The sequence below is a fragment of the Lissotriton vulgaris genome, chromosome 9 (assembly GCF_964263255.1).
Source record: "Lissotriton vulgaris chromosome 9, aLisVul1.2, whole genome shotgun sequence".
In the NCBI taxonomy this organism is placed as follows: domain Eukaryota; kingdom Metazoa; phylum Chordata; class Amphibia; order Caudata; family Salamandridae; genus Lissotriton; species Lissotriton vulgaris.
The window spans coordinates 594,863,535-595,102,674 of record NC_141697.1 but is presented as its reverse complement, the minus strand read 5'-3'; the positions used below and the strand labels follow the sequence as shown (position 1 = coordinate 595,102,674).

The 239,140-nt window shown below is 46.6% G+C and overlaps 1 protein-coding gene and 1 long non-coding RNA gene across 2 annotated transcripts; one reads left to right on the top strand and one right to left on the bottom strand.

Annotated features, from left to right (window-relative positions):
• Nucleotides 1-36,017: 36,017 nt before the first annotated feature.
• On the bottom strand, nt 36,018-230,299 carry LOC147691915 (uncharacterized). The gene is made up of 12 exons (XM_086936704.1): nt 229,381-230,299; nt 225,372-225,517; nt 205,716-205,871; nt 167,954-168,179; nt 136,984-137,038; nt 136,245-136,387; nt 130,126-130,229; nt 95,557-95,632; nt 95,282-95,370; nt 95,015-95,140; nt 94,203-94,294; nt 36,018-36,964 (listed from the first exon to the last, which is right to left on the bottom strand). The coding sequence occupies exons 1-12, from the start codon at nt 230,297-230,299 to the stop codon at nt 36,703-36,705; spliced, it is 2,394 nt and encodes a 797-aa protein (XP_086792830.1). The 3' UTR covers nt 36,018-36,702.
• LOC147691916 (uncharacterized) lies at nt 52,228-62,198 on the top strand. Its single transcript, XR_015299971.1, has 3 exons — nt 52,228-53,053; nt 58,962-59,152; nt 62,147-62,198. It is a non-coding gene; the product is annotated as an uncharacterized LOC147691916 (long non-coding RNA).
• Nucleotides 230,300-239,140: the final 8,841 nt, after the last annotated feature.

The following is a 239,140-nucleotide window of genomic DNA, read 5'->3' as shown; positions in this document are numbered from 1 at the left end:
GGCAGGACACCATGCACAATGTACAGCGCACATGGCTGATTTCTCCCTGACGTGTGTGTTTGAGAATTCGCACCTGCCAATGTAGGGGTGGCTGTCGCCCTTTCTGCTGTGCAGCAGATTACAACCATGACAGTACGCATGGCGGATGTTCCAACAGTAATCCACGAAGGCATTGTGCCCTTATGTTACTTGCTACTGTTTTGCTATCTCTGAGCTAGCAGTCCATAGCCAGTGTTTACAGAAACCATGAAAAGCCTCCCGCTTTCTGTGGGACGTCGCAGTTTACAGGGCTTCTGTGTAGGCCTGGGCTGTAAATTCCATTCCGCTCTCGGAATTTGGGTAATTTTGCGTTCTGCTGAGAACGTAGAATTGCCAAAAATTCCGCTGCTTCACGGAATTTGTTGCTTGTTCGCGCTTTCAAAATGTGTGTTTGTGAGATATTCCCCCCGAGCACGTCAACAGCATTCGCGAACAGGAAAAAAGCATCGCGAACGGGCGGAACAAGCAATTCCACGTGTTCGCGGAACTCTGAAGACATATAGATAGTTAATGGCACATAAAAAATAGAACAGGGCCATCTGGTCTGCTCACTTTCTCTATTGTAGCAGCTGTATTGCATATTCAATCTCTCGCCTTAATCTGGCTGGACACTGTAGGAAGCTGTCACGTTATGTGAGATACCACAAAGTGGTTATGTTGTGTAAAGAGTCCAGAGATTCTCCCAGAAGTGTACCCATGTGCTCTATTTATGGTAGTGTGGTCGAGCAGCCTTAGACATAACACAGAGGAGTGCAATACATTTGCAAACAGGGATAATTAAATGACGCACAACTCGAACAGATCACATCAATTTTATAAAAATAAGCGTCTTTCAAAATTTATTTTAAGACCAAGAAACACATAAAAATAATTGTTTTTTATATAAAAAAAAGTTTCACTTTAGAAAGTGGACACTGCAAATTTAAGTTCAGCAATGTTAACCTATGGGAGAAAAACAAGAATGCGGTTTTGCAAGTAAGTATACAACTTACAGTCTTGGTTTTCAAGATGAAGAATCAGCACCAGCAATGTTCAGGTAAGTAGCAAATCTGCCCCTCCAACGGAACAGGGGTGGCTGGTTGCATGGTAAAATTGGAATCTGGATACAAATGATAGCCAAAGGATAAAGGGGGTATTTAAAGAGATGCTGCTCACAGGTGAGTAAAGCGGTTTGGTAACCCAGTCTCCCAGAGTTGAGGTAAGCAAAAGGGGAGGGGCACAAGGCAGCACAAAAATTACCCCCTGAGCTGCACAGGCGTGGCTGGGTGCAGAGTGCCAACACAGCGTTGTGAGCCCAGTGCATACCAATGGGGGAGATCGGTCTTGAAGACAGGCTGCAGGCTCAGGCCAGACGAAGAAAACCCACAGCTGGCCAGGTAAGTAGTGATGCTAGGAGACATAGGGGCACCGTTGGTTGTGACCCTCAAGGCCTAGGGGGTTCTGGTGAAGGGGTGTCCTTAGGTGTCGTAAAAGTCTTACTGGGCAGGTTTCGGTCAGGGGGGAGTCTTCGAGTTGAGGCTGCATGAGTCGAGGGGAGTCCAGCAGGGGTCAGCCCATGGTGGACTCTTGCTCAGAAGCGCTGGAGAACCTTCACAGGACTAGTGAGCCACTTGGACTCTGGCTGTGGGTGGCGGGTGCAGAGGTGGGTCCGGCAGTGGTTTTGCGGTTCCTCAGGGCAGAGGTCTTTGTTCTTTAAAGTTGATTTATTCTGGACAGTCAGTGGGAGATCTTGATCTTTGTTGAAGGCAGGCAGCCTTCCCAAGGCTTTGAAGGTTGCTGGCCTGTAGGATGTGTCTTTTGGCTCAGGATCATCGAGGGCTGCAGACAGGCCGGTAGGGCTGGGGCCAAGTCAGTTGGTGTCTGCTGTGTTCTCTACTGGTGCAATGATGTAGTGTCCGGCTCTTCTTAGGTCACCAGGAATCTGATTTCAGGGTCTGGGGGTGCCACCTAAATACTAGATTTAGGAGCGTTACAGGGGAGTGACGGATAGGGACCAATGGTCTCTTACCTGGGGTGCCTACACCCGTTATTATGCCACCCTCCTGTGGGAGGGGGGCATAGTCTTTGCCCTAATTGGATAAGTCAAACCCTATTCCAGATGGTGGGCACTGGAAAACATGCTTCACTTCGCCTCCTGCACCTGAGAGGTGGCGTTGGGGAAGGTGGGCTCACTTCCTATTCTTACTAAGTTTTCCCGCCGTCTCTCCCCCCAATGGTGGGGATTTGAATCGGGGGCTGCCATCTGCTGCTAGCAGCAGAGGCTGGAGTTGCAATACAAAGGCGGCAAGGCCTTTGTAGATTCCCTCTCTAGCACTGTGCTCATCCTGGGGGGAGGAGGTGTGACACCTCTGCCCAGGATGTGCTTTGTTTCTGGCCTCAGAGAGCATGGGCTCTCGACCCAGGGGTCCAGAAACATGCCTGGTGGTGGCACGCTGCTTAAAGCTAGTCAGAGACCACGCTAGGATTGGCAGGTTTTCAGGGGGCACCTCTGAGGTTTCCTCTGAGTATAAGTTACAATTAATTCCACACTGACATCAGTGTGGGTTTATTAAGAGGAGGTGTTTGGTACCAAACACTCCTGGGTTAAGTAAATCCATCATGGTGCTGGGGAACTCAAGTTATAAAGCACCCTGCCTTAGGGCTTGTAAGGCCTGCTAGAGGAGTTACTCACCTTTACCTCAGGCAGTGCTGCTTGGCAAGGCTCACAGTGTGCCATGTAGACTTTGTTGTTTTTCTCTGCACCAAGGTATGCAGTGGCAGTTTGCATGGCCTTGGTTAGGGGTCCCTAGGGGACCCTTTCCAGTTCCAATGCCCTAGGTATCAGAGTCCCATTCACTTACACAGGGGTCTGAAGTGCCAATCGTGGTATATTTTTAGGGAAGGAGCTCCGACACAGAGGACCTGGTTGGCAGGGACCCTGTGCACTTTCAATTGAAACCACTTCATTTTCCAGGCAAAAGGTGGGGGCTAACTAAAGAGGCACTCTCTCACATACCCCCCCCCCCCCCCCCCAAACGAACAGGGATGAAACTAACCTTCACCTGGAGTCTTCATCTTCCTAGTGTCCAAACCTGGAAGGGCCATCTGCATGTGCAGTCCCAGATCTGTGTTCCACTGTAAAGTCCATTCCCTGTAAGGCTATAGACCACCTTAGCAGTTTGGGGTTTTCACCTTTCTTTTGTTGTAGCCATCTAAGAGAACTGTGGTCTGTCTGAACTAGGAAGTGAGTGCCAAACGGGTATGGTCTCAACTTCTTCAGGGCCCAGACCACAGTAAAGGCTTCCCTCTCTATGTCAAGATGACACTGCTCTCTGGGGAGTAGTCTCCTGCTTAAGAAAGCATCAATTTGATCATGTCCTTCATCATTTGTTTGAGCTAGGACTGCTCCTATCCCATGCTCGGAGGCATCTGTCTACACAATGAACTGCGTAGAGTAATCTGTAGCTTTCAGGACTGGGGCAGAGCACATTGCATCCTTCGAGTGTCAAAAGCCTTTTGACAGCTCACTGTCCAGTGCACATTCTTGGACATCTTCTTGGAAGTGAGTTTTGTGAAGGGGCAATCATGGACCCATCATCCTTCACAAACCTCCTGTAATGCCCCGTCAAGCCAAGGAATGGCCTGACTTAGGTCTGAGTTGTTGGAGCTTCCTAGTTGAGACTTGTCTGGATCTTGGGTTGGAGTGGCTGGACTTAGCCTCCACCTACCTGGTGGCCCAAGTACACAACCTTTCCCTGCCACCTGGCACTTGCATGCCTTGATAGTGACGCATTCACTTTTACGAGCCTCAAGGACCTTCCTAAGGTGGATCAGGTGATCCTGCCAGTTGGAGCTACAGACAGTAATGTCAGCCAGATAAGCTGCACTAAAGGATTCCAAACCAGCAAAGACTTTATTCACCAACCTCTGCAAGGTGGCAGGGCCATTTTTTAATCCAAAGGGCATCACAGTAATCCCGAAGTGCCCACTTGGATTGGAGAATGCAGATTTTTCTTTTGCTCCAGGGGGTCAGATCTATCTGCCAGTGCCCAGATGTTAGATCAAAGGTACTCGGATACGTGGCTGCCCCCAGCCTGTCAATCAACTCATCTGCTCTAGGAATTGGATGTGCATCAGTTTTTGTCACAGAATTGAGACCCCTATAATCCATGCAAAACATAATTTCTTTCTTTTCACCCTTGGAAAGAGGCTTGGGGACTAACACTACTGGGCAGTCCCAGGGGCTCTCTGAGGCTTCAATGACACCCAATTCCAGCATCTTGCTGACTTCAGCTTGGATGCTCTCTCTGACATGATCAGACTGCCTGTAAAGTTTTTTTTGACAGGCATGCTGTCATCAGTGTCCACATCATGGGTACACCAGCTAGTCTGACCCGGGGTCTAAGAGAAGAGCTTGGCATATTGATTTAGAACTTGTCTGCAATCAGCAGCCTGCTGTTGGTCAGAGAGGGTGCCTGACAAGACCACTCTATCAACAGACCCATCTTTTGGATTGCTGGAGAGGAGATCAGGGAGAGGTTCACTCCCAGCTTCCGGTCTCTCATCTGTAACCATGAACATGGTCACATGAGCTCTGTCATAGTAGGGCCTCAGGCGGTTGACATGTATAACCCTTTTAGGATATTTGCAACTACCAAGGTCCACCAGATAGGTGACCTTCCAATTTCTTTTCCAAAGACAGGCTAGGGTTAGTCCACTTCTACTTTGGGGCCCTATGTGCCACAGACTCCAATACTAATACCCTTTGCCCTGCTTGAAACTCAACCATGGCAGCCTTTTGGTCATGCCATTGCTTCTAGAGCTCCTGGCTGGCCTGACGGTTTTAGCTTGCTTTTTCCATGTACTCGCCCATCTTGGATCAAAGGCTAAGCACATAACCTACTAAGTCTTGTTTTGGCTCTCTGAGAGATTCTTCCCTCACAAGACTCAGTGGACCCCTAACAGGATGCCTAAACAGATGTTCAAATGGGGTAGAACTCCACTCACGTCTGTGGCACTTCCCTGTAGGCAAAAAGTATGCATGGAAGCAAGACATCCCATCTCCTTCTGAGTTTTTCAGGGAGTCCACCAATCATGACTTTCAATGTCTGGTTAAATCTTTCAACCAGGCCATTGGTTTGTGGGTGGTATGGGGTAGTGCACTTGTAAGTCACTCCACATGAGGTTTTGTTGGTTGGGAAAAACACCAACCTATGGAGTCTGCAGTGGTGGCCCACTATTCTGGGTTCACCCCCTACAACGAAGACGTTGGTTAAGAGTCTTGGGGTGTGGATGGACTCATGCCTTAGTTTCCGAGACCACACTAGGAAAATTGCGGGTACGTGTTTTGGCCTGCTGCGGGGACTTTTCTGATTTTTTTTTTTACCCTACTACACGTCAACTAGTCGTACAGGCCACCATCCTCTCTCGCCTTGACTATGCCAGCTCTCTTTTACCTGGGGCAAACAAGGCGGAGATCTGTTGGCTGCAGCGTGTTCAAAATGCTGCTGCCCGAGTCTTGGTAGGCCTCTCGCGATTCTGCTGCTACCATTCGGATGCTGTATTGGCTTCCCATTGAAAAACTGATTCAGTTCAAGGCCTTGTGCCTATCCTTCAAGATCTTGAAATTTGCTATTCCCAACCTGTTGTGCAAATGGCTTACGATATATGTTCCTACGCGCAGGCTGCGGTCGGCAGGGCAGCAACTGGTCACTGTCCCGCGGGTTAAGCGCAGTCGCGTGGGAGGTCGCTCCTTTCGCTTCTTGTCTGCGAGGCTATGGAACTCTCTGCCGGAACGCATTCGGGGCATGGACTGTTTATTTTCTTTCAGGAAAGCTGTTAAAACTTTCCTTTTTCCTCCAGCATAATCAGACATTTCTGCTAGCTTTATGAACTGTATTTCTGTATGTTTCTTCTCACTTTTTAGCTACAGCGCCGGGACGCCCCTTTGCTGGGGCAGCTGCGCGCTATACAAGCTGTACGAACATAACATTTCTCCCATATGTGTTTTAAGGATGCAGACATGTGTTTGTACCTCTATATGATACTACCTCCTTAGGGAAACAAACCGTGGTAAAGATACAAAGGAGGGCCTTGGCCTCTGCAGGGGCAGTGGTTGACCTAAGAGGAATAGCATCCGGATACCTGGTGGCATGATCCACTACCTCCAGAATATATCTATTCCCTGATGCTGTTTGAGGCTCTAGAGGGCCAACGATGTTGACCCCTATCAAAGAGCACCCCAACCACAAGTAGTGGAATTAAGGGGGCCTTCAGGTGGCCTCCTGCCTTACCACTGGCTTGGCAGAAGACACAAAACTGACAATGACAAAAGTCCTTCACCTTTTTAAGACATTCCTTGTCATTAGAAGTGATTGGCTAATCTACTCCATGTTTTATCCTGACCAAGGTGCCCAGCTAAGGGGACATCATGTGCCAAAGTGAGTAGAAACTCTTTAAACATTTGAGGTACTACCACTCTCCTGGTTGAAGCAGGTTTGGGGCCTCTGGCCTCTGTGTATAGGATCCCATCCTCCCAATAGACCCTGTGGCTTCCACTGATATCGCCATTTTCCTGTGCAGCAACCTGCTGCCTCGGGCCTTCAAGAGCAGGACAGGTGTTTTTTGTCCCTGGCACAGTTCCTCCCTAGAGGGTCCCCCTGGTTCTGAGAGCTCTGCCATGCAAGGCCCAAGCTCATCAGGCTCAGTTCCCTCTGAGGCTAACAGGTCCTCTTCTTCAGAAGAGGGGTTCTGATCTGAAATCGGTTTAGAAGCTGGTCCCCCAGTCAACTTGCCTTTTCTCTTGGAAGGCTGGTCCACTCTTTCAGGATCCAGCACCTCTTTTTCACTCTGGGCTCTGCGCTCTTATTTTTACACAACCCCATTCTGGGATCCCTAGCGTTCCTGCATGGATCATCAGCTCAACATCAGCCCAAGAGTTAGTCTCCAGATCATTTCCAAATATACAGTCTGCAGGAATGGATGAGGACACGGCTACTACCATCTGACCAACTACCCCCGTCAAAAGATACCAAAGCCATGGGATGGATCTTTGTGACATTGTCAGCATTGTTGACTGAATAGGTCCTTCCAATCAGGTACTGTTCTGAGTGAACCAGTTGCTCTGCCACCATGGTGACACTAGCCCTAGTATATTTCAGGGCCTCTACTCCGGTACCAATAATCAAGGTGCGCTGCCATTATGTTTTCATATTTGTGGGCCAGACAGCACAGGATAAGTGTACCCCTCCCTCAAAAACTAGAGTTTCCTCAGTGGGGTCACTGACATGGTCAGGCCACACCTGGGATCCCATCTGTACATTAGAAACTGCATGTACTGCAGGTTGGCTAGAGGCATTTTTCTTATTTTTACAGCTATGGTCTCCAGTTTGGTGACCCAATGACCTACAGTCATGACACCAAGCCTTCTTGTGATCCCAGTTCCTTCCCTGGTACCCACCCTTTGGCTGTGAAGAGTATCTGGGCCCACCCTCCTGAGCAGATGTTTTGGGGCCTGAAGAAAACTTTTTTTTTAGGCTCACCCTCTTTCCCTTGGTGGGCGGTGGGTAATCGATATTACTTACCTTCGAAATTCTGTCCCATCGTTATTAAAAATATTGATATTACTTACCTTCTATATTCTGTCCCTTCGATATTTAAACATCGACATTATTGTATGTCGATATTTAAAAATAGATATTTTTCTGCCTACCAACCCACACAGATGGCACCTATACTGTGTGGGGTGTCAAGTTGGAACCTATGTGGGAAAGTTTCCCTGTCGTGCCTGATGACCATCTAGATGTGGGTTATCGTGTTACAGGATGCAGTGCTTGGTGGAATGCCGGATGAGGAATTGTGAGGGATAGATGCATGTTTTTCTCTTTTGTGTTGTGCTTGCAGCTCTGATTAATTTCGAGAGGTTCTGTAGGACTCTATATTGCAAGTAGCCTATAATCCATCTCCTCTCCTCCATTCATTCTTCTGCAGCTAGCTTGTTGCCCCCAAAGATTGACATTTGTTTTCCTTCTATTTTCTGCTCTTTTTTCTCAACGTTACCTTAAATAGTTGTTTACTGCTTGTTCAAAAAACTGGTAACATTGTGCGCCGTGTGTGCCTCCAGGTTGTCCTGGGGTGGTCCACTTCATCTTTGAAATGCTAATTGTTTCATGTTACAATTTGTACCCCCTCTCTTACGCAGCTTAATTACACTTCCTCCTCTCTCTTTTAGTTAATTGGCTAGCATAAATGTTTGAAGCTTCCATCCATACGATTTTCATACAATTAAGATTTCATCAGGGACGCTATTTAGGTCTTGCCCTTAGTGTTCTCTGGCACTGTCTTTGCGACCCCTGGCCTCTGAGGCAAAATCAGTGCCAGGAACACAATGGCAGCTCGTCCTTATGGACGTCGGTTGGGGCTCTAATCTCTGTCTGCTCCCAATTTTTAGGTCTCGCACCTTTTCTATTTCGCAGAAATAGAAACCAGGGGTGAGTCCTTATGTCGCTGATACAGTTCTTTCCCCAAAGGCTCTCTTCAGGCAGCTGATTGGCTCTCAAGGAGGATTTCCAACAGTTTATGTGCAGCCCAATCATGTGACCTGCTCTCATGCACGAGCCTTCAAAGCCTCAGCCATTTGCTTCCCAGGCCGTGACTCGCATCAAAGGCAGCCCAGCCCAGCTTCTCCCAGCAGGCAGTCCACTCCCCTCGCTCTGGCCTCACTTCTCCTCCCCCCTAATTGCTCTCACTCTCCATCTGTTGCAGTAGGCAGCCCACCCCCCTCCCTCTCCATATGGTAGGTCGAGTTGCAGGCTGCCCACCCCCTCCTCTTACATTGACGTTTGTACCCAACACTTGATGTTTATAAAACTATAATATTAAACAACGCTATTTACTTTGCTTAAAAAAAGCACAGTTACTGGGACAATAGTCGAAAGGCATCATGAAAAGAGGTACTGGGCTCTTCTAAAACGGCAACTTTACACAGTGTGTGTTCTGCTTAATCCAAAAATCACGAACGTTATTGCAAATGGGGAGAGGATAGTGTTTAAAGGCCAAATATGTTGTGTTTCGAATTATGCAGCATCTTTATACAGTACATTACTTTTTATTTAGTGACACTCCGAACAAACATTGTTTTTTTTTAACTTTAGTGGTGCCCTTTGTGGCCTTGAGCACTTCAGCGTCCTCCGTGACTCACATGATTGTCCCTGTGCGCCTCTTTCACTTCGCTTTCGCAGCCGAGCTTGTTTTGTTAAAGGACGCATCACTTTCCTGTCCTAGAACGCATATGTCGCAGCCCCTCATCGCCTTCCCGCCATCTGGCGCCGCGCTTAATGTTTCAGCAAGGGGCCCACATTTATTTTCACAACACGGGCGCACACATCGCAGCCCGTCATACCAGTCCCACCTACGAGCGCAGCACTTACTGGTTGAGCACGGCACCTCCTTTTACTTTCACAACACTAGCGCACACATTTAACAATGGCGCACAAGGCTCGCATCCAGTTATCCCCGGGCGCCACACTCAATGTTTCAGCACAGTGCCTGCATTTTTGTTTTCAAAACGTCCATCCTACAGCCACGGCTTGTGTTCCTAAGCCACGCCCTACCTTACCGCACCTCCTGCTCTGTTTGTTTCGCCCCCTCGCGGGCCTCTTTCCCACCATTAATGTTTCAGCAAGGAGTCCACATTTATTTTCACAACACGGGCGCACACATCGCAACCCGTCATACCAGTCCCACCTACGAGCGCAGCACTTACTGGTTGAGCATGGCACCTCCTTTTACTTTCACAACACTAGCGCACACATTTAACAATGGTGCACAAGGCTCGCATCCAGTTATCCCCGGGCGCCACACTCAATGTTTCAGCAGAGTGCCTGCATTTTTGTTTTCAAAACGTCCATCCTACAGCCACGTCTTGTGTTCCTAGGCCACGCCCTACCTTACCGCACCTCCTGCTCCGTTTGTTTCGCCCCCTCGCCGGCCTCTTTCCCACCATACTTTCATGTCCTCCCAGACACCACAAACCATTGTTATGTCAGCACAGCCACCAGTTCAGCGGCTAACCTTTAAATAGCATATTCAGGTTTCCTGCTGCCTCCCACAGAAGCCGCCAGTGTTTGGTTGAAACTGCACTCGGCTCTTGACTCCCAAGGGATACCAGCCTGAAACACAAGAGATCGCCGACTCGCTCTCCCCCTCTGGCCCCCGCCCTCCTCCGGCGCGCTCTCCTCCTTCTCTGGCTCGCCTTCCCCTCCCCCTTCTCCGGATCGCCCTCCTCCTTCCGCTCAATTTCCTCCTCCTCGTTTTCCTCCTCCGGCTCGCTCTCCTCCTCCTCCGGCACGCTCTCCGCATTTGTGCTGCTCGGAGAGCGTCTTGGCAGGCACGAATCGCTGCACTCGCACAAGAATGCAAACAGCCTGGACGAACGGCGTGTAATAACTTTGAATCATGCTTAGAACTGAACCCGTCCCAGGTCTCCACACATCTGCCTGGCACCTTGTTCAGGTGATGGGCAACTCCCCTCCCCCTTATGCACACTATGTACTCTACTCTAACTTTCTGTTGATGATGTGAACACAAAGTGCCTCACATTGCACCTCTCATGGACCCCTTCCCCTGCTCCGAGGCCCAGGCTCAGGACCTAGCAACTCTCTAGCTCTCCCTCCCCCCCGGTTCCACTGCACCAGACCAATGCATAGTGAGTGCCCAAGAACACATAACAGACTCATTCCTCACTCAGTGTCTGCCTCTTCTCTGGACCACTCTCTCTACGTGTCCACCTACGCACCACTACTCAGTGTCCGGCACCTCTTACCACATTCCCTCAATTTGTATGCTCATGGCAAGGCAGATCCCGCGTTCCTGTGGGCGCACTCGGTGCCTGACAACGCTCCAAAAGCAGATTGAAGCGTTTATGGGCTGCACCCCCGTCCCTCCATGTGACCATTCACTGCCCATCATTCTCTCGGATGGCGGTCTCCAGCTATGCACACACTGCCTGCCACCTATATTATCTACCTCCCCCACACAGAGACTGGCACTTCGATTCTCCTCCCTTTGACATTTTGCATGCACCCACTCACTACGTGGTACCTCTCCAGGCCATGTCCCTGTTGTTGAGAATGCTTTGGAGTTTCTTTTGCTACTAACATATGCGTTGCTTTCTCTATTGGTGAAGAACCCCTATCATGATTTCGTACCCACTTGCCCATCTTACCAAGGCCTCCTTCGTGCATAATATATAGACATTACAAAACTGCAACACCTTGCCTGAAGTTTGAGTGCATACTGAAAGCCAAAGGTCACTCTCAGGCCTTCTTCACTTAAGTATTCCTATTTCATTGGCAACCTCTATTTGACAATCGTATGCGAAGGTTTGAAAATAAACCTCTTACATCACCATTTTGTTATCATTTACATTTGTATAATACTTTCCAGGTGCCGAACTCATTTCATTTTACACGTGTTCCTTCAATAGCCTGATTCCTAATCTCCCCATTCAAAGTAGAAAGGTGCTGGCGACTAGTGTGATCTGATGCACTTTCTAGACAATGAACCATTTATAGTGTATCTTCCTTTACTTGGAAGATGCAGCCTTCAGTAGTTTCATATAATGACTGTTCTGATGGCCTTAACATTGGGTTCTTTTGACAACTAATCAGCAGGTTATAGCAGATCTAAAATTCTGCTGCCAGAAAAGTCATAACACCCCAAAGAGAATAAGGATCATCAGCAATCAACTAGAATTCAAGAAAGCAATAAAGATCGTTCCCCACCACTGGGAGAAACTTGGTTCCTAAGGTAGAACTGTACCTCCACAAGACCACTATCGCATCCCGGAGGATGTATCTCCAGAATGGTTCAACTGGACTCGTGGACCGATCATATGCTGACTCTCAATCATGACCAATTTAAACCACAAGTTGGTGGAGGAGAAGTTCTTGATTTCTAACATGCACACTAGCGGAAACTATGATGGGAGGTTCAATGTAAATAAGCGTTGAAACTCCTTACCTGATGCCGGAGTAGTAACATTACTCCACACCACCTGAGAGTTTCTGGTGATCTGGAGGGGGATCCTGGTCACTATGGCACTGGCATTGTATGCGTGTTTACCTTAAAAAAACAACATTGGCAAAGCCAAAAGGTCTTGCGCATTTGAAACCTGTTGGCTTTGTGAATTATTTTTGTCAATGCTGTACATCTTTGGGCTTGTTCCCTATGTCCTTCACTTCACCCTATATCAGACTTGCCTCTTGCCACTTTACGCATACTGGTGCACATTAAACCTAACTCAGGCAGCACTGCACTGTTGTAAATAACACCTACTGTTTTATTTAAAGCACAGAAGTATTCTCAAGACGTGCTTCAGCGGGTATACATACCTTAGCAAAACAAAGCATAGCAGAGCAAAACATAGCATAACAAAACACAATAAAACATAGCATAACAAAAGAAAACATAGCATAGCATAACAAAACAAAGCACAGCATGGCATATCATAACAAAACACAGCGTAACAGAACATAGCATAATAAAGCATAGCATAGCACATCGCAACAAAATAAAGCATAGCATAACAAAACAGCACAACAAAACAGCATAACAAAACATAGCATAACAAAACACAACATAGCATAGCATAGCATAACAAAACATAGCATAGCATAAAACAACAAAACATAGCATAGCATAACACAACGAAACATAGCATAACAAAACAGCACAGTAAAACGAAATAAAACAAAGCATAGCATAACACAACAAAACATAGCATATCACATATCGCCACAAAACAGAGCGTAGCATAACACAACAAAGCATAGCTTTTCTTTTTTTTCTTTTTTTTTTTTATTGAGATGGTTCCGGGTATCAAAAATACATTAATCAACAGGATAAAATCAGACATTTGAAATTGATATAAACATCTTACAATTGCAATAATAAAAAACAAAAAGTAGTACATAAGGGAGTTAAATTACATCACCAATAGAACTACTCACTCTTATTTATCTGACTTCTCTCCAGTTTCTAAGGGGAGCCCATATCTTCTTACCAAATTCCCTCGACCTTTTTCCTTTAAAATCATACAGACATTCCTCTATATTATGAGTTCCCAGGAGCCTAGTTATCCACATCTGAAACGTGGGAGCTACAGAGTATTTCCAATCAGCCGAAATTAGAATCCGAAAAACTGCCATAGATAGAAAAATAAATGCTTCGGCATCTTGCTCTAATTTTAAGTTTATATCCCTGCCAATCAAAACAATTGTAGGGGATAGAGTGATCTGATGCTCTAGCAGCCCCATTAAAAACCTTTCAATTTCTTTAAGAACTGGAGTAAGACTCTGACAGTGATAAAACATATGGGATAAATCTGCAGGGCCTTGGTCACACCTGGGACACCGGTCGTTTTCTCTCTTACCCCACATGAACAGCTTGGCAGGCGTGTAGTACAAATTAAAAATAGTCTTATAGTGCTGTGCTTTCAAATTTGAGGCTCTTAATATTTTCTTATCTATACTACTATTATAACGAGAGAACTTGCACCTTTTGGCAAGGTAAACTCGAAAAGTACACCACCAATCCGAACAACAAAGACATCATTGAAAACCGCATGGCAAGCAGAAGGACATAGGCTATTTAAAAATAAAAAATATACATTGTTTTAAAAAATGTTTAAATAAATAAAAGTAGTCCCTTGCAACTAGCGCCGGCCGCGACGTCTGCGTCATGACATCGGGAGCGCGGGGAGTAGCGGCGTGGAAGCAACAGGAAGAGCGGCGCTGGAGAATGAAGGAGGAGCGAGGCTGCCTACAACGCAGTAGGACTCCGGAGCAAGCTGGAGCTCAGGCAGCGCGTGATGCAGTCTCGCAGGAAGAAGGAAAGGTAAGTTCTTCGTCACCCCCCCTGTGGTATCCTGCTTTGGATGCCATGTGAGAAATCATTAGTAACGAAGGTGCAGGCGAAATCAAAGTTTAACATTCCTCCAGTAGGTGGCAGTAAGTATCCAATCATGCCGGTAGCAATGTTCCAAATCATAATTCACTGACTCAGTTGACGGTACTGCTTTTTCTGAAATGTATGACGCAAGGCAGTAAAACGGCCAGACAAAACATTCGCTGCACAGATGAACAGCAGGGCACACAGGCGGAACCTCGCACATTTCAAATGTAGGTGACAGTAACTGGAACACATCACAAGTGTGCAAGCGGGGAGGGAGTTGTACACACAGATATGAGAAAGTAATTGGCACACTTCACTTGCGTGCAAACAGGAACGATGGAACAAAACCAGGCCGCATCAGTCTCTGCGTTCATGAACTGTCACATCCTGGTTGTCAGGTATTTCAAATAAAGACATGGTCTGAGCCGCTCTGCTGGTGGGTGAAGGACGACGAGGCTGAAAGATAACACACTCCACTCGGGGCAATGTAGGAGCGTTTGGGGGTCGGGGCGGGGGGGGGGGCCAAGGCGGGCGGTTGGCCCTAATGCCTCATTACCCCCAGGCAACGCTGGGGCGGGCTGCTAGTTCAATACTAAAGCATAATCGATGTCTATGTCTGGATCCCCAATTCTTTGGGCCCAAGCTGATTCAATTTTTCCAATGTCATCTCCCAAACCCTGCAAGAGATAACTATACCCAATTTTAGTCTTCTTGCCACCATTCCTTACATAGTCCACAATCGGATTAGGCTCCTGAATTGAAATCCTGGGTCTGATTGACTTAACTGTTTGTTCCAATTGTCTATATAATAGCCATTGGCTAGCAGGTATACCAAACTTTTGCTGAAGTATATCAAATCCCATTAATTCATCCTCAACCATAACATCCCCCAAACAACTAATACTGCGCTCCTTCCATACCCTACTATTGCTATTCTGGCCAAGATGGACAAATGGGTTTGACCGCCACAGATCTAATGTGCTATTGATTTTCGATATCTTGAAGAATCTCATTATTGACTTCCAAGTACCCCAAGCACTAAGCAACACTTTACTTTTACTCCTTTTATAATATCTACGGTAAATTTCTCGTGTTAGGAGCCCCAATGCTCTTTCCCCTACTAACAGCTCGTATATTGTGGGGGTTCTGTACATACCAGTCGACAAGCCTATTTCCTCATATTTAAATAGGACATTCATCTGCATCATTAAGCAAACCCAGTGATACAGCCTCAAATTTGGTGCAGACAGTCCCCCTCCCTCCAGTGGTGCAGATAGTCGGGCCAGAGATCTACGTATTTTTCCATATTGCCACACAAATTGGGAGAAAACAGCTTCCATTTTCTTCAACAGACCCTCTTCAACTAGCAGAGGAATGGCACGAAATAAGTACAGTAGTTTCGGGAACATTGACATCTTCAGTACATTCACTCTACCAATCAGGGATAAATGTAAAACATCTATTCTTCTTAGTTCTTTGTCTATTGTAGCAATCAGGGGTACATAATTCTCTTGTATAATTTTATCAACATTAGCATTAATCCTCACCCCAAGATATACTGCAGATTCCACATACCTCTGGTCGGCTTTATAGATATTGTTTGTGCTAATTATTACTGTTTTTTCTTCATTCAGCTTATACCCAGAGCGGGTTCCATATGCGTTAGCCAGTTGACTCAATTCCACCATTGCAGTCTGCGGATTAGTAGTAACAATTGCCAAATCGTCTGCTTATGCCAATAATTTGGTAGTGTGACCATTTACTATTACAGGGGAGATTTTATCTGAAGCTAAAATTTCCCTAATTAGGGGATCTATATAAAGTGAAAAGAGTATGGGGGAGCAAGGGAATCCCTGATGGGTACCTCTTCTAATTACCACCTCTTCCGACCGCAAACCCATAGCTGTAATTCTAGCTACCGGATCCGAGTACATTGCCTTTATTGCTTTCCTACACTTTTCTCCAAAGCCTCTTCTAACCAGGACATCCCATAGAAATTCCCAAACCACACGGTCGAAGGCTTTTTCCGCGTCTAGGAGGATCATGGCCATTTCTCCCCCGTGCGAGCCATAGCATCAAATAGTGAGATCGCACGCGAGGTGTGATCCGTGGTACCTCTCCCTGGGACAAATCCGTGCTGCCACGGAGAGACCAGTTGGCCAATGATCCCCCCTAATCTCTTTACCCACACCTTAGAATATAATTTGGTGTCCGCATTTATCAGCGATATTGGCCGATAGGAGCCTGGATTTTCCTCTGGTTTACCCTTTTTGTGGAATACCACTATATTGGTCTCTTTCCAGGAGTCCGGAATCTCCCCGGAGCAGATTATGGCATTAAATAAATCTAACAGCAATGAAACAATATCCTCCCCTAAGATCTTATAAACTTCCATTGGTATCCCATCTGGGCCTGCAGCTTTACCTGCTGCTAGATCCTGTATTGCAGTCCTTATCTCCTCCAGGGTTATATCTTTTTCCAGCTCCTCCCTGTTTTTATCGTCTAAAACTGGACATGCAGGCCCAAGCCCCTGACAAGAGGGTGACCCACCCGCCTCCTGATCATAACGTTTTTGGTAACATTTCTGGAACACACCCATTACCCCTTTCGGGTCTGAATATTCTATCCCATTATCTTCAATTCTGGGAATGTTATTTTTATTGTTTTCTTGTCTAATCCGCAGCGCTAGTGCTCTTCCAGCTTGTTCACCTGTCTCATAACGCCTTGCTTTTGACGCCTGATAGTCTCTAGTTTCCTTTTGTGTAACCACTTTTAGAATGTCTCCCTTGATCAGAGCCATAGTTCTCGCCGTTTCACTACCATCCTTACCTAGCCCTATTTCCTCTATATGCCGTTTCTCTGTCATCGCCAACTCTGAAATGAGCTTCTCCACTTTATTTCTGTCCTCCTTCCTTAGCCTGGCGGAGCAGCTAATCGTCTCCCCCCTTAAGGAGGCCTTGAAGGCTTCCCATACTCCATTACGGGATGAACTGTATCTGTTGGTATCAAAAAACTCTTTCGTCCACTGTTTAAGGTGCTTTACAAACCTATCATCATTTAATAGTTTCCTTTAGAATGTCCACCTTGTTGTTTTCCTCGAAATATTGTGCACCTTGTATGTTAATATCAGAGGATTGTGATCAGAGACTATTCTGGGAAGCTTGGCAATACTAACATTGCATAGCTCTCCCACCGAGACAAAGAAATAATCCAGCTTAGAATATTTCTGAGCTAGGTGAGAGAAATAAGTAAAACCTGGGTCACCAGGCACTTTTTCCCCCCATACATCCGCTAATCCATGCGACTGTAGTAAGGAGCCTAGTGCCCGAAATACCTTAGGTTTACGTCCTGTATATTTACCTCCCTGCCTCCAATCACCCGAAATATTCATGTCTCCACAGAAAACAATGGGGGTACCCCAATCTGCCAGCTCCTCTTCCAACTCGTCAAATACTGCAGGCTCATCCTCATTTGATCCATAGATCACACACAGTGTAATGCCTAGATTCAATTCTGCTAGAACCCATCTACCAGACCCATCGGATTTGGTACGTCTCACCCCCCCCCAACATTGCATTTCCCCATGATGGCCACCCCCCTTATCATAGATGATTGCGACGAGCAGCCTAGCATTGTATAACCATTCATATTCAGTAGCTTCCTTTTAGCCCAGGGCAAATGGGTCTCCTGTATGCACAATATATCTATATTATTAAATTTGGCAAAGTGGTTCAATCTCTGCCGTTTCTTCCAATCATTTAACCCCCCTACATTGATGGTACATATCTTAATGTGTGACATCGTTAACATAACTGCTACTTCCGACCTGTCTGTATTCCAAGATTCTACTAAAACCGACTTCATTCCCATTACCATCTCAAAGCTTTTTTCTTTTTTATTCCCCCCCTCTCCTCCCTCTCTTCCCCCCCTCCCCCTCCCCTCACCCCCTTTGGCCCCTCCAACCCCCCCCACCCCCTCTTTTCAGAGGCGCTCAGACCTGCTGGTCTGTGCACGTGATGGTTCGCAGTAAAAACCGAGGGGATTTCTTAATACCCCAGCCTAATACCTGTGACACTCATGTCCCCGCCTCCCTACACAACACACCACACCACACCCCACACGTTATTCCTGATATCCATTTCATCCATTTTTGACATCAATCATATCTATCAAAAAGTTGTCTTTGATCTCCTCTACAGAATATTACTGAACCCCTTGTGTGTCCAAATATTCCTTAGCTTTCACCTCGGAGGAGAAATACAGGGTTCTCCCACCGTTGATTATTTTTAGCTGTGCAGGATTGATCAGGTAAGCCTGCATACCCTTGTCCTGAAATGGTTTTATCATCTGCCTTAATCTCCAGCGCCTCTCCACAGTAACATGGCAGAAATCCGGGCGAACAAAAAAAGAAAAACCATCGACATTCTTTTTCAGGTCCGGTCTTGCCCTTTCTGATATTGCCTGCCTCAGATTATAGTTACCCAGAAATATTAAAATTGCTCTGGGCTTATCTCCCTCCTTGGCGTTTTTATGAATTTTGAAGGGAGTGCGATGCGCCCTCTGAATCTCCCTTGCCCAGTCCCATCCCTTCAATTCTGTGAAAGCATGTTCAAATAGTTTGACCACAAAGGCTCTCATGTCTGTATCCTTTGATCCTTCCGGTATCCCCAGTACGCTTAGGTTATTCTGTCGAGACCTATTCTCCAACGCCTCCAGCTTCCATTGCACATCTATCATCTGTTCGCACTGTAGATCTACCTTGCTAGAGGCAGCCGCTGTCTCTGCTTCAGTCGACACCACTCTCTCCTCCAAGTTAGAGACACGTTCTCCCAGATTCACACACACCTTGGTCAATTTCCTTACTACGCCTTGCATTTTTCTCACCGCCGCCTGTGATTTGCGACTTTCTTGCCGAGCCTCTTCCCTGTGTGCGATTATTTCCTGGTGTATCACCTCCAGAAGAGACATCTGTGCCGCTTCCCCTCCCGGGCTTTCTAGAAGCGGATTAGTAGTCGGATGATCCCATTTTTGTCCTTGTATATTTCCTCCTATATTAGATTTCACCGCTGTTGTTGGGGGGCTGAACTCTTCCTTCTCCAAATCACTATCGGTAACCGAACCACTGGCCTCTTGCTCCAGACTATCATCCTCCTCCGACCATTCCCCCCCTCTGAAACTGAGAAGAAAGCCTCACTGGGAGCTTCCTTCTTATCACCTGTATCCTCACCGGTCTCATCTTCCAGCACCAGGGGGGCTATATCGGGGTCCAGAGTCAAAGTTGCAGGAGTATTATCCTCAACTTCTTCCTCAAAGCCAGCTTTCTCTTTTAAGTTCTCCTCTTTGTTTGATGAAGCATCTAACTGAGCAGGGATGTCCACCTCGGTGATGGTCTCATTATTGGAATCCTTTTCTTTAATAATTTTTTGAAAAATGTCTGAAATCGGGGTAGTACCTTGATTGCCCTTGGCTGTTACTTGTTGCTGCACTATTCTCCTCGCGGGGGATGTTTGCTTTTTCTTTTTATTCCCTTCTAGTTCCCTCTCCGCTGTTAACTCTGCAAGCTCCACTGCAGCCTTCCTTCTTGCAGCTGCTTTGGCATTTGCACTCGTTTTAGGAGCCATAATCTCCCTCCTCCGTTCCTTATCTCCAAACTGCTCCTTACCGCCCAGTTGAATGCTCCACTTTCTCACTTCTGCCTCCACGGCAGCCTCCAGGATGCTCCGTGATTTTTCCCCCGTCTTTTGCTGCGGGCTTGTCTGCCGAGACTGCCGAGATCGCCGCTGCTTCCTTAGCCACGAGCTCCGCCCGCTACGCGAACTCCGTTCCACAAGTTCGACTAGCTCTGCCAGCAGGCCCGCTCCTGACACGCCTCCCGAAGTGAGCCACCTCGCTACCTGTGTCAGTTCCAACAGAAGCCGCTTGAGCGGCTGGCGGCAGGTAAGGAGCATACGGCAGTCGTTCGGTCCGCTCTATACTTGCCGTTTTTCTTTTCCTTTACCACATTTAATCCGACACTTTACACCGTCCTCGCTGGTGTAAGTTCATGAGTGTATGGCTGGTAGCGTCTTAATTTCCAGCTCTCGTGCTGTACCAGATCCACATCTCCTCTGTCTCACTGCTTCCCGGCCGTCCTACGCGGCCGCCATCTTGCCTCTCCCTCGGAACCCGGGTAACTCGGAACTGTCGCACAACAAAGCATAGCATAGCATAACAAAATAAAATAAAGCAAAGCATAACATAACACATCAAAACATACCATAGCAGAACATAGCATAACACAACATAGCATAGCAAAACAAAATAAAACAAAGCATAGGATAACACAACAAAACAGCATAACAAAATAAAATAAAGCAAAGCATAACATAACACAACAAAACATACCATAGCATAACAAAACATAGCATAACATAACAAAACACAACGAAACATAGCATAACAAAACATAGCACAGCATAACAAAACAGCATAACAAAACATAGCATAACAAAAAATAGCATGGCATAACAAAACATAGCATAGTATAAAAAAACACAACAAAACATAGCATAACAAAATATAGCATGGCATAACAAAATATAGCATAGCATAACAAAACACAAAAAACTCACTCAACACATATTGCATTACAAATGCAATAGGTGTCACATTTGTGAAGGTTTAAGCTATTGGCATTGTAAATGACAATGCTATTAATATATCTATTTTCAAAACCAACACATAAATAAAAAAAATTGTCATTTACAATGCTAATAGCTAAAACTTTCCTAATGCGAGACCTATTGCATTGCAAATGCTTGTTTATTACACTAGTAGTGAATATTATTACATGATTCACTATTAGTGTAATATATTATGTAGTACAATTAGCTGGAATATGACCTTCCTTGTCTGCTGAGGTAAGTAACAAACTCATTTTAAATATTTTTGTGTGCATGCCTGCGGGTGAGAGTGTTTACATGAGAGTGTGAGTAAGTGTAAATGTGTGTGTGTGTATGTGTAATTGCGTATGTGTGCGAGAGTGACAATGAAGGACAACCAGCATGTGATGTCACTTCCGTTACCCCTGGCATTTTAGTGAATTAACGTCCATAGATTTTATCTACTCTTGTATAAGTCGTCTATTAGAGAATTCTCTTATTTCTTCAAAGTCAACTTTCTTAACGTGTCAGGTTGTTGCATGTGCTCATTCTGCTACTACCAGCACGTAGACATGGCTACTCTGCATCTCTTGGGCAAAGGATTGTTCTTTGTCTATTTCATGTCTGACCACTCTTCTCTATAGCCTCTCTGAGTTTTAACTATGTATTTGCTGCACTTTTGAAAATTGCATGCCTTGAAGAATCCTGGGGCCTTTGTCTGAGAAAAAGTAGGAGTCCAAGTACATGTGTGGATGGGGCATAGCAATATGCAGGGAGTTTATCACTGTAATCTCTTTCCTCTCCTTGGTGATGTAGATTAGAAGTGAGTACACATTTATAGAAGGGTCTGTGGATCCTTTCAACTCCTTTGGCCAGGTGAGGCTTGCGCTAAAGTGCGGACAGCAGCTCTGGCAGCCAAACCTGCTACTTCACAGCCTGTTTTACGCAACAGGCCTATGTAGCTGCTCCTCCCTAATCTGTATCCTGCAGGCATATGTATCTCATCCTCATGGCCCAGCGAGATTCATCTTAATAGTGATATGTTCTCACACATTGTAGTATTCATGAAGTGCCCAGACCTAGCCTGTCTACCTGCAGGTTTCCAAAACCAAACTAAAGGCAGCTACATGTAATTTCAAAGGTGCAATAGACTCAGCTTGATGGTGGACATAGTGGAGACAGCCTTTCCTGTGCCAGAATATGATATAGTGGGGGTAGCTTTCCCCTTTGCTAATCCTAGTCTTTCTTCTCTCTGTTCCTGGTTAGGTCAAAGCTAACATCATCTTGGGGACATTCAGAAAGCTTCCCAGGGAATGTATTCCACCTATTGCTTATCATTGGCTTTGTGGTTTGTAACTCACATTTGCTGGCTTTCTATTTGTTTTAGGCTGCCCAGCTTGAGTTCATCCCTTCCGTTGCCCAAAACTCATGTTTGAGGCATGTGAGCTGTAGATCACATGCTTTGCATACTCCTGCCATCTAGTGTTGGGTTCGGATGTTTACAGTTCGTTTTTCGTTTCCAGTCACCAGATAGGGGACGCCTTCTTTCGGTGATAGTGCATCAACTTCATTGTTAGACAGTTATTTTCCGCCATAGGGTCCGGACGTGAATTTCTGTGCTCCTGTTCGACACTGTTTCTTCAGTTTCCCTTGGTGTGCAAGATACTCACCCTTGACGGTATTGCTTTCGATCGCGTATCCCATTCTCCCCGGATAATATTTACTTCTATAAAACCCTCTTTTGATCGGGAAGCTCGTGGAAGGCCATCGGGCCTACCCTCGTCGGTCTGCCTCGCAGTCGATGGAATGGACTCCATTCAAATTCTGCCCTTGGTGCCACGTGAAGTTTCCGTGTACCGACTCACACAAAGTGTGCAACCTGTGGTTGTTTCTGGAGCACAGAGAGCAGGACTGCGACACGTCCAAAGCTTTCCTCTCCAAAAGACGATTCGCGACCGTCTGGCTCGAAGTCATGACATGCTGAGCCAACCCGCAAGTTCCATTCTGACCTCTTTGGAGAGGATTCAGAACAAGTAGCTGAGGACGCCATGGGAGCCAAAGAACTACTTTGAATTCAAATGGCAGTATTACCATCAGACCCAGGGCACTTCAATGGGCAGCACTTTTGCCCCCTCGGTGGCCTGCCTCTACATGGCCGACTTCGTGGAAAGACACATCAATGGACCTATGAACCCCTACCATCTTAACATCAAACTTTGGAGGAGGTTCATTGATGATATCCTAATACTCTGGTCAGGAACTGAAGACCTATACAAGGAGTTCTTCAGCTGGCTCAACACGCTGAATAACTACCTTACATTTACCATCACGGCTTCCACATCCAAAATTGCATTTCTGTACCTGACAATCAGGCTAGTGGGAGGGAGAATTGATACCACAATGTATCGCAAACCAACATATCGCAACAGCTTGCTCCACTTTACCAGCCACCACCCTAAGGCCCTGAGACTGAATCTCCCTTTTGGACAGTTCCTACGGGTCAGGCGCAATTGTACCAACCTGACAGACTACAAAACCGAGTCTTTCTTACTGTCCCGTAATTTAAGAGATAGGGTATACCCCACCAGGGAGATCTATAGGGCACGCAAACGGGCACATAACAACCACAGGGGTGCCCTCCTTGCATACAATACTCCTACCTCGCAGGAGACAGATCATATGACCAGCGTCACCACGTTTTCGCCAGCTTCGAATGAAATCAAAAAGATTATCCAACGGCACTGGCAGATTCTGAACACGGGTGATCTCAATCTCGCGACACCGAGATTTGCCTTCAAGAGGTCAAGGAATATTAAGGATATTCTAGTTCAGACAAGACCAAAAAAGGTTGAACCGCACAAACAAACCACCCTGTGGCAACTACCACCTGTACGGGGACACTACCCATGTGGCGCCTGCAGTGCGTGCCCCTTTACCGGCATACACTAGACTATCCTCCTGACAGACACCTTCCTATGGGAACTACGGAGCCACACAAATTGCAATACCTCCAATTGCATCTACTTACTGAGATGCCCATGCGGTCTACAATATGTGGGCATGACCTCCCGCCCCGTCAAAATCCGTATCTCGGAGCACAGAAGCAACTTTCGGAGCAAAAAAACTAACACGAAAATGTGCAGGCACTACTTAGAGCAGAATCACACTGCGGACTCTCTGACATGGCTGATTCTTGAGACCTCCCCAGATAAATCAAAACACAATCTTTTCGTGAAGGAACAAAGATGGATACACCGTTTATCTGCTGATAGCCAGGGACTCAACGAGGATATCCCCTGGAGTGCTTTGTTAATACACCACCTACTTTATGCCTGGGGCCCCCCGCCCCTTTACTCTCTACACTTAGGTACTCTACACTAGGACTTAGTGCCGTCCTGTAACCCACGCTGTCACTACCGACTTCAGGGCGTCCACTCTCGGTGGTGACCTTGGATAACCAGGATAGCCTAAACAAGCGAGTACTCTATTTGCCCAACACCACAGTGATTGTAACCGTGTGGGCTATGCTTTGAAGTGGCCTTGAGTGTCTGGTATTTTATAATAACAATAGCCGGGTTACTTCCAACCCTTCTTCCACCTGACTAAGGCATACAACCCTGCAATCTCAGTAACACACACAGGCAGTCTGTTACCATGACAGCCCTACTGGGCACCATTGACCGCACTAAGACACGCGCGTTGATATATCCTTCACTACAATAAAACCTACAACTTTTAGCTATCATTGACCTATATTGAGGAATACCTAGAACATGGAGAATACATAAGGTGTGTAACTCATCAACACCGATTAGCCCGCCTCCCTTTATCTCCATTTGTTTTGTCAACGGTTAAACTCCCAGAACAAGGAGAGTACATAGATTGTATGTTCACCCACTTTCTAAGCCTAACTCACCACTCCATTCCATCATGGCTGCTCCTCTAACCACCGATACCACATGACCTACAGGGACTATCAGCTTCCTGTCCTGGAGGTTTAGGTCACGCCCCCCTTGTTACTAAAATAGGAGACACGCCACGAGAACACCACTATCCGGACCCGGTAGTTATGGGTAGGCACAACGGGCACTGACATGGGCAGCAGAAAGTAAGTGAATGTTTTATTATTACCCTGGCGCTATGGCTCCCGAACTCGCAGATCCGTTTTATTTAGCGTCCCTTTAACAATCAGGGCTACACGCTCCCCACAGTAATCCCTTCTAATTTACGAGGCTCAACCCGGTTTATTTAGCGTCCCTTTAGCAATCAGGGCTACACGCTCCCCTTGGTAATCCCTTCTAGTTCATTAGGCTCAACCCTAATCACCGCCTTCCTGCCTCCCGACCATGCGGCAAAGGCTTTTCTCAATGCGCCGCACTGCGGTACTTGTATCCATCGGGGCTATACGTCTGTTGACGTTATGAGACACATTCTGCTCGTTTCCCTAACAGGGCAAGACCAAGCGACCAGTATTTAACTATAACTGTCTCCGCTTACTCACACAAAAAAAAACTAACCCCCCCCCCCCCCCCCCCCCCCCAGCACACTATGGGGTAACAATTGCACGCGATGTGGGCCTTAATTGACAGTCATTTGCACCTCAAACTGATCGGTGATATTTCACTGAGCATGACCACGAGTATTTTGCTAGCAGCATGACTTGAGGTGGGCTCTACCTGTGAGTCATCGCACTTTTAACTGAACGGACCACGAATACTTGATGAGTTGAATTACTCAAGGGCAGATTAGGTCAGTGTCCTTGGCTGTGCAGCGCCATATCTCTGTTTTTACATGTATCAATAATCTCCCTTAACATTGCTTCCCGGCATCCTAACATTATTTTGAGATCCTAGACACCACCTAATGATAAACTTGCTTTTACCTTATCAAGCATTGAGGCTGGGCGATTCGCCATCTCAGGTGGCTGGCGGTTCAGGAGTCCAATCTAAACCGTGTATATTGCTATACCACATATTTTTATCCCTCCTTCCAGAGCCTCTACTACTATGGTTTCCCCCTTTGATGTCAGACCTACCGGGTACTGTTGACACCCTTATACTCTAACCCTTAAGTGAGTAACAGTACACCCTAACCCAGTGTTTTGCATTTTAAGCCTTCTGAATGCTGCTGTAATCAGTTGTTTTTAACTTGTTATGTTCACTACGTACTAGTCACTATCTTCACTAGTATGTCACATTTTCACATCAACACGGTGTGCTCACGGTCACTACAGGGTCACTTGTTGTTACTTACCTGTGGTAATGATCTCCTTTGTCTCCCCTTTAGGCAAGAGCAGTGTCAAACAGGTAGTACAACACTTGTACTGTATTTAAACTGATACTATTATAGGTCATGTTTTGTTGATAGTAGTTATCCATTAGGTCCTGAAGAATCGCAGTCAATGTACTAAAAGCGAGAAACATGTTGACCACACCACTTGCACGCTAGTTCTGTCACGTTCCTTGGAAACCTGAGTTCCAGCAACCGCAGACTATTTCTGATTTTACTTGCGGCAGAGGACCACCAAAATAAAATTGTTTTCCGGTACCTTGTGCCACATTTTATCCTCACCCACACTATCTATCCTGACCTGGCCCCTCACCCACACTTCACCCATAGGCAGTTGGATAAAAGATCTCCGATAAAGAGCCCCTCTTTGAGGTGAGCCCGTTGGGCATTGCACCGCCTGCCCAACGAGGAGCAGTGCCGATGATGAAGCATGACACTCGCAAGGGTGTGTGAGGCCATTATATCCAACTAATTGGATACCCAAGGGTGGTCCTCCATTGAGTACTATCCCTTCTACCTCAGTGACCGTTTCCTTTCCCTTTTCTCCAGGAACAGCTCAGTCAATTTTTTGTTCGCAGCCGAAGAAGAACAGGATTCCATCTCCATCTCCGACTACTGCTCCGAGTGGGACGACGAAATCCCGCAAGGGCAGTGTACCATGAGTACAGATCCTCCCTTGCCCCAAAGTCCACCTTACTCCAAGAAGAAGGCTACGGTCCAATCCCCGCCTCCGGGCCCCTGTCGGCATCGAGAACATGTTTCTGACGCCCGCCCTCCTGCTTGGCACCGAAACACACCTAAAAGCTTTCTGCTCCTAGCTGAGCACCTCGAAAACGAGCTCTGATCCAAAACCTTTGACGTTGAAGTCAGGCTCCGGCCTGCCCCCTTCGACACCGAAAACCCTTTTGGGTCCAAAATCATCAGGATCCAAAACCTCTGCACCAAAACCATTGGCCTCGAAACATTTGGCCCCGAAACAATCGGACTTGCTGATTCCATCTCAAGAACAGCATTTCGTTGTGCCGGCTGACCGGCTGATGAGGGCTTTATACAACACCAGGAAACGTCAAGCACTGACTGGCCCCACGGCACACAATATCAAAATATGGCACATGGCTCAAAAAGCATTGGGGTGGGAAGGGGTGCTGACACTGGCCACACCACTCTGGGAAACAAGGCGATTAGGCACATTGGGGAACACCAAGGGATTCAGACACTGGGACCTCATAGGCATTATGAACATTGGAAACTTGTGGGTCAGGGGAGAAATCCTCTCCTTTGCTACGCTCAAAGACAAATATGGTATGGCGGACTCGGAGTTGTACCGCTACTCCCAGATCCGGCACGCACTTCAAGGTGCTATCACCCCGGACACCACATTGGTCGATGCCTCACCACTTGAGGACAGGCTCCTCACTGAACATCTGAGTAAGAAAGCCATCTCACTAACATACCGGAAACTGGTTAACAACCTCTCCGACCCCACTGTGGTACTGCGCAGCAAATGGGAGATAGAACTTTGGGATATAGACGACTCAGACTCGGTGGAGGTGCTTGCATCGGCTAGAGAAGCGGCGATCCCCTCCCGATTGAAACTGGTTCAACTTAAAATCCTGCATCGAGTGTATTACTCCCGTACCTTTATTCACAAAATAGGGCGCGCGCCTGACCCACTCTGTCTCAGGAGATGTGGAGAAACAGGTGCATACTATCACAAGCTATGGGCTTGCCCCAAAATTCAAGCATATTGGGAAGGGGTGTTAGAACAAATCTCAGAAGTGAGTGGGGTAGAAGTTAGGGCAGATCCCCGATGTTGTCTTCTAAACATATGGCAACCTACAGATCTTAATATGGCACAGAAAACGTGAGCTACAATGGGGATGGCCCTGGCAAAATGGAATATAGCGAAGAATTGGGGATCCGGAGTGACGCCCTCACAATCACAGTGGGAAGAAGATATGGACATGGCCATGGTAGCCGAAAAGGCGGTTTACATACACAGAGGTTGCCCCAAGAAGTGGACACGGGTATGGGGGAAGTGGAATGAAGCCAGAGGGAATCTATGTGAGCCTCCACGTACAGAGCTCACATCTGAGAACAGTCCATAAGTGATGGGATTTATGTACTGGACGTGGATTCGAGATGCGGGTGGGGAGAGAGGGAGGGGGGGGGAGAAGATCTGGAGAATGCTCTACTGTAGATGTAGTGTCCTAATGTTAGAAATACATAAATGAGATACCGCTCTTGCGGAAACTGTCACTAGATAAGACTGTACTTGATTGTTATGTTAACTGATGAAATAAAATAAAAATTGTTTAAAGAAAAAAAAAAGAACAGCATTTCGATGCTCCACCGACCAAACCGGATCTGAAACAGAGACAGTTGTTTATCCATCCAACGACTGGACATATCACCACAAAAGTGACCCTCAAAAGGAAACCTGACACAGAGGAGACCTAGCACATTCCTTTAAAGAGGAAAAATGTCAGGACTAATCCTTCTCCTCCTCCCCTTCTATCTCCTCAACCTTTAATGAATTCACCTGAGTACTCACCACCGCATACACCTGAAGATCAGGATGATGGGGATGGGGCTGAGGACAATGCACTATTACTCCCAGACCCACGGGCAGATTATAATACCGACTCTCCCACAGAAAATGACCCTGACCTGTACCCTACCAAGCCCTCTCCACCGGACAACAGCATAGGTTACATAGAACTGCTGGGTAGAGCTGCCAACTACCATGGTGTACAGCTGCACAAAGAATCCCTTGAAACGGACTTCCTTTTTGAAACCCATAGCAGCGCACAAAAGTCATCGCACACACTCCCCATGCTCAAGGGTATGATCAGGCACGTCAATGAGATATTTAATTACCCGTTCAGGGCACATATCCTTACCCCTAGGGTAGATAAAAAGTATAAACCAGCACCATCTGACCCAGCGTAAACAAAGAGACAATTACAATTGGACTCGCTACTGGTGTCCAACGCACATTAAAGAGCCAACGCCCAAACTACAGGAGATGCCCCACTCCCAGATAAAGAATCTAAGCTCCTTGACGCTTCGGGTAGCCTCTCAGGCAGCAAACTTCTAGCACATTTCTAACACGCAAGCGCTGCTTGCATGGTATGACAGGTCGGATTGGGACGAGATGAGCACTTGCTCCAAGTTTTGCCCGATGAACATAAATCTAAAGCGGAAGACCTATTGTGGAAGGGACAGCTCATTTCAAATAATGCAATCAAGTGCTCCCTAGATGCTGCAGACACTGCTGCTAGAGCTGTAAACACCAGTGTCCTTTTAAGACGGCACACCTGGCTACATATCTATGGTTTTAAACCTGAGGTTCAGACTTCCATGCTGAACACACCCTTTGACAAAGAACACCTCTTTGGCCCGGTGGTAGATTACTCACTGGAAAAAATGAAGAAAGACACTGAAGTTGCCAAATCCATGGGAGCCCTTCAACTAACACAAGCATATGGTTCCTTTTTGCGTCCCTTCTATCGCGGAGGGTCCAAAAATACCTCCTCAGACACCATGACCACCATGTACAAGGGCAACAACGAACCCTCTGCCCCTAAGGGTTACTTTCGAGGGGTTACAGAAGCAACAACTGCAAAGGTAGCGGTAGAGGCTCAAATACACATACCTCCCCCTCCAATACAAAGTAGTGACTTCCCTAAACTCCCCCTGACCATTTAACACCTGTCGGGGGCGACTTTCAGATTTTCTACCCTTCTGGCAGTCCATAACAACAGACAAGTTGGTACTAGAAATTATCTGTTCTGGTTACTGCCTGGAGTTCACCAACAATCCTCCAATAATTACCCCAAGGTCACACAATCTCTCACCGGATCACCTACACCTCCTCAAACAAGAGGTTCAGTCTCTCCTTCTAACGGGCCGGGCGTGTACTCCTTTTACTTTCTAATACCCAAAAAAGACGGTTCTCTCAGACCATTATTGGACCTCAGAGAACTAAATCTTTACATACAGTCAGACCATTTTCACATCGTAACACTTCAACAAGTACTACCACTTATGCAAAAGAGAGACTTTCTGTCTACTCTAGACTTAAAGGATGCCTATTTCCATATTCCAATCCATCCAGCTCATCGCAAATTTCTCAGATTTGTGATAGCGGGTCAACATTACCAGTTCAGGGTACTCCCGTTCGAAGTCACCATTGCCCCCAGAGTCATCACAAAGTGTCTGGCGGTAGTAGCTGCTCACCTGAGAAGACAACACATCCATATCTTCCCTACTTGGACGACTGGCTTATCAAAGCCAGTACGTATCCACAATGTCTCCAGCACACTCACAGAACAATTCAGTTACTACATCAGCTGGGGATCACAGTCAATGTGCTAAAATCACATCTCCAGCCTGCCAATACTCAAAACTACCTAGGAGCCACCTGAAATACTCAAAAGGCTCTGGTGTTTACCAACACAACCAGAATTCGCAACATTCAGGCTTTATTTCTCCAGTTTCAATCCGATCACTCGCTTCCAGCTCAGGTGTATATGCTACTACTAGGAATGATGGCATCTTGCATCATGATTGTTCCCCAAGCCAGGTTGCACATGCGTCCTCTTCAGGAATGTTTAACAAGTCAGTGGAACCAATCAGAGGGTCTGTTAACCGATCTAGTGTCGTAAGCGGCCTTACTCATCGCTCTCTGCAGTGGTGGAACATACAAAATTTATCAAAAGGACGGCCCATCATGGGCCCGGTTCCACAGACAGTACTAACAGCGGACACGTCCCTCACTGGCTGGGGAGCTCATCTTCAGCACCACACAGTGCAAGGCCTATGGAGCCAACAGCAAAAGTTGCTCCACATCAATCATCTAGAGCTGCTTGCAATCTTTCTAGCTTTCAAGGCGTTTCAAACTCACCTCGTTGGCAAAGCTGTCATTGTATGTACTGACAACATGACAGCTATGTATTACATACAAAAGCAGGGAACACACTCTCTGCAACTGTCCCACGTATCCCAAGACACCTTGAAGTGGGCCTTTCACCACAAAATCTATCTCCTAGCAGAACACCTCCCAGGAGTGAACAACCAGATTGCAGACCTCCTCAGCAGGCAGAAGCAGCAAATACACAAATAGGAACTTCACCCCCAGGTTCTCCTCACATACTTCCCTCAGATAGATCTGTTTGCCACACATCAAAACGCAAAATGCCAAAGCTTCGCCTCCAGGTACCCACAGCCGCTCTCCAAGGGCAATGCACTATAGATGAATTGGTCAGGGATATTTGCCTATGCTTTTCTGTCTCTCCCACTCATTCCATCAGTGGTGCGGAAGCTCAGCCAAACATCCCTCATACTGATCCTAGTAGCTCCCACATGGGCCCGTCAACCATGGTTCACAACCCTGTTGGAGCTGTCTCTGGTCCTGCATCAAACGCTGCACCTAACATCTAGCCTCCTCACACAGAGCCATGGAGAAATCAGACACCCAGATCCCAAACAAATGAACCTTGTGGTCTGGCTCCTGAAATCATTGAGTATGGTTATCTGAACCTTCCACCAGACTGCATGAACATCAACAGGAAGGCCAGAAGGCATAGCACAAGAGCCTGTTACGCAGCTAAATGGAAACAATTTGTTATTTATTGCAATAAGAATCACATCAACCCTCTTGACTCTTCTTTACAAAACATCAACTGCTATCTGTTACACTTTCAGGAGTCAGGATTGGTGTATGCCTCCATCAGGCTATGGCTCGATGCAATAGCTGCGTATCTACAAAATAGGCAACATTTATCGCTTTTCAGAGTGCCCGTAATTAAAGCTTTCATGGAAGGACTTAAAAGAGTCATACCACCAAGACTCCCACCTGCCCCAGTGTGAATTCTCAACATAGTCCTCACAATATTAATAGGGCCACCTTTTGAACCCATGTATAAATGCGAGCCACAGTTTCTCTCTTGGAAAACCACTTTCCTCATTGCAATCACTTCACTGAGGAGAGTGGGTGAACTACAGGTACTAACCATAGAAGAACCTTTTTTCCAACTGCACAAAGACAAAGTGGTTCTTCGTACAAACCCCACATTTCTACCTAAGGTAGTATCTGCATTTCACATAAATTACTAGGTAGAATTACCTATATTCTTCCCTCAACCTGATTCTGTTGCAGAACGAGCTCTACACACCTTAGATGTCTAAAGAGCTCCTTTATATTATATTGGAAGAACAAAATCATTTTGTAAGACCAAACAACTTTTTGTTGCTTTTGCACCACCACACAAGGGCAATCCTATCTCCAAATCAGGTATTGCAAGGTGGATTTTAAAATGCATTCAACCTTGTTATGCAAAAGCTAAAAGAACTCTAACTGTACCCCTAGAGCGCATTCCACTCACAAGTTAGGGGCTACTATGGCTTTCTTAGGAAAATTCCCCATAGTTTTCATTTGCAAAGCTGCAACATGGTCTACACCGCACACGTTCACCAAACACTATTGTGTAGATGTGTTAGCGAGACAACAATCTAATCTGTGCCAAGCAGTACTTAAAACACTATTTCAGACAACTCTAGCAACTACAGGTTAACCACCGCTTTGGGAGAGTACTGCTATATAGTCTAGGCAAAGCATGTGATCTACAGCTCACATACCTCGAATGGATAATGTTACTTACCCAGTGAGCATTTGTTCTTGGCATGTATAGCTGTAGATTCACATGTGTCCACCCGCCTCCCCAGGTACCTGTAGCTGCTGCAGTTCTCACTTTAGTATACATACATACGCATGGACATCTCTATTCTTTACTACTAACTCCATTCTCACCCTCTGCGGAAAAACAATCCAACTGTGGAGTCGATGCCCATGCGCACTAGCACCAAAAGGAAGAGTCAGCTATCTCGTGACTGGAAAACACTTCTTCGAAGAAAAACAAACTGCAAACATCCGGACCCAACACTGGATGGCAGGATAATTCAAAGCATGTGAATCTACAGCTATACATGCCAAGAATAGATGCTTACTGGGTAAGTAACATTATACTTACTGTATTCTTCCACCAGTACTGGATTTATGTAAGCAGGTCTTTCAGATCTTCTTCTTATCTTGTCACATTTGCTGTGCATTTAAAGACAGGTAACATTTCAGGCTCTGTTTTCCGGGGAACTTTGTGTTTACCTTTCTTTTTCTGACTTCAAAGTGAGAGGATTTACATGACTGTCTTCCTGGCTAGAGGGGGTGTGCTTGAGGAAGGCTGTACGATGTTATTCTTGTTTCCAGAACCCAACAAAATGTAAATGTACTATGCAGATATTTCAGAATTAGAAAAGCACAAATGAAGCACATTTCTGGGTAATTCTGAAGTGTGGTGGACACAAATATTTTAATACGATCTAAACAAATAATACACTAGATGACATTTCCATACATTATCGTTTGTGCACTGTATACTTTGAACAGTAAAACTGTATGTATGTGCAAATGTAATGGTCATTTCAATTGAAAATGTGTTGCCTGTAATGGCATTGGGCTACCACACCATGCATACTACACATTACTTCATACTGCGTCACTCCACTCTATGCCAATGCACTCTACCCCACGCTACTCTAACTCTGCACCCCTACACTCTACACCACTCCACTCTATGCCACTGTATTCTGCAACACTGCGCTCTATGCCAATCCACTCCACACCACTGTAATCTGTCCTCTATGCCACTCCACTGTACTCTATTGTGAACCACTCCACTCTGACACAATCTACTCTACGGCACTGCACTCGGCGCCACTGCATTCAACCCTGACCCACTATACTCTACGCCACTCTTCTCTGCACCACTCCACTCTACTCTATGCCACTGTACGCCAATCTACTCTGCACCACTGCACTGTATGACACTATCATCTTCTCTGCAACACTCTACACCATTTCACTCTGTTACTTTACTCTGCACCACTCTACGTACCTCACTCCACTCTACACCAATGCACTCTACAATACTCTACTGTGCAACATTGCACTCTTCCACTCTGCTTTGCACCACTGTACTCTGCTCCACTGCACTCTGCATCACTCTACTTAATGAAACTCGGCGGCAATGCACTCTACGCCACTCTAATCTACTGTGCACCACTGCACTCTACATCTCTCTACACTGCACCACTCTACTTTATGCAAGTGCACTCTTCTATGCACCACTGCATTATTTGCCACTGCACTCTACACCACAGTCTAGGCCACTTCACTCCACTCTACTACACTGCACTCTACAATACTATTCTATGCCACTGCACTCTACCCTGCACCACTCCACTCTGAAACAATCTACTCTAAGCCGCTGCATTCTACGCCACTCTACTCTGCACCACTCTACTCCACGTCACTGCCCTCTACGCCACTCTACTCTAAACCACCACACACTACCCCAATGCATTCAACACCAATTTACTCTAAACCGATGCATTCTACACCAGCTACTCTGCACGCATTCTTCACCCATTCACTCTAATCTACTCTGTACCACTGCACTCTATGACACACTATTCCATTCTAAAATGCTGCAATCTACTCTACATCATTTTATTCTGCACCACTCTATGCCACCGCGCTCAACACCAATGCACTCTATGCCACTCTACTCTTCAAGACTGCACTCTCTGTCACTGAACTCAACGCCACTGCACGCTACACCACTCTACACCATTGCACTCTGTCACTGTACACTATGCCACTCAATTAGACTCAGCACCATTGTACTCTATGCCACATCTCTTTTCACCACAGTACTCTAGGCCACTGTACTCTACACCACTCTACCACTCTCTCTGCAATACTGCACTCTGTCACTGAAATCAAAGCTGGTTACTCTGCACCACTGCACTGTACGTTACTCTACAACATTGCGCTGAACATCACTGCATTGTACGCCACTCTATTCTACTCTGCACAACTGTGCTCTACGCCACTGCTCTCTGCACCATTCTACTCCACTGCACTTTATTCTGCACCACTCAACGCTGACACTACACTCTGCATCACTCCATGCCACTCTAATCTATTCTGTACCACTACATTGCAAGCCACATCACTCTACACAACTCAGCGCCGTTGCACTCTATGCCACTGTATTCTATGCCACTTCACTCTACCCTGCACCCCTTACGCAACTGCACTCTATTCAGTCACTGCACTTTTTCAATGAGCTCTACACCACTTTACTCAAAACCAATGCACTCTACACCACTGAAGTTTACGTAAATCTACTCTGCACCACTGCACGCCACTTCACTCTAGGCCACTCTATGATACTCCACTCTGATGCTCTACTTCATTAACCTCTACTCCACTCTATGCCACTCTGGTCTGGTCCACTATATTCTGCGACACACTACTCCACTATTCCACTCTGTAACACTCCACTCTACCTTACGCCACTCGGCTCTACAACCCTCTACCCCACTCTGTCATTCTACTCTCCTACACCACTCCACTCTATGACAATCTACTCTGCTCTATGTGACCCTGCAACACTCCACGCAACACCCTTTATGCCACTCCACCAGGGGCGTAACACAGGCCCCCGCATCCCCCGCGGTGCGGGGGCCTCCTCAGCACAGTACTCAGGCATGAGCACTCCGATTAAAATACGCAGCAGGCCCCTCCGTCTACATTGCAGGGGGCCCCTTAAACTTTCGTTACACCACTGCACTCAACGGTACACCCTTCCACTCTGTGCAACTCATCTCAACTTTACACCACTTCACTCCACTTTATCCCACTAACTTTTAGCCATGCTTAACAGCAGCCTCGCATGTCTAAAACATATTGGCAAAGCCCATAGCTCTTGCATAAGCAAGACCCATTGACTAAGCCAATTCTTGTTTTATATGTTGTCGTTCCGTCAGCTCCTGTTCGAGGTCAGATTACGAGGTCATTCTCTCTGCACCCACTTCAGGCTAGCGTGGTTTGCGAAGAAACAAGTGCCAAATTTCAGGACTGTATTTTCAGGTTGGGTCCTCCGTTCCTGCCCTAGGCCAAAATTCTCAGTTGGGGGGGGGGGGGGGGGGGGGGGGTCAGTCTGTGACACAGATTTTCAGACCTGTTTAGTTTGCCAGTATCTGGTTGGATTCTAATTTCTAGGCCCGGAGAGAACCAAACATCGAAGTCTTGCTTGTTTGTCACCAACTTTCTACCAGACATCTGTCCCTGGTCCATCTGCCACTGCCTGCCTAATTATTGCTGGGTAGTCACGTTGGTCTGTCACAGGCCATCTGGAGTCTAGCAAGATTTTTCTGTAAATTGTCACATTGTGTTATATTTCAAAGTCAGAGTTAGTCTTTCAGCACCAGCATGAGGCCAGGTATCTTCGCCTGCCTCTCTGTCAGTACCCACTATGCATTAGATTCTAAGGCCAAGTGGGCCTGTCAGTGCTGTAACCAGTATAAGATTCCCAGACTGTATTAGTCTATCAGCACACTCCTAGTGCCAAATGTCTACGTATGAACTGTCTTTCTGTACATGCCTGGTTCCAAATTTCTAAGGGGGTTTCATAGTGCCTTTGTGGTACCACAGTCCCGCGCTGCGTTAGTATGCCAGTAGTCATCCAGTACTCAATTCTCTGGCTGTGTTGGTCTGTTAGTATTAGTCTGCTGCCTATGCTTTGGCCTGGTTTTGTAGGTTGGGGCTGACTCACCACCTGTCTTATACCAGGTGTCTAAACCTGGTTGGTCCATTAGCACCAGCTTGGTGCTAAATTTCCAGGGAGACTGATCTGCCACCCGTTCAGTGCTGAAATGCCAAGCCTCCACTACTTCATGAAAATGATCTTCCCTTGTATATCAATTTGGTATCCTCAGTATATTGTGGAATTAAACCTGCTCCGGATAATGGCTCAGCAGGGGATTCAAATGCAAACTGTCCTCCTAAACTGTTCCACAGGCAGTAACCATCGCCTGGCACTGCCAGCTCTGGTGGGCAGGCAGTTGGATGCAGGCACTGGGTGTTGCCCCGCCAGCCCTCCTGAGGCCGATGGATCTTCATGTGGGCATTCCGGCTCTTGATCTTGTAGAACATTCTGCAAGAGAGGGAACCATTAGGAGAGCAATTAGTTTTTCCAGACAACAAAAGGCTATGGCAGCCGCTTCCATTCAATATATAGGACAACAAGGCTCAAAATACAACAATAGTGGAAGAAAAAACTACATAAAATACTGATTGAACATCATTTCCTTATTCAGCAATGACGTTTTCTCCAAAGCATCATATCAACAACTATAAAAATCTGAAACAGAATAAAAAAAGATTGAACTATATAATATTAAGCGAAGTGCATTCATGGAATGTAGTTTTTATCCTCTACTGAAGAATGTAATGAATTTTTTTTTTAAGTTTCTCCTTTCCAAACCACCGGCCTTGCAAACTCTGCAGCTGATTATCGAGTCATCCAATGTTTCCCATCGGTGTCTAGAATGTACACGGTAGCCCAAAGTGAAATACCATACACTTCAGATAAAGCGTTGCAACGATTGAATACTTCCTTATCGAAGCCACTAACGGATAAGGAATGGTCCATGACCTGCACACTCCTTAAACTACCTACCCCGAATGGTAACCTCCGTATCACACATCTCAAGTATCTACATCAAACATATCACACACTACTAAAACTGTATAAATGTGGGTTACGTGAGGATGCCAGGTGTAAACGCTGTGGATATGACGAGGCTGATTTTGTACATCTAGCTTGGCATTGCCCAAGGTTACATGCATATTGGGAGACAGCCACTAATATGCTGGGTAAGATGGTGGAAGTCGATATAGGGTGTACCATGAAAATATGTCTACTGGGTCTATTACCAAATGTGAAAGCAGGGAAACGGAAGTTCTGTGCCATTGCTCTGTTATTAGCTAAGAGACAGGTTTCCAGATGCTGGGGGGGAACCACTGTGCCGAACATCAAAGCCTGGCTCAATGATATGACTTACTGCAGGGATAAATTGCTCACATATGAGGAAGAATTGCCCTGTAGATCACGTCCCAAAGACTTTTGGTGCTACCTCACAGACTATTTACTTAACATTGAGGTGGATGAGGAAGCTGTATAGCTTGGGGTTGTTGAGGCATGGCAGATGATACCCACACGGACACCGCCGACTCTATGCACAATGGGATGAATTAGACCTACCTACAAAATGATCAATGGCATGTAACACACCGGTGGCGACAGAGTGCAGTATTGTCCTGGTTTTTTCTTCTGTTTAGGATTTCTGTTATGTGGAGTTTCATCAAAATCCAAAAAATAAAGTTCTCACGCACGTCGGGCACAATTGAGTGTATTTCACAAGACATGAAGCCATGTTACTGTAGCAAGATTGCCGCCGGACCCCCGGGTTGCCGGCTAAGAGGCTGTGTAGTGATTAATCTTTTCTTTCTCCTGATCGCGGCCAGCCCCAGGGTTGTAGGCCATTGGCTGTGTTTATCTGTGCAACCTTATGATAATAAAGATTGATATTGAACTTCAAAAAAAAAAAGTTTCTCCTTTCCAGACATTTACCATAATTTCATGCCTTGAGGTAGTCTTTTCAACTGGTGTTTTCTTGCTGAAGATTGAGGAGCAAGGGGTGTGCAGCATGGACTGCTGTTGGATTCTGCAATGGGATTTCAGCTACTCATTCTGGTTTTTGGGACGACCCTAGTAGTTATTGGTATGAACAGATTTCTCTGAGATGAGTATGGGTGGGAGAAGCATGTACGGCTAACCAGACGGTAAGGCAAGCTGAGATAGTGGAGTGGGTGGTAATAGGGGGGGTCAATCGTAGGAGAGGATGCCCCTATAAAGCAGGGTTATTAAAGTAGCTGAAATATAATTTAGCCCTGGTATTTCTATGGGGATGGAAAACAATAGTTTGTAGGGTTTTCTTGAAGTTTCGTTTTAAAGTTAAAAGCCCATTCTTCATTTCCATTATGAACTTATCGGTTACTTTTTGTATTTTATGTGTTGATCATTGTTGTAAAATATACATTTCTAAATGAGTTCATTCAGTGCGTTTTTTTGTGTTTGGATTTCAAAGTTTCTTTTGAAAATTCCTTCCCAGAGATTTGTCAGCAGACCAAACTGATCCGTGCCCAACCCAAGCATTTGAAGGTACAAACAAGGTCACAAGATGGAGTTGAAACCACTGGCCCACTCCAGTAGTGTGAACCTTTAAAACTGCATTTTGGGCATTGATCATTGAATGGCAATCAACTACTTAAAGCTGCATCTGACGAAAAAGGAATTCATGCTCGCAATTGCAGTGCAATCAGGTAGGCCACAGGAAATCCGCTATATTTAATTTGACCTGTGTCCACTTCCATTCACTTGCACGAAAATCAGTGATTCATACTGGATAATTTACTGTATGAAGTACAGATTTAAAATTGAGTTGAGGTAGACTTCAACCATAAAGGTATTAAGAAAAAAGTCTGCCACCCCTCAACTACTGCCCTGGTGATTCTAAATGTGATTGTGCAAACAGAACACAGAATGCTGGGTCTCCTTATTTGATACAGTGTCTGCAAAAGGATACAGGCTTTATGTTGTTAAATGGAGGAAAGTGGGGACACAAAATAAATGCTTCATAGTGCAAGCCATCCAGGCATGGAAACTGGAAATGATAACTAACTTCCTGATCTTCATAAAAAGATGGAAGACCTATTCATTTAGATTGTAGGCTTTCCTTGACGGTGGGCTACAGAAATGTAATCAGGGTCCTCTGTTAGCACTGGACAACCCCAACAGGCAATTTGGGAACTCCATATGAGATTTTTACCATAACACAGAAACTTGCCCTGCACATAATGCACTCTGCCCATGCATAACTTTCTCTCCATCCTAAACAAAAGAAATAAATCAAATACTTCAGAACCTCGTATGAACCTGCGTGCTTAAATCATGCTAGCTAACCTATGCTGCCAGTTATGTACTCTTCGCACACATGGCCACAAGCCTTGCAGTAAATGCCACATACTTCCTATGCCCAGACAAAAACTTTCAAGCTTGTACAACATTAGTAGCATTTCCCCAAGGCCGTCCAGCCTACGTGCCTGACAGCATTTATTAAGCAAACACAAGGAGATGATGGACGGAGCACTGAAACTTTTTAGACACTCACCCCCAGTCACAGATCTGGGTTGAATCCATCATCATTCTTTAGCTCACTTCGCCTCCCCAGTTCAGACCCAGCTATATGCAAATCAGTCTTGACACTGTGCCTCATGGGAACAGTCCAACCCGAACTGCCAAGCCATGTCTTCCCTGAACCGGAAACAGGCATCCTGGGACCAGTCTCTGGGTAACACCCATCATCAGCCAGATTAGCTTGAATTCAGTGGAAAAGTGAGCAAAAAAAACGATGGATTTAGGCCCAGATCTCTGTACTAGGGTGAATGTATGACCTTGTTCTGCATTCTGTCCATCAATTGTTGTGTTGGCATTCAACAGCATTTATTAGGCAGATGGTGTGTTAACAGCTCTTCGAAGCTCATATCCTAAAGTTGAATTCTATCACTAAAGGCACGTTTGACTGTATTTGTTTTCAACTTCAGGCCTCAATAGGTCAGTTTATTGTAATTTATATAACATCTGGTCTGGCTTCACAAAATGAGCAAAAAGCAAAACCTACTCAACTCTACAGGATGATGAGTTGAAAGCAAGTGCCAGGGGCAGCTTACCACACAGTTTCATTGTGATCTCTTCCATTGAATCTTTTTGCCTTGAACATGTCCATGTGATTATACGTAGGCATGTGATGAATTGCACTTATGTTTCATATCCACCTGTGGTGAGCAATGACAATCCGTGATTATTGTCCATCTGCCTTTAGATGGATGGTGATTCAGTACTGAAATGGTTTTATGGTTTTACTGAGTTATTCAGCACTCTTCCCCGTGGTAATGAAGGAGAGTGTTTTTTTATTTTTGAGCACTCATCTTGTCAGTCAGCACCTTACTGAATCAAATAAGAAGCCCCACTTTCTGGATTATCCCTGGCATGGTAAGTGAAAGAAGGTAGGGAACGATAGTTCCAAATAAAAGCTATATCATCACCTCTGTGACATAGTTTACATTTAAAGAATAGAAAGTGAGCCTTGGATAACAAATACAATAGTTACTGACCTCAGCGGTGTATGGATACCACTGGCATAGTGAAAGGTAGCAGACTGTAGATGAAACATGGCTGATCCTCTGAGCTGTAAATTACAAGACTGATCCCAAAATAGGTAAGATGTGACTGCTTCACTCGCAGAACTTAGCTGCCCAAAGGACATGGTGACATGTTCTTGCTTAGTCTAGGGAGTTTACAAACAGAAAGTGTACAAAAGACAGTCGAGGCTCTGCTGCAATGGCCAACATGCACACATATTAGCCTTCTTCCATTCTAGGAGGAAGGATGGGTAACCATCACCTCTGACTGCAGCCCCCACCTCCACCACCTACCCCACGATGGACATCATCATGGCCACCCTCACTCAGATCAAAGAAGACATACACAACATCAAGGAACTACTCACCACCCACCCCATACACCCAGCACCCACCTCCCCTCCCAACTTGTCCCCTACCCCTCCAGCTGACACCCTCACTCAACACGCCCCAAACCGGGCGTCAATTGCTGCCCATAGGCGCAGCAATTGCCCTCGTCCCCCTCTCCGTCCCTACAACCCCCCCTCACACAACTACACCCCCCCCGCCCAACGGGTCCCTCACTCTTCCGACTAACTCTCTCACTCAACTCGCCCCCAACCTGACCTCACTCCCAGCTAGCAATCGCAACAACCGCCCTCGTCGCACCCACAACTCTACTTCTGACCGCGACATTCTCACCCTTCTCCGCTCCTACGACCCAGCCACCCAAAATCACATAACCACCCCACACCTCAACATTCCCACGATACACTCAAATCCCCTTAGACCCCCCACACTAAACAGCAGATTCTCCATCCCCAATAACCTTAGAAAAGTCCCTCTCTCTCTAGAACCGTCTACCACCCTCAACACACCTCGGCTCAAATGTACTCTCCTCAACTGTAGATCGGCCTCGAAACACTCTGCCGCTATTGCTGATCTCCTCTTATCTACGGACCTTGACCTAATCATCCTGACCGAAACATGGCTAACTGAATCTTCGACACCTATAATGGACATTCTGGTTCCTCCCAACTACCACATTATCAGGCTAGACAGAGCAGGCAAATTAGGTGGTGGAATCGCATGCATCTACAGGAACAACCTCTCTGTTCAGAAAGTCAATTCTACCTCCTACCATCCCCTACAACCTGGGAATACATCTGCCTTGACATTATCAGTGAGGGCAAACCGATATGTTCTCTTCACAGCATCTACCACCCACCCAGGGACAACTTCACCTTTTCCCAACAAATCATGGATATGATCTCAACCAATTCCGGACGGCAGCTCACCCAAATATACCTTGGTGACTTCAACCTCCACAGGAACGATTGCAAGGACGCGGTGGTAAATAGTCTTAAGAACTTCCTCGATGCCCTCAACCTCACCCAAATATGCAACAGCCCGACCCACGAGAAAGGATCTATCCTGGACCTGGTCATCTCCAAAGAGGAATCTATCCAACTCGACTCCATCCAACCCTGTGACTGGTCAGATCATCATACTGTCACATTCTTTATCAATGAAAAAGTTAAAGTTAACCCGGCTCAAGTATCCAAGCCAAAAGTCTGGAAAAGAGACATGAAAAAACTCAACCCAGGCTCTCTGCCCCCTAATAGGTGCAATGTCTTACTGCCACCGACAGGCGATACGGACGTTCAAATACTGACTGACCATTATCTCAACGCTATGACCTCTATAATTAATGAGGCTGCACCTTTGCAGCTAAAAAGAGCCCCTACTAAAATCTCCAATCCATGGTACGACGGGAGACTCAATGAAGATAGACGAGACATGCGAATGGCAGAGCGTACCTGGAGATCTGCTCCTTCGGCAATGCACCTAAAAGAACTGAAGAAAAAGAGAAACGCCTACTTCAAGAAAATAAAACGCTCAAAATCAGACTTCTTCAGCCTCCAGCTCGACCAAGCAAAAAACCGTCCGAGAAAACTGTTTGAGCTAATCAGATCACAATCCAAGGATCAACCCCAACCACTCATCACTGCGCGTGAGGCACCTTCCTGTGAAGACTTCGCTGCTTTCTTTTCCCAAAAAACTGACAACATAAAGAGCAATCTCCTCATTGACGCAAGCCTCTACTCCAAACCACAGCGCCTAGCAGCCACTGAACCAAAAAACAATGCCACATGGTCAACCTTTGGCACATACTCAGAAGAAGAAATTGGCCAACTGCTCAGCACCCTGAAACCATCCAATCACCTCACGGACCCCCTCCCTGCTGCAGCAGTAAAAGACTTTACCCCCTTGCTTATCCCTCTCTGGACTAAAATTATCAACAGCTCTCTCCAACAAGGAAGCATACCTGACTCACTAAAAGTTGGTCAGGTCACACCTCTCCTAAAGAAACCTACAGCCGACCCCTCTGATCTCAACAATTACCGTCCCATCACCAATATTCCCACTCTCGCCAAACTGCTGCAAAAAAATGCGCACAACTACAATTGACTAAACACATTGAACAATTTGATCCCCTCAACCCGCACCAGTCAGGCTTCCGAGCAGGGCACAGTACAGAAACGGCTATGACTCACATAATTGACGACGCACTTCAAATGCTAGACCAAAACGACACCTGCCTCCTCATCCTCCTTGATCTCTCTTCAGCATTTGATACTGTTAAACATGAGAAGCTACTAGAGCTTCTAAACACAAGAATGGGCTTATCTGGAACTGTTCTCAAGTGGTTCACCTCCTTTCTTCACAACAGGTCGCAGAAATTCAAGAGCAACAACCTGATGTCCTCGCCAATACCCGTAACGCTAGTTGTCCCCCAAGGATCCTCTCTATCCCCAACTCTGTTCAACCTAGTCATGGAACCGCTCACTACCTTGCTACAAGCATCCAATGTACACTTTCACATGTACGCAGATGACACCCAACTTTATCTCAAATTACAGTCCCCCAAGGACATCGTGCTCCTGAACTCAACGATCAGAAGCACCCAATCCTGGCTGGCCGACAATCATCTCAAACTCAATGCCCTGAAAACAGAGTTCCTTCTGATCTCACCTCCAGCGAAGGTCTCCACCACTCAAATTTGGCTTAAAGACCTAACTGCACTCAATGTCCAACCCACCATCGTGGACTCAGCAAAATCCCTAGGCATAACACTCGACACCAATCTGAACATGCAGCAACATATCAGCAAGGCAACAAAGGGAGCAAACTTCCAGATCAACACTCTAAGGAAACTTAAACCCTACCTCCCAGCCAAAGACTTCCAAACGGCAGTACAAGCACTAGTCATCCCTCGAATTGAATACGGCAGCATCGCCCTCTGCGGACTCCCCCTAACTACAACCGCACCCCTAAGAGCTTCTCTAAACGCTGCAGCGAGACTCATCACTGGGTCAAAAAAACACTCCCATATTACCCCTGACTTGATATCCCTGAACTGGCTGCCATTTGAAGCTAGAATGCATCTGAAAATCGCCTGCATGACACACAAGGCGGTACATCTAAACTCACCCGGATACCTCGCTCAGAAACTGACAATCTCTGGAGGAGCTAGAAACACCAGAGGCACAAACAATCTTCTGTTGAAACCTCGAAGATTCCGGAAGGAAAAAACATATAAGCGCTCCTTCTCGGGAATGGCGCCTAGGATCTGGAACTCTCTCCCGACCGAAACCAGGCTTATCTCTTCCACCACACTCTTTAAAAAGGAAGTAAAAGCTATCCTCATGGCTAAATACACCTGAACTACTATCTTGATCACTGTTAGTGCTCTGCACCGATCCATACTACATGTTTGACCCTTTTGATTATGTGTATTAACTGTCTATTACTCACATGTTTAGCTTTGTAACCACTTAGCTGCACTACTTTGTACTCATGTTTGGGCTTAGTCGCCACCAATTTGTACTTATTGATTTATCTGTTTAACCATGCTCCCTCATGTACTTCTCTTTGTAAAGCGCTCTGATATCTGCAAGGATCTTGTCCGCGCTATATAAAACTTTCAAAATAAATAAATAAAAATAAATAAACCATACCTTCAATGACGTGTAAAATCCCTAGGATATCTTTAACAATGGAGTTGAATCTATATCTGGCCATTCCAAATGGCTTCCCTGCATCTCTCGTGTTTGCCTGAGCTGCACAGACCACTGAGGAGAGCAGATTATTTTCTGTCATGCCCTGTAGAAAGAGGCAATGCAAGTCGCGGGGTTGTGCCAGGTTTTTTCTTGAGCCGAGACATTTTATTTTCAACTGAGATCTTTACCATTTACAAGTTATAATTCTTTCTGATTGAAAAGATGGGTTGTGCCCCCACAACCCACTCATGCCCTGCATAGCATCGAACAACACTGCTGTACCTTGCGTAAGCACCTCATTTAACACGCCTTCCACAATATTTATGTAAACTCTTATCAGCACTGAACAAACCAGGCTCATCTTGTACACGCATCTTATCAGTTACGCATAGACATCTTGGTTGGGGTCCAAACCCACAACAGCCCGTTGCCATCCAAGCCTTATATCAGCGTTTTCCAAATTGTGAGTTGTGAGCCGATTGTTGGTAGGTCACGAAAGCCCTGGCCTATGTTTAAGTAATATTTAAAATGATAAGCCCTGTTTGTGCACCAATGCAGAGGTATTTAACTCCATCCTTAAGTCCAGTTTTAAAACAAACCCTTGCAAGTATTCCCAATCAAGACTGCGGATAAACCTTCCAGTATTTGTTGCTACTGTTTTTTTATTTCACAGAGCCATTTCAACAGAGAATGTGCTACCGTACATGAGCATACATAATAACCAAGGCACTTGTGTTTGACTTTCATTTATAAATTGAAAAATATGGATGCGGCCTAACAGCCAGAGCTGCTGAACTGGGGAACCAGGTTCGAGTCCTGGCATTGGCTCAACTTCTTTTGATCTTAGATAAGTTACTTAATCATTCTTAAAAATAAAATGATTCTGACCTTGTATAATGCAATGTGGTACTGACGTAAAGCACTCCAATGCTCTTGTGTCACGTTTGCACTACATAAAACTGATATATATTCCTAAATGCACCACTGGCCCTTATTTTAACATTAAAATTGATATGAGGCCTTACCCCTTATACTGCAGCATAAGTTTTTTTCTTCAAATTTGCTAAAATCACTGGTATCAACCCCAAGGTTTTTCAGAAGCCTTTTGATTTCAGTGAACAGATATTGCAGGCCAGCACTCCATTCAGGAACGTGTTCTGCAGTGGCGGTTTCTCTTGCAGGGCGGTGGGGCTCCGCCCCCTTTACTTTCGCCCCCCCATCACCAAATTCTAAAATAAAACCAAACTGCAAACAAGGTTGCTGAAATACATGATGCACTCACGCACGGGTAAATACTTCATTCTTTTTTCCGTGTCGGTTCCAGAAGTGCTGCAAACTGCCAGGCTGACACTTAGCCTGAGTTAATGCCGCTGAGTGACACTGGGTGAACTCTTTTCCGGGCTGACGAGCTCACCGACCTGAGGTCTGTGAGGTCATCAGCTCGGCAAATGCATAGCCCACAGGTCCAATCTCCACCCCCTGATGACGTGAGGGTAAAGTTAGCCCCGGGCGCTTCAGGCTAAAGCCCTGTAGTGCCGGTGTTCTATAATCCGCTGCTCCCATGATTGAGCGCCCCCCCTGTCATTGTGCGCATGCGCACCAATGGTGCGCATGCGCACATTAATTTTTATGACGTTTCAATACCCCGCCCATCAGGGACTGCACCCCCGGTTTGTGCGCACATGCGCATGCGCACATGCGCATGCGCACATTAAGGTTTGTGCGCACATGCGCATGCGCACATTCATTTTCTACGTTGCCAGGAGGTGGACGCTCCTCCGTGAATGCGGCAGCCTAGGTAAGGATGGTCTCCCCTCCAGGCCTTGTACTTATGCGGCCCGTTTCCCTAGGCAGTGCCGCGGCCTCTCGTGGGTGGCAGATCCAACAGGCTCGCAGGTCGCGCTCCGTGGGAAGACGCCACAGTGGCGTCACTAGGGTGGTGCGGGGGTGCCTCTCGTGGGTGGCAGATCCGACAGGCTCGCAGGTCGCGCTCCGTGGGAAGACGCCACAGTGGCGTCACTAGGGTGGTGCGGGGGTGCGGAGCTAGTTACTTAGATGTCCTAAATTTATTTATGCATTTTTATATAGCGCGGACTTTACCCGGAGGCGTCAGAGCGCTTCACATTAGGAACAGAAATGAAGCATAATGAGAAACATTACAGAAGAGCAGATTACTAAAACATACGTTACTTACATAAGGTAATAGTGACAATTGTGAGCAAACAAAAAACATGAGGTAGTAAAAATTGTGAGCAACCAAAAATACATGAGGTAGTAAAGGTAATAGTGACAATTGTGAGCAAACAAAATACTTGAGGTAGTAAAAATTGTGAGCAACCAAAAATACATGAGGTAGTAAAGGTAATAGTGACAATTGTGAGCAAACAAAATACTTGAGGTAGTAAAAATTGTGAGCAACCAAAAATACATGAGGTAGTCAAAAGTGCACAAGAGGAAAAGTGACAAGTGGGCAGTTATAAGAGAAAACAGAGTATAATTTGAGGTATAATACTGCAATAAGTGCTAGGCACAAGAACAGGCGTTACGTAGGCAAGGTGGCACTTGTGCAAGTATCAAAGGTAAAAACATGTGAGAGGTAGCAACCGTGGGTTACAAGGGCAAAGTGTTGTGTGCATGTTACAAAAGGGCACCGAACACAAGTACATGGAGAATACTGCAAAAAGGCAGACACTCCCACCACAGGAAAACACTGGGAAGGCACTCCCATGGTCATGGAAAGTAAAAAATATCAGTAGTGGGAAGTCTTCCTCCGAATAGCAAGAGGACGTGAATTACTTTTGGAGGTGTCTCTGGAGGAGGAGAACTTTGAGGTCCCTTTTGAAGGCCTGGGAGGAGGCGGTGGTCCAGAGCTCAGGCGGAAACGAGTTCCAGATTCTCACTGCGTTGCCTGAAAAGGATTGGGCCATTGTTCTTTCCTTCTTGAAAGTGGGAGGTTCAAGCAGTAGATTCTCGGCATTGCGTGAAGGTCTACAGCCTCCAGAGAGTTTCAGTTTATTCACCAGGTAGCGGGGAGAGGAGGAGTGCAAGGCTTTGTGGGTGATACAAGCGGTCTTGTAGATAGCTCTAGCCTCGAAGGGAAGCCAGCGGAGGGTGGATAACAACGGTGTGATGTGATCGCTTCTTTTGGCCCCATAGATGAAACGAGCTGCTGAATGGAAGACAGACTTAAGTGGGGACAGGTGAGATTTGGGGAGGCCAGTAACAAGAGAATTGCAGTAGTCTAGTCTGGAGAGGACCAGCGATTGCACCAGGGTTATAAGGTCCTGCTCCGGGAAGAAGCGACGGATTCCCCAAAGAAGGCGCAGTTGGTAGCGAGCAGATTTTGCAATAGAATTGATGTGGGGAGTTAGATTGAGTTTTTTGTCTAGAATGACACCAAGAGATTTTGCGCTGTCGACAATGATGGGTTTGTTGTTTAGTAGATTCATCTGATCCATCCATGATTGAACCGGGGGAGGAGAGAGTGAGGAGGAGAAGAGGAGGAATTCAGTTTTGGAGGGATTCAGAATTAATTGATGAGATGACATCCAGTTTTGAATGGAGTCAAGAGTAGATTTTAGGATGGAGAGATCATGAGTGGAGGCAACCTTGAGGTAGAGTTGAGTGTCATCTGCATAGAGAGGATAGTGAATCCCGGATTTGCTTAGGAGGTTTCCCAGTGGTTCTAAGTAGAGATTGAACAGCGTGGGTGCAAGTATAGAGCCTTGGGGAACACCTTGACCCACCGCCACAGGAGACGAAAGACTGTTCGCTATTTTGATCATTTGAGATCTGTCAGAGAGGAAGGATGCAAACCATTTAAGCACAGTGCCCTCCATGCCCATTCTCTGTTGAAGAATATTGAGGAGGGTGTTGTGATTAACAGTGTCGAAGGCTGCGGAGAGGTCAAGGAGAATTAGCAGACAGGACCCCCCTGAGTCGAGTATCCTCAGCGCATCATCAACCACTTGCAGTAGGGCTGTTTCAGTGCTGCAGTTTTGGATGAAGCCGGACTGACAATTGTCAAGAAGATCATTGTCCTTGATATGACGAGAGAGTTGTTTGGCTACACATCTTTCCGCTATCTTTGCAAGAAAGGGAAGGTTAGTGATGGGGCGGTAGTTATTGAGGTCATTCGCATCAGCAGTGGGCTTTTTCAGCAGAGGGGTGACCTGCCCAGTTTTGAAGGGGACAGGAAGGGAGCCTTGCCAGAGGGAGAGGTTGATCAGAGTGGTCCAACAGGGGAGGGAATGGGCATAGAAGTCAAAGGCAATGGCACTGGGGATAGGGTCAAGCGAGTGGTTGGAGGGCTTTGTTTCGCGTATGCATTTGAGAAGGGCATCTTCAGATATGGGGTCAAAGCTCTGCCAAATGGCTAAGGATTTGCGCTCCTCTGGAGGTGTAGGATGAGCAACCTGATCCACAAGTGATTTCACCTTTCCATCGAAGAAAGTAGCGAAATCCGCTGCTCTCTTTGTAGAATCCTCCACCTTGGAGGTTAGGGGAGAGCAGCTCGGAGTCTTGATGAGATCGAATAGTTTTTTGGGTCTATTTTTGGCGGAATCAAGGAGGGTTTTGAAGTGCGTCGCTTTCTCAAGGAAGATGTGCTTGTGGTATTTGGATCTTGCTGTGCGAAGCAAGGCTAAATTGTCAGTGGAAGGCAATTGCCTCCATTGCTTCTCCAGGAATCTTAGCTGCTTCCTTTCCTCATAAAGGGATTTGTTGAACCAAGGTGCTGAGGGAGTGGGCCTTATCCTTTTGCTTTTGAGTGGAGCGACGTTATTAATTTCAGCTTCAAGAACTGTGAGGCATTGGGAGGTGAGATCGTCAACAGCTATGTTCGGGTCTAGCCTTGGAAGTGAAAGCAAAGCTGATTCACAGAGGGGACCGACATCAATGTTTTTGGCATCACAGAACCAGGAGATGGCCCTCTTGGGTTGGCCAAGAGTTATAGAGTGTGAAAGTTGAAGAGAGAATGGGATGAGGTGGTGGTCAGACCAATCTACATGAATAGGGGTAGTAGTAGAAAGCATGCCTGCTTTAGAAATAACAAGGTCCAGGATTGTGCCCTTAGAGTGGGTTGGTTCAGTGCAGTGTTGGATAAGATCATTTGCCGAGAGGAAGGTGGCCAGTGAGTTCGCAGAGGAGTCTTGTGGTGCGCCCCAGTGGAGATTGAAGTCACCCACGATGGTCTGATTGTCACTTTGAGAGTATTGGTCGCTGATGAAGTCTTTGAGATCTTCTATAAACGAAGAGCTACTGCTACAAGGCGGGCGGTAAATGATATGGAATCTGAGCGGTGAACGGTGTTGCAATTGAAGCTCAAGAGAAAGGCACCTGCTCTCTGACTCATCACAGCGCGGTCACGCGCCCTCCAGGGAGTGGACTGAGGTCGCGGAGACCGTGCGTGCGCCGCAGTGGTGAAACACAATACCTACGACGACATCAGACAGAGGCCACCACCTTCTTCTCTGTGATATCGCGTCGCAATTCGCCTTCGAATTTGGGATGCCAGGGACGACTGTGAGACCAGAGAGAAATAATATTTACATCAGATAGATGCCAAGTTTCAGAATGCTTATGTGTGAATTTTTTTTAATTTCAGTGTAATTATGAGTGACACGATTCGGCCACTCTTTCTCGCGAGCAAATTCAAGCAATGAAGACCAGGGTATTAGGGTCCACACTCTGCTCCTCAGTCAATCATAAGTCTCTTTGCTCGGTCGGTTGCAAGGCCGTCCATTTTAGTACCTTGCGAGAACCACTGAGCCTGTCGCCATTTCTTACATCCCTCCCTGATATAAACACTCCCCGAAAATGCTCCACTCAGCCCTTGGTCCATCTACCAGGCCCAGAGGGCTGCCCAGGTCATGCCCAGGTCACTGTCCATCTGTCCCTGCATATACTTGGATTAAGGAGTCTGCTGTCCACATGGGTAAAGATTTGCGTATTAAAAAGGCAAGTCTCATCTGATGTGGTTAATGAGCATTTGCTCTGTTTTTTAAAGGAGGCATTTGATCCCACCTCTACTGCTCTCAACTTATAATACCTAGGAATTGGGGAGACATTCAAGAAAATAGTAGCGATGCAAGTGGGATTGGGGAGGGACACACGCATAACCACCCGTGGTACCCTGTTACTGCTCTTGTGTCCATGAGGATTTATACTGCTCAGATGCTGTCCCACCTTAACAGATGTATACTCTTCAATGGTGGTACTGCGAGAACATGCCCCTGCCCATTAAATTGCACACTCGTCAATAGCAGTAGTACCAGATGTTCTCCCACTAGCAGGCTGCATACTCTTCGATAGTACTATTGCCCAGACATTCTCGCGCCCAGGAGGATACATACTCCTCAACGGTGGTACTGCTCTGATGCTCTCCTGCCCATGACAAAGCAAGCATACTCCGATTTGAAAGGATAAATGCTGGATTTAGATCTCCGGACGGTGAGAGCCTAACTTAATGGCGGCCATTCACCAGTGTACCACCTAGCGCCTAAGAACTTAAAACCTGAAATTCTTAACGAGGCATAGCTCTCTCAGTGATTCCTATCATAATGTCGGTCTGATGTTTCCACTGCATCTAGTGCATATTTTAAGCAGGTATTGGCGATGCTCTTGCAGGGCCGGACTGGGAACCAGAACCGGCCCTGGCAAAGTGTGTTAAGAATACAAAACTATTGAGTGTTCTTAACTTCTTTATTCCGACCAACACGTTTGCTCCTAACATGGAGCGAAGCGGCAGTCAGCTCGGCGATCAGCTGGTAACTGTCATATGTGACAGTTATCAGCTGGTGACCTCACTGCTAAACGGTGTCCTCGCAGGGACACTGGGAAGCACGTCTAGTAAGGTGTCCTAGGAGGGACACAAGTATTATAAACACAACACATCCCCCTCCTTTGGGGGTGATGGGAACAGTAGAAACAGATAGAGAACATAAGGTTCCACTATCCACAAATGTAGTCCTTAAGTTTAGCTGGCGGTCCTAACAGTCTGCCGGTCCTGCTAATGTCCACCGGTCTCGCCCCGTCATGGGTTGGAACGACAGGTAGTCTGCGCCTTGCGCCTGCAGGTCTGGATGGAGGAACAGAACGGTCCGCTCGCTGGGTGTTTTCATGTGTACCTTAATCGCTCCCGTCCCCAGGGGTGGCAGGAAATTCAATGTCGGATTCGGTGTCAGAAAAATAAAGTCCTCCCTTACTCTATCGCCCTCCTTCCCTATCTTATCTATCGCCCTCACTCTATCTATCGCCCTCCCTCTATTTATCGCCCTGTTCTCTTCTCTTCTCACGTGCTGATCTGCTGCTCTCTTCCACCCCACCTCCTTCTTTAACTCCCTGTTCTTTTACTGTGCTGATCTGCTGTTCTTTCACCCCGCCTCCTTCTCTAACTCCCTGTTCTCTCACACACAACCACACCACACACAACCAAACCACACGCACAACCAGACCCAACCACACACATGTTTATAAGCATTTTATCTTCTTTATTTCTCAACTCACTAATGCAAATGAAAACCTGTACAGCAGTGTCCTTGCTGCAGTTTTCATAATTGTACCCAAGAAGTATCTACACCTACCAGAATGGCAACAACTGCTGCTTAGCCTACGAATTCCTTGACCACCCAACATTGGTTCTTGGATTATGCCTGCCATTATTATAAAACTGTTAACACATTTTTGGACACCATGTAACTTGCCTTATCTGCATACTCTCTGCTAATTTTATGTTATCAATTTGCAGGATTATGGCGGTATTCAGAGACCTGGAATTGTTGTCGACTACCAGAAAAGTCTAGTATTTGGTGGGCCTGCTGGAAGGTGGATGAAAAGAAAGATGATGCAATCGCTTAATAAACCCATTGGAGGGGCGTTTGTCGGCAAAAAACCTAAATTGAGAAAACCTGGATCAAATGGCAATGCGGTCAAAGAAGGTATGTTTCTAGATAGACAGCTTCTGTTTTTTAGGTTTCGCCTGGCGATCCGCTGCATAGCAGTGTTCGCGCAGGCGAAAACTTTTGTTTAGCAGTATGGGTGCTTTGTCCCGCCTGCTCTTCCATTGGCTAGCTCCATAAATGGAGGCTAGCCATTGGAAGGGACATCTGTCTGTTATTGCCCTCCAATCTATCTCTCGCACTCCCTCCCTCTATCTCTCGCATTCCTCAATCTATCTCTCGCACTCCCTCAATCTATCTCTCGCACTCCCTCAATCTATCTATCGCCCTCCCTCTATCTATCGCCCTCCCTCTATCTATCGCCCTCCCTCTATCTATCGCCCTCCCTCTATCTATCGCCCTCCCTCTATCTATCGCCCTCCCTCTATCTATCGCCCTCCCTCTATCTATCGCCCTCCCTCTATCTATCGCCCTCCCTCTATCTATCGCCCTCCCTCTATCTATCGCCCTCCCTCTATCTATCGCCCTCTATCTATCTATCGCCCTCTATCTATCTATCGCCCTCCCTCTCTCTATCTATCGCCCTCCCTCTCTCTATCTATCGCCCTCCCTCTATCTATCGCACTCCGTCTATCTATCGCACTCCCTCCCTCTATCTATCGCCTTCCCTCCCTCTATCTATCGCCCTCCCTCTATCTATCTATCGCCCTCCCTCTATCTATCGCCCTCCCTCTATCTATTGCCTTCCCTCCCTCTATCTCTCGCACTCCCTCCCTCTATCTCTCGCACTCCCTCCCTCTATCTCTCGCACTCCCTCCCTCTATCTCTCGCACTCCCTCCCTCTATCTCTCGCACTCCCTCCCTCAATCTCTCGCACTCCCTCCCTCAATCTCTCGCACTCCCTCCCTCAATCTCTCGCACTCCCTCCATCTATCTATCGCACTCCCTCCCTCAATCTATCTATCGCACTCCCTCCCTCTATCTATCGCACTCCGTCTATCTATCGCACTCCCTCCCTCTATCCATCGCCTTCCCTCCCTCTATCTATCGCCCTCCCTCTATCTATCTATCGCCCTCCCTCTATCTATCGCCTTCCCTCCCTCTATCTATCGCCTTCCCTCCCTCTATCTCTCGCACTCCCTCCCTCTATCTATCGCCTTCCCTCCCTCTATCTATCGCCCTCCCTCTATCTATCGCCTTCCCTCCCTCTATCTATCGCCTTCCCTCCCTCTATCTCTCGCACTCCCTCCCTCTATCTCTCGCACTCCCTCCCTCAATCTCTCGCACTCCCTCTCTCTATCGCCCTCCCTCTCTCTATCTATCGCCCTCCCTCTCTCTATCTATCGCCCTCCCTCTCTCTATCTATCGCCCTCCCTCCCTCTATCTATCGCACTCCCTCCCTCTATCTATCGCCTTCGCTCCCTCTATCTATCGCCTTCCCTCCCTCTATCTATCGCCTTCCCTCCCTCTATCTCTCGCCCTCCCTCCCTCTATCTCTCGCACTCCCTCCCTCAATCTCTCGCACTCCCTCTCTCTATCGCCCTCCCTCTCTCTATCTATCGCCCTCCCTCTCTCTATCTATCGCCCTCCCTCTCTCTATCTATCGCCCTCCCTCCCTCTATCTATCGCACTCCCTCCCTCTATCTATCGCCTTCCCTCCCTCTATCTATCGCCCTCCCTCTATCTATCGCCTTCCCTCCCTCTATCTATCGCCTTCCCTCCCTCTATCTCTCGCACTCCCTCCCTCTATCTCTCGCACTCCCTCTCTCTATCGCCCTCCCTCTCTCTATCTATCGCCCTCCCTCTCTCTATCTATCGCCCTCCCTCTCTCTATCTATCGCCCTCCCTCCCTCTATCTATCGCACTCCGTCTATCTATCGCACTCCCTCCCTCTATCTATCGCCTTCCCTCCCTCTATCTATCGCACTCCCTCTATCTATCGCACTCCCTCTATCTATCGCCCTCCCTCTCTCTATCTATCGCCTTCCCTCTCTCTATCTATCGCACTCCCTCTATCTATCGCACTCCCTCTATCTATCGCACTCCCTCTATCTATCGCACTCCCTCCCTCTATCTATCGCCTTCCCTCCCTCTATCTATCGCCCTCCCTCTATCTATCGCCTTCCCTCCCTCTATCTATCGCCTTCCCTCCCTCTATCTCTCGCACTCCCTCCCTCTATCTCTCGCACTCCCTCCCTCAATCTCTCGCACTCCCTCTCTCTATCGCCCTCCCTCTCTCTATCGCCCTCCCTCTCTCTCTCTATCTATCGCCCTCCCTCTCTCTCTCTATCTATCGCCCTCCCTCTCTCTATCTATCGCCCTCCCTCCCTCTATCTATCGCACTCCCTCTATCTATCGCACTCCGTCTATCTATCGCACTCCCTCCCTCTATCTATCGCCTTCCCTCCCTCTATCTATCACCCTCCCTCTATCTATCTATCGCCCTCCCTCTATCTATCGCCTTCCCTCCCTCTATCTATCGCCTTCCCTCCCTCTATCTCTCGCACTCCCTCCCTCAATCTCTCGCACTCCCTCCCTCAATCTATCGCCCTCCCTCTCTCTATCTATCGCCCTCCCTCTCTCTATCTATCGCCCTCCCTCTCTCTTTCTATCGCCCTCTCTCTATCTATCGCCCTCCCTCTCTCTATCGCCCTCCCTCTCTCTATCGCCCTCCCTCTCTCTATCGCCCTCCCTCTCTCTATCTATCGCCCTCCCTCTCTCTATCTATCGCCCTCCCTCTCTCTATCTATCGCCCTCCCTCTCTCTATCTATCGCCCTCCCTCTCTCTATCTATCGCACTCCCTCTATCTATCGCACTCCCTCTATCTATCGCCCTCCCTCTCTCTATCTATCGCCTTCCCTCTCTCTATCTATCGCCTTCCCTCTCTCTATCTATCGCCTTCCCTCTCTCTATCTATCGCCTTCCCTCTCTCTATCTATCGCCTTCCCTCCCTCTATCTATCGCCCTCCCTCTCTCTATCTATCGCCCTCCCTCTATCTATCGCCTTCCCTCCCTCTATCTATCGCCTTCCCTCCCTCTATCTCTCGCACTCCCTCCCTCTATCTCTCGCACTCCCTCCCTCTATCTCTCGCACTCCCTCCCTCAATCTCTCGCACTCCCTCTCTCTATCTATCGCCCTCCCTCTCTCTATCTATCGCCCTCCCTCTCTCTATCTATAGCCCTCCCTCCCTCCCTCTATCTATCGCACTCCCTCTATCTATCGCACTCCCTCTATCTATCGCACTCCCTCTATCTATCGCACTCCCTCTATCTATCGCCCTCCCTCTCTCTATCTATCGCCCTCCCTCAGTCTATCTATCGCCCTCCCTCTCTCTATCTATCGCCCTCCCTCTCTCTATCTATCGCCCTCCCTCTATCTATCGCCCTCCCTCTATCTATCGCCCTCCCTCTCTCTATCTATCGCCTTCCCTCTCTCTATCTATCGCCTTCCCTCTCTCTATCTATCGCCTTCCCTCTCTCTATCTATCGCCTTCCCTCTCTCTATCTATCGCCTTCCCTCCCTCTATCTATCGCCCTCCCTCTATCTATCGCCCTCCCTCTCTCTATCTATCGCCTTCCCTCTCTCTATCTATCGCCTTCCCTCTCTCTACCTATCGCCTTCCCTCTCTCTATCTATCGCCTTCCCTCTCTCTATCTATCGCCTTCCCTCTCTCTATCTATCGCCTTCCCTCTCTCTATCTATCGCCCTCCCTCTATCTATCGCCCTCCCTCTATCTATCGCCCTCCCTCTATCTATCGCCCTCCCTCTATCTATCGCCCTCTATCTATCTATCTATCGCACTCCCTCCCTCTATCTATCGCCCTCCCTCTCTCTATCTATCGCCCTCCCTCTATCTATCGCACTCCGTCTATCTATCGCACTCCCTCCCTCTATCTATCGCCCTCCCTCTCTCTATCTATCGCCCTCCCTCTCTCTATCTATCGCCCTCCCTCCCTCTATCTATCGCACTCCCTCTCTCTATCTATCGCCCTCCCTCTCTCTATCTATCGCCCTCCCTCCCTCTATCTATCGCACTCCCTCCCTCTATCTATCGCCTTCCCTCCCTCTATCTATCGCCCTCCCTCTATCTATCGCCTTCCCTCCCTCTATCTATCGCCTTCCCTCCCTCTATCTATCGCCTTCCCTCCCTCTATCTCTCGCACTCCCTCCCTCTATCTCTCGCACTCCCTCTCTCTATCGCCCTCCCTCTCTCTATCTATCGCCCTCCCTCTCTCTATCTATCGCCCTCCCTCTCTCTATCTATCGCCCTCCCTCCCTCTATCTATCGCCCTCCCTCTATCTATCTATCGCCCTCCCTCTATCTATCGCCTTCCCTCTCTCTATCTATCGCCTTCCCTCTCTCTATCTATCGCCTTCCCTCTCTCTATCTATCGCCTTCCCTCCCTCTATCTATCGCCCTCCCTCTATCTATCGCCCTCCCTCTCTCTATCTATCGCCTTCCCTCTCTCTATCTATCGCCTTCCCTCTCTCTATCTATCGCCTTCCCTCTCTCTATCTATCGCCTTCCCTCTCTCTATCTATCGCATTCCCTCCCTCTATCTATCGCCCTCCCTCTATCTATCGCCCTCCCTCTCTCTATCTATCGCCTTCCCTCTCTCTATCTATCGCCTTCCCTCTCTCTATCTATCGCCTTCCCTCTCTCTATCTATCGCCTTCCCTCTCTCTATCTATCGCCTTCCCTCTCTCTATCTATCGCCCTCCCTCTATCTATCGCCCTCCCTCTCTCTATCTATCGCCCTCCCTCTCTCTATCTATCGCCCTCCCTCTCTCTATCTATCGCCCTCCCTCTCTCTATCTATCGCACTCCCTCTCTCTATCTATCGCACTCCCTCTATCTATCGCACTCCCTCTATCTATCACACTCCCTCTATCGCCCTCCTTCACTCTATCTATCTATCGCCCTCCCTCTGTATCTATCTATCGCCCTCCCTCTCTATCTATCACCCTCCCTCTATCTATCTATCTGTCTATCTATTGCCCTCCCTTACTCTATTGCCCTCCCTTACTCTATTGCCCCCCCTTACTCTATTGCCCCCCCTTACTCTATTGCCCTCCCTTACTCTATTGCCCTCCCTTACTCTATTGCCCTCCCTTACTCTATTGCCCTCCCTTACTCTATTGCCCTCCCTTACTCTATTGCCCTCCCTTACTCTATCGCCCCTCCCTTACTCTATCGCCCCTCCCTTACTCTATCGCCCCTCCCTTACTCTATCGCCCCTCCCTTACTCTATCGCCCCTCCCTCCCTCTATCTATCGCCCTCCCTCCCTTTATCTATCGCCCTCCCTCCCTCTATCTATCGCCCTCCCTCTATTTATCGCCCTGTTCTCTTCTCTTCTCACGTGCTGATCTGCTGCTCTCTTCCACCCTGCCTCCTTCTCTAACTCCCTGTTCTCTTGTCTTCTCACGTGCTGATCTGCTGCTCTCTTCCACCCTACCTCCTCCTCTAACTCCCTGTTCTCTTGTCTTCTCACGTGCTGATCTGCTGCTCTCTTCCACCCTACCTCCTTCTTTAACTCCCTGTTCTTTTACTGTGCTGATCTGCTGTTCTTTCACCCCGCCTCCTTCTCTAACTCCCTGTTCTCTCACACACAACCACACCACACACAACCAAACCACACGCGCTACCAGACCCAACCACACACATGTTTATAAGCATTTTATCTTCTTTATTTCTCAACTCACTAATGCAAATGAAAACCTGTACAGCAGTGTCCTTACTGCAGTTTTCATAATTGTAGCCAAGAAGTATCTACACCTACCAGAATGGCAACAACTGCTGCTTAGCCTACGAATTCCTTGACCACCCAACATTGGTTCTTGGATTATGCCTGCCATTATTATAAAACTGTTAACACATTTTTGCACACCATGTAACTTGCCTTATCTGCATACTCTCTGCTAATTTTATGTTATCAATTTGCAGGATTATGGCGGTATGCAGAGACCTGGAATTGTTGTCGACTACCAGAAAAGTCTAGTATTTGGTGGGCCTGCTGGAAGGTGGATGAAAAGAAAGATGATGCAATCGCTTAATAAACCCATTGGAGGGGCGTTTGTCGGCAAAAAACCTAAATTGAGAAAACCTGGATCAAATGGCAATGCGGTCAAAAAAAGGTATGTTTCTAGATAGACAGCTTCTGTTTTTTAGGTTTCGCCTGGCGATCTGCTGCGCAGCAGCGTTCGCGCAGGCGAAACCTTTTGTTTAGCAGTATGGGTGCTTTGTCCCGCCTGCTCTTCCATTGGCTAGCTCCATAAATGGAGGCTAGCCATTGGAAGGGACATCTGTCTGTTATTGCCCTCCTTCTATCTATCGCCCTCCTATCTATCTATCTCCCTCCCTCTATCTATCGCCCTGCCTCTATCTATCCATCGCCCTCCCTCTATCCATCGCCCTCCCTCTATCTATCTATCGCCTCTATCTATCTATCGCCCTCTATCTATCTATCGCCCTCCCTCCCTCTATCTATCGCCCTACCTCTATCTATGGCACCGATGGGTGAGGCGCACAGCCTGGGATGATGACGGGCTGGGTAGACCGGGTGTGTGCGCTGCTACCAGAGGGCGACGTTCGAAGATTATGTCGCTGGCGGGCAGAGATGGGGTCTGATGGCCAGGGTGCAGCTGGCATACGTCTGTGGCTTTCACTCGATTATTGTGCACCCCCTGCCTGCCATGCTCTTCTGCGCTCTTCTCCCTGGCAGGCTACGGCAGCCAGGGCAATGCCTCATTGTCTTTTGGGAGTGGTTGGCAGGTTGGCGCTCTCTTGTAAACGCCAGGCACGCCGCCCAGCGGCTGCTCTCTGAACTGCCTCCTGTTGAGTTCAGACGGAACCAGCCATTCCCTTTTCTGCCTGAACCTGGTGCCCAGAGCAGGCGCCCGTGGCCCGCCCGCATCCATCCCCCCGAGGCCTGGGCCGAGGCTGCGCCGGTGGAGCCGCATTCCAGAGGAGCCAGACCCGGCCGGGCCGGCTCCGAGCTCGGATTCCTTCAGAATGCAACTTCCGGTTGGGCGAAGTTTGTTGTGATGGAGCGCAGCAGCCAGGTGTTGTAATTACTCAGTGAGTGTTTGTCTGTCGGAGGCGTCCTGAGCCGGGATATGGCGGACGGAGAGCTCACCCCCTCGCTGCCACCCCTTCGGCTCACGAACAGGTGGGCGCTGGATTATTTTGTAATACTGGGCGGGTGAGAAGCGGAGTCGGTGCTGGATGAGAGCGAGGTTTAGACGAACGAGTGGCTGGGATGAACCTGAATCTCTCACCCTGCACTGGACCTCCACACCCGTCACTCACACTGGATAACGGCACCCGTCACTCACACTGGACCCGAGCACCCCTCATTCACCCCCGCACACGTTATGCACCCCCGCGCATGTTATTCACCCCCACACTGGTCCTCGGCACCAGTCATTCACCCCTACACTGGACATTGCCATCACCACAGGACCTCTGCAGGAATCACTCACAACTACACCGTGTCTGCCTCCCGCCACTAAACACTGGATCTGAACACCCCCACTCACCCCTGGATCTGAGCACCTGCTACTCACCCCTGGACCAGAGCACCCGCCACTCACCCCTGGACCAGAGCACCCGCCACTCACCCCTGGACCAGAACACCCACCACTTACCCCTGGACCAGAGCACGCGCCACTCACCCCCTGGACCAGAGCACCTGCCTCTCACCCCTGGACCAGAGTACCCCTACTCACCCCTAGATCTGAGCACCCGCCACTCACCCCTGGACCAGAGCACCTGCCTCTCACCCCTGGACCAGAGTACCCCTACTCACCCCTAGATCTGAGCACCCGCTACTCACCCCTGGACCAGAGCACCCGCCACTCACCCCTAAACCAGAGCACCCGCCACTCACCCCTAAACCAGAGCAACTGCCTCTCACCCCTGGACCAGAGCACCCCTACTCACCCCTAGATCTGAGCACCCGCTACTCACCCCTGGACCAGAGCACCCGCCACTCACCCCTGGATCTGAGCATACGCCACTCATCCGTGGACCAGAGCACCCCCCAGTTGAAAATTAACTTGGGTGAATCTGAAGGAGCTACATTTTAAGGTGTATTTCAGAGTGCACAGTCTGTTACGATGAGACCCAGGGGCTCATTATGTCTGTGGTGCATTGAACCTAGGGGGCAAGTCAGAAGTGCTCACTATATCCTCGTTGGCTATTATTACTAAACCTTAGGCTTGCATTAGAGTCTAATGGGCCTCTTTCACTTGGACGCGACGTGTTGCTTGTATCTGATTTAGGATATTACATAAAATGTGACAATCGTGGCAGATCTGGTATTAACATTGTTAAATATTTCAGGAGTTACTGGCGATTAAATTGTGGAAACATGATTTCTGGTATTTATGATGCAACTCTTCCCCCCAGCAGCAAAGGGAAACTGGAAACCGTCTCGTAAATTAGGTATATATGCGCGTTTGCTGTCCTACCTCCAGGCTATTTCAAGCAATAATTGTTTAATAAATAGTTGAAATATTGATTTGTGACAGGAGGAACACGCTGTAAAAAATGTGACTCTAGTATGTAAGGCATTATGTATTGCGATAGGAATGGGGAGCTCACAGAAGTCCGCACATACTTCTTATCCTTTGAATACACACACACACCCACTAAGCAATCTGTATCCTGTGCTCTACTCATTCCCAACACGCCAGATTTCTACTCACCTTTCACCCTCAGCTCTTACCCCTTTGCCCTCAGCTCTTATCCTTTGCCCTCAGCTCTTACCCCTTTGCCCTCAGCTCTTACCCCTGTGCCCTCAGCTCTTACCCCTGTGCCCTCAGCTCTTACCCCTGTGCCCTCAGCTCTTACCCCTGTGCCCTCAGCTCTTACACCTGTGCCCTCAGCTCTGACCCTGCCCTGTGCCACACATTGAATTGGAGATCTCTGCCTCGTTCACAGTTGCTAGATGGACCATATCAGTAATATTCATTGGCAGTCTGGGATGGGACAAAAACCTGACTGGAGGTGGTTGGGGTTTTTTGGGGAACTTGGACGATCACATTGTCACTGTTAATGTGTACTCTCCAGCCTGGCACGCTGCTGCAGCCGGTGACTGCTCCTCTGAACTCTTCTCTCCTTCCCAGAGCTTAACACCAAGAAGCTTGGCTTTGACGAGTTCTTGCCCATGCTGCAGACAATTACGAAGAACAAGGACCAGGGTACCGACGATGACTTTGTGGAGGGGCTGAGGGTCTTCGACAAAGAAGCCAATGGCTCTGTGATGGGCGCTGAGCTGCGACATGTACTAGTCACTCTGGGTAAGAGGCCATTTTGGCACAGTACTATTTTCAAGGCAGAGAGTAATTGACTGCTGAACTCCCCAGCCCCCCTGCAGTATTCAGGGCCCCCCTTTCTGATTCCGAGCTTAGATTTCTACCCGCGTCTGGATATTACAGTTAATGTGCCCTGTTTCAGCCTTACAAAGTGTCCTATCAATCTCATTTAACTGTACATTCTTTTGGGGCGAGGGAGGACGGGGACATGGTTGGGTTACAAGTGGTTTTTGGATTGCCCATTCTACAGGCTAGAGCTTTGACTGACTAATAGTTAGTCTTGGTGAGCCATGTCCTGGAAATTGGTGGCGCCCTTGTCTTGTGGGTAGCTGCCTCTTCAGAACATCTGCTCTGTCTGGTTTTACCCTGGTGGCTGGCTAGTCTCACCAGCCAGTGCTGCTTCTGTGGCGGAAGTGTATTTGGTGGGTAAGTGCTGGGTCTGAAGCTGTGCGTGCTGCTGCATTCTTGGCAGTTAATCTGGAAGGTGTTTGATCGAAGCCTGTGTGCATTTTTGTCCTTTCCTTTGTGCAGGTGAGAAGATCTGTCTGTGTGTGCGGCTCTGTCTGTGTGTGTGGCTCTGTCTGTGTGTGTGGCTCTGTCTGTGTGTGTGGCTCTGTCTGTGTGTGTGGCTCTGTCTGTGTGTGTGGCTCTGTCTGTGTGTGTGTGGCTCTGTCTGTGTGTGTGGCGCTCTGTCTGTGTGTGTGTGGCGCTCTGTCTGTGTGTGTGTGGCGCTCTGTCTGTGTGTGTGTGTGTGGCGCTCTGTCTCTGTGTGTGTGTGGCGCTCTGTCTGTCTGTGTGTGTGTGTGGCGCTCTGTCTGTCTGTGTGTGGCTCTCTGTCTGTGTGTGGCGCTTAGCGCTCTGTGTGTAGCGCTCTGTGTGGATAGCTTCTTTTGTCGGCTCTGTGTGTGGGTGGCTCTGTCTGTGTGAGAGTGGCTCTATATGAATGTCAGTGCAACCCATCACGTCATTAACAATTACAGACCTTCACATCGCCAACACCTTGGCATTGGTTTGATAGTTGAAATAATTGGGCAGTGTGGTGGTTATAATATTAATTATGGGTATCTCAAATAAAGGCTTTGTCAATGTGAAGGGCATGTCTTTGAAATTGGATGGCCTCTTCTCCCTATTTCATTTTTTTCCAAATCCTTGGGCTCTCTCATTGACCAATCTGTGTCCTTCAAAGGGCATGTCCTGAAAAGAGCACAGACATCGGAGTCCCAGCTTACATTAAAGCACATTATCTGCTCGCCTGGTCTCTTGGCTGTGCTCTTTTCCCCTTGGGGGTTTCAGGTCACGGCCTGCTTGGTGGGGTTTGATTGCTTGCTTGTGGAGGGAGCGAGATTGCGGGTCATTCCCTAATAAGAGTCCCTGGTATTTTTTAAACGCTTATCTGGCACACCCTGGTGGCAGAGTAGTTTCAAAAGGGTTTCTGTCCACATTGAATGCCTTCTCTTCTAGGTTCCAACCAAGTTATTGTAGTTGAACTAGCAGTATGTGTATAAATTAACGTTTATTTATCTAAAAAAAATTCCAGGCTTACAAGGAACAAATAAAAAGGGAGAGCGTACTCACTGCTACAAGTATCCTAAACAACCCAACAGTCATGTCCCGGTACGAACAGTATGCAACGGTAAGATTTTTAGGAGCCATATCTGACTATTGACTCAAGTTGAATAATTGCTTGGCCAGTTAAATCGGCAGTCCAACTTTTTCTATGAGAGTTACCACAATGGTGAGTGACCATGCCTTCCAGAATTATTGTTCTGACTACTCAGATGTCTGTCACAATTAAAGTTTTACAACCCACTGAAAATGCCAAAGGTTCCAGGGACGTTAGTTTCATTTTTACCCACACAACCATAGAAAAGTCAGCACTTAAAATTTTAATAGGTTTTTAAAAAAAAGCAATTGCCCATGAGGGGGTCCCTCCATGTGTCCTATAGGTTCAGGATACCTGTATCCTGACTCGTGTTTTCACACTGTCAAACCCCCAATCTTCCAGGGTATTGGTGAGCTGCCAGTAGATTCAGAGCTATCCGTTGGAGATGTCTGCTTTAAATATAAATGTAATCCAGCAAATTCTTTATTGGTATTTCTAGTAAGTATATTTCTGTTGCAGTCTTGTATTCAACCAGAAATATGGCCATTCTGCAGTTCTACTTAAAAGAGAATTTCACACCACACATGGGTAACCCTTCAGCCACAGGCATAAAAGCATCAACAGCTTACCTTCTCTTTCAATAAAACTTCTCGATCTGCCCAATCTACCTTCTCTTTAGGAATGCTGGAAATCTCACTGGATGGAAAGCAATTTCCTCCAGCTGAACGCTGCAAAAACTGAGGTTCTGCTCTTTGGAGATGCCCCCTCCTCTGGTCACCTTCCTGGTGGCCCCCAGAACTAGGCACACCCCCGACCCCGGCAACCACAGTCAAAAACCTCTGTGTTCACCTTCAACAGTCCCTAAACATGAAGAAACACGTTACTCACACAGTCTGATCCTGCTTCCACACCCATGGCTTACTAAGGAAAGCTTTTACTTATGTCCCCGACACAACAAGGAAAACCCTAACACAGGCCCTGATACCAAGCAAGCTGGACTATTGCAACGCCCTATTGATTGCAGCAAATGAGTCCTCCTTAAACCAATTGCAAATGATACCAAACACAGCCGCCTGCACGGTTCTGAATGCTCCCCCCAGATCAGCTTCCTCTCCCCTCCCTCATCAGCTACACTGGCTGCCCATACGACAGCGCGTGAAATTCTAGATCTGCTGTCTCACACACAAAGCTATCTGGGGCAATGGCCCTCCCGATGTAGTAGAGAAACTTCGCCGCTATTACCCGTCTCGGACTCTGCGCGCCAGCTCCCAATCGCTCCTCAAAAGCCCCAACATAAAAAAGGCTAGACCCGGAGGCAAGTCCTTCTCGCACCCTTCATCTGGAATCAACTACAGCTGGCCCTAAGACAGTGTCTGGACCATCTTAAATTCGGAAGACTCCTGAAAACTGCCCTGACAGAGTGAGGGAGTGAGAGTGGGAAAGGGAGACAGTGAGGGAGTGAGAGGGAAAGGGAGGGAAAGGAGGGAAAAGGAGTGACAGAGTGAGGGAGTGACAGGGGGAAAGGGAGACAGTGAGAGGGAAAGGAAGGGAGGGAAAGTGAGTGAGGGAAAGGGAGACAGAGTGAGGGAGTGAGAGAGGGAAAGGGAGACAGAGTGAGAGGGAAAGGGGGGAGGGAGTGAGAGAGGGAAAGGGAGACAGGGGGAGGAAGACAGAGGGAGGGGAACAGAGTATGGGAGAGGTAGGGAGAGTGAGGGAGGGAGACAAAGAGAGAGCAAGAGATGTGTGTATCCCGGGTCTGGTGGCTCAGTGGACGAAGGTGTCCGCTGCAGGGACCAGTGATCAACCTCATGGTCAGTTGTGTATTTTTATGTTGCTCTAGCCCTGCCACCTCCCCCACTGACCCCGCCCCCACTGGTGCGGCCCTCGGACACAAACCACAGTGTAAATTTGGCCCCTGAGAGAACGTTTGTGAGTACCCATGACCTATGCTGTGCTTCCAAGCGCTGAGATACCCCCCTGGGGGTGATTCAAGAGCTATACAAATTAAATAAAATCATTAATTAAATCAAACAGGTACACATGCTGCAAACTGATAAGTTAATGACCATCAACAATTAGCTTGCAGCCTGTAATGCTGTGGATGCACTTCCACCCTTCCTGCCTCCAGGGCTCACACTGCATATTGAATGTTCAGATCTGTTTACTCCTTCCTCAGCTTTGCAAATAACACTTCTTCCGTACTGAGTTTCACCCAAAAAAATTGTAGTTTCGCAGGAAATTAATTTCTTGGAAATGTGATGCCCACCCTCAATATTCCAGTCACCGCCCCCTCTGTACAAGGACTCCTCAGAGCTCATGGGCGTTCATAGACATGGCATGGATTTTTCCATCCTATGGCCTGTCTGGACATACTCTAAAATTTAGAAGTCCTGCATATGTTCTCCCCGTTGTAAGATGCCTTTTCTAATAATACATTCTTTCTGCTTTTTTGTGATCTGAAATCTGAGTTCTCTACTTGCACTGTACACAAGACTTTTGCTGTTACTTTTGTAATAGTTAGTGTGCATTTGTTCTGCAAAATTTTGCTAAAGATGGTTTAAAACTTGTGTTTACTTTTAGGGTGAGAATCCCTTTGAAATCGTTGAACAAACAGGAGAATCGGTAGTTGAGGAAACAACTGATGCGAATGATGAAGACAATGAGCAAAACGAAAAGGAGGACATTGATGGTGAAAACGATGAAAATGAGGAGCAGATAATGTGGAGGCAGAAAGTGCAGATGCGGATGATGCTGCTGACCCAAATGATTACTCTGGCTACTTAACCACCACTGATGAAAACTAGTTGAGAAACTGCCCTGAAAGACCAAACACTTTAGCACACTGCATTGGTGGACTTAAAGAACAATTTTCCGCAAAGTTGAGCAGTTCGTTCACCCTGCATGCATTCCACTTCTGTTTTAATTGCCTATGGGCAAACCGGTTTTATGTTTTGTTTTTTTAGTATATTACGCACAGCAAATGCTTCAGTATTCTTCCAGTGTAAATTGATTTGTTCATGGTTATGTTTTGAGTAATTTTGAGCAGTTGGAGTTCTAAACATTCCAATGTGAATTTTTCCAGTTTTTAGCGCCCAATGTAGTGTTGTATATAATTCAAGCTGTTGTAGCAAAGAAACCCTGATTATGTCTTGCAGTAATAAAGGCTTACAACAAGATTATACACTTATTTTGCACCTCTCCTATGTGGTACTGTCTACCTCAAAGAAGGGGTACACTCAAGGTGGTGTTTTATGCCCGGAGGTAGCGCCCCAGGGGGGAGCACTCGCCTGTTTAATGCTGATCAAAGGCTCTTTGCTGAGGTGTGAGATTGGAGAGGGTGCCGAGGGTATTCTGGGTGACGAGGTGTCACTGTAAGGCCTGGTAGCCTCTACATAATCAGCAGAGGTGAGGATGGCAAGAAACATCCGCTCTGCCTATGGGGGCCTTGTGACACCAGCTGGGTGATTCACCCACCGAGGTGTTCCTTTCTTGCTTTAAAGCGTTCGATTTGTTTTGTGTTTTTTCTGCACTTTTATTTAGCGCGAACTCTATCGGAAGGTATTGCAGCGCTTTAAATAAACACTAGTTACATCACACAAGGTCACTTTTTAAACAAGAAAAACAAGCATTTTCGGAAATTATGTAGAATATTCCATTTGTGGAGTGCTGCAGTCGGGGCCGGAGCTGAATTTTAATCAGGGGGGGACTGCAGTGATGGACTGCAGTGTGTCTGCTGTTATACCAATGGCATAAATCACGCCGAGCCAGACTCTGCACCCACAGGCACCAGCTCCCGACTGTCAGGGTGGTCGGGAAGCAGCAGGAAAGGTCAGAGGTGCCAGGGAGAGGGGGCTGGACACACAGGAACGGAGGAACCAAGGAAGCAAGAAAGAGCGGGGAAGACGAGGGAGGAAAGGAGAGGAGGAAGAAAATAATATGATAAGGAAGAAGGAAGAGGGGCGAAGACAGGGATAAACGGAGGAGGGGGTTATGAGGGAGGAGAACAGAAGTGGATTGACAGAATAAAGACTACGGAAGTAAAGCGCGAAAACAAAGGAAGCAGTAGAGGCGGGCATGCAGGGTGGAAGGAGTAGAGGGGAAAGATCAACAGGATAGAAAGAAGAGAATGGAAGGAATAAAGACTGGAAGCTGCACATTGGGGACAGAAGAAATAATGAGCAGAAGTAGAGACGGAGAAAGGCAGACGGACAGAGAAAGAGACTGAAGAGGATGCGGCAATGTTGGAAAGAACGAGGAATGAGGTAAGAAAGAGAAAACCGGAGCGAGAACAAGGAAGGTGGAATGAAGAAGAGGAAATCAAATAAGGAAGGCAGTAATAAAGAAGATATGAGAATACAGGTGATGAAGTTGTAGAAAATATGGAGGAAGGGGAAGAAAGGAGAAAGTACACCAAAGCATGTAAGAAAATAAAAGATGCATCGAAGATGAAGAATGGGAGACAGAAGGGGCGTGGCTTGGACGCCGATCGGGATGGCGGCGTGAGCTCGCAGCTCCGCGCGGAATCCCGCTAATTCTCCTGTTTTTCGGGACCCTAGGCGACCCGGAGACAACGTTCCTGCCCTCTGAAGGGTGAGGGGACAGCTGGACGTAATCGGTGAATCGCTGGGGGACTGCTGGCCCCGAGGAGATCGAGGAAGAGGCGGCCGAGGTGTAGACCGGGGTGTGAAGAAAATGGCGGCGTGGAGGTCGGACGGTCCCGAACTTCAGCCCTGAGTCCGACTGTCGCCAGGCAGAGAGGGACCTTGCACCCGGCTGCCCGACGCACTGGGATTGGCGGCGCGAAGCCCTGAGACCGGGGGACGCTGCCCGATTCACCCAGGAGATCGGGGGTTCTAGTTAGCCACTGTCCCACGGCTCATCCTCCCCCCACAGGTCCAGTGGGGGTGACGGAACGGAGCTCATCCGCCTGATCATTGCTCCTGAGACCATTGGCGGTGGCATTGCATTGCCCGGTGCCCGGTAATCGGCACGGACCCACGGGAGCACCCACAGTACGGGTGGCCGGACTTGTGACGCAGCGCCCTGACATGGCGGCGATCGGAGGGCCGATGCCCGGGAGCCGCGAGGGGGACTCGGCGACATCGACCCGGCTGGGTGAGAGTCCCTCCCCGGAGCTTGACCAGGAACAGCGGCTGAACCGGCGCTTGGATGCCATCCTTGAGGCGATCACTTCCACCAAGGAGGCGTTGCACAACGACATTGCCCAAGTGGCCACGGGCCTGGGGCTACTACGCGCGGACCACGCGAAGCTGGCGGATCGGGTCAAGGATCATGACCAACTGTTGCTGGACCTGAAGCCCTCGGTGGTGACCGCGGAGCACAGGATTACAGACATTTTGGCCCGACTGGACACTCTAGAGCGGAGGGCGGAGGATGCCGAAGGCCGCAATAGACGGAACAACGTGCGGGTCGTAGGCCTGCCGGAACGGATTGAGGGGGAGGATGCGGTGGCCTACATGGAGAACTGGTTCCGCACTGTGGTGGCGCCGGAGGGGCTTACTCCTTTTTTCACTCTGGAGCGAGCTCACCGGGTGCCCGCTCGCCCGCCGGGGCTGGGCCGCCCCCCCCGACCAATGGTGGTGCGGCTCCTCCACTACAAAGACCGAGACCTCCTCATCCAGCGGGCCAGGATGTCGGGCCCTTATGGGGTGGAGAACAGCAAGGTAACGATCTTTCCGGACTATACGCAGGCGGTCCAGAAGGACAGGGCATCGTTCCTGGCTGTGAAGAAGGAGCTCAGGGAGGAAGGCATTCAGTACTCCTTGCTCTACCCGGCCAAGCTGCGGATTATCATGGATGGCACCACACACTTTTTCCTCACCCCGGACGAAGTTTGGCACTGGCTTGAATCGTACAGAGCGGGGACGGACAGGACACACCAAAGTAGGCGAGACCAGCCCAAGCAGCCCCGGGTGCGGCAGTCACAACGCATCAGGTCCCGCAACAGGCGCCAGCGGGAGAAGCGGGAGGCTCAAATGGCGGCGGAGAAGAGGGATGCACTCGCAGCGACGGCGGCCATTACAGGGTCGCAACAGAACAGTGAACGGGCCGAAACGGACTCGGGAGGAGAAGGCAGCAGAACAGGAGAGGAACTTTCGGAGGCAGAGAGCCAGAAGGGGCCGACAGTGACCCCACAGACCTCGGATAATATTTGCTGCGGCTAAGATAGACTTTGGCCTAGACCGGGACTTCATGGTAGGGTGATATCCTGTTGCTGGAGGGCGGGTTGCCGGGTGGGGGAGCTGAGGGTATCAGAGGGGATGAAGGGCGGGACGCGGGCTCCGCTAGCTGGGGTCGGCGGCGACTCACCCCCCCTAGGCCCTTAAGGCCGACTGTGGTGGAGACCACAGGGTAAGTGTGCGAGAAGTTGCATCAAGGTTTGGATGGGGGCGGCCATTGGGTTCGTGTGCTCTGTCCTGGGGAGTGGGGTTTGGGGAATGTTTCAGTTTTGGGGTTGTTTGGGGGGGGGCAACTGCATTGGGGGGGTCATGGACCGTTGGAGTTTAATTCGGACTGTACGGACTTGGTATGGGGACATTACCTAATTTGAAATGCCTGACGTGGAATGTCCGGGGGCTGCGGACTATGGTGAAACGCCACAAAGTACATGCATACCTGGTTCGCAGGGGGGTTCAGATAGCTATGCTCCAGGAGACTCACCTCACCAAAAAAGAGTGCGCTGCCTTGCAGAAAAGGTGGCGGGGCCAGGTTTTTGGCACCACTTATTCAGCGTATGCCAGGGGGGTCTTGATCTGGGTGAGGGCGGGGATACCCTTTCAGGTGCTGAATCAGGTTATAGATTCGGATGGCAGGTTTGTAGCGGTGGAAGGGAGATTGTATGGACGGGATGTGGTTTTATGTTGTGTTTATGCACCGAACTCTGACCAAGGCCGATACTTTGATAGCCTCTCGGGGTCCTTGGCCTCTTTCCTGGCGGGCCCGATAGTGCTAGGGGGGGACTTCAATTCGATTACGGATGTGGCTCTGGATAGGTCCCATCCCCCCCTAGTGGACTCTCCTGTGCGCAGGCTGGCCGCGCACAGGAAGGACTGGCAAGAACGATGGGGGTTGCTGGATGTCTGGAGGGAGAGGCACAGGGGAACCAGGGATTACTCCTTTTATTCCGCTCTGCATGATTTACATGTCAGGATTGATTCGGTGCTTTGCGGGAGCTCCCTAGCCCCATTGATTACCCATGCTGAGTACCTTGCTAGGACGATATCCGATCATAACCCCCTGTTGGTACATATCCAATGGCAGAGGGAGCGCTCAGCAATACCAACATGGCGGCTTCGTCCGGAGACGCTAGAGGATTCTGTGTTCGACGATGTGGTCCGGCAGGGCATTGATAGTTATTTCGGTGTGAACGAAGGAACGGCGACGAGCAGGTCTGTTGAATGGGATGCAATGAAAGTGGTGGTGAGAGGGGTGTGCTTGGGCAGGTTCTCGAATGCTCGAACGACTGTGCTGAATGACTTAATGAAAGCGGAGGAAGCTTTGAGGGACCTGGAGTGCCGCAGGCCCACTAGGCCAGATCTACAGGCCCAGTTATTGGAAGCGAAGGAAGCGGTAGCCGCGGAGACGGAACGTTTGCGATGCTATGATTATAGGCAGTACATTATCAGGGCACACGCAGAAAGGGACAAGGTGGGTACCCTCTTAGCCAGATTAGCTAGCCCGGAACTTAGGGGTTGCCCGATCCTCAGCATTATTGACGCGCGGGGAGAGATGGTGTACTCCCAGGCAGCTGTATTGGACCGCTTTAGGGGTTACTATGAGGAATTGTACCGGAGCCAGCTGGGAGTGGGGGTCCAGGACATCGTGGAGTACCTGGGGGAGAGGCCGCTTCCGGTCTTGGACGAGGACGACGCGAAGGACCTGGGTAGCCCGATCACGCTAACGGAAATTCGAGTGGCTATCAAACAGATGGCCCGTAATAAGACGCCCGGGGTGGACGGACTCCCAATCGAGTTTTATCAGCACTATGTAGACGCTCTGGCGCCCAGGCTGCTGGTGGTGTATACGGAGGCCTTCGAGAAGGGGGCGTTGCCTGCCTCCATGCGGGAGGCCTTGATAGTGCCACTCCTCAAGCCCGGCTGGGATGCCGCGGACGTGAGATCTTATCGCCCGCTGTCCATGCTAACGGTGGACTATAAGATCCTGAGTCGCATTCTAGCCTCTAGACTAGCCCCGCACATGACGGGCCTGGTGCACAGGGATCAGGCCGGGTTTATACCCACGAGGAGCACGGCGATGAATATCCGCCGCCTGGTGGGAATAATGGACGCCATCTTGGATGGAGAGGGGTCGCCGGCGGTTCTGTCCGTGGATATCGAGAAGGCCTTCGATAGTTTGGAATGGCCTTTCTTGGATGGGGTGCTGGAGCGGTTTGGCATGGGCGATGGGTTTCGGAGGTGGACGAGGGTCTTGTATAATTCGGCGACGGCGAGAGTTCGGCTGGGCGGTCTGGTATCTGCCGCGTATCCGGTGGGCAGGGGAACACGACAGGGATGCTCTCTCTCCCCTCTGTTGTTTGCCCTGGCGATGGAACCCTTGGCGGTCCATGCGAGGTCAGGCGAACGATACGCGGGAATGGTGAGTGATGGGCAATGGCATTATATATCGCTCTATGCGGATGACCTGCTCCTGTACCTAGCTGACACTTCGGGGGCACTGGTTGGAGCGATGGATCTGCTGTCCGAGTTCGGCCGACTGTCGGGCCTTAAGGTTAATTGGGCGAAGACCTGCGTGTTTCCGCTGAGAGCGGGATCGCCAGCCCCTAGCAGCGACCTGGGTGTGGTGTGGGAACCCTCTTGCATCACCTACTTGGGTGTCCGCATCTACCACTCGGCTACTGACCTTTTGGAGGGTAACATTGGCCGTTGTGTCCGGTCACTGCGGGGTAGCTTGTCTTTCTGGTCGACCCTCCCGCTGACAGTTCTGGGCAGGATAGCGTTGTTGAAAATGGTGGCGCTCCCCCGCTTCCTTTATTATTTCCGAACGCTACCTGTCTGGATTCCCCAGGGGGTGTTTAAGGAACTGCGGTCAATGATTATTGGCTTTCTGTGGGGGCATGGCCGTCGCAGGATAGCCTTGAGCACGCTACTTCGCCCCAAGCTGGAGGGGGGCATGGCCGTACCCGACCTGGAGCTGTATTATTTAGCGGCGCAGTTGCAGGTCCTTACGCAGAACGTAGCCAGGGTGTTCCGGGGGCCGGAGGAAGACCGGGGTCGGGGGATACAGCGCCACGTGCTGTCGTACATCATTATGCAGCAACGGCTCGAATTACGGGCCCTCACCATGGAGGAGCGGACGCTCCGGCTGTGCTGGCAGAGGAGCCTCCGGAGAGCGAGGGCATCACGGCCTTATGCCCCGGAGATTCCGATCGGGATGTTGACGGCTTTGCCGCACGGAGGGGATTGGTCCCCGTTGATGGATTGGGAGGACGCGGGGTTGCAGGTGGTGGGTGACTTGTATATTGATGGGGCGTTGGCACCGTTCGACGTGCTCCGGGACCAGTTCGGACTGCCTGAGGGGGGCTTCCTACTACACGCGGCTGTAGTGGCTGCCATACAAAAGCACTGGAAAGAGGGGCTCCTGGAACCTGCGACGACTATGGCATGCCAATATGTGGTAATGGCGGCTGGTACATTTAAAGCTGTGACGTGCCTCCATAATAGGATGCTGAACGACGGGCTAGAACCACTCCATGGGCTCAAAGCTAAATGGGAGGGGAGCGTTGGCCGGCCCATACCGGACACGGCATGGGGCCATATCCTGCGCCGCACGTGGAAGGGCACCAGGAACGCGCGCTTTCAGCAGGTCCATTTTTATGTGCTCCATAGGGCCTATCTAACTCCAGAGAAACTACAGCGGCACTTTCGGGTGCCGGATGCCTGTTGCCCCCGGTGCTCGTCCCTAGGGGCGGACATGGACCACTTGTTTTGGGGGTGTCCACAACTGGGAACTTATTGGGCGGAGGTAGGGGAACTCCTGAATGAAGTGACTGACAGGGAGGTAGAATTCGACATGGGGACGTGTCTATTGCTCTGGTTCCCGCATACTAAGCACACCAAGGTGACCAGTAAATTCATAGATCTGGGTCTGATATTGGCTCAAAGGGAAATATCGTGGCACTGGAAGGCCAGGGGGGGTCCCTCATTGCGTAGATGGAAGAGTGAGTTGCTGCGATGGTCTGACTGCGAGAGCGTGCTCCGGATGAAGCAAGCAGTGAAGTTGGGGAATGAGAAGGCTCTGGATGCGGCGCGTGCATGGGAGTTAGTGGTACAGGCTCTGCGTGATGCTTTGGTTGAGGACGAGGACGGCGAGGACTAAGCCGCTGGACACCGCGGGGCGAACACAGAAGTATGTCATTACGCACTGTAATGGAACCATCCAGTTCGGTAGAGCGAAGTACACACCTTAGCAGTTGCCAGGGGGGGGGGGGGGGGGGCGTTGGGGGGTTAGTTGTAGGGGGGCTGGGGGGGGCCGGAAGCCATTGGAGGGTTGCTGTTGGAGGCCTAGACCCACTGGGACAGGGGGTATTGAGTGGCGGGCGGACTGATTGGGTGGGACGGCCTGGCACGAAGGCCCGAATAGCCTAGAGCAGGCCTCAACGGGGGCAATTACGTTGATACCATGGGGATGGCTGACGGGAATGTTGTTGCGGGTGGGGGGGTGAAAGCAGATACGTAAAACGATCTTACGCCAGGGTCCCAATGGGACGTACACTGTGTTGTGCTCCTCTAGAGCGATCTGATATGCCGCCCGGCCTCCGGGATGCGGGCTGAATGGCTGTGTACAACTGTGAACTGTTATTGGACGGGGGGGGCCCACAAGTGCACTGGCTGTTTACTTTTTTCCTGCTGTTTATAACTCTGCAATAAAAATATAATTTAAAAAAAAAAAGAATGGGAGACAGGGAGATTGACAGAGAAATACATGAAGGAGGAGACTGAGAGAAGGAGATAGAAATGGGAGGAAAGTGAACAAGTCAGTGTAAAGTGGTAGGTGGAATGAAGCACCAAAAAAAAGCGAGAAAAACTAGCTCTGGCATTGCGCGGAGTGGGGCGGGGGAGCGGCTTCCTTTCAAGTCTGATGCCGAGGCATGGTGTGGGATGTGGCTGGCGATGTGCACGCGCCTGGCTCACATGAACTGAATTGAATCCGCAGTTTGGGGAGACTTTTCGGAAGCCTTACTATAATCTCGCCGAACAATGCTTACGCATTGGTTTAGCGAGACCTAACAATTAATGTGTTCGTCTCTAACACAACTGGTGCTCATGTAAAGCGCTTTGATGCCTTCAGGTCTAGTTCGCGCCCCCCCACCCACAAATGTATAAACTTCACACAGGATGACTTCCTTCAGGATGTCCTGCACTGCTGCAAGCTCCTCAGTCCAGGGCGGCACCTCTGAAACTCAATTCTTGCAAGAAGAATTGACATCCACCTCAAATTGTGAAAGCCTTCAAACCTGGCTGTTTATAGTTCCTTGAAGCTGTGAGACAGCATGCTGCTGAAGCACAGGGGATACGGGTTTGCAGTCACAGAGGTGTAGTTTGGTCAGTAAGATTGGGGGTGTGAGCTTCAGATTTCCCAACAATTGCGCTGGCATTTAATGTTATAATACATTATACAACAAGCAGGGTGCATGAGAGGGGCTAAAGTGGCAGTGGAAAGGGAGACAAATGAGGATGGGTAGCGGTACTAAGTGAGAGAAAACACAATATTTTGTAAAATAACCAACATTTATGAAGACTTTTAAAACAGAGAGGAGACAGTGTATTTTTTGTCTGCATGTATGCAAACATTCCTGGTGAAATCCGACCGACACCTCACCATACCCGACTTAAAGCATCTGTACCCAACTATTTACCAGAAAAAGCATTTATTAGGGGGCTGTAGCACCACAAACACCCCTCCAAAGATACGGGCCCAGATCTCAGGATGGGACCTAAAGAGGTCACCAGGCAATCTATCCAGCCCCAGTGCTTTACCCAGTGCCAGTCTCTCTATTGCGCTGACCACCTCCCCAAGGCTACATTCCAATCCGTCGCCAGATTGGGATAGGACGGCAGAAGCCACATCATTGGAACCTTCGAAGATATCTTCGTAGAGCTTACCAAAGTGGTCTTCCCACACAGAGGCTGCAATGTTGGGCTCCACTGCAGTTTTTGGTTCGCCGGTACCAATGTTTACCAAAGACCAGAATCTCCTAGAATCCCTCGTCTCTAGGGCGAGAGAGAGATCCTGCCATCTGTCCCAGTCCCACTCTGACCTTGCCTGCGCCATCATGTCCTTATATTCCCGCCTAAGCTCAGCGACCTTGCCCCTGTCTGTTCCAGCTTTTATTGCTGTTATTAACTCAGACTTGGACTTTTTACAGTCTGAGTTATGCCAGGTAGAGGTTCGAGTCTTTTGCTTGCGCTGCACTACTTCCGGGAAAAGAACCTCACCCAGAACGCCCACTAACTCTTCGTGGATTAAAGCTAATTTATTATTAAAGTTTTGAAGTCTGGGTTGGTTAATTAAATTATCCAAGTCCTCTAACTTGGGGAGTGCTAGCTCATACAATTTCCTAATGCTTTCTTGCAAATTTACCAGTTTCTCCCATTTTACCCTACGCCTGTTGAAGGTGAGAACCAGGTTACTTAGGTCCTCCCTGGTCTCAGTGGGCTGCGGTCCCACTGCAGCTACAGGATACACCATGTCTAATAAAAGTGAATTGTGGTCACTGTCCGTTCGTGCAACTACTTTAAAATCTTTAACCTTGGACCACAGGCTAATATCTACGAAAATGTAGTCCAGCCGCGATTCCTGATCCTTCCTGTTAAAAGTACATATTGAAGGGGTGTCTGAGATTGTTCGCCCATTGCAAGCCCTTAGAGCAAAATTAAGTGTCAAAGACATAATTTGCACTGCAAGAGGAGACCAAGATTTGGGATGTGGAGATTGACACACCGGAACACCCCAAAAGTCATTTTCTGCTGTGAGTGCGCCTTCCCTCAACCCTTCCAGTGGTTCGAAGTGACTATTGAAGTCTCCACCCATCAGTATCTTACAGTCTTTGGGTAGTTGGCCCAGAAAGGACGAGAGATCATCAAGTGTAGGTGACTCCATGGTGGGACCAACTGGACGAAAGTACACATTTATGATTGCTAACTTAGGAGCATTGGGCCATTTGAGCAAGACACACTGTATGTCCTGGGAGGACGTAACTACATTCTCCACAGTGCATCCAATGTGGCTGGCTACCTACACCGCCAAGCCGCCCGAGGGTCTCCCCTTGCCACTCCAACTGGCCTTGATTTCAAAGGTAGCATATCCCATTCTGTACAGGGGTTCCCTAGCCCAAGTCTCTTGAAAGAGACAAACATCACTATTAGCTACTAGGACATCCCAGTCATCAGTATATATTTTGTTGGCAATGCCCGCAACGTTCCAGGACAGAACCTTCAAAATTACGAGTAGAGTTTTAGATTTGGAGGCCAATGACCTAATTTTAGCGTGATGAGTGACCACTTGTGCAACAGAGGAGCCTTGTGATTGTGTTAGTTCCTGATTATGTGAGGCAGAAGATATTGAAAACGGATCAGGCTGATCTGTGGGTATCAGAGCGTGGGCATGAGTACTACCAGGTAAAATGTTATCTTGTGCCCACGCACTGTAGAGGGTTGGATTATCTACACGGGGCATTTCATGTTCCCGAATGGTTCTGACAGCACTACTTCCCACAGTCCCTTGCCCTTCGACATTCACCTGAGCTGAAGACTGAAGAATCTCCCTTGTGGCCAAGGAGTGACCACCCTGGGCAACCAGGCACCATCCAGCGTTTAGTTGCTTCGACAGTGAAATGGATCCCAAACAAAAAAAATAAGCTCCTGAGTGGCGCCGTGTCTGGCTGCCATAATTGAAGACACATGGGGTTTGGTGCGCATAACAAACACCAATAGGCCGTAGGCGGAGTTAAGCGACCGCCTATGGCCTATTGCGTGTTTTGTTATATAACAGCACGCATGCAAAGCCCAATCACAATGGACCTTGAAATGCACATGCACGACCTATGTGGAATTTCAAGGTCCATTTTTGAAACCCTAGTAAAAGTGCTTTTCGCTCGCTTCGCTTGCAAGCCCTAAAAAGGTGAAAAAGATATCGTACCTGATGAGAAGACACTGGGGTAACACTCTTTTGTCCAAAACTGAAAAGATAGTGCAGAAATTATATGTTAGAATGATTAAGGAGATGCAAAGAGGGTATACAAACACCATCACCCTAGTCAAAACACACTGTCAACCAAGATTAGGCCTGTATAAGTTCCCTTTTGACTTAGGGAGTACACAAAACAACGGGGAGCAGAAATACTACCTGCTACCCATCAACACCAGCAAAACCCTAGTCAGCGCACACTGGCAAACTAGAACAGGCCTGTATAAGCTCCCTTTTGAGTTAGGGGGTACAGGAAACAACAGTGAGCAGAAATACTACGCCAGCCAAACCCTAGACAACACACACTGGCAAAGTAGATTAGGCCTGTATAAGCTCCCTTTTGAGTTAGGGGGTACACAAAACCACGGGGAGCAGAAATACTACCTGCTCCCCATCCACACCAGCCAAACCGTACACAACGCACACTGGCAAAGTAGATTAGGCCTATCATCACTGGATAGTATGTATGAAAAGGCCATTACCAATAAGGGAAAGTAGAGAAAAACCCTTCCCCTGAGGAATATTCTGATTTGGGAGGGAGTGAACGGAATACCTAACGAGAAATATTGTCTCAAGCCTATCCATTCACCCTCTGTTGGAAAATAATAGTCTAAAACCCGGTCCATTGGAAAAACCGAGCGAAAAATCAATATGCACACATTTGGTATAAGAGCGCCCGCCATGTGGGGAAAATTAACCCCACAGCAGAGTCCTGTGTCATATATCCACCAGCTAACCTGGCACTCCCACGTTGAATGAATCGCAAGGGACTGAAGAACCTGGAGTTATAGGGGAGCGCCAGCACGCAGTTAAGCGCCTGACAATTTTCAGTTGTTATCGGAAACCCTGAACCCAAAAAAGGTGATTGCTTACTTGACGGCGGACATGCAAGAAACCTTGGTAATCAGGACACAACCCTTGGCCATGGGTGTTGAAGTCGGCATGGAGGTCTTCATACATCAGAAATTATAGGATCTGTTTCTGCTGACAGTGAAGGTGTAATAATAATTCACATTGGCAAAGCACAAACGATCACCCGTAAGGGTCTCGAGCTGTAAATGTAAATGTAAATGTGTTTCGATTTATATAGCGCACTTTAACCCAGGGGCCTCAAGGCGCTTGCTTAGGGAACCCGTCCTGGTATTCCCCTGTGAGATACCCCGGCCGGGTATCCACAAGGTGAAAGCCAGGCATCCCGCCGCGAGGGGCCGTAGTGGAGATTTAGCAAGCTATTGCCCAGAGTCGCAGAGTGTGACCCCGTGAGTCGAGTAGGCACCAGAGCGAGAATTGTCGACCCCGTGGAATTTTTTTTTTTGAGCCCGAGACCCGCCGAGGCGGGGAATCGAACCCTGGTCCACGGCTGATCTCAGCTTCTGGGTCTGCCGCCTCTAACCACTGAGCCACGCTTCTCCACTCCACCCCTCCACTGTAGGGGTCGTCAGGAAGATTAAGAAAGCTATTGCCAGAGTCACATGGTGCCAGGCTAATCTGGCGCAGAGGATCGAACCGTGATCCCCAGATTCCAGCGTCAGTCGCCTTAACGCCACACCCCTTTCCAATATAAGGCCTTAGAAGGGTGTCTAAGGGAAAAGGAGTCAACCCCTCCTTTAGTAGGAGGAACAGGAACCTCCTAAGTTGGCGGTAGCTCCGTTTACAATATATTGGAAAGAGCCAAAGAGGCTAATGGGAACAAAGGTAATAATACCAGCACACCAAAGCGCCTGAAGGAACCCTTGCACGGAGAGCTCCAGAGTGAGCTTCAAGGGGAAGTATGTGAAGGATTGCACCCTCAGACAATGCCAGAGAACGAGATAATGGATGAACCCCCTGAGGCATAGGGGAACGGAAGTGCAGCTGGAACCGGCCCTGATATTGTGTATTCCCGAAAAGGGACCGGAAGCAGAAACCCTGAAGCATAAGGGGTTATAGGCGAAAATGGCGATAAGAAGGTGCAAACGTAAAGGACCGTTATTATGACGTATCCCCGGGGGTCTAGGGGAAGGCTAAACTTGCCCCAAAAACTCCAGATACCTTGCCACAAAGTTAATGGTGAACGACCCCCCATGTGGCATGGATAAATCATCCATTTCCCAGAAAAGGGATTTACATCTCTTGGAGGAGAAGGGGTGAAAAACTTACCCAAAACCGTATCGTGGACCCTGCAACCCGCGGAGTCCCCAGAGAGACCGAACTATCTAGTACGACAGTGCTGGATAAATCCATCGTATTTAAGATCTAGAATCAGGCGGGAGTGGATGTCAATGGTAGGAAGAAGACCGACCTTGGCGGTAGGAGAAATGAAATAGGAAAAAAGAAAAAGGATAAGAAACAAGACAAAACAACAACGCCCAAAGGATATGCGTAAATAATAATGATGGGCGGTCATAGGGCTTACCACACCGTGTTGAGGACTGTATACCTGGGGCCCTGGTGACCGACACTGGGATGGAAAAATCCCGATTGGCACCAAGTGCATTCTGGGGCGAATGCTCCTTTAATGTACGTTTCATCCTCCTTGTAACTCACCCAGCCTTGTAAGGGTGTCCGAATGTAATATTGTAGTGCCAAGCACCAATCACGCCCGTGTAAGGGTGTCAGAATGTAATATTGTAGTGCAAGGCACCAATCACGGAGGAGTAAGAGGGGGAGCCAACCCTTTGCACACCAGAAGTGAAATTAATAATATAACCGGCTCCTCAGCAGAGCTGTAGTCGAAATCATTGCAGCCCACAAGGGCGTAAGAGCCATGTCTAGTTATAAGGAGCGTGTGCGCACTCCGAGGGCCCTCCTGTTGTTACAGCCGGTAAGGCGTAAGTCAAAAAATTGCTCCGTCTGAACTTGAAGCATTAGGAGCCTAGGAGCAATTTGGGAACACGAGCGAAGGGCGTAATCCAAACTGGTATAAGTGGAACCTGATTGGGTTACGCCCCCCGGCTCGTAATCGTCTCTAATCCGCACTCAGCCACTTGGGAAGGCCTGTCGCGGATACGCGAGAAACTGCGCCATGATAGGAAGTAGTCCCCGATGTACTCATGGAAGTACATTGTGAAGGTACTAGTTTGGGACAATATATAGTACCTACCTGCACTGAATACGTAACCCTTGGCATTAGTAAGATACCTTACCATCACCCGACAGTGGTGTAGTAGTAACGCTGGAACCCCAGAGCGGGGCCAAGCTCTCCCAGCCCCGTCTGGATTTAGCGTCCAGTTGGGCCATCGTATGTAGAGTCAATCTATAACATGAGAGCACGCCATCTCCACACCAACGTGAGCGTCTTAAGGCTGCGTGACTGGAAGTGTTAACCATTTCGTGTTATGACACAAAGACATCGTCTAGGCAGTTGAGGCATGAAGCTTATAATGCAAATTGCACAGGCATTGCAACTAGAAGCGCACATTGGTAAAACTCCACCGGTCAAGGAACATTTCAAGTATCCCGCCCGTGGGCGAAAACAATTCCTGTCGGGAACACTTAGTAAGCGTGAGAAACCAAGGGACAGTAAATAACACAGAAAAGCTGCAAGGTCCCTTCTATTACAGGTGGAAATACATATGAACACATATAACAGAGATCCGTCAGGCCTTTATTGTAAAAGGGGTGTAAAACGGGTATAAAAACTAAGTCTAATAAGGCCACCCGCGTTGAGGATAGACCGCCGTATTTTGATCTTAATTTGATTTTGATTTTGACTTAAGACTGACTGCTCCTCCAAAGACACCTCCAAATCTAATTCACACCCTCGCTATCTTCTGAAGGAAGACCTCCCATTATCGAAAAGTCTATTGTCCTGGACTATGGAAGTTCCTCCCGAGTGTGTTCTGGTAGTTTGAATGTTTACCATTTTTTCCAGTATTATCCTTGTACCGGTGTATGGTACCCTTTTGTAACTTGCACATGTCACTTTTCTCTTGTAACACACTGTTTGCTACCTCTCACATTTTGTTTGCTTTAGATACTTGCACAAGTGCCACCATTGCCTACGTAACGTTTGTTCTTGTGCTGGAGTGTCTGCCATTTATTGCAGTATTATACCTCTACTTGTACTTTGTATGCTTTTGTAGCCTGCACACATATCACTTTTTAGGTTTCGACCTGGCGAGGGGCACACAGTGCCCCTCCCAGATCGAAAACTTTTGTCTACAGTAGGGATGTTCGGACCGCCTCTGTTTCCCATTGGCTAGCTCCATAAATGGAGGCTAGCCATTGGGAGACAGAGGCTGTCAATCACGCTTTCTCGGGAAAACGCGATTCGGGGGCGTTTCTCGGGCTTTTTTTAAGTCCCGCCCCTTTGTCCCGGGCCGCGCTGTGATTGGCTGCCGGCCCGGTACACCCCCGTGACGTCATTTCACGGGCCGCGCTGTGATTGGCTGCCGGTCCGGGACACCCCTGTGACGTCAGCCAATCACAGCACGGCCCGGGACCTGACTTGTTTTATTATCTCGCCCCCTCACCAAAGCAGGACCACCTTACACTTATGACACATCTCTAGTGTGTTAGGAACTAGGTTTAGCGCCATGCCTCCAGAGGACTACAAACTGGTAGAACATTAATGCATGGCCAGGGATTGTGAAATCCACTGATGCGAGTACTTTTGAGATGGTCCCTGAGGCTCGTAACAGGCCATCTCCTACGTAAGCCATTGCTTGGCTTACTGTTCTTGACACGTGACCACGCCCCCCTTGTTTCATTTTGGTTCCTGGTTGCTGCGCGTTTGGTGTATTGTCCAGCTCTCCGTCCCGTCTTTAATTATGGGTTTATCCAGCCTTGGCCCCAGACTCCTGCGGACCTCCTTGGCCCCCTTTCAAGAGCGGTACATTCCTGTTGGCGTGCACGTCGCTGTTCCGCTCCGCCCGCTTCTAAGCCGGTCAGTGCACCACACCTTTAATTTTGGCATCTCCCTTTCGCCTTTATTCGAGTTGCTGCTCCGCTCCTGTGAACTTGGAGCCGGCCAGCACGCGACCCCCCCCAGCCTCATATTTCTTTGCTCGTGAGCTCTGCCTGCACGCGCATTGCTGCTACGCTCCTAATTCCTGAGCCGGTCAGCACGCCGTGTCATAGGTGTCACTCCTCAGAGTTCCCATCATTTCTTTTTATCGTATGTTTTGCTGCTCCGCTCACGTACTCAAGCTGAGCCGGCCAGCACACTACGTTTTGGAGAATTGTTTCCTGTACACACTCACGTTGTTGCTCCGCTCTGCCCGCTACTTTGAGCCAGTCAGCACATGATTTTTCAAAGGCACTTTTTGTGTAGTTTCCCAGTCATATTATCCCATTCCCTTTGGCCCTATAACTCATCTATAGAACCTTGAACCTTCCCTATCCCTCTCAGTTGTTTTATACACCACCACCCAATATCCTCCTACAAACCTGGCAGAGTGATGGATGAGAGTATCCCCTTAGTGTAGTACATGCAAAACAGAAACATCCTAGATACATCAACTACTGGCTCCTGTTTCTTTCACGATGTTCAGGGATTTTCCTCTCTCCCTTGGCCTTGTTTTTTTAGCCGTCTCTCTCCCGCCCGCCCACTGTCCGTGCCTCCTCCCTCCCGCCCGCCCACTGTCCGTGTTCGATGCCTTCATAAATAAAAGAAATAAATAAAATCCCCCTCCCTCCCGTTGTCCTGCCTCCTCCCTCCCGCCCGCCCACTGTCCGTTTCCGATGCCTTCATAAATAAAATCCCCCTCCCTCCCGTTGTCCTGCCTTCTCCCTCCCGCCCGCTGTCCGTGCCACCTCCCGCCCACCCACTGTCCGTGCCACCTCCCGCCCTCCCACCCACTGTCTGTGATGCTGTGAGGAGAGGGGAAGGTGTGTGGGAGGGGCAGGCGCGAGACGGCGCGTGCCGTGCCTGGAGAGAGGAGCGTGGTGCGCGAGACCGGGGGACATGCACTTCTCCATCCCAGAGACCGAGACCCACAGCGGGGAGGGCGGGTCCTCCTACGTGGTGAGTGATTGGGTCCCTGAGGGCGCCCGTGCCTCTCACCCCTCTGCTTTACTCTGTGCCCTTCTCACCCCACCTATCTCTGGCTGTCCCGCTGTCTGTCTGCGGGTGTTGTCACCCTCTCCTCCTGTGTCCAGCTGGCGGTGCTCATTTTGATTTTGATTATCCTGCATCTCTCGTGCCCGTCACCCCTCTTCTTACCCCGCCCCCATCATGCCGGTACATGAGCATCCTCCTGTCTGTACCCCCACTCCCCCTCTGCAGGGCCAGTCTCCCCTTCTGCCTACAATAGACTAGAGTCGACTCTGCACTGGCGTGGCTTACGTTCTGTTGTGCCCGAACACCATGCAGCAGCCGGTGCCCACGTGAGGGCCACAGTGCCCGGGAGGCTCTCAGCACATCCCTTGGCGCCTACCTACCGACTGCCCCAGTGCCACGTTAAGGAGGCGGAGTCATCCCCCACCTGCCCCCCAAGTCTGCCCCGTTCGTCAGAGCATCAGATGCATTTTTAATATTATTTACATAGCGCTACCCGTACCCCCTTGTGGCCTGAAGCGCTTCCTCACTTCTTAAGTGGCTACTCCGTGTATGTCTAGCGCTTCCTGGCCCTGTCCTGGTCACGGAAGCGCTACCGTTTTCACTGACCCCCTGGGCGCTTTTCGTGGTGCAGGATTCGTAGCCTGTTGCTTGTACATTGGCCTCTGTGGGGTAATTGGCTGCAGCATGGAAGGTTTTGTATGTAGTGCTCGCAGCTACAAGTTTTATCTTTGAAATGCTGCAAAGAGCGAGTCATCTTATAATACAAACTTGGAGCGCAGCATTTTATTAGCCTCAGAAGGATGAAAGGCCCAAGTGGCTCCTCCAGCGTGTAAGCTGCAGGTTGCAGATACATCTCACTTTCAGGCGCATTAACCCACTGAGCTATGCCGACGGGCTTTCCTGCTGTTTCTGTTTAGAGATCGGATGCCTGATGGTGAACTTTAACTGCAAGTCCTGCCTGGCTTCCTCCCGCCACACTGGCCCCGGGGATCTCACGGGCCGTTTACAAAATATGAACCAAACAATGCAATCCACTAAATATACCATAATGCACCTTGACACCACGATCTTCGCCCTGCTCACCTGGCTCCGGCCTCCATCCGGAAGGCCTGTCCTGCAGCGCTCCGTGGGCCCCCTGCCGGGGCTGGCCCCCTCCTTCTGAGCCCCTCCCCCCCGTCACTCACCTCTTGGTGGGAGCTGATTTAGAGGCTGTTCCAGTTTATTTACTGCCTTTCACTGAGTGAAACGCAACCTTTGACCCCGCGCACTCGCCAGGATCAGCAGGGGACGACCCTCACCTGGGAGGGAAGGAAGGAACAGGGGGCTATAATTACAAGGAAATGGCGCAGCGGGGTGTTGCGGCCAATTTAGCTGTGCCATGCCGCGTCATTTAAAACAAGCGCTGGCGTTGCCAATAGGTTTCGCATTTGGAAATTTGGAGCTATTGGTTTTGTAAATGACATTTTATATTTATATATCGTTATTGGCATTGTCAATAACAATATATAAATATAAAATGTCATTTACAAAACCAATAGCTCCAACTTTCCAAAGGCGAAACCTATTGGCAACGCCAGTGCTTGTTTCTCCTGTAATGTACCGATTGCTACCTCATGTATTTTGGTTGCTCACTATTGTCATTTTTTATCATGTAACTTAACGTTTGCTTTTGTAATTTGTTAATTTGCAATTGTTTCCTCTTGTATCATTACTGGTCCTAAAGTGAAGCGCTCTGACACCTTCGGGTAAAATCCGCGCTATATAAAATCGCATAAATAAATAAATAAATACATACATAAATAAAATAAAAATAAAAGCCGAAATTGCAACTATGCCGAACCCGGGATTGAACCCGGGTCCTCCAACTCTGCAGTCAAACGCTCTCCCAACTGAGCTATTGAAGCGTGCTTGAATTATGACGACTCACGCCTGCACTTGTCTGGCCATGAAGCCTCGTGCACCGAGCCTTCCAAAGACTCTGCAGCGGGAGAAGGCGCAACACCAGTACGCCGCTTCCCCGGAGCACTCCACCACGCAAGCAGGCCATGGGGGGAGTTAAACCTGGTCGAAGGGGCCGCACTGTCAATGTAGGCAACGCTCTGTGGAGTACACCGCGCGGGGGCCGCTCCGCCCTACACTAAAGCGCCAGAACGGCTCCGCCCCCGTGACGTAGGGGGGGCAAACCGCCATGGGGGAGCGACGGATAATAGCTTGGTTCTGAGAATCATTGTACCCTGTGACGTAGGGGGGGCAGCCACTCACGGGGACCCAATGATTCTCAGAACACCGGGGCTTCACGTCAATCAGGGAGTGGAGAGCATGGCTACCCCACCCATTTTCACCTCGTCACAATGTGTTGGTCCCACCCTTTGACGAGCTGCAGGCAGGCGGGAAGCAGACAAATTGAGGCTGCGCAGTGATTTAACACTATTCTTGAACACACACTGCTGCGCAGACTCAAGGTTTCTGCTTCCCATGCTACACTTTGCAAACGACACTATTCGCGCCAAGTGATCGTAGGTGCATTACACGTGTATGGCACCACATAGCCATGGCCTGTATGGCAGCCAGGAGCAGATTCCTGGACCGGGTGGCGGCGTGGAGGAAAGATGGTGCAGTGTGATTCGGACCTGCGTTGTTAGCATGCAGACTCCCAATGCCGAGGTAAAAAAGCATCCTAATTAAGTTCTGAACGTAGTGAGCATTTCAAGTTTTTTGTATTCTTTTCTTCGAGTATCGACGGTAAAAGTTGGCCCACCTCTGAGAGATTGCAAAGTAAAAAGTGGCACTGTGCGTTCTGAGGGTAAATACATGCCCTGCTGCTGTGTGATCCAATCAGAAAATCTGCTCTGCTCCGACTGATTGTTCTCGTGGTCATTACCCAGCTCCGTTTACAAGATTCATGGTGCTCATGTTGTTTTATATGGATTTGTCGAGTGTTTTACATCCACCCACGAGCAGGGGATCAGGGTTATGCTGGCACCCACGCGCGCTATCATCACAATGCATTATGTTGTTGCTACTCGTCGCTTTTGCACTAGGTAGAACTTCAGAACTGTAAGTACCAGAATACAAAGCTTTGGGATGGACAGACCGTTTTTGAAACACGTGGCTTGAACTCCAGGATGGAACAAAATACCCTGAAGTGCACCTACTCATCGTTAGCATGTTTGTTTTCTGTTTTTTTATTTTTTTTTGTTTTGTAAATGTAATGATTGTTTTTATAACTGTGATATTAAAAGCTGATGCTTCCGTTCACAGTAGACCTAAATGAAACTGGGAACACACCTATGAGTGAAAAACCTTTGCTGGGGACAATATTGTTGTCATCTGATATAAACCGAAAGTTTTGCAATGAGATTGATGTAATGCTCCAGTCCTGGTTTCTCTTTCAATTCTGGGACTTGTACTCCGGCTTTTTTAATGGGGAAAACAAGCCTACAAAGGTGGCAGCAGTTCAGGGACAAGAGTATAGTTATTGCCAAGTGTGTATATTGGGGGAGGGGGGGGCAGATTTTGAAATTGGTTTGGGCAAACAGTTAAAAACGCAATAAAGAAATGATTATTGCAATTCTTTTGAACGAGTATTGGCTCGGAGGGCACGCTCCTGTCAGAAATAAATCTGGGGCCCTAAGTCTGAGTTCGAGGGAGGCCTTGCTGCTAGTCAGTGTTCATTTTAAAGTGTTTTGTGCAAGCGTGCGTGTATGCATGAATGTTTGGTGGAGAGTGTTGTCGTGAATGGATGTGTATGCGTGTGTGAAATTGAATACATTTCTTTGAGTGTTGTCTGTTGTGTATGTGTGTGTTGTCTGCCAGACTCCACCCCTGAGGCTGCATCCATGCTCGGAGATTAGAAAACTGGGAGGAGAGGGGGAGAGGGGGAGGGGGGGGGGGAAGGGGGAGGGGGGGGGGGTGAGAAGCGCGTGGATGCCCAGGGTGAGCAGGGCATTAGGAACTAGTCTTTGGGTACCACCGGCATGTACACAGACCAGTACCTCTGGCGTATTGTACATCACTAAGATGAATTCAAGTATGCAGTCCGTCACTTTTTTGTATACTCCAGAGACTGTAAGAAGCAGTTACTCCATCTAAGGGTTCAATAGCTAAGATAGACAATTCAGTATGTTTAATGATGGAGAGTCAGACACAAGGCTTCTGCAGCTATGCCCCTGTCGCCATTTGCAATAGACTTTTTTTCATGCAGAAGACGAAGAGGACAAGCTTGTACAGTCCTTGGTTGTTATGCACCCTTCAGTCATTCTGGGTATCTCCGATCTCAATCAGCCCCTTTGTAGTCAAGCGGTATTTCTCAGGGCAGCCTCTCACAGCTTTCGAGCCAATCATTTCTCCCAGCAAGAGCAGGCAGGTTCTGAACTCACGAGGGAGCCTACCGCCCTTTGGTCAGGGATCAGCAATGCAGGCACAAATTTAACACCTTGAATCTTGGTGTTTGTTAAATACCTTTTGCTAAAACAAATACACAGGGACAGAAATATGCCATGCCATAAATTATACATCCAGACATGCAGAGTATACTATGCTATTTACCACCATTGTTGAGGGGCATCATAAACCACTAGAGGTTTCATTTCACAGAGTCATGGTGTGTGTGTGTGTGTGTGTATCTGTGTTTTACTGAAAGTTTCAGAGAATATGAAACCGAAAAATCCCTGACATTCGCAAGCAAGCTACAGTCGCAGAATATGGCCTTGGATAGGCCAAGTCCCCAAACTCCATGGGTAAACATCCCCCACTACACATCTGCATGAAACTTGATATTCTTGCAATATGTTTAATCTGGTAACTGCAAAATTTCATGCAGATTCATTAATTGATACCTAAATTATTAATGGTGAAACTTTTTTTAAACCCCATTTATTATTGTTGTCCTCTGATGGATCTGCTTTAAACGTGAAATACCAAAAAAAGAGAAACCTGCTAAATGTCTGCCATATTTTGTGTGGATTTATCAAACTGTGCCAAATGTTTTGCAAATGAACACTTCATTGACTGCTCAATTAAATGTGCCTGCCTCAACAGACCTTTGAAACTGAAAACACCAAGTGTAAGCTGAATATGCTAAGCATCTACCTCATTTCATGCAGGTCTGACAAACAGTGCCAGCGTGACAACCAATTCAAATGTTATTTTACTCTTCCTATTAATTTGCCCAACTCCCCTATATTGGAGCTACACAAAACCTGAAATACCTGCATTTGAGTGTAACCTGCTCACTGTTTGCTGCATTTCCCAGACATTGAGCAAACAGAGCCGAAGTTATTACTAGCAAATGAAAATCTTATTGCCCACTTTTAATTTTGACCCCCGCCCCCTAATCCCTCAACCCCATTAGATTGGCACAATACTTGACATACTAAAAGAAGACTCATTCTTCTTCATTTTCTCCATATTTTGTGCTGATGTATCACCCAGTGCCAAATTATTAGCAAATTAACACTTTCTATACCCCCCCTTCTTAACTGAGCACCCCCTTGATGGAGCTCCATGCCTTTGAAAAGCCAAGAGTAGGCTTAGTAAGCTAAGTGTCTGGTAAATTTCATGCATATTTGTCAAGCAACTGTCTAGATATACTAGTGTTTATCCTTTAGAGCCTACTCTGCACCTTTTTAAACCCTAGTATCTCAACACTATTGCACAGATTTACACCCAACCACAAAAATACCAATTTTTTATAAATATCTTCATTTATGCCAAGTTTGCCATAATTCCTTTCAGTGGTTGGTGTTGTAGTGATGGGCAACATTTCCTATAGGAGCTAAAATGGGAAAACACATATTTTTTAGCCCCACCTACCTTTTTTTCCTCCTGCACAGAATAGCCTGAGAACTCGCACACCAGACCCTAGCATCATGCTCTAATTTCTTGGATGCTTGAACTTGTGCTACGTTACGCTACATGGGTCTTGTTAAGCACCTGTCTCAACCAATAAGAGAGCCTTGGCACAAATCAGAGCATGGACACTAAACATCATGCATCATTAATGGATTGGGCCAGAGAAAAGCCAAAGTTTTAATATTTCCTAAATCACAGGTGATGAGAGTAGCACCTGCTTGACACATGCATAGAGAGTTTGAGAGCCTTATGTCAAGATGAGGCAATGCACCTTCTAGTGTCACGTAAGGATGTGGCCCCCCTTCAAACCTGCGTGCCTTCATTTGAACACACAAAAAGTAATAAATCCACCGACATTGGGCACTTGTTTACATCTCATGTTGAAATCATTAGGGATGTTGGATGAGAGGTATATTTAACACGACAGATGTAATTGCTTGAAAATGTTTTGGCACTGAATGCCACGTGTCTGCTCTGGGCGAGGCCTGGTCTCACCCAGGTCAGCTGCAGGACCTCGCTGCCTCCCAAGCATTAGTGGCATTGTCACACCCGGGGAAGGGCCATGCAATGACATAATGAAAAGGTAGCAGTGAGAAATGTGGATTAATGGGTGGTGAAAGAGCAGCGGTGTGACGGCAGCAGGACTGTCACACGCCACAGTTGAGAAAGTAATTCCGTAGTGCACATCACACTTTCTGACTGCATAGGGCGGCGCTGCTCATGGACGTCTGACTGGCTCGCCCCTCAGACGGGGACAGACCGAGGTCCTTCTGGGCAGAAGTAGAGAGAACTAGGCAGCCCCGGCCCCTCCTCTCTCCCACACTCTTGACAATGTTAGCTGCGGTGACATCACGGCGCGGGGCAGGGCCTCCTGCACACTTTGTGTGTACTCTATACCTCACTTCCTAGCTGCCAGAGCATGAACAGTTACATTACGGACCAGGAACTGGGAGCCAGACGCGTCCTGGCCCCTGTATTGCCGCTGCCGGCGTATTTTCGGGGTGAATTGTGCCTTTCCCCTCCAGTTTGTGGTAACCTCGGCTGGGCAGTGTTTGGAAGGGTGTCAGCAGCTTTGTGTTTCCTCTTGCAGTGCATGGCTCTCCTCCTGCACAGCGAGCACCCGGAGCCCGGCACCAGGAGGCTGCACTTCAGGTAAGGCAGCCCTGCACCGCTTTCCGCTGTGTGCCTGGGTCTTCCGGTGATCGCGAGGTGCCCTGCGGCACGTCATAGCAGCGCATGCGGTTTTGCGGTCGTGAGTCACGTTGCATTCTGGTACTTGTAGTGACACCCACCCACAAGAGCCAAAATGTAAATCAGACATCCACGACTAAATGACCTACTGAGAACAACTTAAGATTTCTGAGCGCCTCGATTATTAAGCTATTCATTCTGGCACAAGGGGTTGTCGGAAAGCATGAGTATAGGTACTAAACGTTGCTGTGTGACTGGGATGGTGATGGATCCTCGAATAGTGTGCTCATGTTTTTCCCTGATTCTCTCATTAGTACAAGAGGAGGGGCGTGGAGTACCACGTTGAGATAGTGCCACCGTAGGCAATGCACACATATGTGGATGGACAGCTGCGTGCTTGAATGAATGAATGGCTCTTGTGTGCATGGGTGATTAAGTAGATGGATGGATGGGTGGGTGGGTGTTAAGCTGGAAGAACATGAGCAATCTCTCGTGCACTGTCCACATTCTGAATAATGAAATGTTAACATGTCTGCTGAGCATCAGTATTGCATGAGCTGTAGCTTGCTGCATTTGCCAGAGGTAAAGGGTCAATATACAGAAGTTGCTGCCTGTCACCCAAATAAATACCAGGAAGGTCTTGGAGAAACTCTGGAGATACTTGAACGAGTTGGAGGTCTTCAGACACACACAATCTCTAGTCTTCCTATGATACAATCCATTTGAGCATCTGTCAAGCTTTAGCTCATGTCAGTGGTAAGCAGGTAATAGTATTCTCCCACATCATTATGGGAGCGGTTTGTCTGGTGCTACACAAGCCATGTAGTGATGTAGACCACTCTCCTTCCCAACTCATCAGCCTTTTCTGATACATTAGATAAAATGCGCCTCAGCTCCTCGTCCTTTCACTTATACCATAAACCAATCCTGTGGCAATGCCATCCATTGGTATATACTGCACCAGGCACTAGCTGTATGTATTCAGGCAGAGTATTACTACAAATATCAGGACACTTGTATTAACCTTCCTGCTTTCTCAAATTTGCTTGAAAATGCACCATTTTCCCACTATTTTTTCAAAATTTTCGCGGGGGGAAATCCCCCCGAACCCTCCTTAGGGGGTTTGGGCTCGCTCGCTACGCTCGCTCGCTACGGTGCAGTATGATAATCAGTTTCCGGCTCACCACTTTCAAATGTCACCAACCGCCACTGGTGTTCTGACTCTTCAACGGCTGCCACTTTTATGGGCAGATCAATATCTTGGCCACAGCCCGATTTCGAAGGGTCTGGTCAAGGTTGTGACGAGTACAAATGCGTGTAAACATAAAAAAAATCACCACTGCCTCACGCCCATTGAAGGATGCTGAATAGGAGAATCTTGGATACTTTTTCGCCTACTGTAGTGAAGCAGCCCATACATGTATCCTTATACTGAATAATTCAAAGGATAAGATCTAGTTTGACGATCATTGACAGCAGGAACACCATGAAGAATTGATGCATGATTTGTGAGTAAAATTAGACCAGGAATACAGGAGTTTGCATTCAAAAGACATTGGCACTGGCGGTGCTTCAACGGGAGAACATATTGTTCATTCTGCACCTGGACTTTAGGATCCCCCAGCGACCAGCCTTTACCAGCTGGTGAAACTAAATTTGGATTTTTCTTCAGAACTCTCCACACCCCTGTGAAAACCATTTTGAGTTTGGGTGATTCTGGTCCCGCAATATCCTGAGGAGGCCATAATTGGAAGGCCGAAACGAGTCGACCGCCTATTATCCAGGATCAACGTCACTTTTTCAAAAAGAAAGAGATATATTTGTAACCCATCGGGTCCTAGACCACAAAATTATTATTTGAGGCAATTAATCAAGCCATGTATTAGATGGTTGATCTTGATTTGACGTTGTTACCTGAAGACGGTATTTATCTATTGTCATTGCCTCAACAAAAGTTATCCGTCACTGCGGTTACTCGTGTTCACCTATTTGACATTATACTTTTTATTGATTTCCCTTACTTTCTTAGGGGCATATTAACAAGGGATTTATGTCCGCTTTTTTGGCTTTAAAAGCCAAAAAAGCAGAGATAAAACTATCTCCCTATCAACAACAGGGTGCCAACAAGCAAAATCGCATGTTAGCACCCTTTTTCTCTATGCATCCCTTTGCATCTCTAATGAGATGCAAAGGGGCGTTCCACAGCAAAATAATAGGAGAAATGTCGCTAAGCGACATTTCTCCTATTATCAAGCTTCACGCCAACCCTCTTAGAGATAAAAAAAGCAGCGCTAACCATGATTAACGCTGCTTTTTAAAGTCTGCTAATTTTCAGACTTAGGCATACCTGTAATGGGAGGTGGATTATGTGACTGCAACCACAGTCATTATCACCAAGGTTATCGCAGTTTTTCATTCAATATCGCTGGAAATACAGCGTTATTCAATGTAAAACGGCGACATTCCTGCTATCCCTGTTTTTTTTTTATCGCCATGGCGATCCGTGTAGATAATACTGCGCTACCATGGCGATTATCACCAGGGATAGCCGGCGATATATTTTTTAACGCTAATAGCAGTCAGCGATAATTTTCGCTGCCGCTTGTTAATATGCCCCTTATTACTTTGTATGATTGATTGATTGTTGTATTCTTAACGGCTTATGTAACTCACTATTATTATTTTTGTACGAATGTCAACCAAATTTTTTGACAAAAAACAATTAAAAGCCAAAACAAGAAATTAATTGTGCGGTCACTGCTGACCCCTTGACTTTTTGGACAGTAATGCCTCTAAACAGTCAAGAGATTCACACTACATATATTAACATGATTATACAAGGCTATTTTTTCCGCCAGAGGTGACAGTAAGTCTGCCTCTTGACAATTCATGGAATTTATCCCGCTAGAGAAACATTGAAGGAGGTGTGTCGTGAAATGTCGTTCAAAAACAGGGTCGTGGTTGCAAAACGCTTGGGAAGCACTGCCTTATATGAAGAGAGGAGCACTTACTTGCCACATTGTTTGCAGGGGAAGCATCCGATTGCAGAGGCACAGGATGAAGCTTGAGTCATCTCGTCTCTGTGGTGAGAATTTTTGTGCATCTAAAGGAAGAAGAAATCAATAAGCCCTTTCAAGAGGAGACCAATCAAATCATCACACCCTATGACTGTCAGCTTCCTTTCCCCAGGAGAATGCATAGCTTTCCCATCTGAGACTGGGAGCTGTGCCATAATGAAGAGGATCTTCATGATGGCATTATGGTGGTTGTGACTGGGTACACTACCACCAGCAGGGACACCAACTCCTCCCACTATACCCCTCTCAATAGAGGACCATTGCTCAGGGAGGACCAAAAACGATTCTATCTGTGTTATAGTGGTGGGCTTGCTATAAGCCCTGTTGGTACATCAGACTCCCATTTATTGCCCAGGGTACTGTGCCTGGGGGGGGGGGGGGGGGGGGGGGGGGGGGGGAATGGGCTCTCATGTGCTTGCAATCAGATCGGATGGCTTGTGTGGTTGCACTAGGTATAAAGGGAAGTTGCTTTCAAGTTTTAGACCCTCGTGATTGGAAAATGTGAGCAAATGGATATAAATTCTTGCATGACTACATGTCCATGGTTATTTTAACACAGCTGTACCAAGTAGCAGTAATTCCCATTCAGTTGTGGCAGGTGGTGTAGTGTATTGCATCTGTGAGTCAACAACTGATGTACGCTTTTGTTTGGCTGTAAATGGGGGCAGGCTTATATATTTGCACCTAATGGGGGACACTCATTCGCTTGAACATACTGATGCTGAGTTGTGGTCTCTGGTACTCACTTTTATGTGCCCTTCCTGGGTGATGCTTCCTTCCGCACAGTGCGCACTCCGCTTTCGCTGTAGCTGCATCATCTTTTTGTGCAAGTAATAATACTCTACACACTGCAGCGTCCCCCTGGTCCTCACCTTTTGAGAGAGAGAGAAAAGCTGGAGTGGCTCAAAAGGTGGAAGTCATGTGCTGTGTTCTTCGTTAAGGGTGTGTGCTGTATTGATCTTAAGATGTAGGGCAGCACATTGCTTGGAAAACAAGAGGAAGCCTGATCTCACCATCTTTTGAATGCTGTGGAAGTCTTTTTTGTGCAGTGCAAAGGCTTGATTGAAAAGACGGCGCTCATGGGGATTCCAAACATCGCTGCCTGAGATGGGACAAAACAGAAGTCAGTGTTGCATCCAGTTGAGCAAAGCCTGCGACTGCAGTCCGGTATGTGAGGAAGGCTGCAAGAGTGCTGGGCAGTGATGTATTTCTACGTGTGAGTGAGCTGTGAGACGGCTGACGAGTTAGCGATGTGTGCCACAAACCCATGAAAGCGGGTATACCTCACCTGTGTAATGGTAGTCTGCCAAGGGGTGGGATGTTGGCCACCGGGGGTCCTTCAGCAGTAGCCTTTCCAGAGCTGCCTAAGACAAAAGAGATAGAGAACCTACTCACTGGCATGGCCCAATACCGAACCTCCATTTACCCTGTTTGTTTCTGCAATCATATGGAACTATAATAAAACAGCCTGGATTTAACTTTGTATACTCCCTGATCTCTCCTCAACATATCAGATCAAGTGTGTCCTCTGCTACTCAGCACCTGAGTGTCTATAATAGTGTATGTAATACTATATTACCAATACTTGCATTGTTTACTGTTTCCATTTGTAGTTTTTCAGAGTATGGGCATCCCTTACATTTTCTTTCATTGACCGAAGTAGACGTGGCCTAATCTTGGTTTGTATGGTTAGAGGAGGTATGTCATTGTATCATCATTATATCTCTTGAGTGTCGCCAACCTATCTCTGGCTCTCTTTACGCATTGAAATCCTATATACAAGGAGTTCTGCTGTATGTAGAGGTTGAAGCGCAGATGGTGGCACAGCACGCACAGCAGCCAGCATATCTAAATCAAGAGGTCAGATCCCTGTGCTCAGTGCCAGCCTGAACACTGGAACCTTCATTAGCTGACTTCCCTGGTACACCACTGCAGGTCAACATATGGCAGACCTAATGTTCCTCAGCCATGTGAGTTTGTATTGCTTTCTGCTTCACAGTGGCAGTTGTTTGGTACAAGGTTTCTCCAGTTCGATTTGGAGGCAGCCTTCACAATTTGGAAGCGCTCATCTTGAAAAGCTGTCTGAATCACTTGATCTTACATCAGAGATTTAGCCTTGGAACTTTCAATCACTAACCTTATGTGCACTTTGTCTCATTGGGTGCAGCTTTCCCTTCTGGTGTTTCTGGCTTGCAGTAAACAGCATATATAATAACAATAGGGGGGGAGGTAGAGTATAGAGATAGGATTCTCACTCCATGGGCACTGTTACATAAACAAAAAGAATCCTACTCATAATGGACAGGGAGAGTGTAGACCACAGAAGTGGGGGACACTCGGTGTTTTGTAAAATACCCCTCACACACCAACAGGCCCCTTGGTGTCATGCTTCATCATCGGGGTCTTCGCACCCCTCTAGCGGGATGCGGCGTGCTGTGACCTGCGACTACGCGGGAGCACTGAAAGGGTAGACTATGTGTGGTGCGTGTGATGATAGTGATAGGGTATTTATGGATGTGAGTGGTGAGGTATGGTGAAGGGACTTTTTAAACCTTCACCATACCTCACCACTTTCAGTGCTCCCGCGTAGTCGCAGGTCGCAGCACGCCGCATCCTGCTAGAGGGGTGCGAAGACCCCGATGATGAAGCATGACACCAAGGGGCCTGTTGGTGTGTGAGGGGTATTTTACAAAACACTGAGTGTCCCCCACTTCTGTGGTCTACACTCTCCCTGTCCATTATGAGTAGGATTCTTTTTGTTTATGTTGCAGTAAACAGCATCATTGTCAGTTCAGGGTCTGTCTTCACGCCTGAGCTGGTGCTTCCGTAGCTAGATGATCCCCTTCAAGTATCGTTTACGAGGAACTGGTCCTTGGAACAATGACATCAGTGGCTTGTGATAAGTGTTAAATCTGGACAGATGTCAATAATCTGTGTTCATATGGACAACTATCTCCAAGTCTGCCACTTACTTCTATTATCATTAGCAAGTCCTGCTGCTCCTTCAGTGTAAGGATCCTACTAACCAGTGGCGTAACAAAACTTGAGGGGATCGCCCTGCAAGGTGCATGGAGGAGTCCCCTTATGCCTATGTGAAAAAAATCCTAGGCCATCAGCAAGGTAAGTGAACAATTTGTCCCCTCATGCTCCAGACTTAGTCGGAAGCTCTCTGGCCCCCGTGCACAGTGCCGGAAGGGCACCCCTGAAGCTCGGGGGTCCCCCTGCACCACGGGGTCTGCGGGGGCTGTTGTTATGTCACTGCGTCTAACATACACAATAAGGGCTCTCTGCCCTGGTCTTCTGGGAGTACTTCAGCTCCTCGTTCACAGGGACTAATACCAATCACAAGTTCCAATTTTGACCGGGGTCTAAGTAGACAATGGTAGTATTAGCCAGGAGCACTTTTGTAGTTGCTCCCTGTGTCTCTCGGAGTACAGCACACTGTGTCTTGTCTTGCAAGAGCTCCCGCAACAGTGCTGTTAATGACGCCAGAGTTTGATGGTTCAATTGGGGAAAAATCTCAAGTCAAGGAGGTGCTCTGAGATTTTTATGGTGTTCACCTCCCTTGGGGGGGTTGCATGACACAGTCTGTTGGGAACACTTGTCCAAATAATTCTAGCAAAGGGAGTCATGTCTCCTTCGCAGCTGTTAGCCGTTCATAGTCTTGTCTCTGACATAAAATGCATGAGGATGCCTTTGATCATGATGCTCACTCCCATCTACACAAGCTATCTCGAACAAAATGTAGTATAATATCTGCAGTAAGTGAAACCCACAAGCTCAGTCCTTTTAAACCTCCCAGCTTCACGTGTGTAGGGAACATGCTTCTGTATCTTGGGTACCCACAAGGTGACAGCACGTGGGAACCTGCCTTGAGATCCAGTTTGGAGAACATTGTGTTGAGCCATAATGTCACAAATAGGTGAGCTTAATGTGGTACTCATCTCATGGCTTTTCAGTGGCGTCTGCCTCTCGTAGCTTCTTGAGAGCATGGTTGACCTTGGAACCACACTGAAGAGAATTTGGTAGAGACGCAGATTCCCTTGCTGCACCGTTTTATCTATGTGTAACCTCACTCCTCCTTTCAAAGGTAGCTCGTCTGTATGAAGAACTGTTTATGTATCTGAGCATGTCTTTGAGGTCACAGGTGCATACATTGAGAGTGAGATGTACTGGCTCTAATGCTTTATCATTACTGAAGCTTAGAAGCATTCTCACAGCAGCCTTAGTAGACAATATTTTTGTAGCCACTTCTGTCCAGTTTCAAGGATATTTAAAAGGTGCATCAGGGCAAAACCTGGAACAGAAGAATGGCCAGTGTCTGCAATAAAGTGGTAGAGACTGACTCCATATGTGCATGGCTGCAAAAACGCATTAAGGTCAGGCAACTTGGCACGGACGGGCTAGGAAAACAGGGCCTTCTACCACCCCACAAGATGGAGTATGCAGTGACCACTGACAAGGACAATGTAAAAGTATGGGCATGGCCACTGAGTCCACGGACTCGATAATTCTCGCTCCGGTGCCTACTCGACTCAGGGGTTCACACTCTGCGACTCTGGGCAATAGCTTGCTTAATCTCCACAACGGCCCCTCGCGGCGGGATGCCTGGCTTTCACCTTGTGGATACCCTGCCGGGGTATCTCACAGGGGAATACCAGGACGGGTTCCCTAAGCAAGCGCATAGATGCCTGCGATGTGGGCGATTTGCGCTATATAAATAGATGTACATTTACATTTACATTTGTCAGCCTCCACTCGAGTGATTAATAGAAAAGAAAAATAATAGGTAGGGGGAAAGGAGAACATTCTGACGTTTTTACACCAAGGATGTCAATATCAAAGCATCAATGAAAGATAAACCAACATCTAAGTATACATTTTCATTAGTAGCCACAATCATGGAAGCCTAAAAAATGAATGAAAAATTAATCCTCAGACTTTGGAGACGGTTAATACACACAATTAAAGAGGATGCAGTTAGAGGAATAGACAAAGAACAGGAGCAAACAAAAACAAAAGGGCATGCAACATCTCCTTGTGCTGGGAGCACTGGTTTTCCAACTCAAGTAGAACATCTTATTCAGCCCACTAAGTCGGTATCCCCGAATGACCCGTGTCCCTCTTAAGTGCTCAAAGAAATTCATGAGCCTGTAGCGAAATGCCTAACCAACATTTTTAAATCTATGTTTCTATCAAGCATTTTTCTGTCAGCTTGGAAGAAGGCATCCATTCTTCCTGTTCTAAAAAAGCCTACCCTCGATCCTGACATTCCTTCTAGCTATCGACCTATTTCCAGACTTCCTTTCTCGGCGAAGGTCATTGAAAACATTATAAATTCGCAATTTACCCAATTCATTAAGGAACTCAATTTGTTAGACCCAACTCAATTTGGCTTTAGATCGGATAATAGCACTGAGACGGGGCTTATCAAAGCCACAGATGAACTTAAAAACTATCCTTGATGAAGGAGGAAATGCAGCTGTGATCCGGTTGGACCTATCCGCTGCCTTTGACACTGTGGATCATCCAACACTATGCCATCACCTAGAGAACATGGGTATAAATGTACAGCCTTAGACCTACTTAGATCATTTCTAAATAATAGGGAAAATACTGTGGTACTACACAATTTGAGTTGAAAACATTTTCACTACCAAGCGGGGTACCGCAGGGGTCCTTGCACAGTCCCTCTCTATTCAAGTTATACGTGGCTGAGCTTGCCCCGCTGATTCAATCTTTTGGTCTTTCACTTACTTCCTACGCAGACGATGCACAAATTGTGGTCTCGATGGCAAACAAGGCCAATAACAGGAGCATACAGCTTCACAACTGTATGAAAGAAATTGGCACCTGGATGGATATGCATTACCTTAAATTAAATTCTGATAAGACACTGGTAATATTCTTTGTTAACAACCCTCGCCTTTGACTCTCGACTGCTGGCCATTGGAGATGGGCTCACCTCCTATTCCAACTACCAAGGTCAAAAGCTTGGGCGTGATTCTTGATAACAAACTTAAACAATTTAACTCCATCATATCCACTTCTTATAATACTTTAAGAACTATTCGAAAGATCCTCCCCTACATACCAGTTAGCGCCAGAAAAACAGTCATATCCTCTCTCATTTTACCTAAAGTAGATTACTGCAACGGCTTATATAACAATCTGCAGAAACAATACCTCAATAAATTGCAGGTCCTTCAGAACTCAGCGGCCAGAGCACTTCTTGATCTTTCAAAACATCAGTCTGTATCCTTAGCCATCAAAGAACCACACTGGCTCACTGTCAGTAATTGTATCAAATTTAAAACCCTTTGTCTCTCCTTTAAGGCCCTACATGGCATGGGTCCAGAATGTTTAAGAAATACCATCTCCTGATATATTCCCAACAGGAATCTCAGATCTCCGGGCACCTACTCAGTCACACCATCTAGATTTAAGAAAACCAAATGGGGAGGTAGCAGCTTCCTTGCAGGAGCCACTAGACCTTGGAATACTCTGCTCCTTCAAATCAGATCCTCATCATCTCTGCTGGCCTTTAGAAAACTTCTTAAAACTCAGCTATTCAACAGGTAAACTGTTCCTTCCACCACTCACCCTCACTATGCTGAGCTATCAGTGCCAAGACACACTCTGAAAAATGTTGAGCTACATAAATTAATTTAACATAATATAACAAAAAAGGAACACACTTGTTGAGTATGAGGCTTGTCCAATAAAGCGGAATATCTCGAACGGTACGATGCTCGGTCACAGCATACTGTTTGTTCTTTTAAAAGTGTGGAGGAGGCATATCCAACAATATTACACTGACAATAATTTTTCAGGCCAGAGGTAGAGAAGCACCTTATATTCAGGATATGTTGGATGAATTTAACCCTGAAGTTCAGCATACTGCTGGAAGAAGGGCAACTGTTGTTCTCGGAGTAATGGATTGCAGAGGGGGCTCACTATAAAGGGCTCCACCCTTCAAATAATGAACAGGCAAGTAGCAGTGCTCCCAAAAAAACCCCATCTTTTTGCTAAATCAAAGGGAGTAATGTTGCACTTGTTACATAAGAGCAAAGTAGCTAGCAACCACTGCTTATCTTCTGAGGCCATGGACGATCGGGCGTCCTCGTATCTATCCCAAATCAACAGAGGCAGATTCTAAAGTTCTATGCGAGAAAGGGTAGGAGAAACAGACCGGCTTGACAGCATCAGCTGTGATCTGCCGTGGAAAAAACAGGCCATGCTGCCCTTCTTTCGCTGACCATAACGTGGTAACATCAAAATATGGATGCATTTTGGACTCCAGCGACAACAATACAAGTAGGGCTTTCACATGGAGGGGAGCATAGGAGCACACATGAGGGGATAAAAGCATCGCAACTACATTTTTACTAATAGGTCCATAAAGCTCATCCTTTAGCTTTGAGCATGCACAACAGTTTATCAGTAGGCAAAAATGTGGTATATATAAGTAAAATCCTAACTTTAACCATCCCATGGGACGTTTCCTACTAGTTTAATTTATGTTCATGCCAATATTTAGTTTAGTAACCTGTAACCACAAGATGTAATTGGAATATTAAGACTTCTGACATTTTCCTTTCTACGCCTCTCTAGGTACTGTGACTGGGGCGTTTGCTTTAGAGGTCGGGCTTGGATTAGGATCCGACAGGACTTTGTACTTGCACATTGTACTTTCAGAACCCACTGCTGAAATTTACAAAATGTTTTGTTATTTAATAGTAGCTTTTATTAAAATAGACAATGTGCTGGGTGGATGCCAGGTCCTTTCAGTGGGGGAGACATTCTACGTCACTAGTCCTTTTTAGGTCTCGTGACGTTAACCGCACGAAAGCGCGGTCTCGCCAGAGAGCTATTGTGAGCGACGCAGCTTTCGAGGAGACAAGAGATGGCCACGCGCATTTTCCAAAAGCGGATACGAGCGGGCTGCGCGCGGGCGTGAACGCGCACACTGTGGCCATCTCCTGTCTCCTGGGAAGCTCCAACACACACACAGACACACATACGAGCGCCCATAAACGCGTGCACACATACAGAGCCCCCCCGCCGTTGCATACATACACACACACGCGCACACACACACACACGATCGCACCGAGACCTCCCCCTGCCACCCCCCTTTACAACTAAGGCCCACTTACCGCCACTCCGGACTTCTGCAGCCTCCGCGGGGCTCTCCCTTGGGCATGGGAAGCCCCGCGTCACCACTGCTCCTCTCCAGACAAGCCACTCCGTGGGCGCGAGCTTCCAGCACGAAACGGAAGTTCCGCCCCACGATAGTTTTCGTTTTCATAACTTTTTGAAAGACCTTAGGAAACAGTGAAACTTGAGCTATGCGTGCGTGTTGACAGGACCCCGAAAAAATACAAACAAGGGATCCCAAAGTGGTGTGAAAGAGCGGCGGAGGAGTCAATAGAACCCCGTTTGGTGCGCTGACACGACTAGTGTTTAAAATGCCGATCCGTGCCTTGTGTACCATCTGCTTGGATTACTTCGATAACGTGAGGGATGTGGTGGCGATTCACTGCGGACACACCTTCCACCTTTGCTGGTAAGTCAAGGCGGGTATTTTCTAGCATAGGCCCTTCTGTGCCCCAGTGCTTGGACTGACTGCTGGCCTCCTGTGACTCACGGGCCTTGACGACCGGCACGGGCCCCCTTCCGGCGAGGGTCCTGCTGCTGCTGTGACGCGCCCCAGGTATCTCCGGTGAAACGGCCCCCTCCTTTGCCCAGCCGGGCTTGCTGTCACTGCTGGCTCTCCACACGGTGCTCGAACGAGGCGTTTGGGGCTGCGGCCACCCAGGAAGCGTATCTGCCACCAGGTCGGTTGGCGGTCCCGGTTGCATGGGCTCCTTTCTTCCTGCAGCCGCCGCCTGAGCCCTGGGATCCCAGGCGCTCCTGACCCCCTTGTGTTGCTGTGACTGCTACCTGAGGCCCTATTTGTGGGCAGGGCCTCCCCGGGATTTCTTCCCTGGCTGACCCGGCCTCGCAACTGATCGAGCTACCGCTGCAGCTGCACCGCCCGTGGTTGCTGACGGCTATTCCACTCCACCATCGACCTCCGAGACACCCCTTTGAGGGCCTCTGGACCTGTTTGTCACTCTGAGGCCTGGCAGCTGCCGCTGCGGGACTGTGGGAGTGTCCCCCATTTCACTGGCATCTGGGGACCTGCCAAGTCACTGCTGGGGCCCCCTCATCTCCGGATGCACTGTTTCCCCGCGGGGTTGGCCTGGACGGGAGCTGGAGGCGGCTGCTGACCTCCTATGGCCCAGCCCCCACCGAGACTCCTTGAAGCTTGAGGAGGTGGGTGCACTTTCTACCGACGGCTGGGGGTGCAGGGGGGTTCCCGGTGCCACCGATCTGTCCGTGGCCCCTCGCTCCTTTTCGTACTTCGGGGGGGGTCCTGTTCTCTGCCCTGCATCCCGCTTTGGCTCTACTTCAACTGGCATAGCGGCGGCACCTAGGGACATCCAGTGGAGGTGCAGGAGAGCATACCAGACGGCTTAAGGTCCGAGCCTTGGGGTGCCTGTGGGTTGGCATCTGGCGGGTGTTATCGGCCACGCACGTCGAGCGGCGGAGATCTACCGGCACGGCATTGACACCTAGAAACAACTTGCTTTTGATATGATCTGTATAGTCCTCTACTTTAGCATCTGCCCATATTTATGTTTTGACGTATTGAGTGTAGGGTTCTTGATCAAGTGTGTGTGATGGGATTTGCTAGGAAGGTGTGTAGCTCCATGCCGTGCGTGAGGTTCATCATCAGAGTTGTGTGAATAATAACTGCGTCAGCCCATGCCTGAGGTGCATCATCAGAGCTGTGTGAATAATAACTGCGTCAGCCCAGTGCCTGAGGTGCATCATCAGAGCTGTGTGAATAATAACTGCGTCAGTCCCGTGCCTGAGGTGTATCATCAGAGCTGTGTAAATAATAACAGCTGTGAGCCCGTGCCTGAGGTGCATCATCAGAGCTGTGTAAATAATAACTGCGTCTGCCCCGTTCGTGAGGTGCATCATCAGAGCTGTGTGAATAACAACTGTGAGCCAGTGCGTGAGGTGCATCATCAGAGCTGTGTGAATAATAACTGCGTCAGCCCCGTGCGTGAGGTGCATCATCCACATTGCTCAGGTCACCCACATTCCTGCACTCTCTACCACACTGCTTTCAAGAACAGCATACTCTTGCACACACTCTCACTGCTCACCAATTCAAAGTTTGCTAAAAATGTTATGCAACGCATTGTCATACACAATGCCAATAACTCAAATTTTAATGCTGCGAGACCTATTGCATTGTAAATGCTTGTTAATGTGTTTAAAATGGCCATATGCGCAGCATTTTTATGGGATGCACTTCAACTCTTACAATATTCTCTGTGAAGCTTTAAAGTGCACAATTTGCTGACCACAGGACTGTCATAATTTTGAACTGTGGCTGCATAGGGTCAGGGCCAAACAAAAGGATCAATAAGCACATTATCCATTTGCTTATGGCTTATAATTGGAATATGTCATTAATGCCCTCTCAAAATCTCTGGAATGTTAACGAATGTTTGTGGGATGTGGGCTCTCAAAATTCTGTAACATTATCCAGGAGGAAATTGAGCTTGCTTGCGTCTCTTGCTTACTTGATACAATTTGAGACATGTATTTAAGCCCCCACCAGTTTCAAAGTTCACCAACCGTCACTGATGGATAGTAAGGAAAAGAAAAGATTTGAAACAGTTGCAAAGCAAACGAGTTACTGCCGAATGAGTGACATAATATTTTTTTCTTACTTGTCCTACCTCTCACAATTCTAAAGAGGAAGCACAATAGCCAGACTTAGAAATGCTTGGTTGTGAGGCAAGTTCCAGGACCTGTTGTTAGTACAATCATTAAAGTTGAGACTGACAAGCAAGAATGAGTGGACATAAGCTTATGTAAACACAATTCCTGTGAAGCTTTTTTAAAGGGTATTCACGAGATTTGATCTGGAAGATAACAAATTGTTGAATCATCAGTAAGTTGTGAGCAAAGTAATTTTGCTTTGTGGTATTGAAAAAAAAATAAACAAGTCCCTAGGTTCTATAAAAAAAAGTTTGCTTTATTGGCTTCCCATGTAGTTGTAGTTATTTCAGCAAACAGATTGATTCATGCTCTATGTTACCATGTCCTAGCTGCTCAGCCTGTGTGTGTGTGTGTTTTGTAAGGAATGTTGGTGAATGGCCCATGAGTGAAATGCTTGGGTGACTCGATGAGTGATGACAGTTGGTGAGAGGGGCTGAGTACCTAGCAGGCTGCTCTTGGTAGGGCTGCCCTACAGCACCTAAACACCTGCTTATAAGGATTTATGCTACCGGTTTACTTACCTTAATAAACCTACTTGGATTACAACATACTAGCGTTGTCTTGTTCACTACATTGGAGACCTTCCCACATGTTAAGTTGGTCTGAGGCTACCTGGAGATGAGAAAGAGTCAAGATGTACTAGATCAGAAAACCCAAGGAAAAATACAAATAAATGTTTGGGTCAGAGGAGGCAACACGGAAACAAAAAAAGCCACAAAGAATCAAAGGAAACTGGAACAGCATGCCTTGCAGCCCCACCAGTGTCCATTTACATCGGACAGCCCTGCCCAAGTGTGTTATATTGTGTTCATCTGGCGTATATTGACAGTGCGCAATCAAGAGAAGCAAGCATCATCTTTTGACTTGTATGTGGCTCACTTGGCTCAAATGAAGGTTGCGCAGGGACATTTGTTTGGTGTGTTATGCTGTGCATAATGTGCTTTACTTTGTTTCATATAGACATTTCTACAAACATGCCAACCTGCACTTGTGAGCTTTACAGAGGATTTATTTTACAGTGCTGGAGGCAGGAAACAGAGAGCCTCACTCGTGTTGTGTGTGCCTTCATTTACGGGACTTCAAGTTGGCATATTTTGTGTGTATATCTCAAGTGTTCACATCGGAGACTGCAACTGTCAATGTAGCTGTGGGCCCACGCACCTACTGGTGTTTCTTTACCAACGTCCCTGTTACGATTACATGTGAGACATTTATCGTCTATTATTATTTGCGACAACCGAGCCATCTTTCAACAGCGCCAGTTCAACTGATAATTGTAAGTTTAACATGCAGGCGTGTGTCACAGTCATCGCACACACACTGAAAGCATGCACTTTTACCTTAGCCCAGTGGTCCTTTGATGCTTCCATTTGGATGCTTTGTGACGTGCGTTTCTTCACTTGACTTTCTGCTGTCATCGACGTTTGAAAGCACGGTGATGCCGGGAGCCATCAGGCGCGGCGTCACCACTGCGTGAAGCCATCTTTCGATTGGATCATGCAGGGTTCATTCTGCCAACCACGTTCTTTAATGTGCAATTAATTTTTGTTGATGTTGATGCTGCCCGGGAACTTTATGTGGAGATCATTCTTCATTTCATTTATTTTCTTCTTGAATTGTTATTGGAGCGGCGAGAAGTTACAGGAATGTCGATTTACATGAAGGTACTTTGTACACAGTTGTGAATTAACTTCTGGTTCGGCATGCCAACACTATTGATGCGTCTTATGAGGAAGCCAGTTTTTGAACATTGATATTGTTTGAACCGATCCTATCAACATCCAGCATTTTTGGTAATGGGTTGTAGCGTATGCCCATTTTATTTGCATGACATTTCGTTCAAGAGACTGCTGTGCTCTTGCTACACACATTGGGTGGTTTATTTGCCATCTTCTGGAAACACCTTAAACTAATGGTTACTCGACTATGCAGTAGTTTAATGTTAGCAAAGCTGCTATGTTTGTTCATTTACATAGTTTTGGAAAATGGTTGCAGATTTAAATAGTATCTGTTTAGTATTTTACTAATGAATTTCACTCTGCCCATGTTTATGTGTTGGATGGGCTTAGCAAGCCTTACATGAGGGTTGACACTGACGGTCCTTTCTTTTTTTTGACTTGTTGCAAGGAGACACTTTCCTTGTGTGCATAAGATACCTTGTGCCGAACAATCAATTTTGATGCAGGGTTGGGTTCCCTGTGTGCATAAGACAATTTGTGCCGCACGTTTTTTGTTTGTTGCAGGGGTGTGTCCCCTGTGTGCGTAAGACACCTTGTGCCACAAGTTTTTTTTTTGTTGTTGTAGGGTTTGATCTTTGGGTGCCTTCTCACACGGAGAGCATACACGTTTTTAGGGCTCGCTGCCGTTTGCAGCGCGAAGCGCTGCTGCCGCAGCGAGTAGTATAGTCACCGCGCCCACTGCCAAGGGAGATAGAGATGTGCACGAGCTAGCTACTGGCCTGTGCTCGAGCCGATTGTGGTCTGTGAACGCGCCCGTGAACACGCGCATGTGCACAGCACCTTTCCGTCGCAAGCTTCACTTCCGTAATGCGCACGCGCGCTCCAAGCCCGGCACGCTCTCGAGCCGATTGTGGTCTGTGAACGCGCCCGTGAACATGCGCATGTGCACAGCACCTTTCCGTCGCAAGCTTCACTTCCGTAATGCGCACGCGCGCTCCAAGCCCGGCACGCTCTGTCTTCTTGTTATTGTTTTTTCTTTTGTTCACCGGACCGTTGCGGTGGCCCAGCTGTTTGCCGATGCCAGCCTAGAAGAGGGAGGAGCACGTGCACAACAAGGTAAGGCGAGTGTTCTTTTGTTTTGTATTATATGTGATTTTTTTCGCTTTTTTAAATCTGTGTTTATTTTTTTTTCTCTTCCTCTCTGGTCTGTGTCACTCTTTGAGCTTAATGGTGCCTGCATTCTATCTCTTTTTGCACTCTCTTGCAAAGTTTTCTCCCTCCATTCTTGTCACTCCCTCCATCGCTTCTTTTTCTCTTCCTTACGGCTCTGTCTGTTGTCTTCACCGAGGGCGCCTCTTCATTTTTATTCCAGAGTCAAACTTTGATTTATGTAAGCAAACACATTACCTATGCAGTAAAGACAGTCCTTGATCATGACACGGGGCTGCGACCATGCAATGGGTTTATCTTATTCACAAATGGCAGCTTGGGGCCAAAGGACGCACACCCTCGTCCATTATTGGGTTCCATTATACAGCCTGTAAACGCGGCATACAAAGCCACTGGGAAGGAATGCAGTTCAGACGGGAAACTATGTTCCACATGCGGTTTTGGTATTTTGAAAATACAGCCTTAGTATGAACGCTATTTATTAGTTCATAAGTTGCAAAGTGCAACATTGTGGAGAAAGTTTCTGTTTGTTTTTGTTGAAAAGGAAAACCCTCTTTGAAATGTATATTTTGAAATGCAAAAATACAAATATGCTCCTTGAAGCGTTGGCCTTGTCGTAGGGAATACTTTACATCATAAGGCACTGCAATGATATGTTTAGATGCGAAAAGGACACATTTATAGCACATAAGCAATGTTCTTAACTGAAGTGGACCTAAAGTATAAGGGTTGTTTTGGCTAGATTTAGTTTTTTAGGCAACAACCCCTTTCCTTTCCCTTCTCTTCCCTTCCCTCCCCTCCCCATGGACCCGGCGTCGAGTCTCTTGAACTAACAGCCAATCAGCAGCTTCCCCTGGGGCTACTAATGGCCCTCCTCTCCTAGCCCTTTTAACTGAACCTGCCAGTCCTTTGTGCTCTCAGACATAAGAGTTATAGAGGCATATATTTTAGCTCACCCTTATTTGTACAGTGTCACACTCCTTGGCGTAACTTTCACCCTTCAAACTGCCAAAATACCTCCCACAGACTTCAATAGGATCGTTTGCCCTGAAAACATTCCTCACCCTTCAAAAGAAACAAGCATTGGCAAAACAAGAGGCCTGGTGTTGGGCGCAAATCATTGGCTTTATCAGTGCTTTTGTTTTGTCATGTTTTTTGCAAAACTTTATTGGTATGGAAGCTGCCAGGCCATCACCAATCTAACAAAAAAAGCATTGGCTAAAAGTCAAAGTATTGTATTGGTCTCAAAAATCACCTACTGCCATAATAGTTGATTGCACTGAAGAGAACTACTTTGTGTATGGATGTGCTCCTTGTGAAAGAGCAGAATTCTGCTACTCATAGTGAAGTAAGCCAATTGTGGAAGAGGGCTGATGCATTGCCTCATGATGTGTGCTGTAGTGGGAGGAAGAACAAGCATTTGCAATGCAATAGATCTCGCATTTACGCAAGTTTGAGCTATTGACATTGCAAATAGCATTGCCTTTTATTTTTGTTTTCGTTTTTAAAACATAAATAAAAGGCATTGTCATTTACACTGCCAATAGCTTAACCTCGTGTAAATGCGAGACCTAGTGCACTGCAAATTCTTGTTTACAGGTTGTCCTGTGTTAATGGTGTGGGCAGGGCATTGGGTTTCAGTCCCTTTCGTCCACATGGCTTGTATACTCACACTGAGAGCTTATACGTTTTTTACAGGTTGTTCCTTGTCATTGGTTTGGGCAGGAGATTGGGTTTCAGTCCCTTTATTCCACACATGTCTCCTTATGTGGAGAGCATATATGTAACTTTGTTGTCCCTTGGTTAAGTTGGGGGCAGGATATTGGGTTTCAGTCCCTTTAGTCCACATGACTTGTCTCCTTACATGGAAAACTTACATCTTTATGTTCATTTTTCCTTACTAGAGCAGGGGGGGTGGGTATTCTGTATCTATTTTTCCTTCTTGTCTTTAGTTCCTTACCCTCTCGTGATGAGGTGTTCCCATCATCACTGGGTCTGGGCTAATGACTCTTATTTTAATAGTTCATTTCCACTTTATGATGCGGGCTGTGTTTCCTTAATCTTTGGGTTGTGGACTGTTAATGTTTGCTGTAATTTCTTGTTTATAGTTCTCCTTTCATGCTCATGTTTTATTGTTTTGTTTTTGGTATTCTTCTGTTTAATAGGGAAGAGATATGTAATATTCCCGTGCTATGATTCATGCCCTATGTTACCATATCCTAGCTGCTCAGCCTGTGTGTGTGTGTTCTGTATGGAATGTTGTTGTATGGTCCATGAGTGGAATGCTTGGGTGATTGGATGAGTGATGACAGTTAGAGAGAGGGGCTGAGCAGCTAGCAGGCTGCCCCTGGTGGGGCTGCCCTACAGCACCTAAACACCTGCTTATAAGGATTTATGCTACCTGGTTTCTTACCTTAATAAACCTACTTCGATTACAACATACCAGCATGGTCTTGTTTAATACACAGACATCTTGTGATCCTTAGATGTTTTTAAAAAAGACTTTAATCGAGGACCACAGAAAGGAAACTGTAAGGACCTCCAGAGATCTCTCTTCTGCTTATAAAGTTTTCATGATTTTTATGGGGTATTGGAAACCCATACTACCTTTTTGGGGAAGGGTATCTGAAATTGTGAGGGTTTCGGTTTCCTGATTTAGATATAGTGGTCTGCCTTTTGATGATTCATCTCTCGCAGTAGTTATTGACCACCAGTGGCAAACCTACTTGGATGTTAATTAATGAACATATTTTCCTGCTGTTCTTGAAAATACAGTTGCTATTCACAATGAATAACCAGAATCTTCCAGGAGTTCGAAATTTGACTATATCCCTCTTGTGGTGGTTGAACAGAGTTTTACAATGTTCTCACTGTTATTTGATGCAGAGTCATCCTTCTGATGAAACCCCTATTTGCAGGCTAATGGTAACATTTGATGTTGGAACCCTTGCTTTAGTAATGGGTTATTCTTAGTTAAACAGTTATGTAAAGAGGACAATGTTGTCCCCATTTCAAACTCTTAGTCTCAAATATATTCTAAAGAAGGGTTTCAGTAAATGCCGGTCTCTGGTGTTCGCTTCTTTCAGAGGCAGACTGTTAGCAGAAGAATGTGGTATTTCTGGTCAGACCTCTTCTTGTGTTTTTAATGGAGATGTGATTTATGCTTCTAATTTTAAGAAACTGCTGAGGTTTGCAAGAAGCCGTAATTTGATTCCATGTTTCAACATATGATCGGAGTTTGGAATTCAACTTGGAGCAATTGAATTTAAAAGATAGCCTTGTAAAGGATTTGGATTCAATTTAAGATCTACTTTGTTATAACACCAATAGATTGCACTGATGTTGCAGTCTCCTCATTGCTCTTATTTTTCATTTTCACTATCAAAACTACCTGCCAGCTAAGCCTCATGTTGTGTATAATGCTACTTTCTTGCTACCAGCTGCAGAGAGAAACCCATCTGGTTAGAGTCAACACACTTCCATTGGCTACACATTTAGTCTACACTTTTGCTTTAAGAATCACTAGCCAACTCCAATTTTTATAACTCAGATTTCCCCTCTTCAAATTTGTCTCTGCATCAAGAGATAGAACATCTTCATGTTCATGTTCTTGCCACATTACATCCTTGTCCTGCTTTCTTGACCCAGTCCTTAGAGTTAGATTCTGCTCGTCCTAGAGACATATTTTGCCTATCCAAGCCTCAATTAAAATGATATATAACATAACAATGGTCCCTAACATAGTTCCTCTCCTCAAGCTCATTCCGTTTGCCCTGCAGGGTTATGCAGACAAATGGATGGTAAGAAGACAATAAAGCATTTTGTTGAGGCTAAAGAATCCTCTGCCTTAGAGCGAGATATGAAGTATACAAAAAAGTGATGGATAGAATGCTTGAATTAATCTCATCCACTGGCAATTGCTCGGGCTCCATCCACATCCGACTGTTTAACACACACACACACACACACATGTAAGGGTTTAGGGTTGATTAGGGGTATGTGGTGGTAAGGGTAGTTTTTGGGTTTAGGGGTGGATAAGGGAATCCCTATAGGCTACAAAATAGCCAGGATGGATCGGCCATTGAAAATCGGTGGCGGGATAGCGATAGTACACAAGGAGGAAATCAGTGTAAACATTCTGGATGAAATATGTACCCCTGAGTTAGAACTTATGATTTTTAATCTTAACTTTTCTACAAAATCTAGCAGGAAAGGAGCGTTAATATACCGCCCCCCTGGTCCATGTAAAAACACCTCTGTGACATTAATGGAAGCTCTGGCGCCCTATGTATGTGACAACTCAGACTTCCTTCTCTTAGGGGACTTCAACATTCACAGTGAGGTCGTAAACAGCTCCGAAGTCAAAACTTTTATTAGTGATCTAAGCTCACTAGGTTTAAAACAGATCAACAACGGGCCCACCCACACGGCGGGACACACGTTGGACCTAATTTCTACTAATTCTTTATCTATTGAATGCTCCCTCCCTTACCAAGTAGACTGGACAGATCACTATGTTCTGGAATTCTCCACCCCCTTTCCCACCCCTCACACCCAAAAACATCATACCTTACCCTGTAAAAGAAGACCCTGGCACAGATTAACTCAGGAAAACTTCTGTAAAGCATTTGGGAAGCCCACAATGAGTGGAAATGACAACATAGATAAAGCCTTACAAGAATATGAAGAAATGCTGTCACATACAATTGATAAGACCATCCCTCTGAGAACTTTTAAACCTAAACCCACTCCTAAACAGGAGATATGGTTCTCAGAAAGCCTGAGACTATCCAAACAAGCCACACGGAAGTTAGAAAAGAAATGGAGGGTCTCCCGCCTAGACAGCGACAAACATATTTACAAAGAGTCATTGAAAGCCTACCACAAAGAAATCCGATCAGCACGGAAGAGCCATATAGCCTCACAGCTTTTGGCGGCCGGTAATAACTCTAAGACTCTGTATCAGATTTTACTGACCTTCACTAAACCTACTGCTTGTGAAAGTCCGGAAGTGGCATCGCAACAATTATGCGACAATATTTCCCACTTCTTTACAAATAAAATCGAGGCCATTTATGACAAAATTCTACTTTCCAACTTGATATACAGCACTACAAACAACCTCATAACAAACCCTGCTAGCCCTCCCCCTTCTGAGAACTCCCTCTCTGTATTCCCCCCTATCCAGATTGAGGAAGTACTGGCGCTTACGTCCCAGATAAAGAGTGGCTCCCCCACAGACACCATCCCAGCACGGATTATGCCCACTCTAGCCAAAGCCCTAGGACCTACCATCCAGAGACTAATAAACCTCTCACTTAGTACGGGGCAGGTCCCACTTGGATGGAAAAAGGCATTGGTTAAACCTCTCAGGAAAAATACCACCATTTCCTGGAGTGAGCTTAACAATCTCAGACCAATATCCTTACTCCCCTTCTTGGGCAAAATCACAGAAAAACATGTGAATAAACATCTGTCGAGATACATTGAGTCTGCAGGAGTACTGGATCCATCGCAATCGGGCTTTAGGCCCAAACACAGTACGGAGACCGCTTTAATGTCAGTCGCAGACGATTTGCATATGTACCAGGATGGGGGGTTCTCCGTCATCCTGGTACTACTAGATCTGTCTGCGGCGTTTGACACCGTATCTCACCCCATTCTCATGACCAGGCTGGAAAACATCGGCCTAAAGGATGAAGCCCTCGAATGGGTAAGGAGTTTCCTAACCAATCGGACCCAACAGGTAATCATGGGCAATTTTCGGTCAGAGGAAGTTGAGATCACCAAGGGGGTGCCACAGGGCTCCTGCTTGAGCCCAACTCTTTTCAACATATATGTGGCACCCCTGGCTAACATCTTGAGAGCATATGGATTTGTTCCTATATCCTATGCTGATGATACTCAACTCCTCTTTCCCTTTAAAACCTTAACACCCGAAGTCAGGAACTCCTTCTCCTTGGGAATGAAAGCGGTAGCGCACTGGATGTCTTCCAACTTTTTACAATGCAATGTTGGAAAGACGGAAGTCATGTTGTTTGGGGGGGTAAGACAACTCTGGACTCCGGACTGGTGGCCACAAGACCTTGACCCAGTACCAGAACCGAAACCATCTGTAAAAAATCTGGACCAGGAACTTTCCCTCAAGCAACACGCCAACCAGGTGGTGGGATCCTGCCTCCACATAATTGGTATGCTACGCAAAATCTTCCCCCTCCTGCCAGATGCCAGCAGAAGAACATTGGTACAGGCACTAGTCATAAGTCGCCTTGACTATTGTAACGGCCTGTTGCTAGCTGCCAATGAGGGAGTCATGGCAAGACTGCAGGTAGTCCAGAATACGGCTGCCCGGCTAGTCCTAAATGCGCCCCCTTGCTCCCCTTCTAAGCCCCTACTGGAAAAACTTCATTGGCTACCCATCAGACAAAGGGCTAAATTCAAGGTATGCTGTACCATACATAAGAGTCTCAATGGTATGGGTCCGACATACCTGGCCACCAAATTTATCCCCTATCCGCCCTCCCGCCCTCTTCGCTCGAGCGAACAAGGCCTTCTAGTAGTGCCTAGGGCAAGGAAGGCAAGACAGGGCAGTAAAGCTCTCTCAATAGCTGGACCGTCTCTTTGGAACAGCCTTCCTAATTCCTTAAGGCTCTGCACAGAATACCTTCCTTTTAGGAAGATGCTAAAGACTTTCCTTTTCAGCTCCTAGACAGCTCACGTTCTCCCGATCGCACTGTGGCAGATGTCAAAAGCGCGGAGATGCTCCCATGGGAGTCGATACCAGCGCTATACAAGCCAGTAAATAAATAAATAAATAAGGGGATTGGGTTGTAAAGATTTTTTTGGGTTTAGGGATGAGTATAGTCTAGGAGAGTAGGATCTGCTCACTATGGTTACCCCCACTTTTTGCTGGTGTTTCACTGTTTTTTTTCGACTTTAGTCTGGCTGGGGACCTTCTACCCAGGACCCCAGCCTAGCTGCTTCCTCTCTAAATTGATTGCATGTACAATAAGTACACTCCAGATTGGTTACTGGGTTACCCTTGTGAGACCCTAGTATATGGTACACTAGGTACTAAGGGCATAGCTCCCCCAGAGACCTACCAGGGGCTGAAGCTTGCATTATACCACCCCTGGGAAGCCTTCCAAAATGGCACCACAGGACTGCTACTGCAGCCTGGGTAAGGTGGTGTATGCACCCCTACTAAGATATAGGTTACCTATATCTACCTTATATCACTGACACACATAAGCCTATCAGTCACTCCTCTGGCAGGCCTTATCAATCCTGGAGGCAGAGTGCTTGGTTTTGTGTGAGAGGGTGCCCATGCATGAGAAGGACCCCTCTGCAGCTTTCGGAGCCTATTCTCTGAGGCTGTTTTGTGATGCAGCCAGACCATATACTCTTAAGTGCATTATAACCTTGCGGTAAATGCTAACTTTGGGATGGCAGCATGGAAACATGTTGTGCCTGGTGTATAAAACACTTTGGAATCCTACCCCCCCGCCACTCCTGGCATCTGGGGTAGAATTCCACCCTTCTGGAGGGAGAGACATGTACACCCGGGTCTGCCCAGTAATAGTTTAAACGAGCCCCAGCATCACAAAATGGATGTTGCAGCCACAGACACGAGTCTGGCCTCCTGCTGCTGACCAAAACTCGGGCAGGGGAGGCCTGGACAATAGGTTTCCTGTCACAGGGAGGTGTAACCACCTCCCAGACAGGCTTTAGTGTATTGGGGCTGGGTCGGAGCACCTTGATGTCTGCACTGGGGGCACATTTGGTGTCCCTGTGCATAGCCCAGTTCAAACCGGTTGCAGGGGCCCCTGCTGTGGCGCGAAACTGGACAAAGGAGGGTCTGGAAAGAGGGTAGCCACCCCTCTTTCCAGACCCTCCCATAGGTGGGTCCCCCTAGTATGTCCAACCCCTTTTCATAGTATAAGTAAGGGAACCCTGGCAACAGGACTTTAGATTACACCTGGACGAAACTCTGAAACTGAATCCTGGAACTTTGACTCTCTACTAAAGACTAGAGGACGGAAGAATCTCCCTTGGGGTCAAGGAGTGACTCCCCAGTTCAAACATGCACCAACGAAGCATTTGCCGATCTACATCTCCGAAGCTGCCGCCGGACTCCGAAGTAATTGCATTCCAGGAAGAGGATTTCCAGACTTCTTGAAGGCCGACCCGAGTCCCGCAGCCCTCACGAGTGACGTGGGACCGGAACTCCTGGACATCCTACACATTTGCTAGTGCATCAACTTCCCGAGCTTTCCGGAAGTTGTGCATTGGGTTACTTGTAGCCCAAGCCCCGAGCACCATCTGCACTGAAGATTGTGGGCCTACACTCCATGAGTGTTCCGTGGGCCTGCTTCTTGCATTACTACTTGAGGCTCCTTCGCGATCCCTGGTCCGTCAACTGGTGGGTCCCCTCGGAGATAACTCTACTTTTCCGTGGGCTTCCCTGGTTGCTCCAGACGTGCCCTGACTCCCCACCAAAGGGTGAGTCCCTCAGTTCTTGCTGGTTTGCACCAAAGCCAATCTCTGCTTTCTGCGTGGGTTGCTGTTGCCAAGGCTTGTTGGGTCCAATCCGGGCACCAACACCGCAGCACTCAACATCCTTTGTGGGACAGCTCGAATCCAGCGCCTGGTTGTCGTTGACGCCTCCTGGTCCTCGTGGCTGAAGAGTCAAGCTTCACCTTCTTCACCTGCAAGCACCCGATATCTAAGGGCCTTCGACTATCGTGCCCCTGGTCACTGGCTAGTGACCCAGACTCTGTCCCCTCTGCTTTCAGGTTCTTCTCATCCTCGATCCAGGCTTGGATCACTCCGGACACTTTCTACTTGGACGGCTGCAGCACTTTTGCAACAGATCGCCATTGAAATCAACGAAGAAACCGACCTCAAAAAACACCTATGCACCCGGCTTCCCTGGGTGAGGTAACTCGAGTACCCCGGTGCTGACGTGGGTGTTGACTCTAGAACCTCCTAGCTCTAAAGGGGTTTGCTCCAAGTCCTCTTCTAAGTGTCCTTTATCCTTAAAATTCCAACCACAACTTTCCCCATAGAAGTTAATGGTGATTTGCTGCTTTGTTTAGACACTGCACACGTCCCCCGTGGGTCCCCTGTGTCACTACCTTGGGTGGTTCCTGGTGGCCCCCGCGGTTCTTAAAGGCTCTAGGCCTTGTATCTATGCCAGTCATGGTCCTTATACCACTTTATTGATATATGGTTTGGTACGCCCCTAGGGCTCAACGTATATTGTGCTAATTTACTGTGTGCTATTAAGTTTATTGAATGCACTTTTGCCTCTAGCCTCATAAGGAGACTAGAGGAATGTGTTCAGAATAAATACATATATTTTATATATATACCTGGTGTGGTTCTCCTTTCATTTGGTCATTCACGAGATTATAGACTGGTAAAACAAGCAGCTTTACATTCCTCCAAGACTTAGCCTGAAGGCTGCTCTCCACAGCTACCACTAGGATAGCTTTCTATAAAGGTTGTCTTTAACGTACCATCAATAAGGGCTGTTTGGACTGGTGCAAGGTGCCCACTAGAATAGTGGACAGCATATGCCAGACCAACTTCTCACATTGGTGTGAAGCGTGTGGGATTCCAGCTTGCCATTGTTTTACCAGAGAATCTCAAGTGATTGACTAACTGAAAACACTAAAGGTACCAGAGGTACATATAATACAAGCTTACATACAGTAAGTTCTACTGAACTTAGAGTTGTATGTTAAGGGCTTAGCACGCCCTTTCTACAATTCAAGAGAGTTTAGTAGGTAACAACTAGAGTAGGTAGGTGCATACACCACACCTCACTAGTAATGTATTCAAGGCGAGGAACCAGTGGATCCCTGACAAATGTCAGTATGTTACAGACATCCAAGTATGACACATTTCCTTTTTCAGAATTAAGGGCTCTGTGTACTATGAAAAATTTAAGACAGGCCAAAGTGCCAATACCTCAGAGAATTACTACTGTTAGATGATCTCAGAACGGCTTTAGAGCCTGAGGGGTTAGGCAGTGGGGATGAGGCAGCTGCTGAGCCAGAGCCCAGTGGTACAAACCAACAGGACTTAGGCTCTGATGCGGACAAGGCAGGTGACAATGACCTGGACATGGACAATCCAGCTCCTACTGGAGATGAAGAGGAAGGCCAAAATGGCACTATCTTTGTCCCTCCAGGAAGAGTTGGAGGTGTGCCTGGAAGGCCAAGATCTCATTCACAGGAATCTAACCATTCCGACACATCTGTAGGGACCTCTGTCTCTTCACATAGGAGGGACACCTCTGAGGAGAAGAGAGAAAGGCAGATGAAAATTCAGGAACACCAGCTGAGAATAAAGAGACAACTGGTAGCCATAAAAGGGGAGTCCCTGGAGCTTGAAAGAGCTAGAAAAAAGATGGGACTAGAGTCCCATGGTGGCAGCAACTTCCCTAGTGGTAGAGAAAGGTCTCATGACCACAGGAATCTAAACAAGATTGTTCCTCCCTACCAGAGTGGGGATGACATCCACAAATGGATAACTGCACTGGAGAGGGCCTGCAAAGTTCAGAAGGTCCCCCAGGAGCAGTGGGCAGCTATCTTGTGACTCTCCTTTGCAGACAAAGGTAGTGATAAGCTCCTCACTGTCAGAGAAGAGGATGCTGATGATTATACAGCCCTGAAGAGTGCTCTGATTGAAGGGGTTGGCCTAACCACTGAGCAATATAGAATAAAGTTCAAAGATACCCAAAAGGTCCAGACTCAGGACTGGGTTGACTTTGTTGATTGTGCTACTAAGGCTCTGGAGGGCTGGTAACTTGGCAGTAAGGTGTGCGAATATACAGGATTGTATAATTGTCAGAATCAGCTGTTGTATCAGCACCTGGTAGACTCTGATCTGACCTCTCCCCAAGAATTGGGAAAGAAGGCAGACAAATGGGTCAGGACCAGGGTGAAGCAGAACGTACAGAACCAAAGTGGAGACCAGAAGAAGCAAGATCCTAATAAGGGTGGGGACAAGGGCAAAGACCAGAAGTCTTCACAAGGCCCCCAAAAAGCTTCTAATGGTGGGGATTCCCAATCATCCAAAAAGAAAGGCCAAAAGAAACCATGGTATAAAGCCTGTAAACAGAATAGCCATTGGACCAGTGACTGTAATAAGTCCAAAGACTCAACTCCAGCCACCATTGCCCCTACGGCAACTGTTCCCCCTAGTTCAGCTACAGGTGGTGGAAATCAGAATAAGGGTATAGTAGGGTTAACCCGGGGTTCTGAGATGGACTCTGGCCTAGTCAGAGTTTCAACTCAGACTGTACTGATCTGTGATGGAGGCATGGATATGTCCTCCTTTGTGAGTCCCAGTAACGTGGGCAAATACAGATAGCAGCCTTTAATAAATGGAAAAGAGGCTATGGCCTACAGGGACACAGGGGCAAGTGTCACTATGGTGACACAAGACCTTGTGGCTCCTGAGCAACTCATACTTGGTGAAACTTACCAAGTGACCAATGCTAGCAATGTCAGGACAACCATGCCCTGGCAGTTGTTAATTTCTCCTGGGGAGGGATAACTGGCCTCAAGAAGGTTGTGGTAAGTGTAGACCTCCCTGTAGAATGGACCCATGCAGAAATGTTAGGTATCTCTGCACATGTGTTTGCTGTGACTAGGTCACATGCCAAAATGTCTAACACTGGACAGGCCCTGGATCCTGGAAGAATGGACCAGGTGCCTCCCAAGAAAAGTAGCAGTAGGGTTAAGGCAGTGCCTTCCCCCGACTCAGAATACAGATCAGTCTCTTGAGGGCGATGATTGCAGTCCTGAAGAAGGAACTGTCCCAGATGAGCTTGAACCTGATCAGGTTGAGTTATTGGGGACAGGGGCCCTTCCAGGGCAGATCTGAGTGAGGAGCAGCTGAGCTGCCCTTCTCCTGAACCCCTCAGACAGCAGGCTGCTGCTGAGGCTGCTGGGAATGCTAGTGGCACCCATAATATTTATTGGGATGATGGACTCCCGTACTCAGAGAGTAGAGACCCCAAGCCTAGTGCAGCCAGGAGTTGGTTATACCTTTGAAATTCAGGAGCTTCCTATTGAGACTAGCCCATGATATTCCCCTAGCAGGTCACCTGGGCCAAAAAAAGACATGGGACAGGATTGTCCCTCACTTTCATTGGCCCCACATATCTGAAGACACAAAGGTGTTTTGTCGCTCCTGTGTCACCTGTCAAGCCAGTGGTAAGGAAGGTGGTACAACAAAGGCCCCCCTGATACCACTACCTGTGGTGGGGGTACCCTTTGAGAGGGTAGGGATTGACATTGTTGGTCTCATGGATCCTCAGACAGCATCTGGGCACAGATTTATCCTAGTGGTGGTGGACCATGCCACTAGGTACCCAGAGGCAATTCCCCTTAGGACCACTACAGCACCTGTGGTAGCAAGAGCCCTCTTGGGATTGTTCTCAAGAGTGGGTTTTCCTAAGGAGGTAGTATCTGACAGAGTTGTAAACTTTATGTCTAGCTACTTGACTGCAATGTGGAAGGAGTGTGGAGTGAATTATAAATTTACCACACCCTGTCACCCACAATGCAGTGGTTTAGTTGAAAGGTTCAACAAAACCATAAAGGGTATGATCAAGGGTCTCCCAGAAAAGCTTAGGCGGAGATGGGACATCCTGCTACCCTACCTTTTATTTGCATACAGGGAGGTTCCTCAGAAGGGGGTTGGTTACAGCCCATTTGAACTTCTACTTGGGCATCCTGTAAGAGGCCCATTGTGTCTGGTGAAGGAGGGATGGGAGTTACCCCTCAAACCCCCTAAACAGGACATAGTGGACTATGTACTTGGTCTCCGCTCCCGGATGGCTGAGTACATGAAAAAGGCAACCAAAAACCTTGAGGCTAGCCAGGAATTAGAAAAAGCCTGGCATGACCAAAAGGCTGTTGTAACTGTTTACCAGCCAGGGCAGAAAGTGTGGGTGTTTGAGCCTGTGACCAAATCAGCTCTCCAAGACAAGTGGAGTGGATCCCACACTATTGTTGAACAGAAGCCACTTATACACAAAGTGAGAAACTGATACAGATATTTGTATATAAAAACATTACTCACTAACCCATGTATTCACTAAGATACACTTAATCATTCAGTTATATAATCAATTTTTTAAAGGAAAAATCATTTATTTAGACACTTTTATACCCATTTATTTTTCCATCGACATTGAGATATACATATATAGAACATATTTAATTTTCTGAAAAACACACATTCACTGGATGAGGTCATCAGTGATGTCATTTGAGATGTCATGAGTGATGTCACTGACCATGTCATGAGTGATGTAATATGTGATGTCATCAGTAGGGCATTGCGGGCGCGCAAGTTATAGTTAGCTGAACTAACTATAACGGGGGAATTTCAATGGTTTTGTACGAGTGAAATGTCCAACTAACTATAACGCCCCTAAAACCTATGTTTTTTCAGTGAATATATATATATATATATATATATATATATATATATATATATATATATATATATATATATATATATATATATATATATATATTTTTTCCCAGTAACCTTATTTAAATTACCTGCGTGGTAATGGTATGAGTGAGAAAGGCTGATGCTTGGTAAATGCATGCATTGTAAACAAGCATTGGCATAGCCAATAGGTCTCGTTTTTGGGAACTTATAAGTATTTAGTTATGCAGCACAATATCCTTGGTGCAACAACATCAACTGTTGCATGGCTAAACACTTATAAGGTCTCAAAGGCGAGACCTAGTGGAGAACAGGTGGGAACAGTGCATCCTTTTCTTACATTTTTTTTTATCACAGATATTTGGAATGTTTTGCACAGGGGCCACAATTTTATCAGATTCACACTACTCTTTAGTGTCAACGTGTCAAAGCTGGCGTTAGAACTCAGTTCTCGGGATGCAAGTTCAGTTAGGCAGCTGCTTAACATGTTCACACTTACATACATACATTGCACGTTTCCTGGTCCAGATTTTAGGGTGTCGAACTAAGTGGGCTCCGAGTCCTCCCCCTCACCAATGTTAAATATTGAAGGAGCCCCATTCATTCTTTGACCAGGACGACCTTCACATTGAGATGCATGATGTTTAATGCTCATCGAAAGTGGTGTTTTGTTCTTCCAAATTCTGACATGTTAGTAGTTTTCTGATTTTTTGAGGGCTTATTTTAGTAAAAATCAAAGCGTAGCTACACACACACGCGCGCAAGCATCCACACACGCATGCCCACGCACACGGTCTATGCAAATGTAGCACACTATGTAATGCAGAAGCACCTGTTTGGCCTATAAAAATGTACCATGCATTTGTGCAAAGCCTAAAATAAAGAGCAAGTATTTTAACAGACTGAACACCTGAGAGGAGCATCAATGGAAATGTGCCCCCCTACCCACAAATAAGAAACAAAGATCACAAGGATTGTACGTGTACTCTCTTCACAATTTGATACCTGTTGATTAGACAATGGCGCTGAAAGATCCCTGTTCAGAGCAAGTGCATTTGATATGAAAGAGCAGGCTGGATAAAAGGAGGCATGAGGAGGTTTAATAAAGCATTCACTCTAAAATCGCCTTCTTAAGGGTTTTAAATCCTCGCGGTTAAAGAATGTATGGCGCACTGCTAACATACCCCTTTAGGAACATATCAAAGAAACATATTCACAACTGTGGAAAACTAGCATTGAGTTTCAAATGGTTAAGAACATCTCTGAAAAGTTTAACACTGCTCTTTAAAGAGACGTGATATCCCGATGTAACCGAGTCCGCAACAGCTGCATGAACATAGTGAGTTGTATCTCCAGATATGTTGTGACTGAGCTCCCATGCACTGCTAGGGCAGGGGTAATGAGTGCAGTCCCAGCTCCTGAGGACTTGCTAAAAGGTTCACTAATCCCTCAGGAAAAGTGGGTTTTGTGTCCGATCGCGAGGCGTGGGGCCGCGAACGGGAGTTGTGTGCGAGCGCGCAAAAAAGAAATAAAAAAACAAGCATTGGCCGCGCACGGGCGAGCGGACACGAGACACGATTTGTGGTGGGGGAGGGGGAGAAGCGGGAGTTCTGTGCGTGCGCGCACAAGGGAGGAACAAAGCCCGGGAGTTGTGTGTGTGCGCGTGCGCACTAAAAGAAAATTTAAACAATAGCACACGAGTGGCAAAGCTGGCTCTGTGGTGGGGGAGGGGCATTGAAGCACGGCACACGCGCTTGGCTGAGCGAGAGGAAATCCATATGGCTCCTCTGCTCATGTATGTGCGCGTAAGCGCACGCAGAATGCCACACTAAGAGCTGAGGTAGGACTTTTTTAAAGCCCTAACCAAATGTCTCGCAGAGCAACGCATGCGCTGGCTCAGGCGAGAGCTAAAAATATGTATGCCTGCATTGTAACATTGTACCACCCATTGCCCCTGATGGAATTTCCTCTTCCTACCCATAGGTCCAGAAGAAATTCACAGCTTCTCATCAATGAGGGAAGCTATTTTCTGAGGATTCTGATTCTTGCGAGGATCCCTTACCTGATACGGGGTGGGGTAGGGTGACGTATAGTCTGTCACTATGAAAACAGTCATCACAGCGCTAATGGACCCAAGTGGCTAGACCACCTCATGAACCTATATTCCCTGACCAGCTTACAGCCTCCTGAGGTCACCTCTTACCATACAGTTATAAACAATGGTGGTGTAAGCCCTAGACCTTCAACGTACCCCCTACAGAAACCAAGGCGTACATATTGACAGAAGTCTTGCATTTTACAGTCCACACTGCAGAACATTGTTACCCTTTAATAAGGGGATAGATGAGCCCATTCTAGCTGTCTGGAAGAAGGCCACTTCTTCTACCATAGTGAATAGGGTAGTGGCAAAAAGATACAGGCCATCACCTGGCAACACAGCCTTTTTGTGTGCACACCCTTCGATGAATAGCCTTATCGTACAAACATCCTGCTTTTCCAAACTATCTCAAGGAGCATTCTCTACCACCCCTACAAACCGATAGTTCAAGAAAATAAAACTATTTTCAAAAAACTGCTCGACTGGTAGCATGGCTCTGAAGACACTCAATGCAACTTGCCTCACAAAATGTTATACCCACGCTTGCTAGTGCAGGGCTGATAAAGGACAGCCAGAAATGCCAAAAATAGGTCATACAATATGGTCTTGACATCCATATCCCTTTGTTGTGATGCTTTGTTCAGTTAACTCTGGGTTTTCCTAGGATGTGCAATCTACTGTCATGGCTTTGTCCTTCGATGGTTCACGCCTTTTTGCAGCAAAAGCAGACTCTGCTCTCAAGCAGTTCAAGGAGAACAATGCCACAGAAAGGTTGCTTTAACTACAAACTCAACTGCAGGACTACGGTCAGTGTAAGACATTTCGTGGCTTCTCCAGAGGATTTTCGTTTTGAGGCAGACAACATACTCAAACCTCTCAGCAGCACCAGCAAGCCAGCCCACTCTATAGAAGGTACTAGGGACGTGGCAAGTGTAGAGGCTGTAGCTTACTTCTACTTCCCTTCTGTTCCTCATTCTCTTTCCCAGCCACCACAGGGAAGAAGAAAGTGTTTCCTCTTGTTGAAACACTGGGCAAATGAGTATCCTATTTCCACAAGCTTGGAGGGCTATCACTTCAGACCAATGGCTCTTATAAATTGTGTAAAGGTGGTGTGACCTACCCTTTCAACAGGCACCTCTACCCATTTCCCCCTTCTTCTCACACCCTTCTAGCTGACCACCTTCAGATTCTTCCACAGAATGTAGCGATCTTGATGCAAAAAGGGGCATTGGAGATGGTGCCAGAGCAAGAACAAGCTATTCACGGTACGTCTAGATCCGGAAGAAGGACCTGGGGGCATATTACCAAGGCGGGTGATATGTGATTATCGCCGCTTTAGCGGCCATTTTCGGCTGCTAAGCGGCGATAATTTTATCGCCCTATTAGCAAGCTGTCGCTAATAGCAGTTAGCGACAGCTTATAGGCGAAATCGAGCGGTTTGGGGCCCGCTTTGCATGTCAGCGATATTTATCGCTAATGACATGCAAAGTGGGCGTACCCAACCTGTTAGCGACTGAAAGCAGTCGCTAACGTTGCTATCGCCTATTAGCAAGGCAGGCGTAGCGATGGAAATATTCGCGCTAAGCGCGAATATCTCCAAAAACTGACGCCTGCTCAGACCAGTTCTTAGCCATTATATCCAATGGGAGGTGGATATAATGGCTAAGACCCTGTTAGCGATAATGCGTGAATATCGCTGTATTCTCAGCGATATTCACGGATTTCGCCGCTATCGCCGGAAATATTATCGCTTTTGAGATAAACGTTGCTAATAGCAGGTTATCTCAGCGATAATATCCGGTGATGCGTGGCGATAAAAAAATTGCTGCTAAGCCTACTTAGCGATAAATATCGCTAGTTGTTCGTAATATGCCCCGGCATTCTTTGTCCGAACCTAGACCTCAGGGTTTCGAACTGGTTCCTGAAAAAGGAGAAATGCAAAATGATGTCCCTTGCACAGGTGTTGTTTGAGCTAGAAGCATAAGATTGAATGGTGAGACATCTTTTCGCACACCAGTTCTGTGGTCTCATAGGAATTATCTTTTGCTTCATGGTTGGATCAGAACACAATTAGTTTGCGGTCCTTCCATTTGGCTTAACTTCAGTTTCACATGACTTCACGAATGTGATGTGGGTGGTTACTGCTATCTCAAATGTTCAGGAATCCTGGTATTTCCTTATTTGGACGACTGGCTTCTCAATGCCAGCTCTCTGGAGATGTTTTTGCGCCACCTGCAAGTCACAGCAACTCTGCTGTTCAACCAGGGCTTTTCCATCAACAAGGCACAAGTCAACCTGGTGCCCTCTCAACACATCTTATTCATAGGGGCAGTGCTGGACATCACACCAGGCCAAGCCTTTCCCACTTGTCAGAGGGTTCAGAACATTCAGGCTATGATTCCAATATTTCAGAACAAAGCTTTAGTTCCAGTAGTGATGGTCTTATGCCTGCTATGTCTACTAGCCTCCTGCGTCTTGTTAGTTATTCAAGCACACTGGCACATGAGAGCCCTTCACAAGCAGTGGTCCCCACACGGTGGAGATCTACAGCGTTCATTCAAAATCTCCAGGGACACAGCAGCAAACTTGTAGTGGAGAGTAGAAGATAACTTGGAGCAAAGGAAGCCATTCCAACCGCCACCGCATAACCCCCTTGATCAGGAAAGCAACCCTAGTTCTGAGGACCAGTTTGTCAGGAAAGAAAGTAGTGAAGGGGGGCTTAAGACTCAGCCCTTGCAACTCACTACCACACCTTAACGATGTGATGCTTAATCTGTAAAAGAATATGTGCCAGTGCCTAATGTTTTGCTCAGAAGCCTGTGGCCTTCCCTTTGGAGTAGCCACCGTTTCGTGAGGCACTGGGTTTCCTCTTCAGGCTATTACTTTGTGATGATTCCAGTGACTCCTCAAATATGACTAGAACTTCAGTGGTGGTTGTCATCTGGACAGGGTTGATCCCGCTCGCTCAACCTCAGGTAGTGTTAACCATTGAAGCTAAAAGAAGAGGGTGGGGAAGGAACATTGGAGTTAACGACAGCTTACGGGTCTCCTACAATCAAATCAGTCCTTCAGTTGAGGGGCGTTAGCTTCAGTTAATCGGGCTCTCTTACACTTTCACCCCCTTCTTCTTGGTCATAATGTTTAGTTTGGTAATGAGAGACAATCATGAGTCCAAGTCCTGTGTAAGCCACAAGAGGGGAGAGGGGAACGAGGGTTTCCAACCAGTGCCTAAATGTTTGCTCAGATGCCTGCGGCCATCGCTACTGAATAATGGCATGCCAAATACAAGGATGCATAGTCCAGAATCTACCTCATGTCTCTAATCCACCACCAGGCACTTTCTGTTCCTTTATCTCACATTTGCAACTGACTACATTCTCTCTTTGTAACAGGTTTTCCATCTTTTTCTTCCTCCTTCTTTTCCTGTTATTTGCTTGCTTGTTCTGGATCAGTCTGATGAGGAAAAATAACCCCTGGAGCTCACAATTGAGTGTTGAGTGTTGGTGGATCACTCCTGCAGCCACCTGCTCAAATTAAGCACTATTTCAAGCCTACTTTCTGTGGCCCAGAAGACTGGGGTTGCAGCAGAGAATCATCTTATGTTTTTCATCAGCGTCATGTGTTCCGGGGATGGGGAACGTCATGTGGCATGTTTGATTCAGATTTTCCCATCCTCCATCTCCCCTTTGCCTTGTCGTCTTTCAGTCAATCACAAATGAGATATGGTGTCCCTTGGTAGACCTAGACCTATTTGCCTCCCAGCATGATACTCATCTTTATCAATTGTATCAATTGTGTTCCTTGGCCCCCTCTCCAGATCATCTGGGGGTCAATGCCCCATCTCCAAACAGCCACTTTTACGCCTGTCCCTATTTTCCACTTTCTAAGCAAGATCCTTTGGAAGCTTACGGAGGGGAGGGCAGAAGCTATATTAGTTGCTCCTTGGTGGTTGCCCCTACCTTGGTTCCCCAAGTTATAAAGGCTTTTAGTCCTTCACCCACAGACCTTTCCAATCTATCTTTTTCTGAGATTCCCCTCTTCTTCTTCAAATAAGATTGGGAGTCTGGTGCTTGAGATGCAAGGGTTTTCTAAAGAAGCTACCCTTTATATTCAGGAATCTAGGCATTCAAATATGCTTAAGGTTTATTCTCACAACTGGGCACATTTTAAATCCTGGTGCTTATTTAAAGGGCTTTTTTGAAGGACTCCAGACCTTCTCATTCATTTTTTACTCCAGCTATGATGCTTGAGTTTCTTAGGGAATGCTTTTATTTAGGTCAGGCTGTTTTATTTTCATTAAGCTAGTAGGCAGCTTTTCATACTTTTTAGTTCTTAGAAATGTCCTCAGTAGTTCCTCTGGGTTCCGGGTTGCACAGACGTTTTGTCTTCAAATGGCTGGTTGTTCATTTTACTTTCTCATCTATCTTGAGACTTCCCTTTGGTTCTGAATGGATTTTTTTCTGACAAGGTCATCTCATAGCCTAGAATGGAATTTCGATGTAATATCCCTTTACATTTTGACCATTCTCAAGATTTAGCCTTACCTGTTTTCTTTCTCTTCCCTTTCTCAGCTAAGGAAGGGAGAGTGAACGCATTAGATGTGCACGTAAGCTTTTCCACTAATGTTTTCAAAACATTTCCTTGTCGTAAGACTGGTGCTTTTGAATGAGAGCAATCCCCTCCTTTGCTCTATCATGCTTATACTATACTGATGGACAGTATCAAGGAGTATCAATATCTACAATACGATTATTCCGAAGACTCAGAATACTGCAGCAAAACAGCATCTGCAGATTAAAAGCTTTAAAGGCTCTGCATTGGCTCTCAGTTGCTAGAAGATCTATCTTCAAACTGCTGTGCAGAACATGCAAGGCAAGAAACATGCCTAGACCATTATTTTTACAAATAAAGTCAAGAAGTGCCTCCAGAAGAGGACAGCCTTCTCCAAGATCAACCCACATTAAATAGTCTCCAAATATAAGAAGAACATAGTTGGTGTGCATCCTTCTGCATTTAAACTAACTATGGAATTTGTTTACAGCTAAAACAGGGCCACTAAGAATTCGCTGTTTTTTTGTGGTATACTTACATCTTGTTTCGGCCCCATCTCCGAGACTAAATACAATAATGATCTCACTATTAAAAGGAAAGGGAATATAGTCAAACTCCAAGAATCTAGAATAAAGACAGACCACTGACCAAAATTAAGGTGACCAAAAACAGCACATCTTTCACATTATCAAGAGAGATAGAATTACAGGTTGTATCTGGAAATAAGTAGGATGTTGACCTGTGTCTATTGCACCCAGTGCTGATACTGTGAACAGCATCAAAGACACACTGACATCTCTTAGTAAACACAAAAAAACTCTAGGGTACAATCTTCTTACTTCTTAACTAAATAAATGCCATCAAGAATTTTCTTCTAGGTCTTGTACTCCTTGTATGACACTAAATGGGAACCGTTGAAAAATGTGTATGCTTATATAAGTGAAACCAAAGGGGATGATGGACGGACAGTTGAACATTGCAAGCACTCACCTGATCTGGGTTTACTCCATCATCATTCTTTAGCTCAATCCGCCATCCCAGTTCAGACATGGCCACATGCAAATCAGTCTGACCCTGTGCCTCATGGGAACAGTCCAGCCCAAACTGCCAAGCCATGTCTTCCCTGGACCGGAAACAAGCATCCTGGGACCGGTTTCTGGCTAATCAGCCGTCATCAGCCAGGCTAGCTTGAATCCAGTGGCAAAGTGAGTAAGGGACCCATGTCTGGGCATACCCTGCCAACTTAGGGCGTACATAGCAAAACCAAAGAGGATGCTGGACGGAGTGTTGAACATTGCAAGCACTCACAGGGTCATATCAGCATAATCCACCCTAATGTCAGGGATAGGTAAGTCTGCATTTTACAGACGTTAGTTTATGGAGAAAATAGCGGTTTTCTCCAAAAACTAAGTTGTGCTAAAATCCTGTGGGCTGCCTTTTAAATATCGCACAGTGACACCCACTTTGCATCTCATTAGAGATGCAAAGGGAGGCGTTGGAAAAAAGGGTGCTAACATGCGATTAGGCATGTTAGCACCCTCTTGTAAATAGGGCAATCGTTTTATCTCCGCTTTTTTGGCTTTTAAATCCCTTGTAAATATGCCCCTTAATTTTTAATCTCCAATTTCAAATTCCTTCATATTTATAGAACGTTTTAAAATTTCCAATTTTACAGTTTGCTCCTTAATTTATAGATGTTTCATTCATCTGCAAATATTATTTAATTTTCCAAGAAGTCTCAGACTCCCAGGGTTCCCAGACAACAGGTTATGAACTGCTGCTTTATAACATACCTTAATAAATAAATACATGTAATCTCTGCTAGAGCTTTACGTGCCAGTGTCTGATTTTACACTGAGCCAGCTGCAAGCTTTCAGTTTTAGGAAACATCCCCTAGGCTCAGCGCAATAACTGACCATGTAATTTCTCCTTCTCTGCACCGCTCTTTTCTCTCTATTGAAGTCACTCTTATTTACAAGCTTATAAGATATGGCCGCCATTTTCACATTCCAATAGAGTTCTATAGACTTACCAGGATGTCCCCACCAGCTTCTGAAATATGGTGCAGAGCCAGCTCCTGGTTGGTCCCGCCTCCAGGGAAGACACTTGAGCATGCTGCTTTCAGCAGGGTGTCCACTGAAAGAAGCAAAAGGGCACATGGTCATCCTGGGCAGCCAATGTAATGGAGGCCAAATCAATCAAGGAGAGAAATCTTCAATTTTTTTAATTTCAAAAGTATTTTATTGGTTGTTTTCAAGCAAAGCAACACATACAATGCTACAAATGAAAGGACAAATGCACATAAACATATGATAATACACGGAAAAAGACAATAAAAGCAAATAAAATGATTGATCAAGGTGAGGTGGCAGCATGACACTCTTTCATACAAGAGTACAGAACAACCTACGTAGTGGTATGCATCTAATGAACAATAACGTATTGGCATTAGCGTAGGGGGGAGTACAAGAATTCCATAGCTCAGAGTACAGAACATCATAAGTAGTGGTATGCATCTAATGACAATAACGTATTGGCATTAGCGTATTACATCGGCCACGTGTGAGAGCATACATGGAGGGGATCATTTGTCAGGTCACTTTGTAGATCATGGCAGAATTACATAGCTCAGAGTACAGAACAGCATAAGTAGTGGTATGCATCTAATGACCCAGTTTAGCCGACATTTATAGGATGCTTTTCGTGTGTCTTTCCAGTTGTTCAATATGATCTTAACTGCTGCCGTTAAGAGTAGGTCTAGATCGCCCCATCTTTTTCATTCAGTTACTCTGCTCTAATGTAGCCAAATGCTAGTGTCTTTAGTTCCCTGCTAGGGGAGTATGAGAAGAGTTTACCTATGAAGTCAAATACCTTATCCCAAAAGGATACCACACACTCACATAGAAGTAGTAAGTGTTCCAGGTCCCCTATTTTGTCATTACAATTCCAGCAAATGGGGTCTTCTCAAATTTTGTGAGAGTGTAGTCGGGCTGGTATCCAGTAGGACTTATGTAGTAGCCAGAACTACGTCTGGGATAGTGGAGTAATTTCATTCCTCGCTACTGATTTCCAGGTTTTGGACAAGTCATTCTCCGATATCGGGAAAGAGGAATGTGATTCCCAGAAGGACGGGAGTTTTTTATTGAGGGCAGACTGTTCTGGCCGGATTAACTTATATATCCAGGAGACCTGATGTCTAGCCTATTTATTCTCGACATATATTGTGGCAGGAAAGGAGGTAGGGGCTACCTTGGGGCACCTGCAACGTATCAGAAAGAGCTGAGCAGCGCTAGTTCGTGGCTAAATTATTGTGGCCAAACCAGCGCCCGTATTGGAGCTTCTGCAACCCTCTGTGCTATATTTACGGTACCTGTTCCACTTTCCCAATGCCCTCCTGAGTTTGCTGCGGTATAATCGTAAGGAATCTTCAATATTTAAGAATGGCCTTCAGCATCATGATTCAAAGGTATGTTCACACTTCCTCTTTCTACATTTGCTACCATAAATAAAGGATTGGAACCTGTGATGTTCCCCTCTCAAAGATTTTCTGTGGACCAAGGATTAGGACAGGCCACCGAATGACCACACTATGAAGACACCTTTGATATCTCTACTTCCAGGATAAAAGCCTTGGTAATATAATTGACCAACATTCGCAAAACTCGCAGAAGGCTTCCCTGATCTCTGCTGAGTTAAGGGTTATAAAACAAAATATTGTACACTAGAGTCCAAATTGTACACACATAGGTATATTTAATCTAAACACAATATCACTGCTTTATGAATTCCTTAAAAAAAATCTTTCCTGACGACAAAGAAGGCTTTTAATAGAGCTGGTAGTCAGCGTTAGCACTTTCAAATTAGCAACCACTGCACTTAACAGCAGTCATTGTTCTCCTTGCATAGCCCCTTAACAGAATTATGCACCAAACTAAAGTATTCAATTATAGAGATAGGCAATATAGTTTAGGGATCCATAGGTGTGACTGCTAATCGGTCATGGCTCCACAAAGCAGGTTCTTTGACTTGGGAAGATCTGCCCCAAAGCTTCTGATAATTTTTTTACTCTCAAAGAAGCTACTACCAAAGAAACCTACCTAAGCTGAAACCTACAGATTCACACTTTTACCCAGCTCATTCTTGGCTAATGAAACATCACTGTGTGCTAATCATCCCGATCATTTATCACATGGTTAACCTCTCCATCAAATAGTGTCTTTGCCTGACCCATTACAAAAATATCTAGTCACTCCTCGGTTAGAAAAGGCTAGTTAGTCCACTGTCCAATTTGTTGGCTTATCATGAGTCTAATATACTGGAAAAATGCATTGTCAAGCAATTGCCCTCTTTCCAAGACATTCGTCAATTACTGTGCACAATACAATATGAGTATAGACTAAAGTAGCCCTTCTAGGCTTCAGTGATGACACCTTTGAATTTATCAACCAATGACCAGCCTCTTTTTTCAGAATGTTGGATTTTTCAGTGTCCTTTAAGACAGTTGAACATTGAAGGTTAGTAATGCTTTTTGATCTAATATCTTTATTAGTTTGAGAGAAGACATATAAACAATTAAAATACCATAATAAGCAATACAACTAAAAAGAGAATTACACAATAAATAAATAAATAGACAAATAAGCATTCATCAGTATAGATATAATCAATGTCATATATATCACCAACATATCAATTAATATGGTAGAAAAAGCAATAAAGAAGCAATACGAGAGAGTTAGTTGTATCACTTGTATAAATCAATCAGCAAGATAAAGAGAGAAAGGAAGAAAAAAGAGAGAAGAAAGTATTGAGGAAGAAAAAGAGAAGTAAAAATAAAGCAAACAAGAGAAAGAGAGAGATCGAGATCCCTGCTACAATAGGGAGGGTAAGTTAAGGAGAAGACACAAAGGGATATTGCGCCACCAGGCCTTGTAAGGCTAAGTTCATATATCTATCAACAGATCTCCAGACCCCACTAGAAACAAAGGGTGTTTAGTGTTTCTCCACCACAGAAGTATGAGCCCCTGGGAGAAAAGATACCCAAGCCCACCATGTATGATAGGATATGGACCCAAAGGATTGCCATTCTGTTAATATAATCTTGACCGCAATCATCAGCAACAAGTCTGGCAATTGCATATCAAGCGGATCCGAAGGCAATGGCGATGTTGTAGCCCATGGGCCCAACAAAATTAGAGGAAATAAGAGCTCAAATTGAATATTGAAAATTAGTAGGAGATGTTTGTGAACCAGCTCCCAAAAGGATTGGAGTAAAGAGCATTCAAAGAACATATGTTGATATGTACTAGCAGCTAAATTACAACTCCAACAGAGATCATTATCCTTGAGTTTGAGGGTATACAAACGAGCCGGGGTCCAATGTAAAGGATTGAGAGAGAAAAATTTAGACTGAATAAGAGAAGGAGCAATTTTATTTCGTAGGTAAAATTTCCCAATAAGTTGCCAGATTTCTGGTGAAATATGCTTAAAAAGGTCATGTTCAAATTGATGTAGGCTAGTAATGCTTTCCCTCAAAGGCCACCTACAGCACAAATCGTGGTTTCAACCCTTTCTAAGTAAGCGTGCTCATTGGAATGAACTTGTGCCATTAAGATCTAAGACCAGTAGTTTCAGTTTGTGGATTGACTCATGGTTCAGCTAGGTTTCCCATTGTATTTAAAAAATGTATGCACCCCCTTTTGGCTCTTCACACGAAATGGCAAGTGCCCATTCCAACCAATTTTAACCACACACAGGTATATATTATGTCTTCCCAGATCCCAAACTTAGGTAAGACCTTGAAAGTCAGTTAGTGGACGTCCAAGAGTGGATATTAATCAGATATCTTTAATTAAATACCCTAAAGAGGACGCTTATTATATTTGGACATAAAGTCAGGCCTTAACTCCCATCTTTGCACTGCCCAAACCCTTCAGCCTGGCCAATTAACATGCTAAATAAAGTTGAAAACCTCAGATGCCACCCTAAATCTACACATTAGCAACTTTTTAGCAAAAGAAAAACTGAAGCTAATCTTTTCCTTTCTGCCTGAAAAACACGTTTCTACAGTAGTCAAAGAATCCCGCGGTCCCCGCTAACTTATTTATCTATTTATATAGCGAACAAATACCCATAAAAGCTGTTCCGTGTTAAAGAAAATCAAGCTATTGAGCAATCAACCAGGTTTTCAGTTGCCTGCAGAATACAAGCAGTCAAGATTGTTAGTATGGGTATGAAGCTCAGCTGGACATTGAATTCCACCCTTTGACAGTCTGAAAAGAGGAGATGGGACTACCTTAGTGGGTCTTGCAACAGCTTTAGGAACTATAAGGAGACAAGCATCATAGGGCCTGAGATATCTGGGAGGAACATATATGGAACAATTTCCCGTAGAAAAGTACGGCCCAACCCATTAACAGCACTGTACAAGACACATAGACATTTTAACAGTGAATGGTTGGCCACAGGGAGACACCGGAGCTTGGTAAAGTGGCCAGAGATAGATGTCTGACAGGCAGACATGACCAAGGAACAGGCATGCTGCTGAGGTCTGTATGGCTTCATTTAAGAGGTATACAGGAAAGTCAGGACAGAGCGAGGTGCCGCAGTCCAGATAGGAGCCACTGACTGCTTAGCTAACTGCAAATTGATAAATAAAGGTTACAAATTGTACAAAATTTCAAAGCATTCTAAAAAAACTGAAGTCATTTGGTTATCAGGGGAACAAAGTTCAAGGACTGATTAAAAGAGAAGGTTCTGGACTGTGATCACAGGAGAAGGAGATCGTCCAGTTTTGAATGACCACCAACTGCTTGAGCAAAATAACAGGACGCTTTCTGCAACAAGAACCATCGTTTTATCAGAATTTTGTTTCAATTAATTGTCATCTAATCTGTGGCATAATGCAGGCAGTTGTCAAAATGCAGTTGGGAAGATAGAAGGTTTCCATATCCAACCTGACAGTAATCTGCGTGTCATCATTTGACATGGTTGCACTGTCTGATGTGTCACAAGGGACAACAAAATCTAACTGAAATGTGGCCTAAATGATTGCCAGCAGCAATGTATCCATCACCTTAAGCTGAATAGCATGAGCGTAGAACATACAAGAAAGTTCAAAAGACCAGATGAGAGGGGGAAAGAGGGCCACTGAGAGTGTAGGGTTCAAAGAAAAGCCGTGCAGGACTCTCCAAGTGAGGGAGTGGAATCTGGACTGAAAAGGTGGTGTGATTCACCAGTTCCTACCTCATTTTTATATATAGTAAATCAGCTCCATCAAAGTAATGATGCTCAAGTTATGGGTTGTCTTGAGGCCAATGCACCCACAGTTGCCAGTTCAAGCATGGCATTCACTTAAGGTGCACTAAGGCTCCTTTGTCGCCTCACCAGATACTAATATGCTTCTTAGGAAGCACCCAAAGTTTACTGAGGTGAAGCCTAGACACCCAGGAGTTCCTCCACCAAACCAATAGCATCTCTTTCCAGCAACTAATGATAACTACATACAGACTACACAGTACAGACCCTTGAGTTTCCGGAACTACTATATTATACGGTACACAAACACATCATTCGATTCACAATAATTTGCTGACATCTAAACTCCAGTCTGCAAAAAAATCCAAAAACTGTTCCAGTTCACATTGGCCAGTAAGAGGGCGCTTAGACATGCAGCAATGCACACCTCAGACAGACCCTACCATTGGTGATGATGCAATCTACGAATGCTGCTAACATAACTAGGGCTACAGCCCATCAGGGTTAGAACTCATTGGCCTACAGGTATCTGTAAAAAGGTATCTATAAATGAGGGATTAAGGAAAAAAATCATGCTGCCTTCCTGGACCAATCACTAGAGGGCTATCCATCATTAGTGTCACTGGGGCCCAAGAGTCTTTTGGTCCATCTGCGCCTCAATATTTGCTGTATTTCAGTACTTAACCAGGGAACTGGAGGAAGCAGTTTTCCCTTGATGCACTAGGGGTCCTGGAATCCTTGCTACACCACTGCCATCCACATTTCTTTACCCATTGCCTGCCACAATGCAGGGCGGTGTTTCATTACATCTGTTATCACCTGACCTGGCCACCTACCCCCTTTTTTAAATCAAGGTTCCACCATTCCTGCTGGTGTGATAAGTTGGTCTCTTACCACTCTGTTGGATGTCTGTATCCCATTCCAGCTCTTCCCAGGGCATCCACACGAGCTCCTCTGGCAGAGGTCCCATGGTTGTGGTAACGGGGTCGGTCATTTCGGGCAACTCTGCTTGATAATCTGGTCCAATATTTATCTGACTGACAAAAGAAACATTCGTTGAGGGGTGGGTGTCCTGGAAGGGCAAACCCTGGGCAATGTGAGCTACCGTGTGGATGGTGGGTCGATCATTCACTCTATTTTGGATTTGGTGCTGATACATGTTAGTTTCACACTGACTCAAGATTGTGCATGGGGCATTGTAAAGTTTAAGAATGTAGGGGCATATTATCAAGAACAGAGTTAAGATTATCACCGCTTTAGCGGGAAGGAAACTGCCGCTAAAGCGGCGATAATGGGCTTGATAATATGCCCTTGTGAATTCCCATAGAAGCCCATGTTCACACCAGAAGATGGGCTTCTATGGGAATTCACAAGGGCATATTATCAAGCCCATTATCGCTGCTTTAGTGGCAGTTTCCTGCTGCTAAAGCGGCGATAATTTTAACACCGTTCTTGATAATATACCCCGGTGCACCTTTATTCCCCCTCTTTCCAACCCGGTCACAACTGTCTCCAGCTAGTGCACAGGTTGCCTCGCAGGGGGATGCATGTGTCTAACCTCACAGCACTTCACCTGCCATTGGAGGGGTTTGCTGGCTGCATAGAGCGATCTGACCAGGTTCATGCGACTTACGGTAAGGCAGCTCCATAAATGTGTCCAGCTTCCTCAAGTTGGATACCGTGGGAGCCTGTGATAAAGAAAGAGATTGAGTGGGTGGTCAATAAACACAAACATGTTGCATTTTAGAATATGTCAGCACACTCCAAGGCATATTCGCTTGTCTTTTTATTTAACATTGATATGAGCCTTCCCAAGCATTCTTATACTTATAGGGGCCTAGTCTCAAACTGCATTTTGTAATACTTCAAAAATGCTATTCACAAATCTACAAATAGAGACCCCCAACTTACACCGTTGCTATCTTCTCCTAGCTTTTCTGTACTCTCCTGTCTTTTCCGTTCAGGGATCTCTGCCAGGGTGATAGAGACCTCCGCACACATAAGTATACTTTTTGTAGTAAATGTGGGAGCGGCAAGGCAGAGTAGCTGGAAAATGGGAAATATTGGCTACTAAATGGGAGGGGTTTATGGAAATTTAAGGACAGGTGAATACAAACACACACCTACAAAAGAATGGAACTATTGCTACTAACAACTTACACTTGTAACATAACTATAAACTTAAAGGTTTAACAAGCTCAAATGTACTCCAGCCCATCTTTGGAGTAAGTCAAGCACCAGACATAGCCACTGATAGGGACTGCTAGGCACTCCCATAGAAAACAGATGGGGATAGGCAAATAAAATAACACCCCATAGTACCTCACTGCTGCAGAGGTGTCAACATGCATGTTTGATAGAAGTGATACAATTTCTGGGTCCACACCCATATAGTGGAGCAGATCCCAAAACTTCTTGCAGTTTACCCTTTTGAATGTGGACGTGAGGTCCATGAACGTCAAATGAAGCGATCCAGGCTGGACAACAGTATATTTGTTTATAATTAAGTACAGATTAAGGCTTTGGTCGGTAATTGATTTGCCTGGCCTGCAACCATATTGTACCTCTGTAAATATATCATTTCCGTCTACCCACAACAACAGCCTGTCTAAAAGAATCCTCCCAAAAACTTTCACTGCTGCATCAATGAGCAACATAGGGCGGTAGCACTGTGGGTTATCCCTGTACCCCTTCTTAAAGATCGGAATAATAACAACAGAGAACCATGAAAGTGAGGCTCCCTCCCTCACCCCGGCATTTAGAACCAAGGTCAAACCTTGCCCCAGACCTTAATGTTATCCCGAAATAGGTCAGGAGATATGTCATCAGGGTCTGAAGCCTTGTTACATGATAGAGCCTGGATGCCATAAGAAACTTTGTCAATGGCAAAAACAACTTTAGCTCTCCCCAGCGTTAAACCTGCCTGACCCACTACACGATCAGAGTCCAAAGTTATATATCCTCCTCAAATGATCCACCAACTGCTGCCCAGAAATATTGTGACATAAGGCGGGCCCGAAGGCTCAGCAAAACAAGGCTTGTTTATCACCTGCCAATCGAGGATGCTATCTCTTAATTCGCTGGCTTGGGCTAGCTCCTCCCATGCTGACTTGCGTAAAATATACTTGGAACTCTTAAGTATTCTTTCTGGATCTGAGCAACATGCTCCCTCTCTCTAGGAGACTGTTTAAGAGCAGCTTTCGGGAGATGAAGACGCTTAGAGTAATCTTGGTCAAACCATCTAGGATGATCTAATCTGGATTTTGTAGTTGGGACCGAGAGCAGTGACGAATACCTACAAATGCACTCAGAATCGCCTCACCAGAGGCACTCGTATCCAAACAAGTTGATATCTCTTGCCGACACTTGGTAAAGAGTGACTGGTTTAATTCCTTTGGATCTACGAGTGACTACGTCAAACGTCTATCTTGATCTGAAAGGGTAGGCTCGCCTTGTGTCACTACCAGTGGTTTAATCCCACCCTTACTCCTCAGTAACTAGTGACAAAGGGTTGTGGTCACTTAAAGGGCTGTGAATTATATTAAAACTTGAAATAAATAAGAACAAAGAAGTTGAAACAAAAATAAAATCTATTATTGATGCACAGCCCCTCACTTTAAATGTAGGGGTACAAAGGAGGTTATTCGAATTTACTAACTTCTCTAGGGCACAAATCAAGTTATAAGTGTGGTAAAAAATTTTTTTAGCTCACTACCTTCTGATGTGTGTGCCATATGGAGTTCATCAGCAATCATGCATCTCGGGTTAACATTATCTGGGGCTCCAGAGCTAATAAATAGATGACAGTTAAATTCACCTACTAAAACAAGCTTCTCCCGACCTACACCACGCCCCTCCAGGGAGTTAATAGCGGAACAGAAGCTGGGGAGGTTAGATGTCCCGTATAATCCAGATTTTATAACCTTCAAGGAAGAAAAGATTGCTGTCTTCCCAAGCTTCCTGCAGACAAATCACATGATATGTCTTAACAAACTGCACCCACTTGCTATCATTAAACTTTGCAGACAAACTTGTGACGTTCCAAGATAATAGCCTCAATTCCTTCCAGTTGCTAGTTGGAGTATTCAAATCTGGAGCAAAGGCACAGCCGGTAGCAGGGATATCTTTAGTACAGTGAGTCAATCACAAGATTCGAGATTGCTCAAGGGCGTAAATCTATTACCCAGTGTCAGGGGTATAGACACCTGTGGAATCGAAGTAGAGCGTCCATGACAAGCTGTTCCACCCTGTGTCGATATCCATGAGGACTTCCATACAATCTCCGGCTTATAGAATTACCCAGAGGGAGCACCATGATGTTGGTCAATTTAGGTAATTCAATGGAGCCTAATGTGGTCAGGATATGCGCAGCTATAGCAGTTTATTGAATTTAACCGCCACACAATCAACTGCCCATCTCTTAACATCCGGTCCCAGCCAACCCACCCTCCTGACCATGATAACTGAATCATACATTTCTATGCCCAGGTTAGAGTTAGCCTTCAACCAGTGCACCACCTTGTTCTTTAATTCCCCAAAAGTTTCTGGAGTAGAATTGTTTTGTAGGGGAACATTCCCTAACACTACCATATATAGGGTTGCTTCCAGGGGCAAGTTAATTACCACCCCAGGCCGAGAAGATGATGAATGGGTTGCTACAGGGGGCACAGACCCATCGAGGAGGTAGTAGAACTTGGGTCTGTGCGTGGAGCAGTAGGAGATAGCCTAAGTAGCTGCAGTGGTGGAAGGGCCAACTCCTCGGGGTTTGCTACAGGACAGGACATGCTGGGCCTGTGGTGACAGAGCCCGCTCCAGTTGGAGGCCTCAAGTCCTTGTGTAACGCAACTAAGGCTTTCAGCTGACCCAGATCTGCAAAACATTTGCTTCAATTGATACGAACCGTCAAGAGATTGAATCTAGCTTCATGTTCCCAGTCAGCTAAAGTCCCCAGGGTGGACAAACTGCGGATGAACAGGATGATCTACAGATTGGGGACACGATGATGGCTCAATCCAGATCCACACAGTGACGAAAACATCTTTCTGTTTACGAGCAACCACGCGCCTTCTGTGCTTGCATATATGGCTAATATAGGGGGTTAGATCAGTGTTCGTCCCCTGGATGCCACCCCCCACCCTATTAGCAAGCCATAGTGTCGAGGGGAAATACTCTTGTGACACTTCTTGATCAAGTCCCTGTGAGGGTACTACAGGCAGGGTGCAAGAATCAATGGATGCAGTGGGAATCTATGCAGGGGTGCAAATGTGTAGCACACTCGAGGGGGAGTGGTCTCTGGTCAAAGACAACCGCCTCTCAACTAGCTCAATTTCTTTAGATACCACACTCCCTGCCCAAGAGAGAAATCTCTCAATGCTAGCCACACATAGTCCATCCAGAAATATCCAGTGCAAACCCTGCGCAGCGGAAAGAGTGTGGGCGCATTATAGAGCGATGACCAGCAGCAGGTGTGGCAGTATGAGGGAGCTGCCTCCATGACCCTCTAAGTCAACTGGGACATGCAGTCCTTCCAGCAATGGCCAGAGAAAACAGACACAAAAGCATCTCAAGATACCAGCTGCATTTTACAAATGCCTTAACACCCCAACATATCAAATTCAGAGCACTCATACCATATCTCTGCAACATTCAAACTAAACACATTCCAAACTTCGCCACTGTACCCATTAAAGAATACATCATTGCCGAACTATTCCTATGTTACTTTGGACACTGTATACCCATTTAACCACCAAATACATAACTTAAATAACACAAACACATTAGCACTCAAAATACTAGTTTAAAAACAGAAAATCCACCACAATGAGAAAAGTAATTAAAAAAACAACTATTGTGCAATTCCAACTCAAGAACACAAACACCTAACCGACTTAAGATACCAACTCCAGGCATAAACACCTAACCAACTTGGGATACAGACTCCAGGCATAAACACCTCACCACCCTATTTACTAATTGCAGAGCATTATTATCTACCAACCCAAAGCATTTTTACACCCCAGAACTTTCAGTCTTAAACATGATACATACAGTATCACTAGATGGAACACAGAGCAGGAGCACAGCTCTTTCAGTTAAAGTCAGTCCTGAACATGTGAAGTTCCTACACCCAGGCCCTCTCTTCAATATCCCTCATATCATTCCCCTTTTACTGAACCAAGTAGATAGCATTGTGTGCCTGGTCTTCCTAGAGTTTTAAGATGCTTTAATAATGTATTCTCTAGATCCTCTTCCTTTTTCTTGGCCTTCTCCATTTCTCCAGTATTGTTAGGCAGTTTCCATTTGTAAGGATTGCAAATTCCACTCCTGCCCCTTTACTTTCAGATTATTTTAGGTATTCTCTTTCTGGTTTGGACACTTCTCATCAACTCCAAAAGGGCCCCTATGTTTGTCTTTCAGACGAGTGCCTTCATTCCTTCATGCATCACTGAATGGAAAATGCATAACCAACCAATTGGCCTTTGATACCAGACAAACTCTGCCTGGCGAATCTCGATTATAGAGAATTCCAAATAAGACAAAATTCCTTACCAAAAAAACATCTTATAGTACAAACATGAAAAAGAAACAGAAAAGGTGGTAACAGGGATTAAAGAAACACCCTTTTTCCTATATCTACTGAAGCCTGGTAAGGAAGGAGCAAAGGAGTACACAGAAGAAAAATGAACAGAAGCACAGGTTAGTAGGGAAAAGATCTGCTGGGGTTTTGTGTCACTGGCAATTAATCTATCTCCTCCAGTTGCATCCTTCTCCTTATGTTGCTCCCAAGGCCAATGTTTATGTCCTCGTATGGATAGGTGTACATAGATATGGTTCTATGAGCTCATGCCACTTTGTGTGGTGTGAGGAACCTAATGGAATTTTATTACAAAAGGGTTCAGCTGCTGCGATCCAAGAATTACAGATGCTCTGCCTGGCCTTGTTAATGGATGTACTTGAAATTTTATGTTAAAGCTGTATTCTTCTACTCAACTTATAGTGGTACATAGCTTTTTTTTATTCATCTCTTTGGTTTAAATGTTTGTCTGCAATTTGAGCATCTTTTACTGGCAGACGTAGAGCTGCAGCTACTTTTGTTTCCTCCATGATTGGCAAACTATTTTGGGTAGTGATAGGAGGAGGGAAGTTTTTCAGTGCCTAATCTAAATTTTAGCCCAAGATCAGACACAGGAATCTTCCATGAAATGATCCACTACATACTTCATAGGTGCCCTTTTGACATGTAAGTATGACATCGACCGGATTTCAGGAGAAACTGGAAGATGATTCTTTATCTCCTCCCTGGTCCAAATTGAGGTTCAGGGTCCTGGCCTAAAGCAGGTCTATGAGATGCCTCTATTTTGAACATACATGAGGCAGCGGGCCAACATACTTTCCTTACCTTTTCAGTATGTGGACATCAAAACCTGCATGGGCCTGCAAAGCTGTGAAAGTCTCCTTGTAAAAATAAATGATGCCTTCTCCTGATTTTACTTTTAATAGGTTCTATGTAGGACGCAACGCTCTGTTCCTTTGGACAACATAGCAAAACCATAGCTGTTCCAATAGTGCATCACATAGCAATGTTAGCAGTTGAAAATCCTTCCAGTTTCTCCTCATTGATTTTCCAAGCGCCCAAGTCAACATGCGGATCTTGTGTATTGACATGAATCTCCGGAGAGCTGATGGTTCTGAAAGATCACTCTTAAACTAGAAAATGTTAGGCAGACCAGAGGCCCCTAATATCTGGAGTCTCTTGAGTAAAAATATACCTGGCATGCATAGCACACTATGAGGTTAAAGCCTCCAATAGTGCATAAGGGATGTATGATGTTACAACGCATAATTTTACCACGCATACCATTACAACGCGGTATTTACAACGCCTACCGTTACAACTCATAGCGCTTAGAGGTGCTGGATAGTGGTAAGTATAATTTTATATTCCAACTCCAGTCCCCGTGGACACTAGGGAAGGTGTTGGATATAAAATTATACTTATTCCCTATCCTAGAGCGCCCCCCAGCGCAATGCGTTGTAATGGTATGCGTGGTAATGCCTGCGTTGTAATGGTAGTGCATAAGCATTGCCTCCGTTAATATCTATTTAGGCTCTTTGTGGGTCCATGGTTCTAGTTATTAAACCTGACATCTGTCCAGTTTGAGTCCTATGGTCATCCCATGGGCAGGATGAGTTCCAAATGCCACAATCCTATGGGTTCCGCTTGAGAAATTAGTAGGCTGGGAACCAGTGCATGCCCAGAGCAGAAAGAGATTGGCCAGTTCTAGATGGCTTCCTAGGTCTTCCCTTAATTTTAGCAGATCACGTCCCGGCTTCGAGACACAAACTGATTCCTCCCTTAAGCAAGGTAAAGTAAAGGAGTATCAGTAATCCTGAAACCAAACTCTCTTTTGTCTGGCCTGAGGCCACTAAGATGATCTCCTTAGCTTCCGGACTGGTGCTACCTCTTGGGTAGCCTAGCCCAAAGTGATCCAGAGGTTTATTCCACACAGAAGATATCGAAATAGTGAAATACAGGAGTTCTTATGAAAATATTATGCTAGCTTGCAGGCTCAGGATTTGAGTGTCACTATGTCGGAAGCAGAAGATTATCAGGCAGGTTGCATACTACCGTCACTAGATCAGGACCTATTAGTGGGACTTGCCTGGTAGATGTTAAACTTTCAGCGACTATTCAGACTCTACGGAATGGAAAAGCATGCAGGCCAGAGGGTATCTTGGCTTAGTTATTAAAACCTTCTTCAAGGTTACTTCCTCTCTGCTTTTGGATGTGATTAATCTTGCTATAGCAGAGGGTGAGGTTCTGCCTTCATGGCCTAAGACTATTGGCTGTCTTCATGAAAAGATTAAGGGGATTATTTACAGTGGTGGAGTATTGTGTCTGCCAAACTGTCTGTTCAGCGCTTTATTTAGAGTTGGGGAAGCCACATCTTACTGACAATTGACGGTCAGATGAAAATTTGGCTACCGCTCTAAGTACCTGGGACCATCTGCCCTAAGTATCTGTTGGCTTTGGCACTAAATTTATACACTAAACTGGTTCCTCATGTCATTCATTGTATTTTAAGAGGATATAGGTCACCACAATAAGCTACAAGAATGTCAGTGTCCAATGTATGTCAAATGTTACCCTTGAAGGGGATGAGAGCGCCAAAATGTTTCTGGCATAAAATAACTTTTAACACTCTGAAGATATCGTCAAAGATATTGCCACAGTACTTTGGAATCAGAGCTGTCCTTGATGGACTTTGCCTCTCTGGCTTCGGCTTGCTTGTCTGTGAACGAGTTTGCAACGACACTTTGCAACTCTGCAGATCATTTCTTTTTTTTTTTTTCAGTTCAAAAGATTTTTTGTTAGGAGCTGCAAAGAGAATCATCAGTACAGGAATAGTCGGTTCAGTACGAATAGTTACAGTCACATGAATAGGAATACAGAAAATTGTTACCAATAATGCAATTGAGTCCATAAAACATAAAACAATGAGTCCATCACGTTACATAAAATACCCTTAAAATGTCCACATACATTCCGATGATAACTGGTGTCATGTATAGCCTGACCTTGAAGGAGATAGGCACCACCCCACTATCGCAGAGGCTACATAAGCTGTACATTTTCGTAACCCAAACCTGTAGTACATGTGGGAGCTGGAGTCATCACTCTGTGGTTAGGAATGTACAAAAACATAGATTGGCTAACAATCAGAATGAAACATTGTGTGATGACACGCTCTAGGGCCTTGTAAACAAGATTCAAGGAGGTTTGTATGTATCAAAATGAGTGTCCAGCGAGGACCAGATTTTCCTCGATGGGGGTCTCCACGGGGTGGAGGTCAAGGATATATTGTCAGCACCTCTCAAGTACGATACCCAGTTCAACCAGTGAGGAAAGGAGGCTTTGTTCGTGCTTTTCCAGTTGTTAAGTATGATTTTAACACCAGCCGTCAGCAGCAGGTCCAGTAGGGCTCTATCGTTTTCATTGAGGGTGACGGCTTTGGCAAAACCTAGTACAAGCGACGAGAATTCTCTTGGTAGAGTAATATGGAGGACTTCCTTCACGAAACCAAAGATCTTGTCCCAATACGAGATAACACAGGGGCATTTGAAGACTAGGTGCTCCAGATCTCCACCCACCCCTGAGCAGTTCCAACACGTGTCATCGTCCTTGATTTTATGAAGAAACAACCCACTGGGAGTCCAGAATGCTTTATGTAGAAGCCAGAACTTGGTTTGAGACAGTGTAGGGCATATTTTGTGGCGGGTGGTGGATTCCCACGTTCTGGCCCAAATCGTGTCCGAGTTCGGTACGGAGGAGAATGAGTCCCAGTATTGTTGGATGGGTGCATTTAGGGAGGACGCTTGCGGACGTATTAATTTATACAAGCTAGAGACTTGGTGTCCTTGTTTGTTAAGGGAGGGCAATAAATCTAGGAGTGAAGGAGTGGCATCTTTCAGATTAGCCTTTGCTAGAGCTACTTTAATGTGTAGGAAGTTATAAAATTCAATATTATTGAGGTGGAACTTAACCTGAATTTCTTTAAAGGTTAGGGGTAGCGCGTTTCCGACGAGTTGGTGGGGGAATATGATGCCCTTGTCTATCCAGGCTTGGTAATTGAGGGGTTTCCCTTTGTATGTGATGGTTGTGTTGTGCCATAAAGACTCCCACTGTGAATTTCGGAATTGATGTGGTAAGTATTTACTGACTTTTAAGAGAGCCATTTTCGTGTTTTTGAAGATTAGACCTGGACCTAGGGTGGGGCTGGGTTTGACAGTGAGTAGGGCGCTGGGGCTGAGCCCCTTCAGAATCGCTTTTTCTACAGACAGCCAAACTGGGCTATAGTCCGGTTGGAAGGATATCCAGTAAGACCCCTGTTTTGCTAAGAATGCTATTTGGTATGTTTTAAAATCCGCCAGATTAACTCCTCCCAGTTTCTTATCCAATCGAAGTTTTTTTAAGCTAATTCTCGCTTTTTTGCCCTGCCATAGAAAAGCAGAGATGTGTTTATCTACTTTAGCATGGAATTCTTTGGAGAGGACGAGTGGGAGCATCGTGACAAGGTAGTTAACCATGGGTGATATCATCATTTTTATAGTTTCGATACGGCCCCACCAGGTGATGAAACGGGGTGACCAGCCGTCCAGCAGATTTTTGATTTTGTTCAGGATTTTGTTTTCGTTATGTTTAAGGGTACTCAATAACTCATCCGTGAATTCGATTCCCAAATATTTAATCACTCCTGTTTGCCAAAGAAGGCCGGAGTCGCCCAACACCTCTTTCAAAGTGTGGACATTTAGAGGTTTTACTTCGGATTTATCCCTATTTAATTTGTATCCGGAGAGGGAGGAGTATCTGTCTATCGAGGTCATTAGGGCAGCAATGGAGGTAGTAGGGTTTTCGGTCGCAATCAAGATATCGTCTGCATATGCAGCTAACTTGACTCGCGTGTCCCCAAAGGAGATACCCGCGATGTCTCTATTAGATTTGATGTCTGTAATGAGGGGCTCAAGGGCCAAGAGAAAGAGTGCTGGTGAGAGAGGGCAGCCCTGTCTTGTACCCTGGTAGAGACGGAACGGTTCTGAGAGGGTGCCGTTTATAGCAATCCTGGCCGAAGGTGCCGAATAGAGGGCCATCACCATCCTGGTATAGGTATCGCCCAGGTTGAAGGCGTACATACACTGGCGCAGAAAGGACCATGAAACCTTGTCAAATGCCTTTTCCGCGTCCAAGGTTATTGCTACCATTGGTGCGGAGGAGGATTTTGCCTTTTCTAGGATGTGGCATAGTAGTCTAGTGTTGTCGTTGGACGTCCTGTTCTTTAGGAAGCCAACCTGCGAGGGGCTAATTACTTTGTGGGGAATGGAGTTTAGTCTGCTCGCCAAGATATTAGCATAAATCTTGCAGTCCAGATTTATCAACGATATGGGACGGTAATTTTTAGTGAGTAGTGAGTCCTTCCCCTCTTTTGGCAGTACTATTATTGTGGCTTCGCTCATTGAAGGAGAAACACCGCCATTGATTGCAGTGGAGTTAAAGAGTTTTAGGAGTGGGGGGCTAATTTGGTCCGCAAAGGCCTTAAAAAAGGGTGCGGTGAAGCCGTCTGGGGCGGGGGCTTTATTGTTCTTCAGTGTGTTAATCGCTGTTTTGATTTCCGAACCAGAGATTGGGGAGGCCAGATGGGATTTGTCAGATTCCGAAATTTTCGGGAGGTGGAGTGAAGAGAGGTAATTTGCGCAGGCAGTTTCATCTAGTACCTTGTCATTTTTGTAAAGGTCTTCATAGAATTTTTTAAAAGTGTCAAGGATGATAGATTGTTTGGTGTGTGTGACGTTGCCTGAGTCTTTAATGGACGATATGGTAGTCAGTTTCTGTTTGTGTTTGAGATAGGAGGCCAACAGTTTCCCTGCTTTGTTGCCCGCGCACAGTTTCAGGGCCTTGAATCGGTTAACCCATACCCCCGCCCGTTTGCTGGTGATGGTGTTATATTCATATTTTTTCTTGGTCAAAGTATCAAAGACGGTAAAATCAAGCGGGTTGGCTTTGTGTTGGGTTTCGAGTGAGGTAATCTGCTGCTCTAGAGCTACTAGCTATTTATTGAGTGTCTTGTTTACTCTTGCCCTAATTGTGATGATGGTCCCGCGGATTGTGGCCTTCAGAGCATCCCACAGGGGGGTAGGTGTAGTGTCGGGGGTGTCATTTAAAGAGAGGTAATCCTCTATGGCCTCCGATATTAATAATTTGTTTGCGGGATCTGTAAGTGTCTCGTCATTGAATCGCCATCTCCTAGGTGGTAAAATCGATCTGGAACCAGCCAGTTTGGTTCTGATACATGCGTGATCAGAGACTAGTTTGGGGGCTATCTCTGTCTCCTCTATAAAGTGAGTGAAGGGGCTTGAAACTAATATGAAGTCGATACGTGAATAGGAATTGTGAGGTGCAGAATAAAACGTGTAATCTCTACCGTCTGGATTTTGTAGGCGCCACGAGTCTTTCAGGTGATATCTGTCACATATGCGAAGGAGGGCGTCATGTGAGCGGGAATGGTGGAAGGCACATTTGGATTGCCTATCGAGGATCGGGTCCAGGGGGAGATTAAAGTCACCTCCCACTATCAACAGATCATCCGTAGGGATAGGTTCTAGGGACTGTGAGACCGATTCCCAGAAATCTGGGTCGTCTGCGTTTGGGCCGTATATATTTAGAACATGAATAGGGTCATCTTCCCTGAGAAGATTAGTAATGGACAGCCGGCCTACTTCGTCGTGTGAGTGTGAGATTAGAGTAAGGTTTGCTTTTTTCGCTAGGATGGTAATAACCCCTCCTTTTTTGTGGGAAGCTGGTGAGGACAGGATGTGTGACGCCCAATGAATATTAAGGAAACGTAGGTCTTCCTCGGACAATTTGGATTCTTGCAGCAAAATAATGTCACCCTTTGACTTGGTGATATAATCAAGAATTTTCCTCCTTTTTACCGGGTGGTTTAGGCCCTTAACATTGAGAGAGACTATTGTGAGGTCGTCGGCCAACGAGTTTGTCTTAGCCATTGGGGATGAGGAACGTCGTTGAGGTAGTGCGCTGTGACCTAAGGCAGGCAGTGGACAAAACCCCCGGCTGCTCAACATGTGGGACAATATGTGGACTCATAGTGGACTGTAAAAAAATACTAAAAAAAAAAAAAAAAAAAAAAAAAGAAAACACTCTGAAGATATCAGGACGTTCTCCTATTTGGAACAATATATTCGTTCCCTTCTCTTACATGAATGAGATCCCTAAAATGACAATATCTCAAAATCGATATTCTAGCTAATTTATTTGATGGTAATGGTTTTCACGCATTTGAAAACGTGGCAATCTAGTTTTACGATTCCTAGGCACAATATTTTTAAATATTTGCAATTGTCCTTATAATTTCCCCAATGAGCCACTGTACTGGAACAGGGAGTGAGTGCCTTATGGAGTGGAAATCTCTTCATTTGCAGGGGTAGATTATTAGCACGTGTAGAGCGTACCCACACATAATCATTTACTGTTTAACGTGAAATGTTAGAATCGTCAAATGTGTTAACCTGCATATGCGACGTATTTTAGGCTATAGACAGCGTTATGAATAATTAATTTAGAAAAATAATGTTACAAGTAAAAAATGTTAGCATGAAGAACTCGTGTTGTGCAACTGGCAATTATTTGTGCATTAAATGTGTATTTGTATGGGATTTATAAAGCGCCGGAATCACCCCAGAAGAGGTATCTCTGCACTGTGGCTTATTCGTTATGACAGTCCATACGTAGGTTAATGCATTAATTGAATTTGCATGGGAGCCCACCGATCTGAATGCAAAGGGCAAAACCTGGGCAACGCTTGGACAGATGGTAGCTAAGCTAAATATCGCTCACCTCTGGGGAGCAGTAGTACCACCAACACTCAACACCTGGAAAGAGGACATGGATTGGTGTATGATACGGAGAAGACAGTATATGTAGCACGTGGGTGTCCCCGAAAACTTATAGCGCTCTGGACTAAATGGAATGTATATCGTGGGAATGTGTGTGAGCCCCCTATTGTCCCCTCCCTAGACGAACCATTAACGCATTGATGTATGTAGAAAGCGACCATTTTGATACTGTCCGCTACCAAAATGTAAGACAGTTCTGCCTGACTGCAAGATTGTAACACAGATACTAGTAATGATTTCTTGAATTCAATGACCAGTTTCTTTGGCTTGTTTAATAAAAAGATTTAAAAAAAGAAATTGCATGAATGTTTATGTGAATTCGTAAAGTTTACATGGTGGTTTCTTATGTTAACTGAAATTGTAGGCCTGAAACGCAGATCCCTGACAACTCTCACTTTAGAATTATTAGTTGAATTTCATGTGTGCTGTGTAATCTGTTCTCTCTGAAGTTTCTGTATTGCAGGTGAAGAAGCGCCTTTTTAGGCAGAATAATGTCTTTGTTTTACTAGCTGGTCAAGGGGAGAGGAAGTTACAATTGTGTCGAAATAGGAAGGACATTACGATTCACATAGAAGAACGTCTGGGAACCAAGGACAAATTGTAGCGAGAAAGGTAAACGGTTGTGGAATAGCACATCCAGGACTGTACCCAGTGTGGATGGCGTGACCAAAGTGCATCATGGAAGTGCTACCTATGGATAATTGATTGTTGGAACCAGGGAAAGACCCACTTCTTTCCTGCCTTCAGAGAGGGAACACCTTAGTACACGCTTTTTCTTTGCGATGGTAGCTTTATGCTACTTGACCCATTGATAGTGGAGAGACTTCTTAGGAAGAATCCTCACACTGACACCTTCTATCTGATTCTTTGGGACTGCTAATGCAGGGTTGTTCACCTTATTATTAGGGTAGGGATAGATGTAATGCTTTTAACTCACCAACTCTTCATACAGGGAAATAAGGACTTATGCTATCTGATTTCCTGTATTCTACTTCTTGAATTATTAGTGTTGTTTATGTTACACCTTCTAAACTGGAGGCACAGATTTGATTTCATGCTAATTCCTTTGTACTTTTCTACTCTCGTGTTAAGGTGTCTCTAAGTCCAGTTGTTTTTGGTTTTGTAGTAAACTAACTAACCTTACGAAGTTGTCTGTGGTTTATTATGTATCGAGGAGAGTAATTGATCAAATGACAGTTTTCTTATGACTTTTCTACCCTTCACACTTTCATGCTGTGAAAATTAACCATTGGAGTGTGAGTTTAGACCAGGTCTAGAACTTATGGGCCCGGCCCTTTCATGCCTAGACCTGTATTCATATCATTAGCTCCGAAAAGCCAGATGCTAAAAAAAAAAATGCGAGGCAGTCCCCTTTTCAGCAAAGCGGAAATCAAAATTGAATTTCTGTCAACACTTAGCCAAACAGCTCAGTTATATGTTTTGTCAGGGGGCAATTAAATGGTTGTTTCCTGTATATCGTTTGAGGCAAATTGTCCAGTGTGGGGTCCTATATTCGTGAAGAGCGGAGTCCCTTTTCTGCCTCAACAGATTCTTATAATATAGCAAATGATAATAAACCAAGTAGAAGCCAAAAATGTCTTGGGGCAGTTGTGCAACTCCTAGTAGTGGCTTCAATACTGGTAGCTGTTGGAAGCTTTCAATAAGTCTTACATTCCACTATGGAGCAATAACAACATTAATGACTGATAACATGTCTGGTAAATGGTAGGGTCCACAGTAAATGAAAGCAGGGACTGGGGAACCTGTGGTCAAGCGATCGTCCATTAAACAGCCCTGAAGAAGAAAATGAATAACATTCACCATTCCTGATAATGTTCATTGGTTGTTTTCATTTCAGCTTTCAAGTTCAGCCCAGTAGGTCAACGTGGCTAATAATGGACATTTGACAGAAGTCTTTTTCCTAGCTGAATGAAGTTCTTCAATAGGCAATTAGATGACCTTCTCTTTGTTTTATGTGTCCTTTATCATTACCATGTCTGTCATTTGATTGTGTGTCTTAAGGCCTTGGCTCATAAGTCTTCTGAAGCTGTGGCCTGCTGGGACTTTTAATTGATGCTACCTGAGATCACCTCTTTAGTAGTAGTTGCAACAGCGTTCTGGATTAGCTGGTGGTTGATGGCTGAATATCCTTGTAGAGGTTTGCTGTTTCCCAAAGTTGTATTTTCCCTGTCATGGTACGTTCATCCTAGATTCAGGGGCCCCGTTCATTTCCTAATTGAAATCTTGCTATTTTATATCTGCAACTCTTTGCTGAACCCCTCGTTCAAGGCTGAGGAGAACCTCCATGTTCCTGATCTACTGAAGGTTCTTTGGATCTCTGTGAACTGTACATAAGACTACATAGGGCACAAAGTTGAATAAAGGTTCCACTGACCACTGGATTGGGTTGTTTCTTCTCAAGTGTTATGTGATGAAGGAAAAAACTAACATCAGCGACTTGCACTCATGAATTCATGGCCAAAGCAGCACCTGTGGTCTTTACCTGATCTATTCCAAACAATGAAATGTATAAAACGTTCACCTGAGCTGTGCCAAATGCCTACTATAAATACTAGAGGGCAAATTTGCTCTGCTGAATTGTGTGAAAGGGAGAGCAGAACAGCGCCGTATCTTTTAGGAGATGGCGGTGTTTCCCTCTATCCCTGTGCTGGCGCCCTTTAGGCTACCATGTGCTAGTGCACACACCCTTGCACCATGGTGCAAATGTGTGCGTTCTGTAAGGTATAGGTTTTGTACCGGAGGAGCACCTTCTAGTATAAAAACTGTGCATTAATACTTTTCCAATTTTGTGTATGTGCTCTATAGTGCAACATGCATGCAAATCTAGAAAAATATGAAGAATCTAAAAGTTGCTCCACTGTCACACCTGCCTCGAGGAGGTATAGAATTCTGAAGCAAATGTCAGTCTAGCAATGTTATTAGATGTAAGTTTGTGTCAAACCCCATAGTTTGTTGTTTGGGAACGCCCATGTACCACCAGTTGTAAAACACCTGGTCACAAACTAGTGCAAAGTGCTATTTTTGTTACTTTGGGCAACTTTCTAACGCAAGTCATGATTTGCTTAAGAAAGTGTGTTATTTATTTGTGATGCAAACCCAGCACAAATTATTAGTAAATCTGGACCTAAGTGTTGATTATCATTGCCGGACAGCTGCCCAGTTCCAGCAGGCCATACTAAAGGGCGGGTAGAACAATTTCCGAACTTCATTCTGACTCCACTTAACCTTTAAATCATGCTTTGAAAACTGTTCATGTGCAGGACTGAAGGGAATGGTTTGTGTTGGACATGCCCCATGAAGGGCTCGCTCCCTCCCCGCATGACAGGGCCCAGACACCGGCTCTCCAGGTGCTACCCACAGAAGCAACCCGCAACCCGGCCCCTACGGGACGCCTGCTCCCGGATATCTCTGTATCACTGGCCCGGGCCACCGTCAGCACCATTGTCCGGCCCAGCCGCCATCTTGGACACTGCACCACGAGGCCGCGTGGCCTCAGCTCGACCCCAACCCTGGGCCTGGCCAGGCCCCGACATTCCGGCACCACCATCCACCCAGGAGGTGAACGGACCACTTGGCAGGTCAATGGGAGAAAGAAGTGTTGATGGCTCTCCCCCGCCAGGTGCCGATCGCCCCCAGCCTCCCCGGGCGCTGGCTCCACCCCCCCCTGCTGGGTGTCTGGACTCCCTCATCCCGGACCTCCCGACCTCCAAGTGCGAGGGTCCGGACATCAAAGGGCGCCAGACCTATAACTGAGGCAGCTCCAGAGCAGGAAGGCAGTTGTATCCTGGAGTCGAGAGACACCGTGAAGAACTCATCCTTGACGGACTGCTGGCGCTGCCGCAGCCCTGCCTTGTGAACTGTCGTCCTGCCTGCTGGCGCTGCCGCGGCCTTCTGCAACCTTCATCCTCGTGGGACCTGCTGGCGCTGCCGCGGCCCGTTGCAACCTTCATCCTCGTGGGGACCTGCTGGCGCTGCCGCGGCCTCTTGCAACCACCATCTTCGTCGGGACCTGCTGGCGCTGCCGCGGCCCGTTGCTACCTACGACCTCCTCGGGACCTGCTGGCGCTGCCGGGGCCCGACCTTCCCGAACGCCGAGCTCGAGGATTGTGAGCTACCCATCGTCTCATCTCAATACCAGATTGGTAACAAGACTGTCCCGCTACCCCCTTTCCCTTCCAGAGACTAGAATTGAGAGGATCCTCGTGTCCTGATCTCATTGTACCGTACTACCTTACTTCAAGAACTGCATATAAAGAGCGTTAACCTTATCTTCGTGTGGTGTCCATCTGTGGGGGGGAAGTTACTTGTCTGTACGATCGCTGGAGACGGCCCTCACCGGAGGCCTCTCCCCTTGTCCTCGGCCGACCCTCCAGGTCCCCGTCTAACATTGGTGGCCAGCGGCGCGATCCGAACCAACGCGTAATCGTACAGAGAGTAACTCACCCTACGACTAAACCACAATGACGACCAAAGAGAGCGGATCTACAGAGAAATTCCAGATGGAAAGACTAGAAGAGTACAGCCACCGAGAGCTAAAACAATTTTGTATAGAACTAGGCATGGCTACCACCGGTCTGAGCACGAAAGATGACTTCAAACACGCCCTAGAATCCTGGGCAGAAACAAATGCCGCCGGACCCCGGGACCAAAACATCGAAGCACCAGAGACAAACACCACTCTGACGGAAGAAAGGAGAACGGGTCTCTCCCGGGAAGAGATCCAAGAACGAGAAAAAAGCAGACTACACGAATTAGAGTTGGCACGGCTCAAGTTGGACGGAGAGCTGAAACTGGCGGAACAAAAGATAAACTTAGAACACTTACGGCTCCGAGAAGAGCGGGAAGAAAAGCAAAGACAGAGAGAACTCGAAGAAAAAAGACTGGCATACGAACACGAGCGCAAGCTAGCAGAGATAGAAATGCGGAAACAGAACAAAGACCTAGGGGTGCCCGAGCAACCGCGCACCCCAGGCGCTACCGAACAAAAGGTCCACATCCCCAAAGATGTGGTCCGTGAATATTATCGGAACGACGACATACAGCAGTGGTTCAAGGCCTACGAGATCGCCATGACCTCCCACCGGATCGATCGAAGTGACAGGGGAGCCGGTCTATGGGGGAGGTTCGTCAATGAAGGCCGCGATGCCCTGCTACAGCTCCCGGACCATCAAATGACGTCCTATGACCACATGAAGGCCGCCCTCCTCACTCGATATGGGCTTACGCCCGAAATGTACCGCCAGAGGTTCCGCGACTGCACCCGGATCCCGGGTACAACTTGGGTAGAATATGTGAACTATTTCAGCCGAGCCTTCGAGGGATGGATCAAGGGTAGCCACGTAACAACCTACGAGCAGCTCTTCAACCTCATTGTGTGGGAGCACCTCTCCAACAACTGCTTCGTCGAGCTCAGGCAGCACCTCCTCGACAGTAAATTGACTGAACCACGGCAGCTCGCCGCTGAGGCTGACCGATGGGAAAGCACCCGAGTGGCCCGGAGTGGGCCAAACTAGCAGAACAGAACCAACCAAGGTCATCATCGTCCCCGTCCCGGCCACTCCCGCTAACAACACCCCGCCCCCGGCCGGCCGGGGCAACCCCCCGATGCGCCCAGGGTTCCGAGCCAATGTTACTTGTCACCGATGCCAGCGAGTCGGCCACTATGCCAGTGACCCGAACTGCCCAAAGAACCAGACTCCCGGGCCCCGCCAGGTAGCTGCCGCCGCCCTAGGAGAAGAGCAAATCTCCGAAGAGCATGAAGAGTACGAGCAGGAGCAGCCCGAGTGGGAACCTGCCGCCATGGTCCCCGCTTGCCTAGGGGGAAGAGACATGATCCCGCGGGCTCCCCTACCCGCCAACACCAGGAAATACAGCCAGTGGGTGAACATAAATGGGCGCAAGGCCGAAGCCCTGCGTGACACGGGGGCCAGTGTGACGGCCGTCCGCTGTCACCTGGTGACCCCAGAACAAATCCTGCCAAACGTTCTTTGCCCCGTCCGATCGGCTGACAATTCTGAGAGCCTGTGTCGGATGGCCTGCGTCCCCTTCGAATGGGGAGGAGTGTCCGGTATGCTAAAAGTGACTGTCCGCGATGATGCCCCCGTGGACTGCCTCCTGGGAAACGATCTCGAGAGTTCCCCGTGGGCGGCCGTTGAAAGAAGAGAGCACCTGGGGATGTTGGGCCTCCCAGACTGGGCGTGCGTAACAACCTGGTCCATGGCTGCCCGCACCATCCCCAGACCTGAAGAACCCGAATGGCCAGCACCTCCTCCCCCGATCGCTCCAGAGGAAGACACCATCCATACCGACCCCCCGGAACAAACCCAAGAAGGGCCCGCTCAGCCCCAAGACCTTCCAGACCTGGCTCAGTGGCGTCACGAAGGGGGACCCAACCAGGAGCAATTCCGGCAAGAGCAAAAGATCTGTCCCTCCCTCGAGGGACTGCGACAGCAAGCACTCGCCCAGAGCGCGGGAGACACCGCAGGGGCCCACTGGATCTATTCGGACAATGACCTACTGTACAGCGAACAAAGAATCGCGGAGTTGGGGGCCAGTCGAGTGCTGGTGGTGCCCCTCCGCTTCAGAGACTTCTTTTTGAACTTGGCACATGATGTCCCCCTGGCTGGACACTTGGGGCAAGACAAAACATACAACCGCCTGGTAACCCACTTTTACTGGCCAAAAATGAGAAATGACGTCTCCAACCACTGCCGGTCCTGCCCCACCTGCCAGGCCAGCGGGAAGAACGGCCGCAAACTCAAGGCACCCCTGCAACCATTCCCCGTTGTTACCACCCCATTCGAAAGGGTGGGAATAGACATTGTGGGGCCCCTGGACCCCCGAACAGCACAAGGGCATCGATTCATCCTGGTCCTGGTGGACCACGCCACCCGCTATCCCGAGGCCGTTCCCCTTCGAACTGTAACAGCACCAGTGGTAGGCCGAGCCTTAATGGGGATCTTCTCTCGAGTGGGCTTCCCCCGGGAGGTCGTCAGCGACAGGGGCACGAACTTTATTTCAAAGTATATGAAATCCCTCTGGCAGCAGTGCGGAGTCACCTACCGATTCACAACCCCCTATCACCCGCAAGGAAACGGACTGGTCGAGCGGTTCAACCGCACTCTCAAGGGGATGATCATGGGGCTGGAAGAACCCCTACGCCGCCAGTGGGACGTGCTACTCCCGTGCCTCCTCTTCGCCTACCGAGAAGTCCCCCAGAAGTCCCTCGGCTTCAGCCCCTTCGAACTCCTGTACGGACACCCCGTTCGAGGGCCCCTCGGCCTAGTTAAAGAAGAATGGGAAATGGCCCCCCTGAAGACCCCTCCAGACATCTACAAGTACCTCCTGACCCTCCGCAATCAGACCAGGCGATTCAGAGAGATCGCCAAAGCCAATCTTGAGGCCAGTCAGGAGGACATGAAGAAATGGTACGATCAACATGCCTCCTCCATCAAGTTCGAGCCTGGTCAGCAGCTATGGGTGATGTTCCCCATCGAACCTTGTGCCTTACAGGACAAATGGACGGGGCCCTTCAAGGTGGTCGAGCGCAAGAGCCCCGTCACCTATCTCATCGACATGGAATCCCCCCGGAACCCCCTCCGGGTCCTCCACGCCAACAGACTCAAACCACACTTCGTGCGCTCGGAGCTCAGCCTGCTGATGGCTACAGACAGTGGAGCGGAAGAGGACTCCGAGCCCCTCCCTGACCTACTGAGGACCCGTGAAAAAGATGGTTCGGTGGACGGGGTCCGACTCTCCGATGCCCTGACCCCGGAGCAGCGCCAAGACTGTCGGGCCCTCCTGCTGCAATTTGCAAACCTATTTTCCCTCACCCCCGGGTGCCTGCACGACGTGGACACTGGGGACAGTCCCCCTATCCGACACCAGGCGTACCGAGTACCAGATCGGGTGCGCGCCTGCATCCAAGAAGAAGTCTCCAAGATGCTCGCACTCGGAGTCATCGAACCCTCGGACAGCCCCTGGGCCAGCCCAGTCGTACTGGTCCCCAAAGCTGCTGTCCCGGGCACCACACCCGAGCTCCGATTCTGCATCGACTATCGGGGTCTGAACGCTGTCACCCGAACCGACGCTCACCCCATCCCCCGAGCAGATGAACTGGTCGACCGCATGGGGGCTGCCCGCTACCTAAGCATCTTCGACCTGACAGCAGGCTACTGGCAGATCGGCCTCACCCCCAGGGCCCAAGAACGATCCGCTTTCTCCACCCCGGATGGACACTACCATTTCAAAGTGATGCCATTTGGCATGAAAAATGCTCCAGCCACTTTTCAACGACTTGTGAACCAGGTATTGGCGGGCCTCGAACAGTTCAGCGCCGCCTACCTGGACGATATCGCGGTATACAGCCGCCACTGGTCAGACCACCTCCGCCACCTCCGAGAGGTCCTGCAGGCCCTCCAACAGGCCGGCCTCACAATCAAGGCCAGCAAGTGCCAAATTGGCCAGGGGTCCGTGACCTACCTTGGACACCAAGTGGGAAGCGGTCTGGTGGCCCCCCTCCAGTTCAAGATCGCTGCCATCCAGTCCTGGCACCCCCCCCGTAACCCAAACCGAGGTCCGAGCCTTCTTGGGGCTCACCGGATACTACCCGCGGTTTGTGAAGGACTATGGCAGCATTGTGGGGCCCCTCACGGAACTCACATCCAAGAACCACCCAAAAACAGTCAACTGGACTCCCGACTGTCAAGCGGCCTTCGAGAAGCTGAAGGCCGCCATGTGCACCGCCCCTGTGCTCCAGGCCCCCGACTACAGCCGCGAGTTCATCGTCCAGACTGATGCCTCAGACCATGGCATTGGGGCCGTCCTCTCCCAACTGAACCCAGAGGGAGTCGACCAACCAGTGGCCTTCATCAGCAGACGCCTGCTGGCCCGAGAACAGCGCTGGAGCACCATCGAGCGGGAGGCCTTTGCAGTAGTATGGGCCCTTAAGAAGCTCCGGCCCTACCTCTTCGGTACCCACTTTCGGGTGCAAACAGATCATCGCCCCCTGCAATGGTTAATGCAGATGCGGGGGGAGAATCCCAAACTATTGCGATGGTCCATCTCCCTGCAGGGGATGGACTTCACTGTGGAGCATCGCCCTGGCCAAGACCACGCCAACGCGGATGGCCTGTCCCGCTTTTTCCGCCTCGACGAGGAGAGTCCCCAAGAGGATGGGTGACTCTCCCCGCCTTCAGCTGGGGGGGACGCATGTTGGACAGGCCCCATGAAGGGCTCGCTCCCTCCCCGCATGACAGGGCCCAGACACGGGCTCTCCAGGTGCTACCCACAGAAGCAACCCGCAACCCGTCCCCTACGGGACGCCTGCTCCCGGATATCTCTGTATCACTGGCCCGGGCCACCGTCAGCACCATTGCCCGGCCCAGCCGCCATCTTGGACACTGCACCACGAGGCCGCGTGGCCTCAGCTCGACCCCAACCCTGGGCCTGGCCAGGCCCCGACATTCCGGCACCACCATCCACCCAGGAGGTGAACGGACCACTTGGCAGGTCAATGGGAGAAAGAAGTGTTGATGGCTCTCCCCCGCCAGGTGCCGATCGCCCCCAGCCTCCCCGGGCGCTGGCTCCACCCCCCCTGCTGGGTGTCTGGACTCCCTCATCCCGGACCTCCCGACCTCCAAGTGCGAGGGTCCGGACATCAAAGGGCGCCAGACCTATAACTGAGGCAGCTCCAGAGCAGGAAGGCAGTTGTATCCTGGAGTCGAGAGACACCGTGAAGAACTCATCCTTGACGGACTGCTGGCGCTGCCGCAGCCCTGCCTTGTGAACTGTCGTCCTGCCTGCTGGCGCTGCCGCGGCCTTCTGCAACCTTCATCCTCGTGGGACCTGCTGGCGCTGCCGCGGCCCGTTGCAACCTTCATCCTCGTGGGGACCTGCTGGCGCTGCCGCGGCCTCTTGCAACCACCATCTTCGTCGGGACCTGCTGGCGCTGCCGCGGCCCGTTGCTACCTACGACCTCCTCGGGACCTGCTGGCGCTGCCGCGGCCCGACCTTCCCGAACGCCGAGCTCGAGGATTGTGAGCTACCCATCGTCTCATCTCAATACCAGATTGGTAACAAGACTGTCCCGCTACCCCCTTTCCCTTCCAGAGACTAGAATTGAGAGGATCCTCGTGTCCTGATCTCATTGTACCGTACTACCTTACTTCAAGAACTGCATATAAAGAGCGTTAACCTTATCTTCGTGTGATGTCCATCTGTGGGGGGGAAGTTACTTGTCTGTATGATCGCTGGAGACGGCCCTCACCGGAGGCCTCTCCCCTTGTCCTCGGCCGACCCTCCAGGTCCCCGTCTAACAGTTTGTAAATAATATTTTTGTAAGTATAAATTAAGCTTATGAAAACACGTATGCCCAAATAAAGATCAAAATTCATACATCGATGGGGCGTGGCTTGCAGCCACCGATGATGGCCGCGCACTGACAGAGCTGTGCTAATAGTAAGCATGCACTCACCCAAAATCCGGCACAATCCTTCAAAAACGCAGTGACTAACGGCATCGGAAGCCATAGGGAGGCAGCGAAACCCGCAAGACAACCGAGGTGACCCCCGAGAGGACTCTAACGCTAGCTCCAGGCGGCCCGACCGGCCCAACACCAAGGACAAAATGGCGCCCGCCAGGCAGTGACTTGGCGATAGCGGGACCCGCGATCATCCCAGACAGCGGATCGCGCGGCAGGCGTCCCCCCAGTGCCCCGGGGGGTCGATGACGGCGGTGAAAGGCAGAGGTATGCGCGATCTTGGCCGCGCAGAATCTATCGGCACCAGGCAGAGAGCAGTGAACTGAGCTGCGTGGAGGCCCCCCGCTAGTGCAGCAGCCACGAGGTGGGTCCATGTGCGGCGTGAGTGAATGAGTGAGCAGCCTCCTTGGAAGAAATTGCTTTAGTCGCACATCGGGCCCTGGGGCTGCGAGATAGCTGAGCGGCCCGCACCCTCGGCACTATTAAAGAGCGAAGGCAGTGCAGGCACTCAAGGCATAAGGAGCGCCGCCCTGAGCCTGAACCTCGGGCATTAACTGAGGGCGGAGGCCCTGGCGGGATGGCACACGCCGGATGAGCCATTGAAAGAAGAGCGCAGCAGTGACAGGGCACACACCGGGGCAGGAACACAATCTGCAAGGCAGGAGTAACGGTGCTGGTCACCAGCAGCTCCAAGACAGCGGAGGCGAGCATCGCCACAGCGCGCGGCCACTAGAGGACAAGGGCCAGTTTCATAGGCGCACAAACAGAGCGTTGGGGGCACCTACTGCCACGCACGAGAGTGGCCTGCCCGCCCAAACATGGGCCGCAACAAACCACCAGGCCAAGGCCAGTCCAACCATATTGATAAGTTCACAGTGGCCATGGGCAGGGAGGAGGAAACTTCAGGGGGCGGCCAACTGGGGGACCCAGTGGACAACGACTCAGACCCGTCGCTGAAGGACATCATGGGCTCAATCAGAGACCTGCTGGACACCTCGGGGCCCAAACTGGATTCTGTAACGGAGGAGGTTAACCTCCTACGGGCCGACTTGCGAAAGATGTCTGAAAAGGTTGCAGTGGCAGAGACGGGAATTGGTGGTCTCCAATCCAAAACAAAGAGACTGGAAGAACAAGTGGCCACCCTTACGGGAAACCAGTCCAATATTCAGGCCCGACTGGAGGACCAGGAAGGTCGGGCGCGGCGCAATAATATCCGCATAGTGGGGGTTCCGGAAGGACTGGAGGGGCAATCTACCGACTGTTTCGTGGAAGACTTAATCCTTAATCACCTGAAACTGAAACGCCTCTCCAATTTCTTCTCTGTTGAACGAGCCCACCGAGCACTGGGGGGAAAGCCTAAGCCAGGGGCCTCACCACGCACAATAATCGCTAGGATCCTGAACTACAGGGACCGGGATGCCATCCTACAGGCATCGAGAGTGAGATCTTCAGCTTGAGAACGCTACCATCCGCTTCTTCCCTGACTTCACGCTCCACGTTCAGCGTCTACGCAGGTCCTTTGAAGGAGTGAAGAGAGCTCTTCGTGAGCAAGGTGTGAAGTACATGATGCTCTTCCCTGTACGGCTTACGGTACTCGATGGCAGTAAGTCCTACTTCTTCGAGTCGCTAGAGGAGGCCAGCGACTGGCTGGATGGATGGCAGACAGTGGGAAGGAGCGGGGGTAGGCGCGAACCTGAACAAAGCTCACCACGACGAGATGCACCGAAAAGAGACACCCACGTTGCAGACATTCAGGACAAGGTTCAAAGGGGGCCGAGGTAATTGGCAAGTTGCAGTGACGTAAGGTGACTTCTGCCCTGGGCGATTGGTGGGTTTCCGGTAGCCCTGGAGCCCGAGAAGAGGTTAGTGGGAGATGTCGCAAGTCATGGGAGACCACATTTCCTTGGCCCCATTGGGAACTGCCTAGCGTATTGGACACACTGCTTGGAACACATACTCACTATGACCTGACGGGGAAGGGTGGGGACCTGGGGAGTTGACTAGGGGTTGCTAGAAAATGTTAACCATGTAGGGTCTAACTTCCGTCAATACTGTATAACCTTTTTGCTGACTGCAAGCTCACGTTTCCTGTTCAGGTTTTGTTATGTAAAGAAGGGTCGACAGGCACTCTGCACGTTTGGTTGGTGGGAGGTTGGGTATCCACCTAGCAGGGAGGCAGGGAGGGGGGAGTTGGTAAGGGGGGGAGTTTTTGCGACAGGGGTATGTTATGCTCGATATCAGCGCAGTGTTTCTGCATGCGGAAATTGCTCGATCGGGGCACAGTGGGACATTCATGGTCAGATAAGTTGGAGGGCAGATGTTAACGATGGGGGACCAGACCCTCATTAAAGTTTGGATGTGGAACGTCAATGGTTTGGGCAACAAAATTAAGCGGAAGCTAGTGCTCCAGTACCTTAAAAGACACTCACCAGATGTGGTCCTGCTCCAGGAGACGCGCCTGCGAGGTAACAGATGCAAGGCCCTTGACAGATTTGGATACGAAATGGTGGCCCACTCGGGGTTCACGTCAGGATCCAGAGGGGTAGGCATTTTAATCCGCAACACCCTGCCATTAATAGTGTCAGGTACCTGGACAGACGACTCGGGATGCTTGGTCGCAGTGGCTGGCAGGTGGGAGGGTCGAACCATAGTCCTGGGCTCCTGCTACGTCCCGCCGGGACTTCACTCCTCAACGCACACACGACTGGGCTCCTTCCTGACTGATCTACCATGGGGTACCCTCCTATTAGGTAGTGACGCCAATGCCGCAATGGATGCTGACCTGGACCGCTCAGGTGAGGGGCGGGGGTCCAGGGGGGAGTATGGATTGCAGGACTTTATTTCTGCCCTGGGGCTTAGAGACATCTGGCGCACACACCACCCCATACATTATTCTCGGCTAGACATGGGTCCCTTTCCCGGCTAGACCATTTCTTAACGCGTGCGGACCAGCTGGGCGACTTTGCGGGCCTCATCTCCTGGCCCCAGGAATCTCCGATCATTACCCAGTTGGGGTTACGATCAAGGGGACAGCGATTAACAGGGCCTCCTTCCCGAGGATTGATCCGTGGTGCATTCGCAACAACACCATAAGTGATAAGCTCCGGGAGGGCTCCCAGCTATACTTTGAGGAGAATAAAGGATCAGTAGAGTCCAGTAACACGCTCTGGGAGGCCTTCAAAGCTGTTCTAAGGGGACAGGCCCGGCGCTGATAGGAGCAAAGAGGAAGGAAGAATCCCTGCAGGTTACCCGGTTGGAGGGGGAGATTGAGGAGATAGAGACGGGGGCAAGTGCAACGCCAACGGCAGATAGAAGACACAACTTGGCCCTTAAACAGAAGGAGCTCAGGGCTCTAGCAGAAGGCGAGGCACGGGCCTACTCCATTGCCACACAACACAGAATCTACAATGTGAGTGATAAGGCTCTTAAGCTGCTGGCGTGGCTCGGACGCTGAGACAGGGAGCGCTCTTGGGTGGCCGGGGTGCGCGCCAAGCAGGCTCACTGGCCTCAGACAGCACAGATATAGCGGAAGCTTTCGCATCCTACTACGAAGGGGTTTACACCCCGGTCTGCACCCACACTGAACAAGACTGCGCAGAATTCTTGCAGGATTTTGCGCTCCCCACCTTATCCCAAGAGCAAACAGGTCGACTGGAGGCTGACCTCACATGGGAGGAAATAGTGTTAGCCCTTGGCTCCCTCCAGTCTGGGAAGGCGCAGGGGCCCAACGGTCTCCCGGTGGAGCTTTTCAAACGACAGGCCAACATCATCATCGGCCCACTCCTACAGATGTACTGGGAAGCGCGAGAGGAGGGTAGGCTGCCGCCTGACCAAGGAGAGGCCACAATGGTAATAATCCATAAAACGGGAAAACCGGCTGATCATTGTTCATCCTACCGCCCAATCTCACTTATAAATGTAGAACCCAAAGTCTTAGCCAAGGCCCTGGCGTTCAGGCAGCTATCGGTCCTGCCAGATTTAATACACGTAGACCAGTCCGGGTTTATGCCACGTAGGAGCACCCAACATAATTTACGCGCCTCTATGGAGTACTATACATGACAGAGGATGTGGGGGACACCCAGACAGCATTGATGGCGCTGGACGCCTCAATGGCTTTTGATAGTATTGAGTGGCCCTACTTGTTTATGATGCTCGAGTGATTGGGATTTGGTCCTATATTCTGCAGTTGGGTTCGGCTTCTATATGACCAACCGGTGGCGAGGGTGAGAGTTAACGGTGCGGTGTCTAGAGCCTTCCCGCTACGGAAGGGCACTAGGCAAGGGTGTCCTTTGTCCCCACTCCTTTTCGCATTAGCCCTGCTGCCACTAGCGCACTGCATTAGGAGGGACAGATCGTTTTGGGGCCTGGCGTTGAGTGATGAGTGGGAGGAGCGTATTTCTTTATACGCAGACAATATCGTGTTATATATGGCCCAACCATACCACTCGATCGCACAGGCCCTACACCTCTTCAAGTTATTTGGTAGTTACTCAGGCTACACGATTAATTGGGGGAAGTCAGTGATTTTCCCACTCTCAGGCTCTCCACCGAGAATCCCGACCTGGTGTCCTGCTTCTATCGTTCTGGACGGGGCGGAGTTCTTCGCTAGGAACTTGGAACCCCAAATGTTGCATCTTAAAACCGATGTGAACCATTGGAGATCGCTGCCTCTCTCCCTCATGGGTCGGGCGGCAGTGTTCAAGATGCTCGCATTGTTGCGCTTACTTTACATCCTGCAAAATACGCCATATCCGATACCTCCAGGGGTGTTCAAGCGGATAACGCAAGATGTACGCGTCCTGCTCTGGGATGGTGGCAACCCTAGGATAGCACTGCCTATGCTAATGAGGGGGGTCTACGATGGGGGGTTGGCCCTGCCGGACGTCAGGCTGTATTACTGGGCCTCCCAGTTGCAGGTGGTAAACGACTGGGTGTACGCAGATTGGTCGGAACCGGCCTATAGGGTAGATCGGTGGGCCATGACGGGGAGGAACTGCGAGTCCTTGCTTTATGCTCGGAAACAGGAAAGGATTGGCCTGTCCCACACCGGAGTGGTGGTTCAATGCTAGAGGGAGGCCAATACATTTTTGGGGTGGTCGGGCTCCCTAATGGGTAGAACCCCCCTGTGGCATGGAGACCAGTTGAGGGATGTGACTCGCTTGACGGGGTACCGAGGCTGGAAACTTATAAGTATAGAATATCTGAGAGATGTCTGGAAAGGGGAAACCCTGCGATCCTTTGCATACCTTAAAAAGGAGTACGACCTACAGGACTCCCAGCACTATCACTACGTACGCCTTATCCACGCATTACGGGCTCATATAGTGAGCGGCACATCTATCCCAGAGTACTCCCCCATGGAAGATAGGTTACTCCTGGACCCGATAGTGGAGAAGCCCACCTCCACAATATATCGTAAACTCATTAACATGGCGGACCCACTAGCGACGCTGCGAGAGAGATGGGTGGGAGACATTGGTGAATTGGAAGACGAAGACTGGCAGGACGCCCTACAGAGCCCACAGGAAATAGCAATCCGCAGCAGATTCCGGCTGGTGCAGATTAAGATCCTGCACAGAGTCTACTATCCCCGCACCCATCTGTACGCTTGGGGGAGGAGTCAGTCGACCCTTTGTGCACGGGGATGTGGGGAGGAGGGCACCTTCTATCATATCTTATGGGATTGCCCAGAGATAGTTCCCTTCTGGACTAAGGTAGTTGACACAATGACGGCAGTGGTGGGGTCACCGGTCCCGCTGGAGCCCAGGTGGCTACTTTTAATGATTAGAAGGGACTCAGACTGGACTAGGCACAAGTAGATCTGGCTGGCTCTGGCGGCAGGGGTGGCAAAAAGGAATATTGCAAGGGCTTGGGGCTCGCGGACACCGCCTCAATGGGACCAATGGGAGCGAGACATAGACTGGTGCCAAAGGGCCGAAGAAACCATCTACAAAAGCAGGGGATGCGCCAAAAAATGGCAGAAAATTTGGGGGCCATGGCGTAAATACAGGGAGATGAGGGGTGGTGTGGGACTGTAATACCAATTGTCATTTGTCTTACTTGTGCCATCGCAGGTCGATCATTGTCCTGTAAACTGCAATTTCACCCCATGCACTGTGCTAAATGTCCTGTATTGTTTATTGATATGAGCAAAGTTAATAAAAAGATTTATAAAAAAAAAACATACATCAGTACAACATAATAAAACATTTGACACAGCAATATAATTTATAAAACTTTCACATGTAAACGGTGCAAATCCTTCTTAAACAGTCCTAACTTTTATTCAAGAATTAAAAAAATATAATAATAATTTTTCTGGTCAATTAAACACGCGAGAGTAAATGTATTAATGTGTCAGGTATATCTGATCTGTATTCACATTTTAACCTTTAAATATTAACAATACGTGTTTCACTATCCCTAATCCTGAATATCAGCTAGTAAATTAGAAATTAGAAAGTTTAATGCTCTAACCAACCTGCTCCCTTATTGTTCAATGATTTCAGATATCCGATGCATATGATAGAAGAGGATGATGAACTAAGATTTCTATCATTACTAGGAGATGGCTTGAACTATACCAACTAAAGGGTGCAAACAGCTAACCACATTGAGATGTAAACTTCATAACACATACTCCCAACCAACACACGAAGCTAACTTCTGAGCGCATACTTTACTATACCAAAATCCCTCCTAAATATCACAAACAGCATGGGGCACATGCATCAAGCATGTTTGTCTTCGCAAATGGGCCGATTCGCAGAATCGACCCGTTTGTGAACGCAAATAATGCCTTTCAGATGCAGCAAACCCTGTTTTGGGATTCGGTAACCTGTTACGGAATCGCAAGATGGGTTTGAGATTTGCTATTAGGAAGGGGAATGTTTAGGGCGTCCCTTCCTAATACTGAATCGCATCGATATGTAGGAATGTTTTGTGATCGATATGTGGTTGCAAAACATTCGCATTTTACCACCTACTTCAAGTAGGTGGTAACCCATTTGCAGATGGGAAGGGGTCACCAAGGTACCCCTTCCCTTTGTGAATGTTTGTAAAAGCAATTTTTAAGAGCAGGCAGTGATCCCACGGACCACTGCCTGCTCTTAAAAACTGAAAGGAAAACGTTTAATTTTTATAAAGCATCCCGTTTCCCTTTAAGGGAAATGGGCTGCTTCACAAAAAAAATATTGCTTTATTTAAAAGCTATCACAGACATAGTGGTCTACTGACCCAGCAGGCCACTATCCCTCTGAGTTTTGCGATTCCTAGGGGGTCTCAAATTGCGACCTACCTCTTAATAATCATGAAGTAGGCCATTTGCGATCCGATAGGAATCGCAGCAAGTGTTCAAAACACTTTCATGCATGCCGTTTTGTGATTTCCTTATAGCGAATCGCAATGATTCGCAATCAGGGAATCGCAAAACTCTGTATTGATGCATCTGGCCCCAAGCTCCTACAAGTTACTACATTCAGAAAAAAATCTGTAATCACCAGCGTTTCTACTTAGCACATTTATGTTCCTCAAAACACCAACTAAAGGTGTTGGTAGGATTCTATGTGTCACTGCTCTTCGGAAGACTATACGGTCTGCCTGAGACAATGTCACCAGAATTACTTACTTGTAAGGTGCAGGTTTTCCTCGTGGGGAAAGGTGGCTGAGCTGCAGTCCCAGAGGTCACTGAGGAGGTTTGCAAAGAGGCCGGTCCCTCTGCGCAGAGGGTTCAACATTGGGCATGGGGTGTACCTCCAGATCCTCCTGGAGTAGTCTGCTTGGAACTTGGTGAGCCGTAAACAGCTGCTGAAGGGCACACCTGTGTAGTAGGATGACAAGGAGCATGGACTGGCCTAGGGTAGAGAAAGAGATAGGCAAGATAAAAACTTTTGTGGCCATCATGATATCCAGATCCTATAGGCTCACATAACTGAGGGTTACACCAATGTCAAAGGTGTGGGCTTCAGACAGCAGGGCTATCTTGGTTCACAGATCTTACGGTTTATGGTCAGGTCAACATGCCATCTGCCTCAATGTCTCCATTATGCCTCATCGCTTACCCAAAGCACCATCTGTTACACTGATTTAGTCATGGAACACCCTTATTCATGCAGGGTCCATTCTTATTTGACACACTTGAATAGAACTCTTCCCTTTCCCACATTATGGTGGCATAATACTTACCCTTCAGAATCCTGCTCCACCCTCATTTGTTGGTACCCACCTCCTCCCCTTGCTTCACTTTTGTTTTTCTGTACTCACCTTGTTTTATTACCCTTTCTCATAGCATCCCATTCTGGACTCATACTCTTCCTACTCTGGTTCCTTTTCTGTTCTGCAAACTTTCCAGCTTTGGTTCCTCAACCTGTCCCGTACGCTGGTCAGTGCGACAGACCATGCATCAAACAAAAAATGATGTACTATCATGTTGACAACCTCCAGATCATCAATAATGATCCGGCAAACATTGTAGAGGCTTAGGCCTCAGACAGCAGAGCTATCCCAGGAGATGTAGCTGTGGTAATGAAGAAGGATGCTTCATGGTCCATGTAAGTATTAAAAAGGTTTATTCAGGATAAGTTGTAATGATGTAAAGTAGAGCTCCACAAGGGGCAGCCTTCCTGCTGCTCAGCCCATCCTCTAACTGACACTTTCCACATCCAGGCATCCTTACATTCCACTACATCACCATGCAGCCCAACATTCCACAGCACATTCACACTGGCTGAGCAGCAGGTATAACACACCTCATTTTCTTTGTACAAATGACAAAGAAGCTCTAAAAATAATAATAATAAAAATAGTGCATGCAAAAGATGACAATAAAATTATTGCATGCAACACAGAGACATCAGAACAAATGCAAGCAAATAAAAAATAATCATTGCTGCAAAGCGCTGATGCCAAAGCATGCAGATAATAGATGGAAACATTTCATGCATGTGTAGAACAAATGATAAAATAAAGAAATTAAAAAGGGATAAACCTTCTTTTAACAAACCAAAGAAAAGTAGACACTACCACACCACAAAACACACACTAAACCTAGATACCAAAAAACAATCTGGCTGGCCAGGCTAACAAGAAAGTGGTATGATGGATACCAACTTCACAGAGCGGTAAGAAACCATGCAACCCTGGTGCTCAGCCCATCCTCCAACTGACACTCTCCACAACCAGGCATCCTCACATTCCATCACAATGCACGCCAATATTCCACAGCACATTCACACTGGCTGAGGAGCAGGTATAACAGTAGCGTTCTTAAGGGATGGCCCTTAGTTGGCCGAACGACCAGTAACAAGTACCACAGACTTCAAACTGCACAGGTATCTCTGAGATTACACAAACTGGACAGGCTCATGCAGCAGAGATCTATCAGATCCACAGATCGGCTGCCTCACCTTTAAATCCTTATCTGGTTCCTGTCCTGTCTTTTTGAAATCTCTCATCAGGACTTATAGCCCCTCTCGGAACCTGAGATCCTCTCATCTGCACCTCTTACTCACTCCCCCTGTCAAACTCTGCAGATCTGGAGGCCGGAGATTTGCATTTCTGGCCCCCAAACTTTGGAATTCTTTCCCCATCTCTCTCAAAACCTCCAATTCCCTTACCCTCTTCCGTAAATCCCTAAAAACTTGGCTCTTCCCTCAATCTGGCTAATTCCTCCCAGTCCCCCCCCAGCAGTCTGCCAGCGCCAGGAAACCCATGGTGTCAGCGTGCTTTATAAATGTCCCTTACAATACAATACAATACACAGACGCTGAGGTCTTGGGGCTATGACAGCCAATTACATCCCAGTTTATTCAGATCTTGCATTCCTAGGACTAAGGCAACAAACCTAGCTCCAGATTACAGATATTACAAATTAAGGTTTATCCCTGGTTTCTGCTCATAACCATTATCTACCCCTATCTGCTGACATATCTTTGGTTCTGGACTGGTGCTAACCTATGCAGGAGTAGGCTTACAACCTTGGCTAGAGTGCACCACCAACTGTAAGCATATAAAGCATACTTACATATGCGTACTACATCTCCTGGGATATAGGCCATCAACCAGGACTCTCCATCCATTTCTGTCATGTGCTTTCCTTTCAATCTGACTCTAGGTGTAAACCATCTCCTTGCAGTCAGCCTCGAGGCATCAGCAGCAGGTGTTTCTTGGCCTTCCTCAGTTTATTTTTCCGTGAGGGTTCCAGGTCAGTGCTTGCCTTGTGGCGTTTGCAATGGACTTGAAGAGAGTATGACTTATCCAGCATCAGCATCTTTTAACAATTTCTTAATGAGCAGAAAGTTTGAAAGTCTGATTTGGAAGATTTTCCGCAGACAGACGTTGATGAAGGTCTGGATTTTGTTGGTGGTGGTCACTGTTGTCCTCTAAGTTTCTGCTCCATACTGAATGATTGACATTATGTTGGTGTGAAAAAGCCTGATCTCGGTTTGCAGAGTTAGGTCCTTGGAGCTACAGATCTTCTTTAGCTGAATGAAGACAGCCCTTGCTTTGCCTATTCTTGCCTTGATGTCAGCATCTATGCTGCCCTGATTGTCTAAGACAATACCCAGGTAGGTGAACTCCTCAACCTCTTAAATTGCATCACCTGCAAGAGGGACTGCAATTGTGCTGGCTGCGTTAGCCTTCAGGATCTTGTGCTGGTCATACTGCCAAATTGTTGGCTTTCTCTTGCATCTGCAGATGGACATGGTAGAGTAGGACCAAGTCGTCTGCAAAGTCCAGGTGACTGATCTGCGTCCAAGGTGTCCACAGGATTCCATTTCTTCTCCTCAATGGGAATGTCTTCATGATCAGTCTGTGGCCAGCAGGAAGAGAAAAGGAGAGAGCTAACAACCCTGGAAGACTCCAGTCCTCACTTGGAAGGCTGCCAGGAAGCCGCTTGGTCACAGTGCGCTTTATTAAGAATCTTTTTCATTTCATTTTCATTTCATTTCATTTCCATGAGTTGTCCTACATGGACTATCTTGCAGGTCATATATCATAAGAGTTACTGATTATTCGAAAGAGTTTAAGTGGCACACTGTAGTGGAGGAGGACTTTCCAAAGGGTCTCTCATCCATACAGTTGAATGCCATCTCATAGGCAAAAAAGCATTGGAGATCTCATAATTGTACGTGGTGTAAAAATATCAGTAAGAGTTTTTGCTTGAAGCACATATATTTCACTGTTTCAAAAAGGTGTCTAAGGCACAAAAAGGAAAGTAGGCTGGAACCTGACATGGGACAGCTCCAAAGATCTCAACATGACTTGTCCATTTGTCCTATACTAGGTTTGAATAGTTTTTGAAGTCATGTGTTTGATATATATGTATTTTCCAGCTGTGTTCTGCTACTTGTATGTATGCTATTTTTTATTATAAACATAAAATGACAGGCCAGCAATGAAAATAGGACTGAAGAACTCAGAATTTCACCACTTTTCTGCTCACAATAAAGTGTTAATCAAAGTGTGACTCAAAATATGACATAGCTTCTTTTGGCTGGGTTACACATCTTTACATTTACACATTATTTGCTACTGTCATCGTCATCTTTTCACCATCATTTTGCCCGGCCATGCAGTCAGCGTTTCCCATTTTCCTGCAAATTATGCACAAGTAAATTGGGGATAAATGTTTCGAGAGAAACTATTTTGAGTCGGGATAAATGACAACTCATCTTGGGGGCTGTGCATTTGATATTGTGTAAAAATCTTTGGCCACAAGAATAAGTACCAAGGATTGGGATGGTGAGGGTCTTCTATAAGCCCAACTGAGTTACGGAGTGGTATCTAGTACTTGATTTGAAAAACGAAACCATTTTATTTTGCAATTGTGTTTCACTCAAGGACATACTCTAGAGTATAACACTTAGGGCTTGATTAGAAGTAAAGGACGAGAACTTCTCTATGAGACAGTAGGTTGGTTCCAACTGCTGTGCCTGCTTGCGAATCATGAACACGCTCACAAAGGTTTTTTAGTGATTACTGCTACACATTAGAAGAATTCTAACTCAGGGACTTATTGTAAGCTGCTTGGACTATGGCAATGCCCTTTTGGTAGCAGCAAATGAAATGCTACTATCCTAGTGGTTCAGAATATGGCTGCATGTCTGGTTTGTAAACTTCCTCCCTACCCCCAATCAGAAACCACTCTAAAAACTCGTCACTGGCTTCTGGTAAGGAAACATTCCATATTTAAACTCCTATGCCTGGTACACAAATCCTTGTCTGGTGAGTGCCCTGCATATCTTCAAACTCCACCCATATCTTCCTACAAGGAATCTAAGATCGAAAAGCCAACTCTTGCTTTGCCCTCAGCATATATATGCAGTCAAATATGGTGGTCGATCTTTTTCCTATCTTGGTCCCCATCATTGGAATAGACTGCCTTTGTACATTTGGTCTTGCTCAGACTTTCCCCGCTTTAAAAAGCTTCTTAAGACTTGGTTCTTCGGATAAACTGACTCTCCTCTTCTATCTATATTTGCGCACCATCCCCGAGATACCCCTTCAGGGGTGATTCATTGTGTCTATAATATAACATAATAAAGTGCTATTTATCCCATCTGGTAAACAACGATACCCTGGGGTTCGTTATTTATCGAGTGCAAGAAATAGCACCTATTACGAGTTATTAGGGAATAACACACAGATTTTGTTGTTAAACGCACCACATGTAAATACCGTACATATTTTCCCTGTTAAATTTCTGCTGGAGGTTTGACCAGTCAAAATGTAACCAATGTTGGGTTATTTAACACATCTGATAATTATCTGATGCATTCAATAAAACCAAACTTGTAATTCCATCTCGTACTTAAACAGGTGTTTTCGCATTGGACGGAGGTACCCGTCCAACTTGTAATCGGGGCCTTAGCATGAATGGATAAATAAGAAAAAACCTTCTTCACTTCTTTTAGTTTGACAGCACCAAGAGGCCGGATCGGAGACAGGCCCATAGCCAGGAGTATTTGTGTTGGGAGCATTGCTCCCAATAATGAAAGTATGAACAGATGGAGCTGTCTCTCCTTGTGGGTCAAGTTTTACTCGAACTTCTCTACCACACACTTAGGTTTACACTCTTTCCTACACATCCACACCATTTCTACTGATGTTCTATTTGAGTTTCTGCCAGCACAATCACAAGCAGCATAACCATATGTCTGCGTTCACTATGTTTGTGTGTATGTATCACAAAAAGAGTTGTTCTTGCTCTGTACAGGTGGAGTAAAGCATGCAGTTTACCATCCACCTCCCTTGGATAATGTAACACCCAGGCACCATGGCTTTATTGAAAGCTTAAGCTTTCTACAACAATTCTGTTACCTTGTGGTTATTGAAACCACGAAAAGGGAGTTATTTGCTGAATCCTTTATTTTTCAATATATGAGTGACAAATCTGAGTACTGCACTCAAAGCAGGGGGCAGGATCATGGCGTCCAATGGCAGGCCCATAAGAAGCAGATCTTTTTATGTAGGGATGGATTATTTATCCATTAGGGACACACAGGGCATTTTTGTGGTATACCTGTCTGTAATGTTGCCAAGCAGTGGTATTTTGTTTGTGTGATTCAACTGTAGACCAAGACTCCACATTTTTCTTTAGAGTAATATATTTTTCAAAATTAGAAAATTGCAGTTGCCATTATTTAGGGGTTGTTCCAAATTTTAGTGCATGCCCAGAGAAACCATAGTGTAAAGGCGCATTATTCTGTTTATTTTGAGCATTTGACTTCTCATCAAATCTTTGCTGCGCTCATTGTTCTGGAGCAGATTGAGGTAGGTCAATATTCAGTTGCTCTAGCACATGAAATCCAGACCAGATCAGTGCAGACACACAGTCATCAAACTAATCTCTCTGTTCCCTGAATGCACAGAACCTGCCACACAAAGTAGAAGTGGGAGTTTTGTCAGGTAGAGAGGGCTGTGGCATGCTTGGCAGCTACAGCCTCTGCCCAAGGGTGCCCAATGGGGCAGATATCGGCTTATGCAGTAGCTTTTACGCTTCTGAAAGCACTGCCAGTGTAGGCTTTTATTGATGGCTTTGTGAGAAGGTGGCCTGATATGCAGTGGTCACTATTCTAGTGAACACTATGTATCAGTCCAGCAACCCTTATTGATGATTGGTTGTAAGTCAACCTTATAGACCAGCTATCCTAGTAGCGTGGATACGAGCAGTCTAAGGCTAAAGACTCGAGAGGGCGTGTTAAGCCAGCTGTTATACCACATATACCCCTTGAACACCAAGTGAAAGGACACCACACAAGTGTTATGAAAATAAACAGTTATTTATTAAAGATCACAACAGCCCTGTACTCTTTATGAGGACAGGGTACTAAGCACAAACCAAACCTCTTACAAAAATACTTAAGTTAGCACAGTATATACAAATGCCCGAGGGGCACGGAAAACCATATACTTGAAAAGTGGAATGCGAAATTACTAGCAGGTAAGTACAGTACTAATAGGCTTTGGAATCGCTAGGACTTGACTATAGAACCTTCAGATTACTTATAGGAGGCCTAGGGGACTCGGGTGCAGTGTGTGCACTCTCACGCGAGATGCGGGACAAAGTCTATGGTGGAATTGCAAAGTTAGTGTTCTCGGGCGAACCCGACCTGGTAGGGAGAAAACGAAAGTAGATTCTGACCCTTGGATAGTGAGGCTATGCTGGGGCACCGAAATGCCGAAGTTACCTAGCCCAGGGGCTGCAGCTGCATAGGACTCAAAAGACGTCGGGAATCCTCGTTGACGGACCAGGAGCCTGGAAGGAAGAAGTTGCTGGCAGGCGACCAGTGAAGAAAGTTCGGTGGATCCAAGCCTGGATCGATGGAAGATGACACCTGAAAGCAGAGGGGACCAAGTTCGAGACTACTAGCCAGTAGTCAGTGGGCACCAGGAGGGCACCGGATGGTAGCCACCTCGACAAGGCGTGTGGGTGACGCTGGGCTCGGAGATCTCACGGACCAGGAGGCGTTGTCGGCGACCAGGAAGGAGGATCGAGCTGTCCCACGAAGATAGAAGCTGTCGGCGTCGCTGGACCCAGGATTGGGCAACAAAGCCTTGGCAAATTCAAGCCCACGCGGTGGACCTAAAATGGCGTCTGGAGTGGACCAGGAGGGTCCGGGGTGCCTCTCTTCAAGAAGTAAGCAATGGCCAGTCTGGAGCAACCAGACCAGCAGCAGTGATGTCGTCGGGCGTCGTTCAGAAGGCCACAAGCCAGCCGGCTAGTAGCCAAACAACGCGGTGCACAGCAAACAGCAGAAGGGCCCCACGCAGATCGTGGAGATGCAGGGAGGCTGATCTTGGGTGCTGGAGCTGTGCAGGGTCGGGGCTTCTCGGACCCCAAAGCACTCACCCGTGGAGGACACGGTGGGCTTGCAGTAAAGATGTTGTGCAGTCTTGGCGATTGTCGGTCCCTCGAGGTCTCGTCGCACTCACGGTTCTCAGCTTGGCTGTAGAGGTGAGTAGAGGTCAGAGGTGCCAGGGAAGCCGGGTCTCGTCGAGCTGGGTCGTCGGATTCGTGATGAAGGACTTGCAGCAGACCGCAGTGTTCTTTAGGATGGTGCCCGCTTGATGCAGGGTGACTACTCCTTAGCCACAAGGGAGAATCTTGAAGAAGAAATCGTGAAGTCCTTTCGAAGAAAGTCGTGTCTTGATTCCAAAGATGATCTAATTTGAACAGGGGGCCCGCTCCCATCTTTATACTAAAAAAGGGGGCTGACCCGGTGACTAGGTCCTGACTATGGGTGGGACTAGGTGGGGGGTGGTTACACCCCTCAGCCATGCCGGACTTCCCCAGGCCAGGGGCTGGTGTGCCCCTGGAACTGGTTCAGACCGGCCTATGCGTAGTGAGCACCGGGGTGCCACTCAGCAGTCACCTTCCTGAAAAGCCCTGCCTACCCAGGATACACAAAACCATGTCTGGGACGGTGCTAGCACCGCCCCTGACAGGAAACCCTTTGTCCAGGCTCCCCTCGCTGGAAGGACTCCCAGCTGCAGGGGGTCAGACTCGTGTCTGTGGTGGCAGCATCCATTTTGTGGAGCTGAGGCTTCGTTTAACTTTAACCGGGGTTCACAGTTACATACATGTCGTGTCCCTCTAGAAGGGTGGAATGCTAACCCCGTCGCCAGAATTGGCGAGGGGTTAGTATTCCAATTCGTATGACACCTTACTTGACATGTTTTGATAAAGCAATACCAAAGTTAGCATTTAACCGCGAGGATTATAATGCACTTAAGAGTATATGGTATGCGTTATCATGGAACAGCTATTAGGACTGGGTTCCGCAAGCTGCAGACAGGCTCAGCTCATGCCAGAGCACCATCTCACACGATTCCAAGCACTCTGCCTTCAGGATTGTCAAGGCCTGCCATAGGAGTGACTGATAGGAATTCGTGTGTCCATTTTAGGGTTAGGTATAGGTATACTACACCTACAGCAAAGGGTGGTTACACGCCTTTGCCCCAGCTGTCGTGCAGCCAGTTGTGTCAAATTTAGGAGGCCAGCCAGGGGTGGCATAATACATGCTGCAGCCCCTGGCAGCCCTGGGTACACCTATGCCCTGAGTTACAGGGTCTGATAAGGTGGCCCAGTACCAATTGGTAAATGCACCTAGGGTACATGTCGTAATTTAGAAAGAGAACAGCCAGGCTGTGGGTCTGATTGGCAGGCCCACAGCCAGAGAAAGTCGTAAACCAGTGAAACAAAAGCAAAAAATCTGGGTGATCATAGGATTGCAGACCCTACTCTCCTACATGACCCCCCCCCAAACTTTGGGACAATAAGCTAACCTTGACCAGGTGAGTCTTCTTGTTCTAAGTGGAAATATCTGGAGAGCCCATCGGCATTGCCATGATCAGTACCAGGTCTATGTTCCACTGTAAAGTCCATCCCCTGTAGGGAAATAGACCACCTAAGCAGTTTGGGGTTTTCACCCTTCATCTGATTTAGCCACAAGAGGGGCTTATGGTCGGTCTGAATCTTGAAGTGAGTGCCAAACAAGTATGGCCTCAGCTTCTTCAGGGCCCAAACCACAGCAAAGGCCTCCCTCTCAATAGCTGACCAATTCTTCTCTCTGGGGGTCAGCCTTCTGCTTATAAAAGCAATGGGCTGGTCTTGACCATCAAAATTCAGTTGAGAAAGAACAGCTCCCACACCCAACTCAGAAGCATCTGTTTGGACAATGAATGGTTTGGAGTAGTCTGGACTCTTAAGGATAGGTGCTGTGCACATGGCCTGCTTTAGGTCATCGAATGCTTTTTGACAGCCTGCTGTCCACTGAACCTTTTTTGGCATTTTCTTACTTGTCAGTTCATTTAATGGTGTCACAATTGAACCATAGTTCCTGACAAACTTCCTATAGTAACCAGTCAGGCCCAAGAAAGCTCGAACCTGAGTCTGGGTGGTTGGAGGAGCCCAGTCCCTGATTGGCTGTATTTTGCTCTCCAGTGGCTGAACCTGGCCCCCACCTACAAGGTGGCCCAGGTATACAACCTGTGTCTGCCCTATCTGGCACTTGGTGGCCTTGATAGTGAGGCCTGCTGCTTGCAGAGCCTCTAACACTTTCCTCAGGTGGACCAGGTGATCCTCCCAGGTGGAACTAAAGACAGCAATATCATCTAGATATGCGGCACAGAAGTCATCCAGCCCAGTAAGGACTTGATTCACCAACCTTTGGAAGGTGGCAGGTGCATTTTTCAGACCAAAGGGCATTACCACAAATTGATAATGCCCACCAGGGGTTGAAAATGCTGTTTTGGGCTTGGCATCCTCAGCTAACCTGATTTGCCAATACCCAGCTGTTAAGTCAAATGTGCTTAAGTAGTTGGCAGAAGCCAATCTATCTATCAGCTCATCTGCCCTTGGTATTGGGTGGGCATCAGTCTTAGTGACTGCATTGAGACCCCTGTAGTCTATGCAAAACCTCATCTCTCTCTTACCACCCTGGGTGTGAGGCTTTGGCACTAGAACTACTGGACTAGCCCAAGGGCTATCTGAGGGTTCAATGACTCCCAACTCCAACATTTTCTGCACTTCAGTTTTTATGCAGTCTCTAACATGATCAGGCTGCCTGTAGATTTTACTCTTAACTGGCAGACTGTCACCAGTGTCAACCTCATGGGTACACCAATTGGTCTGACTGGGTGTCAGAGAAAACATATGTCTGAAAGACTGAAGAACCTGTTTACAGTCTTTCTGTTGATGCTCAGAGAGGCTGCCACAAAAGACAACACCATCTACTGACCCATCATCAGGATTCTGAGTGAGCAGGTCTGGGAGAGGGTCACTCTCTTCCTCCTGTCCCTCATCTATGGCCATGAGCAAACTCATGTCCTTCCTGTCGACATATGCTTTGAGCCTGTTGACATGGAGCACCCTGTGGGGGCTCCTGGGAGTTCCAAGGTCCACCAGGTAGGTGACCTCTCCCTTTTGCTCAAGAATTGTGTGGGGCCCAGACCATTTGTCTTTGAGTGCTGCTGGGGCCACTGGCTCCAACACCCACACCTTCTGTCCAGGCTGATAAACAGTCAGGACAGCCTTTTGGTCATGCCAAGCTTTTTGAAGTTCTTGGCTGGCCTTAAGGTTTTCTGATGCCTTCTCCATATACTCAGCCATCCTGGAGCGGAGACCAAGTACATAGTCCACTATGCTGGTTGCAGGCTTTTTGAGAGGTCTCTCCCATCCTTCCTTCACCAAACACAGGGGGCCTCTCACAGGATGCCCATACAAAAGTTCAAAAGGGCTGTAGCCAACCCCCTTTTGTGGGACCTCTCTGTAAGCAAACAGAAGGCAGGGAATCAGGACATCCCATCTATGCCTGAGCTTTTCAGGTAGTCCATGAATCATGCCTTTTAGGGTCCTGTTGAACCTTTCAACAAGCCCATTGCATTGTGGATGATAGGGTGTAGTGAATTTGTAATTGACACCACATTCCTTCCACATAGCAGTTAAGTAGCTTGACATGAAGTTTGCACCTCTGTCAGAGACAACCTCCTTAGGGAAGCCCACTCTGGAGAACACTCCAACTAGGGCCCTTGCCACCACAGGTGCTGTGCTGGTCCTAAGTGGAATAGCTTCAGGATACCTGGTGGCATGATCCACTACCACCAGTATAAACTTGTGCCCTGATGCTGTCTGGGGTTCCATTGGACCAACAATGTCAATCCCCACTCTTTCAAAGGGCACCCCCACCACAGGCATTGGTAGAAGGGGGCCTTTGTTGTGCCACCTGACTTACCACTGGCTTGGCAAGTGACACAGGAGCGACAAAACTCCTTGGTATCCTCATTCATGTGAGGCCAGTGAAAGTGTGAGACAAGTCTGTCCCAAGTCTTTGTCTGGCCTAAGTGACCTGCCAAGGGAATCTCATGGGCCAAGGTAAGTAGGAAACCTCTCTGAGACAAGGGTACAACCAGCCTCCTGGTCATGCCAGGCTTGGGGTCTCTTGACTCAGTGTACAGGAGTCCATCTTCCCAGTATACCTTGTGGGTACCTGTGGCGTTCCCAGCAGCCTCAGCAGCAGCCTGCTGTCTGAGGGGTTCAAGAGAAGGGCAGCTTAACTGGTCCTTCCCCAGGTCTTCCCTTGAGGGTCCCCCTGAACCCAAGAATTCAACTTGATCAAGTTCAAACTCTCTGGGCTCAGTTTCCCTCAATTCCTGTAGGTCAGCCTCCTCTGAGACTTGATCCTCAACCTGGGGCAAGGGGAAGGCACAGCCTTAACCCTACTGCTCTTCTTCTTGGGTGGTGTCTGGTCCATTGTTCCAGGATCCAGCACCTGTTCAGTGGGGCATTTCCTGACCTGTGACCTGGTCACAGCAAACACATGTGCTGGCAAGCCTAACATTTCCATGTGAGTCCTCTGCTCCACTTCTGACCATTGTGATGACTCCAAATCATTTCCCAACAAACAATCCACTGGGAGGTCTGAACTAACTACAACCTTCTTTTGGCCAGTTACCCCTCCCCAGGAGAAAGCTACAATTGCCATACTGTGATTGGTAATGACATTGCTTGCATTGGTCACCAGGAATTCTGTACCTGGCATGATCTGTCCAGGGTCCACAAAGTTAGGTGTCACCATTGTGACACTGGCACAAGTGTCCCTATAGGCCTGAGCCATTTTTCCATTAATGAAAGGTGTCTGTCTGTATTTGCCCAAAGTATTGGGACTTATGTCAGGGGACATATCCATATCCCCTGTACTGATAAGGACAGCCTGAGTGAGTGTACCAACTAAGTTGTCACACCCCTCAGAACCCAGGGTTAACCCTACTAAACCCTTGGGAGGTGCACTACCACTGCTGGCTGTACTAGGGGGCACAGGTGCCTTAGGGGCTGCAGTGGCAGGAGTCTGCCCTCCTCCTTTCTTGGTGCACTCACTAAACCAGTGAGTTTTACTTTTGCAGTATTGGCACCACCTTTTAGATTGGCCTTCTTTCTTCTTTTGGGGAGCCTGACCCCCACCCTCTTTGGGTTGTTGGGGACCTGTCGAAGACTTCTGGTCATTTTGTTCCCCCTTAGAATCTTTACCCTTCTGGTCTGCTTTCTTCTGACCACCTTGATTCTGGCCCTGGTTCTGTTTAACTCTTGTTCTAACCCATCTGTCTGCCTTCTTTCCCAATTCTTGGGGAGAGGTCAGATCTGAGTCAACAAGATGCTGATGCAACAACTGGTTCTGACAATTGTTTAAAATTTGTTCTCTCATGATCAAATTGTACAATCCTGTATAATCAGTAACCTTACTGCCCAGCAACCAGCCCTCCAAAGCCTTAGTGGCACAATCTACAAAGTCAGACCAATCTTGAGACTGAGTTTTCTGGGTATCTCTGAACAGCACCCTGTACTGCTCAGTGGTTAGGCCAAACCCTTCAATCAGTGTATTCTTCAAGACTTGGTAGTTGTTAGCATCCTCTACCCTTGTGGTGAGGAGCTTGTCTCTTCCTTTACCTTCAAAGGAGAGCCACAAGATAGCTGCCCACTGAGTCTGGGGAACACCTTGCACAGTGCAGGCCCTCTCCAAAGCAGTAATCCATTTGTGGATGTCATCCCCTTGTTTAAAGGGGGCACTATCTTACCAAGGTGCTTTGTATCAAAACTCCTTTCCCTATTGCTAGGTACAATGCTGCCACCAGTGGGGACTACCCCACTTAACTGTTGCTCTCTAGCAAAGGCAAGCCTTTCTTTGGCCAGGGCAAGTTCTTCCCTTTCAATCCTCAGATTGGCTGCCCTTTCTTTAGCTTCATACACTCTCCTCTGAGGGGATGTCATCCCTCTTTGTGAAGAGTTGTGAGAGCCATTGGTTTGAAGGGATCTGCCAGAGCCTCTTGATAGAGATCTGGCTCGTCCATTCCCAATGTTAAGCTGACCTGATAGTGGCCCCAGGGGTCCCCCAGTACCACTGTCATGTTTGCTTAAGTTGGACCTGGTTAGTCTAACGACTTCTACCTGTCCCTTGTCTGCCTCATCTCCAGAGGGATCCTCATTCTCATCCTCCTCCACATCTTCATTCTCAGTTGAGAGGTGGATGAGGTCAGGGTCACCTCTGGTTCCCTCAAGGGGAGGCATGCCTCCTTCTGGATTAGAAGAGCTAAGAAGTCTCTCAGCTTTTCTGGCATCATAAGTCTCTAAGAGACCAATCAGAAAGGAAGTTGTGGGGTTAGACCCCTGCTTAATCTTCCTAGAGGTACACACTTGTCGTAACTCATGGAAGCTAAGCACAGTATATCTGGAAGGGAGGACCTGTGGAGGGTCCACTGACACAAGGGGAGACTCAGAGTTTCCTCCTTTGTCCGACATACTGTTTCTAGTGTGGTGTAAGTGATGCACCTACCTACACTATGTGTTTGCCTACTGATCCCTTGCTAAGAGTTGCAGCCAAGGTGTGCTAAGCCTTGAGGAGCTGCAACAGCTGGTTCAGTAGAACTCAGAGTATTCTAAGCTTAGTTATATGTACTAACAGTACTTATGTGATCTTTCAACAAGATATTCTTAGGATACGTGTGGTAAAACAACAGCAAGCTCAAATCCCAACCGCTGCTCACCAATGTGAGAAGGTGGCCTGATATGCAGTGGTCACTATTCTAGTGAACACTATGTATCAGTCCAGCAACCCTTATTGATGATTGGTTGTAAGTCAACCTTATAGACCAGCTATCCTAGTAGCGTGGATACGAGCAGTCTAAGGCTAAAGACTCGAGAGGGCGTGTTAAGCCAGCTGTTATACCACATATACCCCTTGAACACCAAGTGAAAGGACACCACACAAGTGTTATGAAAATAAACAGTTATTTATTAAAGATCACAACAGCCCTGTACTCTTTATGAGGACAGGGTACTAAGCACAAACCAAACCTCTTACAAAAATACTTAAGTTAGCACAGTATATACAAATGCCCGAGGGGCACGGAAAACCATATACTTGAAAAGTGGAATGCGAAATTACTAGCAGGTAAGTACAGTACTAATAGGCTTTGGAATCGCTAGGACTTGACTATAGAACCTTCAGATTACTTATAGGAGGCCTAGGGGACTCGGGTGCAGTGTGTGCACTCTCACGCGAGATGCGGGACAAAGTCTATGGTAGCTAGGAATTGCAAAGTTAGTGTTCTCGGGCGAACCCGACCTGGTAGGGAGAAAACGAAAGTAGATTCTGACCCTTGGATAGTGAGGCTATGCTGGGGCACCGAAATGCCGAAGTTACCTAGCCCAGGGGCTGCAGCTGCATAGGACTCAAAAGACGTCGGGAATCCTCGTTGACGGACCAGGAGCCTGGAAGGAAGAAGTTGCTGGCAGGCGACCAGTGAAGAAAGTTCGGTGGATCCAAGCCTGGATCGATGGAAGATGACACCTGAAAGCAGAGGGGACCAAGTTCGAGACTACTAGCCAGTAGTCAGTGGGCACCAGGAGGGCACCGGATGGTAGCCACCTCGACAAGGCGTGTGGGTGACGCTGGGCTCGGAGATCTCACGGACCAGGAGGCGTTGTCGGCGACCAGGAAGGAGGATCGAGCTGTCCCACGAAGATAGAAGCTGTCGGCGTCGCTGGACCCAGGATTGGGCAACAAAGCCTTGGCAAATTCAAGCCCACGCGGTGGACCTAAAATGGCGTCTGGAGTGGACCAGGAGGGTCCGGAGTGCCTCTCTTCAAGAAGGAAGCAATGGCCAGTCTGGAGCAACCAGACCAGCAGCAGTGATGTCGTCGGGCGTCGTTCAGAAGGCCACAAGCCAGCCGGCTAGTAGCCAAACAACGCGGTGCACAGCAAACAGCAGAAGGGCCCCACGCAGATCGTGGAGATGCAGGGAGGCTGATCTTGGGTGCTGGAGCTGTGCAGGGTCGGGGCTTCTCGGACCCCAAAGCACTCACCCGTGGAGGACACGGTGGGCTTGCAGTAAAGATGTCGTGCAGTCTTGGCGATTGTCGGTCCCTCGAGGTCTCGTCGCACTCACGGTTCTCAGCTTGGCTGTAGAGGTGAGTAGAGGTCAGAGGTGCCAGGGAAGCCGGGTCTCGTCGAGCTGGGTCGTCGGATTCGTGATGAAGGACTTGCAGCAGACCGCAGTGTTCTTTAGGATGGTGCCCGCTTGATGCAGGGTGACTACTCCTTAGCCACAAGGGAGAATCTTGAAGAAGAAATCGTGAAGTCCTTTCGAAGAAAGTCGTGTCTTGATTCCAAAGATGATCTAATTTGAACAGGGGGCCCGCTCCCATCTTTATACTAAAATAGGGGGCTGACCCGGTGACTAGGTCCTGCCTATGGGTGGGACTAGGTGGGGGGTGGTTACACCCCTCAGCCATGCCGGACTTCCCCAGGCCAGGGGCTGGTGTGCCCCTGGAACTGGTTCAGACCGGCCTATGCGTAGTGAGCACCGGGGTGCCACTCAGCAGTCACCTTCCTGAAAAGCCCTGCCTACCCAGGATACACAAAACCATGTCTGGGACGGTGCTAGCACCGCCCCTGACAGGAAACCCTTTGTCCAGGCTCCCCTCGCTGGAAGGACTCCCAGCTGCAGGGGGTCAGACTCGTGTCTGTGGTGGCAGCATCCATTTTGTGGAGCTGAGGCTTCGTTTAACTTTAACCGGGGTTCACAGTTACATACATGTCGTGTCCCTCTAGAAGGGTGGAATGCTAACCCCGTCGCCAGAATTGGCGAGGGGTTAGTATTCCAATTCGTATGACACCTTACTCGACATGTTTTGATAAAGCAATACCAAAGTTAGCATTTATAGAGACATACCCTATGCACACACTTCAAAAGTACAAATAATTGGCACAATATGTTCAAATACAAAGTTCAGTACGGTGCAGAGAAACCACAATAATATGCTAGTAGGTATAAATGAATAGACGAGTATTTGTGTAGAATTCTTGGTCTCCTTGTTTTAATCAATCATAGATTGTGAACAACCAGCCGACACGTGTTTCATCGCATCTCGCGAATCTTCAGGGCTGGAAATAATACAAAAAACAAGGGGCTATACTTGGAATATGTACAGATGTAAGGTGACCTTTAGAACACTTGAGGTCAGCAGTCGAGACAAGCCTCTCATGCGATATTCTCATGCATAAATCTGAGCCCTTGAGATGGTTAGGGGAAAACATCCTTTAGTGTGCTAAGGTGCTCTCCGAAAGTTCATTTATTTCATGCACTAGGGTGAGCGGTTGTGCACTTAAGCACCCTAAAAGATGGCGTGGAATCACATGACTATTCCGTGCTGATATTTCCAAGATGTGAGTGGTGAAGTGCTTGACTTAGTTTATGCCGAAGTGAGAGTTCATGCGTGCAAACACAGGTGCTTCACAATATAGTATAAGACACAGATTCTGACACATACCTCAAATGGTTGTGTTTGCACCAAGCGGTCTAACATAGTATTAGAAGTAGGTTGAATTGAAAAAAACAAGAGAAAGAAAAATGGTGAAGGAGAGAAAAGTGATGAAAATAAAAGGGGGAAAGAAAGGAAGAAAGGTCGAAAAGTTAGATATCTGGAAAACGCAAGTATTCCTATCATAAATGCGTGACTAGACACATACATAAAGTCCTAAGTCAGCAATTAAGTTGTGACATTGACAAAGAAAAAGAAATGGTAATCTCACCGCTCTTCCGGTGATAATTCCGACCCGGAAGGGCCCAAAAACCGTTGTATCTCAATTTTGAAATGAATTAATTGGCTGCAATAAATTCAAATAGAAAAGATATATACATATATGTGTATCCGAGTGTGCGAGGAATAAACTTTTTAAGTTATGCATGGTCCTCATTACTGACCAAAAACTATCCACTATTCGAATGTTGTTTTCATCTGTTTGCGTGACTCTAGTCTGTGAGCGTTTGATTATGCTGTGAACTGATTCTAAGCGAGAAAACAATGCAAAAACTTGTTGTAGCCGGCACGGGTGGGGTTTGTTACATTGGGAACCAGTACGGGAAACAATGCGCTATTCACTTATTTCTAATGACAACAACCTATTCTTAGCGTTAAACAATGACGCCTCTGTTTGGGCAAATACCAGTAACATGGTGGGATTTTCTAACAATATTAGTGCAGGAGTCGCGTACCTTTCAAGCGTAATGCGCTTCTATACGGGTTGCCCGGGAGAAGGTGTGGCAGTCAATCACTTAGTTTCTGTAATAAAATGTAAGTGGATCGTATTATACTCGAGAAGCAGTATGTTGGCAAAAAGCATGTAGAATAAACTCCTCCATGGGACATCACTATGAGCAGCTTACCTAGATTCTTTCGTGTCTCACGAGTGTTAAGAGTTGCTCAATGGCCGCGTCCGGACTCGGTGTCTGTAAGACAAACAATCCGGCCAGACGGTTACGTTTCTAGAGCGGTATATATTTGAAAGTCATGTACCTCTGAAAGCTGTTTGTGTGCATACCTGGTGGACGTCTTATCCTTCTTGTAATCTCCCGGGTCTCTGTGTTCGGAGTGCCGACACGTGACCCGGAAGTGCTTGTGGCTTAAATACAGTCCGGCCTCCTAAGTGACGCGATCGTCATTCCGGCAAGAAAATTTAAAGAAACAGTGATAGTGGGGGGAAGCCAGGATAGCAGTATGCGTCCTTCAATGTATTAATGCCATTAATACAGTCCGGCCTCCTCAGTGACGCGATCGTCATTCCGGCAAGAAAATTTAAAGAAACAGTGATAGTGGGGGGAAGCCAGGATAGCAGTATGCGTCCTTCAGAGTATTAATGCCATTCAATGACTAATTCAGGCATGTGGTTGGTGCCTAAATAGAGATACGTGTGAAGGTATAAGTATACTAAATAAAGAGGCATGCCAATTGTTTCTTTCGTGGTGTGATATATACATGCTGGTGGGGCGTATCCTCATATTCTGTACTGCCATTGACGCGCAGCGTGTAGTGCGTGAATCCGATATGTTCCCACCATAGCAGTGCTGATAAAGAGAAAAATACATGCTCAATGCCATATTCAAATTGTGAGTGAGCCATCATTCTTAGCTACGTCCAAGACGACGTTGCATTGATCTCGCAGACTATCATATCAGATGTGGAAGAAGTGAAAACGATATCTTCCCAACCTCTCTTACAACTCTAAACACCTCTTTAGTACAATTATATTGAAAATATCATTCATAAGCTGTAACAAGAATGCAACATAAAATCTACATTCCAGTTAACACATTTGTGTGTGGTAGACAACAATACTTGTAGTATGAAGAACTGACTCGATATCTGGTAGATATCCCCATGACAAACAACACATTCCATAGATGTCAATACAACCATATGATTTATCAATCCATCTCCTCTTATTTGTTGTTTAAATGGTGTGTGTGCCTATACAATGGTTAGTATCATTGCGGACTTCAGTCCCCTAAGAAAAATTGAAGCTCTGAATCAAAGTTAAGGCCTTCGCCGACTGCGTACATTTTCATGATCCACATAGCTTCCGTACGTCTTAATTTTAATTCTCTGTTGCCTCCTCTGACTCCTAGGTTTACTACATCAATGCCGAAGAAGGAGACAACTTTCTCATTTTCAGAACTTTGGCAACCTGCCACGTGTAGGGCCACAGGATATTTAGGATCTTGCCTGACAATTGCCCTCATATGTTCCGAGATTCTGTCTTTTAGGGCACGTATGGTGCTCCCAACATATTGTTTCCAACACTTGCATTCAATAATGTATACTACATATTTGGTGAGACAATTAATGTTGGTGTTTATAGAGAAACATTCACCTTTGGGATTAGAGAAATGTTTGGTTTTGTGTTTTGCCCATCTGCACATGGCACAGAATCCACATTTATAAAAACCTTTACTTTTTGTAGAGAGCCAATCTGTTGCCTGTAGACCATGTGGAACAGTGGGACTCAATCTATTTCTGAGGGTGTTGCCTTTCCTGAAACAGATCTGGGGCTTGTCTTTGACAAACGAAGTTAAAGATTTCTCCTTTTTCAATATACCCCAGTGTTTGTTCATACTTTTTCTCAACGTGTGGTGAAAGAAATTAATATCTAACTTTTCGACCTTTCTTCCTTTCTTTCCCCCTTTTATTTTCATCACTTTTCTCTCCTTCACCATTTTTCTTTCTCTTGTTTTTTTCAATTCAACCTACTTCTAATACTATGTTAGACCGCTTGGTGCAAACACAACCATTTGAGGTATGTGTCAGAATCTGTGTCTTATACTATATTGTGAAGCACCTGTGTTTGCACGCATGAACTCTCACTTCGGCATAAACTAAGTCAAGCACTTCACCACTCACATCTTGGAAATATCAGCACAGAATAGTCATGTGATTCCACGCCATCTTTTAGGGTGCTTAAGTGCACAACCGCTCACCCTAGTGCATGAAATAAATGAACTTTCGGAGAGCACCTTAGCACACTAAAGGATGTTTTCCCCTAACCATCTCAAGGGCTCAGATTTATGCATGAGAATATCGCATGAGAGGCTTGTCTCGACTGCTGACCTCAAGTGTTCTAAAGGTCACCTTACATCTGTACATATTCCCAAGTATAGCCCCTTGTTTTTTGTATTATTTCCAGCCCTGAAGATTCGCGAGATGCGATGAAACACGTGTCGGCTGGTTGTTCACAATCTATGATTGATTAAAACAAGGAGACCAAGAATTCTACACAAATACTCGTCTATTCATTTATACCTACTAGCATATTATTGTGGTTTCTCTGCACCGTACTGAACTTTGTATTTGAACATATTGTGCCAATTATTTGTACTTTTGAAGTGTGTGCATAGGGTATGTCTCTATTTGTTTCGTTGGAATAGTATAGCTTGCTAACTATCCATTGAGTGGTTATATGGTTATCCACTCACCCAGTTGCACCACAACCTACCTAGTTCTAGAAGTGCTTCCATACTGGCAGTGCGCCCTTTTCTCTGACATCTAAAAACCATTCTTTCTCTCAATTGTTTGAGTCAGCACAGGGTTGCCGCCTAGCACTCTACAAACAATCCCACTCGAATTGTTTGGTGTTACCTGACCTTTAACAGAGCAAGCATAATGGATCGCGGTAAAGCGGCAGAGGAACTTTTTGATAATTTAGCGAAAGGCATGTCCACCATAACTGCCACTACTAGCACTAATCCTCCACGAAAGGAAGGCCTTAGAGACAAGTTTATTAAACTTGAACGCCTTAAAAAACAAGAGAATGCGAAGTGGTGGGACGGCACCACTCTGAAACAATATCAGAGATTAAAAAGAATACCCAGAGGTCTCAGAGGCCAAATTTTTCCTACTTATGATGACTTGGACACAGATCTCATGTCCAAGTGGGAAGACTCACTCACTGCGAACTCAATGACCCTTATGGACATACTAATAGAAAGTTCGGACCGCAAGGTTATTAAATTACAAGCTGATATTGCTGTGGTCGAACAAGAAATTAAAGATCTTAACATACCCGAAGCGACAATGAAAAACTACGATATCCTAGATGATATCCTTCTCAAACAACAAAATGACATCAAGAGTAGAAAAGCCAGACAGATCAGACGAGACGAAAATGACTACCAACAGGGCAGGGTATTCACCTACGCCAGTAAATATGATTCACTTATTCCAAATAGCAAAACAAGAAATGTTATCAATCCACCTACAACAGGAGCTAGCTCTGTTTCATCCAGTAATGCGTCAATCAGCAGTGCTGGATTAAGCAGCGGGGAACCAGAGACCTTGGCCACTGGCAGTTTGGCGACTTTTTCCCAGGAGGTTCAGAGAATAAGGAGAGGCAACAGGTTTCCGGTTCAGAGAGATCCACCCGATCCAAAACCCGTAGGGGTAGAAGATCAAAGAACAGATTACAGAAGCAAGCTCAGGTCAGGAATGAACAGGAATTGAACCTGGACAACCAGACAGAAGTTCAAGTAATTAACCTTTCCTCACAAGAGCTTACTCCAGATATGATCTCACTTTTGAGCAAAGGTCTTAGTTTCAATCCATGTGCTATAGGGGATCTCTGTAAACTTAAAATTGATCTGTTTAAGTTTATTAGAAATTTAAAGCTGAAAAAACATTTTTCTGAAAAAACTAATACTGATGTAGGCAGTAAGAATATTCCTGTACTGACCAATACAGATGATTTTCTTTCAATAAAAGATGTACAAGTCACACATTTACTTTTGTCAATTACTGATATGGAAGATTCACCATATGATATGAATAGACTTTTAACGGAACTTGACATAGAGCCAGACTATAGTCTTTCTAGTGGTTTAAAAAGCAAATCTAGATGGATACCCACACTCTCAGGTGGCAATGCCATAGATCAATTTCACAAGAGAGTACTAGAAGACATTGATAGGCTTAACACTAACAATCTGGCAAAATCTCTCAAATATCATGACAACCTAACTGTAAGAGAACGGGCAGCCCTCACATCTCTCAGTGGTAATGAACATATTGTCATCAGAGAGGCCGACAAAGGCGGCAACGTAGTAGTAATGAATAAAACTGACTATGAAGGAGAAATCCACGGCCAACTTGCAGACACCACTTGCTATGAACCCATATCCTTCAATCCAATAGGTCTTTTAACAACCAAGATCAACGACAAATTGTTACTTTGGAAACAATCAGGTCTATTAAATGACCAGGAATACTACTATTTAAAAAATTTTCGACCCACTTACCCTTGGCTGTACACACTCCCCAAGGTACACAAAAACCAGCCCTTCCCTCCTGGTAGACCAATAGTCTCAGGCATTGGGGGTCCCACTGAAAGGATGGCAGAATACATTGATCTATTTCTTGGTCCACTAGTACACAACCTGCCATCATATATTCAGGACTCCAGACATATCCTGAGCATTCTTTCTGACATTCAATGGCAACCAGATACATTTCTTGTCACCATGGACGTTGTTTCCTTATACACGAGCATCAATATTGACTTGGGACTTCTTGCTATGAATAGATTTTTAGGTAACCGACCAGCCTCACTGTATCAACATACTATAATGCTTTCTGAAATGATGGATTTGGTTTTGAATAATAACTTTTTTATCTTTGACAAGAAATGGTATCGCCAAAAGAAGGGAGTGGCGATGGGATCAAAATTTTCCCCATCGTTTGCCAATCTGTTCATGGGTAACTTAGAATCGGATCTCATCTGGGGGGAAAAGGGCTCCCAATACATTGACTCCATAATCTTCTGGGGACGTTATATAGATGACTGCATTCTCTTATGGTCAGGCTCGGAAGAACTACTCATGGAATTTTTTAATTACTTGAATAACAATACGTGGGAAATCAGATTTACAATGACACACAGTAAAACCAGAATAGAATTTCTAGACATAGAGTTGTATGTCATTAACAACAATTTGCATAGCAGACTGTTTAGGAAAACTACCTCATGCAACTCTATACTACACGCAGACAGCTCACATCCTCCACACCAGATAAAGTCTATACCATATGGTGAATTCTTAAGAGCCAGAAGGCTCTGTAGTGAAGAATCCCAATTTAAAGACTGCGTACATGACATGAAAAACAGGTTCACCAAAAGAGGTTATACCAGTAATGTCATTAAATATGCAGAAAAGAGAATCAATAAAACTGGGAGAACAGATACTTTGCAACCCAAAAAACAGCCTTTGCCCACCGATAATACAATCAGGTTGATCACAGATTTTAATTTCTTTCACCACACGTTGAGAAAAAGTATGAACAAACACTGGGGTATATTGAAAAAGGAGAAATCTTTAACTTCGTTTGTCAAAGACAAGCCCCAGATCTGTTTCAGGAAAGGCAACACCCTCAGAAATAGATTGAGTCCCACTGTTCCACATGGTCTACAGGCAACAGATTGGCTCTCTACAAAAAGTAAAGGTTTTTATAAATGTGGATTCTGTGCCATGTGCAGATGGGCAAAACACAAAACCAAACATTTCTCTAATCCCAAAGGTGAATGTTTCTCTATAAACACCAACATTAATTGTCTCACCAAATATGTAGTATACATTATTGAATGCAAGTGTGGGAAACAATATTTTGGGAGCATCATACGTGCCCTAAAAGACAGAATCTCAGAACATATGAGGGCAATTGTCAGGCAAGATCCTAAATATCCTGTGGCCCTACACGTGGCAGGTTGCCAAAGTTCTGAAAATGAGAAAGTTGTCTCCTTCTTCGGCATTGATGTAGTAAACCTAGGAGTCAGAGGAGGCAACAGAGAATTAAAATTAAGACGTACGGAAGCTATGTGGATCATGAAAATGTACGCAGTCGGCGAAGGCCTTAACTTTGATTCAGAGCTTCAATTTTTCTTAGGGGACTGAAGTCCGCAATGATACTAACCATTGTATAGGCACACACACCATTTAAACAACAAATAAGAGGAGATGGATTGATAAATCATATGGTTGTATTGACATCTATGGAATGTGTTGTTTGTCATGGGGATATCTACCAGATATCGAGTCAGTTCTTCATACTACAAGTATTGTATGTCTACCACACACAAATGTGTTAACTGGAATGTAGATTTTATGTTGCATTCTTGTTACAGCTTATGAATGATATTTTCAATATAATTGTACTAAAGAGGTGTTTAGAGTTGTAAGAGAGGTTGGGAAGATATCGTTTTCACTTCTTCCACATCTGATATGATAGTCTGCGAGATCAATGCAACGTCGTCTTGGACGTAGCTAAGAATGATGGCTCACTCACAATTTGAATATGGCATTGAGCATGTATTTTTCTCTTTATCAGCACTGCTATGGTGGGAACATATCGGATTCACGCACTACACGCTGCGCGTCAATGGCAGTACAGAATATGAGGATACGCCCCACCAGCATGTATATATCACACCACGAAAGAAACAATTGGCATGCCTCTTTATTTAGTATACTTATACCTTCACACGTATCTCTATTTAGGCACCAACCACATGCCTGAATTAGTCATTGAATGGCATTAATACTCTGAAGGACGCATACTGCTATCCTGGCTTCCCCCCACTATCACTGTTTCTTTAAATTTTCTTGCCGGAATGACGATCGCGTCACTGAGGAGGCCGGACTGTATTAATGGCATTAATACATTGAAGGACGCATACTGCTATCCTGGCTTCCCCCCACTATCACTGTTTCTTTAAATTTTCTTGCCGGAATGACGATCGCGTCACTTAGGAGGCCGGACTGTATTTAAGCCACAAGCACTTCCGGGTCACGTGTCGGCACTCCGAACACAGAGACCCGGGAGATTACAAGAAGGATAAGACGTCCACCAGGTATGCACACAAACAGCTTTCAGAGGTACATGACTTTCAAATATATACCGCTCTAGAAACGTAACCGTCTGGCCGGATTGTTTGTCTTACAGACACCGAGTCCGGACGCGGCCATTGAGCAACTCTTAACACTCGTGAGACACGAAAGAATCTAGGTAAGCTGCTCATAGTGATGTCCCATGGAGGAGTTTATTCCACATGCTTTTTGCCAACATACTGCTTCTCGAGTATAATACGATCCACTTACATTTTATTACAGAAACTAAGTGATTGACTGCCACACCTTCTCCCGGGCAACCCGTATAGAAGCGCATTACGCTTGAAAGGTACGCGACTCCTGCACTAATATTGTTAGAAAATCCCACCATGTTACTGGTATTTGCCCAAACAGAGGCGTCATTGTTTAACGCTAAGAATAGGTTGTTGTCATTAAAAAAAAGTGAATAGCGCATTGTTTCCCGTACTGGTTCCCAATGTAACAAACCCCACCCGTGCCGGCTACAACAAGTTTTTGCATTGTTTTCTCGCTTAGAATCAGTTCACAGCATAATCAAACGCTCACAGACTAGAGTCACGCAAACAGATGAAAACAACATTCGAATAGTGGATAGTTTTTGGTCAGTAATGAGGACCATGCATAACTTAAAAAGTTTATTCCTCGCACACTCGGATACACATATATGTATATATCTTTTCTATTTGAATTTATTGCAGCCAATTAATTCATTTCAAAATTGAGATACGACGGTTTTTGGGCCCTTCCGGGTCGGAATTATCACCGGAAGAGCGGTGAGATTACCATTTCTTTTTCTTTGTCCATGTCACAACTTAATTGCTGACTTAGGACTTTATGTATGTGTCTAGTCACGCATTTATGATAGGAATACTTGCGTTTTCCAGATATCCAACTTTTCGACCTTTCTTCCTTTCTTTCCCCCTTTTATTTTCATCACTTTTCTCTCCTTCACCATTTTTCTTTCTCTTGTTTTTTTCAATTCAACCTACTTCTAATACTATGTTAGACCGCTTGGTGCAAACACAACCATTTGAGGTATGTGTCAGAATCTGTGTCTTATACTATATTGTGAAGCACCTGTGTTTGCACGCATGAACTCTCACTTCGGCATAAACTAAGTCAAGCACTTCACCACTCACATCTTGGAAATATCAGCACGGAATAGTCATGTGATTCCACGCCATCTTTTAGGGTGCTTAAGTGCACAACCGCTCACCCTAGTGCATGAAATAAATGAACTTTCGGAGAGCACCTTAGCACACTAAAGGATGTTTTCCCCTAACCATCTCAAGGGCTCAGATTTATGCATGAGAATATCGCATGAGAGGCTTGTCTCGACTGCTGACCTCAAGTGTTCTAAAGGTCACCTTACATCTGTACATATTCCCAAGTATAGCCCCTTGTTTTTTGTATTATTTCCAGCCCTGAAGATTCGCGAGATGCGATGAAACACGTGTCGGCTGGTTGTTCACAATCTATGATTGATTAAAACAAGGAGACCAAGAATTCTACACAAATACTCGTCTATTCATTTATACCTACTAGCATATTATTGTGGTTTCTCTGCACCGTACTGAACTTTGTATTTGAACATATTGTGCCAATTATTTGTACTTTTGAAGTGTGTGCATAGGGTATGTCTCTATTTGTTTCGTTGGAATAGTATAGCTTGCTAACTATCCATTGAGTGGTTATATGGTTATCCACTCAACCGTTAGCCCCACCCTCTTCAACATCTACATGACACCACTCACAGACATCGTCAGATCACACAACATCAACAACATCTCCTACGCCGATGACACCCAACTTGTCCTCTCTCAACAAAACCCACCCAGATAAATACCAAATTCAACAACTACATGAAGAACATAGCAACACGGATCAGAGACAACTGCCTCAAACTGAACACAGACAAGATGGAAGTCCTGATCTTCAGCAGACACACCGCCCTCTGGAATGACTCATGGTAGCCGACGGAGCTTGGACCCACACCGAAATACCATGCCCGAAACCTCGACATCGTACTAGACAGACTCTCCATGAAAGGGTAAGTCAACGCTGTTGCCACAACATACTTCCACACGATCCGCATTCTGCGAAAAATCTTTAGGTGGCTCCCCATCAACACCAGGAAAACGATGACACAGGCCCTCATTACCAGCCGGCTCGATTGCCGCAAGTCACTCTATGCCGGCACAACCTCCGAACTCATGCAAAGACTCCAGACAATTCAGAACGCAGCCGCCAGACTTGATCCTCAACCTGTCGAAGAGAACATATCACCCAGGAGCTGAAGGACCTCCACTGGCTCCTCGTCCAGAAGAGATGCCAGTTCAGGCTCCTGGCCCATGCCTACAAAGCCCTCCACAACCTAGGACCACACTACATGAACCTTCTACCAACCATCCAGAAACCTATGATCCGCTCACCTCACATAGATGTCACTAATCGGCCGCAGCCGCACATGAGGACGGTCTTTCTCTCACCTCGCCGCTAAAGCCTGAAACAACCTCCCTCTCCACCTCCACACCTATCTCTCACTCAACCACTTCAAGAAGGGACACAAGACATGGCTCTTCGACTGAGACCTACAGCACAGCGCCTGGATGCCCCGGGGTGATAAGTCGCGCTATACAAACACTATTCAAATTTTTTTACATTTTGCACCAGCCAATCTCATGCTCTGTATAGCCTGTCCTATACTGTAACACATTTTTTTAAACTACAAAAGCATATTTTATACTGAATATTAGCACACATATTTACAAAGCTATTTCTCGCTGGCAGGGTTGTCAAAGCACTGTAAATACACATATTACTTTTTCCCCAGAGCACCAATGAGGACTTACATAAGTGACCCTACATTTTGACACAAAGCATTTAGAAATGATTGCATTAACCAACTGAGATTTCCTACCAGAACAATGCAGTTCAAACAGATTAGTTAAACTTGCATTTACTTTTCATTTAACACTTTTATATTTCATACAAATTAGTTAAACTTGCATTTACTTTTCCTTTAATACTATTATATTTCCTCCTTATAAGCCCTGGTTGACAGGACCCACATCGAGATCGAAGTGCTGCAGCAGTATATTGGGATTTTACGCATGAAGGCTGAAATAAATAAATGTAGAAATCAGAGGCCAATTATTTTATGAGTCAGCAGACAAATATATAAATTGGCTGCCCCTTCCCCGTAGCTATGGCCCTGTTTGAGGAAAGTTCCCTTCAGAAACCTATATACATACATATACATATACATCCATACATATATTCACTGAAAAAAACATAGGTTTCAGGCACGTTATAGTTAGCAATTAGCATTGAAAAAACCATAGAAATTCACTGTTATAGTTAGTTGGACATTTCTCTCATTCAAAACCATCTAAATTGCCCCATTATAGTTAGTTCAGCTAACCGTAACTCACGCACCCGCAATGCACTTCTGATGACGTCACATATTACATCATTCCTGACATGGTCAGTGAGTCACTGATGACATCTCAAATGATATCACTGATGACATCATCCAGTGACTGTGTGTTACTGTAAAGTTTAAATATGTTTTATTTATATATATGCCACGGTGTATTGAAGAATGAGTGGGTGTATAAGTGTGTGGATGGAGGATTTTGTAGGTGCGTGACTGATTGTATAAGTGAGTGATTAAACGTGTCTTACTGAATGCATGGGTTAGTGACCAAACTGTGTGAATGTCTGTATCAGTCTGTCTGTTGTTGCATGAGCTGCTGCATGGTTTGGTCAGTAGCCACATTAGTGTCTATATGGGCTACTGATTGGTTGCCTGAGTATTTGTATGGGTACCTAGCATTCAGAAAGCAACTTAAAACCTGGATATTCGAGAAGTAATTCCCCACCCCTCTTCAAGCGCCTTGAGACCCTCTGGGTATGTAGCGCGCTATATAAATTTACTGACTTGACTTGACTTGACTTGACTGGGTGGGTGGGAGGTGTGTGACTATGTGCATAGATGTGTGAGTTGTTGATTCACTGGGTGTATAGGTTCAAGAGTGCTTATGCAAACAGCTGTATGGGTGGGTGAGTGTGTGTAAGGGTGTGTTGGTGAGAGAATGGATGTCTCCGTGGTACATGTCCAAGTAACTACATATGTAAACGGCAGTGTATGTGAGAGTTGAAGTATATAAATGACTATATGTGAGAGTCAGAGATTGTGAGAGTGGCTGTATGGATGAGTTTGTCCTTTTATCAGTGATTGTATAAGAGAGTAAGTATGCATTTGTTTCTGTTTGAATAAGTGATGTGGTGTGTGTATAACTGTATAAGTCAGTAAATGGAAGTGTGATTGATTCTTTGCATGCCTGACTAGCTGTGCGAGTAACTCCATGGATGAGTAGTGGTGAGTGTCTGTATAGGTGTATGAGTGCTTATGATAGTGTTGTATTGATGAGTGACTGCATGTATGAGTGACTTTATGGGTGAATGAGTGGATGTGTGTGTAGACCTAGGAATAAGGGAGTGCTTATATAGTAACTGGTATTGGTTTGTCAATAGTTTCGAAAATGGTAGTCTGTATTTTACAGTGGGTGTATCAAAGGTTATATTAGAGTGTGAAGAGGTCCATCAGATATTCACGTGGATGATGTCATCAGTGATGCCATTTGAGATGTCATCAGTGATGTCACTGACCATGTCATGAATGATGTAATATGGGACATCATCAGAAGTGCATTGCGGGTGCGTGAGTTATAGTTAGCTGAACTAACTATAATGGGGCAGTTTCTATGGTTTTGTATGAGAGAAATGCCCAACAAACTATAACGTCCCTGAAACCTATGTTTTTTTTGTAAATTTCTAAGGTTTATTAAATGCTAATTTCTAACTATAACATGCCTGAAACCTATGGTTTTTTCAGTGAATATCAATGGTTTTTTAAATGCTAATTTCTAACTATAACGTCCCTGAAACCTATGTTTTTTTCAGTGAAGTTCAAAGGTTTTTTAAATGCTAATTTCTAATTATAACATACCAGTCGTGTTTTCAGAGTGGTGGGGTGAGTGTGGCATCTGAAACACTCATAGCAAACGTGCCCTGTGACGCATATTAATTTGGGGATTAAGTCCCCTTGAATTCTGAGGGTCCCTGGGGGCCAACTAGCCCACCAGGTACCTCCAGTAAGCGCCACAGAGCTGCGTTGCAGAGACATGGTTGGAGGCCACGCACCTTTTTACACATCTCTGCAACGCAGCTCTGTGGCGCTTACTGGAGATACCTGGTGGGCTAGTTGGACCCCAGGGACCCTCAGGATTCAAGGGGACTTAATCCCCCAACTTAAAATGCGCCACGGTGCGCGTTTGCACTGTGGTGAGGGCAGGGGGCGGGCCTGATGAGAGAAGTGTTCAAACGCACCCAATGTTGCGTTTTAAGTTGGGGGATTAACATTCCTTGAATCCTGAGGGTCCCTGGGGACCAACTAGCCCACCAGGTATCTCCAGTAAGCGCCACAGAGCTGCATTGCAGAGAGGTGTAAAAAGGGGCATGGCCTCAAACCATAAAAAGTTCCTATTTACGACCCAAACCCCAATTTATCTTAGACACCCCAACAGAGACAGCTACCTGCTGGAGATACCTGAATGCTTTCAAGTGGCCAAAATTGCTTAGAGAGTTGAGAGCTTGGTGCTGACATCTATGTGTCACCAGCTGATGATCTGTGGGTATCCCAACGGGTTCTACCCAGGTTTTCATCTGTCTTAGGTCTATAAATTAAGTACCATTACATTAGGTAATAATGACACCTGCTAATTATAGAGATTAGAAATGACACAACTCAGGAATTAAGGCTATATGACAATACATTTTTGTTGGTTTTTTAACTTTTCTATGGCTCCATCTACCATGCATGTATGTTTGAGGGTTTCTCTTGTGTGAAATATTTGGCAAATACAGTAGTAAATAGTAGACTTTTAAGCACATTAAGACAACATCATTTCTCAAAATTTGGTAGGATTTGACAGTCACTTTACATAGTGGTTTGGGTGTCCTCTTACAAGATATTTTGGAGATGGGGTAAATGATGTATTCATAGGTCTATTAAGCCAGTAATGTTTATCAAAATGTTATATGAATTTAAGCATACCATACTAGAAGGCTTGGGATTTTTGGAAAACGGTTAGCAGTGGCATAGCTAGGCCTTAGGCTGCCCGTGGTGGGCCATGCGTTTGCCGCCCGCGGTGGGTGAATGTCAGATCGGGGGGGCGCAGATAAAACACCCAAAACTCGTGCTGCCTGGGGCGGACCAACCCCTCCTGGCTACGCCAATTACGGTTATGTTTTTTGTGCATTTGGCACGTAGGATTTAAATGACACCTTACATTCGAGCTATGTTGAACTTTTCTCTACATCAAAGATAAGTGATTGTTACGGAAAACCTCAACTTTAGCTTTGTGATGTACTTAAGAGATCCATGTTTGCTATTTTACTATAATAAATGCCCTGTACATCTGAAAAACTAAACCTTGGAGAGCTGGAGAAAGCAATAGGGTTACCAGGATACCTAGTCTCCTTTTGCTCCAGTCCCCCGGAGAAATGCCTGATAGAATAAATGGCCAGTCTGGCCCTGTCATACAGATGCCGAGGAGGGGGACACCAGGCTTATAAAGTTAGGAGGAATTTCAGGGCTTTGTTTATGGTTTTCATAAATGTGGAGGACTTATAATGATTGCCTCAGCGACCATGTTTGTGGGAAAGAGCATCACTTTGTTTTATTCTTCCCTTAGCGAAAGGCCAAAATAATCTGCTGTTGCCAAACACAACTTAAACCAATATCCTCCTCAAGCTTATCATCTTTCCTAAAACAATGATGAATCAGCCGTCTTCAAACACAATTACCATCTGCTTCAAAACCTTACATTGCTCACCTTAATGAAGTACAACAGTCAAGACATCACAACATTTGCTGCTGTTTGATCCATACTCACACTTAAAAAGGCGATATATAAAGCAAACTGGCCACTCTCTCAGAGCCAATAGAATTGATTGTTGGAATATTAGTCTTGAAGAAGTCCCACTGCGTGAAGTGAAACATATGCGTACTGTGTGTTATTGCTTTAAAAACCATATACGCCATTTACGAATGAAATAGAAGAACTGCATAAGAACAAAAGGAAACTTGTCTGTTATCGATTACAAACCTACAAGGGTGATTTAACACTCAGTTGTGTATGCTGATTTATTGCATTTTAGAAGTTTTCCTGGAAGCTTAAGAGTGACTATTAATACTAACTAGCATATTGGGTAGAGCACCTCTATACAAAGGTTGCTCAGTGCTGGTTTACTATGTAAGGAACCAATACTTGGACGTGAATGAATTTACTTTCACTGCTACGCTGTTATTTTGGTCCCTGCCTCTTGGAATCTGGTCAAGCTCCTTCATAAACCTTTTGAGCCAAATGCTTCATATGACGTAAAGCTTCATTTGTGGAAGTCTTCTTTCTTGGTGGCCAAAAATTCAGCAAGATACATATGTGAGCTGAAAGCTCTTGACACTTCATAACCTTTCTCGGTTTCCAAAGAGCCAATCTTCAGGACTCCATCCTGATCTCTGCTTTTTCCATCTTTAGGTCTCATCCAGGTTTTATTCCAAAAGTTCTGTCAAAGTTTCATCTGAACATGGAGATTAGTCTCCTGACATTTTCATTTTGCCCCATGGGCATCTGATGAGAAGACAATAACCAATCTGGATGTCTAGAGGCACTGTGAGAGCTTATTCAGTAGACCTAGCACAGAGAGTAACTGGGCTCAGATTGCACTCATTTTACCACTGATGTCTGAGGACTTCTTTTTTGTTTTTGTTTTATATATCGCAAACTCGACCCGAACGTATTAGAGCACTTTATATTAGCTCCAGTTGTGTTACATATGGACATATTTATTGTGTTAGGCATGGAGAGATTAAGTGATTTGCCAGAATAACAGGATGTTGAGCGTCCTTGCCGAGACACAAACCCGGTTCCCCAGCTTCGAGGTTGACCGCTCTAGCCGTTAGGCAACATCCTGACTACATATGAATGCTTACTACTGGTCATCAAGTACACCCTTTTAGCACTTGACCCCCATGGTAGCAACATCTATCAGTCCACGGCTTACCCAGGGAAGAGGTGTGGGGGTCAAAGAATCAGAACGTAATTAACCAACTAATAGAACTCAATAGCTCAATGTCCAGTCACTGCATAGTCTTTAAAAACGAAAAAGTACTTGACTTGAATCACACACAAAGTAATACTGTATATAATGTTTAAAACGTAGCAAATTAAAAGGGTCATTGCTAATAATCGTCAGCCAAATTCTGAGGAAGACCTGCTAAGCTGCTCCCATGGAACACCCTCATAAAATAATCCCTGTGGCACAGTTCCCATTTAATCTCCAGGATTCCCATCAGGTAGAAATTTGGGATTCTGGAAGTCCCTCAAATGTGACTAGCGCATTCATGAATCAGTTCTGGCAATTCTCTCCTACCCATTAATGTGGACTTTGTTCGTCCCTATTGAGTTCCCTTTCGTAAGTTCAGCAACCTGCGCCTGCTTTTTTCTGGCACTTCAGCCAGGCTCCACTGCTTGACAGGGTGTGTGTCACAGATTCCTTGAAGCACAGATGGCAGGGACTACATCCTAGCTCTGCCACTGGTTCACAAGAAGTGTCTATGATGCCACCATGGTGAAACAGCTGAGAGGAGACAGCAGCAGAACCAGGCGAGGAGACTGCAGTTGCTTGCTTGTGGCTCGGCTCGGTTGAACTTGCTGCTTGTCATCTTCCATGTACCCAGAGGCAATCCTCACCACCCAAACAAGCTAGCTGCTCATCCCTTGTGAGTACTTGGATCTTGATGCAATTCTCGCCATCAATGCGGTCGTTCTCCGGCTTATCTTTTGCTCGGACCATGGACTGTGGTCAGGTTTCATAGCACCTCGTGGCACTAAGGGGACGCAATGGAACTCAGACAGACTTGAGTTCCTTAGTATGCACTGTCACACTGCAAAGACACTTTGAGGCGTTACCATCACTGAGCGGTGCAGGTCCTTCCCTAGTGTGCAGAGGATGTCTGACTCTTCCCACCTAAGCTCCTTCTGGTCAGCATCACCTTCGTGCCACGGTAACTCCAATGACCATTCTGAGCAGTCGGTCAGCTTTATTCTTGGAAGCAGGTTCCAGGCAGACCTTCCTGGCAGTTAAACTGGAGCACAGAGTTTAACTTCAGCACTTCGGTGTTTAGAAAAACCTCAATCACTTTGCATCTTTTTTAAGATCTGGTGCTGTGCTTTCTGATAAGGAACATGTAATGTACAACATTGTTCCGCAGGTTTGTTTTTATTGAAAGAAATACTTCCAGGCACAAATAGTATGAACACAAAGTAAACCTGGACTGAAGATACTTTTTAAACCATCAGTTAGATGCACAGAATATAAGTGGAAGAAGGCCAGTTTCCTGCTAAGTGCAACGTGGTATGTGTTTTGCAAAAACTCTATTACTGTGGGATGAACAAGCACCAACATTTTGAACCCCTATCCTCCACTAATAGACATTTCCTTAAGGCAAGATATAATATGCATCAGATCTAATTTATGAAACTGGTTGACTGTGCAAGTACCAGTTACAGGTGGGGCTGTCCAGAGAATATTGGCACAACTGGGAATCACGTTGGAAATAACACTTTAAAAACGTGATTAATTGACCCCAGATGTTTGAATGAGAGATAATAAAATGTGTGTTTTCTTTACAAATATTAATAGATAAATGGTACTTTCAAGAAGTTTGTATACTAATGATGATGAGAAATCATTTTAAGGTTTGTCTTTCCTAGCTATTTAGCTGGTACTTTAGCAAGTTGTGTTTTGAATATATGTTGTCTCGTGCATACAGCCTTCAGGTATTTGAATTACTGAATGATGTTTGATCATAATTAAATATTTTCCGGGGCCTTGTTTTCAATATATATCTATAGAAATCCCATCAATAAAGTACTTGATCTAGTCATGTTTGACAGAATGACGATGATTAGAACTGCTCTGAAAACCGAAGAGAGACCCAGCTCACTTGGGGGTGGCTGGGGGAGGGGGGATTACATTCCATGGTTGGGAATGAACAGTGGGTGATGAACATAAAAGCTAAAATTGAAAAGGTAGAAAGACACTAGCCTCTAAGTAAAGAGGAAATTTTAAGAGACTACAAAATTCCTATGCGAAGTTTCTACTATTCTCGGAGAGTTCAGAGTACAAAAGAAAGTGGGAAACTACTAAAATGTATATTCAGCCAGGCATAGCGCAGGCATTCCCAGCAGGGGTAGTTTGTTAATAGGACGATCTGGAGGAAGAGCTTCTGAGGCAGGGATTCCATTGTGGTATCTTCCATAGCTCTGGACTCGCAGAATATGAATGTACATTCTGGAACCCCTCTCAGATGGGAACAGGGCTCTGCAATTCATTCATTAAGTGTGTCACATGTACATGCTTGAGTCGTTGTGTTTTCAAGGAGGACACAATCTAAACAACACACTGGCATTTAATGCAGCACCACAACATGTATTGCACAATCTAAATGTCCTGACCCATATCCATGAAGCAGCAAGTGAAGAAGCCCAGTAATAGCTAATAGAACAAATTTTCCCTGAGGTGGTTGATAGACCCTCTTCTAGTGGTAGTGGTAAATGGCATGTGTCCTTGCGCTGTAAAATGAGCCGCTACTGGTTGGCTGTCTCAACACAGTCTGTTGAGTGGATAGTGGGCACACTTTAACTATGGGTAGCAGAATACTTTTGGTGTACCTCCCGTCCAGTTCTACACTGTGCTCTCCCGAAGGAGAAAAAATTAGCACTACCCACTGTGAACTTGAAGACTTTGAGGTCATGGAGTGAAGCAACAAAGAAGGCTAAAAAAGCGAAAATGGATAGGGAGGGACAACTTTGCAGGAGTGCAATAACTTTCTTCTCTACACACAAAATGAAGCCCACACTCATGAGAGTCAGTCCATGCCCTCATGTTGCAAATTTACACATAGAGCCTGCCTCTTCCTTGTCATGCACTGCTTCAGGCTCCTTACAAGATTGTTGGGAGCTCCTCAGAAGTGAGTTGCACCTTAAAGTACTCAATGCACATTGCTCATTATGTTCTGCATAGCTGTCTAAAGTCATTCAAATTGGTGCAGAGCCAACATTAAAACATTTTAGAGTTGAACGAACACTGTAATGAACAACCAATTCTTCATAAGGTAAGCACAGCATTGAAGGTTGCGGTCATGACCATACAGCATTTGTCACTATTTTAGGGAGCAAATGGGTCCCTCAGCATCTGACATCACAGGAGCTGGGAATTGCTGCTGTGTGAAGAGAAGCACAATGAGTTAGGAGGAAAGGATTGTCTCATACAAATAACTTTCATGGAAGGGCAATTGTGGTCTCATGTGAACTTATTACCCAAACAGACTTCAGTCATTACGAAGTCTGCTAGCAGCTCTTCAGTGCTGACAAGACTCAAGTTAGGGCATTTGCATTAAAAATATGTTTATCCTCATCTTAGAATGTCCTTGGTCTACAAATGCAATTCTGAGCTTTGGACCTCACCACAGCAAGAAGAGAACATGTGATGCATGATGCTCATTTCTGCATGCTAACAGTGTCTCAAATCACTCTTAAATGGCCGAAAGGAGACATGTTAGCATTTTACAAAATACATGAACACATATTCACGACTTAATAGAAAATTATACTTACCTGTAGCAATGGTTTTGGAGCTTTGTGATTTTGAGAGAATCACATGAAACCCACCTCAATTCCCTGAGATGTGATAGTTTGAAGTTTGAAGTTCTCATGTAATGGCTTGACAATCAGTACATTCCATGCAACTGAGAGCCATTGTGTTGTTCACAATAACATCGTAAGGTCTTATCAAAGACATATCTTTAAGTTGAGGGCTTCCTAGTTGTTATTCATTAATGTTAAAAGCAGTTAATAGACGGAAACAACTTAAAGGGAGTATTAAGCTGACCATATTAAAAATATAACAGACATCAAAAAGCAAGGTTACGGTTATAGACGGATAACGTTTTCATCACTGAAGTGCTGCGGGCCTGGGGGTTATAGGGTGTCCCTGGAGTGGGATCAGTCTGGTAAACTTCTCATGATGATACTGGTCCTGATACAGTCACGGGTCAAAACATTCCAGCAATAGGGAATGATCTGGTAACATCCCTGCTGAAATGCAAACTCTGCAGTTTGCCTATGATGGAAACCCATCTGTAGTATCCCTAATGCTGAACAGGTCTGTGAGGTTTTCATGGGTTATGGCCTTTGTGGGACAGGTCTGAAGGTATCTCCAGGCTGATTTGTTTTTGGGGTATCCCTGGCGAATACACACAGGTGGTTATCCTAACAGTGGGACGGGTCTAGGGGTATCCCTTGGATGGCACACACTTAGGGTGCCCGTTAGGTTGGGTAGGAAACCGGGTGCCTGACCCTCAGCTTCACAGTGTCTCTTGTCCCCTCACCCAGTTTATGTCCTGAGGTACATGTGTTTCCTAGCTGCCAATTTATAGTTTGGTTTTCTGCCTTAATTACCTATGCTACAAATGCAGGGTGTTCTTCCCCAAGCCACCTGGTGGGATACACACTCACCTGCGTCTCTGAAGATCTTGCAGCACGTCGCAGCATCTGGTTAGGCACCGTCTTTGGGCGGTAGATACCCTCACCCAATCCCTTCTCCTTGTGGCCTGGTGACGTCACAAAAGTTGCTGGTAGGATATTTGGGATCTTGAATAAGTTCTGTACGTCCTACAACCCAAGACCAAAGTGGTTTACACCCTTTACTCCTAGACCCACAAAATGGTTTGCGGATGCGGCACATCAGTCAAAAAGTGGCTTATGTCTCGTCCTTTGTATTCAGAGTGCAAGGATGTCAATGGCACTGTAAATACGCCAGATGAGACATCTGTTAATATTAACATTGTTAAAATGTGTTTTAGGTGATAGCATTATATTGCTGGGAAAGAGAGAGATGGAAGGGTGGGTAATGACTAAGGGTGCGTGACAGGGGTTACAGAGTTATTACTAGATCATATGTTAGGAAGTTTAGAGTGTACATCTAAGCTGATGGTAATATTAGCAAGATCTCCCTGCTTGCTTCCAATAAAGTGGCCATTTCCACTAACACAGAAGCATGCTGAGAGGTCCTTCCCCCAAAGCAGCTGACAAGAGGAATGGAAGCAGAAGTGGAGGAGTTGGCAAGAGGACACTGACACTCAAATGAAAATACTGGTCAATTCGAATCAGGTGTAGCATAAAATCCTTTCTAGTGGCTATTAACATGGCAATTTCACCTATATTCGATTTGATAATAATTTACAGACCGTGTAAATAGTCCTAGTATCCATTTCAAGTGATTTGTTCTTCAAAGTTTTTATTTTCAAATGAAATAAAATACAGGCTTTTTCAGAATTTCCCAATATTTTTACAGAACTTTACATGAAAATATCAGCCAGGCTGGTAAAATACTGGACAGGATTTAACCCTAAGGGTGGACACATACATGATGTGGGAATAGGCCGCCACTTTTCTCATACAAATAAACACCAGCCATTTGATTTAGTTTTGCTGTTCTGCAGGGGCCAAACGCTGGAACGTGAATCAAAATGTATGTATAATTCTCAGCATGTTTTTGTAACATGGAAGGTATACCTCTGTTTGCTTTAATAATCATTTAGAAATAATTCAGGATTATGTCAGATGTTTTATGGAAGCTCGAAGATTTCGAGAACCGACAAAGGAGGAATAATATAAGACTTTTGGGTGTGGCAGAGGGGAAGGAAGGGCAGGATGTGCGGCCTTATGTTATTGAGTTACTCAGAGGAGCATTGCCAGAGATAGTAGGGTGGGACTGGGAAGCTGAAGTCCCGCGTGCTCATAGATTCCTTTTCGCTCAAAGACAGGGCAATACCACAGGTAAACCAAGAGCAATCCTGATTTATGTAGGGATTTACCTGCTGAGAGAGGAAATTATGGCAAAAGCTAAGCCGCAGGCCAAATGTCATTAAAAAGATGTAGAGTTCTTTGCAAGGCCTGACTTTTGCCACACCACAGTGGAAAGAAGATGGCGGATGAGGGAACTAATAACTTCATTTCACAACGCAGGGTGTGAGGCATATTTAATGTTCCCTAGTCGCCTTAAAGTGGTCAGGAGTGGCCAGTTTAAGGTATTCTATTCCGAAATCAAGGCTCAAGAATATTTGACGTGGCTAAAAGAGAATAGATTTAGAAAAGGGGGTGGTGATGAACAGAGTGTCTGAGTTAAACAGACCACTCTTACCCAGTCCAAAGATCAGGGCTTGATCCATCACCGTTATTTATCTCACTGCCCATCCCAGCTCAGAACCTGGCTATATGCAAATCAGTCTGTCCCTGGCCCAGTGCATCATGGGAACAGGGCAGACTAAACTACCAAGCCAATTCTTCACCAGAAAGGAGACAAGCTACCGGGGACCGGTTTCTGGCATTTCAGCCTTCTTCGGCCCGGCTTGCTTGAATCCTGATGAAGCAGTGAGAAAGGGACTCATGTCTGAGTATACCCTGCCACACCTATAGTGGCCAAAAACGATTTAGAAAAGGGGGTGGTGATGAACAGAGTGTCTGAGTTAAACAGACCACTCTTACCCAGTCCAAAGATCAGGGCTTGATCCATCACCGTTATTTATCTCACTGCCCCATCCCAGCTCAGAACCTGGCTATATGCAAATCAGTCTGTCCCTGGCCCAGTGCATCATGGGAACAGGGCAGACTAAACTACCAAGCCAATTCTTCACCAGAAAGGAGACAAGCTACCGGGGACCGGTTTCTGGCATTTCAGCCTTCTTCGGCCCGGCTTGCTTGAATCCTGATGGAGCAGTGAGAAAGGGACTCATGTCTGAGTATACCCTGCCACACCTATAGTGGCCAAAAACGATTTAGAAAAGGGGGTGGTGATGAACAGAGTGTCTGAGTTAAACAGACCACTCTTACCCAGTCCAAAGATCAGGGCTTGATCCATCACCGTTATTTATCTCACTGCCCCATCCCAGCTCAGAACCTGGCTATATGTAAATCAGTCTGTCCCTGGCCCAGTGCATCATGGGAACAGGGCAGACTAAACTACCAAGCCAATTCTTCACCAGAAAGGAGACAAGCTACCGGGGACCGGTTTCTGGCATACTCAGACATGAGTCCCTTGCTCATTGCACCATCAGGATTCAAGCAAACCGGGCCGAAGACGGCTGTAATGCCAGAAACCGGTCCCCGGGAGCTTGTTTCCTTCCCAGTGTAAGAATTGGCTTTTGTAGTTTGGTTTGCCCTGTTCCCATCATGCACTGGGACAGGAACAGACTAATTTGCATACAGCCAGGTTCTGAAACTGGGATGGTACAGTGAGCTAAAAAACGGTGTTGGATCTAGCCCTGATCTCTTGACTGGGTGAGAGCTTTCTGCTTAATTCAGAGACTCTGTCCCTCACCACCCCTTGTTGTAAATAAAAGAGAATAGAGCCCAGTCTGGCATGATGGTTTTGGTGACGCAAGGGAATCGAAAGACATAGCAATACACATAGTAATAGAAGTAGGTTTGCTTATTCATTTTTTAATGAGGGTCTAGATTTAGGATTCAAGATGTGTCGAACAAGAAGCATGGTGTGGCAGTAGTACAAATAGGGAGGAATAAGGGAAAGGGAGAGGAGTTGGGAGCGACAAACCCGGGGTCACAGCTGTCACATATAGGTCTGTATGAACCTATTTGCCAGTAAGGGGGGGGCACGTCAGGGTGGGCCTTCAGGGGAGGGGGAGGGGCAAGGGGGAGGGCACGGGGCACAGCACAGGGGCACAACATATAAAACATAAAAAAGAACAATGGGATGACTGTAGGAAGCAATTTCAGAGTGCACATTCTTTGATTGAAAAGTGTAGGTTCAAGTGGTTAGGTCAGTCACCGGATGCATTTTAATGGGCATTCGCATACTGACTTGGAACGTTTGTGGTTTAAATGATAGGCAGAAGAGACAAAAGACTTCCATTCTATTAAAGAATATGAGGGTTGACTTTCTGCTCCTCCAGGAGACACACATTATGGCAACTGAAATATATCTTTTGGAGAAGTTAGGGTTTTCAGTTCTAGCTTTCTCTAAACAGGGTTCTAGAAATAGGGAAGTGGCTATACTATCGAGATGCCGGGATATAGTTACTAGGAAAAAGCTGGAAGATATATGGGGTAGGTGGGCCCTAGTAGATTGTCTAGTTGGTGGGGAATGGATCACTGTTGGCTCAGTTTACGGATCAACGGGGGATGACCCGGAGATTTTTGAATTTCTTGACGTTGAGTTAGCCACTTGGGCCCCTCGTATTGTTATCGCAGGGGACTTTAATATCAATGGGGTAGATGGGTTAGGTTTGGGGTTAGGATCTTGTTCTACTTATCAAGGGAGGAAAAGGAGGGTCTGCCAAGCAGTCCGCACTCTTGCAAGAAACAATGCGTTAGTTGATGTCTGGGATAGCCTGAAGCCGGGAGAAAAGGGATACACATACTACTCAGCGCCACATAGGGTGAGTGTACGATTAGATTATTTTTTGGTTTCTAGTGCTTGCTTGTCTTTAGCCGAAATTGAGAGGTTACCATGTTTGCTTTCTGATCATAACCCCCTAATTTTAACCTTATCTTTGGCAGTAACCAACAGTGGGGTGAGAGTATGGACTTTTGAGAGAGGGCTTATGGAAGATGACAATTATATTCAGCATATGACGCACTGGATTGAAGGATATTTGGAGATAAATAGGGGTACTGCAGCGTTTGATCGGGTCTCCTGGGACTATCTATGGTGTGTTTTAATCAGGGCAGGGTTTGGGGAGGGTTTTGTCAACGCAATAAGAGCACTGTATAGAAATCCGGTAGCCTCTATTAAGGTAAACGGAGGAGTAACTTTGCCAGTACAAATTAAGAGGGGAACAAGGCAGGTTGTTGTTTGCTATGTACCTGGATCCTTTGATCCGCAGAATGGCAACGAACGAGACTATTGCTCCATTAATTACACAGAAAGGGGAGTGCAAGATACTCGCATATGCTGATGATGTGTCGGACCTTACACCAAACCCCACGGAGGCTATTTCATATGTGGAAGTGGAGGCACAGAGTTTTGGCAGAGCGCAGGCTATTCCTTAAACACCACCAAGACACAAACAATCAAGAATAAAAGTGTGGATTGCCAGGACCATCGGGTGGTTCAGTCAGGTACATACTTAGGGATCACCATCACTTCAGATCTAGACAATTTGGTAGAATTAAACGTAGTCCCTATAAATACTAAAGTGAGAAGGGACTTAAACAGGCTCCATAACCTGCATTTATCTATAGTTGGTCGAACGAATATCATAAAAATGTTGGTGCTGCCAAAATTCTTGTATATATTTAGGACAATTCCGTTGTTTTTTAATAATAGTTGGTTCAAGAATCTAGAATCTATGATAAACAGATGTATCTGGTCTAAAGGAAAAACTAGGAGGGCACTACGATTTATGGCACTACCAAGAGATAGAGGTGGTTGGGCACTACCAGATTTAAAATCCTACTACTGGGAGATATGGGCTTGGAAAATACAATAGATATACGAGAATGATTAATAATCCAGCATTTCCTCAAGATATCTTTTCGAATGCGGTCTTCAAAGAATGTAGTAGAAAGGGAATCACGAAGATTGGTGACGTCATGGGGACACAGGGACTGTTGCAATTTTTTGAAATCCAGTTAAAATATGGAGTGGATTCAAGACAGTTTTTCAAATACCTGCAAGTAAGAAGCTTCTTACCAAATAAAACAGGGGGGCCTGTGGGATTTGCTAAAAACTCAATAATGGAGGTGGTACAGGAAGGGGTAAATTGTACAATCAAGAGGTTTTATTTTGAATTAATAGAAACTAAACAGGATGATCTGGAAAAATGGGGGGACAGTTGGGCAAATAAGCTTGAGGTAGAAAAAGATTGCTTTAGTCTGTCACTAGAGATGGGCCAGAATGTTCTGTGCTCTGCAACCCTCCAGGCGCAGCATTATAAAACATTATATCGATTGTACTACACCCCGGCAAAAATAGCGCAATGGGGGGGGTTAACAGGCATTAACTGCCCAAGATGTGGAAGTCTGTAAGCTGACATTGTGCACGTATTTGCAACATGCCCCCATCTATGTACAATACTGAAGGGGATTGAGACAATTGTACAGAGGTCATTAGATATACCGATTATTTTAACGCCTTCGATAATAATGCTGGGTGTGAACGCGGATGGCATTCAGAGGGAAGGCGGGTATTTTATCTTTCTGGCTATGGCAGTATTAAGATTATGTATTGCAACAGCATGGCTTGACCCATTGGCACCGACATACCAATAGTGGTTAGCTAGGATACTCAGGATATATAATTTGGAAAAGGCAATATAAACGCAAGAAAAGGAAAGAATGGGAGGAAAATGGGATTAAAAATCTGGGAACCGATAACTAGATGGAAAGATGAGAACAATGATGATGTTTAGTTTTTGATGTCTAATCTAAGGAGTGATATTGTGCACTTGAATTATACTGGGGAAGTATCAATGTACAATGAGATGTATCATATATTGTTTTGTTTGTTTATTAAGTTGAATTTCTGATGTGCTGCGCTCTGTACCCATAAAAGGGGAAAAAAGGCTTCAATAAATAAATAAATAAATAAAAAAGAAATAATTCAGTTAGTTTTCAAAAACAATTTTAAGTGATTTCTACATGTCTTTGTTGTTTTTGCTTTGTATTTCAAAAAGGAAAAAATAATGAATGTCATTGATTTTTCCAATTTTTTTACCAGCCAGTTGACAGACCTAAGCAGGAAGGGAAGGTTAGACAAGATCGGAAACTGAATGGGAGGAAGGCTGAGAGAAGAAAGGAGGGTGGCTGACTAAATCAAATGAGGTAGCCAATAGAACGTGAAAATCAGAGAAAACGGGAAAAGATCAACAGGAGGTGGGGACTGCGAGAGGAGCTGATCGTGTTTACAAATGTATCTTTAAGCACAGTCCTTCCTATCCCAAATCTTTTTCCCTTTTGAACAGCGGCGGCCCCTCCATTAAGGCGGAGGAGCACCGCCTCCCCCCGCCACCACCATCAAATAAAACAATAATAAAAAGGGTCTTAAACCTGTTTTATTATCCTTTTATTTGAGTCCCCCTGGACCCGCCACCAGGACTCTGACGAGTCATTGGGGAGGTTCCAGGGGGATGACACTGCTGGTGGGGAAGTGCTAGGGCACTCCCTTCACTGGTCATGAGGGTTCGGCCAGCAGTCTCAGGCCAGCCAAACCCTCATGCGCAGTGAAGCTCTAGAGCAGGCACAGGCTCAGAGTCTGCATGGGAGCGCACGGTGCCAGCGCTCAGGCAATCGTGACACTGCTTTCATGCAGCATCAGGATTGCCCACAGTGCAGCCTGGAAGCATGTGCCCAGAAGAAAGAAGAGCGCGATGCTGCAGTGGCGTTTAAGGTAAGTTATTTTTGTATTCTTCTATTTTTTTTGTCCCCCCAACGTCCCCGGTCTAGCCCGCCCCGCCGCTTTGGCAGGGGACTGGCCACCACTGCCTTTGTGGCTCTAACTAATTCCTGACCAACGAGTTCTGCGTAGCTTATTGCAATGAAATCAGCTTTGGCAGAATTCAAGCTTTGCCTGGGGTCTGACTCACTGGTTAGGCACACCTGCCTTGATCTAGACTTTGAGTGGTAGTATGTATGTGTACTTCTATTTTTCTATCATGATGAGAGCATGTAGGACAAATGATCCCCGGCACACTTGCACTGTACCGCTATTTCAGTGATTTCATCATTTTCTTACATACATATGATGTTTTCTGCCCTGAAGACTCATATCTTGAGTCCACTGACACATGCACTTAATTATTTGAAAAACTGGGACTCCTAATAGCAGAGTACTCAATCTGGCTGGAAATAGGGTTCACCCAAAGTGGCACTCTTTTTCGAATCGGTGACTACAATACCTTTGCAAGGCATGATTAAAAATTGGTGGCAGCTCCTGATAAAATCGTGGGTTACAGGCCTTTTTACCTGCACCCCAGCTAGGAAGTATGTCTACTGACCTTCCATGGTAAACTTGTTTATCGGTCATGAGTGGAACTTGTCAGTCCCCCCTAGTGTGAGGGTGAATGTGTAACGCACTGATGAGGTATAAATGAGTGAGGGGAATACATTATATTGGGGACCGCAGCTTATCTGCAGGCCAGAAGGTAGGTTGCAATGATTAGAGAGCATAGGTACTGAGATCGCCAGCTCTGCCGACCTCTGTACGTCTGTGGTGCTGAACGCTCTCATCTCCCTGCCAAGTCATTTCAGCCAGATTGTGTTGTGTCCGGTTCTGATTCACCAAACTCTAAATGGAACAGGAAGGTGGCCTGTCTATTAACCACTCAATGGGACGAGTTGGGACAGTTCAGCCTATCACCTAGAAAAAAAGCATCACTTTTACAAAGATTGTGGTCAAGAGAAAGGCCACTGCAAGATCTGGACAACAGAGATGTGCTTAGTGCACATCCACATCAAGGCCAAGACTGGGATCCAATAACAAGCACCTGCTTGCTTAACAACTACATGAGTTAAATATGCTAACTGTGCAAATATTACAAGATAGTTACTATCACCATCCATTATTAATTTCTGAGGAACAGAATTTAAGTTTCAACAAGATGAAGCTGCAGCCATTTGAATTCCCCAAAGAAATTAAAGTGCTGCACCCATCTGAACTCATTTTCCGGGTCCTATGACTCGAAGATCTGCACCCAACCACAGATAAAATGCACCAGAGTCAGGGCGATTGTCTATCCTCTCATTGTGAGCTGGGATCAAGCTCGAACGCCACTAAAGGACCAGAGGTGCGAAAGCAATAAACTGGCATGTGTGCTGGAAATCTGCATTTCACACCATAAAAATAAAGGCCCAGCTGATCATGTGCCTGCCATGGGCATCACTGCTTTAAGGGCAGAGTGCTAGCAAGACCAGAAACCCATATAATTATACAGCTCAACAAAAAATTATCAACTCAAACAGCAGGCCTCTTATCTATGTCAGCCACCAGGAAGATGAGAAGTGCTCAGTTTGACTTAAATTAAGAAGTCCTCCAGATTCTGTCTGATCATAGCATCTTGCTGCAGTACTTGCTCAAGGTGCTTACTCTCCCCACTAATATAATCATCCCACGTCTCACACTGTCTTTCTTCCAAAGGCTGGAGGTGCGAAAGGAGATGGACACAATAGGAATGTTGGGTCTACATTAACATGGTGGAAGATGAGCCTCCAATCATGGTGGGATGAGAAAAGTAGAACTGGTTTATTGGTCATTCTTACACTTCTGCCCACCCAGCACTCCCCTTCTTGCATACTGCATCGGACTAGGAGTGGAAAGCATCCCTAGAAAATGTGTCTTCACGCCTTACTATTTAAGGCTTGTTTTCGATGAGGAAGTCTGATCCTGTTTTGAACGGGAAAGCCTTGCACCACTTGGCTACGACAACTACAAGCTGTCTTCCTTGGTAAGGAAAACCTATACTCGTGGATTCTTGGAACATTGTGCACCAAGACACTACTTTTTCATATTGGAAGTGCCCGTGCAAAAAATAAAGTCAGTATACAGATACTGTGCCTTCTGACCAAAGAACCTGAGATAAATTCTATCTGAAGGTGAACTGGATTACTGCTTATACAAGCTTTCCTGGTCTGACTCCTCTGGTCTGGAACACTTACCAGAGCACTAGGAAAAAGGACCATGTTCTAGGGTACATTGCTGGGACTGACTTCTTTGTTGAGACCTTTTGTGCTTGTTTGATAGCTTTGCGAAAGGAGCCTGCTGCCCCTTTCCTATTTTAGTTTTTCAGCTTGCTCCATTTATGTGATCAGAGCAGAAATATCTCACAGGGAGGAAAAGTTTCACTCTGGTTGTGTTTAGTGCAAAGCTCCTTTTTGAAAGTAATAAAGTCTAAAGTCCTAAGACGTTTTTGAAAGTCCTAGAAGTCAAGTTGTGCGGTGAAGAATAAGTGAAACAACGTAGCTTTTAGCCCTATAAGGTGAAATTTAATTCTTGAAGTCTGTGGGTCTAATTCAGAGTTTTGAAGGCAAAACTCGCGGTGAAGGTGCAATGATGGTCAGGGACCACTGCACCGGTGGTCAGAGCAACGTATTACAACTACGGCGGTAGGTCCGCTATTGGACCGTTGCAAACGCCAGAGATACACAATCCCTGGCGGTGGCGCGGCACTCATAGGCTCCAATATGCTTGGCAGTGTCACTGCGGCATCGCTAACCATATTTGGAGGTTCCTCATTGCCACAGTTTTCATGGAGGTGAGGTCGTCATGCCTTGGCGAAACAAAGCCTCAGGGCCATGGGATGCATGCAGAGGGCCACATGTCCATGCCGTGTAGGAACAGGCTTTGGCGCTCCCATTGTGATGGCTTTTTACTAGGCAACGTTGTGGGACGCCAAAGGACTGCCTGGAAGACCACGAGGTAACTCGTAATCTGGCGGGCGGGTGGTTGTGAGGTTTGGTGGTGTGGGAGCGGGGCGGTGGCATGGTGGCTCGCTCCCACACCACCAAACTCCTAATCAGGCTTTGTATAAGGAACTAGAGATGAAGCAGCTGAGAAACACAGCTGGCCAAACCCACTCATGGATCACTGCCCTACATTTGAATGATTGATTCAATTATTATAGAAAACAAAACTGCTGGTGTCCATTACACCTGGGGCTCACTGTAAGCACAGATCCCTTCTCAATATCTTGACTTTTACTTTGATGCTCCTCCCAAAGTAAATTATTGGTTATGCTTAAATGTACCCTCTCTGCATATGTTTGGTTAAAATGTGGTCGATTACTTCAGGTCAAAGTTGTGTTCTTTAACCCTTTTGTCCCTTGATTTTAATTGTTTTCATTGTTGTTGTATTGAACTGCACTTGTCTTTTAACTGACCTCTACACTTTCCCAGTACAGGTTATTTGCCATTGATAAACTCCAAAAAGTAGCACAAAAGATTATTTTTGAGCCATCTTTCTCTCTTTTGTGTCAGATTACTTCATCGGGATTCGATGACAGAATTGGCCTTGCACTTGCTAAGCCTCTGTCTGCTGAAGGTCGAGTTTTAATCCTCACACAGGGGAGACAAACAATTACAGCGGTTTAAAGGAGGCTGACTGGAGACTGAGGGAGGCTGACCAGGGAGTAAGGGAGTGAAACTACAGCAGAAGTGAGGGAGGCAGACAAGACACCTTTAGAAAAGCAATACATTGATAGGTGGAATGCTTGAATTAATGTCTGCCACTAATACCTACTCATGCCACATTCCATTTGATTGTTTTTTGCTCACTATGCCATGCCAGAGAGAGACCAGTCATATGCAAATCAGACTTGGCTCTCCTCCAATAGTTCAGCTTGAAACCTCCAGTCCAGGTCTTCACTAGAAAGAATTTAAGTAACACCAGACCAGTTTCAGCCTTGTTAGACTTGATCTGTGAAGTGCAGCTTGAATCCAGGGCACAGAGATAAAATTGATGTGCAACTGAGGAGCATGTAGCGTCTTGTGAGTTAGAGATGTCAGACCTTTTTGGTTCTTGATGGACTCAGTGACGTAAGTGCGTGGGTCTGGGTGATGGAATTCCTTGTGCTGAATGTTCAGTTAACAGTTACACACTGAAGAATAAAGACTTGCAATACCAATCTCCATGTGTGCCGTGATCATTTGCATGTACTGGGGCTGGAGAGGATGCTACAACTGGAGATGAGGATGGCATTACATAGACCTCGTGACCCAAAGAACTGAGAGTGCTCTCCTGGGAGTTTGCCATAGTCCAGCAAACTGCTTGTGCGTGCCGCCACATGTGCCTCAGTAGAAGTGAAAATCGGCAGTTAGCGTATATGGAGTCAAAGCGACACTCCAGCCAGCGCCTGGCCTGTGAAGAAAGTGAAGGCCTTACAGAAACTTTATATGTCGTCAGCTAGAAATTTGCTGGTAAAGTCGAGACAAGAGGTACTGTTCCACAACACAAAACCAGGTACAAAGAGCAGTAAAGGCTGGGATAGCAGAGTGCAAGGACGCCCTAAAAGCAAAGGCATTTCTGACATCAAGAAATGCTACAGGCAGTGGCAAACCAGGTACTGAAAGTGCAACGAGCAGTGACAGCCATTTTGTAATGATCTGCAAAATGGAGGCAAGATCAAGTGCGTCATGTCGAGAAAATAATATGGATGCCAGAAGGTTGCATACAATGCTCAACGTACTCCCACAAGTCCAGGCCACAACATCAGTTCAGGCAAGTAGAAATTAAGCAATCTCAATGTCAAATTGCCGTCAAATTCTTCATCTATAAGTTCGCCATTGTCAAGCGACAGTGAAGTAGTTGGGTGTGCAATGTAAATATGGATGACATGCACATTAGGATTCACTTCTTACATGGAGGAATGCCAGTCAAAACTAGGTCAACCACTGGAAGTACGGAATTCATTTGGACACTGTCCCAAGCTCAGACTGAAATTGAATGGGTGCTCCAAACCTTTTATCATAGACAGTGGCTCATCAATAAACATTATGCCAGTGGAAAAGTAAAATGAATGGTCTACAGTGCCCTATTTAACTCAGTTGAAAACCAAAGTGTATACGTGGACTGCTTCGATGAAACTGCAAAGTCAAGGTTCATTCAGAGCAACTGTGAAGCATCAAAAACAAATGAAAGTACAGGTGCCTATGTATGTCTTGCCACAAACTTCATCTAGCTCATGTTTATTCAGTTTCAGTACTGCTGCTGACATGAGGCTGATTTCTGTAAACTACAATGTCAGTGCCTATCATGAGATAATAAGTCAGTTTCAATCTTTGTTTCATGCTCTAGGAAGACTTAAAACCATGAAAGTGCAACTTTATATAAATGAGGACATCCACACTGTTGCTCAAATACATCGTCAAATTGTATTTCATTTACAAGGGGCTGTTGAGAAAGAACTGTAGACACCATTAAAGCACAACATCATTGAGCGATCCATTGGTCCGACACCATGGGTATCACCCATAGTGGTAGTGCTTAAAAAGGATAGTGGAGGAGCTGTGCGTATCTGTGTTGTTATGTGCTGCGAACAAGGCGATTGACAGAGAACGACATCCAGGTCCGCACATTGCTGACATGATTATGCAGCTGAATGGAGCAAAAAGTCTTTTCCCGTCTTGCTTTAAACATAAGGTATCACCAGCTTGAACTGGAAGAGAACTGCAGGTACATTACTACCTTTTTGACTCATGTTGGTTTGTTTTGATATAAAAGGCTACGTTTCCAAGTGTCTTCTGCAGCAGACATTTTTCAGGATGTCATTCGTCACACAATATGGCCAGTCACAAATACATTAAATTACAATGACGACATACTAGTTTTTGGGGCCACACGAAAGGAACATGATGTGTGTTGTATACTTGCTGATGCAGGTCTCACTTTAAATGCAGAAAAGTGTGAGTTTCATAATATCAAACTCAAGTTCTTTGGTCATATATTTTCTGAAGGGGACCTGACTCCCAATCCAAATAAAGTACAGGACTTGTCAGCCACTTCTCCCCCACAAGATGCAACTATGCTCAATCAATCAGCATTTGTAAAGTGCAGCTCTGTCACTTCTAGTCGTATCTGGGCACTACTTCTCTGTTGAAGATCCTGTCGATGGATGCAGCGATCCTTCATTGGTATTGCCAGTTACTAGTCAAGGTATATACATGATTTTGCTACTGTAGGTGCCCCGTTGAAAGACTTTAATGAAATAAAATGTCCCATTTCAATAGTCCAGTGAATGTGAACAAAGCTTCAAGAAAATCAAGCATGCAATTGAGAATGCAACTGAAATGGCATACTTTGATCCAAAATTTCAGACGGAGGTTGCTGTTGATGCAAGCCCAGTGGGGTTGGGTGCCATCCTTGCCCAGCCCACAGGACATCCCAATGCCTCAGGACACATTGTAGCTTCAGACCGGTTCCCCTTGTGACATAATTCCTGCAAACATAGCTAATATTCTTATTCCTCAACTTGCTCCATCGATTGAATACCTTTTGAATCTCTCCCTGGAAGAAGGGTATGTTCCATCAGAATGGAAAGCAGCTCAGATATTGCCTATTCAGAAAAACATGATTCCCCCTCTGACTGATCTGGCCAATCTTCGCCCCATATCACTCTTAGCATTTCTGAGTAAAATACTAGAGAGGCATGTCAACAAACACCTCTCTAGTTATGTTGAATTGTCAGGCAACCTAGACCCCTCTCAGTCAGGTCTTAGGAATAAATATAGCACAGAATCAGCCTTGCTAGAGGTCACAGATAACATCAGGATGACCCTAGACAAAGAACATTCAATGATTCTGGTGCTATTAGACCTATCCACCGCATTCAACACTGTTTCCCATCGGCTATTACTCAGAAGGCTGAAGGAAGTAGGATTAAGAGATTCTGCCTTCCGTTGGATGGCAAGTTTTTTATCTGGTCGCACTCAGACAGTAAATCTGGGCCCGTATCGTTCAGCACCCACTGAACTCACCAAGGGAGTCCCACAGGGCTCTTGTCTGGGCCCTACTTTATTTAATATCTATGTGGCTCCCTTGGCCAATGTTCTAAGGAAATATGGGTTTCTTCCGATATCTTACGCCGACGATACGGAGCTAATCTTTCCCTTCGATAAATTAACTCCTGTCATCCAGGAGACCTTCTCTTTGGGCATGAATGCCATATCACAATGGATGAGGAATAACTTTTTGCAGTGTAATGTGGGGATGACCGAACTTATACTCTTCGGAGATGCCCCCAGATTATGGTCCCCCAATTGGTGGCCCATTAATCTTGGTAAACCTCCCATTCCCAAACATTCAGTTAAAAACCTGAGAGTACGACTAGACCATGCTCTCACTTTTAAAGAACATGTTGGCCAGACAGTTGGTACCTGCTTCAACACTCTGGGCTTATTTCGACGTGTCTTTCCTCTTCTCCCAGATTCGGTAAGAAAGACATTAATCCAAGCTCTCATACTGAGTCGCCTAGACTATTGCAACAGTCTATTGCTCTCGGCTAAAGAAGCATCAATTAATAAACTACATGTGATTCAGAATACGGTGGCACATCTGGTCCTGAATATGCCACGTAGATCTGCCTCCCCCCTCTTCTCTTAAAACTCCACTGGCTACCAATAAAGCCAGCGGATAAAATTTAAAATGTGTTGTATCATTCACAAAGCGATATTTAACCTTGGCCCCGGATATTTGGCAGAAAAATGTATCCCCTATCATCCATCGAGATCTTTGAGGTCCAGCACTCACCATCTTCTGTCTGTTCCTAGAATTAAGAGAGTGAGATTAGGAGGAAAATCACTATCGTACCTCGGACCAAAATGCTGGAATGAACTTCCCCTCTCTTTAAGACAATGCTCTAATCATTTGGCCTTTAGGAAATTGCTTAAAACTATTTTGTTTTGTTTTTAATAAAAATATTCCATATTCTCGGCTGCACAGTTGTATCGCCTCCACGAAAGCGCAGAGAAACTCCTCGGAGTCGATTCTGGCGCTACACAAACCTCTAAATAAAATAAATAAATGCTAGCCGAAGTTTGTCAATGACAGAACGTGCCTATTCACTACCTGAAAAAGAAAGTCTGGTTGTAGTGTGGGGTTGTGAACATTTCCATGTGTTCTTGTATCGAAAACATTTAACAATTGTAACTGACCCCCAAGCATTGCTCACCATTTTCGGCAATCCTAGAGCCAAGATCCCCCCTCGCATTGAGAGGTGAGGTTTGCAACTAAAAGGGTATTATTATACGATTATGCATTGTCCAGGAAAGATAAAAATCCTGTATTTGTAAAGCAGCTGATGCTTATTTTACCCTCATTGTAAAATCCAGTACCCCTGCTGCCGTATCAGTAGAACCAATCACTGCTGCCTTGAGTACTGACAAGGATTTGCTAAAACTCAAAGACATTATTATGCACCAATTGTGGTGAAAACATGCTTGACTTCTGCATGATGAACTTAAACACCAGAAATTAAAAAAGTGGAAAAAGAGCTTTCATTTACCCCATTAAGCATTATCTTACAAGGGTCAAGAATTGTGATACCCGAGAGTCTGAGACAGCAAGTTATTGAACTGGCCCACGAGGGACACCTTGGAGTTGTTGCTACGAAACAAGCTTTATGGAAGGTAGTATGGTTCCCTCGCCTTGAGGAAAGAGTTGAAAAAGAGATAAAGGCATGTCATTTGTGAAATTAAATTAAATGAAATAAACGTTCTGTAAAGCGCGTGTGTGCTGAGGCGTCTTAGCGCTGGAGCTGTCATAACCTGAACAGAAGTGAACAAAGGTTGGGAGTTGGACACGAACAACCATGTTCTCTGCGCCTTTCTGAACGATTGTCTGTTGGTTTGGCATCTTAGGGTAAAAGGCAGAGTGTTCCAAAGTTTGGGGGTCAAATGAAAGAAGCTTCTTCCACCCCATTTTATGGTGTTCGCCCTGGGGATGACCAACAAGGAGGCAGTCGATGATCTGAGGTTGCGTTGTGGGACGTGCTAATTGATTATTGAAATAGGCAGGTCCTGTCCCATAAAGGGGCTTGTGAACGATGCATAAGGACTTAGATTGAACCCTTGCCTGGACCGGCAACCAATGCAGCTTTCAGATCCCTTTGAACACCGAGGTGAATTTGGGTATTTTAAGTAGTGATCGTGCTGCCGTGTTTTGAGGTGATTGAAGCTTACGGATGGTCCTTTTATTTGCACCTAAATAAAGGGCATTACAGTAATCAATCTTCGATAACACCAGGGTCACAATTACTGTTTTCCTAAGATCCATTGAGATAAAAGGTAAGATTTTTCTCATGATCTTCAGGGTTTAAAAGCAGGATGATGTAATATGATTGACCTGGTCAGATAAGGATAGTTGATCATTCAGAAGTATACCTAGACTTTTTACCTTCCTTACAGGGGATGGGCAGGATCCTGCCTTTTCTGGCCACCAAGCTGTGTTCCAGAGGGCAGTGTTTTTTCTGAATAGTAGCCCCTCAGTTATATCGGTGTTCAACTTTAAACAGTTGCCACACATCCATCTGATTATGTGGATCATACAGTTGTTAAATTTTATTGCTACCTCATCTGGGTTTGATGATAGAGACACCCCTATTTGCGTGTCGTCCGCATAACAAATAGCAGTGAAACCTTGGGAGCGGATGAGTTTGGCCAATGGGGTAACGTAGACATTGAACAGGGTTGGGGATAGCAAAGTTCCCTGGGGCACTTCGAATGGCAGGGAGTACGGATGTGAGCTATGCCCTCCCATCGCAACAGTTTGTGCTCTGTTTGTTAGGAATGATCTTAGTATTTGGAGTTTCCACCTGTAATCCCCATTTCAGATAAGTGCTGATTGAGCACTTGATGGTTTACCATTTTGAATGCAGCTGAGAGGTCTAGCAAGATTTGTATTGCCTTCCCTTCTCCATTTAGCTGGATGTGGATCTCCTCAGTGGCTGCAATGAGGGCGGATTCTGTGCTGTGTAGAGGTCGAAATCCATGTTGTGCAGGGTCCATTTTGTCATTTGACTCCAGGAAGTACAGCAGATCTTCGTTGAGTGCTTTTTCCAGGATTTTAGAAGGAAACAGCAAACAGGAAATTGCCCGGTAATTTTTGACCTCCGTAGGGTCTTGGTAAGGTTTTTTTCAGAATAGGCCGTACTAAGGATTTTTTCCAGATGTTTGGAAAGGATACTGCATTCAAAATGTTATTTAGAAGAGATGCTAAATGGCCTTCAATGGAACTGGGTACCATGTGGAGAACCGTAGCCAGACAGGGATCCAATGGAGAACCATACTTAGTAGACAAAATAAGTCTCTCCACTCGCTCAGGCGTGAGGTGACAGAAATTATCAAGACGCGCCTGCGTAATTACTTCACCATTATCTAGTCCACCCTTTACCTCTGGGCTGTCCACGGCTTGATGGCTGGAGAGCTCATCAAATACACTTTTTACTTTGCTGAAAAAGAAGTCCGCCAATTTATTGCATAAGTCTGTGTTGGAAGTGTGCTGTTTGATTTCGTCTAGTTTTGATAAGATTGTGGCTGCGTTTTTTGCGAGCTAATTTTCTCAGTATAAAAGCATGATTTTGCTGAGATTATTGCCTCTTTGTAGTTTTCAATAGTTTTTCTATAGTGATCTTTTTCCAGTGCCGACTACTCTTTCCTTCATATGCGTTCTTGGGCCCTACACTTTTTTAAAGATTCCTTCAGTTCCGGTGTATACCAAATGTGCTAATGGTTGCTTCCTACGGTTAAGTTTCTGTTTTTCAGGTGCGAGCTTGGAACCGCTGACTCAATCCAGCCATCAAAGTTGCAGGTTACAGAGTTAGGTTCAGTATTTAGACAGGGAGTAAAGGAGCATAGGGCCTGGTCTAATTCAAGAGTGTTTATCTTGTGCCATGGGCAACTTGTAGTAAAGTTATTGGTAGTGTGTGTTTTAGAAATCTCTCCTGGGATAGTTAGCTCGAAGAATACAGCTATATGGTCTGTCCAGGCCACAGGCAAGGCTTTACGGAAAGATATCAATGCATGGTTGATGAAGACACCATCAAGAGTACGGTGCAACTCTTTGTCATCTAAGACAACCCAACATCTGTTAAACAGGCCTGATCTGCCAAAGCATGCATGAGAGAAGATTGCAATTGATTTCTTTGGACACTTTGACAATGGACATCATCTACTAATAATTATTGATTAATATTTCCAGTTTTCCCCTGATAGAACATCTGATGTCAACTACTCATGACAGTCATTGAGAGACTAGAACATTGTTTTCAACATGGGGTGTTCCTTCGATTGTGAAATCTGACAATGGGCTGCATTTCAATGGTTGAGAATTTATAGATTTCTCACTCATTTAAATGTCAATCACCAGAAAAGCACACCTCACTGGCCCCAGGTGAATAGTGTGGTCGAGAGATTTATGGGCACCCTCAAGAAGACCACTCAGTGAGTTGCGCTGGAAAAGCTTGAACTCAAATCAGTTCTTCAATCTAGGCTTTGTGCATACAGGTCAACTCTCCATCCTATCACAGGTGAGAGCCCTGCCACCTTAATATTTTGGAGGGACATAGGAACAAATTACCACAATGGACCACTGAGAGATTTATTGACATTGATAAACTTTGAACCACTGATACTTCTCACAAAAGTAAATTGAAGACCTATGTGGACAGACGCAGCTGTGCTTGGCGCGCTGTGTTGAACAGAGCAGACCAAGTTTTCGTCATGCAGAAACAGAAACGCAAGTCTGATGCTCCTTTTGATGCTGACCCACTGAGAGTTGTGACTAGAGAAGGACACACTATGACTGCTCAACTTCCTGGAAAGTTCATTACGTGTGACTCCCCACATTTCAAGCACCTGCCTTGACCTTCGCCAACTCCAGATGTCAGGAGTGAGACTTATCCACTTGTGAATCAAGAGAGCCCAATGACTATACCGATGTCTTTGTCACCAATACTAGTCATGGGCACTTCTCTCATATCCCTGCAGCCTCACATAACCAGATCTGGGCGATTGATTTGAGAACCAAAAGGACTTATTGAAGAGTCATAATGTATATATGTATTATTGGTACTTTTTCTTTAACAAAAGGGGTCATGTAGTGTCTTGTGAGTTAGAGATGACGGATCCCTTTGTTTCCCTACTGACTCTGTAGCACAGTGATGTAAGTGCGCGGGTGTGAGTGATGGAATTCATGATGTAGAATGTTCAGTTAACAATTACCCACTGAGGAATAAAAACATGTAATACCAATCTCTATTTGTGGCATGGTCATTTTCATGTACTCGGACTGTGGAGGGTGCCACAGAGCAGATGAGGGAATTAGACTTAGGGGAGGAGGCTGAGATAGCAAGAGATAGGCAGGCAGCAAGCAGCAGATATGGATGCTAAAAAAGGGAGATATTCTGACAAGAGAGAAGGAGGCTGATGGGAGTGAGGCTGTGGTTGCCAGATATTTGCCATGGGTACTGCTTCAGAGAAGGATTGGTTGTTAGCGATTATTGGAGACCACAGTCACTGAGCTAAGACTGTAAATGCTGGGGCTGGTGGTGGCTGCTGTGGAAAGTCAATCGGTGCTGACAGAAGGCTGTATTTTCTAAAAGGAAGATGCACTGGGGAGATTAGAACAACCATAGATAAAATGAAGGCAATGCTTTTATGGTCACTCACCCTGTGCCAGAGAACACCATTGGTTCCTGTCCATCCCTCTTCAGCAGACTTCTGAACATTGTTCATCAACCCAAGCCCAAATTGTAGCGATCGTCTGAATGCTGAGTCAAGTGAGGCATCACTCACAGTATCCAGGGCCAGTGAATCTGAAATCAGGAAGGACAAAGGTGTTGATTTAGAGCCTAATAATTTTAGGCTCTACAGCAGAAAAAACATAGTGATTGGCAGGTCTTCACTATGACCTCGAGGTCTGATAAAATCCACATCTCACTCATTACCTCAAAGTCTCCTGACACTAATGCGCATCTTATGGCCTCAGTTTCTGCATCTTGCTTCAGCATATCCATCCTTTCTGATCATTCCCTTACCTGGCGACCGCTGAGCCTGTGTTCAGGCCTGGTCGCCCCCACGCTCCTCTGCTGCTTTTGCCTCCTGCTGCTGCTTCCTGGTTCCTGTCTCGGGCGACCCAGCCGCCGCTGAGCCGCCCGCTTGCATCAGCCTCTTCCCGCCGCTGCCTCCCTGCAGCCCCGCCCCCCGCCAGCCCATTCGCCGCCCCACTCCCGCCAACTAGCTGATCCGCCCACCCGGCTCCTTACTTATGATGCCCACGCGTACGCGCAGCTGGCGTGCCAATTGTGCGCCAAAGGCAAGCCCGCCTGCGCCCGTCCGCGCCTGGACCCTGCCCAGCGCCAGGACCCCTGGCCCCCGAGAACGCCAGCCCACACGACGGACTTACGACCCCACCACCCTCAACGCACTCAATGCTGGCCGGAACCCCGCCTGCTACCGAGCCACTCCGAGACGCACCCATGGACCTTTCGCCTACCAAGCCTGCCGATTCACCTGCCTCCGGACCTGCACCACCCCGCCAAGCCAGACACCAGCAACAACCACCTCAAGTGCATCCTGCTCAATACCCGCTCCGTCCACAGGCACGCCGTGGAACTCTGGAACCTGCTCGACGCATTAGCACCAGACGTCGCCTTCCTCACTGAAACCTAGATGAACGCCTCCTCAGCGCCCGACATCGCCATAGCCACCCCGGACGGATACAAGATCACCCGGAGGGACCGCGTCAACCAGACAAGAGGAGGCATCGCCATCGTACACAAGAACACCATCCGCATCTCGACCAACTCCGACTAAACCTTTACCGCCGCCGAACACCTCCACTTCCAGATACACACCGACCCCAAGACCACCCTCCGAGGCACCCTCATCTACAGACCCCCGGGATCACGCACACAATTCAGCGAAGACATCGCAGACTTCATCAGCCCGCACGCCCTTCCCTCCGTCGACTAAATCCTCCTAGGGGACCTCAACTTCCACCTGGAGAACAACAATGACAGAAACACCACCAGCCTGCTGGACAACCTCGCCAACCTCGGACTCAAGCAACTGGTGAACACCCCCACCCACTACGCCGGCCACGCGCTTGACTCCGTCTTCTCATCCAGCAAGCACATCTCCTTCATCCACTCCACCGGACTCCACTGGACCGACCACAGCTGCGTCCACTTCAGCTTCAGAAGAACTACGACCCACCACCACCCGCAACAGGTTTCCCGCCGGAGCTGGAGCAAGATCACCTCTGAGCAGCTCACCGCCTCCCTCAGCCAGAACACTCCCACCAGCACAACGGACCCCAACGAAGCAGCCAGCAACCTCACCAAGTGGCTGACCACCTGCGCCGATGATCTCGCACCACTAAAGAACCCTCCCAGCAGACCCGGCAGCAAGAAAACTCCCTGGTTCACCAACAAACTCAAGGACTCCAAGAAGAACTGCCGCACCCTCGAGAAAGCCTGGCGGCTCGACCAGACCACAGACAACAGGACCGCCCTCAAGCACGCCACCCGCAAACACCATCAGCTGATCCGCGCCACCAAGAAGACGGCACTCAAAGAACGACTGGACAACAACGCCCATGACAGCAAGGAACTCTTCAGCATCGTCAAAGAGTTCTCCAACCCCAGCGCCGGAAACAACGACATCACTCCCTCGCAAGACCTCTGCAACTCACTCGCCTCGTTCTTCCACCGCAAGATCGCCGACATACACAACAGCTCCGACGCACAGACCACGCACCCTACCACCGAACCAACGCCCGCCACCACCACCCTCTGCAACTGGACCCCGATCAGCACCGAAGACACCACCCGCACGATGAACTCCATCCACTCCCGATCATCAACCGACCCCTGCCCACACCACGACTTCAACAAAGCCGACGCCATCATCGCCCCCCATCTCCGGGACATCATCAACACCTCCTTCCACACCGCCACCTTCCCGGAGAGCTGGAAGCACGCCGAGCTTACCGCCCTCCTGAAGAAACCAACGGTGGACCCCACCGACCTCAAGAACAACCGTCCCATCTCGCTCCTTCCTTTTCCTGCCAAAGTCATTGAGAAGACCGTCAACAGACAGCTCGCCGCCTTCCACGAGACGAACGGATCCCTCGACCCCTCGCAGTCCGGGTTTCAGGCCAACCACAGCACCGAGACCGCCCTGATCGCAGCCACCGACGACATCAGAGCCCTGATCGACAACGGGGAAACAGCGGCCCTCATCCTCCTGGACCTCTCTGCGGCGTTCGACACTGTCTGCCACCGCACCCTAGTGCAGCGCCTCAGCAACATCGGAATCCAAGAGAAAGCACTGGAGTGGATCATCTCATTCCTCGCCGGAAGAACCCAGAGAGTTCGCCTCCCCCCGTTCAGATCTGAGGCCACCGAAGTCATCTGCGGCGTACCACAAGGATCTTCACTCATCCCAACCCTCTTCAACGTCTACATGAGCCCCCTCGCAGCCATCGCACGCCAACACAACCTCAACATCATCTCCTACGCCGACGACACCCAACTGATCCTCTCCCTCACCAACGACCCCGCCACCGCCAGAGCCAGCCTACACGAACGGATGAAAGACATCACCAACTGGATGAAGAACAGCCGGCTGAAACTGAAATCAGACAAGACAGAAGTCCTCATCCTGGGATCATCACCCTCCGCCTGAGATGACTCCTGGTGGCCCCCTGCCCTGGGCACCGCTCCCAAGCCAACGGACCACGCACGCAACCTGGGCTTCATCCTGGACTCCTCCCTCTCGATGACTAGACAAGTTAACGCCGTTTCCTCATAATGCTTCAACACCCTGCGCATGCTCCGCAAGATCTTCAGATGGATCCCCACAGAAACCAGGAAGACCGTTACCCAGGCACTCGTCACCAGCCGACTGCACTACGGGAACACCCTCTACGCCGGAACCACATCCCAACTTCAAAAAAGACTCCAACGCATCCAGAACGCCTCCGCACGACTCATCCTGGACATCCCCCGACAAAGCCACATCACCGGACACCTGAGAGACCTGCACTGGCTCCCCGTCAGCAAGAGAATCACGTTCAGACTCCTCACCCACGCACACAAGGCTCTCCACGACCTGCGCCCCAAGTACCTCAACGACCGCATGACCTTCTACACGCCCACCCGCCAGCTACGATCGACCAGCCACGCCCTCGCCACCGTACCACGCATCCGCAGAGCCACCGCCGGAGGAAGATCCTTCTCCTACTTGGCAGCCAAGACGTGGAACTCCCTCCCCACCCACCTTCACCGAACCCAAGACCATCTCTCCTTCAGGAAGCAGCTCAAGACCTGGCTGTTCGAGCAGTAACATACCCCTCTCCCCCAGCGCCTTGAGACCCTCCCGGGTGAGTAGCGCGCTTTACAAATGCTGTGATTGATTGATTGATTGATTACCTCTAGCTCATTTTGGTCTCCCTGACTCCCAGGCATCCTGATCTCTAACTCAATACCTCTGGGGATGTGGACCTCACTCCTTTTATGATCTCTGAGTTTCCTTATATTCACTTCTGGGTTCCCTGACCTTGCTCGTAAGAGCTATCTATTGTTTTACTTATTTGATACCTGATTTATCACTTGATTCATCCCAGTCTCATGAGTGAACTTGATGTGGGGCATGAAAGTAAAGCAAAACTCACCCTTCCCAAAGTATTCATCCTGCTCTGCATTCCCTTCTGGGCTCAAGCCCTGTGCCGGATGTGTGAACCGCTGGAAATCCTGGTAAAAGCACTGTGCTGGTTCCTCAATGAGTCCAGCACTTCTCAACATCAGAATGGTACCCAGATCCTGCTCTGCGGCATTTCCATTCCTAAAGGCACTATTGGTAGGAAGACTGGTGTATGGCATTTGAATGTTGTCTGGAGTTTCCTGTGTCATGTGTAGTGAAGACTGACTATGCTGAAAATTAAGCCTCTGGTGGGCTCTTTGTTGCTGGACAATTTCTTGAGTGTCTGATGATGATGGCAGTCCATGTTGTGGATCCTGACTTGTGTCGTGAAGATATGGAGACTGCTGATGCTGCTCCCAAGTTCCTGTGTGGGTGGCGTGCAGCTCAGTCCTTCCCCCATACATTGTCACCTGCTTTTCCTGCACCATTTCAACAGCTTGCATCATCCTCTGGGAACAGAATAATTGGATTTGACAGTTCTGATCATCCCAGCATTGCTCCTCTTGGCTGTGCCCACCGGAAATCCTGTTGGGAAAGGCCTCAGAGAATGAGTCCAGGCTGTTTTTTTTGGGACTTAACCCTGAAGAACTATCACTCTTATTTTGTATAGGGGTGAATCTATACGTGCAATTCTGGCCAGTGAAGCTCTGGTCTGCAGCTATCTCATTCTGTTGGTTCTGGAGTTCCATCCGCAGCCGGCACCAGCTAGGCCTAGAAGTATTACAGCATTCTCCAAAGCTGTGTTTCACATAATCGCTGGATAGTGCGGCATACTTTACCATATCCGAAGAGGAGCTATCTGGAGCACCATTCGGGAAATAGCTCTGAAAGGTCTTGTGGATGGGATTTGTCGATCCCTGATGCATCATTCCACCCTGATCCCCATCCATACTGAGTTGATCCAAGCAGTGTCTCCTAAATCTCTCTAAGCATTTCTGCAAGAGGAATAAAGCAGAAAGAAATCAGAGCAGAAGTAAATTACAATATTGTTTACATTATGAGGTTGATACAGTATGCAACTGGGATTAATAACACTAGGGTAAATTTTACATGCATCCAAGCCCGATTTTTCCCAGCCTAGGCACCCTTCAGATTGTGTACTAAATAAGTTTCACGTCTCCCAAAGATCAGATCTGGTATATAATGTTCTCGTTGATGATTCACTCTTACCTGTAAATATCACCCATAGTAATAGATTCTCACTAGTTCCCATCTTAAATCACACAGGTACCATAAGTCCTCCTTGATAAAGACTTACCCTGATGAAGACCTTTGTTATAAGAAACGCCAATTAGAAGGTCGAAACGCGTTGGTCATATTTTTTTGAGAGCCCATCCTACAGAACCTAGTACAAACCTTTGTCCCGAACTTGGACAACATAGAGCCCACGGTGTACGGCCCTAGACTGGATTCTTTACTTTGGGGTGACCTCCCACTGGCACAAAAACACTACTGTACTGTGAGGACATCAAGGATAAGAGTCCCCGTACTGCTATCTAAGAAAGGAGTAGGACTATCATTTGTCTGTAGAATCGCACCGTTGTTGGTGCTGGTACCATCATTTTGTTTTATGATTGCAAATTACACAGTTGTTTGTCTAATGTAAATTGTACAAATGTGAGTCCATTGTAAATATGGTTTATATGTTTTGCGTATGTTTTCCTGTATATACCTTATATACAAAACAAGGCAAGAGGTTAATTGTCTAGCAAGTCCTGCATAGGGACAACACGTCTTGGTGTAGTACAAAAAATGTCTTTTGTATTCAGTTCCAACCCAGAGATAAATAAAAAATCCAACTGGTGTAGAAGAAGATTTAGATCTATGGTGTCAGAGGTATTTTGCTTTGAATATCAGTGAAAAATATAGCATTCCAGCATTCCTAAAGAAATCATCCAAAACCCACTATATCACTTTCAAAATATCAGATTTAGGTAAACACTGTGGAATAGCGATGGCCCAGGAATGTGGCTATTTCTTTGGCAAATCATCCTATATAATTGATCTATGATGAAATAGGTTGTCAAATCCCAGTCCAACATGACATTTCTACACCTGAATTTAAAAAGTATCTAGGAATTCTGCAGTTACCAGTTAATGTATTGCTTCCACTTCTTTCCAAACCCTTCTTTACATCCATTTCTGAAATGTATAATCCAGAGATGATATTGCCAAATTGTTAAAATGGCTAGAGATTCCCTTATATATGTAGAAATGCAACAGTAATCAATTGAGAAGTCTGGTATAACTACTGCCTTCAAAAGGGTGTTCTAGAACTTTGTTAATATTCGTTTTTTTACAACATACACACATTTACAGGATACCTGTTGAACCCAAAGGTAGCTGGCCCTGGTCAATTCCTCAGAATCTACTAATGCAGAGCTAAAACAGATTGCTCCAGTGTTATCTCTATGGTAAAGCTGAACTTGGTTATATGAGGCCAGATTGATTGTGCCAGAGCTTGTGGTTGGGAGAACCGCAGCAGAATTCTAGTGCTGATGGTGTGACTCGGCCCCTGGGAGGAAAGCTCCAAACCTGATCCCTCCCAGGGCACTGACCATATGTTTAATTCCATTAGTCAAGTACTTAGGAAAACCTATAATCATCAGTTGTTCACAGGACAGCTAGGGGTCAGGACTCCATCTTGAGGTAGATGACAGGCCTTCCTGGTAAAATGGAAGGTCAAACGATTGTTCTGGTGCTCTTGAGTGAGAAAGAAGCATCCATGCTATGCCTGTCTCCTGAAAAAGTATGATCTACAATTTGTTCTGTTGGGTGATGCAATTGCTTAGTAAAACAAGAATTGATCTAACAAAAACACAACACAATAATATATTTAAAGTAATCAATACTTGGTACTTAATTTGACATTAAATGTGAGTCAACACACGACACAAGATTATATTTGTATATTCAATTTCATATTTTTTGAGTAAACATTTTTGTATCACATCTTTTCTTTTGTATATAGCTGTCATATATAAAAAAAACACAATTAAATATGTGAATTTGTGAACTACGTGACATAAAGTGCAACAGTGTTTTATACTAAATAATATAACAATTCATCAAGACAAATGTCCATCCTTTTCATGTACAATAAGTTCAACATACACCCTTTATATTCATTGACATTGACTTCGAATTGTTAGAGTGACGTGACTAAGGACGTGGATTAAGCAGAATAGTGTCCTTCGAATTGTTAGAGTGACGTGACTAAGGACGTGGATTAAGCAGAATAATGTCCTTCGAATTGTTAAAGTGACGTGACTAAGGACATGGACTAAGCAGAATAGCGTTGATATTTCGACCCCAAGTGTACGCGCTAATATGTATACATCACGGCGGGATTTCTTTATGACTGGTCTATATATACTGCAGACAGCCAAAACGTAAATAAATTCCAAGGAACTCCTCCACCCTAGATGGAGTCACATAAAAGCCTAAAAAAGATTCAATTAATGGGGTTCTGCTTGTGTGGCCATCTCCTGGCAGCAAAACAACAAATACTCAGTATAGGTGGACAATCTTCATTAGTCCTCATGCATATTATTCACAATAATCAGTAGCTGGGCAAAATCCTAGCAATCCTATGTGTATAATCCGAGTTAAATCCTACATCACTTCAATGAATGCTGTGTTCACACGGCGCGAGACAGCCCTGCAAAATGTCAACCCAGTCATGTGCCTGCCAGATGTGTCCTCATGGTCTGAGAGTGCACTCAGCATATGTGTTGTCATGGTTTTTCCTTCTTTGACCGGCTGTCCAGAAAACAAACACTTAGACGAATGCCGCCATTGCTCATTGCATTTCATCATATCCCATTACATAAACACATTTCCAAGAGGGCAACACAGTATTTGAAGTGGGCGGTTGGAGATACAACGCAGCATTTTTGCCTGGTCCGTCAATGAGGTTGGAGGAGGCAGGAGGAACTTTCATTGCAAAAGTGGATAATTTTCCCCTGCTCAGAGCTGAAGGGAATACACAGGATTGCAGAGGAAGGACTAAAGTCACAGGGATGCCCTCTTCAGAGGAAACCCTGCATTTGCTGCGCAGGTTTTTTATCACTACTGCGACGTACTCATTTTGGGTTGTTCCAGCTTCCATATCAGCAGCCTGTTGATCAGCATGTTCCTCTGCTCTTGTAGCCATGAGTACTTGCTTCAACCTGAGCGTTTCTCTCAGCATGCACCGTCGGAATGAATCGGAGAGGCAACCATCGATAATTCTAAGACACATGGCTTCTTCGTCATTGAGTTCACTGAACTTGCAGTGCTTTATAAGCGTATCAAGTCTCTTAACAAACTCATCCACCAGGTTGCTGTCTTGCTTGGTTGAAGATGTACTTTTCATATTCGACATTCGGCATTGGATTGAACTTTGCTTACAACGTCTTCTTGATTTGACGGTAAGATATTTCATCAGTTTGTGATATCTTCTTTATCACATCTTCTATTCCGTCACCTGCAAGGTTCTTTAAGTATTTGATGATTTTTTTGTCATCTGCTTCTTCTATAGCACCTATGAAATCATCGGATGTTTAGATCGAGGCAGTCCATCTGGCTCCAATATTCTGCTTTTTGGCGGTTTTGAAGTTGGGTAGTGGTTTCAGGAACACAGCAGTGCCATATTTGGTGCTCTTTTCAACGGACATAGGACATCTTCAAAGCATCAAGACCTTTTGAGTTGTGTGGAGTGTCACCAGCCGCCTCGGTTTTCACTTCTGCAGGAACCAACAGCTTTATGAGCACATCCCCCAAGCTTATGCTTAAGTCTTTATGGATGTCACGTGCTACTTTGAGCCCACTGCCCACGGCCAAGTCTCAATTAGAGGAAGGGTGGTGCTTTTCCCGTTCACTCCGGACAGTACAGTTGAACTTTCTGTACCTGGTTGTCTCAACCTTTAGCATTTTCTTGCACATGGATTTCGCAGTTTTTAGCGTTTCTCTGTGCCTGGACGTCTTTACCTTTAGGGGTTTCCTGCACCTGGCTGTTGTGGTCTTTAGTGTTTTTTTGTACCTGGTTGTCACTGTCTTTAGTGTTTCTGATTTGTATTTGTGCTTGCTCTGTGTTATGCTGTGGCGCAGTATCTCTTCTTTGGCCTTACCAGTAGAATTTTGGCAGGATTAATGACTGTGCCCCGAAACCGGTCCCAGGATGCTTGTTTCCAGTCCAGGCAGGACCTGACCTGGCAGTTTGGCCTGGACTATTCCCATGGGGAGCAGGGTCAAGACTGATTTGCATACGGCTGGGTGCAAACTGGGGTGGCATGGTGAGCAAAAAAATGATGGATTTAGACCCAGATCCCTGTCCTGGGCATTCCGTCCATCACTATTCTTTTTGTCTTTGTTCTCCAGCATGCAACTGTTAACTGAATGCACTGCTAACAAACTTTATTAACCAGACCCAGCTACACTCACCAGATCACGTAATACTTGTAAAGAGTCTGCCGAGGACCACTTGAGGTCTCGTACACACAAACACAGGACACAACACTACAGATGCCCGCAGCAGGAACTATTGAAGTTAGGGGTGCAGATCACCAAGCTGCATACACTTAATTCCACCTCATGCCACTTTCATCCACCACCAGGCACTATCTGTCCCTTTATCTCACTCTTGCAGGTTCTCTTTCCTCTCTGATTTCTCCCTTTGTTACTGTTTTCGGATCTTTCTCTTCCGTATGCTTTCCCCTTTTATGTTTTTCTCTCTCATGTTATGGATCAAACACTGTTGAGGAAAATAAGTGCTGATCCCCAAAAACGAGTACTGGTGGGCTTACCTTCAACCACAGCTCAATCTATACGGCCGCCAACTGAAGAAGTCACAAATGACAACCTGGCACACACTATGATAACTCCCATTGCCGTGTCTGAACTTGTATTCCAACTCTTCACTCGCTAAATGACAAATAAAGACATACAAGTCTTGACATGTATGGAGTGGGTGAATGAGGGGCAGACATAAGCCGTACCTGGGAAACAGAAATTTAAAAAAACTTAAAAAACAAACGCTTCCAAAGCATGTTTTTTGGTTTGTTCAGTGAAAAGTTGTGGGAGTTTCCCTAGCAAAACTATATCTTTGTATGTGCCACCTAATATCCAATGCCAGGATCGTAGGGGTCATTAAATCTATACATTTCAGAGCTGCGCAGGCTTCATGATAATGAAACGCTGGCCCGATTCAAACTTTTCATTAAAATATATTGACAAGATAGGATGAACTTTTATAAAGAAGGTGTATTTGTTCAGTAAAAAAAAGGTACATTTGGTTGGACCCTAAATAATTGCCACTTGGTGAATGGCCGGTCTGTTCTGTCTCATTCTGCCTGAAGGGAGACTCCCCTGTAGAGGCACTGGAACTAGACATGCAGATGACCGTACCAGGGCTTCGTGATGCCCACTCACCTCATCCATCAACCTGGCGAATGAATAAAGTTATCTGTTGTTGCTCAATGAATGAAGAAGAGAAGAGAAAGAGTAACCAAGGATGTGGCAGGGGTGGTAGATGAGGAGACATGCAACCAAAGGAAAGAGGAAGATAGAGAGACAGAGTCGGAAAATAGAGGGAATAAACAGAAGCATTGAGAAGAGACAGCGTGGGTAGAGCAGGGATAATGAGAAACTGAGACAAAGAGAGGAGTAAAGAGTATATGACTGCGGTAGAGCCAGACAGAGAAAAAGAGACAGTAATTACAGATAGATCTAATTAGAGGTATGCAGGCAGGCCAACAGAGTTGAGCTCTATGAATCATGTAAAATGGCCAGTGTGGGGTCAAGAATGTCCAGTACATTCATTTGCAAACGTGCACCCTTTTCCTGACCTACCCACTTGCAAGTAACCATGATATTTGTTTCATTTTAAGTGCCCAGCACCAGTGATAACCATGCATAGGCACATAGGCCTAGCATGTGTAAAGGTACAGAGGACGAGCAACCAGGCTCTGTGTTCTGGAAGGTTGTATAATACGAGGATTGCTTTTTTTAATTATTTTTTTTTACATGAGATTTCTGTCCATGAAGCTGTTTGTAAACACTTATCGGTGGTAGTGGCATACTATTTTTAAATCTCTAGTACCAGCCAGGCCTCTTTCCTGTCTGTGTAGAGCGAGTGCGAGAGGCTTCTTGGTCACTACCAATGTTCGCTGTAGTGCCCTTTGCTGGATTCCTGAGGATATGGCATGTTTGCAAGGAGTATCAGGCGACTAGTATAATGTATCTGTGTCGCATGCAAGTGTGTAGTGGTAAAACATGACACAAGAAAGAGCTTGGAAAACTGCTTCCCAGATAAGCAAAGTGGGTTGTTGGCATTCCTGCTATTAATGTGTGGGAGATGGAGGACTCCCTATAAAAATCAAGCTGTGGCCTACCTGACTTACTTCTTCAACACTCCTATTATAATAGATGGCGGGTGTGTGCAGATGGAGACAGCGGTCTTCTTTGTAAGTGCAAAACAAACCATTCTGTAAAGACCTCACTTTTTTCTTTCCCAAATGGGCTCCTCCAAAGGACTGATGGCCATTAGGTGCAAGGATTTCACTCCTCATTGTGCTCTTGTGGGGGGAGCTCTCCCTGGAGACTCCTCAAACACTCCCTGCTAAGGGACCAACACCTGGAGACACTTCTGCTCTGGAGAGGAGGGATACATGAACAGCAACAATGGCATTAACATTCCTGGTCTGGAAAAGAACCAAAGAAAGGTTTGAAACGTCTTCAATGGGTTCCTGGATTTCTCACTGACTATCTCCAGAGTGTCAGGGAAAATCTTAAAATCCAGGGACGGTGCTGCTGACAGCCAGTCCCCCAGAGTTGGCGGGACATCTCCTGAAAGTCTGCAACTGCTTGCTGGAAGAGAGCTGTAGATCTACCTAGAGAGGAGTTTCCCTGGCCTCCTGAGAGCGGGCAGTGGGAGACGCCCACGTAGAAGGAGGCCAAGCTATCGTGACCTGGAAGAACTACCCAAAAGAATGGACTGGCTGAGTGGAAATTTAAGAAGCTGACCCAAGAACTGGACTCGGTCTCCCTGGACGCCCCCAGTTGAGTGTAGTGCATGCCAACGAAGATTCCAAGCGTCTCTACTGCCCTTGGTGACACTCGATCAGGAGGAATGTTGCGGGAGCTAACCTGAGGTCTCGAGCTGGTCTCCGTGCCTCTCCTGCATAAGTCTGTAACAATGTGCCAAAGATCCCAATAGTGGAGGGGAATGGACTGGGCTATAGATCCCTGAACACCAAACTCTTTGATTCTATCATTTATTGAAGGAAAGCAAGGCTGCCATATGTGCTAAGTAATACTAATACAGGCTAGTATGTTGCAACAATGGCAAAACACCAGAGTAAACAATAAGAAATTGCCAGTGATTTATTTTTTAAGAATGATGGTGAAATGGCTCAACGAAAAGAAACTCACTTGATGGAACTAAGACAACTATTAAACTAGAATCCCTGGGACTTATTGATCATCAAGAAATATTTGGAGGTCAACCACATACCAAGAGGTCTGAGAATCAACATTTTTCCTGCGGTGGAAGATCTTGATGAAACCAGAGCAGAAATAAGGAAGAGAAAACTCAATGAAACATCAAGAGATCTTATTGGAATGCTTATTGACCAGGCCCTGTCCTTAAGGGATAAACTGAACAAGGAAATCAATGATATCAAAAGGAAATAACTGAGATTAACAGTCCTGAAAATACAAGAAAGAATTACTAAATTCTGGATGATATTGTGATGCAATAGATAAAGATCCAAATTCCAACGAGATGAATGTGAATATGCCACGAGGAGACACATATGCAAAGAAATGTGATAATGTAATTCATTAGAAAATACAAAATGCTAAAAACAAGGAAGCTGGTCAAATGAAACTAGCAAATAATAATACAGTGACAAGTGTAGAAATTGGTGACAGGGGTGTGCGGATTCTGACACTTCGGTGAGTAGTGGGGTGGCGAGTAACACAAGATCTACTACTTTTTAAAGGCACTGAAAAGAATGTGGTTGGTAGAAATGAGAACTCGGCAATGAGTAAAAAAATAGCAAGTAATGGAAACCAAAAATACAGCGGACAGACGGGAGGCCCTTCCTGCGGCACAAGGAATCAACATGGACAGAAGCAGGGTGAAAACACGGGCTCAGAGCCAGAACGAGGATAAACAAAAAATATAGTGACAAATCTTTCAAGACGACCAATGAGCAATAGTAAAGTAAGAGTTCTAAACAGAGGTTTGAACTTTGTTCCAACTGCACCTTCCAATGAATTGCAAATAAAGGTTAATTTTTTGAAAATCATGAGGAAATTGAAAATAGATAAGTTCTTTGATAAAGTTCCACATAAAAGACAACCCATACATTTGATTATGGACGCAAATCCAATGACTATTAAGGATCTTTCAGACATTTCTACCCTTGTGTGTTTGGAGGAAGTATTGGGCATATGTTAGACCAGTCTGCCTTAGGGTGGGCTTCCCCCAAACGTTATGCCTTCCTCTTCCATTTTTGCTGACGTTGTTTTTGCTGGTCTCAGGGCTGTGCACTTTACCACTGCTAACCAGTGCTGAAGTGATTGTGTTCTCTTCTTAAAACATGGTATAATTGGCTTTTACCCAATTGGCATATTTAATTTACTTGTAAGTCCCCGGTAAAGTGGTACTAAATGTGCCACAGTCCTGTAAGTTAAATGCTACTAATGTGCCTGTAGCTCTTATTTGCGCCACACACTTAAGTAGC

Excerpts from the sequence above, each read along its gene's own strand:
- LOC147691915 (XM_086936704.1), bottom strand. The coding sequence starts at position 230,299 with ATGGATGGGGATCAGGGTGGAATGATGCATCAGGGATCGACAAATCCC. Across the intron at positions 168,180-205,715 it reads CAAGATCTTCAGAGACGCAG|GCCAGTCCATGCTCCTTGTC; the intron begins GTGAGTGTGTAT and ends TCTCTACCCTAG. Across the intron at positions 95,633-130,125 it reads AAGCTGGTGGGGACATCCTG|GCAGCTCTGGAAAGGCTACT; the intron begins GTAAGTCTATAG and ends CTTTTGTCTTAG.